Consider the following 230,468-nt stretch of genomic DNA (forward strand, 5'->3'; position numbering starts at 1 on the left):
TCCTCTACCCCCACCCAGACAGCATATCTACCCAGTGATCTACTCTCCCATGATAAGAAAAGGAAAAGAACTATTTGTAATTGCATGCATTAGATCTTGAGTCATGCAACTGCTGTGAAACACACAACTGTAACGTGGGTGGGGTGCATGTCTCTTCTTTCCATCAGAAAATGGAAAGCTTTTGGAGAAGAGCAGAATGGAGGGCTGGAATTCAGGGGAGTGATTCTGCTGCGCATTCATTTTAGCTGAGAGAAGAGAAAACAAATTAGGAAGCATTACATATTTTCACCTGCTTTTGCCACAAAATTTGTCTTAATCTACCATTAGGACTGTTAATCGAGTCCATATCTGCCACAGCATTTCCCTCACCACATTTCTTCCTTATGAATACATGATGGCCTCCACCCATCCCACTGGCCCACAGTGCTCATGGTCCTGAATGCAGCCCAAAAACTTCTCAGATAGCATGCAAGTTTTTCTGGGGTTTCTATGATTTTCTCCTTGCTTTCTAGAGATGTGCTGTTCTCATCTCCATTGTTCCTCTTAGCAAGAATGATGCTTATCTGTTACAGCCGGGTACAAGGAGAGCTGGAAAATACTGCCATTCAACTTTGTCAGCCTTATTTCAGGATATTTGGAGAGGACAGGAACAAATCTAGATACAGAGAAAACAAAGGCTCATTTGTACAAGCAGAATAGATGTCTTCTACATTATCATAACAAATACATTTGTCATGTATTTCAACAACAGCAAAGTAACTGTGAAACCATTAGTGTAATCAGGGTGTGGCCATGTTAGAGGTAGGTCACATATAGAAGTGAAAAACCACTTTTTCACAACAAAATGCACCACCAAATATTATTAATACATGCACAGTGTTCACTGCAAAGTGCCAATTTAAAAACTGACTTTGGGATAATTTAAAAAAAAACCAGCTAACTGCCAATAAATCTTTTGAAATTACCTCTTTCCTTGGCAGCATAACGATCCCAAAAGCCAAAAGGAGCAACTGCAAAGAAAGTCAGCAAAGAGAATATGCAGTATCCTTGGAATCTCAGACTCCCAAGCTGCTGAACTAGTAACTGTTTATTAACTATGTGCATGATCTTTCAAATGCTAAGAAGGTTGCCAAATTTAGATGTATTTTCACGTGCCTGGCCAAAGATGCAGTTCTGACCTCACCAAAGTCTCTGGTAAATTTTAGCCAGCTCCTCAGTAAAATAACTTGTTTTTTTTTTTAAATAACACAAGTGGAACAATGTACTATTCTCTAAATGCATTCTTAAATATGGCTGAGCTGTCTCAGCTGGAATTATTCAAAGCAATTACCCCTTAAAGCATCGAAACATATTTGCTGTGCAAAACATGGTGGTAATTTAAAATGCTACCATCCTTCTGCTATAATTATTTTATCTCCAGCAGGGTTGGAGGAACAGAACATAGGATTTCTTGGCTGCTTTGGAGTAAAACCTGGAGTTTTAATATAAATTGCCTGTAAACGCAAGATTAAGCTAAACTAAACTACCTGATGACTTTTCTAAACTGAAGTAACAGAAGGAGATGGTGACATCTTCACCTTTGTTCACTATACTTCAGTGTCTGTCAGTGCCTTAGATACTCAAGAAAAAAAATCAGCCAAAAGCATTGGTTTGGAAAAGTTATGGATAATGAAAATAGGTTTTTAAATCAAGAGAGGGTTCTATTTGCACTTAGAATCTCATCTTTTTAATTTTACCTTAACCCTGCCAAGGCTTCATTGAATTTTCTGACGCTTGCCTTTTTAACTTCAGATGCAAACCTCTGAAATTTTTTTTCTCCCCTTCTTTTATGGTAATTTCTACTCAGTGAATAAAATCTAAAGTACACTTCAAAGGAGCACTTTGCAATGCTACAAAATGACGTAAAAATGCAGCATTATCTAAAAAAGAGGTAGAGTCACTACACGGAGTGACTGCAGACAGCAGGCAGCGCCTGACAGCGCTGCCCAGCCGAAAGCCACCCGGCCCGGCTGAGGTGGCCCAGGGGAGGCCGCAGGAGAGGAGCCGAGGAAGCAGGGCTGGGCTGCCCAGGCCTGCCCGGGGCTCCCCCGTGGGGCTACTGCCCCCGCAGCGGCCACAGCCTCTCCGCCCGGGCCTCCAGCCTCGCAAGCCTTCGCAAGGCGATCCTCAGCCTCCGCTTGGTGGGCAGCCCGCGTGCTCCTAAGGCTTCGGGGAGGAGCAGGCCTCTCCATAGCGCGGAGGGGACGCCTCCGCCCCGGCCCGCCTCAGCTCTCGGGTCGGCCTCGAGCAGCGAGTCCCCGCGAGGGGAAGCCGTCGCAGGGAGCGGGCCTGGCTCCTCCTGCCCCCCGCAGACGGGTTCTCAAGGCCCGGGGGGGCAGCTCGCCCGGCCAGGCTCTGCGGGGCGGCTGACCCCGGACCGAAGGCGGAGGGCGGTGCTCCGTGCACCGGCGTGGCTCCCGCGGAGGTGGCCGCCACGGGGCGCCCGGCAGCCCGCGGCGCGGCCCCACTTCCCCCCAGGCGGAGGGCGGGCGAACTCCCGCCGTGCAGGGCTGCCGCAGAGCCGCCCCGCGCCTCCTGCTCGCAGCGTCTCCGGGAGCCGGCGGCCCCTGCCGCCTGCCCGCCAAGGTAAACCGGGCAGGGAGGGATTAGCCGGACGCCCAAGGGCTCCCAGCGCCAGCCCAAGGCCCCGACGGGGCGGGAGGGCGGAGGTGCGGCCGCCGCGGGAAGCGTGAGGTGCCCGGCTGTGGCGTGGCGGGGGGCGCGGGGTGTCCTTCTCACTGTGGTGAGAAACGATGCCGGCAAATACCGGTGCCCGGGGTGGGGAGCTGCGGCAGACCCCGCTCTGGGCACGGCCTGTGGTGCCCTCAGAGGGCGGCAGCCCCGGGTGGGCAGCGCGGGTGCCCGCAGAGAGGAGCCCGCCAGCACCCGCCGTGCCGCCTCGCCGGCCGGGAAAGCCCATGGCGCGAGCTGCCTCTCACACACACACACACACACACACAAGCCTCCCCCTCGGGACCGGGAGCCTTCCGACGGCAAACGTGGCCTCGGTGGGCTGAAGAATGGGATTTCGTGCTGCGGTGCGGGGTCCCAGTGTTGGTTGGTTGCTCTCTTCGGTAGGGTTAACCAGAGTCAGACCTTCACTGTGCCCAGAGCGTGAGGGGGCGAGATCGTTTGCAAGGCAGGATTGCGAAAGCTTCCCTGCAGCCTCGTGAGGCAGGTGGGATCCCGGGGACGCACTGTGCCCTGGTTTAGGTGGCTGCGTTGGGAAGGTGAAGGCAGGCGGCAGAAACCGCAGACCAAGCGGCCTGGCATGAGTGGCCAAAAAATACACCATGTGAATGTGCTAATCTACCAGTCTTAAACTAAGCATGTAAGAAGGTGGTGTGGTTATGGCAAAACAGCCATTACAGACTTCCAAGGAACGTGATTTTCATCTCTCTGCTGGTGGTGTATGTGGCCACGTGGCTTAGGGAAGAAATAGATGCATCTCCTGACTTTGGGAAGGCCTGTCCTACATGATACCCTCATTTGAATACCATGGAGAAGTAACATAAATACAGTTTCCAAAAGCTTGGGGTGGTTTTTGAATCCCTTGTGCACCAAAAGAGAAGTTATTAAATCCATTCATTGTCACACTGGGAAGATGTATCCCGTAGGGTCTTTTAGGCAGTGTATCATCCAGCCTGTCTTAACTGTCATTAAAAATTTGGATGCAGGAATACAGCCTACAAACAAAATATGCAGGGTGCCACCAAACTGGGACAGACAGCTTGACTTTTTGAGGTCCCTTCCTGTCCCAGATTACTCTGATTCTGTGATTAGCATGGCTGCGGCTTGACTGCCCCTCAAACCTTCTGTTTGCAGGATTTTGCTAGTCTTTGCTATGGTTGTAGTTCCCCTTTGTGAACTATATGACATGCGTGTTTTGTCATCTGTTCCTGACTTGCTTCTAGTACTCATTTCACATATGACTTTATTGATGTCACTGTTAATTAATTACCCTGCTGCTGCGCAACAGTGGAGTAAATGTAGTGTTTCCAGGACTCGATTTAGTACATCTGCTTCATTAGAGACAAATAGGTAAGCCCCGGTGCTTCAGAGGGCTGTACTACATGACCTGCTCCACCTGTGTAGATTCCTACTCATTTGTCCTCACTAACTTTACGAAGTTTTTTTCTAGAAACTTTGTAAAGAATGTGACTTTAGGTTAAAACCTTATGTTTAAACCAGAATGTTTAACTTTCTGCTGAACCTGTTAAGTTCTGTTTTCCCCTGTGGGCTTTCTAAGGAAACTATTACATTTAATTGTACTCCATGCTTTGTGCAAGCATTGCTTAAAAATGGAGATAATTTGGTTTGAAATATGGATTACAAATGTCTTTGGGAGGTTTAATCAATGGAGCATTACAGATAGCTGAGTGAGCCTTGTTTTATATTCTCAGAGAATTCTGATACATCTGGGAGCACACATAACTGGAAAAATGTACTGTCTCTGAAAGGGTACTTTTAATCATTCCTTGTGTCTTCTCTTTCTTCTTTAAATACCTCCTGTGGGTATTACAGACTCTCCTCGTGTTTGGAGGCAAATATGACTGAAGGCTCAAAGTAATTTTTGAGTAAATTGTGTTTTAATTGTTCATGCTGGAATTTGTGATTATTTGATGTGCAGTATCTTCAAGCACGGTATGATGCCTTTGAAGTGCTGGTTTATTTTGTTATCAAATGTATTTATTCCAGCTAAGTTTGATTTTTACAGATCAAAAGTCTGATTCTCACTATACTTGAGCAGTGTCTTTTAGATCACACACTGCATCTCATGTGCCTGTGAACTTGATCTTTTGTTTTAATTTATAAAGCTTTAGAGACTAACACATTTGGGAGGGTATAACAATTTGCACAAAGGGAGCAACAGTATGAACAGAGGGGCCTGCTGGATGTTCTAACAGCTTAGCTCAGTAGTGCAGCCTGAGATTTATTAGGTAGTAAAGAATTTACCCAACCCACTAAGATTTTGCATTAACTGTGTTTCACCCTTCCTGTTAGAAGAAATGTCTTGCAGCAATGAGAGGAGCAAGAGGCAGAAAGCTTTCCTTCTCGTGCTCTACAGTATGTGGTGAAGGGAGAGGTAGGACTTGGGTAACCCATGGATGGAGGAATCCGCTATTGCATCTCTTTGGCCCTACAAAATGCCTGAGAAAACTACCATTCTGGAGTACTGCTGGAGCTGAGAGGAGGGGTTGCCTTGTTCAAGAGAATACCTGTCTTGTTTGCAGATTCATGAACATCTATCCTTTGAGAAGATCTGGGAATGTGGATTTTCTTGGAAGAGTGTTTATGTTTCAGAGGTGGCTTTACAGGAATGTAGCTGAATTTGGGTTTCCTGCATATCATTCAGCTATCAAGGCCCCTATCCTTTCCTGCTCTCTCCGCAAACTACATGTGTTTTTCTTTCCCGCAGACTTTTTTTTCATCTTTCATTTCAGTATGTCTTGGCTTGTCTTTTGTTGTAGGTCCATCCGACCTGTTGTGATGATGACTTCATGTAGTCAGGTACTGATCTGGGGGGAAAGTGAAAATAAAACTTATTTGCCTGCAGCAGTATAGAAGCTTTAGCCTGTTTCTTTTGGAAGGTCTCTAGTGACAGTGGTAACTTGCATCCATGCAGACCTTCCAAAGCACTTTTTGGACTTTATAGGTAGGATCCTCCTCACACAACTTTAGACATTAGCATTTTAATTAGCCACCTGAGGTTCTGAGTCACCTTTACAGTCAACGAGAGAGATAGGTACTGATAAAACTTGGTTCAGCTGCCCAGTTTTAGACAGCTACCATGAATCATGCTCTATAGAATTGCCTTTCTTTCCCTTTGTTGACTAAAAAGAGCCTGGGATGACCAGGTCAGATGCAGATGTCAAAGAAACTCCACTATATGTCTTTTCATGATTAGGAGTGATCCATGATACAATAAAATTGCTTTTGGAAAAGCAGGCATTTTAGGCAGCTTTCCTTATCATCCAGCCTATTGATTTGTAGCTACCCTAGATATTAACAGTATAGCTGCCACTGTAGAAGATAGTATGTTGCACTGTGAAGGAAAGAAGCTAGGGTGCCATGTTGTTCTTAAGTTTCTGTAGGAGACTTTTGAGCATCTATATGAGCATATATGAACATGTGTTCCTCACTATTCCTCAGTATTAATTTATAGCATTGCTCCTGGGCTGTGAATGAAAAGGAAACACAAATTACTTTGATCTGACTACAACTTTAATGTGGGAATTCACAAACTGGTTTGATAATGACTATTTAAAAAGTTTAAGTCTGTCATTAGTTTCAAAGCCTGTCTTCCAGTAAAGTGACCTTTTAGATCTGTGGCTAGCTAATTGCTCTCATAATTTTTGCTACCAGAAGCTATGTCAGCCCCCACACAGCACTGTTTCTTCTTGTTGAGCATTGATCCAGCATGCCATGAGTTTAGGCTCAAATAAATTAGGGCTACAGTTATTAGGAGTATTTTGGGGAGTAGACACGTTATGAACCCTAGAAGAAAAAGAAGGTTCAGTATATATGAACCAAATTTTTCTAGGATACTCTGTTTAGAAAGGCATACAGAGACATTTCTAATAGAAGTTTTGCACTGGATGCATCTCCTCAGTCCATTTCCATTTTTACTTTCAGTCTGTATTTGCTTGTAATCTAAAGCAGCGGATGTAAAAGTGTGACATGTAACACTAATATTAAAGGATGAATCTTCCTGTGTGTGTGCTATCAGTGATGGGCAGACCCTACATGGCTGATATCACTAACAATGCAAAATTCTCCATTGCCCTCAGACAATCCAACTGATATAATAAAAATTTTGGTGAAAACCTTGTCATTGTACCTACACCTATCAGGGAGAGTGGGAATGTATGGGGAGCAAATCTGCTTCTAGCAGCATTCTTAGTTCATCAAGCACAGAGAAAACAGCTAGGAGCCAAAATCAGAGGCAGTCACTGGATGCTTTTGCTGATAAAAATCGCAAATGACCTTCTGAGTCCCCAGTTTTAGGCAAAATAATGTGTCTGCCTAGAAGGTAGCTCACCAAGAGAGTGGGCAAGCTCTACAGAATTGTCACTTAACCTACTGGCATCAAGACCATATAGGCAGCAAATGAAAACTTCTTCCTCGGAGGCCTTAGCTGATCTGTTTTGGTACTCTCACTGCATATTCAGGTAGCCCAGACTGCAGACACATGATTACTTCTCTCCCGATTCAGAGCAAGATTTTGATGTACTTTTGAAGATTTCCTAGTACTTTCTGACAGTACTAAAAGCCCACATTCTCTCCCTTGCTGTGGGAATTCATTGAAGCACAGAAACAAGAAGTATGTATCAGCTCAAAAAGCGTTTTTGAAAGTTGTTGTGTTGTCTCTGCACATTTTAAAAAATAATCATTTAAATAACAGTCAAGTCTACATTACTGTTCTTTGTGCTTTTTGATGAAATCATATATTTGGAAGGTCTGCTGTACATGTGGCTTGGAGGGTGTAAGTTGCTGAGGTAACCCTGAGGAAGTGAGAATACATGTTAAAAACATGAACACGGATAACATTTCCAAAGACTTGTGGTTACAGCTTAGTTTTGTACTTTGGTGACCACATCTTCATGACTGAGGGAAAGCCGGCACGCCTAATGTTTGAGGTGTGCAATACAAATGAGCCAGTAGTTTTGGGTGCAAGTCCTAGGAAGGAATTCAGCATAAACTCAACTGCAGTTTTGTCCCATGGGGGCAATGTTCTTCCATGAAATTCAGCAAAGCCTTTCATATCTGTCACTAGATTGACCTCCTTTGTCTTCCCTGTGTTATGATGGAGTTGCAATCTCTGACCAGATCAGTTGTTCCATCCCTCCACTTGATAAGGAAAAAAGAGAGGGAGGTGGTGGCATTTCCTTCTCATGGAAAACCTTACAGAAATGTAAGAATTACACTGGAAATGTCACAATGTTCTTCTCTTGCTGCGTTTTCTTCCCATAACTGTTTCCTTTGCGGGGTTCAGGGCTTGCTGGGCTGTGGCAAAGCAGCCACAGCCATACCAATATAACATCCCATCTGTGGTGACTCCAGGCTTCCACTTTCCTTACAGATCTTCGTCTGAAACCCACTGCTTATAGCTATTTGTCATCACTGTGCATTACATAGACTGAAAGAAACAGCTTTTCTGGGTGGAAAGTTAATAATAGGCCTTGAAATTGTACCTGACTCTTCAGTCAGTAGTAAAGCTGAGAAAAAGGTTTAGAAAAAAAATCTTCATTTAATTTTTCTACCACTCACTATGGAACTGAGCACTGTACTTCAGTGAAACGCCTAGAAATTCGTATTAAAGCATTACTTGCTTCATTTAATTTTAATAAACAAACTGTGTATGAAGCAAACAGATGGGGTCAGTAAAATTTTTACAGATTTGTTTTCACACTTTTGCTTCACTCTTATCTGTTAAAGCATTTTATGCTAGTGTCTTTTCCTCTTTCAGTCTTCCTTTCCCATACCATGTATGCCCTCCTTTAAACATTTCTGGCAGTAGTAAGAACATGTGATTACAAGAGATAAGATGGTGACTTAGAGCTTTTGGCAATGACTACAGCCTAGGAATATGTTACTTGTATGGGTAGACAGTTCTGTCATGGACCCTTATAGCATATCTTGCATTTATCTCTAATGGCTCATCAGGTGGGTAGGGGTTGAATGTTGGAAAAGATAAGACATTGATTATTCAATGTAGCAGCTCCTGCACTTAAATTTTTTATTGTAGCTTTTCATTCCTTTTCTCCTCTTCCTAAGTTTGTGCTATTATTTCCATTATTCCACACTTAGTATCTCTTGATTCCATTGGGAATTGAGGAGGGGAAGGATTTTCCCCCATTGTGGATCCCTGTATGTCTTCCTCTCATCTGGGGACTCCCTTGTCTACCGTTTTCTGCTCATTAGACAATGTATTCACGTAGGATCAGCCTACCTTATGGATTGTGAAGCTAAATATCAAAATCTTCACTAAGTAGAGAGCCTCAAGACACACTTTGCATAGCTCACTGACCTGAGGATAAGGGAATTCTGGGAATAGTTCAAAAGTAGCAAATGGGAATGAAATGCTTGTAGCCCATCTGCTCAATTGCAGGGTGCAGTTAAGCTAAGCATTCTGCTGGATCCAAACTTAATTAATAATTGCACTATTCTCATTTGATGGCAATTTTTTTAAGTACAAGACAGTTTCTTGTTGTCATGTAAGTTCTGTACAGCAATGTTGGGTAACTGGAAAAAACGGGAAGGAAGATATTGCACCAACATCAGCAAACTACAGATTATGGGAAGGAATGTGGAAACAGAACAAACTTGCGCTACTTGGACTTACATTACTCTTTCACTATTCTGCTCTCCCATCAAGGCAGGGAATGGGAGGAACCTATAAATGAGATTCTTATTTTCTGGTAACATATGTCTGCAGTTGTTTATACCTGAGTAGAGCTGAAGTAGACATCTGTCAACACAAGATGGATAAGCCTAGATCAGCTGGTGGTTCATGAGCTGAATCCAGCTCAGGGGACACACTTCCATCCAGCTTTCTGCCTTTCCCAGGAGAAGATAAGTTGGGGGAATGGAGATTTTGCTCCTGCGTGCCAGTAATCTGTCACAGAATAGGAATTGTTTCTTCTACCAATCTGTGTGAAGATGTAGGATTGGAAGTATGTCTCCTCCTACCATTTCATTCTATGCAGAGAGTTTGTGCTGCCTGGTTGGCTCATGGGGAGAAAGTCCCCAAACTGGACCATTCTGCAGTAAATAATTCTGTGACAAAGGAAAAAGAAGATGACTGAGTCTGTAGCCACACAGTATTTCTGTAATGTTCTTGGACCCACAGGCCAGACTGAAGCACATTGTCTGCTGGGAGCATACTACATAAAAATGAACAGAAGTGGCACTGCTTTCAAGCTCCATAAAAGCAGCCCCCTTTGGGAGCTGACAGGAGGCTACAAAGTGAAGTTCTGGTACCTAGAAATTGCTCCCCAGCTTTCTTCTCCCTGAGTTTGTGCTTTACACTGGGGTTTCTTTTTCCCCTTGCATAAAGTGCTTTTAAGTCACAGTCCCCAGCTGCTCAAGTACATTTGGGATACGTTTTCTAGAGCCCAGGATCCATACTCTGTGTCTGTGCCTGAGAGTGATCCTGGAGAAGAGCGTGATGAATGAGTTGTCTTGCACCTAGCCTGCATGCCATATCCCTCTGTGCTCCTTTTCCGTAGCCATAGCATACGCTGGCTGTCACTGGTTAAATGTTATTCCTGTCCTCTCTCATCTTCCTACAAGAGCCCTTTGCTAACCCCCTCCTCTGGCCTTGAGTAACTTCCTCCTGACATACTGTGGATAAGCTTTTAGGTAGTTCCTTGTTCCTCTCAGCCTCTCTTAACCGAGCCTCTGGGACCATTCAATAATCTGGCTATCCCACCTCACCCTAAGAACAGGACCCACAGCTGCTTCTCCCAAACACCACTCTCAACAAATGTGATAAAGAAGAGAGTATGTGTTTGGGGCAGTGCATGGGGGAGAGGGGAAGGCTGGGGAGCACAGAGGTGATGGATGCTGAGGCAGCATCATCTGAAGGACGGCCTCAGACTCAGTGTCCCGCGGTACTTTAAAAACATACTAAAACTCTTTCTGTCTTTCTCTTTCCAATGGAAAATGAAGTACTCAAATATATATCACTGAAAAAAATAGTGGTGTACTTGTGCTCAGTTGGTGTACTCGTGCATAGGAGTTCCTGTGGTGTTTAAATTATCATTATCATCTTGGCAAAACAAGGGTAAAATACACTGCAGTCATCACTAAAGTGCAGCAGTGCAGCTTTCAGGTCTACAAAATCTGGTTGTTTGGACTAATAAAGACTCCTTCCAAATTCAGTCCTAATTGCAGGCTTGTTCCTGTAATACAAATGAGTTAGCTGTGAATTTCCAAAACACCAAAAAAGGGAACAAGCTTTCAAGACATTTAATTGTATAAATGGCATAGTTACAGTTTCTGTGAAACAGAAGTATGATCTGTGAGTTTGGGGTGTCTTATCTAAAGATATTTGTGCTTACATCTGGGTGGATGATTCTAGAGTTAGTAGAGTGTGAATTAAAAGCTTAATTATCAGGTGTGCCTTTAGTCTTGCTAGAGTCAGCTTGAGCAATGTGATAGAAAATAACAAGGCAACTGGAGTCAAAATCAGTTCCACAGTGTATGTAAAAATGTGTCTGGAGCAATCAATGGAAAATGCTAGAAGTGGGTTTTGTGGCATGGTCACCTGAAGATGCTCTAGTGCCCCAGGTTATGTTGGAAAAGGATTCTCTCACATGATTGTATTTATCTGCTTTTTTTTTTAATTCAAAGCCAAATGTGACTTACTTTTAAACTAGGAAGGATACTTTGCAGTTGTTATCAGTCTTCCTGCAGCTCCTAGTGTTTTAGTGTGTAGCTTTTATTCCATCATGAGTAGAGTTATGACATGTCACACCCATCCCTGAGACAAATGTGCAGTGTAATTTCAGCTGTAGATAAACCTACAGTCATTGGCACACCAGATTTCCCAGAAGAATAGGTGATATGAGTAAGATGCTGCTTTCAGAGTTATCTATGTGTGCAAGCTTTTTCTTGGAAAATGCCACACTTATCAATGTTAGGTAAGTGCAGTGCTCGAAGCAGTCTAATTGCTTTTGATCCATCCTTTTCAAAATATGAGTTAGTATTAAAATAGAAGAGAGTTACAAGGTCATGTTATGTAGGTAAGAAAGAGAAAAGTCAACATGCTAATTGCCAAATCTGATTGTCATTTTGAAAGCCTGGGGGCAGCTGCCATTTCTACTTTATCACTCCAAAACTTCAGTTTCCTTTCTTAGTATCTACTAGAAGTAGTAACTAATTGGATTATTCTTCTAGGCTGAATTCTGCAGAGACAGATGTTCTCTCATATTCTACTTCATAAAAATTGACCTAAATGGCTGTTGGGGACTTTTTACTAGACATGATGCAATAGCTGGTTAAGGAACTTCCATCCTGCCTCACTTAAGTATGTGAGAGACATTTGAATAGTCAGAGTTTTTAACACCTAACTGTAAAATCATTGTAAGAAAACTAGTTAGATGTATTTCAGACCTGCAGTCAGTTTGGCCAGCAAGTTGTCTCCAACAGTGGCTAGCATCACGTGCTTCAGAAGGACATACAAGAAATTCTGTGCTGGAGGGTATGGCATAACCTGTCTATCATGAAAGCTTTACTCTGGTTCCAAATTGGTGGAGCCTTTGTTTTAGGTCTTGAAACGTGAGGTTCATCGCCCTTGCCTGAAACTCTCTGAAGTACTAACAATTCTAGCTATAACTGGTTGTAGAGAAAACCAACTCCTCAGCTTGCTAACTCACCAGTTTTGGTGATGAGTTTCACAATTACACTGTGCATGTTGTGCTGGAACAGTTATGCAGACTTTCAGTTTCATTTACTATCCCATTGATTTTGTGTTATAAGCCAGGATGAAATGATGCCTCCGTAACTTTCCTCTAGGTTTTGATGCATTTTTTTATCACACTACTTTCATATCTCTTTCCTGTGACAATCAGTTACCCTCTTTCTGGCTTTGGTCTTTATGGTGGGGCTTCTGTCACTTTCATCTCTCTTCCCTAATTCTCTTCTTTTATTCTGTCTTTGATGTAGGATGATCTACGTTGCATGGTCTTCCATAGGTAAGGGTGAATCTCTGATTTGAGAGATTTAATCATTGGGTTAATGGTGGGTCTCTCTAAAACGTTAAAGATTTCTTCATTCCCCTCCAAAAAGCATTTAAGCATTAAGCATTAGCAGGAAGTAACAGTGCTGGTAGTGGTCATCTGGATAGTTCGTTTTGGTGGACTTGGTACCCTGGCACTTAACACGCTGTAGTGCAGGGGCTGGGACATGAAGGTGTGCTTTTGATCTTTCTGTGTGACTTGTAAAAATACACTTCATGTATTTTTCTCCTTGCTATTTGCATATGTAACAGTTTAAGAATAACAACAATGCTTTGAATGTAATGAATGTGTCTGTAACTGTTCACCAGATTACTAAATGGACTGGTTCCCAATACTGTTTGTAGCATGAATCCGCTGTATGTCTTTGTTCTACTGATACTATGCTGTTCCTCATTCCTTTTTTGTTTGTAGCCTTAGTGTGATTGAACTGCATCAACTGAACTGAGACTGCGTTGCAGAGATGGTAATCTCGTGTGCAATACCGTTGGTGTTTCCTGTTTGGTATTGCACAAGGGCTTGAGTTTGATTTCAGATTGCCAGTGCAGAAGCCTTGTTACCATGTGACTTAGACCACTCTTCCTGTTGAAAGGGACTGGCTTTCAGTAATTCTCAGAGCTATCGGATATTAACAGTTCAAACTCTGATGAGTATAGTACCATGCCGGGTTTTTTGAGCTACACCATATCATCACCCTGTCAGCTTTCATATTTTTTAATAGTTTCTTTTTTAAGCAGGGTGAATTTGGTGCCATAGTTTTACTACTCATTCTGTTAGCTTCCTGCCAAGTGATAATGATTCTATCATACAATTCCATTTCCTATATATTGTTCATAGACATAGTGCTGTTGTATTATGTAAGTGTGTGAATCGCAAAACTTTCTTCATTCTTAAAAAAATAAAGTTGTTTTATTATTCTCTCTAATACCTAACAAATAAAAATGTATGCAACCACCCAGGAATCATATCCTGATTTTAATTACAGAGTTCATATTGTAGACCAGGAAAGGCAGTTTCTGTTCCACCTGTCAGTGCATGACACTAAATAACATAGGTGAGATTCTGCTTAACCCAGGTAATATTGTGCACCTTGAGACTGAGTGCAAGGACTGCTTCTTCATTCTTGCATTTGAGCAAGAGAGTTCTCAGTCAGTGCTTTTCTTTGGTGCCCTTGAATACTGACCATCCCCGTGGGAGAAGAGTGTTGTTCACTGTCAGCAAAGTACGTTGCTCATGCAAGCACAAGTTGGACCAGGGAGTGTTTGCTGTCCATCTCTGTGGGCTAGCTTTCTTTCTGTGCACCTGCCGAATTTCTCTGGTGTTAGAAGTGAGATAACTTAATTCTGACTTCCTAGCCCACAGCTCAAAAATGTAGAAGTTTACATCTCAATTTCAAAATAAGGGTGTTTATGGACTAGATATTTAGGAAAGGGAAGAAGGTTTGTGGGGGTCTGTTGCCAAGTTTAGAAATAGAGTGCACAGGAGTTTTGTATGGTCATCCAGGACAGCAGGGCTGGTTCTTGGCAAAAGAGAATGGTTGGAGGCCCCCTCACAGGGGCACCTGAATGCATGCAAGTAGGTCTTTGGAAATGGCAACAAAGTGTGTGATGGATAAAAGACAGATACTGTAAAAGACAGATGCTAACAAGTAAGGAGAAGTAGGAACAAATATGCAGAAACCATATTTTTTCATTAGTGAGCTGAAATACAAAGATTCTAGAAGTACACAGAGTACAATAAAATACAAGGTATTTTGTTATTCAGATATCTTAATTTATATTCAAATTATTTTTATCAGCAAAGAGGCTGCTAAATCTGAAATTGGGAATGTAAAAAAATAATAGGTCTAGCAGGTCTGGGGTCTGGTGGGGTGAGTAAATGTATTGATGAGTCAAAATACGAGTTGATATTTATGTATTACCTAAACATGTGAGAGTTTAATATGCGTAAACTAAATAGTGAGGCTTGGTGGTTAGAATAGCAAGCTGAAGAGAAAGTGCCTCAACCCCTTAGATATATAGTATGAGAAATGTGGGAGTATCTAAAAAAAAAAAAAAAAAAAGAGGTTTTCATGATAGCCTAATGAAGATTTGTGAATGCGAACTCTGTGGGGAATAAAAGACAAGGAATACCTCTGCCTGTATGCTTGCTGTTACTTCAAAAAGTGATCTAAAAGACATAAGTTTGAAGATGAATCCTTTCAAAAATAGGTATAGGTTTCACATGTATGCCTTCCCACAAGCCCCTCCTTAGCATGTTTAATCTTGACAACCACAATTTCCTCTTTTTATTTTAATTCTGATTTTTTTTCTCTGCTTAAAATCTTATGCATAACTTGGGAAATGTATGGTAAAAGAACTGTCTTTTTTTTTTCCCTCTTCAATTTATTGTAGTTGATAGTGATTTTAAGAGTTACTAGTATTAATACTACATACAGAAAAACCTGTCAGAAAAGTTACTGTTTAGTGGATATAGAGGAGGACTGAGTATGAAACTCAATATTATGCTGGTAAATCTTGTCCCCTTTTTTGTTAATAATAGCTCATACACCTGCAGGTTTCACTCTGACCTGGTTTGAATAAGTTCAAGGCTATTTACAAAAGTCAAAAGAATTTGCTGGTCCAAAATGCAGCAACATCTTCCTTGAATGGGATAGTTCGCAAATCTGCATATTGTATTGTCTGTTTGTTCCTACTGTGGCAATCAAATAAAAGAAATGGAAATGATTGTGGAGAGGAGTCAAAGAGGAGGAAAGTGGATGGGCACTCTTTTGCAGTTCCACATTTTGGGGATTCACTTTACTATCTTGCTTTTCTAGCTCTTGACAAAATCCCTGATGAATTTGGAGAGTTCTGTGATCAGTTTAAGAGATCACTGAGTGTGTTTTAACGTAAAAATATCTTCAGGGTATTTGGTGATTATGATGTTAATTTTATCTTCCTAAACCCAATCAATAAAAATTCAAGAGGAAAAAAAAAGGTACCAGTAGGGGCACTGGCTTGATGACAACATGGCTTTATCAGTCTGATGATGATGGATGTCTGTTCATTGAAAGTGACACTTAAAAGGGACACTGGCGTATTTCCTTCTCAAAATATAGGTTCAGTCCTTCTCCCTTCCCCCATGTGCTTAAGGTCAAAAAACCCACTAGTATTAAATGTTATTTATTTGAACTGATAAGAAAAAGTCGTCAGTGACTAACTCAGCTCCAATTTGCAGTGGAATTTCTTACGGAATTCTTTGCACATTGCTTTTTCATAGGATTACCTTATTTTCCTTATGAATCGAATGTGTCTGGAGATTCAGAAAATCATAAAATTGCAAAGAAAGAAGGTCTAAATTTACTAGAACCTGTAAAAATCCCATAATTTGGTGAAAGTGTTATGTAATACAATATTCAGTTCTCTTGCCCCCCCGCCCCCCCTTTTTTTTGTCAACTACTGAAGAGGGTTCTTTGGTTTTGGATATTTTTTTTTTTATTTTTAGACAGTTCTTACTCCTCCTCTTGGTAAGGTCTCCTGCTTGTAACCCAAGAATAATTTTTTTGCAATTTTTATATTTCTATTCTGGAAAAATACAGCAAAGCAGGATTTCAGTTTGTCGAAGGAACCATTATGAAGACTTTTTCCTGAAAGTAGATCTAGCAAGTGCTTAAAAAACCACAAAAACTTACAAATGGCTAGAGCTGGTAAGATTCCCCCAACAGATATTTTGTTCTCCTAAATCAGAAAGCAGGAAAACATAAAATTATTCAATATTATTTAAGCACTGATGACATGCTTGTCAGTATGAACTGCAGCTCCATTTTTTGTCATGTAACAAATCTGACTTCACTCTGCCTGATCAAATAAGTGCTATTTTATCTATCCTTTTTATGAAAATTGATTCTCCCAGTGCCAGGTGTGTAGGAAGCTACACAGCTGTTGATTCAAGTAAATTAATTAGGATTCAGTAATCATTTATCCAACCAGTATACTGCTGAATCTACAGAAAGGGAATTCGATATAGAAAGCTCTGTATAACTATGATATATACAGAGGGAGTGAGCCATCCAGTTTGAGTTTGTCAGCTGGAAATGAAACACATAATATGACTTTAGTTCTCTATTTGCTGAGTCACATGTGACGTGTTCCCTGTTACATGGGCATAGCTGTGCTGTCTCCACCATTGGGCTAGGGTTACCCTCAGCCCTGCCAACCACATCCTTTTAAAATCCTTTTAAAAGTTCCCAAATATTTAAGTCTTTGATTTCCGGAATCTGAGAGAACTGTGAAAGTTCAAAGTCCAGTTCCCAGTTGCCGGTGCCTTGTTTAGTTACACCAGCCACAAAAAAAGTCTAAAGCAGGTAGAATATGCCCGAGCCTGACTGATGAAAGCTGTACATGCCTAATCCTAATGAGTTCTGGTGTTGGGGATAATACAGGTGGTAAGAGGACAAGTGGAAATTAGGCTGGTCTTGCTTACGTAGGTGCCAGAAAGACCAAGTCTGAAGGAGACAGAGCAGCTTAGATTGCTGCAGTATTAACTATCATATTATAGACATCCTACTAAATAATCTTCAAACAACAGATACCGACTTCAGTGGTTCAGTGGCCTTTATCATTTAACTATGAAATAGTTATATGACTCAGGATGCTCTATTAAAGGAAGAACATTAAGGTTGAAGAACAGGATACTTGCTGGTCCTCTTTTCTTTCTCAGTCTTTATAGTCACTAAAGCTGTTCCTGCCTCAGTTGATTGCTTTCTTGGATCGGGTTGGTCCTCATCCTGTAAGGTGCTGTTGCTGTTGACCCTGGCTGGCCACCAGGTGCCTACCAAGCTGCTCTATCACTACCTGTCCTCAGCAGAACAGGGGGAGAAGATATGATGGAAAAGCTTATGGGTTGAGATAAGGACAGGGAGATCATTTACCAATTACTGTTGAGCAAAACAGGCTCAATATAGGGAAATTAATTTAATGTATTGCCAATTAATTAGACAGTAGGATAATGAGAAATAAGAGCAAAACTAAAAACATCTTCACCCCACCCCTCCCTTCTTCCCAGGCTCAGCTTCACTCAGCTCTTCTACCTCTTCCCCCTCAAGTGGCACAGGGGGACAGGGAATGGGATCTGTGGTCAGTTCATAATGCTTTGTCTCTGCTGCTCCTTCCTCCTCATGCTGTTTCCCTGCTCCAGTGGAGGCAGCTGGAACTACTGTCTCTGACATGGGGGCAGCTCCTGGTGTCTTCTCACAGAAGCCACCCCTGCAGTTTCCCCGCCCCCCCCCCCCAAAAAATAACCCCAAACACCTTGCCACATAAACCCAATATAGGTACACACAAACCCAGTGAACCAACAGAACTACTTATATTTATATGTTTAAAGTTTGACCCTAGTTCAAACCCTAGTTTTATGCAATCATTTGCAGGCTTGAGCCTCTTAAGAAAATGGTGTTTATAGTTCTTGTCTGGTAGTGTTCCATCTCAGACACCTTTTACAGTACTTCTCTCCCTGCAAAGGAACAAATTCATGAGAAAGAGGAAGAGGGTTATTACAGAAGCTGTATCTCCCCAGTATCTCAGCACCACTAGTCTGTGGTGCCGTACTCGCACCGGCCTCTTGCAACGAGAGCCACCATTTGCTGTCATGCAGCATGCACCCATTTTCCTTGTCTCGGTGCTCTCCCTCAGATGTCTTGTGGTCAGGTAAGACCGGAGTTCTCTCAGTGCATTAGTATTTGAAAGAAAATAGGGAGAAATATTGAGACAAAAGGTTGGTCATGTACCTGACCATAACCAGGTCCTGCACTAGATAACACCTATTAAACTCTTGTATTAGTCGCCTAAGCCAATGAAAGAAAACTTTCAAGATGAAGCATTCAGGAATTTCTCAACCTCAGACTTTGTTTCCCTCTCCATCTCTCACTAGTTACATTTCTTTGATGTTTAAGATACAGCAATGGTTTATGAGCTAGTGACTTCCTATGAAATGTAAATAATACAAGGAGGGTATTGGAACTCCTAATGCGTGTAGAGCCTACGTGTGTTTAAGCATGTACAGGACTGAGATTCTGATCTGTTAGTAGTTATTTCTAAACGATGGATGAAGGTTTTTGCAAGTCATGAACAGTTGTTTTAAAGTTAATTTGGAACACAATATAAAAGAATGTTGCATATCCTCTGGTTTTGACCATTGCTGGCTTTAAAACAAACTTGTGATGATTCCTTGTCTGTGGATTTTTTTCTTTCAGATGGAGCAAACATGTGATGATATAGATGAAATGTTCAGCAATTTACTTGGGGAGATGGACATACTGACCCAGGTAAATAATTCTTTTTTTCCATTAAGAAAAATAGTTATTATGTGTTAGAGAAGAGAGGCAACTTTTCTACATTTTTCATGTACCTCCATTCTCAATAAATAAAGATACATTTTTTTGAAAAACCTTCAACTAAATGTCTCTGCTTGACATTTAAAACAAGTGGCCTGAAGAATAAGGTAATACCAGTGCAGGCTAGATTGTTAAAGAGAGCTAACTGCTTATGAAAGATGTTTTCTCAAAAAAAAAAAAAAAAAAAAAAAAGGGGGGGGAGGGGGCGCAATTTAAATTCCTCTGGACTCGGTCCCCCAAAAATTCAAAGATTCCGTCAAAACAGGAAGAGTTTGACTCAGAATTTTTGGGTATGAATGCTTTGCATACATGGGTAAATGGGATGTAGCCTGAGTGTGAAATGTAAACTTTGGAAATGAAAATGACATTTTGAATATATGCATAGGAGTAATCTCTAGATATGGCAAAATACTAAAATACAGCTAGGGTGGCATGCAAGAAATTATAGAGACATTATTGCCAGTGCAGAATACACTGAGAGGGAAACTATAAATCAGCATGAGCCTATTTCTAAACCTACAGTCATGGAATACTTCCTGCAAAAGCTGGTGAAAGCAGAATTTTTATTTCTAAAAAAGCCTACAAAGTCAATAAATTTGTTGTATTTTAATAATGCATGCTTGAAAACACTTAAGCTGTCATCCTGGATTCTGTGCGAGTTTGCTTACAGCCTCTGTTTTGAGGGGTCTTTCCTCTTGTTGAATCCCAGTGCTTCCCAAATTAAATACCAGTAATTCTGAGCCACAGCATAGGAATTGTGCTTAAACTGTATGAAAGCCAAAATTTCATATGACATTCTTAGCTGTCAAATCACAATACTTTGCCCCTTGGTAGCCTTCCTGCTTTTTAAGGGCTTTTTATAACCATGCATATTTATTTTATATGTATATGTATATAAAAAGGGAGGGGTTTAGGGTAATTTCATTTCATCATTATGAAAATTAACAAAAGACTCCTTGTGATAAATTTTACCTCCTCAAATTGGATACAGCACTGTTATGAGTGCAGGTGATGGGAAAAGAGTAAGACAGTGAGCCTCTTCTCTCTCTGCTTATGAGTGCAGTACTGGGTGGGATGTGACATGTTCCTGAGATGGAGACTGACTCCTCCTCCTCTCCGAAGTGCTGGCATCACCTCTTACCTCAACATTGTGTGGGAGAACGAGGCAGGCATGTCTGAAAGCCTGAAGACTTTCAGTTAACAGACTCGCATCTGTTAATTCCTTTAAACTCTTAATTTCCAAAATGAGACTGTAGATAGTTTTCCACCTTTTTCACTAACCTGTCTGTTCCTAAAGTGAGTGTAAATGATAGAAGCACACAGAGGTGCGTTCATGTTGCATAACAAGGCTGAAAAATAAATGCAAATTCAGAATTGGGCTTTTATTCTATTTCTGTGTACTTAATTTTAAACTTTTTTTAGCATTTTGATAGTTTTATCTTTAATTTTCCTTTGCACGTACTTTCATATTTTTTTTCTGCACTTTTATGGCCATTATGAGATGTTACGACTTCTTGTTAGATTAGTAATGAAAGTATTTCCTTTATGCTCTTACAGTCAGTTTCATCAATACATTTTGTGCCCTCCCTTTTTCTCACATATTTTTTTTTCTCTGGCACTGTAAAACTACCTCATGTGCTTCATTTCTCCCTCTTCCCCTATTTATACCATATCAGTTTTTATGAGAGTGAGTATTAACACAGAAACAGCATTTAAAGTATCACTGCTTTGGTTTCCAGCTCTGTATAACTTCAGAAGAAACCAACACATCCTGGGTGGGAAATAGGTGAAAAGAGATGCCAAGAAAAACATTTGCATTAATTTTCATGGAAAACACCTGCCAGTTTCAGGCAACTCTATGAAATGTAAATGCCTCTGGTTCAAACTGAGTATGAGCACCAGCAGACAAACATCTCACAGGGATGTATGAACAAGTGTATAGCTTGTAGAATATATGAAGCAATCCTTCTATTCTGCACAGCATTGGTAAGACCTCAACAGTGAAACTGTGTCCAGTGTTGGCACTGCACTTTGAGGAGAAGGAGGGTCGACTGGAGAAAATCCAGAGGAAAGCAATGGGAATTACGAGAATGGAAAGAAACATGACCTGTAAGAAAAGATTGCATGAGGCTGTTTAGTCTAGAGTAGAGGAGACTGAGAGCAATCTTAAAATACATCAAAGGCAGCAGCAGAGCAGAAAGAAGTACTTGGTTCCTTATGTCCATGGAGAGTAGGAAAACAGGGAATGGTCTTCAGCTGTAGCAGAGAAGTTCAGAATGAGCATCACAAGAAAGGTTTGATGGCAGGAATAGCGATATCGACAGTGAAGCAGTGGAACAGATTGCCAGAGGTGGTGATGGAATTTATCTAATAGGAAGCTTTCTAAATCGGGTTAGGTACACATTTTTCACATATGACCAGGTGTAACTGACCTGCCTTAGGACAGGTGAATGATCTAGACAGACCCTTGAAATTCCTTTCAACCTTCTCTACAGTGTTTGCTTATTAGAGCTATCGCCTTCCTCACTGTGGACGGGAGAATGTATCTTTTTCTTCTCCACTGTATGCACTTTTCCTAACTTGTGAAGCACTGGTTCCCTGCCTGCTTCCTGAACAAGGCACAAACTAGGAATTCTCTATTTAACTATGCAGATTTGCAGTTTACATTGCAAACATCAGCATGTTTTGTTCCTTGTTGTGTTTGGGTTGGTTTTTTTGCAAACAGCATGAAAAAACAACAGCTAGGTTACATTTATATTAGTAAATAAAGCACTCTCGAGCAAATGGCACTGTGTAGCTTAAATTTGTACACAGTGAAACTCTTTCAACACCCTCCCGCCGTCCCCTTGCAAAACCCCCATCAAAACCTAAAAATCAGTCTGCCTTTATCCACTGTCTCTATTAGAAGCAGCCCTAGCCTCTGCTGTTACCCACACCAAGCCCAGGTGTTGCCTGACAAGAGTTGCAGTTGGCGTGGGTCAACAGTGTATTGAGAAGCATGCAAACCATTAAACACTTGGCATGATTGTGACGCAGTGCTTGAACCCTTGTCCTAGCCCTATTTAGTTTACCAGTCTATGCATAATCCCAGAAACTAGTGTGTGTCATTCTGTTCCTTGAAGAAGAATCAGTTTCATTAGACAAATTGAGGTAATTGATTTATGAATGTTAATGTCTGTAATAGTCATTATGTCATCAGATACCTGTTCTTTTTCTTCTACCTTAACAGAGTTTAGGAGTGGAGACTGTACAACCTCCATCCCCCAAAGTGTCCAACAATGAATTTAGCTTTACAGTTGGTTTTAAAGATTTAAATGGTAAGTAGCTGAATGGACTCTTTCATGCTTTTTATGCTTATTTAAAATACCTCACAGCAACAAATGAGAAGAAAAACTTCAGGCACCCTTGATCAAAAAAAAAACCAAACCAAAAACAAAAGAAAAGAACCTGTTTTGCTGGAGGGGGAGATATATTTGTGTGTCTCAATTTAGGAAACTTCCAAGGAGCCAAATTTTTTTTTAAAGAGATATTGCTCAGTCTTATATAGGAGTCTGAGTGTAGAGGAAAACAAAAATGAAAAGTCCCCTAAATAACTTTGTAAAATGCAACCTTTTTTATGTAAAGATTTAACTTAATAGAAGACAGAGTTCCTCAGTATGAGGTCAGAGCTGCATAAGCATTTTTGTCCAGGGGAAGTATCGGCTTCAGCTGCTTCCACTTTACATTGCTTAGTCTCATTCTGGTTTGCACTGTCACTTTTGCATGTACAGCTGCTTGTTGAGGCTGTGTGATGAACCAAATGAGGGAATATTTCCAAGTTTAAAAAAAGAACCCTCCCTTTGGTTTTGTTTGTGGAGGTTTTTGTTGTGGGTTGTTTTTTTTTTTTCTGGGGGCTGGTTGTTTGCATTTGCCTGAGTTGATTTTAACCTGTGTTTTTGTCCCAGAATCAGTTGACTATTAAGCTACCTAATGCCTCTACCAGCAAAGTGGGTAGAGGTATGTAAATAGAGAGGATCATAAGCCAATTTTTCCACTGAAAAGAAAAGCTTCTGAAAGTACTCTGTTAGCATAACATGTAAAGCAGAGTAAACTGAGGCAGTCTAGTGACATGTTCACACTTAGTCTGATGAATGACCTATTCGTTGTTGGACTATATTAGCATTGTTGAGTATCTAGTTCAGCACTCTCCATCCCTTTCCAAAATCCCACTTAAAGCTTTCCCAATTTATGATTTATTTTTTTTTAACTAGTCTCTTCAAAGAGGTTTAAACCACTGAATCTGTTGGTTCTTAAAGAGCTTTTCTCTTCTAGAAAGCTAAATCATCCTACAGGATGTTACTTCACAGGATCTCTTATACCATGGCTAGTTCAAACAACCAAAGAAAAAATTGCATATGAAGTTCCAGTATAGGATTTTATCTTACACTCTGACAGAGTAGAAGAGAGAAAGCAAAAGTTACAATATTTCTATGATTGATAAGATGCTTTTGAAAAGGGTTTGTCTTGTTTGTTCTTTGCTTAAAGTATCCTCAAAATCCTGCATATTACATGAGGTATGTCATAGATGTTGATCACACAATTACTGATGTGCTACAAATAATATCATACAATTTCCTGTGTCTTAGAACTCTCCAATTCTGCTTCATGTTAATTTTAGAGTTGTAGAATGGTAGTACATAGAAGATATTCTTGTACAATAGAAGTACAATAGAAGATATTCTTGATCTAGGCCTCAGTTGCATGGTTTGTTGTGTGCTATATCAAAACTTGCTAAGCGTATATACTTAACTTCTGTAAATAGCCTAATGGGAGCTAATGGAATTTCTCACTAAGCATGTGCCCAGAAACCTTGCTGGATCAGGGCCAGGTTTTGTAACATCATAAGGGCCTGACACTGTATCACTGATAGTGAAGCTTCCTGTCCTGTTTAATTTGTATTCATAGAGTTCCTTGTACTCTGAACTTCAGTATGACCAGATTAATGGCTACTCCTAAAATGTGTTTGTTTCTTGAATCCATTTAAAATGTTGTTTCTTTTCCCATAACCCTTATATCTTACAGTAACCCATGCCTTCTGCAATTTAATCTCCACTGAACTGGAAACGTAGTGTTTTGCATTGCACTCACTGACACATTTTGTGGTTTTCTTTACAGAATCCCTAAGTGCCCTAGAGGACAAAGACCTGGATGCTTTAATGGCTGATCTTGTAGCAGACATAAATGAGGTTGAACAGAGAACTTTACAAGCCCAGAAAACTTCTGGGAACCAGCAAAGTACAGTCACTCAGGCTTCAACAGGCTTGGATCGTGACATTTCTTCTAAATCAAGTCCTTATGTTACCGTTACTGGACAGTTTGGGGATGACTTACCCCCTCCACCTCCAGACCCTGATTTAGACCTTCCTCCACCACCACCACCTCCTCCTCCTGAGCCACTCACCCAGGTAAACCTGGGTGGAACCTTGTTCTCAGTGTTCAATAGTTCTTGTAATTTTGCAAGTGGTATTTGGCATTGGAACAACAGTGGGTATCCCAGGTAGAAACATCTTGGGAAGGTTCTGTAATGATGAAACATGCGTGATCTGTGGAGTGGGATTTTTCTATTATTGTGGGCTCAGCAATTTCTGCCTGTTCCTTGACCTATTGCCCATTCCTTCACCTTTTTAATCATCATTTTGATAGCCCAAGACAGGCACAAATCATTGCAAATGGTTTATTGTAACGGAAAACTTGTCACTGGATTTTTTAATAAGTGCTGATCAGAGCATACCTTCTCATAGAGACCTTGGCTTTGGCATTAGTGCAAAGCATGGCCAAAGATCCCATGTTTTGTGAAGATGTCACTGTGTTTGTTCATTGCAGTCCATGCTATTGGTACTGATGAGAGGGTTCTGTGGATGTTTCCCAGATCTATCCCTGGCCTAACTGATTTCTTGCAATAAGAAAAGTTGTTCAATTGTGTAAAACTCGTTTGCTAGGAGACTGTCTGCAAGGCTGGGCACAAGAAGTACCTTTCCTAATCCCAACACAGAATCACTCTGCTTTTCTTGGTCTTGTCTTTGAAAGGAAGTAATGAAGACCATCTGCAATATAGGACAAATGGTCTTTATTGAGGAGATGCCAAAGTTATCAGTATATTTATAAACAATTGGCTTACCTGTATACTGAAATTTCAAACTTAACACAACCTCCTCCATGTTTGTGTTTCTTGCAGAGCTGTTTTAACAACTGAAATTAAATGCAATATTTCTAGTAGAAGCCTTAGAAATTCATTTCTTTGACATGAGGTTGTGGAGAGGGAGATAATGTAAGAATTCTGCCCTGTCACAGCCTTGTGGGGAGAGTACGTGCATTAGAAGAGTGATGCAGTCCAAAAAAGCATGAATCTGAAATCATGAAAGATCTAATACTATCTCTTTCAGTATTCATATGCATACTAACTATGATGAAGAGAAGATCTTTACATTTAGGGAATGGAAAGAATTTAGAGAACATGAAAAGTGCTCTGTCAGCCCATGTAGAACTGTACCAGACAGTTTTGCTTAAAACCACGGGCAATTCATTGCAGTTTAAAAGTCCAGACAAACTGAATATGAATCACCTCAACATCACTGCTGCCCCTGTGTTTAGCATCATACAGCAGACATATTTAGCAAAAGGAACAGAAAATTTGGTAGGAAGAGGACCTTTCTGGTTATACAAAAAGTGATTCACTGGATAAAGCTTCATTTGGTGCATAGGACCTTTCAGTGCTGTTTGAAGAGTGAAAGTCATAAACATGTGGGAGGAACTTCTCCATTTTTCTGTATCTCAAAGATAATAGTTAACTTCCTATCTTACAGGAATATCAATATTTGCAAAATCAGCAGCTAGACAGCTTCAGAAGCTGAAGTCTTTTATTTAACTAGTGTAATTGATATAGAAGAGATGCTGTCAAGATAAGTTCTGTCCATTGTCCTACAAATATGTCCCCATCTTGATTTAGACTCATGACCTGTAAGGAAGTACCAAGCTTCTGGTACAAATAGTCTGGTTTGGAAGCGAGGAAGTATGGTCTGGAACAGTAGCTGGTTAGGTGGGCTGAGATTGGCCAAACTGCCAGATTCAAGGGCTAGTATGATGGTTTGCTTACTGGTAACAGGTGGGATCAACACTGAGGCTTGTATTCTTTAACATTTTCATCTGTGATCTGAGTGATTTCGTAAAAAATAATCTGCACATGTGCTGAAGATACTTTTAATTAAGAGCACTGGCTGAAAAGATGAATGGCATAACTTCAGTGCAGGGGGACCTTGAGAAGCATAAGGACTGCACTAGCAAAACCCTCAGAAACCCAGCAAGGTACAAGGCCCTGCGCCTGAGGTGGAATAACTCCATGCATTTGTACAGTTTGGGAGGCGACAGGCTGAGCAGCAGCCCTGCTGAAAAGGAGATGGCATCCTGGTGGATGCCACATTGTATAAGAACCATGAGTGCAAGGTCACATCAGTATGGGAAACTGGCCTGTGTTGGGAGGTGCATGGCCAGCAGAGAGAGGGAGCCATTATTTCTTTCTCTTGGCACTGGTGAGGCCACACCTGGAATGCTGCATCCTGTTCTGGATGTGGAGGTACTGGAGAGTGTCCAGCAGTGGGCTGGCCAGGGGCATGGGGTGATCAGGGGCCAGCAAGGACAGGCTGAGGGAGCCAGGCTTGTTTAGTCTGACAGAGGAGGCTGAGGGGTGATCTAATGACAGCCTAAAAATACCTGAACAGTAGCTACAAAGCTGGTAGAGCCAAATTGTTCCATGGTAGTGTTAGGTTGTATAACAAGGGGCAACAACTACCTGTTGTAGCTTTGTAGTGTTGGACAGGACACTAGGAAAACTTTTTCCATTTCAGGTGGTGGTGTAGCATTGGAACAGGAGACCCAGAGAGATCACAGATTCTCTTTCTTTGGAGGTTTTCCAAACTTTGCCAGGCAAAATCATGGCTGACCTGATCTATTGTTGGTGACAGTCCTGCTTTAGGCAGGGAGCCATACTACAGACCTGCAGACCTCTCTTCCAGCCAGCGCTTTTATGATGCTGTGATCTAAAGCTCACTGAAATCAACAGTGCTGCACAGTTCTTTCCCTTGAGTCTTCTACTGAGCCAATTCTCTGTTAGCTGACATCCTGCACTACCTGAGGGTCAAACAAGATTTCAGAGTGAAAAGAGGATATACTTGCTGAACACAACTGGAATTCTATACACAAAAACATAGCTGGAAGTCACTTCTGTCTCCCTCAATTAAAGTGTTCCTCTGAGATAGTGTGCTGAGTTAAATCTCAAACAGTGTTTTCTGGTCTGTTTCCAGATATAGGGAGAGGGCAGAGAAGGATGGGAACAGGAAGTATAGGCATTTCTAAGGAATCTGTCTGCAGTAGTTGATTTCCTCATTAAGGCACTGCTTCTGCTTTCTCCCGCAGCCCTTGCCTCATTTCTGATACAGGTTGTATTCAAATACTGATGGCATACACATTGTGTGGCTTACTGTCCACAAAATTGCCTATAGGACTATTACACAAGTTGCAGTGTGAATGATGGAGGTAATAACCACTTAAAATTAATATGGAAAGAACTGATTTCAAATTAGTATTTACTGTCTTGGTTAGTATTTGCTTTGACATGACATTTCTGCTCAGTAGAATGAAATGCAGCTGTAAATGGAATGTATTTCGTTTCATCAAAATCCATGTTCCTGTTAGCCAGGATTCTTGGTAAATGATTCTTGAGCTAATCAAGGCTGATATTTTGTTTAACACCTCTGGTTGTCTGTAGTCAAATAATAATAGTGTTAATTATTCCCAACGCACCTGTGATACTAAGACTCTATTCTCTAACCTTTAAGTGTGCCAAAATTAAGAAGTACGGCCTTTCTTTCAGGGAAGCATAAAGCTGTCTCATAAGTTTCCGTCAACTCTGACATTTCTTTTTAAAACTGTGCTTAAGCTAAATAAGGCTTCTACATTTTCTATGACATTATCTGGATGACTTTTACATGCTGCTGTCTGAAGATTCAGAAGACATGGTGGTGATACTGTAGTGGGAAAACAAATCATTTAGCCTGTCAAAGCATTTCTTTAACGGTGTTAAATTTTGCATCTGATATGTTATTTACTTTGCATCATTTCCTTTTTCTACATTAAGACAGGCAAAGGTTATGAAAACATGAAGGCTCTCAGGTGAGAACTCTGTTGCACAGATTTGTACACTGCATGAACTCTGTTCAACACAGGTCGCGTGCAGGTGAAGCCTGAGTTATACCTGCCTAAAATTTTTGGCAGAAAGCCTGCCCACACCACACTCAACCACTTTGGTTAAGATGCTTTTCTGGCTTCCTGCAGAGAGGTGTTTTGAGATGGTAAGGGGAAAGCCGTAGTGTGAGAGGCTGTGTGCTCTTCCTTCTGTAGAACAGTCAGCCTTATTGCAAAAGCCACTTTTGTCCAACAGCTTCTGTTCAACTACAGCAGCTATTTTTGGATTTTCAAAATTAAGCATCTCTGAACTGTAGCAATGCAAATTTCCATACCTGTGGAGAGGAAAGAAGACTTTTTTTAACTGATTGCCTGGTATTTATAATGGAGAATTTGACAACAGCAGACATGCCTGAAGCCATCTCTTTCAGGTTGCACACCTCACCTTGTATTTTTGACATCCTAAAGGATGCTAATATCCAGGGGAAGCAGTGATAAAACAAAAGATGTTTAGTTCGGCAAGAGGGATGTCAGTCATGAGTACTTTAGTTATGGCTGAATCTGCCTCAAAGCTTGAGATGAATAAGATAACCTTCTTAGCTCTGTTTTTGCTTTGATTCTATGGTATCTCTGTAAGAAGGAGGTGGTGGCAATGGTTAGTTAGGCCTAGTTTCTTGCAAGTGCATTCCCTATGAGTTACAGCCATCCTAGATTTCTCAGTACAAAGACCACCAGAATTACAACTTTAGGGTAGAAAGTGGAGGCTGAAGGTTAATACAGAGAAAAATCTTGTGTGGAAACTGGGCAGGCAGGAGCTTTCTCCACAGTCATTGACTGGAAGTTGGTTGCGCCTGTGAGTACTGTAGGACAAAATCCTACTCCTTTAAAACAAAGGAAACCACAAAAGTGAGAGAGAGCAACAGGGACAGTAAAAATCAGCAAAGAGGCAAGAAAGCAAAGACAAGACAGTTTTCAATAGGGGAAGCAGGGATTTAAAGTTTGAAAGAAAGTGAACCCTCCAGAAGGACTAACAGTCAAAGGCAGCCCCAGGAACCATAGTTACTTGCTGCCCAAAATGTACTTTTCCAACTCTGTATGTGACTGGGGGAGACTACTGGAAGACAGATGACAAAAAGAAACAGTCACAATCTATACACTAGTCACACAGGCAACAGTAAGCATGGGCATCTGGTGCATGTACCTAAAACTCTCAGCAGCTGGGCATCCAGAGTCTTCCTGGATCACAGACCTCACTGATATTAAGAGAGAGGCATGATATTGATACAGCTGCTTTGTAAAAGAAGAGCCAGGTGATGCTGAGATTTTTAGGAATCTTGCTGCAGCATTCAGCAAAATCTGGAATGAACTTGAGTGCTCTATCTAACTGTGTCTATGTTAATATGAATAGGTCCATTACTAGAATAAAAAGCCACAATACCAATTTAATGAGGTGTTCTGCTCAGTAAGTATGTGTGCAGTAAGAGCTCGTATGTGGCAAGTGAAAGAATTCAAGTAAATTAACATACTTAACAGGAGGTGTAAAATTGTAAGTGGTATAATGCAAGCCAAGTTTTCAGTAAGATCCTAAAAACTCTAGTTCTCTTAATGCTGTTGAAAGGCAACTTTTCTTCCAAGAGGCTGTATCCACAGTGCTGTTCATTCAGGCTAGATCTTCCTTCATCTTCTCTTTTGTATCAGCTGCAACCCATATGGAAACATAGAAGAGTCCAGTTTTCAGGCATTCCTGTAACATTTGAGGAACAGAACATATAACAGCTGTATGACTAGGCAACAAAAGGAAATGCTGGACTTGTAAATCAAAGCTTTGGGTGGAGGGTATTAGCTCAAGGAAAGCTGGGGATTCCCTGTAACTATGAAGTTTCCCATGACAAGCCTTATGTTCTGGATATAAATAACAAGAAACAACTCTTTTCAAGTAGACATAAATTGCTGGCCTTACTTAACAAGAAGTATACCAAATAACTTTTGTCTTTCCAGGAAGAACAAGAGGCACAGGCTAAAGCTGACAAGATTAAGCTCGCATTGGAGAAACTGAAGGAAGCCAAAGTTAAAAAGGTGAGCCTTAAAATAGTGAAATGCTACCATAAGACCTGCCAGCTAAGTATCTATTATCATTCGTCTCAATAATAAAGTTCTTACTAAAACTTAAAATTTCTAAAGATATTCCGTAGAGCTGTCTTGTCATCCAAGAGAAGTCTCTGGAAGAATGCTGCCTCTGAGGGACTCAGTTTTAAGAGGGCTTGGAAGGCTCTGCCTCTCGTTTCTTCCAATGTTGGGGCAAAGCCCACTGTTCTGATAGATTACTTCAGAGAAAGTGGAATGTACATAAAAATATTGCTTACTTATGCTGTGCTGATTCCAGAAGTATTAAACATTTCTTCTACAATGGATGTGGATTTAGCTAATCCCTATTAATTAATTAGGGTCTCCTTGCTAAATCTTTTCACAGCAGTGTAGTAATGTACAAGGATAGTAGAAATGATTTTAGACCAACAAATTGGAAAGATTCCAGCCAGTGTCTGCACAGTGCTGCAGTGTGTCATATAATTATGCCCACTCGTCCTAAGCTAGCATTCAGCTGAACTCAACAGAAGCTGCAGATGTTCAGTAACTCTGAAAAATGGATGTGAAGTAAAAACAGTCATGACCTTTCAGTCTTGCTCAAATAGGAGATGGGAAGTGCTGGAGACCAGAGCCTGCAGGGCTTCCAAGAAGAATTAAAGCTTCCAATAAATTTGGGGGTATCCAGACTTGAGATGATGCCCATAGAACACTTTACGTTCAACTTCTGAGAGAATGTGTTGGGAGGATTTCACCAGTATTGTCTTTGAGAAGCTCTGTAACTAAACTTATGACTGCTCAGTGGTCACCCTCTTTTCCTTGCAATCTTGTCAATCTATAGAAATAGCTGAAGGGAGGGTGCAAAGAGGATAGAGCCGGGCCCTTTTCAGTGGTGCCCAGTGACAGGACCATAGGCAACGGACACAAACTGAAACACAGAAGATTCTATCTGAACATCAGGAAACACTTTTTCACTGTGAGGGTGGCTGAGCACTGGCACAGGTTTTCCAGGCAGGTTGTGGAGTCTCCCTCCCTGGAGATGCTCAAAAGCCATCTGGACAGGGTCCTGGACAGTGGGCTCTAGGTGGCCCTGCTTGGGCAGGGGATTGGACCAGATGGCCTCCAGAGGTGCCTTCCAGCCTCACGCATTCTGTGATTCTGTGAAGATGGAAGCTCCATGCATGTTTCTGAGCAGTCAATTATAACCAGACAAAAATACCCTTTTTTCCCTAGAGGTGTTGTAGATTGTGCATGTACACCATTTCTTTTTCTCTATAATCTGCACTATGGCTCTACTTATTTTAGGGAGGAAGATACTTAACAAGGGTTGGAATCAAAGCAAGTTCATGTCTTTTGTTACATTTGCTTTTACTTTTCAGAGATAGTGTAGATTTTCTCTTGGGGTTCATCACTCTTTGCTTCTACCTGTTCTTTAACAGAGATTGTCTCTCTAGTACGAAAGCTTCTTATGCACACATTTTAAAATAAAGAGCTACTTAAACAAGACTATATGGAGAAATCCTCCCGACTCACCAGTTTAGTTCCAGCTTCCATGTACTGATCCTATAGACAATTTTTCTTCTGTTTTCAGTAGTAATGGAGCATTTTAAGTACTTCCCTTATGTATTTGCAGTCACATTTTATGTACTTCAGCATTTTCTTGCGTTGTTCCTCCCTGAAAAAAGTGCACACTGTTTCTTGTTTAACAAATACTTCACAATATGAAGAAATAATGAGTGTCTTAGGTTAATTTGGTCAATATAAGTCATCTGTTTGTGTTATTGATGGGTGTTAGACTGCTGCCCCTCAGTACAATCTGATTTCAGGTTAGTCTGTTGACATGGCTAGATTCTTTCATTCTTTTTCTCATTTAAAACTAAACTTTCCATATTTCTAGCCTGCATTATGGACACTCTGTCCTTTGTACTTGGTTTCCCTATCAAGCATTTTTCTTAATTGCACATCTAGTAGATTTAGAGCAGAGATTAACTTCTGCTTTTTCTCCATAGCAATTTCACCTTTCCTGAAGACATGCACAGGACAAAGTTCAATTTCCTTTTTTGAGAAAAGATCTTTATTTTGGTGGCAATATAATGTGAAAGCTTCCAAGCTGTTTTATTCCCTCAGCTCACTGCGGGACAGGGTGCCTTTGAATCAGTAATAACCTTCAGCCTTAATCTTTCTTATCTGTGTTAGCAGATTCAGACTAGCCTTTTACTTGCTTCTGAAATTAACTGACTCTTCTGTGACTCTGTACTCAGCTTGTTGTCAAGGTGCACATGTACGATAACAGCACAAAGTCACTAATGGTGGATGAGCGTCAGGTGACACGGGATGTTTTAGACAATCTGTTTGAGAAAACCCATTGCGACTGCAACGTTGACTGGTGTCTGTATGAAATGTACCCAGAGCTGCAAATTGGTAAGTGATGTAGTGACAGAGCATATAGCAAATAGATATAGAGCCTCCTATGCTATTGTAAATCTTGAAAGGATAATTAATAACATTTCTCCTGCCCACGTGTCCACTGGTGTTGGAACATCGCAGTCTGTAATCTGAGGGATGCTACAGGAATGTTCTTGAGCTGTTCTTGCTGTGGAAGTGAGTCTTCCATTTGTCCACACTGTGAACTGCAGAAGGTTCCTTGCCCACCACTGTTTCCATCATTCTATTTTACACAAAATGAAGGGTCCATGTGAATTTCACTATGTTTGTCAAGGCAGTGACAGACCCAAACACACCAGTACTCAACTCTACCCTTTGAAGAGAGGATGCCGTGCTGAAATGCTGTCAGCAAGCTGTTACATTAGTGGTCAAACAAATGTTGTAATCAAACAAGACTGAGAAGTGTTTTAGTAATTTCTAATGCTTTTCACTTGTAATAGTAGTTTTCTTAAGTGTAGTTGTGGACAGGATATTGCTCTCTGATGGGGCTGCAGCTCTGCTGGTGGTACCTCATGATTTAGGAAGTAACTAACCTGGTGTCCAGGTCCCTAGGAAACATGAGTGTTGTTTCAAAAAGGCTTCAAGACCTGATTAAGAATAGAGTATTCTCTAATTGTGAGTTATTTCAGAATCTTTTTATTGTCCAGGCTGCAAAGGTAATCACATCAAAAGGAAAAGGAAAATTGCCACAACTTTTTTCCTGAGTCACATTTGACCTAGAGAAATGGGAAATTGTCAAACAGCCTGTAGCATTCTCAGTTTACAGACACCCAGCAGAGATGTAAAAATGCATAAAGAAAATTAAGTATCGATATTGCACTTTAAAAGAGCCCCAGGAATAATCATCCCGCTAAACTAAAACAAAGAAATGTAAAATCAGTTGGAAAAAGCGTAACTGCTCATGAGCAAGGAGCTGCTAGTAATAACAGCAGAGATGTTAACTTCCAATCTGTTCTTTCTACTCTGTTAAGTTGATACATGAAGCAACGTTGCTGCATTATTTTGTACCTGCTTGTCTTAACTAAGAAAAGACTGGAAATGTCATTAGACCCTAAAAATGTCACAGATGTCACTTTGAATAGTTTTAGAGAGTTTTCTTGTCTTGGAAAGTTGCTTCCTCTGGTCTAGTGTGACTTGCAGAAACATTTCTGAGTGGTAGGATGACAGCATATAAATATAAACAGATTGTTTTCTGAATCTCCATAATCATTAACAACAATGTACTCGTGTTTCTTCATAATCTGGATAGGCATTTTGCATTCTCAATCACACCATTAAACTAAGACATCAGGGAGATCATATGCTACAAACATTGGGGTTAATGGTTAGACTTTTTTTTTTTAAGTAAAAATTACTTGTGTTACTTCAGTCCCAGCTAATGCTAGGTGCTTTGGGTTAGGGTATTGTTGGTATTGTGAGGAATTACTCTTGTAATGAATAAAAACTATTTTAGAAGTCAGGACAGAAGAAGAGTAGGAAAGGAAATAAATCAGTAGTTGGTTCAGGAAAAAAGGAAAGTGTATGAACTCTTGATGCAGAGGTCTATCATCAGGTCCAAATAAGCTGGGAATGGTACATATTCTTTCTTCTGCTTCCAGTGCACAGCAACATGCAGTTAATTTTGTTCAAAATTAAAACAATGTGAACTATTCTTTATTCTTGTGAGTATACTTCTTGGCAGTTCTAGATAGCTGTATTACTGTCAGCATACTTAGAAGACAGGCTTTCCTGCACTATCCTTTTCTGCCTGTTTTCCAAATTAGTATTCAAGAGAATAAAATTACATATACTTTAAGAAGGAAATTTGAGCAGCAAATATTTCAGGCTGAACTGAAAGTCCAAGCTAGTTTTATATCAGAAGATCCTTGACGGAGTATCTTATATATACTGTTATTTTAAAAGACAATCATTGCAAATAAACTAAGCTACAGTTCTAGATTAATTGCTTGTTAAATATCACAGATAATCTCAGTAGTGAGATGGTGATATAATACCAGGCTGTACATACCAGCATGTATTTTGCAATAAAGTGTATTTGCCTTATAATAGGCATCCAGATTTGACTTTTTTTTGTAACAATAATTATAAAAAAGACCCCCCTGGGGATGGTAAGATCATACCTTTTATACAAGAAAAGCCTGGTACTGGAAATGAACAAACAAAACTATATGTGGCAAAAATTATTGTTAAATAACTAGCATTATGACCTGAGAATTATTTTACGGCTATCCTGGACTATAAGATACTGTTTACCCTTCAAACCGTTACTTCGATTTTATATAGTGCTTTGTATTTCCAGTGCATTGCGGAAGTATCAACTAAATGAAAAATGTTATGTTGCTTGTGTGTTAAAAGTTGCTGTGTACACGTGAACTGGCCCTGAAGCTAATCTCATTTTGTGCATTTGATTAATGCACAAAATTTAGTTTTGATGGGACATACTGAACCCTTGTCAAAAGTAACGAGTGTTAAAGAAAGCCTGTAAAATGTATGCTCTGTTATCTCCTCTTACACTAGGCCAGTCTGGGCCATGTCAAAATGTGACCACCACAGACCACTGAAATAAGAGTCTAGGTGTTCCCAGGGAACTGCGAAAATGATACAGAAAATTAGAGCTAGGTGAACTCCCTGCCCCGATACTGAATTTGTAGAAGAATGCAGTTTGGGTCCTTCCAAAATCACCTGTCAAATTATGCTCAATTCCTTTTCCTTCCAAAGGGGGTTTATGTGACTGTTCAGCTACTTTATACAAGTGAAACTGCAGAAGAAGAGATCAGAGTTACGTAACCTCAGCGTACACTCTGACTTTCCTGGGTGGAGGATCTGGGTTCAGATCAGCTCAGGAAGGAAGAGAACTGACATTAATTAGGTCTCCCACATCTCTGGTGAGGTTTTTAACTACAGAGATGCTGGGTGAAACAGTGTTTCTTCACATCAGTTCTCAGTCTGTCTTCCCATTTCCTCTGTTTTGCTAGTTCTGTTTTTAAACGCAGTTGCTTGAAACAAAACATTTTATTTTCAGTGCATGGAATTCTTTCTGCTGACAAAAAGCAATTTCTCATTTGTTCCAATAAGTAAAAAGACAAGGGAATAAGTTTTTACTTTTTTTTTTTCAATTCAGTAGCCAAAGTTAACACATAACCCCTCCCAGTCATACTGCAAACCTTGAAAAAAAAAAGGGGGGGGCAAACAAAAGCAGAAAGGCATTGAGAGACACGGATGTAACCATCTACTCTTAGTGGTTCACTGTTTCCATCCTTTGCAGTGTTTGGGCAACAGCACAGAGTTGCAGGAGGAATCCAGGAGCATGCCGGCACTACATAAGGCATCTTTTGTAGCTGATTTGCCCTTCTGCATGACACTATTTTCATGTGATTTTGCTGCCTTCTGGGCAGTAGAAAAGAGCACTGGACTGTCCGGCTCTGAGCGAACACCAGATAATGATTACATTCTTCCACAGGAATTTCTGCAGCCTCGGGAGAGGGAGTTTGAGTGTCTTACATTACCTTTTCTGTCTCTCCAGAAAGGTTTTTTGAAGACCATGAAAACGTTGTTGAAGTGTTATCAGACTGGACTCGAGACACTGAGAATAAGATTCTGTTTTTGGAAAAAAGTGAAAAATATGCTTTATTTAAAAATCCCCAGGTAAGCGAATGTGGTATTTGGATAAGAGTCTAAAATTATGTCATTTCATTTTATGCTGCCTATTGCATTATTAATTTGCTTTCAACTCTGTCAGTTTAGAATTAGAGAAAGCAAAACTTGTACTTTCAACAAAAAAAAAACCAGACTGTTGAATGCAAGGATTTGAAAATTAGTGCTTTCTGTTCTTTTCTGATACTATTTTAAAGTCCCATCTGCAGTGGTAAAAAATGAAGCATGTAGTTCTCCACTGGTACAAGCTGTTGGTTAGGCACAGCTCTCAGAACTGGGGTGAGATGGCTCAGCTGTAAAAACCTGGCTTTTGTCATTACTACAGTTTCTCCACTATTTCTCCTGATCAAAATCAACGTTTCCTTGAAGGTCCAGTTTTTGCCAGCTGTACATCAAACTTCATAATGAGTATGCTGAGTACTACAGAGAGTTTATCTGGATTTCATTTAGATTGGGGAGAAGAATTGCGTGAACAGTAACTTGTGCACACTAACTTTGTGAAAAGAGGGTCTGCACACTGAATTGCATCAAATTATTCAGGATAGGCGTATACACAAATGATTCATTTCTTGTGATGTGTGGTCAAAACTGTATTTACAAACACCCTAGCACATACAGTTGATGGATTCTGAGGCACTAGATCTTTTCCCCTTGTCAGCTCTGTTAGCTCACAGAGCATCTGGTTTGTTCCTGAGGGCAGCAAGAGAAAAAAGAGCAATTCAGCATTGCCAAAAAAATGAGTCAAATACATAATTTGCCAGCAAATCTCACCAAGCTGCTCATTAGGAAGTTTTTTTGGTTGGGTTGGGTTTTTTTTGTTGTTTTTTTTTTTTAGAATGAGCCAGTGTTTCAAATAAAACCTGCAGAGAGGAAGTTTCCTTTCTTGACATAACAAGTATCCACAGTCAGGTAAAGAAAACTTACCCTGCATTGTACATGGATTGATGTTGATTTTTAATATGAAACAGCAAAGCCAAGTTTGGAAGGAAAACATACATGATGGCTCAAGATGTCATACTTTCTAATGCACATAAACATACCTAGCAGCAGAGGTTTGATTGTACATTTGATTCGTACACTAGTAGTGTTACTTGGGCAAGGCTGTGAACCTCCCATAGGATGTAACTCTTTGATGAAGATTCTGGGCATTTTGATTGCAGTGAACTTTAGAAATAAACATAACCTAAACCAAAACCAGAGTAAGAGTGTAGCTCTGTCCTCCCATCTCAGGACATGCGGAGCTTCGACTGGACATGCCTGCAGTTCTTGAGCTTCAGCCCCTCTTTGATAAGCTCTAAAATGAACAGCCTAAGGAAACTGGGTCAGCTGCAGCTATCACACTATTGAAATATTTGCCAGTAATAAAGTCCAACCATCTGTCAGGCTTAGTAAATTCAAACATTGTGAGACAGGCAGAATAGTGCAGTCATATCGGCGGTTTGTCTTTTGGGCAGAGAATAATCAGTATTGTACAAACAGAGCTTACACTAGATAATGAAATATGGTAAAATACATGATATGGAGTGAGTCCCTGAAAAGGTAAACCAAGTGAAAATGCTGAGTTGGTGGGGGGCAGGGTGTATGATTACTTGCAGCAATTATGGTGTAACCAATGAGAAGCTGAAATCCAGGGCTCTGATACTGTATTCTCAGTATATTCAGCCTCCTTCTCCTAGCTCAGTCAAGGTTGCCTCATAAACTCATTTTGCAAGTACAGAAATTGCATAATAGTTTTTTTGACACAGCCTGCTCATTCTGTTGGAGGCTGTCTGTGGAGATCTCACAGTTTTGTAACTTGCAGATATTTTGCTGGAAAAAAGAGGCAAATTCCAAAGGTGGCCAGGTTCTTAGACAAATTAATGATACAAAATTTTCATTACAGAGGCTTGATGCAATTAAATGCTTTAGAAAAATCTTATAAAGATGTCCAGATGCATTGCTAAAACAAGTGAATCTCTGGAGAAGGTCTATGACCTGTGCCAATATTCATTGTTTCTTTCTGTGAACTAGTTATATACCTGGTAGAGATTAAACAACAATTAATTAAACATGATTCATTTTCTAAGGAGGAACTGAGGTTTTGAAATGCAGGATTTATCCTCTATGTCTGTGCTAGCAACATGCTGCTCAGCTATTGCCAGTGGGGTTTTTTGAAGATTGTCATTCTTGTCATGCAGTACTCTCTTAATATTTTTCTGCAGCTTTATTTTAAAGTATTTGGAATATGTTTTAGAAAAAGCATCTGCAAAATCCTCAGGTGTCCCCCTCTTCCTGAAGACAGGCACACTTTTGCCCTTTCCTCACCATGATATAATTTACCCTGTAGCATCCTCACAGTAAAAGACTTCCATGAATGGCATCAGTGACTCATCTACAGAGATGGAGCATCACAAGTCTATGACTAATGAGTGAAACAAAAATACATATTGGTACATGCGCAAATAAAGGTGATGCTTTGTCATGTGGTCGAGTGATGCTGTGCTTGACTCTTGAAAGGAAAGGTTGACAGATCTCAACACCTCTTTTCAAAGAGCTCAAACAATAATTCTTAGCTAAAAGAGAAATATAGGAAATGCTTTTGCTTCGTTTAAACAGGGTTATTTGTAAGGGGTAGCTGAATTGAAACTGACTGTAAATGCTAGTCACACTCTTAGAACACTATATTTGATTTTTGCTTACATGGATTTTGATTTCCTGTGTTTCTTTTTTGCTGATACAAGCAGACAGGATAAATTCAAATAGTGCAGGTGATGCTACATGCATGTGGGGTTTTTTTGGTTTTTATTATTTTTGGACAGTATTTGTGAAAATTAATGAAAATCTGTACAGTGTGTACTTTATGCTTCTGCTCCCTCATACGTAAGCCAAAAGCAAGAGCTGTAGCCTCCAGTGGAGAACCAATACACTGAATTGACATTTATTTCTTCCAAAAAGCAAGAGTACTAAACAGCGTGGGAAGGAGGTGGAGTAGGAATTTGTAATGTCTTTCATAACAGGACAGCTATAGTGAGTTTCATGCTTGAATATTTATTTTGAAGTCAGTGAAATTGGGCTAGTATCCTCTAGGTGATACTTTTGATTTTCACCACTTTGGCCGCCTTTATGAATCAAGGTTTTTCTTTTGTCTCCACTGTTACCCAGTGAAGAAAACATAGAAGGGTGGCAGGGAACCTCATTATTGAGTGTGCTGGCAAATGTGCAAAGAAATAGAAGTGAAAAAAGGGAAGTGTTTTTCACTGTATTCCCACTGTTTAGTAATCTTAATTTGTCTATCAGTGTATCTCAGACCATGGTATAGTTTCAAGTTGAAGATGCTGCTTCAATAAATATTTTTCTTTTTCTGCCTTGGGACTGTAACACAGAAACAGTCTTTACACATTTGAACCATTTTGCAGGTGACTTTTAATCAGCCTATTGAGTGCTTTGCTGTTAGCTGCATCCTAGCTTATGTATGTCTTTCATTTGTTCCATGTTCCCTCTCTGATGATGAAGATCATCATCCTCAAGGCATGAAAAGTCAGCTGTAGTGATTTCTTCAAACATTATAAAATCAAGTAAACAGAGTTGAAAATCAGTTTTTTTGGGAGCTTCAAAAGTTTTGCCTTTAGCTTTATTTATTTATATTTGTGATCTTTAGAGCAATTATAGATATCTTCTAATATTTTTAATATGCATTTTTTTAGGGGCTACATCATGATAGAGGTTGCAGATATGACCTTGTTCTGTTTTATTTTTTCTGCACAAGCTGTGTGGCATTCAGTACACAGTTGCAGTGGGCTGAAATGGGATGAGAGCTGCCCGGTTCTTGCCTCATTCTGGGTACAGTTTGGATGAGCATAAACAGGCAGCTTATCACATAAAGAAGATACTAATGAGTATGGAACAGCTGCCTTGTTTGCCGCATGCTGTCTGATCTGTGCTGTTGCGGACCTTGCAGATCTTCTAGAAAAAGTTTCAATAGCTTGAAAGCAAAAATACAACCTAAGCAGAAGAGGAAGCAGAGGGAGGATGCTGCCTTGAACACCTATTTTCTGCTATGTACTGACAAGTAGCTGCTGCATTCCAGCTTGGATGGGGCTCTGTATGGAAAAAGAGGAAAGGTATGAGAGAGGTGTTGTTTCATTTAGGAAATTCTTTTTTACAAATACAGAGACATGAAATGCCAATTAGAGAGTTTGGCAGTGCAGTAGTTAAGGCCACTGTTTCTACCGTGGATCCAAGTTTGGTTTGCTTACATGCCACCAGAGTCGTTCTTTGAAACTATTGAAAACACCTTCTGTCTTCAACCGTTTGAGCATTATACAGTAGAGAAAAACATTTCTGAATGTTTTTACCTGCCTTTCCACACAAGAGGAGATGGCTGTATCCCTAAGTACGAAGGTTGTATGCATAGACTAGTGGTACTTTACAGTACAAAGCACAAAATTAACCTAAGGTGGCTATAAAATCTTTACAGGATTTTCGTTTATGCATATGGAACTTCCTGCTGATGTAAAGCCACAGAGGGGTCATCAGCTAGTTTTGCCACTGTCCTGCATAAGCACGGGGGAAATGCTAGCGTATTATCTCTTAAGGATATTGTACCTGGCTAGCAGTACATGTCAAAACTGCCACTGTAGCTCTGCAGTAGTCTGAGTCAGGCAGAGTGGCATGGGAGAGCAGCTGGCTTTGTGTCAGCTTCAGCTGGTCTGGGGTATGTAGACACAGGGGATCATTCTGCAAAAATGCTTGTCTGTTTGTCTCTGCAGTAAATAACCCAAACAGTTCAAACAAAGCAAACCCAATGACAAAGTGTACCAGCATACTTTAGTTTGTTTGTTATAATAACCCTTTATGTTTGCTTTATTATGTTATCAGCCCAAGAGGATGAGTCCATCCTGTTAAGTAAGCTCAGCTCTCTTATCAAGAGAATGACATCGTCTTTTGAACATAAAAAATAATTAATTCTCAAATCTGTAGACATATGCAGAGAGCTGCCCTTTAGCCACATCTTGTCCCATTAATGACCTGACATCCCAAACCAAACATGCATTTCCCAGTGGTGTCCTCAGACGGGAAAGAGCTTGCCTTTCATCATGACCTTTGACTACTGGACTTGGAATGACCTCTTGTGGACACATGTGGTTTGCCTCCTATAGGATGAATGCTTCTGATCAAAAATAGGAGACCACACAGTGATAAAACAAGTACAGTGTACAGTCTGCTCCCCAGGTTTTTAGCCACTGACAAATAATAAGTACCATGTACTTCCAGATTTCAGGGCAGAGACATAAAGGAGGTAATCAGTAATAAATGAAATGTGTGTCGACAGGTGAAAGATGACAGTGTACATCTGTGTAATATTGGTTTAGGTGACAGAGCCCTCTTTCCCTAATGAAAAAGCTGCATTGTTAGAGGTCCAGCATGGATATCATTACAAACTTTCTGTCTTTGCTATTGATTATGTCAGTACAGGGTGGTTTGTGTTTCTGCTAAATAAATGCCAGATGCCTAAATGTGAATCAGTTGTAATCAGAGGAGCTTTGTTTTCTTATCAGTGCACTGAAGGCTGTCTGAGCCAGATGAATGTACTCCCCACTGGTAGTGAAGCTGATGAGCCAAGCCTTATTGAGACAGTGATAAGGTGTACTTACCTTGATAGATCTTCATTGTGTATTTTAGGGGTTGTACTATGTCTTCATAATGACCTGTAGAAGGCGGTGGCTTACAGCTTACATGTCCCTCTACTCTCCAAATCCATCCCAAAGTCTGGAGGCCCAACCCATTCTAACAGTGCCCTCTGAGGTTTCTCTTCATACCTTCATCAATGCAAAAGTGGGTGTGCCAACATCAAGCCAGCAGTGCTGTGATAGCACTCCCTGTCAAGAAGAGCTGTTGCACATGTACAGAGGACTTGGTTGCAGCACCTCAGAACAGTATCTTTTTTTCCAGTGGGATGAATGGAGCAGTGCCACGCAGTCAGGCCTATGGTTTTGGACTGCATAGGCAGGCATCGCTGTACAGGTTCTACTGAGAACACACTTTTAAGTGGGTTTAGTTTTGAGCTGGTTTGGGTTTTTTCCGCTGTGAATACTGTCTTCACATGTAGTCACGAAGCTGTGGTCCACAGTGTTTGCTTGCCTTCATCCATGGACTAAAAATGTGCTCAGGCAGTCTGGAGCCAGCTATGTGCTGCTGCATATCCTAGAGAACATTGCTGTGTTTCCTAGCATAACTGTCTGTTGTATTGAATGTTGAAGTTTCTTTATGTTCATACCACAGACTTGGCATCAGCACAGGCCAAGTTGCAGGTGGCTGTGTTTCCGTTGTCCCCTGTCTGACTTAATGTGAACTTTTAAGAAAGAAGTTTTTAAAGAACTGTTTTTGAGATCATCCACGCTGCTTCCCCTTCCACTCCTCATGCCCCTCCAAAAACTGTCTGCTATGAGGCTCGCGTTCTGGCAGACAGCTGTTCACAGTGTTGCTTGAAAAAGATGTGGTTGTGTGGAAGAGCAGGGTTTCACTTCAGATAAACCTCATTGCTGTAAACATGGTATGCTGGCAGGGCAGATTTGCTGCTTGTTTCTTTCTTATACTGTAGCAACAGCATGTTCCTTCATTTACACACTTCTCATTTGTCTTTTGGTAATGTTTGCGTTTGTGTTGCAGTGTAGTCCTTGTGGAGTTCAAGGCATGTAAATATGTTGCCACATCCTCATAGTCTTGAGACATGAAAAACAGAGAGAGATGAAAAGTCAGATAAACTCTTCATTTTCTTCTTACTGAATTGCTGAAGAACTACAGCATTAGGAGTAATTTTTAAGTAGATGGCTTTCAAAATTTGTCGGGTTTTTATGATATTGTCTATTTCCTAAACAATGGTATTTGGTTAATGCCCTTTGTTCTACAAACTTGGCTTTTTGACTAATTCCAGGGAAATCATTAAGACTGTCCATGCATCAGGTATTTTCCAAACCCAAGCTCCTCTTCTGCACGTACTTTTGTTTAGAAAATGATAAAACACGAGAACTTTGAGTGTTATCATTCTGGTCTCAAGCCCATGGATCCAAATGCTACTTAATGCATGGCATAGCTCCTTGATCTACGTGCTTCCTTCATACTCAGCTGACTTATTGTCTGCAGGCAGCCGGCCTCTGCTATCTGGCCGTGCTTGCTGTGGAGCAAAGCCACTGCACATGTGCCAGCACACAAGTCCTAGCATGCTCCTGAGCTACCTTCTCACCACCTGAATTTGCACATATGTCCAAGTGCTGTCATTTTGTCCATCTGTATGTACAATGCAGATGGATGCAAAATTGTTTTTGCTGTTTCACAGTGGGTGAATTTATTTTTATTGGTAACTGTGTGCATGAGGTGCTGTACTTCCTTGTCTGCAGGGGCAGACAGGCACTGGGTTCTTTGAGGCCAGCTGCAGCTTCACAGCCCTCTGTCACAAAAGCGGAAGGTGATTTCAAAGTACAGGCTTTTGTTTCAGTAGGCTGGAGCACGTGTGCCAAGGTATCATGGTGATAATTTCTTCTGATTTCTTCTACATCTTTTAATACCTTCTTCACTGCATGAAAATACTTTGTAGAGCATGAGCAGGGGTTTAAAAGTACAAAGTAGTAACTTTGGATAAGGCTTTGGCATATAAGCACTTTTATTAAAAATTAAGGGCTGAGTTGTATCCAGAGTGCTAGATGTGAAGCATGCAAATTACCAAATTGGGGTTTTAGGAAAAATACTTTGTAGCCTTTTGATACTGCATTGTATTCATTATATATCAGCATGCAGTAAAATGTTATGTTCTCTACTGCCTGTAATAATATAGGAAGCGGTGAAAACTGGAATGATAAAATCAAATCCATTGATCCAGAAAAACAGCCAAAAACATAAGCCAGTGTTTTTAAAATTTTGGGAGGCTGTATATATAGGTAAAAGTAATTTTGTATTACTTTTTAATTATTTTCAAAATAAAGAATTAAAACTCATGAGCTGGCAGCTGTGATTTAAGTTTTCTGTAAGAAGAGTCCGTAAGCATCTGCCTCTTACATATGCTGGCTTGGATATTCAATAATGAAAGACTGAGTAACTGTTGAATGGGTTTGTAGAGATCTAGTTACTTGTGTTGCTGTCTTTATAATGAACATCAGTTTTGTTTGTGTCTTAATCAGAATTTCTACCTGGCAAGCAAAGGGAAGAATGAAAGCAAAGAAATGAATGATAAAAACAAAGAGGCTTTACTGGAGGTAAGCCAACTTTCTAGCTTGATGATGCAAATGTCACCAAAACTCTGCCACCGTCTGCATCTTCTCTGCAACAACTGCGTTTAATTCTTTGTGGGCAAATGTGTAACAACAGGAAATTCTGTGATGGTTGGTGTCTTTGTGTCTAAGGTTTAAAATGTGTATTTTCCTCTGCATCAGCTACTCACCGTTAAAAATGCAGATTGTATCCCCTACCAGCAAAATTAAATGATGGAGAATTATTTTGTTGTTATAGACCCCAGTGCCATGAAATGTTTTCACTTAGTGTTTCTGTGGAGAGTAATGCCATGATAACATGTTATACAAATAAATAAAAAAAAAAGAAACTGCTGTGCCACACCCTTAGGCCAGCCCTTGTGACTTTGTATTGTTAGTAAGGCTGATCAGTAGCAAACAATTATCTTCTGGGTTAGAAGTAGATGTACTTCTCACTACTGCAAATTATTATCTGTACTACAACAGAAAAAGAACCTTTGCACTTTTCCAGAAAGTCTGTTTAGCCTCTTGCCTTTCCTGCTGAAGTTTTATTTCAATTGTATGTTTGAGAAAAATCCAGAGCTATATGAAAGAAAAGATTATCACAGTTCTCCTGGCAAGCATTTTGACTTTGGTAAAAGCTCACACAGGAAATGCTGTTCTCAGGTAACTGAGGATTCCCATTTCAAAATTAGTGCATCTTATGAAGGCACCAGATGTCAACTAGCAGAAGTCCTGGTAAATTCTAAATGAAAACATTAAGTGATAAGTGTGTTGGCATTAAAAATTCCCAACAGTAGGTCCTTCAAGCAAACAATGCAGTTTATTTGTTTAAACAGTGTTGTAAATGATAGTGTGTATTTCAAAGTGAAAGCAGAGATTGAGGGGTATTTTTTTCTTTAGCTGTTTTTAGAGCAATAAGCAGTTTCTAAAGATTCTCTCTACAGAATCTATAAATACAGCAATAGAGAAAAACTGACAGCAGCAGTACCAACCATTCTGTTTTATTGCCTTCACTGAACACATCTATGTCTAGTTAAAACCTTTTGTAGGTTTTTGTTTGACCCTTTAGAGAATGGAGTTTTTGCAAGCCTTCTTTTCCAGTGTGAGCACCCAACTTGCATGGCTGAGTTGCCACATTAGCTTGGAAAAGTTTCCTTTGCCCGTCTAAGGTGTTCATCTCCCTGGTAGCTGCATTCCCCATGTTCATATGTTCACTGTCACAGGAAATGTCTTTATTTTTTAAGGGAGCATTTTTCTGCTATTTATTAATAGGGTTGTGCCTAAATCAATTTACTTTGTGTATTATTATTCTTGTTGCACAGGAAAGCTTCTGTGGGACATCTGTCATTGTGCCAGAGCTTGAAGGGGCCCTTTACTTAAAAGAAGATGGAAAAAAGTCCTGGAAGAGGCGTTATTTTCTTCTACGAGCTTCTGGAATTTATTATGTACCCAAAGGAAAAACCAAGGTCAGGAAGCCAAATAATCCTTTTAGCAGTAAAACAATTCATGGAGGTGAAAGTGAAGAACTCCCAAGGTGACATTTTAAGAGCACTGTCTAGTGCATCTGAGCGGGTCAGGGTTTTTTTGGTTTAACTTTGGCTACGCCACTTGTGCAAATATTAGAATGCAGTCACTGAATCCTGTCACGTTTCTCTCCTTTTGATTTCTATGGATAGATAAAAGCATTAATGAAATAGTACTTCTCCAGAAGTCAGTAGGGGAAAGAAAAACAGCACAGCACCCTTCAACTGGTGTTATGCTGCCAAGATGCTTCACTGTTATATGGGTTCCCTGTGGAAGAATATTTTAAAAGTTCTCAAATAAACTAATTTCTTATCACAAAAAAGGTGGCATTTTACTTGTTTGATACTGACTTTCTGTGCCAGTAACTAGCATGCAGAAATACTATATGTTTTTTCCTACAGTGATCTTTACTTAGAGAATGCATTGTGCCTTTTAAGGCTTTTTAAGACACCCCTTTGTGTAGAAAGAAGTGAGACAGAAGCATCCACCTGACTGAATCAAATGCACTGACATTTAGTATTGCAAAATATTTGAAGAGTCTGAATTGCCAGCACTGGAGAAGCAAAGGGGTCCTGGGCATGTTGCATGTAAGGGTGGCTGGCTTCTCATTTCCACAGTGATGAGGTAGAATAGTGGCTTCTGGGACTGGTGGTATTTTATGGGGTTTTGTGTTCTGAAAAGCACTTCTGTTACCAATTACAGCTCTGTTAATGCTTCATATTTGAAAATTCTGGTGCTACTGATGGAGCTTTACTGTTATGATTTGTGCTGTGAAACTTAACTGTTCTGCTATTCCCTGACTAAATTACAAAGAAAAAAAAAGAGCTTGTAAAGGAATGCTGTGCTGCTGCTCCAGTGATCTGTGTTTATAACCAAATCTCAGCAAAACACAGACCTAGATTACCTTGCTGCTTTCACAGAAATTTATTTTGACTTTACCTGACCATGAGATAAGAGCTTTCAGTCCTCAAGTCATGTTGCACACACACAATATCCTATCAATTAGGAACTAGAATGCTATTTAGAAGGCAGTTAAGGTGGAAAGGAAGTAAGAATAGTCAAATGAAAAGTCCATCTTGGACATTTCCTTGTAGCCTGCCTCCAATGATGGCCAGTAGCACAGTGCCAAAGCAGGGCAAGCATATACTGATAGTTAGCCAGCCTTTTTTTATCATCCAGTGATTCCCATTTCAGTGACTTTACATCATAGTGCAAATGAGGAAAGTGCTTTCTTCTTTCAGGTGGTAGGCTGCAAACATAAGCTCAGGACAGAGCCATGCAGTCACCTTGTAACAGCTGTTTAACACTTTATAGCCTGTTGGTCGTTACAGCCTGTGTACCACCCTGCCTATAACTGAGCTATTTTAAGGAACTGTGTGACTGCTTCAAACTCTCTATATTACCAACTCAGCCGCTCACAGAGACTGAGGACCTTGAATCTAGTTCTTTAGGAGACAGTCACAGCTCTTTAAAATGGTACCACAATCAACTGTTTCCTCTTGCTTCTGTACAGCCTTACACAAAAGGATGCATATGTCCATGCCTCAGCCATTCCAGAGGAAGTCAAGTCTCAGCTCAAATCTGTGTTTAATGGTGAATCGAGTTAGTTACTAGACTAATTCAGGTTAGGAGGTTCAGGCACACATCTTTTGTGGAGACAGTATTCTCTAGCAGATGAGCAGAGTGCGATGAGGGTGCTAAACATAAAGCACTGCAGCAGAATTTAATAGAGCTCTTCAGTCAAAGCCCTTGAATTATGAGAGTTCATCCTTCATCAGGGTGATATGGAGAGCGCACATGCACTTTGCTGAAGTCATTCAGTTGTGGGTAGAGTGATCTTTCATTGAGGTACAGAAACAAACAGTTGGCGGACAATAGTATCTTCAGCTGCTGCAGCAGTTTTGAAATTCACCATGTAATCATAATTTCACTTGTTAGAAAAAAAGAAGTGTGGCATACTTTTGGCACTTTGTGTTGGCTGTAAAACACATTGCAAATGGGAAAATACAGGAACAGGTTCAGATAATTTTACACACGTGTCTGGTGTCTTTTGTTGTTTGGGGTATTTTGTTAACAAACCAGGCACCAGCCAGCACTGCTGTCTTAATTTCTTTCTTCAGCATTACTCTACTTTTATGCCATTCAAAAACATGCTGTTAACGGACAGAGTCACAAAACAACAGAATCAGAATTGCGGATAAAATTTTTAAATTTGTTTCTGTTAATTGTGTTGCTTTGTCGTGCTAACATTGCAGAAATACTAGCAATATGTGCCTTTGTCCCTTGCATAAAAATTTGTTCCTTACTTAGAAGAAAATAACAACCACATTCATATTGGTCTTAATTGCCATTACCTGGTTCATAAAGGAAAGGAACAACTCATTTTACTGCATGGGTTTGAGCACATTAAGGAAATTACAGTGTTGGAAAATCCTATGTCCACACAGTCAATGACAAAATCCCTGACGTCAGCTTCAGGGGAGATAGGGGAGAGAGAGAAGCCCTGTCTATATACAGTATGGAGTGTTTCCTTTCCCCACAAACCTTAGTTGTGAACTCAATATGTAAATAAACCCAACTCAAGGGCGCATTGTAATGAAAGTATCAGTTAAGAATAAGAACAGCATAAAAGAACCATCATATGCATAACTATAGAGAGTGTTTGTGGTTTGGTTTTTTTCTTTTTTTTCAAAATTTCCTGATTTCTCAGTTTAACCAATAGTGACCATGTGATATAGCCATTTTTGCATTTCCACTCAAAGGATTGCAAAAGTTATGCTTTGGATGCAGAATTCTGCACTGAGAAGTGTGCCAGCAACAGAAACCTTGTTACTTTAGCAACATATTGTGAACAAACAAATATTATGATAAACAGCTAAGGAATGATACCAGGATATCTGAGAAAATTCAAAGCAAAACACATGAAAAGTGTCCGTATTTTCTGATGAGAGAGAGAGAACATGGTGTTCTATTTGGACTTATTAGCCATAAGCCAAAATCTCCACACAAAGCAATAAAGCACAGCAAAACCAGAACAACAGGAGAATGTTGCACCGTGTTATATATTATTCCTAATTGTACTGACCCTCTTGCAATTGTTAAAGAATGCACATACTTAAAATTTATCTTTCTTCAGTCAACTTCTTGACAGTTTAAAAAAATAAAAAGCATTGGCATTCATGCATTTGAAAAAAGTCCTATTAATGAGTTTCATGTCAAAATCCAGTTTGTTCTAACAATGATGTGCTTGGTTTTCATTTGTAGACATCACGGGATCTGGCATGCTTCATTCAGTTTGAGAATATGAATGTTTATTATGGTTCTCAACACAAAGTGAAATATAAGGCACCTACAGATCACTGCTTTGTCTTAAAGGTAACGTACAAGAAAAATAAGTTCTGCAAATGTCACACACAGTTTCTTTTACATGTAAACATGTTCTAAGTTTGAAGCTTCAGGGGCCCTGATGAGATGGAATATCTCCTGCAAAAAGTTATGTCTGTTTTCTTCTTTGCTTCATTGTTGATCAGCAACATATCTTTAGAACCTTTATTTTAAGGACTGGTAGTCCTATGATATATGTCTACAGTGCATCTGTAAAGTTGTCTTCAATACAAGCCTGAATATGCTTCCAGTGACTGACTGTTCAGGTGTCTGGACACATCTGGACAAATGGCACCCAAGGCAGATGTATAATAAGACTGGCAGTCCCTAATGTTGACATTATGAGCACTATAGACTATATACTAAAAAGTATGTCTACTTTTATTTGCAGTGTAGTCATACCTGTTGAGTGGTTTGTTGAACTGAGATGCAAAATCTTGCAGGAGTAGACATCTCAGATGGTATATGCTATTGCACAACTATTTGTGATAGGAGGGCAAAAGACATTGTTCATCCACTCATGAAAATCAGTGCTTGCTGTTGAGGTAAGTAACATCTCATTGCTGCCTCTCCAGGTAATAGCACTGCAAATAGGCTGGGAATTCTGCATTCCTCTCAAGAAAGGAAAAGAAGCCCATGCTTTTCACATAGTTTAGATAGCAGAAATGAAGCTTTGAAGTTGCACTAATTAGGCCTTGCTTTCTCTCTGTCGCTAATACAGATTTTAGAATACAATGGGATTACTGTGTACAAGATAGAAGATAATCTTGTTGCTCCTTCTCTATTTAAAGGCCTGCAGTGCAAACAAGATGTTAGAAAACACACTATCTTGCCATCTCAGAAAAAAGTATGGGAAACATTCACATTAGAGGTCCCTTATAGTACCACACTTCTGGCTGTAGCTGCACACTTACAGCACTATTTTATTCACTTTCAAAATGTGTGCTAGCCTGATTTACACATGGCCAAGCAGAAGTGGTTTATGGACCCAGATTTATTTTCTGAAGCAGATGTATCTAATTAACACAGATGAGCAGTTTTAATACTATAGTTCTCCACGAAATGCTCTGCAAAGCCACTTTATCCTTTTTTTGTAAAACAGGGGTGAGCCTTCTGCAGTTAATGGGTAACCATTATTTCTGAAAAATACAACTTCTAATAAAAAAAAAGGGGAGCTGATTTAAAAAATAAGGGGAAATTGATTTTCTAAAGAGGTGACTGGTCAAAGAAGTATCTGACTAATTTACTAACAGTTTATTCACATTCTGTTCAGATTTTTGAAGTGTATGTAGTAATGCATTTAACTGTTCACAGTGATTAGGAAAACTTTCTGGACTTACTGCCATCTTTTGTGAAAAGAGGTATGCTATAAATAAGAACTTACACAAAAAAAGTCATAACTCAACTAAAATACTTGCTTTATTGGATGTGTGGTATTAGCACTGTACCCTCAACATATTGTGAAGAACAAGATCAGAAGCTCACTAGGGGAAGCTTTATGTGTAATAGGCTTATAAACGTATGAAACCTACTTAGCAAAACTATTTGCTCTGATGCTTCTAAAATGTGTTGGCAATATACCAGAATAAACATCATATTGATAAGATCATTATAAGCAAGCAACACTACTTAGTGATGAACAGATCATGTTACAATGATTGTTCTTCATTTTAATTCCCACAAATCAGCATTTGATAGATTCTTGACTGGCTAAGTTTCAGACTTGGCTTCTTTTAACAGCTGTCTCTTGCAGTGGCTGGAGTTGGTCAGGAAGTATGGGCAAGTATTGATATCTTTAAATCTTCTGTTGTTTCAAAAGTGGAAACCTGTCACTTGGGGTGACTTTCTGAGGGTTATGCAATGGAGAGTTTCATATTTATTATAATTTCTGTACATTAATTTGAATTCTATATATACTTTTTTGAAGGCATGCAGCTGAGATGAGTTCTGTTATATCCTCTTACTTGTGGAGGTTGGAGCTGAGAATGTAATACATCTTGAGAACTGCGGGCTGAGGGAAAGAGCAAAGTTAAATGTTTGTGTCTCTGACTGGATGCTTGGTGAGACAAAAGTGTGTGGACAGGAACATAGAGCCATTTATTACACTTGGTCACATTTTATTCCTGTCTGTTTTTATTTGGAAGAAAATATCTCTCTTGCTGGGAGACACTTGTCCTGAGATGTCAAAGGAAAATAAACCATCATCCTTGAGATATTTCTCATCCTGACATATTCTGAGAATAAAGTCCTCATGATGAAACAATAGTACTTTTGCAGACAGGTGCAATGAACAAAAGGCAATAGATTTAACAGGTAAACATTTGTCTTTATTGTACTGGTATCCTAGTAATTTTGAAGGAATTTGGATGCCCAGTTCAATCCAAGGCAGATGGAAATTTCTCCACAGCCAAGGCTGCACTGCTCTGTCTTCACAGCACTCCCCCCGTCTGTGCTTCAGGACAGTGAGCTCTGCAGAGGTTCTCTTCCAGTTACTTGTTTGTGTTGTCTGCAGGGGAAGATTATCTGTCTTTAAAGCAAATGGTGGAAAGTAATTGGAAGAGTAGCAGCCATAGCCCATGCTAGCTGTTCACTGAGGATGGCTGTAAATCAAGGAGGTTTTCACATTTTGGAAAATAAGTTAGTCTGAAGCCTTTATTAGCTCCAGCAAGCTGTAACATCACTTAGAAAGTTTTTGCATAATAGCATACCACTACATTTTTTTTAAGAATTGTTGCTTTCTGAGGACCTCCTTAGGAACTGCTGTGTCAAAAGAGTGAGCGGTCATAAACCAAGTTAATTGCTCTGTAGTGTTTCAAATGTAACAAAAGAAACTGCCCAGCTCAGAGGTAGGAGGCCAGCTTGTACTTTATAGTGCAGGAGAAATGCAAGGACTTGGCAGCTTCAGCAGTATCTTGCTTCTGTGCTAGGTGGAAAATCCTGCTGAATTCAGAACCAGACATAATATCCCAGCTTTGAGCATTGAGTTGAAAAAATACCATATTTATCTCTGGTTAAGCTAATTGGCATCCTTAATTCAAGAACAGGGGAAATGCCCTTTGTTCATTCAAACGGCAGCAAATGGCCAGTGAGATAGGCTGATTTGAAGTTGAATGTGGCCTCACGCTTGAAGGAAGCATCCCTTCTTTTCCTCTAGTCCCCATTTGAATGATGAGCCTTCTACACAAATAACTAGGCTAAACCCAGTAACATTTGTACCTGCCTTCAAAGGTCCTGTCTCATACTAGCAGGGAGAAAAGTTAAAACATTTCTTTTTTGCCTCCCCCCAGCCTTGGTCATCGTTACGGTCTTTATGGAGGGAAGAGCCCTTAAGAGATATTATAAGGACGAGCAGAGCATTCCTGCCATTTTTGCATCTATGTGCCAGGCATCCCCAAGAACTTACGGGAGAGAGGAACTGTATAACTAATGTTAATGACAACACTGGTGACTTGGTTTTAGCTAGAACAATGAGATTTCTCACCTTGTCTGACACTGCCCTGAACTATATGGGGTTTTGCCTCAAAGTCTTCGTGACATTTCTTTGAATGTTGTTTCACCTTGATCTCTAAATGGGATGTGGACTTTTTTTCCAGTTTCTTCTCTTAGACTACAGTGAAGTGAGGGGCTTGCAGAGATGGTGAGCCTTTGGTCCTGGTGCCTGTCCCAGCTAACAAGCATCCAATCACTGGGAGCCAGCAGCTCCCTCTGTCCTGTTTCTTTTTTTAATCTAGCCATTTAATTTCAGCTTCAGTGGTCATACCTGAGTTACTTAGCTGATGCTGGCTTGGGTACTGGTGTTAGTGTAGCAACAAGAAGATCATGCACATCATGGGCAGGTTGCTTTGATACGAGGTAGGTTTTGCAGCCTGTGATGTTGGAGCTGCACCTAGACTGGCTATTTTAAACTACCTCAAATATAAATCTTCTTCTGCAGATCCATCCTGTGGGATGTTCCTCTTACAACTAGAGAAGCATGTTGTGTTGCAAGTGCTCCTTGCCTGTAATTTCTTCCCGTTACATCAGCACCCCATTGTATATACTGTAGCTCAGAACAAAAATGGGGTGTGTTTTGCTTATTTGTCAGCCATCGAGACACTGAGGAGATAATGGGGAAAAAGGTGGTGTGCCAGAAACAATTCAAAAGCACATCACAGTGTCTACCAGCAAAAGAGAGCACACTTTGCTGAGCTTATTCAGGAGTTTCATTTCAGGATGATTTAGGAGACGACTGCAGTAACTTAACAAACCAGTCGCTTCCTCATATCAGCTCTTCTCAGGCAGCAGAAAGCCCAGCTGGGACCAACCGAAAAAGAGCACAGCTGGCTGGTTGGTGTCAGAGAGCAGGGTCACCTTTAGCTGTCCATGTGCCGCAAACCAGAACTGATGAGGCTGTGTCCCGAGGACAAGAGCGCAGCCTGGCACAGAGGCTCCGATGGAGTTGGCTTTCAGGAATCCTTAGGTTTTGCAGCAACTATAAAGCTTGAAGAACTGTTTTATTTCCCAGTAGCTACTTAGTCTGTGCTGAGCTATAACTTTCTTAAACTGAATTGTTCTATACCACTGCTAAACAAGCCTTCCTCCCTTAAGGGAAGTCCCACATTTAGAAAACAAAAAACAACATAAAGAACCCTCAACATATTAAAAATAGAGCTTCCAAATAAAAGAAATACTTTGGGGGCATCTACTCCTGTAAACATGCAGATTCTTCCTATTTTCTACTCAGCCTAAATGTAATGCTTACAAAAATTTAAAGATCCCACCCTTCACTTTGACATCAGATAAAGTGAGTCTTTTCTTAGTAGAGACCTCCATATGCAGAAAAGAGGAAAGGAAAGGGCAGCCAAGTGTGAAAGAAGACCCTTGCTCAAACCTGCGTCTGTCAAGGTCAGTTCTGTCCCCCTGTTCCAGGCAGACAAGGTGGGAGAGGGTAGCAGCATGGCTCTCCCCGCCACCCTGCAGAAAGTGCTGGCCACTCCTGGGAGAGAAACCACAAGGGAACAAAAACATCTCCCCTTCACAGAAAAAGAAATTTCACACACTGCACGCTGCAAGTGCACAAGTTAGAGTGGTTTGGTTCCTCACAGTTGCCTTTGCCTTTATGAATGCGAATTTTTATGCATAGATTCCCTGTAGATCTTTTCTGTCACCATTTACTATGTTACATGGGAAATGCTGTGGAAATGGATGAGACCTATTATGATTTATTTCATATTCTGCAGCTGAAAGCCCTCAAAACCAAGAGATTCCGCCATGAAGGAAGGGATCTGTTCATTATGCTAGTGACAGCATCCATTGCACTGCACAGAAATTGTGAATGTAACATTTATCTTGTGCATTAAAAGTGTCTGTGTGTGTGTGTGCACACACGCATGTGCATGCTAGTCCAGGAGCTGGTTTTGTCACACCATGCTGTAAGATCTTTCAAAGCAGACAAATAGCAAGGTAATCTATATGCAAATTTGCTGCTTTAGTCAGTCTGATGTGCCTGTGACAAAGAGTGGATTTAATTATAGTTTATTGGTGCTGGTTGTGCTTGAGTAATCTGGAGGTAATGGTGCATAATGCTGAATTAATCTAGGATGAAAAAAATTGGTTTCCTGGGGATAAACTGAGACAAAGGCAAATCATCCTCTATTTCCACAGCTGGGTACATTCTCCTAAGCAGTCTAAACAAGCTAAGTTTTCCTGGTGTCATTTAGAAACTTATGGTTTTTTAATAAAATTTCTAATGATCCAAAGAATTTTGGAAGTAAATTTTCAAGAATAGCTTCTGTTTGCAACAGTGGTGTCATTCCAGCAGGTAATTTGGTCTTCAGTTGCTCTGCTCCTGATTCCCTCCTTCCTCACACTCAGTATGCTCTGTCACAGACTGAGTCATGTACATAATGCATTCAACATGATGACAGTTAAGAAGGTAGAAGGTGAGAATTAGCAGTGTTTGAGATAGAAAATGGTAGGAAAAAGATGTAGAACAAATGGCTAGTGCAGGAAACGAGGATACAAAACAGGAGATTTTCTTTATGTGATTTGAAATTTTTATATTGGCATGAATGATTCAGATAAATATTTCAGAGTAAAATTCATTGCTAGTTAAACTGAAAAAGCAAAAGCAGAAATACTGTCATTACAAAACACTTTCAGATATGTGGGATTGCAATCATAGTAAACGCATACAGTTTTGCAAGATTAATGCATAAACAATGGGGAGAATAAGGACAGAGAATGGACAGAGAAATGGAATATAATAGCTTTGGAAAACATTATTTGCTGCATAAAGCAGTCATCTTTCGTTACAATGGCTATTACATATATTTTTAATGACCTAAAAATTTTGCCTCCATCATTAGAGAAATGTAGGTCAAAAGAATAATTTCCTTACGATAGGGCAGTTATTGGTTTATCTATACGGTTCACATGTGTCTTCAGAAGATCAGTTAAGCCTGGTAATCTTAATGCAAGCAGTGCATAGCATCAGAGTTTGACCACATTTAATAGTAGACGGCAAATTTGAACCAGTTCAGTGTGATTTTTGGAAGGTGCTGAATATTAATTCTACTTGCAGTTTTGGGAGCCAGAAGAGTCTCAGCTTTTCTGAGAAGCTAGCTCAACATAGCACAAGTTCATCAGTAGAAGATAAGGTATCCAAAAACATTGACCATTTTGTGAAAATTTGGCCTGAAGCCAAAGCTTTTGATCCAAAGTTAGTCACTCTTCATGCTTCTGGCTATTGTTTCTGCCTCAGAGACTGAGCAATGATCCATATATTTTGGGGCAAGGAATCCAATGAGATGCTTGAATAACTTCAGTTTACTTTTTATCTTCAGTGTTGGAAGAAGGCAAAGCAAAAGAACATTTTATTGGGATAATCTCTAATTTCATGCACATGTGGCCTTTAGTAATTTGTTTTGGCACAAGCCATAGAAACCACATCGTTCAGTTCCCATTTCTTCAGGTTTTCAATGTGCTCTATCTTTTTTTCCCTAGGCAAAGATTTACTTTATATCTGAAAATGTAATCTGTGCACAAATATTTTTTTAAACCTCTCCAGAAAATAAGCTCTTTATATTCAAGTGCTTCTCCTTTCTTTATCTCTAGACAGTTGGTACTTGTAGAGGAGACAGTGGATCAGAGGAGAACACTAGATTCTGCTCCAAACCTTTTCAGTGCTTTTCCAGGTGGAACATGGCACATCCTTTGTAGCCTGACATTTGAGGTGCTAGGCCTTAATAAGTAACTGGACAGGTGTCCAACACTTCCAAAAATCAGGCCCAATAATGTGACTAATTCATCATTATTAAGAGTTTTGACAATAACAGAGAAAAAAGTTCACTGTAGTCAAATTATGTTGCATTTTAATACACTATGTTATTTTGAAGCACTATTCCTTTTTTTTCTGTGAGAAAAATTCTGGAGCCCCTTTCTACTTGAATGTTACTACTTTTCATTCAAAGTATGACTTCTGGGGTGGTTGCTTTTTAAACAGTAGTCTTTCATAATTCATTTTGGTGCTGCATGTTTCAGATGCAAAGGTGATAAACCTTTCCAGAGGAGGCATTTTCACTTTGCTGTCAGATGATTTTAATGACCTTCTCAGGACACAGTATGCACCACATCACAAAATAATTTATCTGTCTCTACGCGTGAGACATGGAACTGTGGCATACTGAGGTTAGTGTTACTTTGCCTAAAAATATGGTGTTTCTAACATAACTGTCATGATTGATTTTATTATGACCTCTGTTAGTCTCACAGAGATTATGAGGAATTACAGGTATTATGAATCTAGTTTAACAAAACCACATTTGCGTAGTGAGTGACTACAGCTCCTTATGTCGGTGTGCTGGACTAAACAACTATCCTGAGACTCGGGAGCTGTGAAAGGAGGAAATTGGTTCACATGGATCTTCACACCAAGTCATCATTTCCAGGGACTTTCAGCTCTCCAGATTATCCTCTGAATTATGCTGAGTCAGCATTTTTATGTACTAGCTAATAGATTTTGCATGTGACCTGAAGTTTTTAGTGGAGAGCTGAGTTTGTAAAGGTCAGTGTCGAGAGCAGACACTTCTGCCGTTTGAACTGCCAAAGTAATTTCACTATGGTACGGTTCTTCCCAAGTGAGCAAGCTGCTGGGGTGGGGTGTGACAGTTCTTGGCTGAACCATTATACCTTCCTCTCCAAAGTAGCATGCTTCATGCATCTGAAAACCATAGGAAGCCAAATGCCTCTATCTGAGCCACTTTCTGATAATCTTTTACAGGTATAAACCTTCAGTATTAAGCTTGGTGCTGCTGGTGTTCGGTCCCATGGTCTGGGCTTGCACACAGCTGCAGTAGGCAGCCTCTGCACTGGCAGCATGGAACAGTCCTCCTTAGACCTGACCCAAAGCCCAGGAAAGGTAATGGGAATAATTCCAGTCAACCTCAGTGGGCTATTGATCCAGTACAAAGTTATGTTTTATGTGTCATTGGTAAAGTTACACATAAAAAAAGAGCCAGTGCTGCTGCTGCTGCTTGGAAAGTGAGAGTCATGACAGTTCTTGGCTGTTACGAAGCAAAGATACAGACTGCCTGCATGGCTTTGAGGTGTTTAACCTTCCTTACGAGAGCTGGGTGTTCAGCAGTTTGCTAGTTTCATCCCTAATTGACAGAATATACTTGTGACTCTGCATTTAATCATAGTTGCTGATTGGAGTAATTTAATCAAGGAACTGATTGGGGTAATTTGGAATAGGCCCCACTGGTGAGTCTCAGTAGTTAAGATGGATTGCACAGTGGATACAATAGCTAGTAAAAGGTAGAGTGGAGGGTAGGCAGTAAATAATTCCCAAGTTGTCCGGCAGGGGACAATCTAGCCTTGTTTGCTGAGAGTTCCCTCTCAACTTCTCAGGGTGGTGAGAAGCCCACAGTCTCAAAATATTCAGAGACAGGGTAAGCGGTGAGGCGAGGCAGCTTGCTGATGATGCTACATTATTCAGATCGAGGAAAGGGCAGACTGAAGAATTCTGGAAGGCCATTGTGAGGCTGAGATTCTGGGCAATAAAATTTTAAATAACATACAATCTAGGTATACACACAGCAATGTACATAGGGACAAAAGCGATCAGAGCTTCACCTGTGAAATTACTAACTTTGAGTTGACCTGTACTATTCAGGAACAAGATGCTGATGTGGTATATAACTTGATGAAAGCTTTGTTTCAGTGCTCAGTGGTGGTCGGATATGTAAATCAAGCATTAGGAATGATTAGGAAAGGCACAGTTGATAAAACAGCAAATGTTGCCATACCATGGCACAAGTCCATGGTTTTCCTTCACCTGCGCACCTGTTCTGGTCCTCATATCTCAAAGAGGATATAATAAACTTGGAAAAGGATCAAGGAGGAGCAACAAGGATAAGCAAAGGTAAGGAAATGACTTTGACTTGAAGAATGACTTCAGAGGCTGGAAAAGAACCAGCTTGCTAGGAATATGATGCAGATCTCTAGGCTCAGGAGTGGCATGGACAGGTGTGGATAGGGGTCAGCCATTCGGTGTCTTTCAAAACAAGAAAGTTACACAAAGCTAGTAGCAGTCAGGTTCAGAGCAAAAGGAGGTGGTTCATCATAGAGTGTGTAGCAGACCTGGGAAAATTGTTGCTGAAAGATATGGATGCCAAAACCCTCTCTGGGCTCAATAAAAAGCTGAAGAAGTACCTGGAGGAGAAATCCATTTAAGAACCTAAATATGGTAAAACCCCGTCTGGCTCAGAAAATCCCCTGACCTGAAAATAGTTGCAGATAGGGAGAGTACAGAGAAGGAAGTATCATATGTGCTTGTCTTGTTCTTTCTCTTCCCTCAGTATCCATTTGTGGCCGCTGTCAAGGTCCAGATACAGGGTTCAGGGACCTTTGATCTGACACAGTACGGGTGTTCTTGTGATGCTGGTATTTCTGTAAGGTGCCCCAGAGGAGAGGTCTGCAGCAGTCCCTCTGAGCTCCCCAGCAATAGATCTCCATGGCAGGGCTGTGTCTGTGTGCAGCACCATTACCTAGCTTGCTCCATGCTATGCCCTCCTCTGCCTTGTTTATGCAGTGTGCACTTTCTTTCACATGTTTGCATGAATTATTTGTTAAATTATAGAATTCTTTTTTTCTTTTTGTAATAAAAAACTGTTGGTAGGTGTGGTGTTTGAAGATGAGGGGAGATATGTAGACTCACTGGACTTTGTTGTCATGAAAGAAGGAAAAAAAAAATCCTTGCTTTTTCCATTTTTGAAAGCTTTGGGTGCCATCTGCTGGGTTCAGTAGGACCTTACACACTGGAGCAAAATTGCTAGTTGCTGGTTGAAAAGTGCTTGAAGAATTGAATTTACCCAAGGTTGCAGTGTCTTTTTTTGCACCTCCTGGTTCTTTTGGCTCTGCTGGTAACATAACCCAGGTCTATGGGATGTACTCAGCCACACAGAGAAGTGCCTGCTTACAGTTCCTTTTTAAAGATACCATTCAGACTGAATTCTCTAACGGTTTTCACTGTGTTTGGTCACATAATGGAGAAGTGGTGGAAGGAAATAAGGATTGCCAGGCATTGTGTCCTGGCCACATATTGCAGTAGCAGAGCCCACTCTGAGCAGCGTTTAGGCTGTCTGAGGCTGCTGGAGACAGGGACAGGCAGACGCTGGGCAGCTGGAGAAGGCTGTTTGTTTAGGGGCCCTGGTTACTGCCTTAGTTTGATCTGTAGCATAGGTGTATAGCAGCAAGATACAGGCCTGTACGTTGACACAAGGTATTAGAATAAGGTAGCCGTGAGCCCTTCCAGAGGGCTGAAGTGGACTTTTCATATTCATCGTCCAGGGGAGATGGCCAGCTATGTGTTTGCAGAAAAAATGGCAAACAGCGTGGCCTGTGTGAGTAGATGAGTTCAAACACTCAGGGAGCTGTAATGCAGTTCCCACAGCACTGCCTTGGGACGTATCTGTCACTGTTGGACCCCTCAAGAGTAATACCCTTTTGTTTTTTTCTTCGTCACGGTTATCTCCCTGATGTGTTCATTCTTGCTTGGTCATTTGGTGATACAGGGCTTTGGCAGCAATACTGGCTTGGACGGTCCCATCCTCTCATCCATCCCTTGCTACCTGTTCTCTCCCCACGCCACAGTGCCCCTTATCCCCATGCTATATGTGAGGCCGTGCCGTGTACTGCTGGGTTTTAAAAAAATATAAACCGAAACTACAGCATGATGAAATGTGTTGTATTTAACCCAGACCAGTTCCTTTTTTTTTTGAATCACAATGTGGTCTCATGAACAGTTGGGTCAGCACAAGCAAGGGAAGCCTGGTGTCTGCAGCACTGAGGGGGGAGCAGGGGCACATGGCTGAGGAGCAAGACCTCGGTATTCAGCTCTGCTTTTGAACCCCTGGATCACCCAGCTGTGGCCAGGGTTTGACCTCCGTGCCAGGGGTGCCCCATTCACCAGCAGGCATCTGTGGGGAGACATCTGACGCCTACGTCAGCCCAGGGGTGGCGGGCTGCTGACAGCGCTCTGCACTGCGAGGGATCCTCCTGAGTTCCCCATGTCCAGCACTGCTCTGCTTTGAGAGATTAACAACATGTATAAAACAAGGGTCCTTGCTGCTAGGTGGAGGTATGTTTTGAATTTTCAACTGTCCAGCTGAAAAGAGTGGTTTGACAATAGTGGATCCTTGGACCATATTTGGCTGCTCTTTTGTGCGTTCGCAAGATTTCGTTAGCTGTACACGTATAATTTATAAGAATGTAAATAGAAATGAATGCATAAATGTGGGATAATGAAGCCTTTTCCTTTAGTTTCATTCTTTTCCTTGCATATCAAGAGATGGCAGTATATTATTCCATCCAAGCTACTAAAGACTTATAGCCTTCTCTGCTATAGTAGGGGAACCCAATTCCTGGGGAGTCTTGGAGAGGATGTTCAGTCTCAGGCAAGTAGGCAGCCTGGCATTTTGATGATCTTTGAGTTGCAATGGTACGTCACCACACAGCACTACTACATTGATCAGCAGGGGGAAGAGATCCTAAATTGTGTCCAAAAGAAAAAAAGGTTTAAAAATTGTAAAGGTTTCTGGTACAAACAGACGAAATAGATTACTTCTGATGGCATTGTGTTTTGAATGATCCTCTGTCTAAAACATATGGCAGTATTACAAAACTGTTGGCAAACAACAGCAAGAGTAAAGCAGAATAAAAATGTATAGGAAGAAAGCTAGAACTAGGCCCAAAGAAAGGCAGTCATTTAGAAGGAAAAATCTGTTTCAGCTGAGAGTTTATGCTTAAACAAATTTAACATACTCTTTGAAAACTAATTATGTTCAGCATTCAGTCTGGATGCCTTACAGATGACAAACCACAATGAGAAACAGACTTCCTTCCAGTGTTTATACATTGAGTATTAGGCCTTGAACCATGGCATTTGTAGACTTCGTTGAACTCCAGGTCACTATTAGATTTCTTGAATTCATATTACAATGCTTTAAAATTATTTCAAGCAAATGCTGCCAGTGGCAACTCATGTATAGTTCATAATCACCATCTTTTTTATATTTTCTTATACTCTGTTTTTGCTGCTTGGTTTTTTTTCCACATCATCATCAAATTAACATGATGCCTATAGGTAGCGTTCTCACCGAGGTCGAGGGCAGTGCCTTCATACTTTTGTATAGTGACTTGATTTCTGTGTTTGTCTTACTTTATGAATCAATATCTTTCAGCACCCCCAGATTCAAAAAGAGTCACAATACATCAAGTACTTATGCTGCGATGATCAAGCAACCCTGCATCAGTGGGTAACAGGAATAAGAATTGCCAAGGTGAGATTAAAAGTAAATTTAGTTAAATATGTTTTCTGTAAAGTCCTGTCTTCCTCAGGTTACTGGCTGTCATCACATCAACTGGCAATATGGTGACAAGACTGGACATTCATGATAATTTTACCATAGAAAGAAAGAGCAGAAGGGCATGACCAGGATTGATTTGCTGAATGTTCCTGTACCCTATTTACAGTGTGTTTTTCTCATTAACATAAGGGTGAATTCTCTAGCTATAAAACTCATGTACTCTTAAAACTCACTCCACAGTTATCTGGCACAATAATAGTATGCTGTGGTTAAAGATGTGCAAGCTCTAGTCAGTCCAGCTGTGACATTTTTCAAACAGTTCTGCCCAAATTACCTCACCTTCTTCAAAAAGATCTGAATTCGCAGACCATTTTGTTTTGCACAAAATAGTAAGGGAGAAGGTTTTATACATAGCCCAGTGTAGTGGCTGTACCTGGCGATATAGACCTGCTCCTATTAGTTATATATTCTTTCCTGCCAGTTCTGCTGCAGGGTGACATCCAACAAAGGTGTGAGGTGAACATCAAATTATTTTGTATCTTACACTGACAGAGCTGTTGCTCTAGAGCCCAGGATTCAGTGTCCAAAGTCTTCACTCTGAAAATGCAATAGCTTGAACCAATTTGAAAAAAAGATAATTATTGTGAACAGTTGGTTTTAAAGCCAACTTTCAAGATGCTTACAGATACTGAAATGATCATAAAATGTGAGAATGCTATCTGTAGGACTGTGTTTGGTCACAGGGATTCATGTTTTATTGTGCTGTTGCAGAGATGCTTTCCACCTGGCCTTATACAGAAATAGGCACAGCACTTGTAGAAAGGTACTTTTTAACAAAACTGGGTAGGAAGGAATGGGGTCAGAAAAGTTGTCTGAGAGCAAAATGAATGCTTGGCCTATTTCAAGCTTAACACCATACTTATTGTATTGTTTCGATTATTTTGCAGTATGGCAAGACACTATATGATAATTACAAATGTGCAGTGAAGAAAGCTGGCTTGTCCTTGCGGTGGACAAATCAAGGGATGGTGGAACCAGCTGCCCCTGCAGGATCCTTTGCAACAGGTATTGATGCTGTCACAGCAGTTGAAATCACATTTATTGCCCTCTTCTGTCATCATCAGTGTTGCACATAGTCTTTATTCAGGAAGCTATCCCATGGATTCAGCAAGATAATATCTTCTTCTAGACAGCCCAGTGTAGCTCTGATCTATAACTAAGCTAGCAGTAGAGCTCTCACTTTAAAGTTAGAACTTGAAGAATATAAAGACAACCCACCAAAGGTCAATTTAAATCTGCATAATTTAATAAGGTATTTTTCTGTTGGCATCTGAATACAAATCCTTTATCCTCCCTCTACATTTTACAGACTGATGGTCCATGTCTTGAAGTTTGCTGTTTGTCCATCTGTACACTGGCTTTTCTTCCAATGAGTAAAAGGGATGAGTGTGATATTCTGAGAATAGTCATTTCAGAAAGAGAGATTTACAGAGCGAGCCACTTTCTTTCCTAGCCTTTTACTGGTTTGAATGATAACAATGTGGGTGTTAGGAGAAGGATGCAGCGGGAGAAAGGATTGGGTTATTCTCTAACTTTACTCTTCCAGTAGCTTCATCATATTGCTGTTGCCTATTTTATCATCGTACAGATACAACACTGCACGATACTAGCTGTAACTTGCATGAATGTTTTTAGTTTATGTGCTTAAGATATGCTTTATTTATTAGGAAGGACATGCTGGCCAAGTACTTACTGTCATAAGACAGGCAAAGTCAAAATCACTGTTGGCAGTTAATATTGTGACTTCTTATATAGACAATTCAAAATCCTCCAAACACCTTTCCAAGGCTTTAGTTTGCCTTTTCTCAGTACATGTGAGAAGGGGGAGGTCTTTTTACTATTCCTTGGAGTCAAATCATGGTAATAAATGCACATTTGGGGTAGGGAGACCCAAAACAGACTGGTTTGAGATTGGGGAATTTTTTTTATGATTGTGCATGGGGGTGCTTCAGCAAGGGTGGATGGGCATTTTGTGTTCTGGTACTGATGGCAGTAGAGAGGTGGCTGGTCAGTGGGGCTCCACACTGGTGCTGCAGTCTGTACTGGATATGGGCAGAATCAAGGCCTTATAAAGTGTATTATACATCTGTATAACTTCAGCTCCTGACTAGAATCCAGGAACACTGCATGTGATCATAAAATATACTGTTAATCTTAACTAATGGATCCCATTAAATGTTTAAGTAGCCTGGAAAGATTTCAGTCATGTATGTTGTCTCCATGGAAGTATCTCTGAAGGATCATGAGCGTTCTAATTGAGGCAAGTCACTGTGATTCTTGCTGTCTTACAGTTATCATTACTGCCCTATATAAAACATGGGGCCCAACTATAATACTATAACCTGAACTGCCTGACTATGAGCAGTTGTTGGCTCATGTTTTGGAAATGGAACAAAGCATGCTTTCTTCTGTTCTGTTTTCAAATGGCTGTGTAGCCATTTATATGGTCTGATTTCAGTATAGGCTAAAATCTGCTATAGAAAACTACAGTCCTGTGTAAGCTTAGCAGGGAACTGTACTCTGTTAACTTCAGTGGCAGCCAAAAGCCATGCTCAGGAAGGGAGGTGGAACTTCTGTTCTCGCCATCTCATGTAGCCTGTATTCTCTGGTCACACTGCTGTAGCCAGCATTTGTGTGTTCGCTTATACCCCAAACTGCACAGTCCATGATTCTGAAGTGTCCCAAGTGCCAGGCGCATCTCAGGCAAAATATTTTGTTTGCCTCTCTGCCTCACTATGTGTGTCTTTGGACACTAAAAAAAACAGTGTATGTTGTGCGCCAGCACAATATCATTATGTTTGAAAGATGAAGGATATTGCTTTATTCAGATGTTACGTATCATTACGAGGCTCAATATTTTGCATTATGTATTTTGTGTATCTATATTTTGCATTATATTTGGATGACCTTTTTTTTGCTTAAAACAAATATGAATTCAACATAAAATTTTAGAGAAATTGACTTGCAAAGAATACTATAACATTTAAAATAAAAATAAATCTTGATAATAGAATGCATGAACTGACATATTGGATTGACTGGGGGTCCTTTAGCTGAGTGACTTTGTGTATAACATATATGAAGGTATCTGGCAGGAGCTGATATATCCATTGCTGCTTTCAAGTCTTGCATAGTTTATGAAATCCATTAACAGAAGAAGAAACAGATTACCATTTAGCCATGTCCTGGCTTTCTGGTATATCATATGTGCCAAGTAGAACACTATACCTTGCATTATATAGAGTGGATCTCTCTCTCTGCTCTCTTCCATTTAGTTAAATCTCAGCATGACTGAGGGCAGCAATGTCTTTGAGCAGTGGGAAGCCCAACTCCTGCTCTGCTATGACCAGAAGACAACTTCCTCCACTTGTGGGCATGGCCATAGAACCCAGGGATTTACATCTCTCTCCACTAAGCACTTAGAGCCACACGATTGGTTTTATCTCTTTATTGACTTCCATGTTAGTCCTTCAGCAGAGACTGTAGTTTGAATGATCAAAATGTTACTTTGGATTAAATATGCTGAATGACATGCAGGCACAGGCATAAACACAAGGACTTCAGACCATCTTCTGTCATCCCTTGGAGCCTAAATAGCCCTAGTAAATTCAGTACACTGCAGAGTTTGTCTTCTTTGTCAATCGTGTGATTCGCAGGCATGGCAATAAAAATAATTTATTCTATTTCTTATCATATTCATGGAATCTCTTTGCTAATCAGAAAAGTACATGTTAAGATTAAAACCATTGTTGTGCTTAGACTTACATGTAGACAGCTAAGGGTTCACTAGCATCCAAGAAGTACATGAGTTGAACTTCACTGGATCTCAGAACTGTAAATTATAGTAGAGCTAAGGCAGTCATTAATGTTTACAAATGTACATATCTAGGCATCAAACACTACCTACTACTTTGACATGTACAACTTCCAAAATCCTAGACTAAACTGGAGAGTTTATTTAATCCTCATCAGACTACACAGGGGCTGGGGATTTTTTCATAATTAAATGCACAAATTTGTCCTTTGGTCTCACATTCACTTATTCCATTTGACAGTACTGGGTTATTTATGCATATCCCTTACAAACACAGCAATGGTGGGCAGACGTTTTGCAGAGCTTTAACTTGGCCAGCTAGCAGATCTTCACTAAGCTGAGAACACAGTGAGGTTCACAAATCTTCTGTGATTCCAGATGGGGAGAAGTTTAAGAGCTGTTAGCTCATTTACTAAAGAAAATGGATCAGCCCCTCTGTAGGAGTTCAAACCTTCAGCTCTTATGACTCTTACTGATATGAAACTATGGTGCTTTTAATCTTTAGCTTAAAGTAAAGGAAGAAAAACATGCAATACAAACAACAGCACACTACAAACTTCAAAATGTTGTTATGAAAGACAGGTATTTAAACAATGGAAGGCCAGAGGGTGGGCCAGTTTGATTTCTGCTTAGCTTTCCCTCCAAAGCTAGCTCCCCTTCTCTATTCCTGTGTCAGCCTTAGCTCCCCTTCTCTAGTTCTGTGTCAGCCTTAATGGTCCCCTTCTGTAATCACCATTTACAATAGTCACAAGAAAAAGCTCTTCACTTGTCAACACCTCTACACACTGATAATTTCTGTCATATGTCTTCATAATTCTGCCACTTGCACTTCTGTAGGATTGTCAGCTACAACCATGGAGGCATGTGGACAAATACTAGTTTTAATGTAAGGTATCTTATTTATTTTCCTTGGGTAATGAACTGAATATGAAAAGTCACAAAATAAGCCTGAAGTAGAAAACAGACATCCTCATGGATTTTACTGAATTATGTATAAAACCCAAGTGGTTCCTCGGTGGAAGTTGTAAAGATGTTTTTATAGCCCTTTTTTAGCTTGCTATTCCCTGATCTGGTTAATATCCCAAAAATGTAACACACTCTTCCCTCTGTCTCCTCTCCTTATCATAGGTGCTGTTCAGTCAAATGGACAGATTCCCCAAATAGTTCATCGTTCCAGTACAGAATTTCCAGAGACTCAGAAGAAAGTGGACACATTGGAGGTACAGGTCAGCAGTTAATTAGCAATGCACTAGTTAAATGTCACCTGTGAAACAGTTCTTCAAGTTTGTTTTTCTTCACCCACTGTCTTCCTCCCTCAAAGTGCCAGTGTACTGTTGTGCCAAGGATTTGGCTCCTGTGCAAAGTGGCTGGTTCCTTGCTGCCCCTCCTCATGCTTTACACACTGCAAACAGTGTGCCTGTTGCACAGAAGGAAGGAGCCACTGATGGGAGGTGAAGGCACAGCCATCCACCACTTCCATTCTTAAGAACAAATAGCTGTGAGTTCACATAGCAGGAACGGGAATGTGCTTACTGGGACAGTCTCAAAGACTCAGTGCTGCCAGAACCTTGGTGCTGTTTTCTGTCTCTGCCGGAAAACAGGTCTTGCCTTAGGAACACAAAGGATACAGTAGTGTTTTCAGCAGGGAACACTGTGCGCAGCTGAAGGTAAGCGTGTAAGAAAGGATTAAGTGTGAAGCTGTAAGGGAAAACATTACATGTTTTCACTAGGCTCTAAATGCATTCCTTGGTTAAGCTCCATATTTTGTCTACTTGCACCATCTCTGGCTGTAAAAGTATCAGTAGGCTACAGTATGAGGACTTCAAAAACATCCCACAGAAAAAAAACCCTGCATTTGTTTGCAGTTCATTATTCAATCCCTCCATCATGCATAAAGTGCACAGGACAAGGGAAATGAAATTCCTAGGATTTTTCTGTCACCTGCGTTATGTGTCCTTGTTTCTGTCTTTGAGTTCCTCCTTTAAAAAGATCTGTTTCTCTGTTCTGAACCTCACTTCCTCTGGAGTAGATCACGTTCTCAGAACTCAGCCAGTGGTTCCCTCCTCCTATGTCTCATTTACTTCCATCTTTGTAGGCAAGGAGAGTGAGGAAGAGAAGGCATGCATGTTATACTTAGCTAATGCCAGAATTAGTACTGCTGACTGCAGGGTTGCAGAACACTTTTCTCTAGCAGAAGAAAACATGCTGCCTTCTTCATCTGATGGCTTTTACAAGCCTGGAACCTAAGGATCAAGCTGAAATCTTTCAGGGTGCACTGTGCTACAGTTAGAGCACTAAGCTAGATGGATCCAAACTGATAAATTAGCATAACTAGAAATTAATACGTTACAAAGCTTTGTTTTCAGGACAGCAGGCTTCTCCACAGGTTTGCAAGAATAGATAGCATGTTTTTGTAGTAACTGTCAACAGCTTTCAGTTGTTACCTGAAAAAAAAAAGGAGCAAATTATATTCAGATATCACCAAATGGGCTTTATTTATCTTTAGTGTCGACTAGTGAACACAATTTAAAAGAAAAGCCACCTAAAAGTTTGTCAAAATAAACATCTCCATAATGAACTGCTATCCTACATTTTATTTTTCTTCACTTGTATGATGGATACTTTGATTCATTTTTCCTTCAAAAAAGTTGACAGAGGGTTTGAACATCTCATGACCTTGCAGACATGGCTAGAACTTAGTGGCTTAAAGGACCTGTTTGTTGCACTATTGATTTGAAAGTGGAGAAGGTATGTGCATGTGCCTTGCCCAGCAGGCGGAAGACACCCTTCCCCAGGCTTATCAGTGGCCCTTGCCAGGTCACCGGTAGAGTATCTTTCCCCTGCTGTGCACCACACAGAATTGTGACAGATGGCTTTCCCAAGTGCCTCTCTGCACCGAGCTTTGTGGTGCTCTGCCTCCCACATGGAGGGGCCCCAGTGCACTGCCCTGTGGGTGAATGCATGTCACACCATGCTGCAGAGTGCTGGGGACGGTGAATCCAGACATGTAAACTTTAAATTCCCAAATCTCTCCACCTTCTTCCCAGTTCACTGCTGTTGTGTCTAATGAGTTTGGCAGGGATAGGTGACTTCGTTATTTTAGCTTTATCCAGAGATCCAGCAGTCACAGCTAGAATGGGAGATGGAGGTACAATGGGGATGAGAGCCAAAACTACTCTGCTTTTTATGTTCTCAAATCTTGCTCAGTACTTTTGGATGTAAAAACACAGCACAGATCTTTTTTTTAGGTCTTCATGTTCTCAGGGAATGAACAGCAGGGTGGAACATCAAGAAAGTATCTTTAATGTCTTACTAACTGCAATTCTTTGAAATTTTAAAAGCACTCGTTTTCTGAGGACAGCACTCAAAGAAGCACTATGAATACTGTCAATATGGAGGTTTCCACTGCCAAAGCTCTGTGGGCAGCTCCAGAAAGAAAAAAAAAACCTATTTGCACTCTTTAGACAAAATGTATTCTACTTCATTTTGCTGTCTGTCTACTGTACTCTTCTCATACATTTTCACATCTTTTCACTGTTCTTAGGCAGTGGCATTAGTTTACACATGCATTGACTGTGTCTTGTTCTTTTATTCCTTCTGCTTATTAAAGGCTAAGTCAAATAATGTCAGTGCGCCTGGCCTGGCACAGTCGGTGATGAGGCCACAGAAGTACCAGAGCAGGGGGAACTCACTGCAGCCCCCTCCTCCACCTGAAAGGCGGTCATCTGCTATTTCTGTTTCACCAATTCTACCCTCCAAAATCAAACGAGACAGCGGTATTTTCCTAACAGATCCAGACAGCTTTCCAGCACCACCACCTACACTGAAGATTGATTTTCCACCACCACCACCACCATCCGATTTCTGTGAACCTCCTCCTGATTTTGTGCCTCCACCACCACCAGCGTCCAGCAGCGGTAATGGAGACCTGCCATTACCCCCTCCACCTCCACCTGTCTCCAGTAAGCCACCACCTCCGACAAAGAAACCCGTGCCACTTCCTTCAAAAAGGCTAGAAAACACAGGACAAGCTGGAGAGCCACGGTCAGCTGGGCCACCTCCAATAGGGGGTGGAGGCAAGCAAGCAGATTTCATGTCTGACCTAATGAAAGCTCTTGAGAAGAAAAGGGGCAGCAGTTCCTGAACTCTGGGAGCAGGTGGACTTCAAGCCATAGCTGGTTTTGTGAGGCATCATGGAAAGTTGTGCTGGGTCAGGCTCTTCCAGGAGGAACTCTCCTTCAGAGTTCCTCCTGGGGGTCTAAAGAAGTGAGGTGGAGTGCCTTCTGTCCCCTACTTTGTCACTATAACCTGGTGTGTGCCCCCCCCATTAACTACCATTCTAGCATCAGGCCGAGGTAAGAATTGGCTGTAGAGTCTTGCTTCACTCCATCAGGACAGCCAGGGATGGTGGAGCAGCACTCGCAGAGCCAGCCAGTGAGTGAAGTGCATCTTCTCTGGCTGCCTCTCTAGTAGGATTGGAGCTGAAGGAAAAAATACAGCAATGTTCTTGTGTGAATGTTGAGAAGTGGGAAGATTCCTTTTCACAGAATTCCCCTTAAAAATTCTTGTATTAGAAAACCCCCAATTGTGTGTTGTTTTTTTTAAATAATAAGACCCCAATTTCTTTTTCAAAAATAGTCTGTCTTGAGAAGTAAAACCTCAGCTAGATTATTCTGAGATGCAAGGCAGGACCAGAGCCATTTCCAGACAGTGTCACCCCAAATGTTATACACTCCTGCTTCCATATGCAACTGCAGTCATACCCGTCAGCACTCAGTTGCTGCCTTTAAATCTGGTTTATTTGTTTAATCTTATACAAAGAAAATATTTTATTTTGAAATCTTGTGTGCTTCCCTTGGTAAGCAGGGATTTTTTTCCTGTTGATTAACATTTGTCTTCAAAATGTACCTAGCAATAGCCTGTCTTCTGAAAGCCTTTGTAATTATCTTGTACCTGATACGAATGTCTCCTCCTACATTTTTTTTTTCATTTGTTCTCTCATGTTAGTTCTCTGTTGTTCATTTAGGCAGCATTCATTATTAGTTCTCAAAAGTAGCTTCTATTTTATATCTACACAAAGTGTCATAGTTAATGAACAGGCATTTTACTGGCAATTGGTACCACTTCAACTATTTTAAAGAGTTTTTGCCTATACTTTTTAGTCTTTATTTTTATTTCTTCCAGTCTTTGCCTCTTCTCATGCACATGATCTTCTAAGATATCATAAATAATACATTTCTGTATTTTGCAATACAAATAGCATAAAAGCAAAGTGTGCAGTCTAAATAAATACATATGAGCAGCTGGCAGAGGAGGGGGTGAGAGCACTGCTGTTTGTCAAACTGGAGTCCTAGGTCAAGAAGTGGTGGTGGGAGGCAAGGGAATGACAAGCTGATGGCAGTGCCATGGCCTAGAAAGGTTTTGGGTCATCTCTAGTCTTATTTTGGCTTAAAGTTGGTGTGTCAATACCCATGTACCTGCATAACAGCCTAACAGAAATGTGAAGGTTGTAACCACGTCTTTATAAAAAGTGCCTTTCCTTTTGAAATTACTACCTTTTTTTTTTTTAAAGCTGAAAACAATAATGATGTTAGGAACCATATGCATTTCTTCCTGCCACTGAAATGATTTTGCTTTAAACACTGTGGTAAAGCCCACAGCTGTGTCATTTCTAGCGGAAGAAGCGGCTGCTTGAGGCAGACCGATAAATGTATCTGTATGTGGGCAAAGGCGGTTGTGGTTAGTATTCCTCCCTGGTTTTGAGCTTGAAAAAAAATGTAAAAGCATTTTAATCGCAAGGTTTTACAAGATCGTATGTGTGAGAGATGGTAAAGAGCGAGATACGTATCTGCACAGGTGGCAGAGAGTTGGGTCATTGCCTGCAGGAGCCGCTGTTTGAGCATAGACAAGGAGCATTAAAAGTCCGTTGATGCTATGGTTTAAAGGAGGCCCACCCCCACAGCAGTATGTGACACCACATGTTCCCATGTTGACCCCACTCCCCGGTGGGGTCTTTGGTTTAGGTCAATTATTTGACCACTCTGGAAGAGGTAGGGAACTTTTTTGGCTCTCCAAGGTCATACAGGTATATCAGGCTACTGAGGCCTGGCCTTCACCCCGACATGCCTTGCAGTCTCTGCACTGACTGACATCAATGACAACATTGTCAGTAGAGTCCCAAAGTGTAACACTAACCGAGGTAATCGCTGGCTGTTACAGCCCCACATCGCCTCAGAGTTGCAGACCCTTATCTTCCACATTGTCCACAAGTTCACAGCACAACAGGCCACCCTTTTATCCAAGTTCGGAGAGCAGTGCGGGCTGGCCCATCTCGCTTTTGTTCAGGTGCTTCCTACTATGTTTTGCACATTTTGATGGCTGCATAAGCATAGTCGTCCATAAGATGGCAAGGACCAGGACTTTGCTATGACAAAGCACAAACCATGAGCACTCAGGATCAGGGAGCCAGACCTGTGACAACTTGGGGCAATGCAAGGCAAAACATGCCCATCTCAGCACTAGGAGGAGCAGGTGGTACCTGGTCAAAGCAGTAGGAGCGAAAGGACGGGCCCTGGAAGGAGCCGACATGGAGGGTGGTGATGGACACAAGAGGAACCTGGGGATGTTTCAGCTGGGGAAGTGCCAGATGAGTCACTAAAAAAAGTTTATGTGATGTCCCGCAACTTAATCTGTTTTCAGTTGAGACAAGTTGAAGCTAAAGGATATTTTTCCTGCAGTAACCAATGCCCATCCCCACAGTTACTCAGGTGTAGCCATGGGACAACCGCTCCCTGTTTGCTCCTTCCTTTCTTTGGTTTGTCAGCGGTGTAAGCATTGGAAAAGTAGTTAAATCTCACATCAGGGATATGGGGACAGGGGGATGTCTTACGACTGCTGTTAACCATTTCTTTGCTCTGCACCCTATGGTTGAGGAGCTATCATTGCTAGCAAGATGCTTCAGCTTGTACACCTCTGTCTTTACCGCTAAGTAAAAGAAGATGAGGATGCAAGCTTGAGCGCTGGCCTAGTGCTCACCTGTACTGCCAAAGCAGGCCTAAGCACAGTCCCAGGCGCAATTAAAGGAACTGCCTAGGCGAGGAACCATTCCCAGAAGACAACAAGGACAAGTCTAAAGCAAGTTTCACTCCCCGTACAGAGATTCCCCCGTGGTGCAGATATGGCCAGTTAGGGTACCAGTCTGTGGGCCAAGGGACTAGTTCCTGGCCCTCTTACTTACCAACATAGACAGACCCCATGCAACTCTTGCTGGTCTTCTAGCCCCCTTGCTTTCACTGAACTGAGCAAAATGCTCTCATCAAGAGAACTATGTTCACCACTAACACAAATGTTACCTAGAAACTTTGAACTGACATGCTAGAACATTCAAAAGGTATCTCATCATCTCTGAACAGCCAAACTGAGAAATGCTCTCGAGACCAGTGCAAGGCTTATAAGCTTAGTACAAGCTTTAGTTCCAACTGCAGGAGAAAAAATATTAACTAGCTAAAGGTAGGAGGGTTAAAACTACAGCTTAAAAAAAAAAGGGGGGGAGATTAATGTTTCCCAGTTGCTTTCCATATGTAACTGAGGTAAGCATTATGCAAAAATCACTGAATGCTAAGGAGCTGGGTATCATTTTCTGACAAGGTATTAGGAGCGCACATCTTCAACATGCTTATGTGACAACAACTGCCTGCTATCCAACTATTTTTAAATCAAATGAATTTTTTTTTATGAAATATACACTCAGCATCAAAATAAAGCAGAACACGTCCTTAGAAAAAAGATGCACAATAAGCTAGTTTCTCTGAATTAACAAAGCACTAAGACTTCTACATGGATTTCTTAGCAGTCACTCTTCTCACCAGAAGTCTCAGCCTCCTGCTCTGTTTCCTCCCGTCTCTTTTGTTACAGTACAATAAACTCAAATTTTATACATTCTACATCTGCAGTCAGTCGTAACTCATGCACTTAATCTTACACAAAAGAAAAAGTTGAGCTTTCTTCGACACAAAAAGAATCAAAGCCTACAGATAACTCCAGAAATCAATTAAAATGCTGTGATGATTAGACCTCTATCAACTATTTTGTGTATGTACATAGTTGCATTGAATTTCTGAAATGTAAGTATTCAACTCTCCATTCAAAGAACAGAGCTACCATCTTAATGATACACAATTATCTGGCTTTACTTGGTATAAAAAAGATGCTGCAAAATACAAAAAGATCTTCCTTTCCAAGACTGTAAATCAAAGCATTTGTAAAAAATAGAAATGAATCCTTCCACCTCTAGCTAATCTATTGCCATATGAAATAATTGTCTTATTCCTGTAGATCACGGTAGTATGTACATTACTAGAGATTACAGTATTTTAGTCTGAAAAGATCTGAAATTGCATCATGTTATTTTTAACCTTTCTCCACACCTCAAGTGGAAGCAGTCTCAGCAGCTGTTGTCCTCCTCTTTGGGATCTTACGTCACTGATACGGAAGAAGGAACTACTTCGAGCGACCATGTTTCCATCAGTCCTTAGGATTAGAAAGGTTACAGTCATGTGGAAAAGTCCATGTGTGGGGGATCAACACTGCTGCTGCCCCTCATAACTGTCCTCTGATACAGAAAGAGGACAAGAGTACAACTAAACACCTGCTTGAGTACCAGCCACAGTATTTTTTATTCCCCGTTTGCTCTTGCATCACTGCTGTGTTTACGTAACATGAAGGAAGAGGCAGCTCCGGAACCACAGGTGGAAGCCAATGATTTTAGGGAATGTATCATGAAACACAGTATTAATGCTTACATTGTCATAATAAAACCATAATGATTAAAACCTAGAAGCGGAAGGGGAGGTGGTATAAAATGCTGAGCATGATGTGGCTCATTTCTCTACTTTTACAAAACATAGTTAAAAGGTAGTGTTGAGATAACTATTCATGTGTTGTTCACGTACTCTTTGTCAGGCACTTTGAGAGTGGAAAAGTAGAAACTTAAATGGATCATGGCAAAACTACAGAACAGAACTATTTATCGGTGGTTATTGACAGTCTCACGGTAACTGGGAAACACGCATGTTCTGTTTGAGGGAGACACGCAGAACAGAAGAGATTCATATCGTTAATACTTAGGAATTCTCATGGTCTTGTGGAATATTCTAAGGCAGTTTGATCACCATTAACAGTCAGTACTGACTATTATGAAATCAGAATAGTTACTAAAAACAGGCACTATAAACTGCATGGTAAAACTAGGGGAAAAAAATAATGGAGATTTGCTTTCACGTAAATCAAGGAAAGAGGACATGACTGAGTCCATGGATGAACTCCTGGATAAAAGATGTAGTTGGCCTACTCTCTGCAGCCAGAGGAATATGTGAAACCATTCAATTATTTTTTAGTCACTGAAACTTTCTAATAATGTAAATTTTTTTCCACACTAACTATATTTCTAGAAATAGATTTGTGAAATGCTAATTATAGCCTCTATTTCAGAATCAAGTGGCACTCAAATTTGGAGATTCTAAACCAATCCATTTTGGATTTGGGAAGAGACAAGGTAATGTCAAGAAGTAACAAAGCCCCCAGATAAGTGATTTTTGCTGTAAATTTTCTAGCATAACATTGGACCTGACTGCTTATGTATTAATTTTGGCATAATTACACACTAAGTTTTGTGATGTGGAATTGGAATATCAAACAAGGATAAATAACAAGACCCAGGACCCAAAGACTAGTCTCTCTCTGTCACTTAAAGGACATCTGTGTAACAGCTTCAGGTGAATTTTAAATACTTTTCTTGCAAGTTTTTTGTTAGTCCCTTACAGCATCAGGTGGCTGGATACAAAAGGTATATTGACCTGACTACGTATGTGGTGAGATCCTCCAAGAAAGTCTTTTTCCATGTCCAACCATTGAAAATTTCCTTAGGCATTATATCCATGCACCAACAATCTTTCTGCTACTATCAAAAGATACACTTTCAAAGAGCAGTGGACCAGGCTTGAGAGGCACCTGACACCAGCAAAGACGCCAAAATTTATTTTTGGGCAAGTCACTCCAAAAACAGACATCTTTGCTCACTATTTAATTGAATTTCCTTTAAATCTTTGTTGGCAGTTTAATGGGACAAAACAAGGTCAAAAAGAGAAAAGGTGGCAAGGTCTAAGTGTAAGACAATCCTCTGTTCCAACTCTGCAAAAGACTTAATAACATTTATGTCTTCAGAATACAGTTATATTTTAACAGTGTGTAACAGCAAGGAGAACATTCATCAACATACTATATGATTAAAACTAACTTAGATGGATTTTAAATTGACCAACCATTAAGTTATTGAGACCCACCTGATCAGCCATGAATTCTGAGAGATTAAGTGCGACAGTTTGGCAGAACTTAAATATTGAGACTGAAATTAATGCACAGCTCAATATGAAGGGCAGAGTTATAAATGCCAATATAACATGCTGATGCAAGCATACATAGTGGTCCATTTCTTTAATCTTTAGACTTTATAAGTTGGTTAAGACCTTGTCTTGCCTAGCAGAGTAGCAGATTCCAGTCCACAAAGTATGAGGGAGAGAAGTTCCTGTGGCTTGATCCATTAATCCTATTTGAAGGCCTGAGCTTTGACCCTGATAATTTTTCTCGCTCGTTCAAATTTCTCTCAGGATGAACAGCTTACTTTAAGATCCTTGGCCCAAGCTGGGGGGCGCAGGGAGTAGCCTGCTTTCTCTGCAGCCTGCTGTCTCTGGAAGGGATGTTGTAAAATCTGCTGTAGGAGTTGAACCTGGAAGCAATTAAAATGGGTAAGTTTTTATACAAAATGTTTTCCTGCAAACAAGAAAAGTCTCTGCCACTTCACATTATGCACCCTCCTGGCTCCAGAAACTATTCCATGAGTTGCTTACTATTATTAGTACTACTATTAATATAGTCACTACTATTTATAATTAATACTATTAATAGTTTTAAAAATATTTTTAATGGTAATTGGTAGTAGATAGTACAATGTTGGTCAAAGTGTAAGATAGGTTCAAAGTGCAAATGCCATTTGCATTAAGTTTTGCCAATTATGCCAATTATTAATAAATACGTCAAGAAAGAAAGAAACAATTTTACCTCTGAGAAATCATTCAAATTAGCTTTTTGCACTGCTGATTCTGCCATCCAGTTCCTAAGTATGTATCTAGGATTAACAGCTGAAACCAAAAGTAAATAGTGTTAAATTCAGTTAGATATATTCAACAAAAGCAGAAGAGTCATTGAAATGTGTCATTGAAATCTTCAAGGAGGTTTAATTTGCAGACCAAGAAAAAAAATGCATAAAAAGGAAAAGGAATTAATCTATTTATTTTTATAAGCTGCTAAAAGAATTTTTTTAAACTTGCACAATCAGTAATGCTGAAGTGCCAAACAAAAATTAGAATAGTATAGAACATCATATTGATACACAAAGTATTTCCTGTTATGAACACCAGCAGACTTTTCAAATGTGATTAGTTTACCATGACCTAGGTTCCTGCCACATTGTTAGAAAGTGTATTTCAATGTTGTTCAGTACATTCCTGGAGATCATAAAAATGTGTATTATATTATTTAATGAAAAAAGGAATTCTTGAGATATTCACTGAAGTATATGTACTTAGATATTCCTTCTTCTATATCATATATCAAAAGTTTGGCCATAAAAGCCTTTAATGTTGGATTTCAGCTGTATTTTTTAGAAGCTACTTTTTCAACTTTGTAATTCCTTTTAGTTTCCTGGGAGGAGGGAGGTCCACAGTTTTTTCCACAACTGTCTGCTGTATCTTCTTGGAAACACCTGTGACAGCTGCACTGCTTCTCTGGGATGTTCCAGGCTGATTGTGTCTAATTAGTGGTAGGGAGATTATAGGGACACTGAAAATGAAACTGCTGAATTAGTAACCCAGGCTGTATCCTACAGGACAGCAACTAACAACTCATGAAAGGAGTTTTGTCAATCCGTATGTCAAGGACAATTCTCACAAGCACACATGGCTTTTATTATCAATTTTTTAGCAGATAACATCAACACAACCCTTACTTTTGCTCTGCAATTAAAACCTAGGATTCTGCTTCAGAAAGTTTCCCCTTTCATTAATGATCAAAACAATGTTAGAGAGTAACTGTAACAAACATTTCAAGCCTACATTTTAAATCTTAATTTGACATTGGTCTGCATATTTTCCCAAATTCAGTAGCTGATTATTACCTGAAGAGATTAATCAGTGATACCAGAGGCATTATCAGCCATGGACTTAAACCCAAAAGTCTGCAATTTATGGACATACACAAACTTCATCTGTTCCTTCCCTTTCCATTGATGTCCCAGTAGGTTTTATATGAATAAATTTTAGTTCAAAGCTCATATTTTATATAACATATTTCTTTCAAAAAAACCCATGTAGCTTTATAGAATATTCTTATAGCATATTTGAAAGAGGATATTAGAGAAAGCAGAGTATTCATCAAAATCACCATCCCAAATTTCCCCTCTACTCAATTCCTCTAATCAATTAGTTATGATGTTACTTTATTTACAAATAATAAATTATATTAGGAGAAGGATGATCGGAGACAATATTTTGGATAAAAGCATTAAACTTAATTTATTCCATTTCCCAATTCACCCTGTTCTTGCATCTCCTTGTACTGCTTCTTCAGCTTGCAAACATAGCTTGCTTATCCTAGCTGACTACCAAGACAACTGATATCTTTGAGAAAAGCTATGACTGGATCCTCCTAAAGTTCTGTGGTCAGACAGACAATTGCAGGACTTTATTCATATTTAAGAGCTCCCTATACAGAATTATTGCCTAGCACAGTAAACAGACTTCTCTGTAAAAAGCATTGCTTCTAAAAAGCATAATTTAACCAGCTAACAAACTAGAATTTGCTGAAGCTACGTAATCAGTGAAACAATACTTGCATGATTATTTTACATATCACAATACAATTAAATTCTTTTATGTTTGGAACTGAATGATAGCCATTTTAAACCACAAGCTTTGACATACAGCAGCATTGCACAAAGCGTCTTTATGTTATTTAGAAGTAAAGGACAAAAAAACCCAATCACTCTATGCTGTAAGTGCTGAATTCTGATCACTCGTTCCTGCCAGGAAAGAGAAGGTGAAGCTCTCTTACAAAATCAGAACACAGGCTGAAACCAGAAGCATCTCAGATGGCACTGCCACTCCCTCCTTTATAAAAGCTGCCCAGGTAATAGAAAACTTTCCAGCACAATGTCCAGGTGCTGACTTCCATGAGAACGAAGACTGAGATGCAATCCCTCCATATACAGACATTCTTCTTTTTCACAGTACCACTGTTCTGTATGTGCTTACATATGCTAAACAAAGGCCAATAAATACAACTGGCTATTTGGAACCCTGATAACCTCTACATAGTCATAACAACACCCTGCCCGAACTGCTAAAAAAATAGTGGTTTTCCCACTTGGCAGTTTGCTCTGGCCAAGTATTTTACTTCATCTAGTAAATGGATTTTCAATAGTAAAGTGTGATAACAATATAAAAAGAAAATTTAAATTGTGGAGAAGTTAACATATGACTCGTACAAAAAAAGGTAATTCACATTAAAACCATGACTCATATTAGCAGGAGAATATTTGTCCCAGAAATATATTCTTAACAACTGCAAATTGACAAGTTTCACAGTGACATTAAAAATATCTGTAATTAACACAAGTGACAAGATAATTATGAGAGAATAAGACAAGCCAGATAAGAAAAGGACAAAGCAGAAGAAATTTTGTGCCCTTACGAGCATTTCATAATCTGGTCTACATTTTTTTTTTACATGTTTCTTTTATAAAGAAATACAATGATAGACTTGTATGGGCATTTGAATTGTCAAAACTTTTTGATCAACTCCTAAGGAACTATGTTTAAGCAGTACAAGATAAAGTGCTACAAACGACTAAAAACTAAATGAAGAGAGAAAAAAATAAACAGAACGAATAACTGATCAACTTGAAATGCTTCAAGGTAATGTACTTTGGGACATGAGATATTTTACTAGACTTACTAATGATGAGGGAAAGGCCATGAATAATGAGGTGATAATGGCAATATATTCAAGGTCAGTCAACTAAAGACAGCAATAAGAAATCTAGTGAGACTTACCAACCCATATAAAAATCTAGAGAGCCCTGACAGTTTTGTCTAACTGAAATGCTGGGTAAAAATGCATTGCTGACTGAGTTGAGCCCGATTTGTGCTGCAGTTGACAAGGGACAAGGGACAGCTGTTAAAAGCAAATACTTAAAACTTTCAAGAGATGACAAGGGGCATCCAAGAGATCTATTTAAATGTAAAAGAGAACAACAAAAAAACTCTGTAAGAAACTTCAGTCACAGTGTAATATGGAGAAGCTGGCAAAAATATAACAAAGTTTGTTTATTTTAAAAGGAAAATGAAATTTTAAATGAAACAATAACAAATTAATATCAGTAGTCTGTTAGGAGTATCTGGTGGCTCTGCTGTATGAATATATTGTGATGACCAGTTATATGGAAGAAAACTAACTTAACTATGAATCTTTGCATATCAAGTTTTGGACTGCTATGAAAACTGAGACCACCAGCACAAGTGTAGTCCTGGAGGCAAGACCTTTTCCCTGTTTTGTCTCTCTCCTGTACTTCATGATCCTCTGAGATATGTGTAGAAAACCACAATGCTGCTTTGCAGAAGATCATCAAACTGAGATCCTTTCTGATTTGGAATAAAAACTCAGAAATGTCATAATCTTCTCTAAAAGCAGATTCAAAAACCAGAAAAATAAGAAGTGTGTTTAGACAGTTTTCAGCATTAAATTTTAGCTGAGGAAAACAGGGGAGCTCAAAACCTCAAAACAGTAGTTGAACTAAGAGCCTCAGAGTCCCACAGTTGAAACTTCTTCGCCCTACCAAAATATAAATAATAAACCAAATCTTTCTTCTTGGTAACTGTTTTCATATCAACTTTCTAAAAATGCATGTAAAATTGTAAGAAGTGTTCTTAAAAATGGACGGAGCCTTGGTTGGAAAATGCGGATGCAAACTTGAAGGTCCAGGTGATGATTCTTTGTGCCCTATTGTAGTTTTTACTGTCTTATTACTGAAACTCGGTCTATCTCCTGCCATCTTCCTACTAAATCAATTAAAGTTTTTAAAGAAAGTGGCCAATCAATATCTAACAAAAGAGTACAGCCATCTGCATTAGAAATTAGAATAAAACACCCTGCAAAGCAGCTTAACACTGAAGCATGTAATACCTCATGCAGAATTTGATCAGATCCTCCATTTCCTTCACTCCCTTTTGTCCAGAGATTTTCAGTTGCTCATTAAAAAAAACCAAAACCAAAACCATTTTGTATTTAGAATAACTCGGAGAATTAAATTACCTTCCTTTCAGGACTAGACAGTCCTTTCAGAAGTAAGGAGTTTTTTCTCCAGATGCGGAAATAAAATAAGTGGGGGCCTTTCAGAAACCTGAATTCTTTATAACATGTAGAAAGGTTTTGGACATATTTGAACACTCAGACAAATCTTAGTCCATTGAGCTAGTACAGGATGCCTACCAGAATCTTCCTGATGTTATCAAGGGTTCATCACTGGAGAAGAAAAATGTTCTTCTTAGCAATGCAAACTGACACATTCACAAACTGCTAAAGGAAGGAAGTACAGATCAAAGAAAAGATGTTGCTTGCACTCAGGAAAAGCAGATACAGCAGAAGAGGAAGGGCACCCCTCACAAAGGAAATAAAATCCTAGGGGCCCTTTCAGGGAGCACCCTACTTTGCAATGAAGAGTTACAACTTGGGGAGCAGCCAGCGCACATCCACAATTTCAAGACAGTAAGGTGAAGCCCCACTTGAGACATGACGACAACCATGTCCCCATGGGCCAGTAATTATTAAGTTCTTAAAGGAAATCAAAAGGAAAAAAATTTAATCAAGTCCACAAGCACCAAAGCATAGAACAAGCCCCCAAACAGAAATTGTAAAAAAAAGGGGTTTAAAAAAAAAAATAAAAGAAAAAATAAATTCAAAATGTTAAACAACAAATAAGGGAAAGAAAAATAAGCAAGTAGGTAAATGAGGACTGATATGGAATAGACCATAGCTGGACAGCGGAGTTGGATTGCTTCCGTGTCTATATTCACATACAGTATGACACAGGTCAGAGCAGCCTTTGTGGATACCGGTAGGAAAAGCCGCCTTCATGATGTCGTCACCACTTGTGATTTCAATCACCCAAAATATGAACAGACGTGTGCTCTATCCTTCAAAACCAGCAGAATCTAGAGAAGAGCAACTTGGACTAATAGTTGTGATGCATTTCCATGATTTCACACTCAGGCCTCGGTCAGCTGGTAAGACTATGACTATATTCACAACAGAAGGTGTTTGGGTCAGACCAATTAATTCATAAATGTGGACAACTGAATTAAGGACTTATTTATTTTTTTAAGGAGGGAAAAGGGAGGATACCTAAGGAGGAAGAGCACCTCATTGTAGCCAAGGAAAATCTTGATCATTTAGCTTATATAAAAAGTACATATATATTCACAAGTCTAGCCATACACATGTGGCTAGATTCTAATCACGTGATGGGGTGAAACCAGAGATAGCCACTGTGAATGTATAGTATTACCAGATTTGCAGGAGTGTAATGAGAGAGTTTCTCCTCTTTGTTGCAAATATTCTGATAAAGAAATCAAAATTTAATCACATAGAAGAGTTAGGTTTGATTAAGAAGTAAAATTGTGAAGCATACCGTATAGGATTGCTAAGTTTGAAATGTAGCCATAGAAACTTTAGGAACTGTGTTAATGTGTGACTATAGGAACCTTAATATTGCTGAAGTTTGAAATAGCTAACCATGGAAACCTCACCAGGAAGTTACTGGTTTTTCTATGTTTTGTTTCAAGAAACTAAGGAAACTGTCATGGACACCAGTTATGCTACTTGGAAACCCCTTACCCTTCCCATCTTGATTTGAGTATCGAAGATTCCAATCAGCAGAGCTAAGTGAAATTGACCAATGATTGTTTTTAAATAAGAATACTGATAAGGTTATATAATCAAAGGACCAATCATTATAAAGGTTAAATTTAAGAGCGAGCACAGTATGCATTTTTATGTAAAGAGCTTATGTAACAATGACCTGACAGAAAAAGTCTATAAAAACTGATGGATTTTGATACTAAGTTGGACACGCCTTTGGAGGAGCGATCCCCCACATTCCCAGTGCTGCAATAAACGAAATGCCTGCTTCTTAACTTCACATTAGTGTTAAGGAGTTTTATTCTGGATTTCGGTAACATCTTCAGAAAAACAATACATTTTAGTTCTTCTTTAAAGGAAAATAACTAACACTGAAGAAACCTATGTAAATAGATAACTGCCATCTCCAAGCATAGGAATTCTTTTGTATTGTTTTACTCACTTGTCATTCTTGTTCTTCTCTTGGTGTCTGAATCACCCTTGTTACTATACATGGAAAACAAATCAAAAGAAGAAAAAGAAAGTGCTTTAGCTAAAGAGGGTTATACTTATTTATTTTTAGAAATATTTTATTTGACTTTCATTAAAATTATTAAGTGTTCTGGTTTTGTGTTCAGTGGAAGCAGGTCTGAATCTCTAAGAACTATTAGACTTGGAAAAAAATGCATACTTTCTTGTAGGTTTTGTATCTTGTATTGATTTTTTCCTAAGAATTGTATTTACCAACTAAAATTTCCAAGTACCTGATATGTACTTCTTTCCACTACTATCAGCCATGCATACCATACATGACTGAGAAACATGTTACATTCTTTATTGATTTAAGACAAAAGAACTGGTTGGAAATTCTAACATGCATGTCCCTATCTATGCAACACCAGCGGTTTCCAAACACTGTCTGTGTATTCACTATTGTTCAGCTTCCACCCCCTGTCATCCTAAAGCCATATTATTACATAGTAAAAAAATATATGTATTACCTGTAATGGAACACTATTCATTCCTATGTATTTGCAAAGCCTGACTTTCAGGTTCTTGGACTCAATCTGTAGTAGTGGTATTTTAACAAAAATTATTAACAAAAGAAATCTGATCGGTTGCTCAATGAAAAACAACAAACACAGACCACTCCTCCCATGTCATTTTTATATACCTGTGTGTTAAAACAGAACTACAATAGTAATTATTATGGAATCTAGCACTACCTAGAACCCTAATGATAAAAAAAGAATATGAAACCATGTTTGGGCCAGTTTACCAGAGCCACTAAAGATTATGGAAAATCACTGCAGATTAAAGTTGCCTGCTTCTGGCAAATACACCCTTTGTGTTATTTTTACACTTGAAACTGCATCAGACTTACCTATTTAATCTTAAGAGGTACATAGTAACCCATTCTGAAAATAACTTGTGTTTACCCAGATCCTGCAGAGCCCAGAACTCCTAAAGAAAAAGAAACAGTTAATGGCAGGTAGTCGGAATTTTGCTCCTGTTAAGCAAAAACCAAAGTAAGCAAATTAATATTAAAAGGATACGAGGGAAATGTATCATGACCCTTCAAGGAATTTTCTCCCAAAAAATTCTACTAATATCTTTTCCTCTGCCTGTAAATTATTTCTTTTTGCTAGCACGATACATCCATATTAATCTATCGCTGTTATGGCAAATTCTATCTAAACACCTCCAACACTTCACCCCTATTTTTCCTTGGCTTATTGTCTGACCTCTTTTATTTTTTAGGCTACACAACTACAGGTTTTACTCTCTTCTGAGTTTTGTACGCGGACCAGATCTATTTGTAGAGACTTTTTTTTTTTCCCCAAAAAATTGTGGAATAAGGGAAATATATTGATAAAGAAAGATACGGTCTGGAGAAAAAGGGAAACTTAAGGCTACAGGAATAGAGGAAGATTGAGGAGAAGAATAGAGATAGTAGGAGAGGTAGAAGGGAGAGGAGACAGAACTTGGAAAGGGCAAATAGAGGGGAACCAGAGCTTGGGGTTACCGCCTCCAGTGCTGAACAACAACCACAAACTAGGCTTCCCTAGCTGACTACACCGACCTAACAATTGCTTCATATTGCTCAGTTGAAAGCAGCCAAAGCTCACAGACAAAAAAAATGAACTTCAGAGAAAGAACAGGTTAGAAAGAAATGAACACAGATAAAAGCAGGTAAACAGCAGATACACAAGAAAAAAATGGGCAAAAGTTAAGTAAGGGAAATTAAAAGCAAGAACAAAACAAAGTTCTGATCACATCTGTGTTTTTTTAAAGGAATGGCAGTCAAAAAGTATAATGAAAACCACATTTGAGTATAAAAATGAGTTAAAATTACAGAAGTGACTAAGAGCTGAGGGTTGGGCAGGTAGATAACAGGAGAATGTGAAAATTAAGCATTTGTTCAAAGACATGCAGGGTTCGGGTGCTTTAGGAGGAATTTCAGAATGTTTCTAGTTAGTGCTAAATGTAAGCACTCCTGTAGTGTTGCCAAAGGGTTCTGGCATTTTAAGGTCAATTTTGCTTTGCAGCTGAAAAAAACCTGTAAGTGATCTACAAACCAATATGAAAACTTACTTTGCTATTGACAAAGTATTAGTGTGTGAATAAACAGCAGGTGAAATTACTTCAATATAAAAAAAAAAATCTTTAAAAAAATCAAACTTTTTACCAGCATAAAATTGTACCCGCTTTACCACATCAGTTTTGGGACTCACAACTTGTGGGCTAAATCATTTCATTGTGTGAAAAAAGAAAAGGTCAGCTACTACCAACTGAAGGCTGCAAATGACCCTCAATGTAGTAGTAGAGTCACAACTACACCATGATTGTTAGTTCCTCAGTCTGCACCTTCAAAGAAGGGGAGATGGAGTTGTAATAAATGCCACTACTTAAGGAGCCTGCGTGTGGCTCCATACTACATGAGGGTGGTTTCTGTTCTTCCTATCGCATGTAGGCCACTAAGAAATGGAAAAATCCCTTGTATTCTATGACAAAAATACCTTCTCTTACAAACACACCCATCCTCTTACCACCTCACCTGTACAAAAGTTTAATTCCACAGCTACAGCTCTTTGTATTTTTGTTGCTTACCACTAGAAAATCTCAACTTTTAAACTATTAATGGCTTTAAGCTCATAGAAAAAGTCAGGTTAGACCTCTTAAGAAAATAAGGAAAAACAAAGAATTTGGTCAAAATAACTTAATTATCTAGGACACAACTGGAAAAAGAAACAGTAAGTGCTCATTTTCATTCTATGCTTTACACACAGTCATTCTGCTGCCTAAAACAACCTCCTAAGTCCACCTGCTCTCATTTTAAATTAGATTCAAAGACAAAGAGAAGTAAATCAGAAGTTATGGAAAGGCAGTGAAGTTTCCCAGGCAAAGTGAACAATATTCCTCACATGGAAAAGGCACTGTATCAAAAAAAAAAAAAACCAAAACAAAAAAACCCAACTCCTTTTGGCTCTTGCAAAAAGGCTTCCTTTTTTCCTTTCCAGATCAGGTACTTATGAATTTTCTTTTCAGAATTTCCCCTCTACATTTTTATCTAATTATGATTTGCCTAGCATCTCACTCCAGTTCAAACATTTCAGCCATATTTCAACTTCTAAAGATTGCACTATATCCAGGTAAGAAGTTTATCTCTTTTAATACTCTCATCTCTTATGATTAGACTTGGTCCTGAAGAATAACTTCAGGCTGTTAGCAGCAACACAGGATGGGATAGCAAGCCGAGCAGGACACAATGACAAAATGTATTCCAGTGCTTTAAGCTACATTTAGAACTGATCATGTGCCCAAGGAAGCGCAGAGGCCACTATGGGCTGAAATTCTAGCAAGAGTTTATGATGAGATGGGATCTCACTTGTCATTAGATACTGGTCAAGCTGATGAGCCCAAGAGCAGATATTTAGGTCACCTGGTAAACCCAAGTTAAGAATAGTTTGATCAACCCAAGGTTGAAATTTTCCTTATGAGCCCTGTCCAACTTCATTTGTGTCTTATGGAATACTATCAGAAGGTATTCTTAAGCAAAAAAAAAAAAAAAAAAAAAAAAAGAGGGGGCAGAAGGAAGGAAAATTCTTTCTACCAGACCTTCATCTTAAATGTGAAGAAAATCACATTCTCACCTGTGTATCAATATTTATGACTACTCATATTAGACCTGTACCAGAGGCTGGAAATTTTACTTCAGCATGCTACATTAATGTATCTTTCATTAGCCCTCTTTGTTAATGTATCCTTCGTTACTAGACATAGGCTTAACATAGGGTGGTAGCATGACACAGATACATTAGTCTCCTGGTCCCTTAATAATGCTACAATGACACATTTCCCAGGCAGATCATGGCTTGAGACATTCTCTATTACACCAGGGTTATGTCCTGATTTACTCATTTTATATTAAGTATTCCTAAAATCGGGTGCTTGTATTAATTAATACCTCAGGAATATGGAGCTCCTTTAACTGGTCTTCAGTAATTTCACTGAGCTGTTGAAATGTCATTGTAAAATCAGCCTTTGTATCTTCCATAAGCTAGTGAAAAAAGATATTTCTATCAAAGTTTTTAAACTATGGGCTATCAGTCCAGATGTTTGCCAACAAAATTAGCAAAGCAAACTTACTTTTAGGAGGAAAGCAATCAAATAGTTATCATCCTCATTCTCCCCAAGAAGACCCAATTTTGTTTTGAATAGCTCTGTGAAACTGAAGATAGTAACAAAGTAAGGAAATTGTCACATAACATAATTTATAGTATTGTGACTACAAGGTTTGAGCTCTGGAACTGCATACCGGATGTAATAGCGCTCACCATATCCCTCCAAAATCTGGGAAGCTCTGCAAAAACAAAAGAAATATCAAATTCTATGGAACTACAATACTACTGTGGGCACAATCCCACTGTACACTAAACAATGAGATCTTCTGTCTGATATCTCACAAACATTGATATTCTGAATCAAGTAGGATCTGTAGTGGAGAAAAGACTGAGGGAAATCATTTTAACAGGCTTCAAGCAGATAAATAGCTGCTGCAAAGAAGAAAAATACAGTGTTCTTCCTTTTCATACTAAGGAAAAAGTCATGTGTTTAAACAGCACAAAAGAAGATTCATATTAGGAATCTTTACAATAGGGTATTAAAATACTACCTCATGACTTCAGGAGGATGTATGGTCTTCATAAGTAAGCATCTTAAAGAACAAGCTAGACAAACTTAGAATAGAAAACTACAGGCAAAGGTCCTACCTTAGTGAAAGGAGAATGGACCACACAACATCTAGGACCACCTTCCAGTCATATTTTGCTATTATTTATGACCAATGAAAACCTTTCTCCCCTCCCTCCAACCTTATTCTGACCAATAATTAATTCAGAATCAATTTCCACTTAGAAAAAAAGATCTTAAAAGCTAATCTCTTTCTTTCCTATGCATATGGTGATTAGATAGTCTCCCATCTCACTAGTTCTTTTAAGCATTAAGATATTTTAAGGATTACTTACAGCTGCTTTTGCCTGGGATCCAATAAAGGTTTTAGAGCTTGTAACAGCTTGCTCAGATTAAACAGCCCAACATTTGCCTGGTTTCCTATTTTATACCTCCTTTCATCATCAGATGTGTTTGGAACAAAATCTGTTTCAAACAAAACATTACTTTTCCACAACAGAGTAATTACAATAAACAATCAATGTTAAAATATTGTAGTGCATTCATTTTTATACTTACACAGCAAACTAATAAAAGCCCTAAAGCCACTAAATATTTAAAATCAGATCACAAGGATACTTATTTACAGTGATTTAACTCAAGTTCTACTATTTGCAAATCTAAGGAGCACATCCTTCACAGACAAGTTCCCATGTGTCACAAGTGACATTTTCCTACTTGAAGATACAAAATAAATTCAGATGTTTAAACAGCAAAAGACCATTTTTACACTAAAAACAATGTCTTATTCAATGTTTTTACTACATACAGTGCTACTATGTAGCACACAGACTAAGCAAACAACTGTACAACCAGACTCGGGATTTACAAGTATTTTTGGAAAAGTAACATGTATAAACATGTATTTAAATAAATGTCACCTAAGCAAGATTTGTTTCAGTTGTACAAGCAAGATTTTTGCATTCACATAAAAATTAGGACTAACATGTTCCAGTAAGCAAACCCATTATCTGGGAGATAGTAAATATCTGCTATGCAAGTTACAGGTATCCAGAAGTAAAATCTATGCACCAGTCTCTGAATAGATGCAGTATGAACCCCTTGCACAGAACAAATGCAGATAAGCTGATCAATGCACAGCATTGCCTGAGTCCTCAGAGGACATTAATAACAAATGAAGCATTAAGGAGGAGACCTGTGACACACCTGTCAGATCTGGTGGTTGGTTCAAATCTGAATTTTAACTCTAAAGCATTTCATCTGGTTCTAGGGTGTATGGGCTCTGGCTGGGATGGAGTTCATTTTCTTCATAGCAGCTGGTATGGCGCTGTGTTTTAGACTTGTGACTAAAACAGTGTTCATAACACACCGATATTTTAGCTATTGCTGAGCAGTGCTTGCACAGCATCGAGGTCTCTGTTCGCACTCTGCAACCCCAGCAAGTTAGGCTGGGGTGGGCAAGGGGCTGGGAGGGGACACAGCTGGGACAGCTGACCCCAGCTGACCAAAGGGATATCCCAGACCATATAATGTCATGCTCAGCAATGAAAACTGAGGTTAGTTTTTCCAAGGCAGTTGCTGCTTGGGGACTGACTAGGCATCAGTCTGGTGGTGGAAGGTGGTGAGTGATAGCCTTTGCATTGCTTGTTGGTGTGTCTGGTGGTGGAAGGTGGTGAGTGATTGCCTTTGCATTGCTTGTTGGTGTGTCTGGTGGTGGAAGGTGGAGAGTGATTACCTTTGCATTGCTTGTTGGTTGCCTCCGCCCCTTTTTTTTACCCTTCACTTATTCAACCATCTTTATCTTGACCCATGAGCTTTTTCTCATCTTTGCTTTTCCCATTCTCTCCCGCAACAAGCAGCAGGGGGCAGTGAATGAGTGGCTGGTGGGTGCTTAATCGCTGGCTGGGGTCAACCAACCCACCATATAGAGAAAGATCTAAAACCAGAAAAGCGCTGTTTTTTCAGTGCAATAGAAACAATATGACATTTATTCTCATGTGATTTCCTGAATTTGAGGCTGCAGAAAACAAACAAGATGATAACCACTGCTGGTTCTGAAGCTTACTCAGATGCAACCTCTAAACAATAATCTAATAATATGCATTTATGTACATACTGAACCTGTATCTATCAATCCCAGACTGACTGAGTTCATACTTTCAGAGAAAGGTTGCCATGACTAGGTAGGTTTGATTTGTTTTCTTCCAACATAGGATTAGCTGCTGTGACTATAAAGCTAGAGCACGATGCATGCAAAGTTACTGTATAACACTTTTACTTTTGGCTGCTTAGAGCAATATGCAATTTTTAGTTTTCTAGGTTTCTGTTGTAGCATCTATTCAAGTGATGAAGTTCAACTGGAAACATTCTCCTGAAAATGAGTTTAATAGTAGTATTTTATTAACACGACTTTTAGCACTTGAAATGCAAACTGCATAGTGTATCATAAAACTGACCTCTGATATAATTTTTTTCCCTAAAACTCTTCAAACGATACAAATGCTTGGGGTTTTTCTGCTAATAATGTTAGGAGTTTTCATGCACATGGAAACTATATAAATTAATATAAAGAATTTCTTTTAAGTAAAAAAAACTATATTTAAAAACAGGTGCTACACTCACTTGGATCGTAGGACTCCATAAATCCAAATGGACCATAATCTATCGTTATGGATAATAAACTGAAGTTATCTGTATTGCACACACCTACAATTAAACGAGGAGAGGCAAAAGTTAAAATTCCACCTGAACCCTGCAGCCTCTAGAATATTTTATGTGAAATAGATCCACTGAATCTAGAGAACTTTGGAGCAGTTACCTTTCAGAAATCAGACTCTGGAAAATAAACTTGTCTCTCTTACTCTTGACCTGGCATGCATTTTAAGTATGAAAATAAGAAGCTGTTCGCTACATTATCTTGCGTCTGGTCTCTATACCTAGGTGGCACCGTTTCCTTTTCTTTTCAGTGCTACACAGTATTGAAAGAGCATCTTGCAAATTGGTCATTAGCTGCTTCCTTGCAAGTTGACTGGGTGCTGTATTAGCAAGAGAATACTATTTTATTTTTCATAATATAAATCTGAAACAAAGGTGGACAGCACTGTATCCTATATACTATAAAAGGCCAGATGTTTATGTAGATGCATCAAATTCAGAGCACTTAAACTTATATAAGACATCAGTACATGGTCTTCATACATCAGACTATTTCAATTCTGAGAATTCTTGCTCCCATATTCTTGCTTCTGTCAGATACAGTCATGCTTTGAAAGATCAGAAAGTGCTCCTAACTCTGCTACGAAAAAACTTGTATATTAATGCATAACAGATACTGTAGGCCAAGACAACAGAAGAACTGAAGAACAAAGTGACAAATAAAAGCAGCATGACTATAAAAAGTCACTCCTGTAAAGCCAATGCCATCTACTGCAGCTTACCATGTGCAAACCCCACAGACATCCACAATGCAATCAGATTTGCAGTCTCTGATACGACTGTAGAGAAAAATTCCTAAAATCAAATACATCTTTTACTTCAAGCCCTCTGAATCAAAAATATTGAATACAATAAATAACATAAACATTTGATTAATTTTAGAAAAATGTCATACATTCTATTTTAAATTTATATCTCTGTCTGTCAGGACTTTTCATTCACATTCTGAATGATGTGACTGCACAATAACCTTATCCAGCAAAGACTATAGTTAAATAAGTACATCCAGATGCCCTAAAAGAAATTAAAAAGTCCAAAACAGAAACAAAGACACTATATATACTAGTGTATATACTAGTATATACTATATATACTACATTTATACTAGAAAAAGCATAATTCATCACTTTATGACCACTGCTAACTTAAAATCTGAGCAGTAAGAGAACAAAAAATAACAGAAAATGGAAGCTTCCCAATAAACATTTCCATAATGAAAAGTGGTGAAGAATGCTCTTACTTGTCTTTGAGGAAAAAAACTTCAAGCAGCAGGTTTTTACTGAAGAGAATTAACAAACTTTCACTAATAAAACCTGGAAGCTTACTTCAAATTGTAAAAACTTTTAAAACTTGAAACTTTGAAAAGCTTTGTATAATTTTTGTTCACATGCCTGTGGAAAATAAAAACAATTTTTAAAAAAGACTTACCAGATATCTATTTGAATCATTCATGGCTATTGATGGAAAATGTTCCTGGATGATAAAGTCTAGCAATCTTCTGTAATAAAGAGAGGCAAAATTCTTTAAATAAAAATTGTACTTTTAGAACTGATCATACAAAATTATTGTTTTCAAACAGCTAAATGCTGATCTACAGCTTGCTGCAAACAGTTACTAGAAAACTCAATCTATTTATTTCAGTGAGTCTTGGGTTAAGCCCTTCCAAATGCTTAGAGATAAAACCTAAGGTTCCAGTCATAAATATGAGTGGAGACTGCCTGGTAGATTTAGAATTTTTCCCACGTGTTAAACTTCTAGAGCACACCAGGATCTGGTTTCACATGCAGTAATATTAAGTTTTTAGGGAAAAAAAAAGTTTGCATATCCAAAAAACCCTTATATGATTACAAGGAATAATTCTACATCAGAATTCTCACAAAGAAAATTTTATGGCTGAATTCTTATGAAGTAGCATCACTTGCCATAGTAACTGGCCATTCCCAAAACAGTGCTGCATAGTCCTACAAGACAGGCTCAGGAAATTGGGACACATGCATTAAAAATTGCAGTGCCTGTCAGATGCAGATCTTTGCAGATCTAAAGCTTCAAAGTGGAGCAGCTGGCACGTAGTACATTTAGGAGCTCCCTGTAGGACTCTCTTGTGGTCAGAGCCAGCCAGGACCACTGGCACAGGAAGCTGTAAGCACCATTTGTACCTGAGGTAGGCAGCCTGGGCAAGGGTTGGACCTGGGCAATGGTTGTTCGGCTATGCACACAAATATCTAGATTTTACCTTCTAATCAGGTTATTAGAGCAAATCACTGAACTGTCCTCAAACTGTGATGATTTTATCAGAGCAACCTGACCTTTAGAAGGGTGTCCAACCTATTGCCTCTGAATTTTAGCTGGTTGCTCCAGGACATGCTCTTCCAGGAGGACCTTCTCTGAGGAGGAAGCACAGACAAGTCACACCAGCCTTGGCCTGCTCTTGGCCACTCTTTCTGAGGCCCCCTCCAAAACAGGCAGGAAGGAGTTGTCTGTGTTGCATGAGTACAAGTGATCTTTACATGCTCCTTAAATCCAACAGGTCATAAACACTTCAATCAAAAAAACCCAAAGCAAAACTTAAAATCAGTTCCTTAATTCAATCTTTCATTTTTACAACTAAAATCTGCTGTGAGATTTCAAAAAAAAAAAAAAAAGGAAAGAAAGACAGTGTAGAGTGATGCAGGAAATTGAATTATCAGTTACTACATTGTATAACTGCTGCTATGAGCTCTTGCTTGTTTTTAAGCACCCCAGAAGAATTTCGATTGCTCCTGAGGTGAAATGACCAACTTTTAAATATTTGCAGCAGACCTAAAAGTTTGTCATGCTAACTGCTTGACACACAAATTAGTATTGCTAAAAGGCTTAAAACTGTGCAATAATTTATTACCTAGTATACTTCTCTGGTTCTGCATGTTTCTGGAGAGCACACTTTATACAACATACTTATGCTAGTGATTTATTTCATATTTCTGTTAATAAAGCTTCACAGACAACTATGAGAAATGTAGGAACTTATACTTCAAATTTACAAATCTTTCCAAAACAAACAACTCCTCCCTAGTGCTTAGTTACTAGAACTACTTCAGGCCAGGCCTGATCCAGGCCTTCAAAAATATCTAGGGGGTTTTACCCCTATGAGTCTTTTGTATGCTTGTATAAGAACAGCAGGTTATCTTTCTAAATTATGCAATCTTCTTTTCTAAATAATTTATGTATACATTCCAACTGTATATATGCATTCTAATATATATTCAATTGTTAAGAAAACTATTATTGTTACTATGAAGATTAAATTCAAACCTTTGTAAGTCCAGTTCCCCAGAGTGAGCTAAGATTTCTAAGGATCCTATACGAAACCACGATTTGGCAAGACGTAGCACTATTGCACCTTAAATATAGACACATGTGTTTAAATGTAAACAAAGTATCAGCAAAATAAAACAGTTCTATAGTAAAAGCCATCATGTGTTGTTTCTATAGATGCAAAATTTACATATGCATAGTTAAACTGGTATTTGTGTAAGTATGCTCAACATATAACAGATGAGTATGTCTAATATTACTTTACTACACATACATTTTAATGATAAAGCTTAATTTGCTATACCAGCAAACACAGGCAAAATCCCAGTACTGCATTAATACTAGAATTACTCCAGAGATGCTAATGCTACCAACAAAGAAAGAACCAACATAAATAGATTTTTTCCCCATGCTGTGCCATCCCACTCTTTTCCAGAGCAGGTACCGATGAGGTAGCAATGGGACAGCCACACTAGCGTTCCCACCATCCTAGTATTGCTGTCAGTACAATGGAAAGTTTCCCTAGTTTTCGGTATCATTTTTGTAATGGCAAGTGAAAATAAAAATTACACCCCTACAACACATACGCCACAATCATAGCAGACCTGTTCATAGGACTTCAATTCTTTAACTAAGATATATTTCAGACTGATTTTCTCAGGAGAGGTTTTATATCTTAATAAATGAAATGAAGCCTATATAGTACTTTTTATTACACATTTATCACATTAAAATTCATTTTTGTAATGGAGAATTAAGTTATAGTGTTGCAACAGATTATTTTGAAATGTCTTCATTACCTCTTTCTTTCTTAATATTTCCATTGTAAAACTGGTCTCTCCACACATCATCATCACTTACAACTATGCTGTAACAAACAAGAACATTAAAAAGTTATCTCAGGAAAAATAATTTACAATGAAGATCAAGTCATATTTTACATAACTTTATTTCTTTCATAAAAAGAAAGACCTTTTTGCTGGCATAGCTTTGTATTTACAAATGGCACAGGCAAACAGTAAGGCAAGGCTTACCAAGCTTCATTAGCATGATACATTTATTATGTATTTATACAATGCTGTCCAATTTCCATTACTTACTTACACTGTTCTTGGGGAGGGGGTTGCATTCAGAAAAAGTACGGCATTCACTTGGAACCTCAGCGATTGATTAGTGTGATGGTAACATTAAATAAGTCACAATTTCCCCGAGGACAACAGTGAATTTAGAAGGACAGAGAAATTAGAAACCAAATTGTTGCATCAGATGGAGGTTGCCCTTTACATGGGCTGAAACTGTTGTCTCAGGAATTTCAGGGACAGATCTGGGACCCTTAGCAATCAGGAACTCTTCAAAGAGTAATACAAAAAAGGCATAATTTTGATGATACATTATAATTATCCCTTTCTTCTTCACTGCTACTTGGATTTTTAAAAACAATCTCTTCCTTTCATTTGCCTTAAAATTCTGCACACCCTATAAATGTTCATGTTTATCCAAATATTGAGATTTGTGAGTGCTTGGAACAACTTTGCTTGCTCTAAAATATTTCACAGCTTACATTCATTTTACAAAATAAAATATGTAATTTCACTGTATTTTCTGTTATATCACGAAAAATAAAATGGAATCAATCCTCACAAACTATGCAAGGGCATCATATTGCCCTAAGGTTAATGTGGAGCAAGTTTTCTCTCCCAAGCAACTGGGATTACACTGACAATCCAGCAGAAGTAATGCTTCATGCTGTCTTCTGAAAGAGGTGTTGTCCCCTCAATAGGCACAGAAGCCTTCCTGTTCAAGAGTCTAGCAGCAGGAAAAAAAAGCTGATTTTGTATAATTCTTCTTTATCTTTCCTTGCTGGCAACTGGAAAACATTCTTCTATTTAGGTGAGACATGAACCTGTTGGAGCAGGAGGAGGGCCATAAAAACGATCACAGGGATGGAACACCTCTCCTATGAGGCAAGGCTGAGAGAGTTGGGGTTGTTCAGCCTGGAAAAGAGAAGGATCTGGGGAGACCTTATTCAGCCTTTCAGTACTTAAAGGGGGCTCATGAGACAGATGGCGACCGACTTTTTAGCAGGGCCTGTTGCGACAGGACAAGGGGTAATGTTTTTAAACCAAAAGAGGGTAGATTTAGACTAGGTATAAGGAAGAAACTTTTTACAATGAGGGTGGTGAAACACTGGCACAGGTTGCCCAGAGAGGTGGTAGATGCCCCATCCCTGGGAACGTTCAAGGTCAGGTTGGACCTCTGAGCAACCTGATCTAGTTGAAGATGTCCCTGCTCACTGCAGGGGGTTTGGACTAGATGACCTTTAAAGGTGCCTTCCAACCCAAACTATTCCATGATTCCATTATTCATAATAGTTGGGTGGCATGCCATCTGAAATTTAATGCAGCTACTTACAGCTGCTATCTGTCTATTAGGTAGTTGAAGACTGCACAGAAGACAGAACCAAACTTTCCCTGGAGGTACACAGAAAAGGACAAGAGGAAAACCTAATATTCCATTCATAAATATGACTGAAGACAGTCACAGAGTTAAAAAAACTCCCAAGTGTTAAATTTTAAGAGTACGCTAGAATCTGGTTTTATATACTTCAGCATCAGAATTTTAGAAATAATTTAGCTGAACAAAAAATGTGGGGTATGCATATAAACATAAATATATACAAAAAATCATGAAAATGAATGATGTTTCTGAATTCTTGCACAGTGCAGTTGCTTGCAACAGTAACTGTGGCTTTGAAACTAAATTATTATTATTATATTCAATATTTTTGAAGGTATCCAATAGCTATCCAAACAATGTTCTCCATTAACTGCAAAGAACAGGCAGTGAACTCTTCCAGAAGGAGGAAAAAAGTATCTAGAAATCAATCTGCTCCTGTTAGTGGAGCTGTAGCGATGCAAGCAACATTAGGAAATTTTGTTAAAAAAACCCTCTTTTGGAAACAATCATAAGCAATTATTAAGTGTGTAGGATTAAGTACAAAAAGTGCTGACATAAATGAGATGAAAGAAGAAAATCTTAATCCTTCAAGAAAACAAAAATTTTCAAAAACAGGGAATGAACCCCAGACACAAACAAAATATTGTGTGCATCAGAGCACTAGGGGACAGGAGTCAGAATAATAATGCTATTAAATTTTACTGTTTTGAACAGACCTCTGCCAGAAGGGTTGGGTTTTTTTGACTATGTAACTCTTAGCAGGCTCTCTGCAAAATTCCTGCAGAATACCAGCACTTCTCTTATTACTGACAAAAAAATCCACAGGGGCATCAACATTTGGTTAGTTATTAAGACAAGTTAATGGATGTGCAACACTTAAGAGCTGGCCAGATAGCTGAACAGCCACATAAAGATACGTACATTCCCACTAGAAAAATAGTTTTCAACTGGTCCCTATAGCTGGTAACCATACCATGACTTGAGAGAAGACGGCAGGAGACCAGATGTACACTCAACCACGGGAAATGGAACACTGAAATTGCTCTTAAATCAGAGAAGCTGGAACAGCACTCACAGAAGGACACACGGATTATATCCCTCCCTACTCCTGGTTCTAGCTTAAGGGCTGGACTTCACAATCCCAAATCCTCTGCTTGCTGTTTTGCATGAACATCAAGCCCTGTGCAAGTAAGGGCCACCCTGAAAACCATGCATATTGGCTCAGCCTTTTGACCTAATGCATAACACTGCTCACTGGTAGTCCCAGTATGTGACTAAAATTGTATCCTATGAAGAAGTGTTCTTTATCTGGCAGTACAGTCATAAACTGTAGCACCCCATTGGGAACACAGTACTTAAAATTAATAGAGCAAACCAACCTGCTGGGTGTTCTGGGATTAGCTGTAAGGCTTTTTCCCACAGTTCTGCCAAGACTTCACAAGACCTCTGTAAGTGCATCCCACCAGCCTCAGTACAACAGCTCCCCATTGGGAAAAATACGGATATCAGCTGGGTTTTTTTCCAAATGAAGTCTTGCGAACAGTCTGGAGAGCTTGTACAGCAATTAAGAGAGCCAGGCATTTAACCAATTTGCCAGCAAAGAACTAAAGCAAACTGTGTACTCAACAGAATTTGTGCTCAGTTAAGGAGTAATTTCATATTGGTTTTGCAATGAACAATTTGTTGAGATGACGGCAAAGAAAGGCTATAACCTTGCCAGATGCTTTCCTGCTGATATTCAGACAGATTTAAAGTTTTGCATTAACAACCAACGGCAAAGGGTTTCAAGGTGAAGTCAGTGAATAAACCATCAAAAATGTCATTTACAAACACTGCACTTCAACAGAGCAAATGTGTTAGAATTAATGCTAGAGAGATTTGCAGACTTTTTGCAAATACAGACACCTAGTCACGTGGCAGCTGAGTACAGGCTTTTTCTGCAGAACATTTACTTTCTTTAAAGCCTGAAATGATGCAGTACAGACATGAGACTACTTGGAACACAAAATGAACGTGACATTTTAAACACAATCATCCGAAAAATTCAGTTTACTTAATTCTGAGAAAAACATCCAAATGAGTGAATGTATTTATTAGTCGTCTTTGGTTCAAACAGAATTAGTTTTACATTACTTTTTTATGAAATCTCCCTCTCTGCTCAAGGGGTGTTTGCACAAATAAGGAACTGAGAGCAATTACCTGCATTCAGTACTACCTCCAATATTAACATCTATTCATTTGACTGACAATTTTTCCTACCAACCTTAAAAATTGCAACTAGGTGACTATGACAATACAGAAATAGCCACTTTCAACATTTTCCTACTTAGCCTGATTCTAAAAATATTCATCCAAATGCTTAACTTGTGTGTAATAAAAGACTCACTTATTAACCATGTAAAATGTATTAAGAGACTCATTGATTACCCACATACACTAAAGGTATTATTATTATTTACAGGGCAGGAATCTAGCCTTGCTGTTTTTGCAAGTCTTTTGGTAAGCAACAAGGGGGAGAACAATTATTATTCTTTTTAAGAGTGGAAACTCTTCATTGCAGTATCATAAAAGCTGGAGAGGGGAGTTAGTGTCAGATATAATCACTCAATCTAACTTCCACTTTTTACTTTCTTTACAAAATGAACCAGATGTCAAACTAAGGTAATTCAGTTAAGACAGTCTCACCAGTGAACAACAGCTGTTCACCGCAAGACACACACAGTGCACAATATCGTATTTAACCAAAGTAGTACATAACATACCAAAGACAGAAGTGAATGGATTAACTGCTGGAGTTTGTTATTACCGGAAAGTTTTATCCAAAAATCTATGAAACTGGAGGCATATATTTTGTTCTGATTGCATACATATGAAAAGAAAGATTTATCCTCTTGGAAACAAACTGTCCCACTTTATTGATGCTCAGTGAAACTCAGGCACAAAATTACCTCTAAATTAGGATGCTGGGAAAAAGAAAAGAAAAATACCTAGCAGCCCTGCTTGTAGGAATTCCAAGATAGTGCATGGCCTCACTACACAAAAATTCTCGCACAGAAGAGCGAAGCACAGCTCTTCCATCACCATTCCTATGGAGAACAGAGAAATAAGACATAGGTCATAAAATCAAAGCAAATTTCAGATGGAAAACATCCAGTTTTGGTGTATATAGATTAACTGCAACTTACCTGGAGTATGGGGTCTTTCCTGATCCTTTTAACTGTAGTTCCCACCTCTCACCATGCCTGCAAAAATACCATTAGCATTTCTAACAGTACGCCTTGGGCTATGCATGAATCAGCTAAATAGAATACAGAGTTGAATCGGTCACTTAAGAAAATGTCACACCTGTTTGTATATACTCCGATCAAGTGGGCTCTTCCATCACCCAGCTGACCTGCCCAGCTACCAAACTGACAAAAATGAAAATCAAGTTATTTTCTTCCATCATTTATAGCAGTTATACTTGAAACAGTACAAATTACATGTAGGTTCTCTGTGATCTACACAATATAATAACACATTTGCTCAGGTAGTCATTAACATATTGATGCCTGAAGCTGTATTTCCACACTCACACCAATAATGAATCAGAAAACCACAGAAAAAGAATAATGCCAGTAATCCCCATTTTTTTTCTCTATCTTCCAGCTACAACGTACAGCTACAGCCCTGTCTTTTTTGTATAATAAGCCTTTAAAGTGACATGGCTTGTAATTTTTTTTTAATTGGAAATTACAAATCAAGTTCTACCATTCTTTTTCCATGAATAATCTTACCCTTTTCAATGAAACCTAACTCACAGTAATCATGGTATTGCAGTGAAGCTCTGTCCTTCTTCACTCCTCTGAACGGATAATAGCTAGCATGAATCAGAGCTCATCAGGCTGCAGGGGTGCTAAGCAGACTCTGCAGCTAACAGAAGTTAAAAAGATAATTTGCTTCTGGCATAAACAGAAGCAGAAAAATTAGACACGGTACTGTGAAAGCATATTATAGTTCTCTTCCATCTGCAGTCCCTCATGAAGAACAAATTTGCAACCAAAATGTTTGTAAGATTTCATATACTTAGAGGGATATACTCATTTACTTACAGGAATTATCAAGGTACAATTCACAGGAAAAGACCTACATAATTCCAACTGGAAGAATGAGTGCCATAGTTACCTGATGACCCCCGTACCTATGGGCCAGTGGAACAGACCCCAATATCACTTTCCCACCACTGACGAACTGAAGAAAATCCGATGTTCCTTTGACAGATATATCAAGATCCAAAATATTTTCAAGAACTTCCTGGAGAAGAAAGCAAAACAGATGGTACTTGAATATGATCAAATTTTCAGGGGTAATGAATGTGTTTTCTCTACAGATTTCATTATTAAAAGACATCTCACAATATGTTTTAAGTATTCTATTTGTTTAAAGTATATATTGATAAGATGTTTTCACAATAAGTAGCATATGAATATTAAAATATATTTAGTACACATATTAACAATCTCCACTAATTAGAGAGGAACAAAAAAATAATAGCCAACCTTTGAAACAGCTACAAGACGAACTCTAGATTTAAAAGGTGTAGGATAGACAACTGAAAAAATGCAGTTTCTCACATTACGGACATAATTTTCCTGGGTCGCATCAACTGGAAAAGCATCTGTAAACATGAAACAGACAAGAAATATTTAAAAAACCCCCATTAATCATATTATTCTTAATACCTTTCCTCTTAAATCCAATCAAAATACTTCAGAAACAATTAAAACCCAACTCTTTACCACAATGTATTTTAAGGCTGCATGAAAAAAGCAAGGTCAAATAATTTCAGGATATTATTCTGTTGGGGATTTTTTAAAAGAAGGATTGAATTCTACAGTTAAAAAAACTGGCAGGGCATGCTAGTTTTAAGATCTAAATAATATTTAAGCATAGATTCAAGTAACTGTGATTAGAACAGTCTCAGGGCAGTTTTTTTATTGCACTCAATTATATACAACTCTAAAAGATATTTGCATGAGACAGAAAAGTTCAGCTACCCCCACAGCTGAATGATGTAGGGCAACAGATTAAGTCACTGTGCACCAGTTAACTGCGGTATACAGTCCATATGCAGCAGTCATCACCACGTAACCTAAGAAACCAGCTTGAAGCCTTCTCCGAGTAATGTAAACAGCGAACAAAAGGGTCAGAAGATGTAGTTCTTGCTGTAGCATAACACACATACTCAAAAGATGTGCTTCATTCTTCCTTCAGACCTACTCCGTGCCCTGAACCATAGTTAACAGAGGACAAACATTGTTTTATAACTCTGGACTGATACTGTGTGGCTTAACATCTTTATGGAGTTTTGCTTGCAACAATCTTATGATTCTGCGTTAATTCTAAAATCCCAGTACCTCACAGTCACTGTTTTGTAAAAATTGTAAGTCAGTTAGCATCTCTGGAGACTTGCTGTTAGCCATGTTTCTCAATACCTCTAATGACAAATCCTGTTATAGCCAGCTGCCACATGATTTATCACCGGTTATTATTTCTTAATGCTCACAAGTAACTGCATCACCCAAAGAAATTATTTCTGTAATGTTATCATATAAATTGTCTTCATTATTACAGGTAAATCTGTATGCCCGAGAGCTATACCGCTTTGTGTATTTCAAATCAGGTTTCAGTTTATCAATTTTGCATTAACACCTAACGGGGACTCGCACGTCTCTCCATTACAATAAACTGCTAATACAATAAAAAAGAAGGAAAAAACCCCCACCTCCCCATGGCCAATCTAGTTTTAGTGTTAAAAGTAGTTACGTATTTGACTGCGTATATAAGGTCTTCACTTAGTTATCGCTTTCGTAGCTGCTACAACCCACCAAGCAGAAGCACCGGGGCAGAGCGGGCTGCACGTACACCAGCACCGGGGCAGAGCGGGGCGTACCTAGGAGGCTTTCGGAGGAGAGGGGCCAGGCGCAGAGCTCAGCCGCCCCCCGCTGCCGCGGGCAGTGGCCCGGGGCGGGGTGCGAGGCGTTCGGGCCGAGAGGAGCCCGGCAGAGCCCGCCGGAGCCGCACAGCGGGGCCGGGCGGCCGGCCCCAGCCTCGGCCTCGGCCCCGGCGGCCCACGCCAGCCAGGCGGCCAGCCAGGGCGGCCACCACATGTCCCCCAAAGCTCCCCTTCACCAAGGCACGCGAGGAACCGGCTTGAAGCCTCCCTCCCCTCAAAAAAAGAGGCCCTCCTCTCTCATCTCTTCACAGGCGTTTCAGGGGAGAGCGGGCGCCGTCTCCGAGCGGGAGGGGCAGAGCGGCTGCCGCCGAAGCCCTGCGTTGACCGGGCCGGGGCCGGGGCCGGGGCCGGGGCCGGGCGGGCCGCCCCCACACGCCCGCCGGGCGGGCCGGCAGAGCCGGATCCCCGGTGCAGGGCGGCGGCCCAAGCCCCGTCCCACAGCCGGGCGCGGGGGTCGGGTCGCGCCGGGCCCTGCCAGGCGGCGCCGCTCTCCCGCCCGGCCCTCAGCCGCGCTCGGCGCCCCGACGGAGCGGCCGGAGGCGAGGCGAGGAGCGGCGAGAGGAAGGGAGGGCACCCCCCCGCCTGCTCGGATGTCCTCCCGGCACCCCCGCCGGAGGGCGGCGGCGGCCGGCTTCCGCGTCCGGGTCGCGGCGGTGCCGGAAGGCGGTGCCGGCGCGGCGGGGCTGGGGGACACCATGGCCTTGCGCTGGTGGTGGCGGTGCGGCGCCTCCTCCCGCCGGGCGCCGCCGCTCGGCTCCCTGCCGCGCCTCCGTCCGCCGGGGCCCGGCTCCCGCGCCCCGCCGCCGCCGGCCCCCAGCGAGGCGGTGAGTGCGGGCGCGGCGGCGGGCGCCTGGAGGTCACCGGGAATGAATGGGGCGGCGCGGGGGGGCGTAGGGGTCGGGCGGTCGGAGCTGCCCCGCGTCGGGGCCGCCGCTCCTGCGGCCTTTCTCAGCCCGGCTCTTCCCTCCCTCCCTCCCGCCTGCCCGCCCGCGAAGCGCCAAGGCCCGGAGGCGATGGCGGTGTGCGAGGGCCGGCGGGCAGTTGCCTGCCGGCGGGGGGGCGGGGGGGGGGGGGAGCCTTGCAGGGGGCGGGAGCGCTCTCGGTGCAAGGTTAAAATACTCGCTTAAGGGTTTGTCAGGGCAGGATCGGTTAGTGTTGTGGGCAAGAACCTCTCGGAGACTTCTCTAGGTGGGAGCAGGGAAAGCGATTCTCGGTAGTGTGAGATTTTCAAGGTGCATGTGCCCTAGTTAGCATTATGAGTTGTAGTGGGGGACGGTTCTCTTGCTGCATTCGTTTACACCTTCCTCACAAGGTCAAGCTACTGTTCTGACCCGCAGGAAAGTGTTCTTCTGGCTGTGATGTGTCCAGCATCGTGGGTGACCCGGTCTTACAGTGTTAAGCAGCAGTGTAAAGGAGAGAGTCTGCCTGTGCCCTCACCGAAGGAAGAATAGGAAGAGATCAGCTATCTTTTAACAGAAAACGGTGAGGTGTGAGAGAGCAAACTTATGAAGGTCTCGGCCGTAGGGTTGGGCACTGAAGTCAGACAGCAGTGAGTTGGAAATCTATGATAAGGTAGAGTTCCTCTTCTTCCTCTCCTTCCCTTGTCTCCTTGCCTGGCCTTTTTTCATCTTGTACACCAGGAGGATGGATGGAAGGGTGCCCTGGAGCCATTGCGATGCTCTTGTTTCTCTCCCTGTGTCCAAGGAGAGAGAGTCTTCAAGCCACGTACAAGGAGACACTGAGGCATGAGGAGCAAGTTGGGGGAACTCTTCACCAGTGCTAGGTCTCCTTGAGCGTTTCCATGTGGCTTTTTGGAGAGGCAGTTTGGTGAACGCGTGGGTTTCTACGATTTAGGGCTGGGCCCCTGAGTCAGCGTGCACTCCAGGGCAGGGCTGGGTAGTTCCTGGCAGCGCTGCCAGAAGTGGAGCAAAAGTTGCGTTTCCTTTCTCAGCCTTATCTCTGCTGGAATCGTGTACCTGGGACTGCGCCTTCCCCCAGGCTCCTAGGCTCTGTCTGCAGGGAGAGATCACTGGAGAGATTGCTGGGTCTGGAGGTTAGGTTCTTGACATCTAGCAGGGAAGATGTGCAGGTGTAAATTACCATAAGAAGCAAGCTGAATTAAAATTGCCTCAGGGAAAAACAAGGACATGTTGTTCTTCTGTTAGATTAGTAGTTTACAGAAGAAGCTCTTGCCCTTTTCTCTATGCCTTTACTGGTGCAGTCCAGATTTGTTTGCAGGATGGGGAACTTTTGAAAATTGCACCTTCCACCGAGTGCAACAGTAAGGTTTCCTTAGAGCAGTTCTGGGAAGTTAACTGATCCACCTTCTGGGCTGGTCCTGCAAGGGGAGAAAGTCCAACGCTCCTGAGCAGAAGAGTCCGTTTAAGTCAGAAGCTAATGCGCATATTAGCAGTTATGTCTCACATGATATGGAAGGAGATTATGAAACTCCCTTTGCTGCTGCGTTGTTAAAATGGAGAAATAGAGCAGTGCTCATGAACAGACACTTGGTTTATGTAATCAAATGTTTTCTGTCAGTTTAAAGTTCTATTAAATTAACCCTGATTTTTTTGTTGTGCAGATGTGTTACTTTACCCAAAGAAGTTCAACTTTGTCATTTCCAAAAATATGTAATATATTTTGGCGGTAAGTCGGAGCTTCATGCTGTTATGTAATGGGTAAAGATGTAGTTATTAGGTGAACTGGCTAGTTACACCCGTGAGCCGTAAACTTTGAAAATAAGGTTATTCGCTCTAGTACATAGTTGGATAATTCTGTGTAGACTGCTGCTGTGGTGCTGAGTCTGAATCGAAGTCCTGGATCTCCATCCTGGAGAGCAATGGGCAAAGCAAAAATGCCCCAAGAAAGCCCATATGGTTCACTTTGACAAAGGAAACATAATAAGGGGCATAAACTTCAGCTCCTCCAGGGGCATAAAAAAAATCAGGCCTAAGCCTAATGCATCTTAATACGTCCAGGTGGAGCTTTCACCCTTTACTGATGAACTTCCATAGCATCAGCAGGCTATCTGGAATTACTGATTTAATTTATAATTTATAATGTAGCTGGCTGTGCAAAAGAGAATTTTCAAATCCAAGTCAGGAAAGTTTTTCCAGGAGTATGCAGGAGAGGGAAGAAAGTAACGGAATAATTGTGTTACCGGAAGATGAAAGCTTCATCTCCAAATGTATGCTATACTATCAGTAGTGTATTCAAAAGGAATAAATGGAGAGCAATGTAGTTTTATGTGTATCAGAAGACTTCTGTAATCTGTTAAGGGGCGGGAGGGGTGGTTATTGTTTGCCAAATGCTGCGCTTTGCCAGCTCCTAGAAGTCTATGATCATTAATACGTAGCTGTGCTGTCCTTGTACCTGATTAGCTGGCTGAAAAGAGTGTTTTGATGCCTTCTGCTTATATTTTAGCTATTTGGTTAAATTTTGTGTGAGGGGAGAGGACAAGGAGGAGGAAACGCTTTGAAATGTTTCTGTCTAGGGAATCAGGGAAAGTTTGCTTTTAACAACATTACTCTCTTGAAAAACAATGTCACCAGGTTTCATCATACGAGTACATCCCACTTGTGCAGCTGCAGTAAGACAGTTAGTGATGAAAAATACCAAGACCCTTTTCAACTTGGTAGAAAAGACTTGAAGAATCTCTATGAAGATATTAAAAAGGTGAGGGATTTTGGTGACTATTCTAGGATGTTGTGATGATTCTGATTTTAATGGCAACCATTGCTTTGGAGGATAGTTATTGAAAGAATATTCTTTATGAGCAGCCGTCTGAAACTTAAATTGAAGGCAAAGAGAGCATTTTTATGTATTTTATAGAACCAGAATGCAATTTTTTTTTTCTCCTCATTTACACTGCTGGAATACATCATTTATGTTTCAGATTATTCATAGTAATTTCAAAAACAACTTCAGCTTACATTGGGTGGAATGAATACAGGCAATAACCCTATACACGCATACTGTTTTGCTTACACTAAACAGATTGGCTTTGTGACTTTTATGCTGATACGTTCTTTTCCTTTTTATAGGAATTACTTGTATCTACAGCAGAACTTAAGGAAATGTGTGATTATTACTTTGATGGGAAAGGAAAGGCCTTTCGACCAATGATTGTGGTGCTAATGGCAAGGGCTTGCAACATTCACCATAATAATTCCAGGTGAGTTGGTCACTTTTACATATATGGACTTACATCATGCTTGAAATGTATCATTCTTGTGTTCCCCAAAAATACCTGTAGTAACTTTATGAAAATAAAAAGCTCCTCAGTAAAACCTGAATTTAAGTTCCATCGTGAAGCTGTGTTTTTTGTAGTTAGTAGTGCAAAAGGAACTACTGGGTTTATTACATGCATCCATATGTAAAATTATGGACTATACAGCAGTTGTAACTGGTGAAGGATAAATAATGTTGCCAAACATCTGATATTTGTAAGGCCTTTAGTCAATTTTAGCTTCTTGCATAAATGCTTTATTAACACTCCTTGAAACTATATGAACTTAATTAAAAGTATTTTTCATTAGTAACCACTCCTGTAGCTATTAAACTCTTGTCACAGGTAAGAACTTTACTGCCATAGGTAAGAACTTTACTGCAAGAAGAGACTTTAATAGCATTTTTTGTAATTATGCAGAAAAGCCATTAAGCAGGTGGTATGATTATATTCAAAACTGTGAGACATTCAAAACAGAGATATTTTTTTTTCCCCCCCTCTAGGATCAAGTTTCTACACTTTAATGTAAGATTCGAAGCTTAGAGCTGGTGTAATCCTCATGTTCTTCAAGTTACTTATCTTTTGAAAACAGTTTTAACTGAGCAGAACATCATGCTCACCCTGTACCTTAACACTCTTTGCTCTGACTGATCACTAACGCTTCTCTCCACACATTCCCATCAGTTGTTTTGTTTGCATTTTGAGGAAAGATGTCGGCTGGAGTGTTCCTGTGCCTTCCAGCTACGCTTCCAGTCTTCCCTCGTATAGTATTTCAAACATGAAGTCTTTGGTGCCTTGCCAGAGTGTTTCTAATTTGTCAGTCTTAAGGAATTTCTCTCGCATAATTTTTTCCTTAGCAGTAGGTTAATGCCTTGTTAGACTTGATTTCCACCTCAGAGCATGGCATGTATTTTCCTACTTGATATGGCACCTCTCCTGGTATATCCCCTCCTATGTGAATATAATTTCAAAGGAGAAAGAAGAACCTAGCTGGCAGTATCCTGTCCTGTGTGTGCCAAGTCCTCTTGTTTTAGGAAAACGTTGTCCAGGATTAATGAACTTCACTCAGCCTGATTCTGTTCTCCATTCAGTACTTCTCCTTGTCGTTGTCTTAGAGGTAGCAAAAGGAACAATATTGATTGTGAAACGCCTCAAGGATGTCCTTTGTCACAGCACTGATTGGCTTAATATTTTCATGAGTGATCTTGACATGAAAAACAGGAGCATGATGATGGCACTTTTTGATGACAAAATCATTCTTGGCTGGCCATCCGTGGTGGAATGAAAGGAAGCACAATAATACAAAAATTTCTGCTTGAGCTTGGAGGCTCATGAGTGTCCCTTTAGGGCATAACCCCAGTGTGATTTGCAGCCACCTTCTCTATGAAAAACCTTAAAGTAATCCTAGCATGCATCAACCATCGTATGTCCAGTTCAGCTACGGGAGCACAGATAGCCTTGTATATCATGCTTTGTGAAATCATCAGCATGTCTGATCCTCGTGTTCAAAAACAGGTAAGTCCAGCTAGCTTCAGGGATGGACTGCAAAGATAATCAGGGAGAATGAAGGACTTGTAGTCTGCAAATTTATCAGGAACAGGGGTGAAAGAGCTATTTAAGACAAAGGACAGTGTTGCTAAGAGAGTTGAAATTTAGGAGGGGACTTTTAGCAACTGGGGCAGTGAGTTTTTGGAGCATCCTTCTAGTCAGAATAATGGGAAAATAGTTTTATCTCATTCTAGCATGTAGCTTGAGAAGCTTATGAATGAAATTATGTAGTGTACGTGCAATACTGAGAAGGCTGGAATTGATGTCATGTAGTGTAGGAGGTGAGCAGTGCATCAAAGACAATAAGTAGCTGTAGACAGAACTGAATTTGCCTTTATATGCTCAAAGCATATTTGCTGTCTTTTGACATATGTATATGCCCATGGTCATATTCTCGTCCATGCAGTACGCTGTTGTGCAACCATCAGGACCAGTTTTGAGACCTGCCCTATGCTAGTGAGAAAGTGTGATCTGAGTTCAAGTGCTGCATATGCCTGAGGCAAGTGTTTGCTTTGCAGTAGCCAATCCTCGGCATAAGTGCTCTGATTTATAGATGCCCATGTCATTTGGCAGCTTTTGTACATCTGTTGCAGTTTTTGTCAGCACCTCCAAACTATGTTTGATGTTTAAAAGCCTCCTCATTAATCTGGACGTTCCTTGTGTAAGGACAAACTTGAGTCACTATCTCTGTCATGTTGTTTTTAGAATGAAGCTCCAGGTAGGGAGAAAATAAATGTTTCAGCAAAGGAAGAGAATGAAATCCCGGGGTATTTTACCTTCCTCTTCTTTGCCTCATGCCACTTCTGTCTAAGCCTATGATTGTAATTAAACTTCACATATGTTTATACAAGTCTTCAGTGTACTGCTTTTTTGTTCATGCATGATGACCAATGTCTTTTGAGGGTTGAGCAGGCCATGCCAAAAGAAGATATGTTCATATTGTGGATACCCACTTACTGTGAGTTGATGAAGTTTTATGGGCATTTTCTTCTCTTTTGCTTTTAAGCTTCTTGAAGCAGGCTGTGTTATACCTGCTTTGTATATACATATACTTCCAGTTCACACTGATACTGGTTTCGTTATTTTTGCTTCTTAAAGCAGCATTATTGTTGCTTCCAGGTGACAAATTGTTCTTCTAACTTTTTCCTGTTTGTGAGGAAAACTGTATATGTAGAGAAGGAAACGCTGCATATTTGTAACTCTGCTACTCTGCTATAGACCTGAGGGAAAGAAATACTTGCTTTCCATTCTGCTGCATCTGACATTTTTTAAAAGATGTTTCTCCTCTTTCAACTTGTCATGTCCCTTAAAGCATTTTATCGTTCTTTTCCTCAGTTAATATTGATTATTCTCCCAGACTTGTTTGTCTTTGTTGAAGCTTTAGTTCCCACACATGTAATCAAAGATACTGGCCACAACATCTGTAGACTTGTGGGGTGAGCCAATATCCTGTGCTGTTCATCCCTAGCATTTTTTTATTCTGCCTCTGGGGTTTTTGTTACTGATGTTGAGTTTCTGCTTCATCTTGCTGCCATTCTCAACTATCATATGACTCGCTGGACCCAGTAAGCTTTTGCCTGTTTTCATTTGGAGTTTTTTGTTTGTTTGTTTTTTCTTTTGTGCAATACTAGTAGAAAAGGTAATACTCTTCCTTGTTTGGCTGTTAAAATAACAGGATGCAACTTTGTAAGGTTATAGGTCCTGGTCTTACAAGGTAGTGCACAGAGACCTCTTTGTCTTCACAGAGACCCACCAGAATGGCTGACTTCTCAAGTGAATGGAGGGGAAGACCCAGATAGCTCTGCTTACAGGTTAGGTGACATGATTGTTTATTTTAGATTTGAGGAAGGCTAGGTATTTAGAATGCCCTTAGCAGGTTAGCTGTCTTTCTAGAGTGAAGTCACTTTACTGTAGTCGTAATAAGGAGAATGACAGTTGTATAAAGAATCTGAACTATTATAAAAAAGACGAGTGGCTGAAGCATTCAGATTGTTCTGTGCTGGTTATGTTGGTTTTTTTCCCTTTAAGATCCAAGTGTCAGAAGTCCAACCCTGAGTCCTTAGGTCCCTTGGGCAGTGGCTTTTTGCTAAATGGTAGCAACTTAGCTCTGTGTAAGAGTGAGAATTGTTGTGGAGTTTAAGCTGAGGTCATGCAAACCCTCAGTTTCACACATCCTCTGGCATTTCTTCACATACCTGTGTGCAGAATTTCACAGAATTACCACTTAGCCTGACTGGACCTCATGTTTGTTTAGGATGTACTCTCCAGAGGTGTTTGCAAATAGGAGTTTTTATTTCTGTTTCTGCAACCAAAATGAGAGAGACAAATAAGAGAAGGCCAAAGAGGTAGAGAGACATCTCAATAGATAAAATAGTGAGCACAAAATATTTAGGGGGAAAAGGGAAATAAATCCATAAGAGCAGTGTGAGAAATGATGAATATAATGACCTGGCTAAACTCTATAGAATAGTATTTCGTAAAGATATAAGGACCTGCCAGCAACGTTAGTCCTCTTAACACTCCTCCAAAGCATGGCTGTCAGATGCCTGTTACTGTATGCTGGTTTTCAGCTGTTCTGTAATTTGCTCCCATGTTAACACATCTGTTCTCTGTGCTTCCCCAAGTTTGCAGTGCCCTTCCATGTCACAGACCATGTTTCAGAAATGTTTGTTTCTTTCAGCCACAGGGACTTAACAGCAAAAACGTACGTTGTAACACAGAAATTTTGCAAACTCTTTTGCATGTTTCCTGTCTTTAAACTGGCAATATTTACTTACTGTCAAACACGTTGCAAAGCTCTTTGTTACAGAGTGTAAATACTGCCCCCCCCCGCCTTTTTTTTTTTGGTTTTTTTCCTTTTAAGAGGGATATTTGGAGGGAGAGGTGTGTTTGGGTTTTTTTTAACCTGTAAGATTAGCCTTGGTCTTGTTCAGTGTACATGAAACAAGTTCTGTAATGGAAAAGACCTCAGGGTACTGTAGGTCTATAAAAGCTTATCACAGAATCAAGCAGGGGGTCCTACTGAAAAACAGAACATGATCAAGGACTTAAAAATCAATATAATGCATGTGTAAAAAGGTAAACTTAACTTTGTATAAAAATTTTATGTAAATATATATCATCTTGACATGCCTTTACTGTGAGAATGACCTAAAAATGGCATCTTTCCACTTACTGGCCTTGTGGGGACCCAGTTATCTGTTGACTTGAGTTACTGCTACTTTTTGCTTTTTTTTTGCAGGCAAAGCAGAATGAAAAATGGCAGGGAATGAGAAGGATCCTGTTTCTTGTGTGTTTTCCCTAAAATAGGCATGCTCTGATTCAGAATTACTCTCACAAGATATTTGAAGGAAACTATTGCAAAATTTTTTGCCAGCTATGGAAAGAACCTTGCTTGAGACCTTGCAGAAATAGTAGTTTAAAAAAACCCCTTCAGGTTAAATTATCACATTTGGTATAACATTCTCGGAACCAGACACATGAACCGTGAAGATTCCTATGCCATTTTTAGTCATTGTCAGAGATGAAATGCACTATAATGCGGAACTTTTCAAAACCTGCTTTTGAAATGTCTGTCCTTGTGCTGTCTTCATACTACTGAAAGATTTTGGTTTGTCGGCGAATATTGCCATTTACTGCTACTTCCCAGCAGGAAGTCCAGTCTGCTGACATAATTAATGAAAAAGGGAGTCCTCAAAAGGAGACCAGTGCATGAAAGAGGCTGGAGACCTTTACAGTTTCTTGAAGGTAAGTTCTCCTAATTAGTAATAATAGTTTATTTTGGAAAACTACTTAGACTGAACTAGCATTTGGCTAAATTACTAGTCCACAGTAAAACTTACCTTCAAAGAACTGTGAAGGTTTCCAGCTCATATTTTCTGTTGTTTAAAAGCCACATTTTCACAGCCTATGAGCCACACATCCTGCTATTGTTCAGGATGTAGAACTCCCACTGACAGCAATGCAGAGTTCTGCATAGAGGTAGGTGTCAGAAAACAATGTTATGTCAGCAGACTGCAAGATGTTCTTTCATTTTGTGATTAATCACTAGATTTTAATAGACATAGGCAATGCAAGAAGATTTTTAAATGCCCTTCAGCTGAGCTGAAATTACTATCTTCTGTTTGTCTCCATTCTTTTTCTATTCTGCTGGAAAATAGTGTGATTTGCTCTGTTATCTGTATACCAGAAATAAGGTATCTATATATCAGAAGTAATTTTTTCTTTTGTTGGGTGTTTTTGGGGTATTGGTTTGGGTTTTTTCCTTTTGTTGGGTTTGGTGGTTGTTTTGTTTGTGTTTTTTTTAACATCCATGTGAGCTCGTTACAGTTATAAGGCAAGGCTGACTAGTATAGCGATTTCTGGGATCCTGCATGCAACCCATGATGAAAACAGGTGGAAAAAGAGAAAAATAGATACTAGAACAAGGCAGTGGCGGTTGGATACTAGGGTAGATGGTCCTTTGTGTGAGCTAGGTTGGCTCTTTATGTTCATTTTGCCAACCTTGTTCCCTAGATAATTGCTTCTATGTTCTTCCATTACCTTCCTTTCACCTCGTTTAAAAAATAAAGTAGGTATGAACTACTGAGGGTTGAGTCATCAGTGCTGGATCTTCCCAAAGGCTGAATTTCAGTAAGTGTTAGGTAGTTAGTGTTTACAGTCTTAAAGTGATTGCAGTATAATTCCAGTTAATTCCTCAGGCTTTTGAAGAATCTCTGAGGCCTTAAGGTAATAAGATAACATAAAGGATGAGATCCATGAGTTATGTCTTTCAAACTTAGAATATAGGTTTCTGTGCCTGCTAATGCCTCTGGCTTGCTGGTTAGTAGAGTTAGCCAGCTTTGGAGATTCTGTGATGCTGTGTCTTACAGGTAGAGCAACACAGAGATAAAGAAAACTTAAAACTCATCTACAAAGCTACCTGGCATTTTTTTCTCTGCCATTTTCTGGATTTCCATCTCCTTGGAACCAAGCATCCTTGATGCTGTGCTATTTATTGCAGTCTGGATTTAGAGGCATTAGAGTCAATAACTCACGAGTTTTGCAGTACTGTTAATGCAGCAAGGCAGAAATAGGCCTAATAAGGATGGAAACGTCCCATTGCACATACTGTACTAACATGATCTTACTTTCTCTTGTCTTCCTAATTCCAGGTTTGAAAGATGGGGTTCAGGCTGGGGAAAAGCTGCAACAACTGTTTCCAGAGAAACATTTTTTGTTTGGTTTTAGTAGAGATTTCATTTAGTGTATTGCAGCACATATAATTGATTTAATTATTTGACAATTTTGTTTTTTATTTTAGGGAGGTGCAAGCAAGCCAGCGCTCTGTGGCCATAATTGCTGAGATGATCCACACAGCTAGCCTAGTTCATGATGATGTTATTGATGATGCAAATTCTCGCAGAGGAAAAATGACAGTCAATCAAATCTGGGGAGAGAGGAAGGTGAGTTTGCTATTATGTGCAAGACTTGCCTTTGAGCTTCAGCAGAGCACAAATACCTAGGGTTTTTGTCACATTACTATCCCTAGGCACAGTCTTGGGATATGCCAGAAAAAATATGAAGAGGTGTGCACAGATTGTGGATAAGACAAATGTGTGTTCGTTTTCTGAACTGTTGGAAGCATTAAATAATGTATGATTGTAGTGTGATTTGTACTGATTTTACATTCCCTATGCCATTCTCTGCAGTGCTGTTGGAATACTTTGAACTTTTACCTCATCCAGAACACTCTATGTTACTCTGATTCAGTAGTAAACACAAAAAGGTTTTCAGTCAGCATGAAATTTATTTTTTTTTTTTTGAGAGGTGTTTCTTCATAGAGCATTAAAAGGAAGGTCTTAATCAGAAAATGCAAGGAAAGAAGTACAATGCTGACGCATCAGAATTTACGGCATTTCAGAGCTAATATGGCATAACAGTCACAATGGAATGGTCAAATAGAGAAGTAATGTTCAAAAAAACTTCACAGGCAAATGTATTCAGATATTGCCTACAGGGAGGACGGTGCTTATACCGAAAAATATAAACAACACTGTAAGATAGCGATTCAAAAATGGTTCAAATTTTAATATTTGGTTGTCTTCTGTTTTCTTTCTGTTACAATGAGGTATGTGTGCTTTTTGTAGGAAGATGATGTGATGGCATGCCTACTCACAAATAAAGGAAATTGTGTTGTCTGTACTAACACTTACAGGAAAAGACTTAAAAGATCAATATATTTTTTTATTCTTAGGCTGTTCTAGCTGGTGACTTCATCCTCTCAGCTGCTTCCGTAGCTTTAGCACGAATTGGAAACACTACTATCATCTCTGTTCTAACTCAGGTGATTGAAGATCTGGTGTGTGGTAAGGTCTTTTTCTATTTTTATCTTCAGATTTGCTTGCCTAAGCAGTAAACTCACAAATAAAAACTCCCATCTGTGCAACTTTTCAGGTGAATTCCTCCAGTTGGGTTCCAAGGAAAATGAGAATGAGAGATTTGCTCACTACCTCGAGAAGACTTTTAAGAAGACTGCGAGTCTTATAGCAAACAGTTGTAAAGCAGTATGTACGTCTGTCTCTTCTAAAGTTAACATACCATACTGTGAGCTTCACAGCTAAACTCCTAGTTATTGCCATTTTCTCTGGAGACCCTCCAAAGCAAACCCTCTTAATGGTATTCTGCCAGCATGTGAATGGGTTAGAGATTGTGCATTTCATCACAGTTCAGCTGTGAAGCCTCCAATATTGGTTTTCACTTTTTCTTTTCTGTTTTATATTCATACTCTGATTTATTGTTATCGTCACTTGAATCAAAATAAGGCTTACAGCGGCAGCCTTTAATTTATGAAATTCTGCAACTTTGAGACTGTTTTTAATCTCAGTTGATAATTTTTGAGCCTATAGTTTGATTTTAAGTCACCTTTGACATCTGGTGCCACTTATTGGTGCCGAGTGGGAACTTAAATGGTAACAGTGGGAGGAAACAACTAATGGTGTGTACTCTACATTACGTTGTAAAAGAACAGAAGCGTGTACTTTTTTATTTGTCTGGGGTTTTTAATTATCAATTGCTATATCTAACCCTATCTGTCACTCAGTTCTGTTACTTCATTACAAAAAGATCTGATTCAAGATGTTCTTATTCAAAAACCATAGTTTTAGTGCAGAAAATGGAGAAGGTGGGCAATAATCTCACCCCAAAAGAGAGTTATAATTATTTTTTTATTATTATTAAAGGTGGTATAGCTGGTGTATGCTATAGCAATAGGAACTTCTAAGAGAATTAGACTAAAAATCTGTGCTAGTGTTAGTCATCCTCCTTTGTTCTCAGAGAACTGGTACATTTGTGCAATAGACAGCAGTTGAAAATTGCTTAAATCAAAAGGATCATATAGAATGAGAGACACAGATTTTGTGGGGAGGGGAAATATCTTTCATTCTAGTTGGAGGAAAGAAATTATGTCTTCTGGATTGCTCATATTAATGGCAATATGACCCTGGCAAGAATTTCCCTTTGTAAGTCTTCATTTATATTAGTGGGCAATTGGACTAGTAAGGAGCATCGCATCATTCTGATACCCCAATAAAAACATACAAGTTTTTATATTCACTTTGACAGTCTTCCTAAAAGAACCTTCACAGATAGAAGAAGAAATCACCTTCCCACTGAGAGGATTCTCCTTACAAATGTGCTATTTTGAGGTTTTTTTCCTTTTCATAACTCGCAAGAGTTAAGGATTTAAACACTTCCCTCCAGATTGTGGCTGTGATGCTGGTGATGGGGGTGTTTGGCTGCTTTTCTTCTAGTGGTTGTTCTGAGTTGTTTCATTGCCGAATTGCTGGAATTTTACATGCAGTAAAATTTGTGTTATAAAGGAGAAACAAGAGAGAGGCCTGTCTTTATGGCAAAACCATTCTTAGTGCACACAGTAGCAATGACTTGTGTATATATATGTCTCCCTTGGCTTCTTTCTGCATGGATTAGGAGAACTCTATTGATAGTAGTGAAAAGGTGATTTTTTTGTTTTGTTTGGGATTTGGGTTTTGGGGGGCGGGGCTGGGGGGGAGTTTGTTTACGTGGTTTTGGCTACTAAGGAAAAGGACGGAATTAGACGGGAGTTCTGTTTTCTGTAGTGAAAATGATAAGCAGGATCATCAGTTCTAGATTGAAAGGAAATTCAGTTCGGGAATCGAGAGTATTCACATCTTGTTTTTAGGGACAAAGCTAAGGAGAGAGATTACAGGTTTTCAGAACATCAGTTACAACCAGGCTAGTGTGTCATTAGAAGCAGTTCAGTTCCTGTTAATGATAGGAAAAAACAGTGATTTTTTTTCTATGCATAAATAATATAAAAGTATTTAATGGGAAGATGATGTCAAAGAAGTTCAGGTGGCATCTTAGAATTCTACGGTGTCTTGCCTTAGAGATGGAAGAGTAGAGTATTCCTGGAAAAATGTCTGAACAAGATAATAGATAGTCTGTCACTGTATTAGATACCTTCTGCATCACCAAAGCATTACTGCATTTAAATCAAAAGTCCTTTAAGTTCGCAAAATAATTTTTTTATGGACAGAACAGTCTGTTCAAGATGTTAGAGCCATCCCAGTCTCCAGTTTATTTCTACAGTAGTTCTGCATGGGGGAATGTTACCAAAGTTGCAGTCAAAGTAACACATTGCAAAAGGAAATGGTGGCAGATGGCCCAGAGGGTCACTGAAGCCTTAGTTACTGAAAGGCATTTTTCAGAGAAACATGAGAGGTGACTTTGGTTCAAGAATTCAGAAACAATAAAGCTGAAGTGGAATTTCAATTAGTCATCAGCCAAGCTGGAGATGGCAAAATAAGTTGAGCAGGTTTTCTTTCTGTCTTTTTTTATCCTGCTGTAATGTGAATTCCTAACCCTCATAAAGCTGTTTGTATTTTGCACAGCATACTTTCAGAAGAGGGATTAAATCATGCTTGTTCTGAGATAAGTGTAAAGTTGCACTAGAGATTCTTGATTCCTCTATTAGGAGAAAGCATGCAACCTCCTTGTGTAAGGCAAGGCTGTGTATGGATGGTCTGCCTTATGGGCTGAAGAAAAGGAATAATCTGCACAGGGCTCTGTCAGAAAAACCTACCAGGGTGTGGAAGATAAGATCTCTGACCCTCATCAGCAAAATTGATCCCACCAACCCAACTAGGCATGCAGACTACAATAAAGTCCAGTGATAGATGTGGGGTAATAGCATCAGTAGCATCAGATACTATGGTCAGCCAGTAAATTTCCTTATTTATTATTTAAAATACAGTAACTCCTTTGGGGATATTTCTTCTTCATAATGTTTGCTATGAAAAAGATTAACCTAAATATATCACAGATACTCAGGCAGATAATCTTCAGTTGTGTAAAAGTACAATTCTTCATAAACAAGTACTTGGTTAACATGTTAAATATTAGTTACTTGAGAAAAGGTCAAATGCATGAAAATGCAGACTCGGGACAAGAGAGTTGTCTGCTCGCAGGGTGGGGGGGGTGTCTTCTGCTGGGTAGACATCTCCCTCTCCCAGGTAGGCCTTCATAACCCACTTCCCAAGAGCAGTTACCAAAAAGGATTTGAAGAGCCTGGCAGAAGAGTCAGCGGTGTGCCCTGCAGCAGTGAAGGATAAGCATCGCTACCAGCATATCAAGGGAAGTGACTGTTTTCCCCTATTCAGTGCACATGAGACCTCAAGGCTGGGGTCCCTCATACAAGACAGACATTCACATTGTGGAGTGAGTTCAGTGAAGGGCCACCATGATGGCTGGGGGCTGGAGCAAATGGTACGCCAAGAGCTGGTTTTAGTCTGGAGCAGAGAAGGCTAAGAGGGAATCCTCTTGCTGTCTCCAGCTATGTAATGGGAGGTTGTAGAGAGGATGGAGAGATGCGCAGTGAAAGGACAAGTTGTACTGTGGAAAAATTCAATTAGCTATTGGGAAAAATTTCTCCATGAGGTTGTTCACACTCTGGAACAGGTTGCCCAGACAGAGTGTGGGGTCTTCATCCTTGGAGGTGCTCAGAACTCAACTGGACAGCCCTGAGCAACCTGATCTAGCTGTGAAATAAGCTCTGCTTTGAGCAGATGACTGGATCAAATAACTTTCAGAGTTCCCTTCCAACCTAAACTATTCTGTGATTCCACTGGAAAGAGGAACAGTGCCTCTGTCTGGAAAAACAGCAGTGGATGAGCCACGAATGAGAAGGCAGGATCCTGACTGCTTCAGGAGACGAGCATGGAGGAGAAAGGCTGGAAAAGGGGAAGATTTTAAAGCCTTTTCCTTTCCATGGTGTCCACAAATCTAGGAGTGTGAGAGCAAACATCTCTTGTACTGTTTATACAAGCATATCCCTGGCCAGCAGCAGGTTTTCCTCTCTGACCTACAGGACACTGGTATAGATGTGCAAGTGCTTTCAACTCCAGCTGCCATATTCTCACATGATAAATAACAGAGCAGGATGTATCTACCCAGAGCTGATGATAGAATATTTTATGGGTGTGAAATTCAGTAAAGAAGCAAGATTGGTTTGTAGTCTCTCATGTAACATACAATAATAGAAACAATTTTTTATTTTAAAAGTATGTTTGAAATAATGCCAAGCAGATTGACTTGCTTTACTGAATTCAAAGAACCTTTCTAAAGAATTTGTTCCGCTTGGTATAAAGGATTTTTCATCAGGATTTAGTGGAGGACAAGTCTGAATTCTTGTAAGATTAGATTTGTAATCAACCAGTCATATCAGGAGAGCTATAGGATGTTTTCAAAGGGCGAGCTTTATCATTTAAACCTATGTCATTATATTGACATTGTTATCCTGATTTGTGTTTTTAAATGCATGCTATTATCCCAGTATGGCTTCAGTTAAACTTCGTCACTCTCAGCGACAGGCTGACGGGGACAAGGCTGCCTGCCTGCATCCCAGTGAGTGACCAGATGGGGGCAATAATCCACAAGAGCAATTTGAGAAATTGGCACCTGAAGGAACTCCTTGGTAGACAAGACCCATTCATGTTGCAGATTTATGATCTGATCATGGTCAGAGAGTTGCTCAATTGAGGTGTGATAGGCATATCGATCTCCAGGACTTTTAAATTTTTTTTTTGTCTTCAGAAATGTTCATAACCTGAATAGGAGCTATGAAGGTCTTCTCTTGCAAAGATGCACAAATTAATTTGGCATTGGTGAATTTTGCTTGTGTTACATTCTGTAACTCACGCTTCTGTTTTTTAAATGTACATATACTGCTGTGATTCTTTATTTAGGTAATGTCTGCGTCCCCAGAAAACTGTCCACCTACAGGAATAGCTCTGCCCTGACCTTTCAGATTAAATGAGAAAGCTCTTCTCTTTACATGGCACTTCCTCTCCCCATCTACCAACTTGTGCCCACTCTGACCGTTTGCCATTAACCAGGATTTTGTCACTGTTCTACTGAATTCCGTATTTTAATTCTTCATATGAGATGTGGTAGGTAAAGATTTAATTGAAACAGGGTAGATGCAGCCCCTGTGCATTGCTGGTATTATTTGATTTATATTAGAGAAGCAACCAAAAGTTTGCTAGGCATGGTACAGCAGTAGAAGATGTTAGCTCTGTGGGGCAAATACTGCTACTTAAGAGACAAGCATCAGAAGGAGGATAAAAGGGCAAAATGTTTTAGTTTGATAGACCCTAGCAACATCTATTTAAATATCTCATATTTGCAGTTCACTCTGTTTTAATAGCCTTCAGGATTTTGTATGATTAGACATAAGTAGCATATTTTCCTCCTTTAAATAAAATTGGGAAATGTGAGATGCTGTTAATGCCTCGGGCATCCAGATTCCTCTGGGTTTTAACTGTTATCCATGGATGCAGGTTATAACTGGGAAGTGTTCTGATGCTCAGTTACAAAATGCAGTGATGCATGAAATAGTCACTAATCTTGTGTGAGTTGCATTGCATTTATTAGGATATAATGTTGTTTCTTATTTGCATCTTCATGTTCACCTTCAAAGCTGCTATTGGACTCGCTTTTAGTTTGGGGTTGGTTTTTGGTTGGTTTGGTGTTTTGTTTGTTTGGGTTTTTTTTAATGATCCTACCTTACATAGCCTAATCATACAAAAGAAGAATTTTTATATATATATATACACACACACATATACATATTTTTATGTCATGTGGTTTTCCTAGCATGTATTTTTAGTCTTACATTAAGTAAAATGTATATTCACTCCTTCCGTTAGTCACAGCAGATTTGGAAGGGCTGCAGTAAACCAAGATGGATTTTTGCTCCCTGTTCCTAATTGCTTTATTGAAGGCTGAAATAAATCTGAGTATTTAAATATAACCAACCTCACTTTGCAAAGTGTATAATCAATACATAAATGCAAAAGCGTAAGCGCCCTTTGAGGCAAGATATTAATTCTTGAATCTTAGTTTGTGTCCTATATTTTAGCTTTGTGGAATTTATTCAGCAAAACATCTGTCTCTCAAGTAGTCAATTCCTTTATCTGTACTCAAGTATTTTGTGTATCTCAGTTTAGTGATACTTTTGTCTAGCTTGGTGTACTTTCTTCATTCATTGGCTTGTCTTCGCCACTAATTATCCCTTGATACCTTTGTCTGCAAGCTTATCAGCTCATCTTCCTGAGCAATTCAGTTATAGTTACCATCACCCTTAAAAATAATCTTACCTCAACTGTCCCTCCTATACTGGGTGCAACGCATCCAGTTTTGTGATCTTTTATGAGGCATGTAATGTCCATTTATCTGTTGTCTGACCTTCAATTATTCCCTGGCTGATCTGTGTATGTAATAAATCTAATTCCCCTGTCACTGGACTGTATATGACTACTATCCTGCATGTGCAGTGCATCCAGATTTCTTCTGTCTTCATCCTTGCATTGTAATTTCTTAAGTCTGATAAATATTTAATAAAGCTAATATCTTTCCAGACTTGAATATATTTTTAATACTGCACTGCTGTTCAGCCTTGTTTTCTAATAAGCCTGGCTATTTGTGTGTATCCATGATCAGAGATAAGCAAGAATGTGCTACTGAGTCAGCTTTTTTTTCCTTTCCCAGATCCCTTCTGTCTGTGCTTGCTATGTCACACCTATGGCCAGAGACTAAAAGTGGATGCTAACTAAAGGTTTCTATTTACTTGGATTTTTTTTCTTTTCAGGTTTCAATTCTAGGCTGCCCTGATCCCAAAGTTCATGAGATTGCATACCAGTATGGAAAAAATGTTGGCATAGCTTTTCAGGTAGTGCTTTTGTTGAACTAAAAGGTCTCTAAAATCTAAACTTTTCCAAACTAAACTACCTTAGAAATCAAAGTGGGCTGTCTTAATCCTTCCTATAAATCTTAACAAGGATTATTCTGTATTTAGTTCTCATTAAAAAAAAAAATAAAAAAAAAAATCTGTATGTCTATCTCTTTCCAGCTAATAGATGATGTGCTGGATTTTACATCATGTGCTGACCATCTGGGGAAACCAACAGCAGCAGATCTCAAGCTTGGATTAGCCACAGGCCCTGTCTTGTTTGCTTGTCGACAGGTAAGTCAACAGGAGTCTATTTCTCCAAAACAGAAAGTGTACACTGCTCTTCACAGCACAACAGAGGTCCAGCTTGAACACATCAAGTCTACAGCATAAGTGATGAGCATGGCCTGGGCATGTGTGAAAAATCAGTGCGTTCAAGATCAGCTGGATTTAGTGTGCACATGCATGTTCTTTCAACCTGAGAAACACCTTCCTACACAAGTCCGCTTGCCATTTAGGCCCTTGGATCAAAAGTAGCATTCATCTTTTGCTGCCCCAGTTCAAGTGCTTAACTTTCCCACAGGGGCAGGTATTCAGAGAGATTTTTCATGTTTTCTGCAGGTTATTCCTAAGTAGCTTCTTGCTTATGTTCTTTCCTGAGACCTCTTGTTCTGACTATGTATGTAGGCTTTTTGCAAAGTTCTGGGCTTTGTATCCATGCTGGGGCCAAGAACTTAAATCTCTGCCTAGCTTTTAGGTGGGGCACCTCTATTTGTTGGATTTGATCTCTTCATCTCTTTGTCCTTGAGTCTTGCATGGGAAGCTTTCCTTCTGAAGGTAAATGTAATAGTGGTTTGGATAAGAGAAAAAGGAGTATCATAAATAAAATAAGCTTAAAGTTGGTCAGGATTTTTACTGGCTTAAAAATTATTTGGAGTACAACGAAAACAGAAGTGCTAGCAGCACCAAAAGAAACATTAAAATTGGTGCTAATCCAAACTGGTCTAATGCACCTTGCTCAAGCTTCTGGTTCACCTAAGGAAAGAAGATTTAGGACTTGGAAAGCAGTTCTTCCTACCACACTTCACAGCATGATACAAAAACTGGCACAACTAGTTCCGGTAGAGCTCTCGTCTGTGATCTCTCATTGGAATTGCTCAGAGCTTGGCATGGGAAAAGTTTTAAATTATTGAAAAAAAACCCACAAAACAAACAAACAACTTTAAGAAGGAGGGGGAAGTAAATGTCATAAAGAGCCTGGGGTGGAGGGAGACAGAACATATGCATGTGTTTGTTTTCTTATCTTTTGGGCATTTACAAGGAGATGTATCTCAGATAAGACAGGAAAGCAAAGAGTATCAGCCACTTCAGAGTGCGGTCGAACGTGTGCTGAGAACAACCTCCTCCATGTTCTCAGTTCCTCCCCACAGATTCATCTGGGAGAATTCACAAACTTGTTCTTGAATCATTATTTCAGAATTTGTTGATAAGCAGCAGGATCTTGTTAGTCATCAGCAACTGGCATTGCCTAAAGAACAGTGAGAGACTCAGTTACAGAAAGAGGATGTAGTCTTGCAATGGTTGGTTGGTTGGTTGGTTTGTGTGTGTGTTAAAGCTACTTGTAGAGAGAAACAAAGACATGTTGCAAATACTCTTGATTTTGGCAGAGAATGGATGTCTCTGATTATCTTGTAGATGTTGAATATTCCAATTTTTTTAATGAAAACTATTCTTTTATTCATTTGTTTGGGTTGGCCATCTCTAGCTTTCAACTTCATCTATCATTTCGTTAGCTTTGTAAGATAAATGAGTTCATAATACGGAAATACAAGAAAAGAAGATCTGTCAGTTCTATTATTTTAAAATCTTACTTGTTCCTTGTAGGTCGCTTTTAAACACTTTTCCTCATTTATATCTTTAGATGGGAAGTGTACATTTTTGCATTGAGAGATAACTTGACCATCTTGTAAAGTTTTCCACATTAACTGGAAGGCTTCTTTGCTGAAAATTTCCTGCTGTTTTCAAGAAACTGGAAGAACAGCACTACAGCCTTAAGTGATACATAAACAAAGTATAAGTGGTAAAAAAATTTGGAGCTTCAACAGACACTTATCTGTGCTGCTACTAAAAGATGTTTCATCTATTTGTATCTGAGAACAAAAACTCCTGAGCCAGGACTTGAAGACAGTCCAAAATTTGTTAGTTATACACTGTCTTTTCTCTTGAAATTAATATTACTGCTATACTGCATACCCTTTAATGTATCTGGTAATCCTTGTGTTATCTTCTTAACAAACATATTTTAGTTTTTAATGTGTTCTGGATCTTCAGGGATAGTTGCCTTTTCTTCTTGTCCTCTCCCCTCCCTCTTTGTGCATTAGAATGTTATGAAGAGGCCTTTATACAAACAACATTTAGCTTGATGTGAGACCTGTTTATTCAGTATTTAAAGTTAGTTCACTCAGTAAAAAAAAAAACAAACCCAAAACATTTTTTAAGTAAATACACTAATATATGCTGTCTAAAGCCACTCTTAAACTAGTACAGCTGAAGAACGAGTGTTTATTTTTATTATAAGCATTCCTGACAAATGCTTATATACTGCCCTTTAAATCTGCAGAACTGCTAATAACGGCTTTGCATTGTGGGCTTGGGGATTTTTATATCCTTTAGTGCTTAAATATAAAAGGTGAAAGCATATGCATCTTACATCGTTGTAAATATGAATAATATGAAAATAGATTATATGAACATTGCAATTAAATTGTCATTACATGGGAAGAAAGCTAGGATCTGGAGAAAGCCAAGTATGAGTCACCCTACACTTCTAAATGTATCTTCCAAGAAGACTACCTATGAGTAATAGGGAAATGTCACAACAATGAGGGATCTACATGTTTGTTCCCTAACAAGTTTGTAGATCTACAGTTTCAGGACCAAAGGTGTGCAAGGAAAGCAGATCATTGTTTACAAATGTATGGCAATAAAATAATTGTTTGATGATAACCCTTTCAGACAAGATGAACAAACACCTCTTTCCTTTAAAAATAGTTCTTCTGCAGAGTAGCTGCCTTGAATTGTGGCCTTAGTTTGTTGAGTACCAGGTTTTTCTCTTTCTAGACTGCCTGAAGAAAGTGTCAGCATGTTTAGATAAGTGATGCAGTGACTTTCTCGGACAACTGACTTTAGTTATCTACCTGATTTGTAGGGAATTGAGTATGCAGTATTAACTACACATTCTACATGATCGAAAACAACACACATTATAGTTGTCATTTTTCTCTTTATAAAAATCTGTCCTGAGCTTTCCATAGGCAGAGCCTGTGTATATAAAATACCAGAGTAATGGAAAGCTTAAGTGAATGTAAGAGTCAAAGGTATCATGAAGGGTTTTACAGACTGAACTGTGCAATAGATGTAACCTCCTGGATTCTCTGTTACACATGCGGGGGAAGAGATGGTGCTTCTAGGTGTGCCAACACTAACCATTATTTGTGATTATAAGAATACCTGAACAGATTATACACCTGGAAGTAGCCACATCAGAAATTACTACACTGGATCACCTGCTCAATGTGATGAAATGGCAGGTGCTAACTTTCACTACTAACTGGCTACAGCCAACAGAGCCAGCTAGTTTAAGTTTTAAATGCTATACTACAGCCCTACACAGATTGCAGGTATTAACCTATAGCTATACCTGTAGTAACAACTGTGGCAGGGGAAGGTCTATACTCCAGTTTCTTTTTAACCTTAGCATTGCAGGCAGTTACACAGAAAACAACTCATAAGCAGTACAAAACCTTTTCCCTTTGTGCTTAGTTTCCAGAAATGAATGCCATGATAATGAGACGATTCAGTAAGCCAGGAGATGTTGAACGTGCTCGGAAATATGTGTTGCAGGTAGGACTAATACCAAGTATTTCATTCCTGAAGTGCTGTCCCTGCTGAAGGCAGTCTGAAATTCATTGCCTCTGAAGTAAAATAGCAGGGCTGCATTTTCAAATATATGTTAAGTACTATGCTATGTACAATACCAAGTTAGTACTCTTCAGCTGTCTTATTAGCACAGTGTTTTAGCAGAAATGGTTGGTACTGAAGAGCTTTTTTTTCTTTTTTTTTTTCCCTCCTCCAATAGCATGAAATCCCTATAATAAAAGTAAAAAAGCTCATGTGTGAACTCTGTCCTTCAGTTCAGCTGAAGAGTAGCTGTATCCAACAACTGGTGTAAGCAGCATGTAATTACCAATCAGTCTTGTAACTGCAGTGCATATTCCATATCAGTTTTAACTGACTCTAGTCTGAAAAGACTGAATAATTGTGCAAAATTAATACCAGTTTTTTCATGGTAGCATGTTTTTTGTATATGTCTAGTTAGGGCAGGAGGGGAGGGGGTTAAACCATTAGTTCCTAATCCTACTGAATAGTATGTTATTAACACCAGTGTTGTTTTGTAAATATACTTAAGTTTAGCATGGATGAGTTTTAGTATTTTGACACTTTGGAGAACAGATGTAGGATTCAATGAAAATAGAATGTATCCTCTTCCTTTTCCCTTCAGACTATAATTCAGTATTCAGGGTATTTACTGACCTTAAAACTTCCCCCTGTAACTGGAAGAGGCAAAAGGCAGGACGGAGGCTGACCAGTTTTCCATTACCTTTAACTGTCTTCTTCCATAAGAGTGATGGTGTGCAGCAAACAACCTACCTCGCCCAGCGCTACTGCCATGAAGCTACAAGAGAGATCAGTAAACTGCGACCATCCCCTGAAAGAGAAGCCCTCATTCAACTGACAGAAATGGTACTCGTGCGAGACAAGTGAGAGAACTTCTTCCACTCGTTCTGGCAGCTACTTACCAGACTGTGCCTAAATGTACTTCAAAAGTTATTTGCTTCCAACACAGGCTACCAAAAATTATTTTTTTAAAAGACTTTTTTTTTGGAAGTTCTTTTTTTTAAAAAAGAAAAAAGTTTAAAGTGTTTTATTGTGGGAAACCATACAATTCAGAGCAAATCAAACTGTGCTGTACAATTGTTTTAGTGGGGGCTTTTAATTGTGGGGGACAGGGAAGATGTTTACATGTTGATGCACAAAGGCTGCAATGAGAATAAATATAAATCAGTGTATGAGAACTGAAGTTGTTCCAAGTTTCACTTGTTCACCACTAATAAACACAGCATGCATGTTACTATCTGGTAAACTCCTCTGAAGAGATGGTTTGAATGCTTTCCTGGTTGTTAAACTACAGAAATACCTGGAATTGTATATATGGAAATTGGTTTATTGTAAAAGACTCTATGTGGACTTTTAAGTGGTTATGTACATCGATAAGAAGTTTTCATTATGCTATCGGTTGTTACTTGTTAGCAGTTAACAAGATGGAGAATTTGAGATTGCTACAGTTAAGAAAATGAAAGGCTCAGTATTTCTAACTCACTAAAAATGAATGATTCATCAGCCAGTCAAAGCTTCAACTCCATCACCTTCCATCACTCATTTATAGAGTATATTCAGTACCCTCCTAGAAGTCTGCTTTGAAGTCCCAGACACATTCTTCTTACAGTAATTATCCAGTACTACCACATTCCTTTTCAGGTTATTTAAACCACAGAATTTGTAGAGCAGCGAAGTACATCATCTCCATCTCTGCCTGTGATCCCTTGACACAATGGCTAAGTTCCTGTCACGTTTGTTCCCCCTTTGTCATATCTTAAGAAACAGCCTGCCATCTCTGTTCAGCTAGGCACATGACCAAGCCAGATACAGTTTCCACCAAGAAATGTCAGTTACCAATGGTATCCAACTTACTGCATCTAGATAACTAGATTCAATCAAGGATCCTTGCTAAAATTAATTTTGGAAGAAAAGAACTTTTAAGAGTATATATAAATGTGTAATTCAGGTTTCATATCTAATTTATTTGCCCTCTGTCAGTGATAAAGTCACATTACAAACATTTGCTTTTTAGTACAATGCCTGGGATAACACAGCCATGATTTTGCTACTTCAGCATTCCAAACTTCTTTGCCAAGCCAACCAACAAAGTAATGGACAAGACCTTTGGTTCACTTATATATTTATGAATGGAAAAAGTCATAATGTAAATTTACTCATTAAAAAAACTTGGGTACAAATTACACATACATAAAACCACCCATTTTTTGATTCACATGGACACCTTAGACCCAAACAACTCATTGTAATAGACTTCAGTGAGAATACTCCAGGTAAAGATTACAACAATTGGAAGCATCTTGGATTTTTAAAAAAGTATATTTCAATACATAAGTTTGTATGCATGCTTTAAACAAATATAGTTCAAGAATGAGCAAAGAGTCTAAACAAAAAGTAATATGACCAGCACTAACATTAAACTTCTCATCCAGATTTTAATATGTTAGTCTAACGTAGTGTTAGTTACCATGCTGTACTGAAAAACATAATGGCACAATCTGATCATGGTTCATTAAATATTATACCCTACTTCCCCAGAATATTTAGGCTGGTCATAAAATTAACAATGCATAAGTAAATAAGTATAGCCAGTTATAGACAGTTGCTTGTTTTACAAATTGCCATCAGGTAAGACATACTGTCTCCAGAGACTTGAGAGATGGACATTCAATCATACCATTAAAACAGTATGGCCTGAAGAAATGGGCACATTTTTTTTGAAAGTATATTAAGACAATTCTGTTAGCTTTTAGTTACCCCTTGTAAATAATCATGGTATGACTGAACACAAGACCCAACTTTGAAAAGCAAAGGATTTTAATCGGCATAGTGCATGATTGATTCAACATAATTCCCAGGAAACAAGCCAGTTACTCGATTGCAAACTCCTTCATACCAGCCGTCATCATTCTTCTTTATCACATAAATGATTGCACCCTCCATAAATGACAGCTCATCGTCTTTGTCCTTTGTATAGTCATATATAGCAACAACTGTGGATTGAACAGGGACATGTTTAGCATTTTATTAATAGCACCAGTATTAACATTTTTTGAAGTACCATTATTTTTAAAAGACTGGTTTGCTATCCTGGGATTTTCCACAATTAATTCACATGCTTTGCCTGTTGAACGTTAAGTCCAGAAAATGAAATTTCACTTTTTCTTGCAACATTAGCTACCAGTAAGAAGTGGGTGGTGACTACACCAAACACTCAGTTAAACTATTGACAAGAGAGGTACAGTTGACTGTGACACAGTAAAGCAGAGCATATGGACACTTAAAAGATGAACTATGAAACAACTGGCTCCATGAGTGTGTCAGTCATTTCTGGTCAGATTACCTCAAAAGCATACAGATCCCTGTATAGGGATCTCTTGATTAGAGAAAGCAAAAAAAAAAAAAAAAAATTTTAATTAAGTCATTCTGTAGAAATGGACCAACGGAAAAAAAATTCTACACTATGGCCCCTGCAGCTTTATATATATAGCATGTACTTCAGTGTATGATCTTGTCAACATAGCTGCTTAAAGCCACCGTACAGAAATGGATGGTCATTGCTACAGAGCTTCTATGTGATAACGTTTGGCATTGCTTTTCAAAGAGCTGCAATGAGTGCAAGTATAAAAGTTACTGTAGGAAAAAGTAGAAGTGAATTTACAGCAACATCAGCTATTTTTCAGTAGCTGCTTGGTGAATACATTACTCTTGCCAACTTACAACTCACTGTGTGCAATTAACAAAGCGGAGATCTCCCTAAGGAAAGTAAATGTCGCCACCAGTAGTATTGGAATTAAAAACTACCACTATGAATACACAAACTTTGGACATCACAGCCTTACCCTTCAAAACACTTAACATGGATTTGTGCAATTGATCAGTTTTATGAATTCCAAGAATGTACTATTTTACATACATACATTCTTGGAAATCTGATGCCTTAATGCCTAGCAAATAATGGCATGGTGTATCAGTTAACCTTCATCCCATGGGTACATCCTGCACCCAGTCCAGCTAGGAGTGAAGATTCTGCCACAACAGGTATCACAGGTACCCTACCCCATTCCATATGCACTACAGTACCAGCCAGATCATGAGAAAACGTGCAACATTGCTGTTGACAAAATGGTCATTGTCAGAACACAGACAACTCTACAGGCAGGAAATTGGCATCTCAATTATTCATGAGAAGAGACATTTACTATATGAGTTCATACCTACGCACAGTTTATAGTCTGCTGATCTAGAGTCACTGGTAAGTCTCCAAGGAAGCCTCACTACATTTTATAGCTGAAAGTCTAATGATCCACTCTAGCTATCTAGTTTGATGGGATAAATGGAGCTTGGACTTTCTGGCCTTTCTGCAACACCATTTCTAGATGACCACCACAATCCTGAGGTAGCTAGAGACACAGTCCAGCAGCTCAGCAAAGATGAAAGCCATCTGATTTACATCTGCTTCTCATAATGAAGGATATTTTTTTTATCCATTCTAGAATGCTTGAAGGTATTTTATAATCCTTCCAAAGACGGATTATATTTTATCACATTAGGTGTAGCCACAGACAAACTAATAAAAGAATGGTTCGAGTTCTGACTTGGCAGGGACAATGACTGTTTTCCACAGACCCAAGCTAAGTCCTTCATTCCCTTCAGATACCGTTAAACCTGAGACGGTAGTAACACAGCAACACTTCTCTTACCTTTCTCTATATAGTTTTTAGGTGCCCAAGCAGGATCTCCATCTGCATAAGGATCGCTGTACTGCACAACAGCAGCCTCCTCATCCTCATAATCCACAGGGGGTGGTGGTGGAGGAGGAGGAGAGTCATCAAACATTGGCATCTCATCGGGAGGCGGTGGTGGGGGAGGAGTCGGGCTATCAGCAACTAGAAACGTTTGGAGATTATTTTTTTTCTTAAATCAAAACAGTGTGGAGATGCAAACAAACCTGAGGCTGTACACTGTAAGTAAAAGGGGTGGGGGGACAGCACACAAAGCATGCACTATAATACCATGCACTGATTAGAAACAGAGGCTTTGTATTAACAGCTACAACACACAACTACAGTTGTTATTAGTAGTCAAATCTATGTATAAATGCTACTAGAGTCAAAGCACATGCTGCAGGGCGTAAGCTGAACACCAGCAGAGAGGAAAGCTTCCTGCTCCGACGTCCATGCGCTGAGGGGCTAGCTGCAGCAGTTAGCTATGGGAGGACTCCGAGTGGCACCCTCTGAGCCAGGCAGCAACAGGCCTCTGGTCTGGACCAGCAGCTTGATTATTTTTTAACAAATCCTTTGTCTATAACAATTTATTTCTGAACACTGCTTCCTTGGATTCCTTGTCTCTCAGAGCTAGCATTAAGGGGACAAAAAGATCTGGTGTGGATCATAAAAAAGGGAAGAGGCTAGTGTTTTAGATTTAACCAGGTAAGAGAAAGCCAAGTAATCCTTCTGCAGAAAAAAAGCTTTGTACAGATCCTTATCTTGCAGACTAGCTTGTGTGTGTGCACACAACCAGGATTGAATTAATAAATGGAAAACTACAACAGGCAGCTGCTGCTCTTGGGGAAAAAGTGCTCAAGGAATTAAGTGTATAATCCAAAATGTCAAATCCCTGCCCTGAGATTCTCCAATCAGCACAATTACAAGTTGCTTTGGGAAAGGGAAAAAGAGAAAGGCATTATGGTACAAATCACTCTTAAAATCAATTCATCAAATTAGTTTTCAGTAACATTCACAGCAGCTGGTAGCAAAGGGGTGGGTGGAGGGGAGGGGGAGAGACAGGAGAGGAGAGGAGAGGAGAGGAGAGGAGAGGAGAGAGAGAGAAGAGAGAGAAAGAGGAGAGAGAGCAAGCACGCTCAGATGCAAGACATCAAGTCACTTGTCCTATTCCCTGGGAACTGTGGTCCACTACACACAGACCTAGGTGTAAGCACTATGAAGCCAGAAGTTACTGAAAGGAAGCTACTGTCGCTAAACTCAACTTTATTATATAGCAATACAGATTTAATTACAAGAGATTTGGGAGTCTGCATATTGCAAACAGGCTGAAAACCACTGCTCTAGAAAGGGTTTGACTGGAAGGAGGCATCAGGCTGGGCATGTGCTCCAGAACATGTAGCTCCAGCACACTACATAAATTTTGAGAAGAAAGCCAAGCTGCACAGCAAGGACAGAACAACATTGAGTGAAGCTTTAGCTAATGCTAGTTACAATGGCACTAGAGATTTGAAGTAGGGTTTCTGTTTGCTTTAATGCTTTTTACTTGCCCCTGGCCACTACTCCAGTGGTGACTAGACCTTGCTCTTCAGCCACATGCCCCTGATAAGGGGCTTGAGCATAACTCCCATGTCCTAGCTGGGTCAGACTGCCTGTGCTGGTATAGGGGAAGCCAAATCTCCTGCTGCAAGGGAGCAGAAGCCAGCAGGAGCTGCTGGGGCAGAGGCTGCCTCAGCCCTGGCACCCAGCCTGCTCTCTATGCCTTGAAGAGCTAATGCTATTCTTTACCTGCAAGCCCAGCTCCTCTTCAACTTGACCAGCTGAGCAGTATACCCAACAGCTCTCTCCATCAGTAAGACTGGCTGCCACGCTATTAGTGATTCCTCTCCCATACAGAAGCCCATTTATGTCACTTGGAGACAGACTAACAAAGCCTTTGGCTGACTGAACGCTATGTCTTGCCCATGTTACCAAATAGCACTCACAGGCAGGCTTCATGAATCCACCACAGACACATGACAACAGTGTTTATGAATGAATTGGTTTTGTGCAGTAGTTTTGGCACATCTTTTCACAAAATGTATTTCTCCCTTTAATTTCTCTCTGCAGCCAGGAAAAAACCCACACTATTGAAACAACAATCCTTTGAGATCTTAAGAAATCCTTACCTTAAGAAATGCAAAAAGTTGTATTTATTCAACCGTGAAGTTGTTTATTTGTAAAGAAGAAAAGAGGGCAGGAAATGCAAATGTGAAAGTGCCAACACATACCCTAACTGAGATGCAGCGCAGAAACTGCATGCTTTATGGGAAACATTAAAACAATTCAACTTCACATTTAAACAAGGGGAGAGAATGGAACAGAAAATTAGACAAGTGCCACCCCATGGAAGTATCCCCCCACCTCGTCTTGGATTTTAACCTAGACTTTTCCTGGTTCTTTAACTTAAAGGACTCTAGAATAGCATTACTTATCCTAGAGGAAGAAAAAAAAAAAAAAGCATACAGAAAACCACACTAAATGAGAAAGGGTAAAAGGACCAGTATTTATACAGCTCCAAATTGAGACATCTTCTCTTGTATGTATTCACATCCCTGTTCCCTAAATGGGGACCAACAGACTCCTTTTGAAACGACAGGGTGTGACAGTACAGCAATTTATATCCAATCAGTTGTCCCTGGGCACCGGATACACTGGAGAACCTCTCTGAAGGAGATACCCACAGTTTGGGCACAGGGCGCAGGAAAAAAAGAATAGGCGCTGCATAGTTTCTAAGGCCTCTCCTTGTTGTCTGAAAGGAGTCCACAGAGCAGAGGATGTTGCTTCCCAAACCCACAGATCTTTACGATAAGGAAAAGACAAGCCTACCCACACGTCTCCCTAACTCCACTCCTCCGTAGACTTCTTGCAGAAAACGAGGCAGATGAAAGTCTAGCACACAATGCCAAAACTTAACAGCCTCTACAGCCAGTTTTGCTGAGCGTATGCGCAGACTGCCACACGCTCCCCTGCCTCCAAAATGAGGCAGCAGCAGCTCAAAGCCATACTCGTTATATAACTTTCAAACCCAAGGGACTGTTAAAAGAAAGAAAATAAAAAGAACAATTCCTAAGACCAGATTTCAAACTTCTGCTATTTTTGCTGCAATCTCATTCACAAGTCAGCTTGCATTTTGTTGTTGCACACATGAATAAGTCTGTCCCTTTCACCTCCACTCTCCCAAGGGCTGTGTTATCTCCAGGAGGACAATACTTGGAACAATTCAGAAGCAGGTGTCAATTTTCCCAAGTTTATCTGCAAGTGAAAACATTCTGTAACCTTCATCTTCAATAGGTTTACCTCTACACTTTGAATTTTGGAAAGTTTCATCAACAGAATTTTGTTGCATACTATTCCACATCAACGTGATCCTTACTACTTACCTAGCACAACACCAAAATACCTTCTTTATGAATAAGAACCAGAGAGATGCCTCCTATCTCTAGCAGAATGCTCAGAACATCACCACTTAAAAGCTCTAATGGAAACCTGAACAGCAGCACCAGTCTGACCTGGGGGCCCCTAAATGTATGCTGAAGCTATACAGCTACTATGTAGTAGTAGGCCCCGAGACCCTAGCAAACTTTGCTATGGCTCCCAAACACTTCAAAAACATTTTATACTTAGCTGCCCTATCAACATCGCATTCATTCTGTTGTTTACAGAACTGCAACGTACTCCTACAGCAAAGATGTCCCCAGATCAGCAATGTGACTTTACACCTGCACTAGCATTTGGGACAGTAACACTCACCTGAAATGAATCAAGTAGTAATGGTAAAAGCAGAGTTACCAGTATAAAACACCTTGCAGCCCAGAGCATAGCCAGGGAGCATATCTCACAAGCCTAGCATTGCATAGCTGTGCTGCAAGAAGGTCAGTAGGGAAATCTGGCTAGAGAGCACAAAGAAATGGAGAATGAAAGGCTGCTGAGAGGAGAAATACCTTACAAGCTCCTTTGTAATGGCATTAGATCATAAGACTGCACATTTTCAATTGACTGTACAGCTTTCTGAAGACTACCACAGTATTAGAATCAATGGTTACACAGTACATATTTTGACAGTCTACACAAGCCTTTCTAATAAAAACTAATCAATTATCCCTAGTGAAGAAACCTCAGGCAGGATGATTCAACATGACATTAATGTTTTTAATTAAGATACATTTCTATAATCACACCAAGCATATGCCACATATTTCACACTGTATTTCTATAATAAATTTGCAGTTCAGAACTTAAATGGGTCAGTAATAATCATGCACGTGTTATAAAATATTGAAGAGTGTGCCCTTCAGCTCCAATAGCATATTGACACTAGAATGCAAGATGGTATTAGCTTCTGGAAAAGGAAACAAAATAGAGTCTGACTTGCCAGCCATGCATGCTAGAAGAAAATAGGCTCTACCCTTTAACAGCTCAGCTTGTCCAAACTTACTGTTTTCCTGCACCCTGGCCACGAAGCCTGTGAGAGGTATCTGTGGAGTCAACTGAGGCATAGGGGGAGGGGGTGGAGCAATAGAAACTGGTAGCAACACACACACCATATCGGGGAAAGTCAAACAGACAAAGGAAAAAAAAAAAGGAAACAAACAAAAGCAGCCGTCAGTAACAAGGACCACAAAACAAAGTATGTAAAAAAACAACAAGAACACACACACAGAAGAACCTTCTTCAAGCTTGTGTTTCCAACAAGGCTGAATTCATGGTTAGCCAATTGAGGATCAAAAAGCAAAGCATGCCCCTGCGTTTACCTGAATAAAAAGCCAAGGGCAGGCTGTGTGTCTGGAAGCTCACAGGGTGCACGTGTGAAGGGACCTGCTCCGCTTCACTTGGGGTTCACACAAAACTGAACTTTTCATCTTGTTGCCAAATAAGGATTACTCAAATTTAGCAGTTACTTTTTAAAAGTATGCTACTAGAAGTAGAGGTGATGTTTCAGAGCATTCTGGAGGGCTCCTCTAAAATAAGAGTAGAGCACTACATCAAGTGCAGCAAAGCAGCACTGACACAGAGCAAAACCAGCTGCTTTACAAGGGAAACAATGTTGCACATCAATACTTAATATTCATACAGAAGGCACCTCCCCTAAGGTTGCTCTGCTGGGGCATGAAGCAGTGGCTTGTCTTACTATGTTTTTGTTTTACATAGAAGGGACCTTGTTGCTTGTTGGTAGGAAAACCAGATGGGTTTAGAGCAGAACAGAACTTTATTTTAAATTATTAAATCTTCTGTGGTTAAAAGGTACTCAGCAACCTAGGAGGCTGGCAAAGGCTTCAAGAGCTACAACTGGCTACACTAGCACACATTGCTCCCCAGGAAGCCCTAGCAAGCTGGTCTTCTCGAGTATATACCTATTGGGTGAGTAATGCGATAGGAGACAGCACCAGCACTCACAGATGCTGGGCTGACAGCTGAGGTGTTCAGGTCTTCCCTCTACGGGTAGGAAAGAGGCATGGTAGCAGTAAGGCATGCTATTCAAAGTGTCTGCTCTGGCAGGATGTCTCCCCATGAACAGGGGGAAAGGAAAAAAAAAAAAAGAAAAAGAAAAAACCAACAAAACATCAACTCATTTGTTTATACCATGCCCCTTCTCAGTGGAATTTCTCTTGCACTGAAGCAGAAAAATTCGTGTGAAGGTGGGAATTCAGCAGGGTAATCCAGTTGGAACCAAATTTGAAAGAGGTTCTGTACTTCCAAGTAAGCAACAGTTTTAAATAAAGCCATAACAAAGATTAATGTTTGATGAATAACAATGGAGCATTTAGTTCATTACAAAACCAATAATCAAATAAACTGTATGGGAGAAATGATCGATAAAAGAGGGAGAACAAACAGGTTTCTCACAAAATTGAAGTAAACATCTAAGAAAAAACAGAGTATTTGTTAGCATGAAAAGTAAAACCTTAAGGAAACATGGGACCTGGATTTAATGTCAAGACAGCAGCATTAAAAAATAATAATTAAAAAAAAAATATCACCAGTTACAGAAGCAGAGGGAAACAGTTTAAAGTAGAAAAACACACCCACCAAAATACTGTTTAAAAAATGTTGACAATCAGTATTTTGAAAACACCAGAGAGGCTAGATAAAGGAACAGCACCTGCATTTGAGCAAAAAATTGCTTTGGACAAATGTAAATGTTCAGAAACAGTGGTGTACATGGCATTTAAGACAACTGAACTATTTCCAGAAGTAAAGGCCTATTTATTCAACAGAACACAACTGTTCAAACAGGAAGGAGTTTCTGTTAGGGTGAATTAATTTGGGGGAACAAGAGTGTGGAGGAAAATGAAAGGCCAGCATGGGCGAGAGAAAGTGGGAGGAAAATCAGGATTGGGAAAAAAAAGATAGGTGCTGCACCTGCATATAAAAATGCTTTCTGATAAATGTAGTGCTTCTAAACCACTGAGAAAACTCTTTACCTCAGTGTCTCAAACATTTTATATGCATTCTTTCCTTAAGAGTAAGCATGCAACAGCAAATGCTGGTAAAGTGATCTTCAGCCCAAACATCGACATTTCTTTTTAAAAGAAACTCTGAAGTTTAAAAACAGCTGGCACGCTGAAGACCACCACCAGAAACCATTACAGGGCTATCACTCCTCTATGTGTATCTGGTCAAAATTTATGGAAATGGCAAGGAAGAAGTTCCCTGATAGAAACAGCTTTCTACCAACACTCGGGTAGATCCTTATTTTGCAGATCTTTCTGCAGTGAATCTCATTTGCCCTGTTGGGTAGGTAGGCAGGATACTGCTGACTAAAACCTGCTCACTTGCCCATGGCACCCATCCCTTCCCTCATTCATCTGGATCTATACTACTACTACTAGTGTGGAAGCACAGAGGAGGAGTCTGCTAAAAAGAGGGAGACTGAGGTCTTCTTTAACAGTCAAGCTTAAAACTAAGAACAAAGGAGAAACTTGGAATCAGGAAAGTATTTAGGAAAGAGACAGAGACAGGGAAGAACTGTGTAATGGGAAAAGTTTGTTACATGAGCACTGTGCTCAAAGAGTACTCTCTTGCCACTAGCCCAGTAGTGGAAGGACTGTACTACAACCATATTAGGTCTCCTGCAAAAAAAAATCCAGTTTTAGTTTATGTTTTCCAAGCACACCTGAAATGCTAAGTATAATGTGCCTATAATTAGATAGGCAATCATCATAATTTCTTGTCATGAGTAACAGCAAACAAGTCAGAGGGGAAAACAGTATAATTGCATATAGTGCAATCACTGTAGAACTTCAATATGCTTTTTCTTGTTTGTTTTTCCTTCTATTTTCAGAAAGAAAGCAGTAATCTGATTGATGCTCTTCATAAATGAATTAAAATGCCATGCATGCTTTTACAATCATTTTGCTCAAAACAGTTTGTGATTTCAGAGCTTAGAAGCTTACTTGAATTTTGAGAATAAAGAGGCCCGCCATTAACATGAGGTTGAGCAGAAAATGGGGCAGTCACAGAAGGATTCCGTCTGTATCCACCAGAAGATGCTGAAGAAGTGGTAGAGTTGTGTCGCGAGATTTGCCTGGTCATTGTGCCATACTGGGAACCAGGAGCTGAACCCGGAGCAGCTGAAAAGCATTAGCCAGAGGAACCAAGGAGAAGACTTAAGCAGAGCATTACTTGGGATAGAATGCAGAAAATAGGAAAAAAGCCCAGAACATGGGAAATACTTGATTACAGGTTTCCAATAATTTAAGGCCAGTAACAGGAGATTAACAGAAAACAAATATTCCTGTTATAAACAATAATGAGAAAAAACACACAGGACATAAACCAACACTCATATAAAGGGCATTTGAGAAATGCTGAGAACTACTTTGAGAGACTGGATTGGACTGGAAAATTGAATCAGCTTCCAACTCCTAAGCATATCTCAATTATTCTACATGCAATACCCTTTATTAAAAAGCACACAGAAAAAAATCCACATTCTGCTCAAAGCAAATGTTTTCCATTGTGAACCAGAACTTGTCTCCAATCTAATATAAAAAGACACTCTAACAAAACAGTAAAACAAATGTCATGAGCTTCAGACACTTGGCACATTTATCAGTCATATTTGCTAGTTGTGCTTTTATATTGATAGAATTTGCACTAACAAATCAGAATCACCAATGCCAGCTGACAAAGACATGTCACTCATTCTTCAGGATGAACACCCATTTTTACCTTCCACATGCTTGCTGCACAAACTTCAAGGTTAATAAAACAATTTAAGTTCTCTTTTGGATTAACCTTTGACAGAGAAAAGAATGACACTTTGCAAATTAGTGAATGTCACACGTTGAGGTCACATGGATCAATGCAATTTTTAAGTGCAAAAATTGTTTTGCAATAAAATGTTTCGTGCTTTTATATACCTATGTATATATCTTATATAAATATATATAAATATATACAAAAATGCACACGCACACATATATACACAAACAGTGTGTGATCAGAAGTTTACAGTCCTGTAATGCTATCCAAAGCCACTTTCGCTTAACACTTCAGTAAGTGAAAGTGCAAAGGGTTATGTGGGTCAAAGCCTCCAAAGCTAGCTTCATAAACACAATCAATTAATTTTGTCATCAGCCTGTGACACAAAAGGGCCAGGTATTTTTTCTTGCCTGTTTTGAAAAGTACTACTTTTAGATCCCAACCTAACAGCTATATATAATGCTTGAAAAATTTTCCAAGAATGGTTAGTTCGTATCCTCACGTCTTCCAGTTTGCCACCCACCTGCAGCATTACAGAATCAAGCCCAAGCCACTGTGACAGACACTTCTGCTTTTCAGTCACCTTATGCCCACAGGATAAAATACATACACCACCCTACACATCAGCTACCATTTTTAAGCCAGAGTGCAACTGTTGTGGCTTAGTTTTCAGCTGCAGGAGTGACACAGCAGAATACCAATATTCAAGTCGATTTTGAGTTGTTATAGATCAGACTAACTGGATCTTAGCTTTAATGGGAACAGAGTTTTCAAGCAACTGGCAGCCTTTTTGCCATACCTTGTGCATTTACCTTCAGAGGCTTTAACCACAGGAAATTAGTGGAGATTAGATTTGTTTAAAAACAAACAAACAAAAAAGTCCCAAAACTGATTTTTATAATAAAATCATGTAGACCCCACTACAGAAGGAAAAAACACCCTCACTAAGTCCATTAGAAAGAGATGATTATTGATTATGCAGCATGACTGCAATCACTTCAGCATTGACACAAGTCTCACCTATCAGACTGCCCATCGGTAGAGGTGGTGGCAGTGGTGGTGCTGGCGGGGCTCCAGGAGGAGGAGGAACAGAAATGTGTGCTAATAAAATAGTTTATATTCCCAATTAGGCCATATATTTAAAAAAAAAAAAAAAAAAAAAAAAAACCAAATAAGAAAGCACGGGCACTTGATAGGCTTCCCAAATAAATACAGAAATTCAGCTTCGGTCAACTGATACAAACTCAGGCCCTAATCCTACACAGGGTTCTGTAGCTGCAGATCTTTACTCCCATTGATTTTTATGTGATACCAGATGATAGGAAGATTTCATGCCTATTTGTACCACTGCAGGATCAGAAACACCTGGGAAAGCCTGCATGTGTGTAAGAAAGTGAAGATCTGTCACCCAAGGAACAGAGATTTAAGAGGTGCAATAGCAAAACTACATTACAGAAAAACTCCACTGTTTTCTTGTGCAAATTAACTTTATGTGCTTACAAAATACACAGAAATACAAAAACCAAGTGACTGAGTTGGTTATTACCAAGAAAATAATCCTGCCAGTTTATAAAGAACGATCCTACGCATTCTCACCATTCAGCATTCTTAAAGACAAGGGAGTATGCTTTCAATGCCAAGAGGTCCTGCATGGTTTTCTTTTATTGCTGTGTTATCTTATACACACTAGTTCTCCTGCCTCTCTCAATGATCTCCATCATAGCTTAGCAACTTCAGACTGTAATCGTAGCATAAACAACCCTGGTGGATAAGCCCAAATTCTACTACTACAAGTATTTTCGTAGGTCCTCTGTATTTTATTTGAAGTAAAGACTTTTATTTAATTAAAAAAAAAGAACATGTACATACCATCATTGGCAGATGGTAAAGTTAGCAGGCTATTTCAGAAGACAACATTTCCCAAACATGTACATAGTTGCTGCTGCTTCTCAGGGCATCCAGAAATGCCAAATTGTAGATAGGCATTTAAAAATACACTTAAGCTTTAAAAGGATACACCTCTCTCCCTCTATCTCCTCTCCACCTTGATTATCTTGTAAAAACATGGACTGACAAAGGTGTTTTAGCCATCCGCTATTCTGGAAGTGATTGTTCTGCAAGTACTTTTGGTAAAGAATTAAAACTTTAGATGTCCCTCAGCACTCATAAGAGATTTCCTGACTAGGACTGTGCTTCAGGACAGTTTCTACCCCATTGTTTTCAGTCAAAATCCCTCTGCAAACACAAGCAACTGACATTACAGCCTTACATTAACATGGGAAGAGTCCCACATACCTGGTCCAATGGTTGGCGGTGAAGGTGTAGGCACGGCAATGGGAATGCCAATACTGCTGCTTCCACTATTCTCTCGACTGCCACTTCCTCCACTACTACCACTATAAAAGAAAAACACAAGTATTAGCACAGCATTTCCTACAAAGGCCTATCAGCAGTCACACTTCCTGTGCGAGCTCTGCTAGCCTAACTCGATTATAGACTGTTGAAAAATCCCCTATAAAATGCCTCTGTCGCTACCTACAATTGCATACAGCTAATCAAGTCTGGATGCATTACACTCCTACTAAACGGAATTAGCTAAGCTGATAAACATCACTATGCATACAATGTCTACTTAAATGCTTTAAAAAATAAAAAGGTAAGCAACCATACCAGTTCCAGGCAATGGAGTAAGAACTGCAGGAACAGTTCAGGGGTCTTGTAATAATTGAAAGGAAAAAGCTGGGGCTGGAAAAGTTCATGCGAAGCTACAAATAATTATTTAAGATTATTTATGCTGTCAGCTGAGGGAACATTTCCTCTACTTAGAGCAGAAGTTTATACTGAGAACTTTTTAACTGAGAACAGCCACAATAAACCAATTGGCATGAGGCGTGGAGTGGAGTATGATGTGGATAACTTTCTGTATATCTAACACTCCCCCCTGGCTCATGCACACACTTTTTGTGTATGAGAAGTTTGTTTCTACGACAGTCTGAAAGGTAACAGTACAGCCAGGTCACAATTTGTCTAAGTACCATTATATGATACACAAATTAGAGGCCAGCAATACAGATTTTTGCAGAACATACTTCTAGTGAACTACTGGATAATATTTCTACACATGCCTTTGAAGACCATAACAGTTCTTTTCATTGAGGGAGCTGAAAAAGAATCAAGATTCAGGCAGAATCTGTCCTTACTCTTACCCAAGAGCACTTCTTAGGCTAAGGCTTGAATTTACATGGATTAAATGGATAGTATAAAGGGAACTAAGTAGTCAAGATGTTTTGAAGCCAAAACACCACTTTAACCCATCCATGTTAATTAAGGTGTACTCAGTGCTGTTATAGTTCATTTACCATTCCAGGGTAGCTACAAATCAGTGCTGTCACAAGTCAAGTGCAAATCATTCAACTATATCTTAAGAAAATACAAAAAAGAAAATCAGTGATCTGGAATGGAAGCCAAAATAATTCCTTCAAAATTAGTGTTCTGTCTGCTGAAGACCTGTCTGCTGAAGACCTTGATCTTGTCACTATGGTTGCAGCAGAATTTCTAACTGCAGTCTACATAAAAGAAGATCTTGTGAGACAAGAGTAGGGACCATTTACAGTAGCCAGCTAAACATGATCTTTGTTGCAGCCAGATTTACAAGTTATTTCATTCTGACAATATTTCATGATCAACTGTGTCAAAAATACTCTCTCAACCCCTGTTAGTGACCTACCATGTTTACTTGCCTACTGGGAGTTAAAAAAAAAACTAAAAAAAAGAAGATTTCTAAAAAAGAAGCTAACCTCTCATTTCTAAGTACATTGAATTCGTTCATTTGATTTTTCCCTGAGTTTGAAGCCGATGAGAAAAATCAAATTGAAAAAAAATGAACTCAAGAGGCTCGGAGAAAGATCTAGCCTTGCAATTAGAGAAAAAAAAATACATTAAAAAACCAACAAGGCACACTTGGCACACCCTTCTCACCCAAAACACACACTACTCTTTCATCAAAGCCCTTAAGTATGTGGAAACAACTGGCTGATGCCAATACCTGTCTTTGAATAGGTTTTATTTTCTATTTCTATCATGCTAGCACTGATTATGAGCATTAAGTTTTAGCCAAAAGAAAGCAATCAGCTCTTTCAGACTACCTTCATCACAGTGTTTCTAATCAACAGAAATTTCTCTTTGCAATTAATGGTCTTGAAAACAACAACAAAAAAGCCTAAGTGTGTTTTAGGTTAAGGTTAATAACACAGCTTTAAACCCATTAGGACCCATCGCTACACTACCTTGCAATTGCATAAATTTTGAAGTTTTGCTTATTCTTGTGAAACAAATACCATAGAACAAAATAAATTTATTATACAAAACAAGGCCTGTGGTTATGGAAGTAAGTTGCTAGATACAATGAGGCTTCTATACAGTATGAAGACACTTCTGTGTGTTAGAGAAGTCAACAATACAGTGAAGTTCTGTTAATGCGGAGTGGTAGAATAACTTACCTCTTGCATTCAACAAAAAGCCAACAGGCACAAAGCTTCAAAGCTTTTCTGTGACTTTAGTAAGCATCCCAGGCAGGAAAGAGTTACAGCGAGAAAATGCTCTACCTGTGTGTTCTTGGTCTCTGGTTCAAGGAAGCTGTCCTTCCCGGACTGTGCTGACTGCCCAACCTGGCAGGACTGGTCATGTAATCATTAGGGACTGTTGGTGGTTTGACTGGCTCCAAGGTTTTGTACGGAGTATTTCGTCTGGTCAAGGAAAAAAAATTTTGAAGACAGAAAGATAAAAGATCAGAAGTCCGAAAGGATAAATGAAGTAACTAAGCCATTTGTTTTCTTAAGCTTTCATGAGAGATCACTGCACAGTGACCCACAGCACAGTATATTAAACTAACTCCACCAGGTGGTGTAGACAGGTTGCATTCAACTCTCTAAAGTGCTCTTACGTAGATAGAGCCATACAAGTTGGCCTACAGAGCACATAAACTGGTTAAAAAAGCCCAAACTAAATTTACCATCCAAAATATATTCTTTGAACTACATAACATACAATAGTTACATCTGCATAATATTCTGGGGTTACCTTTCAGTATACAGCACCTGACAAACTCTTCCACTGTAACAATTTCCTCTTTCCCCCTTCCCCTCCCCTCCAAATGCATTCCAAAAGTATTCTTGGCTAAATGTATTCAACTCATTAAGACAGGAGTAAGGCTGAAAGATTCACAGAACAAGTTACATTTGCAATCACCAGTGCTCTTCCTAGTAGTTGTTTCACACAGTAATCAAGCAATCTCATATCACTTAAGCAGATCCTGAAGTGCCTCACAGATGGGCTTCATTGTCTCCATTTTGCAGCCCAAGAAAATGAAGCCCAGAGACTTCCAAGGTTACCTAGCAGACTGCATCAAAGTCAGAAATATAACACAGATCTTTCGAGATCTATTTACCAGACCCATTACTGCCTTAAGAACAGTGCATTTATTGTATGAATTGCAGAGCTCTTCAGTTCTCACCAGTAACTAAGAGATCCCTTGCAAGACATGGAATTTGGCAATGCACCAGCTAAGCAAAAACAAAAATACTAAATGCCAGTAGTTTAATCATTTGTTCAATTACTGGTTATAACCGAGTTGGTAAGTTATATGGCTTCCTGGTATTTTAAGAAACTTATTGACTTCCTTTTTACAATATGGAACGCAACAGTACTAAATTTTAACTATAACATTTTATTATTAAAACCTCTCAAAGAGAAAAGTGGAAATACCGTAATTGTTTGCATGCACTATGGTGTTTGTAAATTAGTTTGTCTATATAAAGAACTCCAGATGATTTTAATACACAGACTGCCACCACCTATAGGTCTGCCAAAAGAGATCAGTCGTGGGAAAAATAAAGAAACTTTGTACTCCAGTTGTAAGAGATAGAGCTCTAAATACCACCAAATAAAATGATAAACAGGGAAGATTTTAAATGTGCCTCCAGCAGAAATAACCTTGAAAACTAGTGTTTTAAAGCATTCCACCTTGGAATGCACTGGCAACAGGAACTACTACTCGGCTCTGTAGTACTACTTATTTCACCTGTACAATTTAAAAATACTGTAAAAAGCAAACCGCCACTACATCCTCAGGTTCAGCCATGCTTCAGTTTCTCCTTTGTTCTCAGCTTCACTGAAAAACTCAAACTGCTAAGCACCAGAGAAGTAAAAAACAATTTCTTTTGACCACTCACGTCCGATCCTTCCCTTTGCTTTTCCATCAGCCTTACGCAGAGGAGGAAAACATTCTCTCCGGACACTGTCCAGCGCTCCCCACCTCACTGTTGCCCAGTGCTTTGGTGTGAAGCTGATGCCCGTTGCCACCAGGAAGAACTGCAGGGAGTACAAGGCCTTGCTCTGGCCCAGGAGGCTCAAGGCACAACTGCAACTCGTCCCTCCACCAAGCTTCAACAATTCACTCGTTCTCCTGTGGTACTTCCAACCTGAGCATCCAAGGTTTTCCACAGTTTCTCCCTGGTCCAGTGAAGAGACCCCTGCTTCCTGCAGTCCCTTTCCATTTTCAGCCCACGTCATTTCTGTGCGGGACTCCCTCCCCACCATGTTCCTTTAGATAGTCCTGCCTTGATGGACAAGATGCACAATAGGCAGCACGTACTTAAAGGCCTATGTTACACACCAAGCCCGTTCTGATTTTACACGCTTATCTCTGTTTTCTGGATTAAAGGGAGAAGAGTAGTATCTTTGCGGTTTCTAGCAATTTTTTCTGCATGTATTAGGGAAACAGTCATGCCTATGATATTTCATGCTTTGGCAGAACACGGCTGCTCAAGACAAGAGCTGTACTTCCTGAACAAGAAGGGCAGATAGAAATCTCTGTTACAAACCCACATTATTCCTCCCCCTCAGCCAACTGCTGCCTCTTGTCAAGCTCATCTGGAAATGACATTCAGCTGATTAATCCTTATCAGGCATCAGCTAAGGCAACCAAACAGCTCTGGCTTGTTCAGGGGGGAGCATTAGAGAGAGGCAGCTCACCAGTACATCAACACTGCTGTTTCACTAGCAAACGTCCAATAGGACATGAAAGCGCTATCCGGCTTCCCAGGGCTGATAAACAACTCTTTCTCGGCTGGGATAAGAGAGACAATTGGAATACTGATTGCATGCCCTTGAGCAATGGGAATTCTTATAAAACATGCTGAGGAAACCCCTAGGGTAATTTCTCTGCAGAATACACAACAAACACTGCCATCCTGAAGCAGCAAAGCATCCAATCAGGATTAAAAATCACTAAGTCTTGACAAAAGGAGTTGCTGCTTCTGATTTTCCTTGACCATTGCTCCTGATCCCCATCCTGTTCCATCTCATTAGTCCTCATTTTTCCAGCTCCCCACTTCTTCCAGACAACATACCTGAAGCCAACACAACCAGCCAGCATTACAGTGCCTCAGTCCCCCACAGCATAAAGGAAAGACAGAAAGTGACAAATAGGTAGAAGGTCTTGTTTAGGATGCCTTTTGGAAGATGTTGCACAGTTGGACAGACAAAATCCTATGGCATGTGATCTGAGCTTCTCGTGTTTTGGTCTCTAGCAACAACTACTTGCTGGCACACCAAGATAAGCAGATTTCACTCCCCCCAGGTCCATAGCAGCAAAATACATGCTATGGCAGGGAATTCTGGTCACAGTGGGGCTTGGGAATAGCAAAATCCTTCCTCATTTAAGCATAAAAATAAAAATGCACAAGCCTGAGAGAACCAATGTTGTCAATGTGTTCACAGTACCATGAATTTTGCTTAGACAATGCAACAAATACGCCAGTAACAGCCACTTCATACCTCTCACAATATTGAGAAATGAGTAGACAAAAACTTTAACAATGATGCCTTTCTCCCACTGAAGTTAAAAACTTTTTTTTTGGTGTTACTACAGATTTCTCCCCCAAAATCCGGAATAACAATGGCCTCCTCCTTTACCCATATCTATAATAAATCCTTCTCCCATGAAAAAAACATTCTTTCCAAAGGTCATCATGAAAATAAGAGTCAATGCAGCTGAAAGGGTTTCTACAAAAAAGGTAATTGTGTTTTTTGCTAAAGGCAATCAGAGTTGCCATCTATCCATGTATTTAAGAAACACCAACACCAGCACAATTAAAACTTTCTATTACACAGGCAGGACCAAGCAGCCTTCATTCTTACCCTAGAGTTCCCCGGCCTGACATGGGAGGACTTGGTGGTTTTTGTGTAGGCGGATTTGTTCTTGACAAGGTGCCAGTTCTTGCAGGCTGGTTATTTCCATGCTGAAATAAGGGAAAACATGATTTTATTTTTATAACAGAGCAGCTCTATTATTGACAGCTTTTTTTTTTAAGTGTAAGAATATGAAGTGAGAATTCCCAGACAGCTGTCAAACAGCAAGTTTTCAGCTACACACAAGACAGACACCAGTAAATACAAAGAGCCTAAATACAAGCTTAATGTTATTTTTGCTATTAATTAACAACAGACAACAGAAAGGTAGGCAATTGACAGGTTCATGCACAAATCTCTTATATCCTCTTTTCTTTAAAGGGAAGCCACATTTGTGTTCATTTCCATTTGGGTGTTAATAATTTAAATCAAACTTTAACACTGACAGTACAATACAGTCAGCACAGGCCCAGAATTTCTCAATTTGCCCCTGCTATTTGACTAGCAGAGTCATTCAGGTTGTCTGGGAAGTCTCCTGCAAAAATGTAAGTGAGGGGAATCAAGGCATCTACCGAATTCAGAGCAAAGCACTACATGTGTTAGAGAAATTAAAGTATCTATGTATAAATGCAGATGTCAATGTATCGCAGATATATTGACACACGCTAAATGCTGTAAATGAAAAAAAAAATCAAGTATAGCATGTTTAATCTAAATATCCTATGGAAAGCAGAGTAGAGCATAAGAGCGCGCTAGTTTTCAGTTTTAATGGCTCTGCAGCCTCTACTATCAGTCACATGAGGCACTGTGGGTCAAAGGAGAAATAACACTTCTTACCTTGGCTTTTAGCCACTTAACGTTGGCAAAAAAGGGGGGAAAAAGGTAGAAATTAATGGCAGATCCATCACAACTGATAGGACAGGTTAAACTACAGATAATCACATTTAAAAAAAATCATTTGTGTCTACTGATAATTAGCTACATCCCAGTACACTATCAGAGATTTTACTGGCTCAGTCATTGCAAGTTCTGTGTCCGAGTAGTGACCACAGGAAAAACACTTGTGTCAAAACTAAGTTTAGCTAAGCTTTGCCACATTTGTTTGCCAGGCTCCTCATGGACAGTAAAGGGTTGAAAAGCCCTTTTCTGACCATTCAAGTCCAAACTCAAATCAATGCTATTTCAATGGCAACGTGCACTTAAGAATTCATTCACAAAGCCACAGTTTCAGCTATACAACGCAGAATAGACTTGCCTGTTGTTTTGACACTTAACCTTCATGTATTTTGAAGAAATCCTAGCTGCTGCATTGAATGGTAAATAAAGAAAAGGGAGTTCTCAAACAGGATGAGCAGCAGCACCTTTCACCTCTGGTTTATTGATTGAAATCTGATTCAAGCCAGCACAGCACTGGCTGCTCAAAACTGTGTTGGCAGTGCTATAGTGATTATTATTCTGAATTTTTAGCTCTTAGAATCAAGTCATTATATGACTCCACTATATCATTTTTGCAGCCTTCATGATTGCAGAGGGAAAAAAAATATGAAAACTTAGCCTCATAAGGAAAATTAATATAAAGTTTTAAAATTAGAGAACTCAACCTGAATTTATTTATTCAGGGAGGAAGACTCATGTTTTTGAATGGGGAAAAGGATTAGTTTCACCGATTTTAAAAAAAAATACACAAGCACAACAAAACCCCCACAACAAACAAACAAAAAAACCCCAAGCAAAACACAAACCCCCGAAACATAAAATAATCCCAATGTGTTTTTTTTGAGGTTGTTTGGAAATAAACTGTCACTTCCAGAGCAAGCCTTTCAAACTGTGGTTTGCACCTTCTCCTCCTCCAAGAAACATAGACCAGTTTAAAGGCATCCATGCACTCAGAAAAAATAGTTAAAACATGCTATATAGCAATGTGCATGTGAGATTTCTGACAGGCTCTGCAAAACCACTGAAAAACAGCTGGGGTTTACAAATCAAAACAGGTTGAAAGTCACTGCCCTTAAGTTATTCATAGTACAAGAACATAAACACAAACCTGCTCCAAAAGTCAAATGAAAAAGCTTAGCTGTGGTAAGTAAATTTGACGGTCAACCCATTCACTCCCAGTCTGGGCTGAGGTTCATCAGCAGAGTGACAGAATTAAGGCATTTAAACCACTTCTGTCCCCACATACTTATTTCATGGATAGTTTCCAGGATGCCAGGGTAGTCTCCCAAGTATTATATTTTTAAAACAAGCTTTTAGCAATGAAATTTGCTTTCCCCTCTCACAGTAATATGTGACCCTTCCCCTTACTTCACCAGTTACCAAGGGCAATAGCACAATACAAGGAATTTGCTGAGAGAGACGAAAAAGTGAAACTCTTGGTCCCATCCCTCCCCAGCAGCCACAGAAACCTTTTAAAGGCTTAAAAGGAAGGGTGGCATGGTTTCTTACCCAGCCTCTACTACTAAATTTGCCTACCTTAAAAATATAAAACCAAAAAGCTTCCTCTCTTTCCTTCCCTTATGCAGTGTCACTCAGCACTTATGCTGAGTCTTTCCACCTCCTCCTTAATCACTGTTATATTCTGCCTCCGCTGCAGTGACAATATGAATATCAACATCTAGCAATGATTCAGGAATCTTCATCTTATTTCGAACCTTTCTAATGCTAAGTACTGTTTAACATACTAAACATATATCTGAAGTCCAACAGCTTTGACCTTTATTCCTACCTCTACCACTACATCAGATGAGCTTCATTTCTTTCGCTACCAGTTAAACAATATACAGGCAGACACACACAGTTCTTTATTGTGCAGAAGAATTAGTAACTGTTGTCATACTGCTTTCTGTGAGTAAAAAAGCTCTGTACATGTCCTCTCTGTTGCTGTCAATATAAACAGCAGTCATATGGGCAGGAAAACACAGAAGGAAGAAACACAAAAGGAACAGGGGTTCTTATGGGAGAGGAATCATAGAATCATAGAACTCCTGATCCAAAAGACAGAAGTAACGAAGGAAAGCAAATGAATCTAAGCAAGATGAACCATATAGCTATTTAATCATGGTTAATAATGTAATTAATTAGGAGGAGACATTTTGTTGTATTTATTAGCTGAGCTTATGAGGGCAACATTGCTGCATTTCTTGTCTGAGAACCAAATGTAGTGCTTCCTAAGCAACTAAAAAAATTGCTTGGAACTGGGAACAGTTTAGGTAGCAGGGTCTAGACTGATTATGATTTTAAGAAAAACAGGAAAAAAGACAGCAGAAAGCCAAAAGGAAAAGCAGATATATGTTTAACATAGGTTCAGGCATCTCTCTACAAATGCCTCTAGGCCAGCCAGCCAGTTTGCAGAACATGACCATCACCAACTGCCTGATCAATACCGAGAAGGTCAGAGTCCGGAAGGAAGGAAATGCAGGGCATGGGAACGAGAAGCAGCAGCATGCATAAGGTTCACAGCTTGAAGAGGGAAGAGACTGTTCTGAGAGGGATCTATAAAATAAGAGACAGGAGGTGCAAAAGGAAAAAAGCTTAGTCAAATGAAGAGCAGCACTGAGAACTCCTGCAGAAGCTATAAGGAGCATAACTCCCTTCTCCTGCTAGCTGTATTACTGTACACACAGGAGACAGTTTTCAGCCAGATACCAGCATCCTGGATGACGTACACATCAGAACAAAAACACAGTGTGTAGGCTTCCTGGGGATGCTTGTGATGCCAAGGCAGAGAACCAGACAGATCAGGATGTTCCCAGAAACTAGATAGCATGGTAAGCAGCAGTACTGGTTGGGGTTTCTTGCAAGAATCATAGCAGAGAAATGTTTTAAAAAAGCAAGCAGAACAATTTTGCCTTTCCAGGGAAAACCTGCCAAGCATGTGGCAGTCCTGGATAGAGTTTTAAGGGTTGTCACAAAATTAAGAGAAAGAAACCACAGTCTCAGGTTCAAGAAATAAGAGTCAACCTCGCTACATTTCCAAAAGATCACAGCTAGGGCAGTGGCACATCCGCAGGGTTTTGACAGTGTGGGAGAGCAGGTTGGCCAAGGACTGAGAGCCAGCAGTGGGCTGGAAATGAATAATGCAATTAAGGCAATGGGCAAAACAGGTGTTTGTGACAGCCATGCAAGGCATTTATCAAAGGCAAAAGTGAGGCTGTTTCTGCAACTGATGCCAGGAATTCAGAGCACCTGGACCGAGAATTTTAGCTGTGGGTTTGGACAGGACAAGCAATGTTTTGGGACAGTCAAGCATTAACTGTAAGTACCAAATAAGAGGCTTATACTTGCTTAAGGCAAGTATTTCAGCAATTCCGGCATGCTCAGTTCTGGTAGTCTAAACAGTACAAAAATACCTGCTGACAAAGGCAGTACTCCAGGTTTCCGTAACTGAGGCCAAAGGGACAAGACCAAGAACGGCATGAAAGAGTAGGGTGTGTGGCAAATCAGAAGTACCTACTGCTAGCCAAAGGTCATCCAGACATTTGAGGGACTCTGCTGGCTGGCCTCAGGCGGCAGCCATCTAACTTTTTAGTAGTTTCCATGCCAAGTAACAAGTCATGGGTGAACATTAGTCATGATTCAGGGAACCAGAAAGCTATTATTTGAGTTACAAACTGTGTTTGGAAGACTAGGGCTAGGGACTTTGCACACAACTCATTTATGTGAGCAAATGTATCCATAAGGACAGAAATACAAAAGGCCACTGCACACACAAGCAAAATCCTTATCACACTGACATCTGGCAAGTTTCTCCTGCACATTTCAGCTATGAACTCTCCAATTTCAGACTGCAGAAACTTCAAATCTCTATGCAGGTTGGTTGTACTTCCCCTGCTGTATATTGCTCACCATTTCACCAACTCCTGAATTTAAAGACCCAATTTCACTCTAGATCCTGCCATACCTAGGATCACTGAAAGCCATCGTTAAAGACCATCTAATATAAATGCTGATCAATGGAAGCAAAGGCTTAAAAACTGCACCAGTCTAGTCTGCATTAATTGTGTCTGGCAAACTCAGAACTTTAATATGTACGCTCTGTAAAGGCGATAACCAGCCTTAGATCCATTACCTTTGACCAGTAATCACAGTCATCAGCCACAACTGAAAAAAACCAACCATGATTGCTCATAATGACTCTTCAGTCAACCTCCCCTTTTACTTAAAAAAGGTATTTCCTTTATTAGTCAAGGGAGAATTACCTGAGACATCCCTACAGTTGGCCATAAGACCTTTTGAAGTACTATTACGTATCTGCAGCTAGGCAATCCAATTGCCCCATAAGCATCCTCATAGATTTTTGCACAAGATTGCCTCCTGTCTCATCAGTGGAGCAGTTTTGGAGTACCACAAGATGACATAGTCAGAACAAGAAAAGCAGCTGGAAGGGTACTTGTACACAAAGGTATAGGATGCCTAAGGAAAGGATACGGTAAAGCACCAAGTCTAGAACATGGTTTCCTTACAAGATATCAAGACGTGGACTTAGGGAGAATATGTAATCAAAAATGTTTTTCAGAAAGCAGACTGTATGTGGGTGTCAGACACTCAGGGTAACACTCTTCTGTCATTAGTTCTGTACAGTTTTAAAGAAATCATTCCTGTGTCTCAATTTCCTTATCAGAATGGGTCAGAAGCCTTTTTTTGTTCTTTATTTCCTTATAGTCTATTGTAAGGCATATTATTTTGAGAAAATTTTGGTTCCAAATCAATATTTCTTTCAAAATTGAACACGAGTAGGTAAGCCTCTCTTCAGTGAAATTTTACCTCTATCTTTTAACTATAACCTCTCCCAGTATTATTTGCAACCTAGTAATTGCATAGCCTTCTGTTAACAGTAACCAGATGCAGCTTTTCAACATTGCTTCTCTCTCCTTATTTCTTCTTTTTTTTTTTTTTTTTGTTTCAAACTGAGCAGGCAAAAATTTTCAAGTCACATTTGACCTTAAAATGTTTTTACATATTAAACTGCTATAAACATACAAAAACCTGCTTGTGGATGATAGACAAATTTAATATCGTTCCCGCAGCACTCAGTGGTCTTGTTCAAAGATACCTAGATTCCTCCTTTAAATACTTCAAGCTTTTTGAATTGAGTTCGTAACTTTGAATCTAGCTACAATAAAATAAGGTTAACGTAAAAAAAAATTCTTTTCAAAGTTAGAAAATAAAGAGATCTCATAGTTTTGAGCTTTCTTTGCAAGCAGAAAGGCTTGAAACCTACATTGTAGCAGATGACACTATGCACGCTTCTGAATTTCCAGTAGCAAGTGCCCTATGAAAAGCACACAGTGTCAACACAATGGAGTCATTAGAGTTGGCAACAGGAAGAGTTACTTTTTCCCCCAGAGAAGCATTCTTTACCCTACAGCAATATTTAACTGTTTGGGCATGACCCCAGAGGGATGATGTGACATTAATGAAATTGGCAACATGACATCCTTTGAAGCATGAGTGTCTGATAGAGGCCAATACAGGGACAAAGGCAGCAGAGGCTCAGGTTCAGGATCCCTGTCTCACTTTGGTTTTATTACAGTGAATTATTTAAAAGTTAATACTCAAGTGGCTAACATATAGAAGGTCGTATCCTAAAGGGGAAGCAGGCATGATTAGGTAGCCCTCCACCCTCATATCAGCACCTCGCCTGCATTTTTGTTTTGCACCAACATAGATGTAAGCATGAGGGCTGCAGGGGAGTGGCGCAGGCTGAGAAGCCTAACAGGGGTGAGAGCAAGGCTCCCTTCTCTAAGCTTAGTATTTGGTAAATTTTGACCCAATCCCTACTTCAAGGGAGTCCTTCCAACTTCCATTTGCTTGAGAAAGATTTCTGAATGCTTAATTCCTGTTTGACTTCCTGGGCTAGAAATTTTCTTACAGTTTTAATGCACTGAAATGCAAGTGTTTTATGGTGATGAAATTTCAAATTTTTTCTTAAAACAAATCTGAAGTGATTAATCTTCATATACAATTCAAGTTTGGTTTTGAAGAACTGTTAGTTCCATAAAACAACTTGATCCAATTACAGCTATTAGGAATTTCAATTTAGCATGTATTCAACATTTTATCTGCCTTACCATAAGGCATTATTTCAATTTCCTACTTAGCTGCCATTTTAAAAATTGCTGCAATTCCACCTGCCTCCTATTTGAAAAAAGATGACAACAAATTCAAAGGCCAACTTCAGGGCTTTTAAGGCAGCTTCCAAGCTTCCTCCTCCTTCTCCCCCCTCTTAAACTGAGGATTTTCTGTATGAGTAACTGTATTTGACCTATTTATTTGCTGGCACACTACTTTTTTTTTTTTCCCCCTTTCACAAAAGAAGGGGAAGAGAAGGAAGGAAATGTTAAAGTAGCCTCTGCCTAATAATTTTAAACCAAGCTCTACACAGGAGAGTAGGCTCTCACATGATGACAGTTACTCTTATTTACCAAGAATGACTTCAGCTACATTCCCCTATCCCCAGAGGGTGACAGCTGAGCAACTACTTAACAGACTGGCAAAAATGCTTGCCTGTGTGTTTCTTGAGTCATCTACACATAATATTTGTGTTGCAAGGGAAAGCCTTCTCGCTAGCAAACCAACTTTAAAAACCCTCCTGATTTTGACTGATGCTAGCCTTGGCTTCACAGGCACCTATGTTAAAAACAACCAACCAACCCCTTTACTCCTTTTGGAGACTTCGCCTGTATCTGTCCCTGCAAAGGGAATGGGTAGGGAGGGGAGCAGCTGGGGCAGTTTGGGGCTGGCATAGAGCTTTCAGGCTGAAGGAGAGAGCGCCACTGTGATCCTAGGATGCTCTACAGTAGCTTCTCTACCAATAAGTTGCTGGAGGGGGAAACAGCACTGCCTTCCAAGGAGATGTTTCCCATCAGGGAGGAAACCTGCTATAGAGAGCAGATGCTTACCATCACTGCCACCCTCATCATCTCCCCTCACAAAAATTGCTGCACACATGCATGAGAGGGGGGCATTTAGAGCCCTTTTCCATACCCCAAGCATAGGCATCTGCTTTTGCATCCCCTCTACACAGCCTTGAGAAGCATCAGAGACACACACAAAGAAAATGAGCTGTAGGTATACATAGGAGGTGTTTCTGCATTTGCTCAGATAGCAGATGTACAGAAGACAACAGTATTTACTCTGAGGATTACCCATCTTTTTTTTAAAAAAAATTCTGTGAGACGGTATTTTTATTTACACTTTTTATACAAAACAATTCAGGATCATCTCTTAAAATATACTGCATACTTTAATGACATTTTTCCTAGGATTAGTATTTTATTAAATAAATAAAAGCAGAAACAGGCTATAATCTAGCCTGCATCTTTAATTTCTCTTCCTTGTATTTTTCCTTTGCTTTTTTTTTTTTATCAAATCCTGCACCGGAACACAACAGAGTCCCATTAACAGCAACAAATTGTCACCTACAGACTTCAAAGTGTTGCATAATTTTTATTTAATACTTAAATGTCAAAGTATGTGTTGTGCTGTATTTTATTGACAGCTGCCACAGCAGAAGACATTCAAGGACTTGCATGTTAGTCAAATGGACAATTGCTCTAGGCAGAACTCAAACTTCTTTTCCTCTAAAAGAAGATCGTTTCTAAGGCCTTATCAGACATGTTGCTGTTCAAGTTGGGGTGAAAACTCTGGTCAAGAATATAAGACTTAACAGAGTCTGAAGCATCTTCTAAGACCACTCTGGACAAGAAAAAGTTTGTAATTCAATTTATTGTATGTTTCCCCCAAATTTCCATGTTCAAAAGGCAACTCAGATTCTCAGCATCATCCGTTATCTGTGCTGACTTCCAACAGGACCTGATCTAGTTTAAGTTGTTTTGGTTTGATTTTCTTCTAACAGTGCTAGCTACATCCAGGTTTGCAGACAAACCAAGCTACTTCATTCAGAACTATGAAGTGTGTCACACTCTTGAAACCCAAGTAATATGATGGCTAAAACATTTAATTATGTCATTCATTACCTCAGCCCACTCTTCTCAACAGTGTGTCCAGTCACCAGTCAACACTGATGAAAGTGTCAAATGCATGACAGCCATCTTGAACTGTATAGCTGAGGCCTGGCTGGCAGCTTATTTCATTTGTGTAACACGTCTACGTAGAAAATACCAACATTATTTTTCTACTAAGTGTTTCATGTCTTCCACAGCTGTAAAATGGACTTAGGCAAATCACTCAAAGAAACAATAGCAAGATATAATTTGTAACTGACTTGTAATGAGTTGACAATTTGGTTATTACTGGAAGCTATTTAACCTCTGAGCAGACCAAGTTTTTAATATAAATGACTAACAGTTAAAAAAACTGTTTACTAAAAATGTTCCATAAGAGCTGCCTAGAAATAGGTAAACAGGACCTCATTCCCGCCCCCTAAACAAACAGAATCACATTAATAAAAATAAAGACACCAGTACTCCTAAAAGCAAATAGTCATACTGGAAAATGCAACTGCTACACCTTAACAACTTCAGCGTTTATGGATCAAGCAACCTGTTTTGAGCCTGCACAATACAAGTAGTACAGCAAAGAATCAACTTCAATGACTAATAGTAATTATTCTACTTTTTAAAAGTCTTCTACAGCACTTGATCCCTGGAGCACTTAAATGCAGAAACCAATATCCTGACATTGAATTTGTGGATTCCTGTATTCTCTATTCACAGAGTGTTCTCTGAAAATGCAGAGACTGTACTGAAAAATTATCAATTTCTGACGCCAGTGTTTCTATTTTACAGAAATTCAGGGCATGTCTTTCAGGCTTCTACATAGGATTGTGCTTCACCCAGTCTGACTTAAATTATTAGTGTAAAACAACCCTAAGAATTACAGGTTTAGTACAGGTTTAGCTACAAACAAAACAAAAAATCAGGTAGTCCAAAGCCGTCATGGTATAGAGCTGCTTTCTAACTTGTGTTGGAATTAGACTCCTCTGGGCATTGGGAGGGTTACTATGAAGCAGGAGGTACCTTGGCACTCTTTTGTGTTGAGTAATTCTGAAAGATCTGTTCCTTAATAGCTCAGCAATTCAAAGGGCACATGATGGGCTTATCTAGCTGCACAACTGACTGACCAGAGCACATCAAGCTTTAGAGGATACACAGGTATTGAATAAAAGCTTTTTAATGCCATTCAAGGGAAGATTGTTGTGAACTGAATATACCTGGAAGGCCTGCTCCAGGGGTATACAAGGCTTTTTTTTATATAAAAAGATGTCCAGGGAACAAAGGGTGTTGCATTAATTAACTTCAACTCTCACCATTTCAAGGGAGGTACACATTAATTTATGAAGGCTTTTATTTAGAAAAAACAGAACATGAGGCTGCCCAAAAGCACAAATGGGGGTGAGAAATCAAATGCCACCGAGATTTAAATGCCAACTAGCTGACCCCCTTTCTCCTGACCACCCTCTAAAAAACCCCTACAAAAACCCCACCCCACCAGCCACTTTCCCCATAACAGATGACATAACTTTTCTCAGTAACAAAAGAAATAAAGGGAATGGCAGAGACAATTTAATCAGAGGAGGAGGGAGTGATAATTTTAAAAGTCAGTCATGGCTTTTTTGACAAGTCATTAGCTTAAGACCACGAACCATTATTTCCAGACACTATGACTACCACTGACAGTCACAAAGTTATGGCAAACATTGCTCAAAAAACCCTCACTGCAAAACAATCCATTTTGTTATTGAAATGTTTGTACGCGAGAGCATATCAAACCCATAATCCTTACTACCACAAATGAACTAAACATTTTAATGTCAGTAACATTCTGCCCCAACCCTATCTCCTGGTCTGTGTTAGAGTCCTCAGGTATCCAGGTATTCTTACCTTTACGCCATGGCCAACATCATCCAGCACCGTGTAGTCTATAGGTTTTCGAATATACCTTACAGGACGTTCCATGTTCGCTGGTGCTATAATTTTGTGAGTTCTCGATGTGTTCTTATTGGTCGTCAAAATGCCTATCTCTCTGCGAGCGACCTTTTCTTTATGGATGTCCACAGTCTAGATTAAAAACAAGAAAGTATGGGTTTCTTTAGGCATTTGCTGTTTTCTTTACAGAGCTATCTACATGTTTAGGCTTCACTATTAGACAAAGAGTCTGAACCAAGATAATGCTGCTGGAAGGATGCCAGTTTATTGATGAAATGAGTTTAATCTACATGAACATTGTTTGAAAATTACACTTTAATGAAATAACCAATATTAATAGTAAAATTACAACTATACATTACGGCTTTGACACTCTAAAGACACTATGCAGATACAGTCCTTGCAGATTAACCCTCAACATTCTTATAACTGACACTAGTAATAAATTACTCCAACTTCACAGCTGGGAAACCAGGACAGACAAGCTAAGCAATTTGCCTGCAGCCCCAGAGGGGGACTTAGCTTGGGAAGTCTGTGCAGTAATTTCTTTCAGCAAAGCCATCAGTGCATATCAAGAAGAGTCTGCATAGAGAAGGAATGATTTCAGCACTGAGGCTAGTTTCAGTCATACTGTTTATAGAAGCTTTACTAAAAGAAAAAAACAGAGCCTTAAAGATGCAAGTAAAAGAATATAAAATATGCTGAGCTCCATCATTTTATTAGGAAATACCTAAAGAGAGACAAAGAAAGGTCAGTCCAGTAGTCTGTGAAAGATCAAACTAAGCTTCACATAACAGACACATGCTTCTACACACAATATAACCACCACTTAAACCCTAGCTGAAGGAGAACAAGTACAAATCAAGCACCAGATACCACAGAAGTCCCACCTCTAGGAAGCCTATTTCAGATTCAGGGATTGAATTTACTGGTTTAAGTACCTACTAGAACCTCAGGATCTCATTGTAGGAGATGGTATCTAACAAAAAACACCATTCTGAGTGACTTTGAACAAAACCTATCAAGCCACCACTTTTTCCACTAAGAAAAGTAATTCTCAGTCTGCAAGGATCAATTCCTCCTGGAAAGACTCATAGAAACAGAGTCAAGGTTCAGAAAGAAAGAAAAATCCTTGTCCATCAGTACTTGTTTGGGTATGTCTCTAGAAATGGCCTAATCTAAAAATGGATATTGTGATGTGCAAGGCTTTGTTTAGTGAAGCAGAGTCCAAGATGACACACAAAATTAGTTTATATTTCACTCTACTTCTATATGAGACAAGATGAAAAGAGCAAGGTAAGCATCCAGGAAATGACCATTTCTAGGAAGGCCAGCATTCAGTGTTCAGAGTTCACTATGAAATGCCTTCAATTGAACTGATTTTTCATTAACTGGAACACAAGCTCAAACCATCTTAAATTCTCCTAAGCACAGAAAGAAATAAAATCCTCCTTAACAGCTTTGATACATGGCACTGCAGATTACAAGTGGGAACACAAGTGGGGAAGCACCTAAAAGCAGTGATACCAAGCAAACTTGTTTTCACAGCTTAAAGCTAAAAAACGGGCAACTTGTAATATCACAAAAGGTTCTTTTACTTTGGAAGCACAAGAAATCTCAATAGAAATAAGAGTTGTGATTTTCCAGAGCAATGCAAGACATTAAATGTGTATGTCTGCATTAGTTTATTTGGAATAAATTAATTAAATATCCCAATAAAGCTTTGGAGCAAGCTTTATTGTTCCAAATGCTCATGGTCTGAAAAATCCCAAACTCTGGAATAAAAAGCACCTTTTCAAATGAGACAATCCTGTACATCAAGCATTTACCACTACATCAGTATCAGGTATCAGCCATTGCACCCGTATTTGCTCTGCCAGGCAATTTCAGACAACAAAGCAAAGACTTAAGAACAAGACTACCCATATTTCTTCAACTGCAGCTATTATTTGTTATTCTCCTTTTAGAGACTAAAAGATACATGTTGGTTTTGCCTTTTAGTTTGCTTTCAGTGAGATCAAGAAACATTATCTGAGTGCTGTGCTACATGTTCTTAGATCATGTCTCTTCTAATTCCTTTGTACAACCTGAACCCTTTTGTTCAATGATAATACCAGGTCTCAAACTATCTTACAGAACTCTTTAATAATATGCAGCTCTTTGTATTTTGTAATACATGAGCATTGCATAGGTGATAAAAAACTTCAGAGTCACCTAAACAACATAGCAATATAGGAGGCTGAGGAGAATGTCAATTTAAGGGACATACTACAATGTTTTAAAAAAGGCTATTTTAAAACACTACTACACCCCTTGAAATAAATCCATGTTTCTAATTCATTCTTATGAACAGAATCTGTTGTTACTAATAAATCCATTTTTTGTTCAGTGGATGGACAAAAAAGTATCTTTACACTAAGAGTTCTCTTAACATTGATGTCAAAAGCAAAAAGAAACAAAACAAAACAAAGCCCTTCACAGTACAAAAAGATGTATCTTCTCCTAGCAGGTAGTCCATGAAGACTGACTTTTCCTCCCAGCAATGAACAATGAAAATTCCATAAATTACTAGAGCAGAGGATAAGAAATTCCAGGAACAGATGCTGTACCATACATGCTTTGGAAAATGACTTAAGTTATCTTCCAACCAATTCTTGTTAATGGAAAAACCCTCAGAAAAGAGCATATATTAATTATATCAGACAGCTTATCCAAAATTAAATACAGAGCAGTGATTTGTGAAGTCTTTCCACAGATTTCAGTAATGTAAACCAAGGAAAGAGAAGATTATCTGTATCCCAGTGGAGGGCCAGCAACCTAGGGCACATATGTAAATCTTCAACAGCATGCAGGTATGCCTGTGCAAGAGACTAATTCACTGTTCAAAGCAAATGAGAGTGCAACTTTTACCATATCTGGTACACTGGAAAAGCAAGGTGGTATTTTGCCCCTATGGAAAGCAGAAGCTCCCAGCATATGCTTTGCCAGGAGCAATATGCTGCCTATCAGCTACTAGACAGCATCTTGCTTCTTCACGAAGAAATTATTTTTTTCTAGATCTATAAACACTGCATGTTATTGTTATGTGATTATTATGCAAAACAAAGCACATAGTTGTTCATTTTTTTTATTTTTATTTATATGTTTGCTTGATGTTAATGTGGAAGTTTGTCTAGTCATAGGCAATGTTTTTCACCTCCAAAAGAGGAAAAACCCCAAATACAAGAAATTTTTAGCAAGATAGCATAGCTATCCAGCCAGACAACACTTCATTCCCAAGAGAGACAAGCCACATATACCAGGTAACAGCCAAACCTCTCAAAGCTCTGGCCACACTTGGCACCTGTAGCTATGAGTAAGCGTCCGCTCTGATATGGTAACGAGACAGCTGAACAGTTAAGTTAGTTTGTGATTTCATGCACAAAACTTACTTTTAAACATCAAAGATGGAGAGGAGCAAACTGTCTTGGGTTAATAAGAGCTAGCAAACAGTCAGACCAACTTTAAGTATGCTTGGCCTATGCTGAAACATAAATATGTAGCATAATTTAAAATTTGGTGAATAGGGATGGGATTCTCACTCCTAGACAACATAATCCAGCAAGAAGTCATCCAGCATTGCACTGATTTAGGGAAGAGAGAGAAGATAGCCCTTCCAAAACTACAAAATGTTTCCTTTGGGAAGCAAATTTAAAGTAAACCATCAAACCCCTTTGCCATTATAACTGGGTGCTAGGGACCATGCCAGCTAATCCCAGAAGCAAAGTTCAGCTTGGATGTTGAAGTAACTGTTAATGATTACCACCTGCCTCCACTATCTGTCTGCTTCAAACCATGTGAAAAAAAAAGTTGATCAACAGGATGTAGAGTTAAAGTTTAACTGTTTGCTTCCTTAGATGTAGCCTCAAGGCCAAGTGCAACACAGCAATGATACAGCAATTAGTTGTTCTTTTCTCTTTTTCTGTGCTGTAGATAGCGCTCTACCCATATGCTGCAGTGTGCAATCCCAGGACAAACACTTTACAAGAAATAAAGACTGCAGTACATTTGGCCAAGCTAATTTGAGGATATCTAAATATGTTAATAAAGCCCACATATATAGGGATATTAAAAAAAGGGAAAAAAGGAAAAACAACTTCAAGCCTTGACAATCTTTTTAATCCTGACCCACTGCAACTCAAATTTATGAACCAGATACACAGCCACTGCTTCTCTCACTAAATGCACACACAACTGGTAAAAGGAGAGGTGGAAGGAGGCCACAAATCTCTATCAAATCAACTCAGCTAACCAGGCATCACCAACTTCAGGCTGTCCTGATGGACAAAACAACTCACTACACTAATAGCACAGATTTATGCCAAGCAAATACCCTTTAGATTTGTATTAAATTAACTGATACTCCAGAAGTGCTGTGCAGGAAAACTCCACTTCAGGTTTCCTACTCTGCTTCTCCCCAGTTCCTCCAGAATGAAGCTATAACAGCACACACACACACACCTGGCAGAGGGGACAGGAGAAGCACGGTGTGGTGCTGCACAGCTATCTTACCAGCAAGCTGGAAAAAACTGCCAGGCTTTTAGGAAGAGTAGAGTAATGGTTAAGGGAGAGAACAGCTACCTAGTCCTGAACAGTGAAAATGGTGGCTATCAGGTAAAAACAGTAGACAAACAGAAACTCCCAAAAGAGAGTCTAAGATACAGTGTGGGAAGATACAAATTAAAAAAAATAAAAAAAAAAACCCAAACCACCAAACTCCCCCCCCCCCCCCCAATCAAAACACCACACATACTTTCACCCATTAATTTGAAGATGAGTGAGAAGTCATTTCAAGGGCATTTCCTTGATTTAAAAAACTAACACTCAAAACACATTAGACAAAAAAAAAACCCTGAAGTTACACCACCACTTTTACTGACAGTTTCTCAGGCCATTTCATGCAATGGTTTTAAGAACTTTTGTTTTCACATCATGGACGTCCTTCAAACAAATGTCCTGTGCTGCACAGAGGTGCAAGTCAGGAACTTTTCAATTTGTCCCTAGGCTCACTCAGACAAGAAGGAAAATAGCCTCAAACTCCACAGGCTTCCTCAAGCTGCTACTTTAGACAAAGCAAGGAGAAAAGGAAGGCCAAACAGCTTATTATTAGCAACAGTCTTCTGTAATTTTGATGTTGTTTTGCTTTTTCAGTTTGTGGTTCAATATAGGGTTAAGTCTGTTACTAACACTTTACTTCAAATAAGTAAAGCCCTGGTTATAGGGTAATCAGTGTTACACATATCTAAATATTAGCAGAATAGATTGGAATTACTTTATACAAGCAAAACCACAGACATAAGACATTAGCCATGCACGCAGTGTGACCTGTTATCACTTCCCACCCCCATCTTCCTAACATACTTGGTGTAATCACACTTACTGAGTCTGGTAACCTGTTCTGCACAATGCTGGTGCTGTACTTCCCAGAAGCAATCTGTTCCACACCTCAAGTACTGAGTGCAGTTTTGGGCGCCTCAATGCAAGGACATGAAACTATTAGAGAGTGTGTCCAGAGGAGGGCGACCAAGGTGGTGAAAGGTCTTGAGGGCAGGACTTACAAGGAGAGGAGCAGCCGAGGTCACTTGGTTTGTTCAGCATGGAGAAGGCTGAGGGGTGACCTCATCACAGTCTACAACTTCCTCAGGCGGGACAGCGGTGGGGGAGGCACTGGTCTCCTCTCTCTGGAGACCAGTGATAGGACCCAAGGAAATGGAATGAAGCTGCATCAGGGGAAGTTCAGACTGGACATTAGGAAAAGGTTCTTCACTGAGAGGGTGGTTGGTCACTGGAACAGGCTCCCCAGGGAAGTGGTCATGACACCAAGCCTGTCAGAGTTCAAGGAATGTCTGGATGACACTCTTAGTCATATGGTTTAGTTTTAGGTAGTCCTGTGAGAAGCAGGGAATTGGACTCGATGATCCTTATGGGTCCCTTCCAACCTGAGATAATTCTATGCTAAAGCCAGCATTATTGAAAGGCAAGTTAATGGAGAGAACAGCATTTCATTCATTTTTATCTGAGAGCAGTGAAATTCCCTTAAACAAAGGGCATTGCTAGCACTATAAGAGAAAAGAATGGCATAAGAAAAAAAAGGGTAAGATTTCTAGTCAAAGACAAGCCAATTGGAACACTAGATTTGACATATCAAGTCAAGTCAGCAATCTGTCAAATATGGTATCTCCTTTCAGCAGAAACTGTGCCTGATGTTACACAAAATACTGGGCAAAGACACAGGTTTCAGACTGAACCTAGTAAATAAAACTGCAATACATGGGACAGCGAGTGGTGCAGAGAAAGGAGTTTAGTTTCCTTCCTCGACCTCCAAGACAACTGTCTGGATTCCAAGCTTATTTATTTATGTTTGAATATGAAAGGTAAGATCTGTTCTACTTGTAAAAGTGAGCCACGGCTTCAGATTTAGTTGCTCATAGCAGTAAAAATACATATAGTTGAATGTTACAAGCATTTAACAAACACCAACAAACATTTTCTAGTAAATACACATTTTCTATTAAGTACTACAAGCTCAAACACCCAAATCATAAATTGTAGTGTTAACCAAAGGAAACGTAACACTAAGGTGCCTTCAGCATCCCTTAATAAAGAAAAAAACCCAAAACCTCACTCTTTGCGATTTGTTCCTAGACCCAGCTTTAATATTAGCCCTTACTGTCATTCTCCAAAACTGCAGATTCCTTTGTCTTGCTATATAGTTTACACAATAAGCTTCCCTGAAATGAAAAAAATCTGATGAGACCAAGAACATTAACCTGTTCTGTTCCAGAAATACAGATATATCCCACTGCTACTTCCATAAAGAAAGCATGTTTAATAAGACTTTTTAAATAAATGGGTTATAGTTAATTTCATAATGGCACTGAAGAGATCCTGGATAACACACACTGTACAGGCTACCTGCAAGGAAGTCAGTGTGACCTACAGAAAGGACAATAAAAGCCCCAGCTTTAATGAGCTCAGCCAGACAGCTAACTTGTTCAGGGAGAGTGCCATTTTATGCTGTTGTTTTGTGAAGGAAATTCAAAAGAAAGTTTAGTATATTCAACACAGGGAAATGTGAACATATTTCTACAGCAAGATAAATACTTTACTGCAAAGGTCAATTATGGGTTCCAGGCACATCAGGCATGAAAAAGCATAAGTGAGTAGTTTGGGGTTTTTAAGACATCGTGTACAATTAAATATCCACACAATGTTACAAATTATATCTTTCATCAACTCTTGATGAAAGTGCAAGTAACAAGTATTTGACTTGATTACTATTGCTTATATATTGTCTGATCCCCATCAAGATAGTGTTCAAGAAACTTAAGAATTTACCTACAGAAATAATTTATTTTCATCTCTTGCCCAGTAGAGTCCAAGTGCTAAGCAAGCCTGGCCACACTGGAGATGCAGAGAGCAGAGCACCAGTGCAACTGGCACTGCTCGCCCTTGTTTATCATTATGCACACAGTCATTTATCCCATGGGGATCTTCTCCAAGGTGTGAGGCTCTGCTGGCATTGAGAATTACAACTGTCAATTCCATTGACGAGAAATAGTCCGAATACCCCAGCCACATCTGCACCAACTCAGTTATAGACCAAACCAGGCATTTTGGTGGACTTCTGCCTCTTCCCAATGCTTCAGCACAGACATCTGGTTAAGTTAACCAACATCTGAGAAGCATATAAAAAACCTGAAAAACTTTGACAGAAGCACTGGCCTGTTATCAGTGACTGGTGGGGCCAATCCTATCTTTAAGGTATAAGACTGATGCAATCTTTTATCATGCCCAGTTAGTCATCAGTTGTGTGAAATTCAAGTCCCCAATTTGCTTTGAACAAATCTTCATCTGAAGGTACCATACTAGAAGCTTTACACTGGTTATCTTTCACTTTCACAGTAAAAAAGGGAAACATCCTCCTTACCATCCCCCCCGCCCCCACCAAGATGAATTCAAGACACCTTTAACAGCCCCTTGGACAGGCACCAGAATCAAGTCTACTAAAGTACTGTCAACTTGTCAGTCAATCCACAGAAGAAAGCCAGTGCTAGAAACAAGCAAGAGTTACTAGAGGAGAAAAAATAAAGAGGTGCTTTATTTCAGTTCCCCAAATTCTTTTAAGAACGTAAGCATTTCAAGGCTTTATTATTTCACGTATACAATCCTTCAATCCAACTTTCCCTAAGGCTAAAATTCAGTTGCCTCAACACCAGTGTCAAACATCACCTGAGAATCCTCAGTATACCCTGCCATGCCTTCTGAAGCTGCACCATGAAAGACAGGTCTCCTGTCACCTCTGAAGCATTTAGACATCTAAGTTTCACCTTGTGTGTTTGCTTTGTACATGGTGCTGGCAATGTAGGAGGCAACTGAAATAGATGCAAGAGTTGTATTTTCAGATCTGCAAATCCAGCAATGTTTTCTTGTAGGTTTATAGATGGAAGTTTCACACACATCCCCTTCAGCAAACAGAGAAGTTACAATAGCAGGACAGGCTCTCCAGAAAGCTTCATCTCCTGAAGTCCTGGTAAATCCAGGCCTCTTAAGGTAAAAGGCTAGAGGAGCCAGATAAGCCATGTCTCATGTAATCTGATACACTGCCTTCCCTTTCTTGCAGAGAGGGTTCACAATCGAGAGCTTTTACAGATTAACACAATGAACTAAGGCCATCAACACACATACGGCAACTTGCACAGTCTATATAAAATGTTCACCATCATTGGAGGAGGAAAGACACCATACAGAACAAAGGAAAAATAATGAAAGAAATACTAAGTCCTATTTCCAGAGGTACCACATATACAAATGCACACATTAATATATTTACATACATAAACAATATATATATATTTTTTAATACATATATAAAAACACAATACTAACAATGCATTTTACTAATATCATCCAACATTGGGGGGGTGGGGTGTTGAAAAGTGGTGGTTGTGTTTCTTATTTTGACAGTTTATCACTGGATTTCTTCAATTATGTCTGAATGCAGATTATATGCCAGTTTAATCCTATGGAGCTAGCCTTTAAGAATTTACATCTTTTTCTTTATATACACTAGCAGATTTTCTCAGATTCTCCTAGCAATTGCCAACAGCATAAAGCAGATCAGATTTCAGCAAAGGTTTGAAGATATTTTAAACCTTTACATAAGTATTTTTCCTGGAATATCAGTACAGTTGGGAGGCAGGGTATCAGGGAGGGAAGTATACCATAGGCATCCCATTTAGGACAGCTTGCTTGCTATAAGGTTTTAGAAATCAGAGGCACAAAATGTAAAACAATAATGCACATAGTCCATAGTATGTCCTGCTCCAGAATTATGTTTCTTAAGATGTACCAATTTCCATGCAAGGATACTTAACAAAAAATTGATTCCTGACCAATGCAACATGCGCTTGCAAGTGTTAAAATACTCATATATCTTTAAAAAAGGGGGGAGGAGGGGAGACAAGAGTATGGGCTTTGATAAGCCTCATTAAAATCAAGAAGCTGAAAACAAGAGCTAGAGAAACAGGCTTAAAGCTTACTGGCCACAGACAAATAGCCTCACCTTTAGCCTCTTGCTGTTAGGAAGCCTTTCTTTCAAAAGGAAGACTAGGATTCACTGCGAATTGAACTCACAGACCCCCATTTCCAAAACACAATCTGTGAAGTGGCACATACACCGATACAACAGCACTGAAAAGGATAGGGAAAAGAGGTCTGTTCAGCTAAAGGATTATTTATACAGATGCTTTTCAGAGTACCCTATTGGCAAATCTAGTCACACATTCTGCTGCAGAAACTGAGCAGAAAGGGGACATGGACAAAAGGGACACAGGGCAAGGACAGACCAGAAGGGCTGGGAGCAGGTTCATGATATTCTAGGACAAGAATCAGAGCAAAGAAACCAGCCTACTCGTCCAAGAGCCAGACTTGAGTTCCTGCCTGATTTTTTCTTTCTTGGTGCCAAGTGGAAATGGGAGGACTGCTACAGAGGACACCTGTTCATCCTTCAGTCAGGACAGAAGGAAAGCAGCTTCTCATGTTGTTCTCTAATGGCTAATTCATGCAAGATGCTGAGAACATAAAACGGGGCAGCTGAAGGAAATCCTTAAGTCTCACTTGTGAAATGCCATCTCGCAGAATTAGGCTCTATAAATGAGAAGCATCTATGGAGAGATACAAGGGCATCTCATCACACCCTCGCCCCCTGCCCCCCACCTTCCCCAACTGAAAGGAAAATGATGTCAACACAGAGCATAAGGAGGGGAGGTCTACAGGAGTATCTTTGGGAACAGGGAGAGGGATGTGGGAAGGAAGACTGGCAGATGGCAACTGAAGGCAAATGGAGTTTACGTCCTACAGAGGAATAGATTTTTAGCAGCTCCACACAGGCCGTCATTATGGAAAGAAAACAGTAAAGACAACAGTCCTCCCTCCTCCCCGTTGCATTGGTGAAATGCCAGAAACACTTTGCTGAAGTTCACATAAGTATGGGGGAAATGGAACTTCAAACATCTGGAGTATGGAGGTCAGACAGTGCTGCAGAAGCAGCTGGCCCTGCACGCAGGAGGCGGCTGTCTGCCGGGACGTCAGTCGAATGAAGGGAAGAGGTGGGATGGGTCTGTGGCTAGGAGCAAGAGCCTGGAAAACGGCAGATTGAAGCTCTATTCCTGGCTCCGCCAGACTTCCTGTGCTACGCCAAGCAAGTAGCTTCACTGCTTGGGCCAGTTTCTCAGAGCTGCCCACCTGCACCAGCTATGAGAACAGACATAGACAGAGTGTAGGTGGGCACAGGTATAGGCAGCGCTGCCCTAGCTGTCTGCTCTGAGCACAGTGAAACACAAGGACAAACATACCCAGGATTTCTCTGTTATAACAGCTTCCACTGATGATTTTAATTGCTAGTAAAAATGCAGAAGTGAATTATGGATCACACTTTCCACCGATTTTAACCATTTGAGCAAGCCACATGTACATACACTTGAATAAGAACTGTTGTGAACATTACTCATTTAAAAAAAAAAAGAAAAAAGGCAAGCCCTCCAATGACCTCTGATACATGGTCATGGGGAGTACAACATGAATTTTTGCATTCTACTTAACTTCTTGTTGTTGTTGTTTTTCAAATTCAACTGCTAGTTCAATTTCCTTCAAGAGTATGAGTATAATAAACAGGTAGAAAAAGAATGTATCACTAATGTAGATTGCTGTGGGATGACACAGAGAAGGGAAGATGGAGAGATTATTTGCAATTATCTTCTCCCTGCCTCCTAAAGCCTGTAGCTTTTCAGCATCAAAAGCTGGGAGCAGGGGAGAGAGAAGTAGCTTCCATGGTGTTATTCCCTGTTCTAACACAAAAATCCCCCATCACTCTAGAACACACTTTCGAGTATTTGCTGGAGATTCAGCTGTGGCTGAACACCACACACCACTACTTCACAACCTTTACAACAGGAAGTAAGATCCAGCTCTGCATCAGATCAAAACCACAGTGTGTGGCAAATTAACTATTCCTAACCATCCACTTGAGTTTCATGCTGTATGACAAACACCTTTTTGAAGGACAGTTGTCTTAGTCCTCTTTCTGCCCCCGTGCTCATCTTCTCTTCATCAGGACAGGATTCTGATAAGGAACTAGCAAGGTACATCCCCTCTCCACTGGTGAGTTGTAGATGTTCTACACAGGGAACTGAATAGACATTTCAATGATTAATTAACACCTATTGCATTGCTAATACAAGTTTCCAGAGGAAAAAAATAATCTAAATGGAACCAAAGACTTATTAATTATATTTGAACACAAGCCAAAAATGCAAAAATCCGCTGATTAAAAACAGTCTCTAAAATAGAAGACACTTCAAAAGAGAAGTGTTTCAAGTGTAAAATCCTAGTGATTGATTTTGACAGAATAACATTTGGGATGTGCAGTCATAACATGTGACGCTCGTATTCAGTCTTAAAAAGCACAAAAAAGCAGATAAATCCTTTTGATTATGCAAAGTCAAATCCCAACTGTATGTGTGAGTATTTCAGTACCTGAAATTAGATTTTAGTCATTTCAAATTTCTTTTTTGCTGGGTATTCCTCAAGATATGCATGCATATCAAAGAGTTGCAGTCAATGACTCGATGTCCAAGTGGAGACTAGTGACAAGTGGCATTCCTCAGGGGTTGGTATTAGGACTGGCACTGTTTAACACCTTTGTCTGCGACATGGACAGCAGGATTGAGTGCACCCTCAGCAAGTTTGCGTATGACAGCAAGCTGTGTGGTGTGGTTGGCAGTCCGGAGGGAAGGGACTGCCATCCAGAAGGACCTGGACAGGCTTGAGAGGTGGGCTCGTATGAACCTCATGAAGTTCAACAAGGCCAAGTGCATGGTCCTGCACATAGGCTGGGCAATCCCAAGCACAAATACAGGCTGGGCAATGAGTGGATTAACAGCAGCCCTGAGGAGGAGGACTTGGGGGTACTAGTGGGTGAAAAACTGAATATGAGCCAGCAGTGTGCGCTCGCAGCCAAGAAAGCCAACCGCATCCTAGGCTGCGTCAAAAGAAGTGTGTCTAGCGGATCGAGAGAGGCGATGCTCCCCCTCTACTCTGCTCTGGTGAGACCCCACCTGGAGTACTGTGTTCAGCTCTGGGGCCCCCAACATAACACAGATCTGGACCTGCTCGAGCAGGTCCACAGGAGGGCCATGAAGATGATCAGGGGGCTGGAGAATCTCCCCTATGAAGACAGGCTGAAAGAGGTGAGGTTGTTCAGCCTGGAGAAGAGAAGGCTCCAGGGAGACCTTATAGCAGCCTTCCAGTACTTACAGGGAATGTACAGGAAAGATGGGGAGGGATTCTTTATCTGGGAGTGTAGTGATAGGACAAGGGCTAACAGTTTTAAACTGAAACAGGGTAGATTTAGATTAGATATTAGGAAAGAATTCTTTACTGTGAGGGTGGTGAGGCACTGGAACAGGTTGCCCAGAGAGGCTGTGAATGCCCCGTCCCTGGAAGTGTTCAAGGCCAGGTTGGATGAGGCTTTGAGCAACCTGATCCAGTGGAAGGTGTCCTTGCCCATGGCAGGGGGGTTGGAACTAGATGATCTTCAAGGTCCCTTCCAACCCAAACCATTCTATGATTCTATTCTGAGTAGGCTCATTTAAAAAAAAAAAAAAAAAAAAAGGAACAAAATATGCTTATGCAAGCTCCCACATGAGAGTTTCAGCATTTTAAAGTGGCTGAATGAGTCCCTCTTTTTCTTACTGGAAGCAGTGCACTTGTCTAGAATTAAACAAAACATACAAATTAAATATGTTCTTGACTGAAGGAAAGCACAAGGACAGAAAAGAAAAATTAAACAGCTTCTTCAGTAGTTTGGACTCACTAAAGAACCACCATGGGAGTAGAACAAAATTGTATGTCAAACGAAAAGCATTTTTGTGTGCCAAAAAAAGCAACTTCATAGGAGATGAACATGTGCAATTGCAAAGAGCACTGCAGGTGGCTGAAAAGGAAACCATCTAAAAAAAGCCTATAAAAAAATAAACTCAACAGAACAAGTTTGAACTTTCTGAAAGTTTGTCTGAGGTAAGGAACTGTTAAAGCTGGAACAACAACAAGTCAGAATGCTCATGCCTGAACGAAAACAAAAAAAATAATAAAAAAGAAAAAAGAAAACCTCCAAAGCTAAACCCCTCACATTTAGTTGTAACTTGGCAGTTCAAATTGTGGGAAAGAAGGGAAAGCCCACCAAAAGCAGCGAGCTAACATAGCCTTAGCTTTAATTTATCACCTCTTTAGTGCTTTAGTTTATCACTTCTAATAGCAAAAATAAAATATTTTCCAGCAATAAAGGCTATGTTACATAGTTGGGATAGTGGATTTATTGCATTTCTCAAAATAATTATGCTGAAGAATAACAAAACTCCCACATAAAACCTATTCTGATTTGTCACATGTACTTGAAAGTTTTCTGAATTAATTTTCAGGCACACACTTTTCTTAAAACAAAACAAAAAACCCAACAACCAACCCAAAACCAACAAAAACCATGAGCAAAAGCCACACATACACACACACACACAAATTCCTCTCGCAAACACTTCCCTTCTCCAGGTGAATTCAGGGCCTATGAGGTGTCTAAGATTAACAGTCCTGGGATAGATTGTTTCCCTAAAACACAAAACAGGGACAATATATGTGGAAATGATGCTGAGTACCCTTTAGCCACCTGCCAACATAGTTTTGATTACAAATCATCCAAGGCATAACGCTATTTCTATAGCTCTTTGATCATACCTCATTTGATGGCAACGATATAAATAAGCTAGTGGGAAATCTACTGGTTTTCAGTTGGGTCAGTGTTGCACCGAGAGTAACTCCTGAGTATTAATTAAATAGCCATCAGATGGCTAAAAGCCACATTATCTACACCACAAACCCTCTTGGGCTTAGTGCCACAAACACAGCCTACCACACATGAAATTTCTTTTTCTCTTCTTTTGTTTCCTGAATATTCAAAGGTTGAAAATTAATAGTTCTCTTCTGGGGAAAATGCAAAGTTCTGGATTTTTTCAAGATTTCGTACAAAGCAAGAGAGTCTCTATGGCAACACTAGAGACTTTGTTGCAACACCAACTTTGTTGCGACCTTCAACACTAGAGGTGCTACTCCAACAAGAGGATAACCAGCAATGGCCACTTTTTTTTCTTCTCGTCCCCATTGCCAGTGAGTCTTACCAGTAAAATAAGATGGCAGGAAAAACCCTTAGCCACTATAGATCCCACTTAAAAGTTTTCAGTATACTTATTCTACTCTGCAGTTAACTTACTACCCATACTACTATTTTCAGCATATTATTGCAGCAAAGAGCTATTCCTGTGACTTTAATATCAAAAAACTTGGATGTGACAAGCTCCTCACTTCTGTTTTCAAAGACAAACACAGAACAAGACAGTTCAACTCTGACCCAGTCTCCCCTTTCACAAACCCCTTTCAGTAACCAGCTATCCCTTCTGAAGGTACATCAGAGGACAAGCTTAGAAGCATCATGAACTTCACTCAGCTCAAACTTCTTCTGAAATCCCAGTTTCCACAGCATTGCCCATAGAAGCCTATTAAGATATTCTAGCAAAAAAGGAGAGTTAACAAAAATTCCCTTACATGTTTCCTAAGACTGTGTTACTATTTTGGACTAAGTCATAGAGACTTCTTGTAATTTGGGATATATTAAGTAAAAGCAGAAGACAGACAACCAAATCACAAGCATGTACGACGCTTACTAGTTTAGCAGGGTGGAGACGAAGGGACAGGGCAGAGATGGAATTGCTAGGGCTGCTCTACTTCTCCATTGCCTTTTTAATTTCCACACACAACTAGAACAGGAAGTTGCACATTGTTTCTGTAAATGGATTTCCCTTAGCCTCCTACTCTTGGCCACGACTGATATGCAGTACTGCAGTTACATCTACTGGGAACATCCACATGGCCTCAACAGTCCTAGCAGCACTTATTCTGTTTTGAGCCACAGCCTTTCCTAGCCAAAACTTTTCCAGACTAAGGCTGGACTCTCTGGCAAAGGACCCTAGCCCAAGAAGAAACAACACCACCAGTCAACCCTTCCTCCAGGACCATCTCTCAGACTTGTACATGCATGCACCCAGCAGCGAGTTCTTGGCTCAGTCCTGTGCAAGTGCACCTGAACACAAACGCTGCAGCCTGATGGCAGGCTGAAAGGCAGTACAAGTCTTGAAGAGCAGCCTTGTGCGTAGGCACAGAGAGGAGGAGATCAGTACATCCCCGCTGCTGAATGCATTCTCACTACCGTTACAGTAAATTCATTAGGCAGACTGATCATGTGTTCAGAAATTAGACATTTCCTCTGTGCAGTTATTAGTGCAATGATTAAACTTGATTGCAAACGCTTGGGGAGAAGAGCATCAGCCATTGGGGATGACATGCAGAACGAAGCCTGTAGAAAGAAGCAGCCAGAAGTCTGTGGTTTTCAAGATCCTGTCTCCATCATAATTGAGTCCACAATTGGTGGGGGTGAGGGGGAGCAGAGAACAAAACACTGTCTGGCACTAGAGAATGGCAGGAAAAAAAGAGACTGGCCATCTTTTAATCTCACTCAAGGCAAAAGTTAGACATACACTACACAAATACTGACCAATGAAGTGTTTAAAGCTAACTGAGAAAGGTACACTGGTGCTCTGGGAAAGGTGCTCCAAACACCATGGTGGGTTACAAGCCTCTGAACTGCACCACAGCATTTCAACAGAAGGCCTTACAGCTCCACAATAACAACCACGATGGACTCGTGCATGACTGGCCACTGACCTGTGCAATATTGGACAGCTAAGCACATGCTGAGGAGTTACTGAACTTCTGCAAGAAACTTAACTGCACAGGAAAGACAGCTGTGCAACTTCTGTGGCCTGCCTCCTCCCCACTGGTTTGGTAAAGCCTGGTTTTCCTGAGTGAGGTCAATGTACTTCTTGGGTTTAAGTTGTGTATATCCATTCAGCAATACAGACAGTGTTTATTCCCAGAATTATATAGCTAATAAAACAAATGCATAGTTGTTGTTTACAAGAACTACCACAGTGAAAAAATCTAGGCAAATGGGCAAGAGGGGAAGAGTACACAGGAAAAGTATCTTTATTAGAGTAAGATCTGCAGGCTGCTCACAATCTGTTTTTCCAGGATGTTTGCTTAAGTCACGTAATTGTTTGCAGAACCTCTGCTTTCTAAAAATGCATTTGGGGAAAAAAAAAAAGAAAAAAGAAAAAAAAAAATCACATCACATCTTTATTCTGTTTCTACTGACCAGATGATGGTTTTTAAACACTATTGAACTAGGTGACCTGTCATTATCCAATACTGACCAGTCAGCAGCATTCTCAATCTTATTTCAGACAAACATTTCACATGGAAAACAGTGTTTAAAAAGTTTTTCAAATAATTTCCAAAAGAATAAATGCATTAGGTATATTTATTCCAAGTAATTCAGCCAGCTCTATTAGAGAGCATCTCTGAAGAGTTTCTGCATTAACTGAAGAACTACACATTTAATGCAGCCTAGGGAAATACAGTTTCATAAAAATATTGAACTGAAAATAAGATGCAAGTAACTTTGAGTTGTGGTCCCATCAAGCTCCTTTTGCTCCCAGGGCTGGAGGTCTAGACATAAGAAGCAAGCTAACTGGGACTGAAGCTTGATAATTCTCTCTGCCAGCCAAGAGGCACTCTGCACTGCAGGAAGAATGCTTAAAGCAGCAAAATCCCAAGTGATTGAACTTGAATTTCTCTCAGTGAGAGCTTAAGGAAACCATCCCCCACTTCCTGAAGTTTCATTATTTGTTAATGTGCCACAGCCTGTACTAAGAAAAGGGAAAAGTGCATTATTTTAACCAAAACACCATGAAAAACCCCAGAAGTTCTCTCCCCTGTTTTAGCATCCAGGTGCCAGAGTAGCACCAAATGCTACCACTATATCAGGGATGCTTCAAAACTGTAATATATGAAAGACAAGCACTTTTGTGGTCAGCTGTCATGCTACTGACAAAATAAGGCACTAATGGACATGTCTACAGGCTGATGGATGGAACACCATTCATAAAGCACAGAATCAGTTATGGTTAATTATAAATCAATTTAGGAGGAGACTAAAACAGTGATATGTAAGTGGTGAGCAGACCATCCTCAGTGTGCAGAGAGGAACAAGTAAAATAAAGAATGGTCTAGCTCCTGTCAGCTTACAGGCTTATAACCCTGCCAGTGCTGTCTCTTTACGTGAGATTTAGGGTGTATGAGGAAACTTAAATCCAAACACAGTGGCACAGGTGAGAGATTAGATAGTTGAGAAAGTCTAATTTGTTTCAGGCTATTGACTGGACTTCTCTCTTTACCTTAATACCCATAATTACATGAAGATAGCACATTTCTGGTACAACTTACAGGTTTCGCCTCCCAAATGGAGATTGTCCTCAGTTACTTCAGCATCTCACTCATCTCCATAGCAGGCAAAAAGTGCCCTATGTTGGAGCACTAGAATAACATAACATTTCTACTGTTCATCCCCTCTCAAATGCCATGTTTCATCTGCTAAGACACACATGCATATCAACTGCAGAATTTCAAGCTAAGTTTATTTTTTAAAAAACATCCAGGTTTAAATAGTACTTTAATTTCTTCTAATTAAGAGGAATAAACAATTTGCTAGTCCACATGAGGTGGCATGTTATTAGCTTACGATACACAACCTATCAGCTACTAGAGAGCAAAAATAGGTATACTGCTCAAGAACTTCAGTAACACCTTTTCCAGCCTAGTTTAGGAGGCAAGCCTTATCCACAGTACAGCTCTTCTCTTTTAGTCCTGTACTACATCTGGCCATTGCTGCATCTTGCCCAATACTTGACTCAACAACACATGTAAGAAAATCCTACAAATGGACAAAGAAGGATCGTCTTCCCAAAGACAACGTTTATCCCCTTTCCAGTCAGATAGAGGTTGATTTGTGGTTTGCAGGCTTACGCTGCAACCTTATACAGCCTAGTTTTGAACATAGTTCAAAAATACAACTTAAAAAGAAGAAAAAACAATCCCATAAGACACTGAGTTCAACAAGAAAGCAGAATTTCCTATGATCAAATCAAGCCTTTCAGTCATTATTCAATATTTCCTTGTTCTTGTATTTTCAAAAGATGGCCCAAATGACCTTTCCTGAAGCAATTATATGTTTTATTATTTCCATCAGGACCCCTCTTAACTCTAAGGTCCCCATCCTACTTGTTCTCACTTTGTACAGAAGACTGATAGTTTTTAATCACACCCTTGGTGCGCCTGGTTTTGCCACAGAGAAATTTGAGATAGTGTGACAAGATCAGGTTGACAAGACATGAGTTTTCTCTTGCAAGTAAGGAACAGAGAAGCCAGTTAAAAGAAACAGCAAGCTATGCTTCAATCCCCATATGACACCACACTGAACTGCACTGATGGATCCATTATAAATAACCATCCCAGGACAACACATGGCGGGGAAAAAGCAAGTGCTTTCAGGCATGAACAGGTGAAGCTACACAACCACTGCACATTAGCATTCATACAAGGATACATTCAGGAAAAAGTCATAGCTATTTAGCTGATTCTCAAAGAGGAAGCAAACAAAATTTAAGATCTGTGATTCTATGGTCACGTACTACTTACATTTTTGTGCCCACAAGATATAATTAGGCACAATACTAGGCAAAATTATTTAATAATGTTAACTGTTTGCTGGAACTAGGAATGAACCTTAGAAAGGAAAATGACAGCTTTTAGTAATCTATTTTTTGAAACTGAGGAAGAGGCAGACATACTGTTATGGTGATTACTTCTACATGCACAGCCAGCATTCCAAATGGGAACGAGTGAAAAAGCAAGTCACGGCCTCCACTAGTTGTCAAACTGTGCTAGTCCAAAACATACTCTAATTTTTCTCAAAAAAAAAAACCCCTACATACAGCACAGCTTTTAACCAAACAAATCTACTATTTTATTTCCAATACTACCATGACACCCTTTCCATGATGGTACTAGCAGTAGGGTCAGTTAAGAATCAACAATATTCTCCAGTGGAATAAGTAGTTCTGAAAAAATAATATTCATGGCAACTTATTTCTATTACGTGTTTAGCCATAAGTTATATAAATTAATATAGTTTTACACATACCTTTTTCTATTACAGTAAAGGGAACTTTCCACTTTGTGCTCTGCAACTGCCCCAGTGATGCAGAGGTCATACTGTCCCAGATGTTGTTGGGGAAAGGAGACACACTGGGGCACAGCAGCCACATGACAAGTGTTCAATAAGATTAACACAGTTGGATACATTTCTATACTTAATACACACTTTTTAAAAGTTACAATAAAACAACAGAAGTCGTCCCAGCTATAGAAAAACAGCTAATAAGTCATTTATATACCTCCCATGAACTAATAAAAGAGTTTGTTCACTGCATGTATAACCTGTAAGGGGACTTTTACAAGACATGCATAACATACAATTGGGTCCCAAAAGGCTGCTAGTAAAGAGAATAAAGTCAAACCAGGAGCAGTATAAGGAGTGGCAGAATGTTACTGCTGGCTTATAAAACACTCACGTGAATCACTACTTGGTTTTCCATCTGCAGATGAACATTAACTAAACACTTATGTGCCCCCCAATAAAACCAGCCAGCAGAAAGCACTAAGCAATTCCCTTCTGAATGGCACCAGAAGTCCAGCCACAAGCACCCAACAGCACATATTCATGTGCTTGAGTGGCAGATTATGAAGAGAGGTAGCTTCACTCATGCAGTACAACCAAGACTCATCTGCTCCACAATAAGCTTCTTTTACTTGATTTTCCTCAAATATAGTCAAGCTCAAGCATAACACTAACCAGCTACCATGAAAACCAACATCCCAAATAGCTGCATTGGATGGTACAGATATGGTGACCAACTTAATGCTTTACTAGGTGGTTACCTGCTTCTGTATTAGACACAATGTTCTTATAACCATCACCTCATACACTGCATTTCCTTTTTGCTTTGCCCTTATGCCACTAAAACATTGACAGAGATAAGAAAACACTAATACAATGTAAGAGGAGCTGTTCACATGTGAAGACTGCTGGTTTACTGAGACTTGAAATAGAAGGAAAATTAATTTCAGGCAACAATATAATCATACACATCTGAAGGAAAAAAAAACCTCCTTGAAAAGTCCAATATGTGACTTTACAGCAGGTTAGTGATGTGTTTCATTTATGTGGTATATCTTCCAGATATGAGAGGTTTTCATTAAAAAAGAAAGATTGCACAAACACCCTTGACTCCTTTGTTGCACAAAATTATGAAAAAGGCCTTTCAGAGTAATGTTCACAGTCCTGGGATTTTGGACTTTGATTTCAGAAAACAAGAAGCTGCATCAAGCCTCTTAATTTAGTATTTAATGATGTACCTAGAGCTTACGGCCAAATAGCGAGTCAGCAGAAAGGAGGTTTTAATGGTCTAAAACACATTGAAAACAATGCATTCAGACTGCCCTTCTACCAGACTGTGAAATGGGAATCAGCATATGAAGGAATTCATTACAGTCAATGACTATTAAAGTTAGCAACTTCCCCCATTCCCCCAAAACACATTCAAACCCTGCATTCACACACAAAAAGGGGGAATAAAGAATGACAGGAAACAAAGTTTCTGTGTCAGTTTCTTCTCCACCAAAGAAACTGCCCTTCCCCATCACAGAAAGGCTGACAGTTGTGGTTGCTCTCTCATAGGTGTACATAACTAAGTATCATGGGGTGGTTTTGTTTTGTTTTGATTTTCTTTTGTTGGTCACATGTTGGGTTTTTTTACTGCATCAGCTGAACTGTACAGGAATTACAGACAGATCCTATGTGTATTCATTTGTGGTCATGACGGGAATTTCTCAACAGAACAGCTGACAAGGCAACCCTTACACATTATACTACACTCTGAGCAATTCATACGTATCATGTAGAAGCTGATACGCACAAAGTTAACAATAATTTTCATAAGCAGACAGATAACCAGAGCAAGCACAGTACAACTCTTGGAGCCTTAGCCTCTATCACGGAGAATACAGAAAGAACAGGATGTGAAGCAAAGGCCACAGAGATAACTGTCAGCACTTTATTAGAAGAAGGAACATCACCCAAGGCAAGGTTAATCTAAACAAAAGGTGCAAGTTTCTTTGCCATATTTAGAATATTTGTGTCTGCTGACAAGCAAGGGCAGTCCAAGAGAACCAGAAAGAAGACGTTATCTTTCTAATGTATACAATATTAGATGATGTTCTAGTTCCTGCAGAAACACTTAGTCTTGTCACACACTTTTGGACATGCAGAAAGGAAAAGTCTGTATGGAAGTAGAGCTTACAAGAATTTGTAGACATGGAGCACCAGTTACTCCCCTGACTTAGCAATGGTCTCTCCCCTCACCATTTAATTCCTATAGCTTATGATGTGCCTTACAAGGATACAAAGTCAGCTTTTAGGATCTATCCAGCTACTGCAGTGTAACGCTGAAGAGTCACACCAGAGGGTAACCTGTTCCACTGCTGCATCACACTCTAAAATAAAAAGGATTTTCCCAACTCCATGTACTAACACACCAAGCTACAACTTGCAGCTAACTGTTCAACATTACACTGCCACTACCAAGAGAAAGACTAACTGCAAAGATGACAGAGCCAGACTTCTGTATCTGTAGGCTACCATTACATCACTGCTTTGCTTCCTCTTTGTCAGGCTAAACAAGCACAACTCCTTCAACCTCTCCTTGTAGGCAGCATGCTCCATGTCCCTGACCATCTCAGCATCCCTCTCTGCTGACTATCTCCAGTTTCCCTAAATCACTCTTGAACAAGGCATGGGAGACACAAAAAACACCAGACATAGCACTCCAGGTGAAGCCTCATCATTGCAGGGGAGATGATAATCACTGCCCCTCATCTACTAGCGACACTTCCCAAGGCAGCCCTGCCGCACTGTTTCACTTATTCAGATGGCCTTGTGCTGTTGGCTCACGCTAAGCACAGCATCCACCAGCACACCAGCTCCTTTTCAGCAGGACTGCTACTCACAGTCACTTCCCAGCACATACAAATGCACAGGGTTATTCCACCTCCGGTGCAAGGCCTTGCACCTTGCCTCGTTTCCCCAAGGTTTTTGCTGGCTCAGTCCTCAAGTTTCTCAAGGTTCCTCTGCACTGAAGCTCTGCCATTCAGCATATGAATCACCTTTCCCAATTTGGAGTTATCCCCAGATTTGCTGAGGACATGCTTTACATCCCGGATGGTCTCCGAAGAATATTCTGAACAGAGTGGCCTCCAGTATCGACCCTGCTTGTTAGCAGCCGTCAACCATTTTGCTAGTTCTGGATAATTTTATTTCCATTTAACAGTCCTTTTGTCCAGTCCGTATGTTCTTCATGTCAGAGAACAAGACCAGAGTTTTAAGCACCCTCTTCTTTTTAAAGAGGCAACTTCAGGGTAAAAGTACCTGGACAGCTGTCCTTTGGAAGCACAGTCATCACTAAGAGTCTGGAGAGGTCTTTTGCTCCCATCCACAAGTGTACTAAAGTACTTTACATAATTGCTTGTTTCCAGGCATAACCACCCACATTCATCAGCAGATGATTTGTCACATTTTCTACCTTCTTCCTACTTTCTTCGCTTTCGAACATGAATTTGAACTGTGTTGTTATCATATACCACAATCCATGAATGCAGTTATCACGTTAATCCAAAGGACAGACAGACACACTCTGAAGGAAAGCTCTTTCCCACAAACTCAGAGTCCCCACTGTACATGCACTGTCTTATGCCTCTTCAAACATCAGAGACCTGCTGAGCACCTCACAGCTCTTGTGTTTTTCTTTCCTGGCAAACACCAGTTATTGTGTTGTCAACATGCTACTACTTAGAAGCTCACCCCTTCAAGCCCCAGAACATCTTCAGCAGAGCTTCTCAGAAAACTAATCCACATCAGTCCTGACTGGTTGCTCACCCAATAGAAAAGGCCTTAGTATTTGGGGACGGGGGTAGTGTGTATGGTGTGTATGTGTGATTCAACACAGGCTACAGCTGTAAGTTTCAGCCGTCCTACAAGAAAAGATAACATCTCTGTATTTCATTATTGCCCCTGACTTTAGCTAGAGAACCACACCATAGAAACAGAGGGCATTCAGCTTTCTGCTTGCATGCAGTATTTGAATTACACATGCAATGAATTAGACACGGATGGTGACAGGCAAGATTCTTCTAAACTAATTCAGGGGGTTTATTTATTTTTTTTTAGTTCTAAAAGCTTCTAACTTTTAATGGTGACAAAAGATGCACTTTTTTTCCCCCCTGAGATTTATGCTTTCAGAACATGTTGTTTTTAATAGCCCCTATTTTGAGTTAAAAGGAGAGCTTGAGAGGCCAAAGAAAGTCTTAACTCTGAACATTTAAGGGGTGTAGTGTTTCCTGGTGCAAATCATCATTTCTTAAAAAGGAGTCTATTGCTTGCTTCATGCTTCAAGAGGCATGGATTTAAACACTGCGCTATTTAAAAACTGTTTATGTCCAGGAAAAAAAAAAAAGGAATAGTTGCTACACCCAGTACTGCAGCTGCCTGGATATAAACGTGAGCACTGATCTGTTACGTTTTTCAGTTTTGACACAGTAAACAAGGGTCTCCCTGTCAACCTCTCTCTCCTCTGATGAATCTGGCTGTCCCATCTTCATTCTCTTGAAGTTTGTGGAAGTGAAGCAGCAAAAAATTTATCTTAAAGTACATGTTTAAGTCAGCTCTTCTTTCCAAGAGGAAGAGGGGAAGAGAAGAGAACAACCAAGAAACAGTAAGTCGAAAGAGCAAAAGAACAGAGGCCCTAATTTCTAAAGGAACAGTATTCCCTTGTCAAATATTCAAGCTGTGAAAAGGTGAATTTTTAACTCCTCTGCTAAAAGACACTGATTTTCAGAATGGAGGGATACAAGAGGATTTTTTAATTTTATTTTTTAAAGAATTAACTCATTGGCTCAGGGACCCATGCAAGAATGGCACAAATGAACAACATAAGTTTAAACAGCAAACCAGAATTTCACTTAATACACATATGAAATAAACATAAGGAAGCACAAACTGCATTCAGAGCACAAATATACAGTGTCTTGCTTAATTCATCATCAGGGTACATGAAAAAAATCCTGGGTTTATTTAGCTGCAGAACACCTTAAGAAATATCTTATGCTGAACGTTAAGGTCTTCATTCCTTCCCCACCTCAATGTCCAAGGTTCTCCCTGGTGTTTCCCATTGCAGGCTGACCCTCACCTTCTCCTTTTCTCTTTCACTGCCCAGTCTACGCATTCACCCATCTTCCCTAAAATCATTACTAAAGAAAACATTGCCTATTCCAGACACCTTACACTTCATATGCTACAAAGAAAGCAAAACACCTGGCTATTGCTGTTCAAACTTCTTCAAGGAAAGTTTCTTTTTGGTCACTGCAACTAAAGACACTCTATACCATAGCAAAACTGCTGCTCTGCTACTACCTAACATTTGTGGATGGACAAGTCAGCAGTGATTGCTGATAGGAACCACATGGGGCTCAAGTTCTTCCTTCACTGCCTTTTTACACCAGTGCCCCATAGGGAAAGCTGAGATGGCACACTGTAACAGCACAGCACTCAGGCTGGCTCTGCTTTCACATCTTGGATCAAAACTAGCTCAACTCCTACCTGAAACTTCCCTTTTAAGTATGGCCATTCTCACGACAAACAAAAACAAAACTAAAGCACCAAATAAGAACAGACAGAAACATGCAATGTAACTGTGACTGCAACAGGAAGCTTGTAGTAGGGAGTCTGGAGATATTTATAAACATAGAATCATTTAGGCTGGAAAAGACCTAAGATCATCAAGTCCAACCATTAACCTAACACTGCCAAGTCCACCACTAAACCATGTCCCCAAGCACCATGTCTACACATCTTTTAAGTACCTCCAGAAACGGTCACACAACCACATCCCTGGGCAGCCTGTTCCAATGCTTGATAACCATTTTGGTGAAGAAATTTTTCCTAATATCCAATCTAAACCTTCCCTGAATCAACTTGAGGCCATTTCCTCTTGTCCTATCACTTGTTACTTGGGAGAAGAGACCAACCCCCACCTCGGTACAATCTCCTTTCAGGTAGTTGTAGAGAGCGATAAGGTCTCCCTGACTCAGCCTCCTTTTCTCCAGGCTAAACAACCCCAGGTCCCTCAGCCACTCTTCATAAGACTTGTTCTCCAGACCCTTCAACAGCTTCGTTGCCCTTCTCTGGACACAGTCCAACACCTCAGTGTCTTTCTTGTAGTGAGGGACCCAAAACTGAACACAGTATTCAAGGTGCAGCCTCACCAGTGCCGAGTACAGGGGAACAATCACTTCCCGGCTCCTGCTGGCCACACTATTGCTGATACAAGCCAGGATGCTATTGGCCTTCTTGGACACCTGGGCACACTGCTGGCTCATATGCAGCCGGCTGTCAAGCAGCACCCCCATGTCCTTTTCCTCCAGGCAGCTTTCCAGCCACTCTTCCCCAAGCCTGTAGCATTGCATGGGGTTGTTGTGACCAAAGTGCAGGACCCGACACTTAGTCTTATTGAACCTCTTACAGTTGGCCTCAGCCCATCAATCCAGCCTATCCATATCCCTCTGTAGAGCCTTCCTACCCTCGAGCAGATCAACACTCCTGCCCAACTTGGTGTCATCTGCAAACTTACTGAGGGTGCACTCGATCCCCTCATCCAGATCATTGACAAAGATATTAAATAGAACTGGCCCCAATACTGAGCCCTGGGGAACATCACTTGTGACCAGCCACCAACTGGATTTAACTCTGTTCACCACAACTCTTTGGGCCTGGCTGTCCCGCCATCTTTTTACCGAGTGAACAGTATATCCGTCCAAGCCATGCGCAGCCAGTTTCTCCAGGAGAATGCTGTGGGAAACAGTGTCAAAGGCCTTACTAAAGTCCAGGCAGACAACAATCACAGCCTTTTCCTCATCCACTGAGCAGGTCACCTTGTCATAGAAGGAGATCAGGTTAGTCAAGCAGGACCTGCCTTTCATAAACCCATGCTGACTGGGCCTGATCACCTGGTTGTCCTGTACACACCACATGATGGCACTCAAGATGATCTGCTCCATAACCTTCCCCGGCACCAAAGTTAGACTGACAGGCCTGTAGCTCCCCACACTCTCCTTCCGGCCTTCCTTGTAGATGGGTGTCACCTTTGCTAACCTTAATGCCTTTAATGAAGCCTTGACACTCATGTTGGTCCAACATATAGATTTGTTATGTTTTTCCCCCAAATCTTGCCTAACAGGATGAGTAGGATCTCTTTATACCGGAAGGGTTTGCACACTTCTCCAGAACAGTGATCAAGTCTCTGCTCTGCCATGTCAGAGAAGCTTGGAAAGGTCAAGTCAGCTTGACAAAGCTCAAAGTCAATATCAGGGGTTTAAGCCAAAGAGCCAAGCTGTATGTGCACTGCTCTGTATATTGGATGTAGTAAATAATTTTGTGGGAGGTCACTCCAGACCTACACATTACAGCTAGCTGAAAGACAACTGTGACAGCAGAAAACATAGATGCAGCTGGGCAGGCTCTTGCTCTGGCTGCTACGTGAAGGCCATTTCTGGAGCTGTTCACTGCCTCTGTGTGCTCAGAGCCACGCTCCCTCACCACAGCGTGATTACTCATGTGAAGCCTCTCTGTTTGCTCTCATTAAGAAACCAAAGCTGAACTATTTTTTTTCCTATAAAAGCAAGCAAACTTTCCATCTGTAAAATTAAACTCCAGTAACAAGAACATAACACAACACTCCATCATTTAACTTTCATGAGTGCTTTTTCCAGTGAAGAAGATACATAGCTTGGAAAAATATTGAGTGGCTACTAACCAAGATTAGGTCTCCAGCCATTTAGCCTAGAGTCATTCTGGAAAACATGCATAGAGAACTGAAACACAGCAGGGGAACAGAAACTGCCTGCAGGTCATAACAGCCACAGGATTCTCTTCCATAGAAAGAAGAAAGGTACTTTAAGCAGAAAAACTATCAAATTGTACCTCATTTCACAGATATCTGCTCTATGTTGCAAAGCCCAGAATTGAGTAATTGACTGGCAATGCCTCAGATCTCTGTTTCTAGGCCATACTTCTTTCATGGAGAACAATTCCATTTTGAGAATATGTTCATCCCCATGCTTTAGCGGCATGAAAATATTCATGACCGATACAAACACAGGGAAAGGCATTCTGGAGACCTCAAGAGAATTTAGAAACAGTGTATCAAAGCAACTGCACAGCAGATTTAAGATACACAGTTGAAGCACTTGAACAGAAACATTTCGAAGCAAATAGCTAAGCTGGTATTGTCTGTATCCAGTTTAATTCTACAAAATTAGTCTGCAGAGGTTCATTTATAAGCAAGGATTAGTTTCAGGAAAGACCAACCAGGACAGAAGCAACAAGCAAGTGACCTTGCTAAACACTCCTCAAAAGCTCTACAAAGTACTGATTGTTCACAGTCTTTAGCAAACAGTTCATGTATCAGGTGACTCAATAGATTTCAGCATAGTGCCTTCAATTCAAGCAGCAAACAGTACAGAGGGTTAACACCTTTTGTGCTAGTATCAAACATTCTGTCTTTTTCCATGGTTAGTCATATCAGTGGGCCAATGAGAATTTAACAATAATCACTTCACACACACTGCAGCTCTGAAACACATAAGAAAAGATGTGCTCGGTATAAAAGGGCATCCAATGCTTAGGAAAGCCTGTAGGTTCAGTCCTTTACTCATTTCTTCAGAGGTAGTCATAATCCTAGCATCAAGAAATCTCTTAATACTTGACAGAACAAGAAAGTTATCTACAGCAATTGTACTTCCTCCTACTTCCCTGTTGCAGTGGCAGGTACTTTTTAAATACTTGATACAGCTTTTAACACTGTGTACTTCTTAGCACATACTAACTGGACAATCCTTTTCGAAAGATTTGTTACTAGGAGGGCCCTTCCCCATGCACTGGAATCTTCTCCCTTCTGACATGTTTTCAGTGAACCACTATGCTGCCATTTAACAGAAAAACATTTTAAGAAACCACTATTTGTCTAAAAGAACAGTAAACAGAGGTTAGCAGGGCCTACAGGGAGAGACAGCAGAGGCCATTAGAAGCACTTTCTTTCAAGTATTTGGTCTAAGGTGTACCACTAACAGGGTCCTGGTTGACCAACAAAGGTTTTAAATTCACCAGCTGGGCTGAAGAACATTTTGGGTTGAATCCTGAGATTTGTTTATGAAATGTCTCAGATAGGCATAGGACAAAGCCCAGCAAAGATCCAACTGAATTTCAACAAGAGCATATGACAGCGTGGACACTGGGCCCTCAACAATTCACTCAACCCCATTTCAGAACAGCAATGTAAGGGTGAAATAACTGAGTGGATCCTATCCCACCCTTTCTTGGCACTAGCATGGCACACACCTGATTATGCAGTAAGCCACCTCCAGGTTAAACACAGCAGACATTTTTTTGGCTGAGTTACCACACAATCAGACAGTGCCAGATCAGATACAAGGCATGCAGCAGCAGCAACCCTCCCCCCTCAGCAGCAGCCAGCTAGGGTGAAGCTCCAGCCAAGGGAACACAGGTTGCCACTGACAGGGACAGGCCTGTTCTTTCCCATCATCTACTTCCATGTCCTCCCTGCATCAACTCTAGCAATACTGCAGTCACAGCACAAGTCGGGTCAGCTCGCTCATCCAACTGCCTTGGCCTGGAAGGAGTTTGGCTTGAGCAGGTAGTGGCAGCATGTGAACCCCTATCCCTCTCCACACAGCTCACGAAATTACATCCTGCAAGGGTATGAAAATAAGTGAGATTACTGCATATGTTGCAACATTAAATAAAATACTACTGCTCATATGGTACTTCTATCTGGATTTCCTTTAGAAATAGAATCCTTCTCTCTACCCCTCCCTCAACTTCAGCTCCAGATATTGGAATCTTAATAATTAACTCCTACTTTAAACCAAATATAATCCCAGCACTTCTTGATAAAGGAACTGTTTTATTTCAGTCATGACCTCCATCACAAAGTGGCTTTCATAAATATTAAAAGAAAAAAGCCTTACCGTTTTCTATCATGTTGAATTCAAACAAGTCAACATAAACTGTCCAGCTCAAAAATACAAGAAACAAGATAATGCCTTCTCCAACATTGTCAGTCCTCTATTAAAAAAACAAAACAAAACATTACCTGGGAGATATGGTTGATGGAGGACTCCATCCGCCGTAGCTGGGATGCTTGGATGTCCAGCAGTTGCAATACATTGTTGGCCAGTGCATTGATCTGATAAGCAACGCTGGCTAGAGATTGAGTTGTGTAGGCTTTGGTCTCTTCTAATGCTTTCCTTTTATCTGGAGCCTGTAAAGCAAAAGAACAAGACAGTTTGCTTAAGGCCAGGAAAAGGGTGGTGGCTGAGGGAAAAGGACAGGAACAAAAAATACAACCTATATTTAGAAGAATCTGTAATCAAGAAGATTGACTGTGCAGTCAAAGTACCCGATCTGCATCTACATTTAAAACATTCTCAGTAATAAGGAGCAGATAAAGAATTTGAAAAATATTTAATTTTATTAAATTTAAAAATATTCATAATAAAATTATATGCCAAGAAACAATTCATTCAGTAGAAAACCCAACACTATCGTGATTTGTTGGAGTTGAGTTTCTAAAGCCTGTCTAATCCTTTTCCCAAAAAGCCTCCAATTCCCCAGGAACACTGAAATGCAGCTTTTGCCATCTCTTATGAGGTCATGCAGTCCAGGCCAATTAAAGACAGACAAATATTTTCCCACAGCTGGGTGTCCCCTACTGCACATGCCATCTACAAAGCCAAGCCAACACTCCAGCTATGCTGGCTACTACTCCCACAGTCCGGGAGAAGGGCAAGTAGAGCACCAGGATGGCATGCACAGAAGGCTCCTGCATGCAGGAGTATTTCTGAAATTACCCCTCTTTACATAAAAGCTTAATAAACTTTCCTTGACAGCTGAGAAAGTTCACCATTGACTGAGACAACACACATATTTTGAGGCGTCAGAAAGGAGCACAGCTTCCCCCTGAAGGGCAAAAATATAAGGAAAGGAACACTTTCCCACCGAAATCACACCTTGCTAAGGTAAAGTCCTCAATCTGTCCTGAGGCATTACTCCCTAGTCAGAGGGCAGGTTACTGTCCAAGACCAGCAACTACTTACATGACTTGAATTGCACGGCCCAAGTAAGTACCTTCTCACTGGCAGGATGGGAGGTACCAACACCACCTCCACCTGGAAAACACACATGCACCCCACTCTGAAGTGCTCCCTGTATCACAGCTTGGGAGCTGGCAGTGGAGGCCATGTACTTCATCTGTTACCCAACTTGCAAACTGCAGCTATCCAGAATTCTCTTTTCTTCCCTTTGTAGGAAAGGTACACTGCATAAGGAAGGACTTGCAGTAAACAATGACTCAGTGCTAGCATGGTTTCTTCCTCATTTTATTTATTTGTGGAATAGTCACAGTTGATCCCAGCACCCAAAAGGAAAGGAAAGGTTCATATTAGTAGTCCCTTCCAACTAGACTTCTGTCTATTTTTATTGTTGATTTCTTTGAGTAACACTCAACACACATTGTATGCAACAGTTACAGTATTAAGCACAAAGTCAGGAAACAAAGAAAATCCGTTTGCGTTGAACTGAGCCCTGTGTTTTCCAGTTTCCATGCACTCATTCATTCTTAAACCCTGACTTATTTCTTCACCTCAATATTTTAGTTTAACATCCACAAGTGATAAATCTGCCCAAGTTAAAGTATGAAAAGATGCAACAGCTAATAAGGAATCCTTCTCATCTCTCTTGCTTTGAGTAGTAAACCAGAAGGCAAGCTGTTCATATACGTTATAAAGTTGCAGCATGACCTAAATACTGCAACACAAGATATGCTAGGCTACCTTTTAATTAAAGATTTTTTAAACAAGGGTGAATTCCCCCCAATCCAGGAAATTTGTTCATATTCATGATTAACTTTCCTAGCCGCATTTTGACACTTATTAGAACACTTGGCTAATGCCATCCTTCAAACAGCTTCACATACAGATGCCTCTTACAATGTGAAGCAGCAAGAACAGTTTAATGCCATCTGTTGCCAAAAGGTAAAGCAGCTATTGCATGTACTAAGGCCACACTACACAAAACTCCATTTTTTAGTGTTTCCAAATGCAAACAAAGCTACCTTTCACCTAAAAAGAGTATTGACATTTCTAGCTGTCAGAAAAATTAGTAAGAGGCATTTTGCTTCTTCAGAAAACAAACTCTGGTGGTGAAGGATCAGTGAAACAACTACTAAAGGTTCAAGAAGCAAGTTTCCCAAAGCACCGTGGCTTTCCAAACAGGCATTTTAAACTTTTAAACTGTCACTAGCAGTGAATTTAAAAACACTGTCCTACTGAGCTGGAGCCTAAAGAAAACTCCTCATGATTTACACTTGAACTTCTACTACTCTGGACAATGGCAAAAATGCAGGTAGCAGCTTCAGTGATATCTAAAATAAAAGGCTTATTGAACTAAACACAGCCAATAATGCAGCAGTCAACACAATTCTAACTTTATATAAACTCAAGTGTAGATCTGTAGCCTTTACTCAAGCAGTTTTCTTATAACAAAGTTTCAACTAAATAATGTTAGGCTGAACACTTAACAGGTTACAAAGCCACAGCACTCAATTACTGAGTGTTGTCAAATGAGAAAACTTCAGTGTATAAAAAATTTCTTCTCTAATGATTTGTTGATCAAATGCCTTGGCCTCTATTGCCTAAGCACCTAACGTTTTAGTTATTTGCTCAAATTACTAGTTTGGCAGCAGGATTAGATGAACATAGTTGTGATGTGGAATGTATTTCATGGCCTAGCAGAATTAGGTTAGAAACTTTTTCAAGCTTTGCAGATAATTCAGGCAATTTCAGTCTGCAGTTTAACAGTTTAGATTCAACTAACTTGACATACAGTAGAATTGCTGGTATCCTCAAGATACAAGCTAAAAGCTTCACAGTCAGCAAAGGGGGGAGGGAAGAGGGATAAGCCAAGAGCTGTGTGGCAGCAACAGGAGGGAGTCAGGATTTCCTATGTTCTTCAACTGTTACTTTCATCTCCCTCTTTAAGCAAAAACTAAAAGTGGTATAGAAGATAATGCACATGTTTACATGCCTTCAGATACTTTAGTATAATACACTGAGCACCAGTTAACTATTTAAATTTAAAGACAACACAATACGAAGGCTATTAACCGACTTGTTTTCCTAACAGTTCAGAATTACTTTATGATCCCATATTAAAAGCTTCAAAGATACTGTTGTTTCTCCAGTAAGCCCTTGACATAAATAGCGGTTTGAGTGTCCTTTCCTAGCAAAGTGAATATTCTTTAAATCCAGAACATCACAGCTTTTGAAGTTTCCCTCTTAAAGTAAGCTCCCACCTATATCCCTAGTTCACCCTTAACAGTCACGTTACTATGGCAAAATTGCAGCTTGAAATTGGTTTCACATAACTAGGTTTAATACTCAAAAAAGAAAACCTCTTCTATAATCCAAGAGGTTCTTATCATAATACAAGTTTGTCAAATGCAAACTTGTATCATAAAGCTTCTTTTAAAAGTTTACGTAATTACTATAGTCAAGTCAAAACTGATTCTGCACCCCAAGTACAGTAAAAAGAGAGTAGGAGCTTATTTACTCTTTCTTCAGTTCAGTGACACATCAAGGTCAAATGACGAGGAACCTGTCCATCACACAGCAGCTGATCTTTAGAAGTCACACAATCAATTTTTTCTTCCCCTCTCCAAACTGCCACCCACACAGGCACATCCCCACAACAGTGTCTGTGCAGCATTCAAATCATCTGCCCTCCCAGCTTTCTCTCCCTCAGCTAATTCCCACCATCATCTAGTTCATGCAGCACGCAACTACTTGTACAAGCTTCCTCCAAAAAAATCACATCAGCTTACACTGCAAAGCATCTTTGGAAGCCAAACTTTGTTGCAAGCACACCGGTCCATACCTTCATTACCTGTCCTCTGACCTCTGTCTTCCCTCTTTCCACTTCAGTTCCATTCACTGTGCTTAAAACTCCCTGTAAGATAAATGCTCCACCAGAAGAACTGGTTCCATTTGACAAAGGTAAGAAAGCAGCTCATCAGATCACACCAAGACTGGCTGCCCTAGCAGAAAAATTAATTTGCCTCCTCGGTATGTAGCATGTGTTGCTCCACATTTTTTATCTGCAGCTGTTAGAATATGTGCAAACTAAAGCACAGAAAAACCCATCCAGAATAAGCTACTAACAGAGCACTGCCCTAAAGCAGCCCAATAACCACTAAGCTAAACTGAGCTGTTAATTATTCAGTGCCTGATACCTGTTCATATGCTTGGCATTCTCTTCCAAGGGCTTGATCACTCAGGAATCAAGCTACAGAACAGCTTTACACTCAGTTTTATATGCCTTTGCTATTATTACTCATGCACATTCACTGAATTCAACAGTGCAGTACATCTGTTTGCTTCACAAGTAAACAGACAATAGTTATTTAGTTTTACATCTTAGTTGTCTTTTTAAAAAAGACTTTCATCTTTCACTAATAGATTAAAGAGAAATTTAGGATTACTACAATCAGTTGCCACGTGGATTTAGCAATCTCTATCACATATCAGCATTCACAGAATGCAACTATGCCAAAGTCATCAATACGCCCATTTGTATTCTCTTTTGTTCGTGTTGTCATTTATTTATCTTTGACGTTTACAGAATGCATACTTCCTGATAAGACAGATACTACAGATGAGGTTTCCAAGTTCTGCTTCCTTCACTAAGGTCTTGCCATTTTAGCTCAGAGAGCTGGTCCTAACAAACTCAGGAATGAAATTTTACTAAAAACCAAAAAACAACAATGAAGCACACACACAAAAAAAACCCACCACAACCAACACAAATCAAAACAATCCCCCCCAAAACCCCACCCCCCAAACACAAACACACAGCCCCCCCCAAAAAAAACCAAAGAACACATCAAACACCTAGCCCAAACTTTCAGCTTAAGTTAGCTACAATCTACAGCACCTCATTTTTCAAGTCAATTGGAAATACTTTTATAGAATGGTGAAGATGTACATCCAGGCAGTGGCTTGGAGACTCTTAGATAACAGCACACAACCTCCCTGAGAACTAGCTGGGGACACTCCAAGGTCGAAGGAACGTACTTCTGAAAAGTGGCTTCCCCACTCAGAAAACAGGAGCACTCAAACCTCCCTAAAGGAAGAGCTTGTAACATTATGTGGAACTTCTGGATGCATCTATGCGTTTGAAGTTGCTGCTTCACTGATCTGTTAAGGCTTTTAATAAGACCAGCTTTGAGTTAAGGGTTTATTTGTTACTTTTGACTGCTAATGGCAAAAGGCTTGGGCATTTCTAAACTATTTACAATGTGCGTTCAGCTTAGACCAAGTATTCCACATCCAAGCTGCAGTAACGTGTTTCAAAGGTTTAAATATGCCATACACACTAGATAACATTTACCTACTGAGCCAAAAGTCTAATTTACATTGACTATCAAGAACTGTAAATCCAGAGATCACTGTAAATTACTGAGGAGCTATGTACTGAAATAAGTGGGTAACCCATGGATACAGGCTCCCCCTTATCCATAGTTCATGAAGCTTGTTAGACTGCTTTGTAAGCCTGCTGCACCATGGTAGACTGTTTGGCTGTTACTGCTAGTTATTACATCAGAATAACAGTTATAAATGAAAGAAGCAAGTCAAAACAGCAAGTCACAGCAGCAAGTGCCACAAGTTTCTATATTCTGAAGAATTTTCAGGAGCCAACTACCTACCTGGAAGCCATCCAAGGAGATCTATACAGACTGTGGTTATTACTAGCAGGTGCTCAGCAGGGACCATTCAGGGTTTCTCTCATCACAGATATAGCCTTAAGGAATATAGATCATTCCAGAGTGGCAGGAGAAACTAAGGTTACAAAATTTATAAATAAGGGTTGCTTACACTATGTATGCCATCCAGGTAAGGACAGAGCATGAATCAGATCTGTCAACTGTCTCCTGAAACAGACTTACTGTGCTCATGCCATACAGCAATCTCATTGAAGAAATTCTCTCTGCAATGCATTATGCTAGCACTTACATCAAGGGGATGATGCACTGAGTATTTCCCAATATCCACGGAACTATACTAGGCCTAGTATTTACCTGCCTACAAGTTACAGACTGTTCCTCACTGATCAGCACCTCAATTCCCACACTGAAAAGTGAAGTAAGCCATGAGGAGAGTTAGTTCAGAAGTTTAAGCTCAACCTTTGCCCAACATACTAGCACAAGAGACATCCTCCCATAGCACCACAGATAAGACTTCAGAGAGTCACCAGTATACTTCATCTACTGTCTTTCTTCAACATAATCAGTCCCAGATCAGCCACCATTAGTATTCTTGTTACTGAAACCACCAACTTTGCCATTCATATTATCATCATCAGTAAAAAAAACTGTGGGAAATTTAAAAACAAAGCATTATGTGAGGACAAGGAACAGGAAGGGACTTAGTACAAGCACAGCCTGATAAAACGACAGGGCAAACCCAGCCTCCATATGAAGGGAAACTGAAGCCAAAACCCCACACGTTCCAGAGCACAGGCAAATCTCAACTAAAATCCTGCATCACAAAGATCAGTACTACAATATGTGCAGTAGAAAAATGTTCAAGTGTTTTACTGATTTGCCACAACTTGTCATTCTGTTGTACTCTTCTACCATTCCTGAATTGGGGGTGGGGGGGTTTAAAAGCTCAAGATTTTAATACCCAATAGCTTACAAGCTATTAATAGCAACATACTGCAATCACTGAACATGTCCACCTCCTATCAAAGCCCTTCTCTCCTGGGGACTGGCAGTCAATCCTTCACTGACAGTGAAAACAAGAAATAGAACAGACTATTCAACATACCTCTTTACACATAGAGAGAAGTGGTGTCAAACACAAGTATAAAAGCTCTCAACCACTTAAATGACTGGTTGTTCCACAAGTACGAAGGAATTTAAAGACTGGGGAGGCACAGAGGGATGCCTAACCATTCAGAACAGTTCTAAAACCCAAGATCCCTCTCACTACAGTAACCCCAAAATTAAAACCACAATGACAAAATTCTTTCAAGTCCATTCAGTAAACAGTAATTCTTCCCACCTACTGAGGCAGAAATCCTCAATAAACACAGCCAGGCTAGCATCTACAATTCAACTCAAGTGAACTTCCTCCCGGCATCCATAACAAAAAGGCCTATTGGTATGAAATAATACTATGTCTGTTGAGTTTCTCCAAGATAAGAAGCAGTAACTCAGCTGTATGAAACACAGAGGAACTGGTAGAACTTGAAATCTCTTCTCCCCAGGTGAAGACCTTACACAATAAAGCTGGCATTCATTCAAAGCCCTAGATGATAAGGTGATCACCACCACAGCAACCACCTCACCACAGCCCACAAGCAAGATTTCAGTCTGTTTCTTTTTAGAAACACTATCTTGACAAAAATCATTGACTACTCAGCTATTCCATCACAGGTCAAGACACATAACAAATTATTGTACTTTAACAAACCCACAGGACAGCATAACAAGCACTGCCTATAATTCACAAGCTCTGTTTCAGACAGGCCCTTCCCCCAAATCCTGTACATGCTAGACAATCAGCTAGAAGCAAATCCTTCATTTCCATCAATAATATTCCCCTGACCAGTCCTGAATAGCCTTGATAGCAAATTAGCATTTCTATGGGCCGAGACCAATTTAGCCAATCTGCCTGTGTCCTTGCAGATTTTCTTTTACTTCGAAGTCGCTTTTCATTCTGTTGATTAACTGTAAAAAGAAGAGTCTCAATTTTTCTAATCATTATCTCTTTTGGGGAAGGTAGAGGGAGAAGTTAAGGGGAGAAGTTCATAAGGAGAGTTTAAGGGATATGCATATATTATTTCTATATGTACACACACACACACACATATACCCCACAATGGTAAGAGTGTATCAGTCTTGATAACAAAAAATGCAAGATGAATATGTACATTGATGTTTAAAAAAAAAAAAAAGCATTTCACTTTCTCAGATACACTGATACAGGTTATCATCAGATCCCATCCCATTCTGACCTGTGCGTACACAGCAGAGAACCATGTTTTTGAGATTAAGCTTCCAATAACTACCTTACCTTCATACATGTTTTTTTACTTAAACTAAGACAAGTCCACAAGATGTAGCATTCACAATGTTCTGACGCAGACTTTAATGGGTCTGTAAAGGAGGGCAGAAGTAGCCTACAAAACCTTTTTTTTTCTTAAACAGTAAGTAATTTAAAAAAACAAAAATCAACTTAGGAATTCCGTTTTAATCCAGGCTGCAAACATTATAGCAAGAAACTAATCTATCCAATAGGAGTGCGATTTACAAAGCAATGCCGACTCTGACAGATGGAGCCTGGGAAGACATGTGCCAGCTGCTCTGTTAGCAGCATTTTCTGCCCAATGCAGCAAACAGCGTTCATGTTGGCTCTAGACTAAACCACTCCCCTTACGAAAAAACAAAATATACATATGAAAATATTGTTGACAACACAATTTTCAGTTCTCCTGCCAAATCCAATAGAGGAGATGTCATAGTAAACATATATGTGGGCACAATACACTGTTAATATCAGTTGTTATAGTCTGTGTATACAACCAAAATAGCATGCCACACTGAACTAAAATGACAGAAGCAGACATGCCCATGTGCCATTTTCACACAACCCTTGTACACTGAATTAGTAAAACTTCAAGACTGCATATGCAGCAAGCTTAACAAATTTGGTCTGAGTTATTTTGTGTGTTTTACATGATTTAGACAACACAGCCTCCAGGAGAGAAACCATATCTTCCATTCCTGTAAAGCACTGCACACTATTAGCCTGTACAGTTGCTTCAAAATTACACTTAACTTCTTTTCAGTGCCTATGATTTTCTTTATGACATCAAACACACAATTTCTTCAGAGCTGACATAAAGCAGGCTCTGACATCACAGACACGAGCCAGAGCTCCAAATATAGACTAATGCCACCCTCAGACTGTCAGCCAGGAAAAGAAACCCTTGACACTTCCATAGCAGTCTTCCTGCTTCAACACTAAGAAAGCTACCCAAAGTTTTGGAGCGTATGATTATTTTGGCACGCTAGACAGCAGATAATAGGGAATTAGAGAACTTATGTTCCATTTGTTTCCTTATGCACTGTCTCTCAAATATTGATCTTTTGTTTTCTGTTTGTAATGGGGCTTGAAATTAAAATGGTTTTCTGTTTACTTTAAGTGCCAGCACCCACACACAAATTTTACCTCATTTAGCAAGGACATGCTCACTGATAAGTCAGAGACTTATTTTTCACTTTTTTTTGGTGCGGATATGAAGGAAACACTTAAGCATTTATTAGTTACCTTAATATCCTCCTTGTAATGTAGTGACAGCAACACAGAACCAAACCGGAGTAAAAATAACTGGAGTCAAAAATTGGAACTGGGTGGATTTTCATGCCATGCAAGCCTTTGAATCAAGACAGCTCAGAGTAACCTGTTTTGGGGCAAAGCTCTTCAGTTCATATTGTGTGAAAAAGTCCCTTTTCATAATATCGATAACAATGGTTCCTTCTACAGATTTTATTTACCTTTTCAGTTTACTCTCAAGGACTGGCAAGTGCTCACACAGTCAGATGTTTTTTATCTCCATTTTGACAAATGCAACTGAAGGAATAAGTACAGAATACTACAATAAATCTGTATCTGAAGACAAGGAACATGCTAATATTCGATGACTTTTTATAGGTGAGCTTCCAAGACTACCTTTCTTTCCAGATCCTTGCTCTACACTCCTTACCCTCTAGGCAGGCCTGGAATCATACCAGACAGCATTAAGCAAGCAAGGTTAAGACAAGAAGATTTAGCATAAAGGATCAAATTACATTGTCACCTCAGCATGTCCTGGTATCACAGATTTATGTCAACAGTGCTCTGAACCCATACAACAGTGTAACTTCAGTATGTAACTGTCTTGCAAACAGCAGTTGAACATCAGCATCTGCAAAAGGGTCGGTCCAAAAGCAAACAGGCTCAAAGCTACACTCTGCACCATAACAGGTTTCTCCACATGGAGATGTTGGAGATGTTACAGGACAACAAACCAGGGAGCAAAGTGGGGAAGGAGAGCATGGAAAGTCATTAGCAGGCCTGTCCAGCTCCAGGAAGAATCTCAAGGCACTAAAATGTAGAGCCAAGAGTTACACAGGCCTTCTGACATCCAGCAAACGTCTGGACTGCAAGCATTCCTAATTCAGGAAGAGTTCTCATGTTTAAGAAAGTCACTTTGGACACACAGCTGCTGCCCAGATTTTACAGTTCAGGCAGTTCCCAAACATCACAGTATTTTTAAAATAAAGAAGAAAACAATGGCCATTACGGGGTCAAATTCTCTTCTCATACTTTGTAGCACTACACTGCTGACTATTTAGTGTCTTGAAGATCAGTATACTCACTCCAGCACAAAACCACCCAAGGGCTTGCACCCAGGTCACAACATGTTTACACAAGAAACCAGTGGATCCCCACAGATTTTTAGTAGCTTGCTTCCCAGCACAAGGCATACTCTCACATAGCACACAGGCTATACAGTGATCTCACAGTAATAAAGTAATGGACTACAATACAAGGACTGATTGTTTTTACAAGATCTTGCATGTAAGTGGAAAAAAAATCAACCTAGTTTCTGTTTCTATCTGATCACATAAACAGCTGCTAATATTGCCTAGACTTTTATGCACTCCTGAACCTGACTGTACAATTTTTGACTGATAGTGGTTGTAAGCACACTACATCCAGTTTCTTTTTGAAGAATTACTCTTTATTATGTTAAAATTTGAGCCTACGGTTAGCAAAAGCATTCCAAAACCTTACATACAAAAGCTCATTTGAATACTGGGTTATTTCAATTGCAGCAAGTAGGAATTTAGCTCCTCAAAAAAACCCGAACACACACACAACAGAAGAGAACAGATGGCTCAGGAGAAGGGAGAAGAGAATGAGAGGGAGGAAGAATGGCAAATCAATAATATACCATTGTTTCTTTAAAAAAAACAAACCAACCCCCAAAAACCCACATGAAGAGGACAGTAGGTAACAAAAAGTAACTGAATGTGGTAATTTCAACATCCAACAACAGATAAAACTTAACTTACAGAAACCGAAGACAGAAAGCAAGTTCTTCAATAGGAAATAGTGTCAAATTCAGGAATGAGGGGGTTGTTTTGGGTTTTTTTAAACAAATTCCTTTGAGAGAGAGTTGCTGTGGTGTTAGTTAGCACAGCAGTAGTTCAAGTGAGTAGCTTTTCCTAGAAATACAGATGCAATGCCTCTGGCAGACACAACTGCAGCGAAGTTTTCTAACCCACATTGAAGTTCCACTGGTGTTTTTATGCTTCCCCTTCATGTACAATGTAGAGAAGGGCAGCTTTAGGCAGATGCAGGAGATGCAGTCATACAGATGTCAGCAGCGCTTGCACTTGCATGCAACCAGATGCATGAGAAAAAGCCACATCCACATCACTCCCGGTCTCCTACCTCCGGTAATAAAACAACCCCTGAACAATTCTATTTCAGCACTTGCAGTAGGGCCACCAGGACACCTTGCTTCTATCTTGTCTGTAATCAGCTTGACAGATGAGTGGCCTTACAGTCCTTTCACAACAGGAACACGTCAGCCACAGTTGCGTATCCACCCATACCCACACTGCCGTCTACCTCCACATCTGTACGCCCCAGAGGAAGCTGAGCACCTGTCCCCTTCTAGTTAAAACACAGGGGAGGCCAAGGGAGGACACATGCAACTGTGGAGCAGCATGTAGGATAGTGTATCTGGCATATCCAACTGCTTCAAAGCTTGGGGTGGCCTCTCTATGTTGCTAGAGAGGCAGAAGTAGTCCAAGCAAATTATATGCCAATTAAGTCTGCTGGCAAGGCTTAGCTACCAGAGATAAGATTCCTACTATGATGCGAGCAAATGCAAGCAAGCCCAGGACTGGAACGATTACACTTCATAAGCTCTGTTCAAAGCTAATTTAAAACAGCAAGAAGTAGCTGTGTCAGCAGCAAAAAAAAGAAAAAGTTATACCCTAAAAACATGCTCTCAATTTTACCAAAGAATATACAGTATTTGGAAGAGGAAAGACTTTTTATACAAAATCAACCTAACCACTGAAGATATGTCCAAAGCAAACTTCAGACTGGTCTTTTTAACACCTCCCCTCCTAACCAGCTCTTACAAGAGGAACTGCTTTTCAGCTTCCCACCTTGTTGTTTTTTTAAAGGAAATTGGAAAGAAAAAACAAAACTTTGCTGTTCAACAACTAGTGAAATTCATTTTCCTAGTCACAAAAGGAAAATTTTCTTATCATCATGAATGGCCACGTTTCTGCACCCATTATACTTAATGATGATGCATTTTTCTTAACTTTCATAGTGGTTAGTTTGTATTTAGTCATCTTCTGAGGAGGCAAGAAGCTTAAATGAGTATCTTTTGCTCATTATTTATGTTCTCTATTTGCATAACTCCTTCACAACTGCTCCATTAAACACCTCTTCCCCTCCAAGGCCAATTTTAAAAAGCCTCCTGCTTTATAAGACTGACAAGCATGACTCATAGTATTCCCCACATTCATTCCCCCAGGCCTCGTGGGATGTTACACAGCCAGTAAGTACCTGCTTCAGTTCATACTCCCCCACTCCCAGTGCTGCTGCAGTAACCCCTTACAGCAATCTGAGAAAAAGTAAAGCTACCTCTCCAGCTGTCTGCCATAGGTAGGAAGCAAATAGTAACAGTATTTGCTTTTAATGTTGTCCTTCTACCACGTCACAGGTAGCAAGAGAGCGGCTGAAGACAGGCACACAGTGAAGGAGGGTTACACACTCTCCCCACTCCTCCTAAGCTTTTACTCCTACCAGAAACTTGGAGTTGCTCAAGACCCTCAACTTGGTTTTCAATCAACCTTCAAACCATTCCCATTTTTTGTCAGCAAGGCAGAAAGTTATTCAATATAGATTATCAACTCCTAAGCCCCTTCCATGCCCGAGGAACACACCCAAATCCTCCATGCATCCCACATACAGGACCAAAACCAGCAACTTTTTACCCCTTAGCAGAGGAGCAGCAGCCCACAGGTACCACATCACTGCACACTTGGCTTATATCCCCAGTAAACAAGCCTCTCATAATTACAACAAATGCATCCCTCGGTCTCCGAATGGTCAATATTCACGGCAGAGTACTGACAGGAGCTGATTTTACAGTTCTTGTTCATGGATAGTAGGTTTCCAAAGAGGGAACATGCACTAGAAAGCTTTCCATTGACTGTTATCCTCCTCCATTGGTTTAAAGGACAGACTGCTAAAGAGGAATGAAATACACATCTAGAAGTAACACAGTCACTAAAGTGATACAAGACTTCTTGCAAAGCAAGCAGCATTGTATGAGCCCAAGCTTCAATTACTTCTATGGCAACAAGTTTTTTCTAACATTCAAAGCTAAAGACACCTTGGAAATTAGATACAAAATCTGTTGCCATTTAAGACAACATGTACTTGCAATGCTCCCAGACAAGTCTCAGGACTACTGCAGCAACGAGATCATTTCAGTGCTAGGAGAACATACTGTATGCTGCAGCAGGAAACACACCCACGGTATTTGAAGAGAGCCCTTGTAGAGCCAAGCACTTCCAAACCAGACACACATTTTATCTAACACAGCTAACTAAAGCCAGGAGTTTGCATCACAGAAACAATAGCTCCTCCCAGAGATTTAGAAATCCTGCAGGTCAGCCAGCAAATCAAAAGCTGAACAATCCCCAGCCAGGTCTCCAATAATCTTGCCAGCGTAAGTGCATTGATCCATCATATCTCTATTTGTTAATCTGATACTCTCTGGACCTTGACTGAAGCATCATCCAAGCCACCTGCCACGAGGCCTCACAGTGGGGAACCCTGGAGGCTATAATCACCTTCTATAAAAACCCTTCAGGATCAGGTCCAGCTCTGCTTTGTGGATACATACTTACTAATGTATGTTAACAGAACACCATTCCCCCTGACACGTCCACCTTTCCCTGGCTGTTGAGAGATCCAAAGTCCTCCAAGCAGAGAAGTTTTATTAAGCCCTTTCCCACTCCTTGGTCTAGGAGTAACAAAAGGACCAGCTTCCTGAACAAGACAGATTTCTTATAAAGGAAAGGCCTGGCTACATATATCCAAGAGGCCTCCTAAGAATTTCACTAGTAAGACAGAATCACATCAGTCCCATTGCACAACTGCGTCTTGCCAGCTGCCTTCTGTTTCCTCTGTATCCTGCTCCTCTTGGCTTCCTCAGGTGCTTACAGTCCACTTCACAGCCAAGGCCTTAGTCTCAACTCTATGCCAATAAAGATAATTTAAAAAAAGAAGTGTATATAAATGCCTTCAGTAGCTGCAGGTCTCAAATTATTCAAACCTATGCTAGTAGAAGCTGTTTGTCTGAAAGGCATCACGAAAAACAGCTGCATAATTTAAGCTGCAAGGCAGAAAAATATGCAGTTAAATAATAGAAAGAGATTAATTAAAAGAAATAGGCAAGGGAGAAGAGGTTTTCAGATGAGATCTGAAATGAGATTGAAAGTCAACAACGTAGAGAGCAAGCATGGGAGTGTTTCAGAGGCAGAAGCTGTGCTGAGAGCACTCTTGCATCAATGGCAGCAAAAGTCCACACAGTATTTGGCAGTAGAAGAGTGAGACAGGTCTAGGAAATGGCCTGCAGCAAGCAGATAGGAGACTTTAACAGTGAGAGAAATCAGTAAATTCACATTAAAATCACAGGCGCTAGGAGAAGCACCTGGAAAGAAAGAAATGTTGTCACTAGAAATATTAAGTGACATAATAGTGACTAACATTATTAGGTGTACAAACGTGAAAAGACAAGTCATGGCATTCTGCAGCTACTTAGATGTTAACTACAGTAGTCCGATGCAACTGCCTGAACACCTTATTCTTCACTTGTCAGCATAAAACAAATAGACATTTTCTTATCTTAGGCTCCAGAAAACACAGAATTACTGCATGGAGACCACAGTTTAAGTATTAATTTGTAGCACACCTGCTACAATAAAGTCAAATAAGATACTCAACTGACAATGATTGCCACAGGACAAATACTGGTTGGCAGATTTTCTGACCCCAAAGTACAAAAAGGAGATCAGAGGATGAAAGTGAAGATATGCACCCGGTGAAAGATTAGCTGGCAAAAAAAGCCAACAAAACCCCCACACTTACCTGATAAAGTATAGCTTAGAAAAACCATTATCATAAGAAACACTGGTGTGAAAGTAGCCAGAAGAGCCTACACTTCAATTCTTTTCCAAGGATCTCAAAGAATTGTTATGCTTCAAGTAGTAAACAAGCAATTTTTTTTCTTGGAACTATTTATAACCTTAAGACCACCCAGTAAGAACATTACGTTTAACTCTAAGGATGTCAAACCAGCATCTCTTATAGTAAGCCTCCTCTGCCTGAGTTCTGAGAGGCCTCCCTGCTTTCCTAACAAAAGTAGGAACAGTACCACATTTTACTCCTATTTGTCTTTGATGTTACAATAAAATTAGGAAAGCGGTGTGAAGTCTTTTCCCCATGAGTTCTTTAAATGCTCATCACTACAGTATCTAAGCCTCCTCAGGCAGAGAGCAGCATGCTTGCTCTTTAACTTCTACTGTAGAAAAAGTACACAGAGTTGAGTATTTTGGCCTCTTTGGAGAGGGAAGGAGGAAGGATGAGGGAGGGATGACACTATCACAAATATATCTGTGATCTTAAGATACAGAATATAAGAAAGCTGTATCTCAGTGCAAAAGAGACAATCTTTACTGTTCTTTTAGAATGTTCCATGATGGCAGAAGATACAGTACGGCACACATCATCTGTAGCTGTTATGAAGACACTTTATCATAGGAGAGGCCCAAACCAAAAGAAGTTTTGATTTTCAGAGCCTTTTTCAGTTTGCCAAGCCCAGCAATTACTAACTAAACATATTTGGTCTGGAATCTTAGACAAGAATATTAAAGTCACCTTGTAAGCAGTCAATCTTTTTCAGATTAAAGCTAATTTGTTTTGTCAGCTTAGCCAGCAGGTTGGCTACCAATTTCATCTCATGTTAATACAGACTGTTGAATCTTACAAGTTCTATCCGAAAACAATGCACTCGTGTTTCACTCCCAGCTGAAATTCTCAAGCAGGGTTCCCCACTCCTCCTTTTCTTCTAAAATATTGGCATCATAGTAACAAATCTACACTCTGCAAAGCATGTGTGGCTCCTGGTAACAGCATTAAGGGCTTGCATAAGTAATAAGTAACACTATTTGCATAGTCTCAAGCAGAGGTAGCATCTATACTGTTATTAATTAACCCAAGGAAAAAAAAACACAAACAAACTCCCTCTAATACTGAAAGAAGTTATTCAGAGTTCAGCTTTCATTTGCTGTACAATAAATGGATTCTTCAAAGAACCCACCTGTTAGAAGTGCTGTATCTTTTATTTCTCTACCTGGCCCTAAGCCGGTGAAGCTAAGCCCCTCCAGCGCAGTCAGAAGGGCATGCTGACAGGCTGGAGGTGAAGGAAGAAAGGCACCCACAGGTACAAGTGCAAGGTCCTGCACATAGGTTGGGCAATCCCAAGCACAAATACAGGCTGGGCAATGAGTGGATTAACAGCAGCCCTGAGGAGGAGGACTTGGGGGTACTAGTGGGTGAAAAACTGAATATGAGCCAGCAGTGTGCGCTCGCAGCCAAGAAAGCCAACCGCATCCTAGGCTGCGTCAAAAGAAGTGTGTCTAGCGGATCGAGAGAGGCGATGCTCCCCCTCTACTCTGCTCTGGTGAGACCCCACCTGGAGTACTGTGTTCAGCTCTGGGGCCCCCAACATAACACAGATCTGGACCTGCTCGAGCAGGTCCACAGGAGGGCCATGAAGATGATCAGGGGGCTGGAGAATCTCCCCTATGAAGACAGGCTGAAAGAGGTGAGGTTGTTCAGCCTGGAGAAGAGAAGGCTCCAGGGAGACCTTATAGCAGCCTTCCAGTACTTACAGGGAATGTACAGGAAAGATGGGGAGGGATTCTTTATCTGGGAGTGTAGTGATAGGACAAGGGCTAACAGTTTTAAACTGAAACAGGGTAGATTTAGATTAGATATTAGGAAAGAATTCTTTACTGTGAGGGTGGTGAGGCACTGGAACAGGTTGCCCAGAGAGGCTGTGAATGCCCCGTCCCTGGAAGTGTTCAAGGCCAGGTTGGATGAGGCTTTGAGCAACCTGATCCAGTGGAAGGTGTCCTTGCCCATGGCAGGGGGGTTGGAACTAGATGATCTTCAAGGTCCCTTCCAACCCAAACCATTCTATGATTCTATAACACGTTGCTCACAGAGCTCTGTTCAGGAGCACATCATGACCTATTCTCCACACCACCCTGATCTTGGCCCCCAAGGGCTCTGTGCAAGTTTTGAGCTGCAAAGGATTATTTCTACAACCCACAGGAGACATTAAGTCTCTCTCTGCAGCAGCTGCCTCACCAGCAAGGTCAGGAAAAGGGAGGAACCACACTGAGGCACCGTATCTGCTATTACAAATGCAGCAGTTACTTCCCCTTTACTTGGGGGTGGAGGGAAAGGAGGATCCCTGTGACCAAGCCCACCCGCCTCTGTCATCCGTGATCAGATTTGGCTGCGGTGGAGGGTGGGGATGTGGAAGGAGTAGCATCAGAGCAACACTGCTCTGGGTAACACAAATACTGAAGACAGCAAGAATGCTCAGGTAATTATGAACAAGCCTGGACACTGACTAACTGAGGGCCCACAAGTCATTTCCTACCAGGTAACAACAAATAAAAACCACACCATGCTCCTTTCAACTCCAAGTTACTAATTACGGACCGAACACAGGCACAGAGAAAGCAAGATACCCTCCTATTTCTCAGGGATGCCTTGCTACACCAGAACTGACACTTCATCCACACAGCTGTCACCACACTGTTCTGCAGATAAGTAAGATTTCAGTCACTAGAACTGTCAAACACAGATGCTTTCACTAACGAGAAAGAGAGTAGTATCTTCTAGTGCCTCCGCCAAGAGAGAGCAAGCCACCAACACACAGACAGACAGTACTGTGAGCATTATGTAACTCCAGAAGTTTGCAAAGCCAAAAATTAGAATCTCAAGGTTCTTATGAGAGGAGATACGTAAAACTCTTCAAAAATTAATTGCTGCTAATGAGTTCAATGATGGTTTCAGGTGCATATTTTCCCAAGGGATTCATTGCACTGTCTCTGTGGACACTGTCTCTGCATTTCTGCGGATATGCACTTCTTGCTGTGTTATACTACAACAGAGGCAATTTGGAAGGGGGCGGGGGCAACCTTTGTGAACAGCACTGGAAGTCCAAACAATCGGGTTCTGTTCCCAAATCTGACAGCATGTCCCTATATGACCTTCCATGAGTCAGTTATAAATTCTATGCCTCCATTTATGCTTCTATAAAATAAAGATGGTTCAAAATACTGAACAAAGATATTGGGAAGTTGCATCAGGTTTTTTTTGTTTCAGAGTTTGGAGGTTTTTGTTGTTAAACTTAGATCAGTAGCACAGATACTAACAGGAACTTTGACCTCAGAGGTACAATGCTTCCTACTTGTACACAGCCTGTTCCTGCACTCTTACCTTCATTACAATGTGATCCACTTTATGCGCCCTCCTCAAGGCCCATCTATTTTCTCTTCACCATAAGAGATACTTTCTGCAACAAGCTCCCAGAGATCTGAGGGAGGTAAGCATTAGACAGTTGCCCCTCTTACTCATGATGTCTTCTTCCTTCCTTCCAACAATTCCACAGGGCTGGACACAGCAAGTGCAGCACAGAGAGCAAGGATCAAGCTTAACATACACTGACAACAGACAACCCAGGCTTCTTCCTTCCAATGTAAGTGCAAACAGAAGGGAGCAGACAGCACTTCCTTTGTGGAAGAAGCAGTATGCACCTGTAAAAGCTTATCCCAATCCACTTCACCTGATTAAAGTAGCACAGTGCTGACACAACCACCTGCTGAAATACCAGTGAAAAATGTAGCAGGAAGAGCAGCTGACATCTTGCTAGCTTCTTAAAGCAAATATACCAAAATTAATGGAAACATTTCAAATTTGAAAAAGCTGGTCTCATATCATCTACCTCCTTTGGACACAAAACAGACATAGAACACTCTAGGATCCATTTCCTGTATACACATAGTCATCGCTTGCTGATTCAGTGAAGTTGCACTATTGTCTTATTGCTGCTTCCAAGCTAAATATACAGCTGTATTTTCCAAAACACAGGCAATGCACTGGAACACAAGACCTATACAAAGCACAGAAGAGCTACAAGCCTAACCCACCAACCTGTACCAAAATTATTATTTTTTTAAAACCACGCACACAGAACACCCAGTGCCTTTTACACTGATGGCAAACATTGGCTTAAACTACCTTAAAAAAGAACAGTGTTTAAAAGTATAAGCTAACACCTTTTCTTTAAGAATATGATTTAAGACTACAAAGCGTAGTGGATGGTACATCCATATTTTATCTCATTGCTCTCAAGCTCTCTAATTTTGAGTTATATTTTGGTGTTACAGAAAGTGAACTAGCTTAATTTGCCTTTTTTTTGTAGAATGTTCCAAATTTAGCAGTGAAGGGGGGGGGGGGGGGAACAACTGTATTTACTCTCAATACAAACTAATTAACCTATGAACATAAAAGCATGCAAGTTCTCACAGCATGCAAAAGATTTGTATTAGTGACAATTTAAGAAGTTTATCCTTTTAAAGCAGGTCATTTCCCGAATTAGACATTGAGTGAACTTCTTTGTACTGAACTAAAGCTAAGCCACTTTCCACACACCAGGCAAGGAAACCAAGTGTCAGAGCAGTTACCAACATTTAAGGAAAAAGAAACAGCATGAAAAAAGTTACTTCCTTTCCAGTACATACTATCTGCTGTATAGGAACTGCAAAACATCCAAACTATCAAACAGAAAGGATTCCTATATGCATACTGGAAGATAATGTAAGGATGTGTGAAACTTCTTGCATGCAACACCTGCTCAACCAACCCCACACATTTATTTTTCTACCAACTGGAAAGAGACTTTAAATTTTTTGTAATAGCAGTCAAACTGAAATTTGTCCCTAGTTTTGTCTATTTTACACAAAATAGCTTGTTAACCCACCGTTCAGTTTCCACATACCAGCTGGAAGCTACAGAAGGAAATTACATGACAACAAAAAAAACACACATTTAGGCAACACAGCACTCACTTCCTTAAAAGGTCTTTCACTTAATGTATTTTCTAAAGCTGCTAAATCTACCCACTAGACACCATCAAGATCAGAATTTACTTAAGTAGTACGTATTCCAAGCCATTCATTTAGAGGTTCTCACAGTCATATTAAAATCATATCTGAGCTTAAAAAAAAAAAATTACAAATGGATCTTCCCAAGTGGTCTAGAAGCAAAGAGACTGACAAAAACTATGTTATCTGCCTATGCATAAACAAGACTGTAAGAAACATCTAATTTAGTCAGTAGGGGAGAGTTGTAAGCAGTGTTTTTATAGCACAGAGAGGCCTCTGAAGAGTCGACTGAAGTTGTTCAAAAGGAAGTCATCAGTGCAGTAACACTGGAGATGCTGGTTTCCTGTGTCATTCTAATGCTTCATAAGCTAGTTATTGTAAATCGGTTCATTAAAAAAATGAAAATAATTCAATTCAGCAAGGAAACTGACTGGAAAATCTCTCCGGAAGTTAATATTTTCAGCTGATGAATCACAATAAGATCTGTAAGTGCTTTACCTCCATATGTTATTTCTGTATTAGTACTGATAAAGTTCATACTGTTTGGGATACTGATGAAATTCCTCACTAGTTATCTTCAGCTTCATGCTACAGATTTTCAGATAACCTTTCAGGGTTACACGCACACTGAAAGGGGCTAGTCCCAGATTTTATTTGCGGGCAAAAGGATTTGGGGAAGGTACTGGAACTTACATTTATATGGCATCCATGAAGAAGTTTATATCCCTTATAAGACACTTTTACCACTCCTCCCCTTGCTTAATCTCACTGTACATTATTATAAAGGTATTCCAATTCACAAGCAAACATCTCCATCATAACAGAGTCATACCAGTATTCTAAAGAGTGCCAGAAAAACATATTTAGAAAAATATTATGAAAAATGTTATTTCTCTGTATTCAAGAAAACTTACTTCAGGAGACAAAAAACATGCTTCCAGTTAAAGATTTGAGGTTCAAATCCTGCTCTTAAAACTGTTCAGAGTTTAAGTCTCTGATCTAAGAGAAAACAGAAATTTAATTTTCTACCTGCTTGTCACTGAAGCTTGCAACGAGAAACATAACAATTTTAAATCGTCACAGATTAAATACCGTAGTGTACTTATAACGCCTTTTCCCTTCCAGTCAAAGCCAAAATCCCCACCAATAACATCACAACTTCCTTCAATTACTACTTCTACATTTGGTTTCCTTTCCCTTTTTTCTCTCTCTCCCTCTCCCATCCCCCCACCCAAGACTGCCACCATACTGTACGTTCCTTTTAGCACTGCAGGTCTTTCTTAGAAACTTACTTGCTCTGCTTCTCCCGAATTCTTTTCCCTTCCTATCAGATAAACCTTCTAGATAACCAGAATACACATGGTCTGGAGGGCAAACTGTGTCCGTGAATAAATCGGAATGCCAGGCAGGATTTGCCTTAGCAAGAAACTGCTTCCCAGTTTTCACCTTGAGAATCCCGAATGCTGTGATCTTTCCTAAACGCTTCAGTAAAAGGATGCTTACTCTTAATAGAGCTACATTCACCACTGGAGAGCCAATTTCCACCCAGGTGAGGGTTCCCCCCCCCCCCCCCTTTTTTTTTTTTAATAAGGAATCCTTAAAGACACTGAAGACAAATTCTCTTTAAAAAAAATCAGCACAACTGAAAATTTATTAGAATTATTTCCAGATTAAGTGAAAAAGGCAAAACAAGATTCGTAATGTTTTCAGATCCAAAAATACAGATATAATTTGAACACAGCAATACTGGGGGTGGGAAATTACTTTCCTGCTTAAATGAGCAAAGAATATAGAACATAAGACTGAGAACATCAAGAGTTCTGAATAAATACCTGAGTGCTATTACAATTACTATAAATTGTTAGCACCAGCACACAAGTGTCCACCTCAGTGCCACAACGCCGAGCTGGTGACAGCGCACAGTAAGTTTTCCTACTAAGGAACACAACCTTTCCGACAGAAAGGGAGGAAACTCTCCAAATTCAAAGCTATCCAAACTCAAAGGGGCCAGATTGAATCAGTTACGTGCTACAGGTTAAGTTACAATGGTAGCCACTTCTGAACTATTTTAATACTCCCTTCATGGCCAGGTTCTCTGTTCCGGCCTGCCTTTTTTATAAAATGCTCAATTACATTAAATACAAACACTTTGTATTATGTGTTGGTTAAGCCTCTTCCTCGCCTTCCCTCCCTTCCCATCCCACAATACACACACACACACTCCCAAATCTCATAACCCAGTGCCCTGTGTCATATTGCCTAATCCTGCAGTGGCCTCACCACAGGCACTGGAAGTATAATCTGTTCAGTAGTCCAACTGGAGAGCAGATGGCTTTATACAAAGTGCTGATTAAAAAACCCACCTCCATCACACATTAAAAACATACATGTAATTTTATCAATATATTTGCCATTTTTACTGAGTAAATGTACAATGCATGTACAATACAAGCGAGGTATACATTTTTCAAAGCTACTGTGCAAGTCCTCATTAGGAATTTCAGAAATCCAGCTTCCTTTCAAAAGGGGTAAACACAGCTGTACACAGATAAAACAGACTGTACCAATCCCACATCCAGCTGACCTTGATACCCGAGGTGAAAATGAGCTACCAAATTAAGACAAAAAAAAACCAAAACAAAACGAAAAAACCCACCCTAAATGACCGGATGGGAACTAGTGCAAACGTTGGGTTTTTTGGTTTGTTTGCTTGAAGAAAGAAAAATCAAGTTTTAGGACTCTGAAGAAAATTATGTAACTGAAGATTCTCTGTAACTTTCTGACATAAGGAAAGAGTCAGGAGCAGGAGACAGGTCAAAACTTGTGCTGCAATTTCTATGTTCATGTATTTGTCATATTTCCCATGAGTAAAACCAAATGAACCTCGCCTCTTAGAAGCATTTATATCAGCAGCTTTCTTTGGGTGGAGCAAACAACTCGGAAGAGTAAATAGACATTAACTCATACTACCTCACATACCACACGCACACGCAAAAAATCTAAAAAATATGGCTTCTTAGAGCTGTTTTAATCCAAGTAGCTCATTTAAAAAAAAAATAAATCACTTCATATTATTAAAGCTGTGCTTTCAAATTTGCTGCTCCACTACTGAAACCAGTAAGACAGCTTACCAACAACGATGGATGCCAGAGAATTTAATAACCTGTATTAAATACTCATCACAGGTAGCCTAGCATTAGATTCAACAAGTTCACGTTACAAGTAAGTAAAGTGGAGTTTATTTGCTTTTCCCTTGAATTTTTTTATTAAAAAAAAAGTTGAATTTGAGCATCTCTGGACGGTTCTGTATACACATCTGTATGACCAAATATACGGACCTAGTTAAGTGCTGCAAAACCTGAAAAAATAATAATAGTAGATTGCCCTTAAAGCAGCTTCACAAAAATTGACTTAAAGCCAGGCCAAGAAGCACTGGCAACCTAGGGAAAGAAAAAAAAATCCACACCGACTGGTGGAGACACGCTACAACCGGTGGAGCCTCCTCCAGCATCAGAGCCCCGGTCTGAAATTATTGTTGTAGGGTGTCTGAACCGCGAAGCCTGCGAGAGGCACGGATTGCCATTTTGAAACACCTCACGCTCGCACATCGGTGCCTGTACGCGGGCAGCTTCCTGCCCCCGCAAACCGCTCCTTGCGGCGATGCGGACCCTCGGCGCGCCGCGCCAAGAACGCCGTTCCCTCGGCCCGGCGCACGGTCCCCACCGCGGATATTCCCCCCCCCCCGCCCCGATGACTGAATTACGTGATGTCACGCGTGTGCGGGGCCCCCTTCCGCTCCCCAAACGCCCGCCGCCGCGCCGCTGCGGATGGCGGCCCCGCGCTGCCGGCGCGGCTCTGGCGGAGGGGCCGGCCGGCACCCGCGCCTCGCGCTCCACGTGAGGCGCGCGGGTGAGGGGACGGGGGAGGGGGGGGGCGCGTTGCGCGGAGCGGCGCTGCCCGCCTCAGCAACCGTCACCAACCGCCACCCCGGGGCCCGCCGGCTTCCCCCGGAGGAGGGAGCCGCGCCGCCGGGAAGCGAGGAGGAAACCTGAGATACCGGCTCCGAGCCGGCCACACGGAGAGGGCTCACCACGGCCCTCACGCCCCCCTCACCCCCCCACCCCACCCCAGGGAGGTCTCCGGGATGTGACTCATAGTAAATAAATACAGAGGAAAGATTAAAAAAAAAAAAAAAATTAAAAAGGGGGAAAAAAAAAAAAAAAAGACACACCCTCCGAGCCGGACTGACATACTAACCCCCTCCCTTCCCCTCCGGAGCGGGGCGGGGGTGGGGTGGGGGGGGGTGGGGGGGAAAGCCCGGTCGTTCGGCTGGAAAAAGTTGAAAGAAAAGGCAAACGCGGGGGAACGGCTGCGGGGCGGGGAGCCGCAGCGGGGGCTGCCGGGCGCCGCGCTGCCCCTCAGGCGGCTCCGGCCCCGCTGCCCGCACCGGAGAGCCGAGCCCAGCCGAGCCTCCCCGCCCCACCGCCGGCCCCGGTGCGCTGCCCCGCCGCCCCTCACCTGGATGTAGTTGTTTTCGCAGTAGTCGGCGACTCGAGTGAGGTTCTGGTAGCTCTCGAGCAGAGCCCGCTTGCCAGAAGGGATTTCCTCCTCTAGCAACATCTGCAACTCTGCCATTTTCCACCCCTCCTCATCGCTTCCTCTTGCATTAAAGAGACAGCGGCAGCGCCGGGCTCGCAACCCGCCTGGTATTGTGGGATTCCTCCTCGCCTCGCTTTCGTGAGCTCTCTCTTTCCCCACCCATCCTTCCCCCTCCGAGGGGAGAGGAGAAAAAAAAAAAAAAAGAAAAAAAAAAAAAAAAAGAAAAAAAACCACCCCCGCTTTGCAAAGCAAGCTGGGAGCTGTAGGCAGTGCCGCGCCGCGCAGGGCGCATGCGCGGGCTGAGGCGGGGCGGCTGTGGCGGGGAGATGGCGGTGGGCCGGGTTGCCTGCCGCGCCCGGCCGCTGCGGAGAGCGGCGGGAGGGCGGCAGCAGGGCTGTCGGGCTGCTCGTCTGGGCGTCTAGAGACGAGGGCATACGCTTGTGTTCTTCCTTCGTTCCCCTCCTAAAAAGCCCCAGCCCCACCAGTGCTGCCCTGAGGCAGCACCTCTCTTCAGGAGAAGCCATAAGGGGCTGGGAGGGAAGCGCTGCACTGGTTATCCAGCCTCACGTCAGGCTAGAAATCTCATAAGATGACAACAAAACTGCTGAAACGATAGGAGCATCACGATCAGGGGTAAATAGTCCCTTCCCAGCGAGTTATCCCAAGGGGGAGGGAGAAATACTGAATCTAAGCTGCGTAGATCTTTGTGAAGGCCTGTCTAGAACTAGTAATTGACAATTAGCGCTTTTCTGGGTTTAGTTTCATAAGAAGAACTTAAATTTGGCTGAGGTAAACACATTATTCCTGCCACTCTTTTACATCCGTTGTTAAACACATTATTCCTGCCACTCTTTTGCCTCCGTTGTTAATCATCGTTCAGGGCCGCCTCAGGTTATTGCAAAGGTGTGGAAGATAAGGGTCTGGTGACTATTTAGTACAATCTTTCTTGCATGTGTTTTCTTTTGTAAGCAAAATCCTGTTTCTGTGATCCTACCAGAAGAAAAGCCAATAACAGCAAGTGGCTTCTACGCCGGGATGCCCAAGCCTACCTTTGCAATGAGTAACAGGCCCAGAAGAAGCTGTCTCCAAGGCCAATTATTCATGCCTTGGCTTTGTGTGCTGTGTGTATGCAGTTACCAATGCAACTGGCGTTAGTCCTTGCATTTTAGTAGTTTTCCCAGAGAAACCCACACAGTGGTGAAAAGTCAGCACGTTTCAGAAAAAAATATTCTCAGATACATTGTAGTACGAGCAGACTGCCTCTTCTCTGCATAATTGTGTGGTATCTTGTGAGAGTCCTCTGGAGTCTATCTTCTGTTTGCAGCACTGAAAACGGTTCTGGTCAGGATCCCTTGGTACACCTGCTGATGTCTCTAAATCAAGGTGGAGAGAGGAAAAATAGGTCTCCCTTCCCCTCTGAGGTCAGCAAAGTCCAGCATCTCGGTCTAGAACTGTGGAAATGAGGATGAATGGTAGGGAGCCTGGGAAGGACTGGTGGCCTGGGAAGGTCTTTGCAACTGGAGTTACAAAAAACCACCCCCTGGCTGGAAACAGCTAGACAAGTGCTGAGAGAGATGCTTGAATGCTGTCTGGGACAGCACAGAAAGGAGCTGGTACATTCACAGCACTTGCTGTGGGATGGAAATGCATCTACATTGCTATCTTCTGATGGTTAATTCATTTGGCAGCTTAGCAAAATTGTTTCCAAAGTGGCTTCAATAACTCTCTTTAGGACAGCATGTAATTTCCAATAGAACATTTTATTTTGGATTCCAAATACCCTTTTAATGTAAAATAATTAAATTTTATCTGCAACAGTATTGAGATCTAGACAAGCTTTTAATGGGTCCCAGGGCAAGTGTGATCAGAAACCATCTTGGGTACTGGCTTTTCCTTGTTTCCAGCTATCATAATATAAAGACAAATTTGATTTCTCTATTCAGTCTGGCTGCAAATTACTTAACACCCATTGGCTTGGATGAGTCTGTAATTGCCTACAGATCACAGACTGACTTCATGGAAGCTGTTAACATCCTCAAATGTAGCACAACTGTTGTCGGCTCTTCTTAAAATGTTATTGCTGTCCCTGTACCAAGAGACGGCAGATTTGTGGAGCCTTGCATGTCAACTTTTTTCGGTATGAGAAAAATCAGTGGTGTGTGTGCTTTGCTAAATGTACCGTGCTTCACTTCGGTGGGCAACCTAGTCCTACAAGCAGATGGCAGGACAGCAGCTGAGCGGGGCAGTGCTGGCTCCCAGGAAACGCACCCACCTCCAGCAGTAGAGCAGAGGCTCCAGGAGGGCTTACAGCTCCCTTCCATCCAACGGATGTCGACCCAAAAGGCCTTGCACGAACCAAAAAAAACCTACCGACTCTACGTCAAGATGTGCTTGCAACGCAAGAAGACCTTGGAAGACGGCGTCAAAGAGCGCCACCTTGTGACGTCTGCATTGTGACTTTTCTTCAGCCTTCCTGGCACAGCCGGGTGTTACCCCGATGCTTGGTGGATAGACCTGTGGTACATACAGAAACACCCAAACTGGCTCCACGCTGAGCTAAGCCACCTCCAGCAGGACTTTCCAAGTTAGTACTGCTGTGAGGGCCACACAAGGCAAGATGCACTGGGACCTGTGGTGCGGACATGCTCAACTAATTAGATCAGCAGGCCTTATTAGCTCCTGCCCCATGCTAGCCCTCCTGCTTTCAAAATTACTCTCTGCAAGGTCACTTGAGTGTCTTTGCAGTGTGTTCCTCATGTCTGAGGTTCTTGGAGGGTTTATTGGCTCGGATGCGATAGACCCAAGCTGGCTCCATGAGTGTGCATGGTGTATACACCTAGGGATTCCAAGGTACCTGAAAGCACAGAGACATTTGGGTAGCTGTGCAAGTACTAGCCAAATCTATCGGAACCAGCACTAAGCCAGAGCCAATAAACCTTGGACTTGAGCTGACATTTGCTGAAGACACTAGAGTGTGTCTGAACTGCATTCACTGGGGTTTTCTGTAGAAATTATTTTATTCTGTTTTGTTTCATATTTTTTTTAATTATCACACTTTTCCATTGCTCCAGACAATAAACTGCTGATTAGAAGGAAAAGCAGCTAACTTACTCAAGATACGTCAAGTGTGCAAGAGAGCTGGGAATGAAAATTTTCCTGGCTGGGGCAGCTGGACTGGTAGAGGAAAAAATGTAATGATCCTCTTCAAACTCTACCCAAACAATCACCTGAATGAGATTCCATGGAGAGTAAAATGTGCTTATATACCTCTCAGTGTCTCAACTGTCCATCTGAGATTTGCTCCTTCTTAGTGAGGCATGATGATCTCCAGGGGCAATACTGTCCTTCCGGGACACAACCCATTTTTGACTGAGAGAAAAAAATGTGACTATATTCTAAATGCACCTGTTTAGAGCAGCATCAAAGTAGCAGCATCAAAGCAACTTCTCCTGCACTGTAATTTCTGTAGCTCTGTAACTGTCTATTCCCTTTTCCAGGCCATAGATTGACATATGTCTTTGTTTTTTCCTTGGGAACAGTACTTGCTTCAGTATTGTTGATTGGAAAATAGGTCTTTATTCTTTGTTGGACTGTTTCTCAGCTGGATCAATTCCTGATTTGGTTGTTTAGCCTCACAAGCATTTTTGACAGTGCAATGGAAAGGGAGATGCAGGATCTGAGGGGGGCAGCTGGAAGCACAGAGGACACAGGGCCTGTTCAGTTCAGCCACATCAGGTCTACTGCCAAATGCCAAGTGTCATGTTCTTGTACGAAAATTTTGTTGATTACAGTGATATAGTTACACAAGTGTGGCTGTAGTGGGACAATCCTGTGTGAATACTTAATTTACTTTTTTTTCTGGGACCAGAAGTTGCCTTTTTGGTATATTCTACACCAAACTAGAGGTAGTTGCCCAAGAAGCTACATAGCTGCATTGGTTTGCTTTCCTGTGCTTTAGATCCAGCCCACAGAGCCATACTTAAGAACAAGAATAATTAACCATATTGGTATTTCAGTTATCGTCACAGGGTGTCTGAATATTGCAGAGATGAATGGGGCTGTTCCCACTTCTCAAAGACAATTTGTCAGGCTCTCTGCACTCTTGTGGGCACCTCTGCATGACCTTTTTTCCAATTTTTTTTTTTTTTAAGGTTTTCATCACAGCTATAACAACTGGAGATGCTCCCTCCTGCCTTGCTGTGGGAGCAGGGGTGTTTGGGGTAGGGCTGCATCCCTGAGCCTGGTCCAGGGACCCCATCGCACCAGTTGCTAGGCAGCCGCTGAGCTCTGTGCGGCAGAGCCAGCACACGCCAGACAGGCATTGCTAGGCAGCCTGAGCTGCTGGAGAGCACAAAAATAATAAGATTCAAAATTGCAGCTTTGAGAATGCACAAGATAAGTGCGGCACAAAAATAAACAGTTTTACTGTATTTTGACATGACCTTTCTCCTCTAATATATCTTCACTTGCAGGATTTGCCTTCTGTCTCAACCTCATTTTTCATAAAACTCTCCTCTTCATCCCTCCTGTGTGCTTATCTTTTCTCCTCAGCAGTGCTCTGGTGTCAACGGTCCTTCCTTTCCTCTCACCTCCACTACCCTTATCTCAATCTGTCATCTTGGTTGTTCCCCTCCCATCTTCTGCCAGATTCCCTGTTCCTTTGGCCTCTTTCATTTTGGTCTTCATTCTTTCATCTTTCTCAGCTCAGCCTCCAGCCACCAGGTTGCCTCTTGACTTTGCCTTTCCATCATTTTCACTGCATCAAAGAATTCCTCCCATATCTTCTGTTCCTGGCTCCTGATCTAGGTCCCTTCTGCTGCTGTCACTTCCAGCTGCTCATCACAAGGTAGGCTTATTTTCTTAATCCCTCAAAATACTGCCAAGGCAGAGAAGGTATCCACTGCCCTAAGAGCAAGGGAAAAGTGGAGGATCCAGACCCTGGTGATGCAGCCATACATATGCAGAAGAAGCCCATTTCTTTCTTCCTAGACCTAAACCAGGTAACATGGGCATTGTGTGACAAATGACAAGATGGCTTGCTTCTTGCACCAGTAACAAATAAGGCTAAACTATTTTGTTATAAAAACATTTTGAGGAAGGGCTGGCTTTAAAACAACCACTTAAAGCAGGAGGTGGACTTCTGGCAGTAATCCTTTTAATTAGCAAATGTTTTTTGGCCTTCTTTTATTTAATGGCTTTGGGGGGGTAGTTTAAATATGAAAAGAATCAGTCCCATTGCAAGGGGTAGGCACTGAGTGAAAGTCAGGTTTCTGAATAGACGCATGCAGGTTTGGCCCACTCATTAGAAGGCATTTTTCATTATTCCTGATAAAATAGCTGTTTGTTGGAGGATGCCAGTCCTTTAAAATGGAAGACTTTCTTTGACGTGTATATGTGAAATAAAACTTTCCCTGGGAAAGGTTTTTTACCTTGCATAGAGCAAAAGCAGACAGAGAGACACCTTGCCTGGGATAAAGTAATATTTGGATAATTAGCAGTGAAAGGGAATATAGCAGATCCAAAGGCAAGTCTCCTGTGTCCCTGACTTGAAAGCGGGCACTAAAAGGTGGATGTCCTATGTCAGCAGTGTCCTACTTGCTTCGTGCTTTGGAGTGAGCATCCCTAGCAGGAAAAAACACTGTTTGAGGCCTTGAGAAATGTTTTTAAGTCTGAAAACACCATTAGCACCATTTCTGTTCTGTTTTGCACCACTTGATAAAGGCTATGAGAATAACTCAAACAAAAATATTCCAGAGTGAATGCATATACCTGTAGAGCTACACCAGGCTTAGTGGGGCTTATTGGATCAGACATTATTTGCAGAGTCATCAGGAATATAACTGCTTCCTTGAGACATAGAGCCTAAAATGGCTTTGCAAATTCATGCAGCACTGCAAATGGTGCCTTGAGACCACTGGCTAGTGCTGAACCCAGAGTTAATAAGCTCTTCTGGACTATATTTACTATATACAGAACTGAAGTGTATCTGGTATTCCTTGGAGCATCTCTAATATCCAGGTTTTTCTGTTCTCCATCAGTTCCCAGTGTCCTGTGATCCCAGAAAATGGAGACTTGACTGTGGTAATACCATTATCTGGTTTATACGCACCTCAAAATTGATTAGTCCATGATCGTGTCTATAACTAAGTGCAATCTCTGGCCTAATTTACTTACTATCTTTAGTACTAAGGTTCTGTATGTTAATTGGATGGGTAAAAACCAGAAAGCAGTAAACATCTATGTTTCAGTTTTCAGTGTTTCAGAAATAACATTTGATCTTTCTCTATGGATTTTTGACCTTTTTATCAATTGAAATTATTTATGTATGTCCATTTTTATGCTAAACAAAAAGAAATCAAAAACTCATCAAAATGTTCTTAGCATAATGGAAAGCCTTAAAAGAATATATTATTGTGAAGATAATTTAATTCCACAATTGCCATTTTTTATTGTACTTGAGGAAATGTAAGCATGGCTAGGAATTACTTTTACATACTTTCTATTTAAAAGATTGCTATTTTTCTAAGCCCCACAGGTTTTTTTGATGCAGATTAAAAGCATTCGTATTCTGTACTGATTAATTTGTATGCCTCTTTTGCATTTAAATATATACTTCATTGAATTGCAGCTTTCCATCATAAAGCAGAAAAGAAAAAATAATTAAATGATAACATCATGCTACTACAGAAAGAGTGCTATTTTCCCAATAAAAAATAAATATTTGACAGCAATTCTGCAGTGATAGTATTTCTCAGCATAATATTTGGATGGCAAAATAAGGCACAGCATAATAGTATTTTTTTTCAGCAAGTAAAAACACATTACAGTAATTGGGTCTGTTCCAGCTCCTAGTGAAACAGTAAAGCTTCAACTAGAAGCTGCATTGAGTCTATGGGGTTGAGCAGTACTTGAAAAGGAGTATCTTCAATAGGCATTGAAAGCAGAAGGAATGGGATTGGATGCACAACAACCCTCAGATGCAGTTGTCTACTAGAAAATCATTTCCACACGAAGATAACATTGACATCCTCCTTGGCATTGTCCCAGTCAGAACCCAAACACAGACTGTGCAGATAATGAGGGTAAAAAGTCATTACACATAGACTGAGGCTATTCTCTGTTGGGAACATTTAAAAATAAATCAGGCCATTTAGTGCAATCCAACGGAATTTAAAGGGTAAGCATTGGCTATTTAGAATAAATAGGGTTTTTCTTTCCTGCTACTTTTCATTACATAACAGGAACAATCTCTAGTGCCTATGAGATTGATTACATGTCTCAAACTTAGTTTAGATATTAATCAATCTCAGCAACCGCTTATTGTTTTCTGTAGCATAATGCAGTAGAAATTGTCCTTTAATTACCACTAATGAAAGTTACCTGCAGTGAAAGTGAATATATGCCACTGGAAAATGACTTGGTTCAGAGGGCAGCAAATGCAAATATGAACGATCTGTATGATACACAGGCGCAATTAGAAGTGAATATGTAAATTACCAATGGCAGCTTCCTGCTATGCTCAACTATTTGATGTCAACATTAGCTGTGAATGTTTCAACTTATTTGATCATAACCATAATAATCCCACAGTATTTTTCTGGCCAGTGTGTTTCCTAAAGGGTTGGGGACTTTTAAACATTATCGTGTAATAAATACATACTTACTCAGTATTAAAAATGTTTCTAATGTTCTTTAAAATAATTCTGAGTATGAAGTGGGTTAATTATGGTTGCCATCACTTCTCCTTAAATGTCTGACCCTTCACTCTGTGTCTGACATGTTTGTACTTCTCAAAATTTCTTCAGTGTATAAGGTGGAGCGTATCTAGGGTTTTACGTCAATTGGAAGATGTCTCATAACTAGATATCCTTGCTTATAGACTAAGGAAAAAAAAGATTTATTTAATATTGTTCTGACTGCAAAAGAGATCAAGATGTTGTTTTACATGGAAGATACAGTATAGACACCTCACTGTACTGTATGTGAAATTAGTAGTTAAGTTTCCCCCTGTAATGCTTTGCTTTCAGTTGCTTACACCTTTGTCAGTCTTAATTTAGCCCTAGTAGCACATATTTCTATTTCAGACTTTATTTTTCCCCTTCAGAGAATTTGTGAGGCAGAAATAAGAAGAAATGCTTTCTATTGAATCCATTACAAATATTTCAGCCAAGAGGTTAAACCCCCAGCAGCTCTGTATTTTGAATGAGGACTTTCAAATTTGGCAGAAGGTTGTTTCAGGGCCATACCTCCCGCTCTTCCTGAGAAAACCTGACAACATTTGGTTAATTCCTAAAAGCGATATATTTGCATAGTCTCAGTAGGGTTTTTACGAGTTAAGATACATCTGGTGAGGAATTGGGCTATGCTGATGATGTTTGACTGTGCACTGCAGGGGCCAGGGGATTTTCTCTGCATTTTATTTTTTTTTAACACATACTATCACTGTGATGGATAATGGTACAGAGGGATTGTATCCCCTGGAACCTGGAGTGTAACAGTATGATGAATTCTGGGACAAGAGGTAGTGGAGGAGTTTGCAGGGACCAGAAAGAAGGGGCATGAACAAGTGTAAAAGAGGAGGAGAATAGGTCAGGAGGAACTGTGATGAGATGCAGGTTGTTTAGGTATGTGGTATAACAGGATGGGTGATCATGGTGAATAACAGGCAGGCTGAGGAGAGCACTAAAAAACTAGAGACACTTCCCACACAGGACATAGACTTGGACTTGGGAACTTATTTTCTCTTGTTTTCTCACAATAGCCAAAAAATTCACAGAAAACTGTGGACTACAGTCTACAATTATTGCCAATTACTCCTGCTATGTAAAGGTCATTTGCTGTAGATCTGAAAAATCAAATCCTGATGTTGGTACTGATGTTGACCACACACTGAACTCTTAGCATGTTGAAACAATATATTGACCAGTTAATTACCTAGTGAGTACCATCATCTTATGATCTCACAGTGTGACACTTGGCTGGGTATCGTCATACAAGCTAATAAAGGGGGTAGGTCTTTTTTATCCTAGAAATTTGTTGAAACAGGCTCTCTTTTGAAAACTCTTTTGGTTTCCAGTGGAAGCAAAAAAGTTTTGTCAAAAAAAAATTGGGCTGAATATCTTTGCTCAAAAGGCTAATATACATGATTTTTAATGTTTTTTATTGTGTGGCCTGAAAGGTTCCTCATCTCAGTTCAGATAAAAGAATTCAGTATTCAAATGCTTTCTTGTTCTGCATTAGGAAAAGAGCAGCAAATCCGACATATGATACCTCATTCAAAGATATTATGTCTTCATAACTGAAAAACCCTCATTTCAGTTACCTCTTTAAGTATTATTTACAATAGCCTCATGCTATAATAGTCTATTAGAACAATAAAATTGCTATAAAGTGATTTTCCATTACAGTTCTGTGATGGATATAAACTACATCGACCTGTAACACAAGCCTATAGCTTAAGTTACTCTGTTGCTGCACTTCAGCTGAAAGCCAGGTGGTGTTGGTTAAAGTAGCAGTGAGTCAGTCACAACCCTGCTACCTTCCAGCATGGTCACCACTGGCCATCACACACTAGTGTTAGGCTGGTAGCTACTAACCATTCCCTTGGCACATGGCAGACACCTGCATTTTCTGGATCAGAGTATCACTTATTTTACCCCTTAAGCAATATTAGTCAGAGTTAGCAAATGACTATGAGAATATTGTGTATATCAGAAGATACTAATAGGAAGGCCTTGCAGGGCATCCAGTCCATCTCTTGAATATGGCAAAATTGTCCTCTGTACTTCATAGTCCAGCTTTTTATGCTCTCTAATTTTAAATGTCCCTACTGAAAATGGCCTGGAGCTTCCAATACATCAGCTCTCAGGCTGTTCCACGGCCCGCTATAGTACTGCACAATTTGTGCAATGCTAAGGGTGGCATTGCCATATGACTTTTCACAGATTTGCATACAAATGTACTTTACCAAGGTTTAGTGAAGCCACAGGGGAATATATTTACTTATAAGTGCCTAGGAATAAGGGTTACAGCAACAACCTAACAGTTCATGTCTAATCCATTGCTAGGGCTTATTCACAAAATAGACTGTATAAATTATGCTGTCCAATGCATAACCATTTTTGTGTGAAAGTTATTAATCAAATAAAAGGAAGTATTTTGTCTCAAAGTAGCTCACAAACTACAAAAGATAGAATAAGCAAAAAGGCTTATTCATCATGAAATAAGAGGTTTCCTATGCAGGGTAATACCAAAACAATTATACAAATTTCTAATGTCAGAAATCTCACAATAGCAGGCTGGTTTTGTGTGTTTCCCCCCACCCCCAAAGCAGATCTCTCATATCATTTGTCTTCTAAATTTGTGTAGGAAAACTTCAAAATAATGAAAGAATATGTTTTGCCCTCAGTGGCATGTATTTATTTATTAAAGCAATACACTAGTTGTTTTACATGATGGTGGCTAAAACTGCAAACTGTATTTGATATAACTTGTATTTCTTAACCTTCTCTGTTGGTTATTAGGAAGAGATTTAGTCAGAAGAGGGTTTGTTTTCATATAAATCTGTAATCTGAAAGCTAAATTCAGGACACAGAGGCAATATATAAGTCTCTGATTCTAACTGGAGGGTTGGTATGAATAGTATTTCTTCCTTCTCACTATTCCTGACATTTGGAAATCTGTTTTGATATGTGATTATATTACTCAATAATTAATCCAGGATAATTTAGCACATCTTCTCACTTGGTTTTGCTCAACCATTTCTCAACATCATACTTGTAGAAAGAAAAGGATAGAAATTTGTTTACTATAAAACATACTGCCATGTCTATTATTCAGGGAGGGCCACGTTACATGAATGAAATTATGTCACAGCGGGATGAAAGAATTGATCCTATCTACCTACCTAATCCAGATGTTTAGGACACACCTGACTTCTCTGTGGGTGTGAATGAATGAGCATGTCTACCTCATAAATACAAAAGCACCAATAAATCAAAAAGCATGCTCTAGCAGGACAGAAATACCTGTTACTGTGTTGCCAAAGTGCTTCAGCTCAGCTGTGGGAGCCTGCTGCTTCACTACAGGATGGTGTAACTAACCCCAGTGACAATACCAACTGTGCCATGACCAAGGAGGTTTGCTAAAACATCTGCAAGAGGCTTATGCTGGCATGGTTTTGTAGCCAAGGCTTGGCCATCCTCACACAGCCCCACCAAGACAAATCTGGAGCAAGGACTTGGTCAGCACTTTTAAACTGTTTAACTGAACCTGGTTTACTCTAACTGAAATGAGTAGAACATTTACGAGAGCAGTTGCAGAGGCAGACTGGAGGGGCAGCAATCAGCAGCTGTGGATGCGCAGGAGATGGTCACCTCTTCAGCCATCTTGGAAGTAGCTGGCAGGGAATATGTGAATGTTGGCTGTGTTCGTGGAAAGAGGTTTAAAAATGTATTTACTTTATTAAGATGTCATTTAACTCTGTCAATTAAAAGAGGGCAAAACTTGAAAATTTGTCATTTGTGTCTATTTTGCTTTTAATTTCCAGCCTTTGACTGAAGGGGGAATTCAGTTTCACTACAGGGTGAGTTGACACCCTTGTTCTAGCACTATTCTGCTCTTTTGAATAGTGCCTGATCTGTGAGTTAATCTGATAAATGAAGACATTTTGTGCACACATGGTATGCATTTTAACAAGCTTCAGTTTGTTAACAAACTGCTCTGAATATGGTGGGCCCCACCAGGAAGCACATAATTTGAGGCACATGAGAAGGAGATGCAGACTGGAGGAAGTAAAGATAGTCCATTTTGAATGACTGAGCAGGCACCAGAGAGCTGCTTTCTAGGGTGGGCATGAGCCTTAATTTACTTTTAATACAACTGTTTTCAATGTGTTTTCTCAAATCATTCCTAACTCCTTTTCTATACCTCTTTTCAATAATGTAAAGTATGCAGATCCATTGATTTGGGGAATTGTCCTGCTTCTTTGTACCACCAAATTTCCCATTTCAAGACATGTAAGACAACTTCCTATTTTTAACATATAAGGCAAAAAATGTAATCATTTTATCATTTTTGTGCATACTCTGTTATCAATTCCCTATACCAGTTATGTCATAGAGACTTTTTAATGAAATATACTACAATGATGCTTTAGAGATGCAGATGACAGCATCCAGCACACATGAAACTCCTTCACAATGATTTAGAAAATATCTGTCTGTGAGTCCTACTGTGAATGCAAATCTGAGTCAAGAAATAAAGGTAATGGCAGGTGGCAGAAGAAAAACACAAGGCCAGGATTCCTGACAGCCAAGAGCTCCACCTTGTAAATGTACACAGGACTTAATTTTACTATTGCAAAATCAGTGGGATGCTTAGGATGTTGAGCTTGAACATGTGCATAATTACAGACTTAGTCAGCACAACTGCTATTTTATCTTCAAAAGACACGTATTTGGGCTGTGGTTACACGGTTTAATCTCTGTATTGTGAATGTCTCTCGTTCCTTCCTCTGCCCCCCAAGCAGTTTTGGATTTGTTTATACAGAAGAAAGGGGGAGCTGTGGTGGAAGTGGTGTCAGAAGGCTTGTGCAGCCAAGAAAGCACCCCACTGCCACATGAGCCACAGCACAACCCACCTCATCCAGGGAGGAGCGGGCTCTCCAGTCTCTTGCTTTGATCTGTTTAAAACTAATATATGGCTTTTACCAACAGCTCATAATGTATTCATCAATTCCATATATAACATCACTACTTTATATTTTATGTATGTACAAATACATGTGTATATAGTTGATCATTACATTGTTTTCTCTATTATAAAACAGAATGTATGTTCATGTACTTTTTCCAAAGATTTAAATATTTTTAAAACTTTTGGAAAAAGGAAGTCAGTAAGTAGTGTCCACAGTACATTTATCATGACATAGAAATTTAGACTTTGGGATAGACAGCCCTACTAATCAAAAGCATTATTTTTTAAGACACTTTTTTTTTTAAGAACTACCATGCAAAAGAATGAGAAAGCACACCAAAAGTTATTAAGTGAAAAATGAACAACAACCCCCTCCTGCAAAGGTTAGAAACAGACTTATAATGCTTATAATGCATGATTTGCTAAGGTAGCTGACAGACATTTATCCCAAGGTTTCATACAAGTCAAAGGTCATCTGCAAAGAAATGTGTAGCTCCCTTTATAAAAAATCTTTAGAAATTCAGAGGTCCTTCCACCTGCAGGATTTTGAACAGACAGTGAAACAGTAAAATATCAGGAGAGTGAACAGAGCAATAAAAAGAGATCTTTAATCACAGTGTTTAAAACCCAATTTTTTATTTATATTAAAAGGAAAATAAGGGAGGTCTAGTTATGTGCAGGTTCTAAATTTAGATCTTCTTAAATCAGCATGTACAGATTAATCACATCCAAGAGTTTTAAATGAGCCAGCAAAGAGCATTATGGACTGTTAATATTCATTCTCAATCAGTTTTCAAACATTGGAGTAGTTCCAGAACACTGAAAGAAAGCAAAGGTTGTGCCAATATTGAAAAAAGATATATAGGAATTGTAGTCCTATCAACATAATATTGATCCCAAGTATACAACAGGATGACTGACAGGAGATTCCATTAAGAAAGAATTAAAGAAGGATAATTTAATTAATGCAAATCAATAGGAATGTATGGACAAGTGAACATATACTCGGGACAACTCAATATCCTTTTCTGTGAGAATACAAGTTTGATAGATAAATGTAACTGTGTTGTAGAAATATATTTACACTTTGTAAAATATCTGACTGCATAAAATGTTGTTTGAGAAACTACATTAAAAATTTTAAAAATAAATTATTATTGTAATAGAAAATCATAATGGTGCATATTAAATAAAAAAAAGGCTGACAGACTTCAAATGTGGTCGTAGTGAACTGACCTTGACTCCTTATTGTTTAACTTATTTTGAATAACCTACAAGAAAACAATAAAATCACTGCTGATAAAATTTGCAGAGAGCACAGTGATTAGGAGAGTGACAAATAATTAAAAGAACAGACTGACATGATAGAATAATCTGATAAGCTAGTTGCAAAAATAGTGTGATGGAATACAACCAAATACCATTCCATCACTCCAAATGAAAGCTTTAAGAGTACACACTTAAAATGTGGGTCCTCAGCTACAAGTAGGGTACGAGGCTCCTGTGCTTTGAGGCCCTCATCTTCCTCTACATCCAAAAGGGTCAATGAATTCCAGACATACGAATGAGAATATTGAGTTTGGAGAAAGCAATACCTCAGTCCTCTATTGCCTCCGACATTAATACAAGTATTCCTGCATCACTGTACCTAGCAGTAGTATCTATGATTCAAGAAAGTTGTTAAAATATTGGAAAGACATAAGAATGAATTAATTTTATTGGAGTGAAAGCATCAGTGAATTCAATTCTAAATGAAGGAAATCAAGGGGTTGCTTGATTTCTATTTATAAGGATTCATAGGATTCTTGGAGAACCCTTCAGGAGGATAATAGTGAGCTCTCTAATCTGGCCAACAAAGCTACAGAAAGATTAAAAACTGATAACAAAAGCTAGGCAAACAAATAAAAGAAACAGGGCATATTTTGTTGTTCTGTTTCTTTTGTATGGCAAATTTGTAGTACTAATATTTGATTTCAGGGTTTTAAAGTGATCTATATGACACCGAAGACTTGGTCTCTTTAATGGGTACATCTTTGGTTTAAGACTTATTATGCCTCCCGAAACTGCCCTCTGCTCTTTGTTAGATTACTCAGTGTGACAAACAGACTCCAACATAACTGTTGTCACAGTGATGTGGCTGCCCAGCTCCCCGCTTAGTTTAGGGCTGTATTTCCACCTTTATCCTCAGCAGAGTGACTTGACCTTTAAACACCTCTGTTTAGGTGTACCCAAACACTTCTGTGGATTCAATGATCATTTCTATTTCATACAGCTCCATTGTCTCCGTTTCTTGGGGTTCTTCTAGAAACCAACAGTAATTTACTTAGAAAACTATTCAGCAGGTTCTTTGATTATTTTTTTCCTACTTTTTGGGGAACAAGGACTGACAGCTGTCTTTCCTCATTAGCCTTTCCAGCATTTACAGAAGCTTTGATATTAAGCTTCTCATGCTGAACTATTTTATAGTAAGCAGAACATTTTAGTGCAAAGGAAAGTAAAAAGCCACTGAAGACACTTAATTTCCTAAGTTTTCATCCAATCCCATTTATTCATCCAATAATTTTTTGCTTAAGAATTCTCAGCCTAAGAATTAGTTCTCTGTTTTAAATGGCAAAACGCGGGAGTTTCTGATCTTGAGATGCTTTACGTTGCTGTAGTTCACCCGTCTCCTTCACCTCAGTAAGACGCGCAGGCCTTATCACCCCAAAACTCTGAAGCAGAGGTGACTCCTTTATTTCAGTTGAGCAGAAATGATCTAACAGTATAAACTGAAACAGTACCTGAGTGTCAAATTTCTTGCTCAGTAAACCTTCCCAGATAAACTTCCTTGGATAATCTCCAGTACCAGACCTGACCTGAATATGAGAGTGCAAAAGCCATGGTTTATAGCTGGAAAAAGTGTCTAGCTGGCACTAGCTTCTAAGGAAGTCTGAGTTTTTACTAGAACTCGCACAGCAACAGAGCTGGGTGTTTATGGGGATTGTAATGAAGTGGTGGTCCTGTGCTGAGACACCCAATTAAACTCAGTCTTAAATCCTTCTGAGAGCTTGTTTGTTGGAGGACTCACTCCAGTAAATCACCCCTAATCTGTTAGATTAGGTTGTTGAAATCCATTGACCAAAACCACAGTGGTATATTTTCTGCCTGAATAAATATCCAGAATGATAGATACAGGCCTGAAAATGCTTGAGTTCAGTTATCTTTGCCAGTTGTATTCCAGGTTTTGCACACTGGTAAAAGTGTCATGAAAACATTTCCACAAAGTAATTTTTTTCAGATTTGCTAGAAAGAACAATAACCTTCCTTTGCTAGAATTTTAAAAGAACGCGCATAAACTAAGGGCGTTTTTGTTTTTTCCCTTCCAGATATTGAAATAAAAAAAAAAAGTCACAAGAGCTGTCTGGCTATAAATATGCCATTGCATAAGCACATTAATATGATAGAGTCACAGTATTTTGTTAGCTATTCCCAAGAGGCAAATTACATGAGGATAGGCTTCTAAAACTTTAGCAGCAGTAGTTGTGAAGATAAGAAGCACAAACATCAAAACAGAAATAATATACCAGACATAGTTAAGATTTTTCAGAGTCAAATTCTACTCATTTGCATTATGAAAATGTGCAACACCATAAATATCCCTAAATCAACCAAGTAACTGCAAATTTATATCACTGCAAATGACAGCACAATTTGACCTCCAGATACGGTATTTTTTACTGAAGGGAAAAGAATAAGTATTTGTTATGAGCTGTCTGCTGCTGTTGTTTATAATAAGACACAGTTTGTCATTGTTGCAAGATGAAACTACACACTTTTCAAAGCTCAGTTCATGGCTGTGTAAGGGAACAGGATTTTTAAATGTTCTTTCTAGAATATGTGAAATCTGAACAACTCTGTTGTAACTGTTTGCTGGCTCTACAAGAAAAATACCTTGAGGCAGTAAGGAAAACTGAACTTTATTAAAAGTTTCATAAAAGAAATGCATGTAAACTTGGAGAAAAAAAGAGGGGCTTAAGACGCAATAAGGCACTGTGTTATGTTTAGACCTACAAAGATACAAACCTGCAAAAGGTTTTGACTTCGTAAGTACTGTATAGTTCAATGCAAAGTCAAATGTTGCAAAACGTCTTTGGAAGTATGATCATATCTTGTTCTTCAAAGAGCATTTTATGAAATAGATCTAAGCTTATACTTTTGTTACTGCATTTTCTTTTTTGAAATACGTGAGACGTGGGGAGGCATGGGGGGAAACAAAAATGTGGCTCAAAATATTGGTTAACTGAGATACCTGAATTGAATAGCTCAAAAGAGATTTTAAATGGGATATATTACCTTTAACGCCTTTGACAACATGGAACTTAATCCTTAGGCAAAGCAGCTGCCGTTAATAATGGTTAAAAATAATTCCATTACTTAATCCCCAACTGTGAAATGAATCAGTATTTCTAGTCGAGTTATTAAGGGGGGTATCTGAACCTCACAAGGAAACTTCCATCCCCACAAGCATTCTTGTGTCAAACTAGTCCTTTGCCCAAAGGGCTTTTCCTGAAGAACAGGGATTGGCCTACATAGGTGGACAAACTTCAGCTGCTGTTTTTGCCATATTCATCTCTTTCTCCAGAGCTGTTCATTTTGACACAAATATCCTTCACGATTTCATTACAAAATCCTGTAAGTCAATGTTGTTTGATATATTAGCTTTTCTACTGTAAACAATGTAGAAAACTACTCCATATGAAAAGCTCTACCCTTCTTAGACAACATCTTTCCATTCTTCATCAGCATGCAGATTTGACTTAGAAATTGTAATGCTAATTTAGTTCTTCATAATTATGACTATTAGGTTTTAAATAATTCATTCTCTCTCCCTGCTGGATTACATACTTCAAAAAG

At 40.1% G+C, this 230,468-nt stretch overlaps 4 protein-coding genes across 21 annotated transcripts; 2 read left to right on the forward strand and 2 right to left on the reverse strand.

Moving 5' to 3' along the window:
• Nucleotides 1-2,485: 2,485 nt before the first annotated feature.
• On the forward strand, nucleotides 2,486-71,561 carry APBB1IP (amyloid beta precursor protein binding family B member 1 interacting protein). 2 transcript variants are annotated; one of them, XM_049798096.1, is made up of 14 exons: nucleotides 2,486-2,625; nucleotides 19,015-19,086; nucleotides 22,385-22,472; nucleotides 24,310-24,599; nucleotides 30,370-30,447; nucleotides 32,715-32,874; nucleotides 36,422-36,543; nucleotides 44,706-44,780; nucleotides 46,100-46,243; nucleotides 49,566-49,676; nucleotides 62,408-62,506; nucleotides 63,481-63,598; nucleotides 67,536-67,633; nucleotides 70,018-71,561. In XM_049798096.1, exons 2-14 carry the CDS (start codon nucleotides 19,015-19,017, stop codon nucleotides 70,549-70,551), a joined length of 1,989 nt encoding a protein of 662 aa, XP_049654053.1. In that variant the 5' UTR covers nucleotides 2,486-2,625; the 3' UTR covers nucleotides 70,552-71,561. The 2 variants fall into 2 exon arrangements, with proteins under 2 accessions (XP_049654053.1, XP_049654054.1); XM_049798097.1 differs by having other exon boundaries at nucleotides 67,536-67,627.
• A 4,933-nt stretch (nucleotides 71,562-76,494) lies between these two features.
• Nucleotides 76,495-103,494, reverse strand: LOC126037631 (protein adenylyltransferase SelO-like). Of its 2 annotated transcripts, XM_049798098.1 has the most exons (19): nucleotides 103,006-103,494; nucleotides 101,612-101,730; nucleotides 101,238-101,366; nucleotides 100,419-100,483; nucleotides 100,259-100,315; nucleotides 100,061-100,159; nucleotides 95,417-95,484; nucleotides 94,614-94,701; nucleotides 92,751-92,820; nucleotides 92,045-92,117; nucleotides 91,230-91,313; nucleotides 88,943-89,072; nucleotides 88,234-88,278; nucleotides 88,065-88,146; nucleotides 87,883-87,975; nucleotides 84,799-84,878; nucleotides 83,878-83,921; nucleotides 77,523-77,602; nucleotides 76,495-77,190 (listed from the first exon to the last, which is right to left on the reverse strand). In XM_049798098.1, the coding sequence occupies exons 1-19, from the start codon at nucleotides 103,220-103,222 to the stop codon at nucleotides 77,068-77,070; spliced, it is 1,746 nt and encodes a 581-aa protein (XP_049654055.1). In that variant the 5' UTR covers nucleotides 103,223-103,494; the 3' UTR covers nucleotides 76,495-77,067. The 2 variants fall into 2 exon arrangements, with proteins under 2 accessions (XP_049654055.1, XP_049654056.1); XM_049798099.1 differs by lacking the exon at nucleotides 91,230-91,313.
• A 269-nt stretch (nucleotides 103,495-103,763) lies between these two features.
• Nucleotides 103,764-127,228, forward strand: PDSS1 (decaprenyl diphosphate synthase subunit 1). Of its 6 annotated transcripts, XM_049798357.1 has the most exons (11): nucleotides 103,764-103,892; nucleotides 105,650-105,714; nucleotides 106,620-106,743; nucleotides 107,112-107,242; nucleotides 114,147-114,288; nucleotides 115,080-115,191; nucleotides 115,280-115,389; nucleotides 122,013-122,093; nucleotides 122,274-122,387; nucleotides 125,916-125,996; nucleotides 126,777-127,228. In XM_049798357.1, exons 1-11 carry the CDS (start codon nucleotides 103,764-103,766, stop codon nucleotides 126,915-126,917), a joined length of 1,230 nt encoding a protein of 409 aa, XP_049654314.1. In that variant the 3' UTR covers nucleotides 126,918-127,228. The 6 variants fall into 6 exon arrangements, with proteins under 6 accessions (XP_049654314.1, XP_049654318.1, XP_049654317.1 ...); XM_049798359.1 differs by lacking the exons at nucleotides 103,764-103,892; nucleotides 105,650-105,714; nucleotides 106,620-106,743; nucleotides 107,112-107,242 and adding exons at nucleotides 107,632-109,802; nucleotides 110,590-110,655; nucleotides 112,494-112,591; XM_049798358.1 differs by lacking the exons at nucleotides 103,764-103,892; nucleotides 105,650-105,714; nucleotides 106,620-106,743; nucleotides 107,112-107,242 and adding exons at nucleotides 107,632-109,802; nucleotides 110,590-110,655; nucleotides 112,497-112,591.
• Nucleotides 127,229-127,982: 754 nt separating this feature from the next.
• Nucleotides 127,983-213,078, reverse strand: ABI1 (abl interactor 1). Of its 11 annotated transcripts, XM_049798352.1 has the most exons (12): nucleotides 212,799-213,078; nucleotides 187,983-188,150; nucleotides 158,056-158,232; nucleotides 148,049-148,063; nucleotides 147,221-147,321; nucleotides 143,626-143,766; nucleotides 141,317-141,417; nucleotides 140,042-140,122; nucleotides 138,211-138,387; nucleotides 135,252-135,338; nucleotides 130,754-130,939; nucleotides 127,983-129,043 (listed from the first exon to the last, which is right to left on the reverse strand). In XM_049798352.1, exons 1-12 carry the CDS (start codon nucleotides 212,913-212,915, stop codon nucleotides 128,868-128,870), a joined length of 1,527 nt encoding a protein of 508 aa, XP_049654309.1. In that variant the 5' UTR covers nucleotides 212,916-213,078; the 3' UTR covers nucleotides 127,983-128,867. The 11 variants fall into 11 exon arrangements, with proteins under 11 accessions (XP_049654309.1, XP_049654302.1, XP_049654303.1 ...); XM_049798345.1 differs by lacking the exon at nucleotides 148,049-148,063 and having other exon boundaries at nucleotides 212,799-213,026; XM_049798346.1 differs by lacking the exon at nucleotides 140,042-140,122 and having other exon boundaries at nucleotides 212,799-213,026.
• Between the last annotated feature and the right edge of the window lie 17,390 nt (nucleotides 213,079-230,468).

The sequence above is a fragment of the Accipiter gentilis genome, chromosome 4 (assembly GCF_929443795.1).
Source record: "Accipiter gentilis chromosome 4, bAccGen1.1, whole genome shotgun sequence".
Lineage (NCBI taxonomy): Eukaryota > Metazoa > Chordata > Aves > Accipitriformes > Accipitridae > Astur > Astur gentilis.

What these genes read in the sequence shown, in the direction of transcription:
- APBB1IP (XM_049798096.1), top strand. Translation starts at nt 19,015, where the DNA reads ATGGAGCAAACATGTGATGATATAGATGAAATGTTCAGCAATTTACTT. An exon ending in AGGAAGCCAAAGTTAAAAAG is followed by an intron (nt 30,448 to 32,714) that starts GTGAGCCTTAAA and finishes CTCTGTACTCAG; the next exon opens with CTTGTTGTCAAGGTGCACAT. An exon ending in CAGGAATAAGAATTGCCAAG is followed by an intron (nt 62,507 to 63,480) that starts GTGAGATTAAAA and finishes ATTATTTTGCAG; the next exon opens with TATGGCAAGACACTATATGA.
- ABI1 (XM_049798352.1), bottom strand. Translation starts at nt 212,915, where the DNA reads ATGGCAGAGTTGCAGATGTTGCTAGAGGAGGAAATCCCTTCTGGCAAG. An exon ending in CAGAGACCAAGAACACACAG is followed by an intron (nt 141,418 to 143,625) that starts GTAGAGCATTTT and finishes TTTCTTTTATAG; the next exon opens with TGGTAGTAGTGGAGGAAGTG. An exon ending in GGCCAGGGTGCAGGAAAACA is followed by an intron (nt 130,940 to 135,251) that starts GTAAGTTTGGAC and finishes AAACGTTTCTAG; the next exon opens with TTGCTGATAGCCCGACTCCT.
- PDSS1 (XM_049798357.1), top strand. Translation starts at nt 103,764, where the DNA reads ATGGCCTTGCGCTGGTGGTGGCGGTGCGGCGCCTCCTCCCGCCGGGCG. An exon ending in ATTCACCATAATAATTCCAG is followed by an intron (nt 107,243 to 114,146) that starts GTGAGTTGGTCA and finishes TTTTTATTTTAG; the next exon opens with GGAGGTGCAAGCAAGCCAGC. An exon ending in ATGTTGGCATAGCTTTTCAG is followed by an intron (nt 122,094 to 122,273) that starts GTAGTGCTTTTG and finishes ATCTCTTTCCAG; the next exon opens with CTAATAGATGATGTGCTGGA.
- LOC126037631 (XM_049798098.1), bottom strand. Translation starts at nt 103,222, where the DNA reads ATGTGGTGGCCGCCCTGGCTGGCCGCCTGGCTGGCGTGGGCCGCCGGG. An exon ending in GGGGAACTGGACTTACAAAG is followed by an intron (nt 92,821 to 94,613) that starts GTTTGAATTTAA and finishes TCTTTATTACAG; the next exon opens with AAGATTGCTAGACTTTATCA. An exon ending in AGGAGCTCCATATTCCTGAG is followed by an intron (nt 84,879 to 87,882) that starts GTATTAATTAAT and finishes CTTTTTCTTTAG; the next exon opens with GAGTTCTGGGCTCTGCAGGA.